Below are 288,358 nucleotides of genomic sequence, written 5' to 3' on the forward strand. Positions count from 1 at the left end.
GCCTGGGTGGCTCAGTGGACTTCAGCTCAGCTCATGATCCCCTGGTTTGTGAGTTTGAGCCCCGCATCAGGCTCTGTGCTGACAGCTCAGAGCCTGGAGCCTGCTTCAGATTCTGTCTCCCTTTCTCTCCCGGCCCCTCCCCTGCTTGTGCTCTGTCTCTCTGTCTCTCAAAAATAAATAAGCGTTAAAAAAAAAAAAAAAAAAGAAAAAGAAGTGACTAAAAAAGAACACTAATTGAAAAGGATTCCAAAGACTTTTGGGCCTTGCCAAGCAAACCTTAAAATTGGAGTAGAGTTAATTGTTTTCAAGATAGCAGTCAGTGCCTTTTCTCTGAAACTGATTTAACTTGGCTAGAGGATAAGCATCTCTTTTGGTGAGTTAAAGGGTCTCAAAATACAAGAGATGTTTTATCTTGGATAAGCTGATAATTTGTCCTACTTAAGCAAGTAAATGCAAATTTCCTTGTAAAATTCAGCGCTCATTAGCTCATAATTAGGGTAATAAATCTGGAATCACCAAACAGATCAGTGAAAACATCATAGTGTTAATGTGAGAGTGAGCTGATCCTGTAGGAACCAGTGGAGAGTCTGCAGAAATCTATTCAAATTCTGAATGCAACGCTACATATAATTATCATAAATTTAACCCCCAGGAAGAAGAGGAGGGAACAAAGGCTGGAAGAGGGGGGGCGGGCCCGGGCACGAAGACACTTTAAGTCCATGTGAAAACTGAAACCTCTAAATGCATTTCTTAACATAGAGAATTCTTACACTTTAGAACTATCTTTCAGTGGGTCTTTCACACAAATTTTCATACATGAACATTTTTGCAAGTAAGCTTTTATGATGCTGCTGGGGGAAACCAGTGGCCTGGAGGTACTAGCAATTAGTCAGAATTCACATAGTGAGTCAAAATATCATGTCAAGAAGAAAGCCCAGTACGGGACTCTGCAGAGCAGAAAGCCCACACTACACCCTTAGTATACAGAATTCTGGGGTGGATAGATAATTACTCTAGAGATGAGAGAGAACTGAAAAGTCGCAGGAAATCAAGCAATTCTGCTTTTTTTTTCTGTTAACACAAAAATGCTAATTCTGTGCAGCTTATTGTACGCTTATAACATACCTCTTGTTCCACTTGGTTCACAGATTGTCTGCAAGTATGTCCCCTCATCCCTTAAAGCTCATATTTATTAACTGATACCAGTCTAAAACATGCTTGTACATGCTTTGTATTTTCTGTTCATTTTCTGTTTGCGCTCCACCCAACTTGTTCATTTTCCTCATCATTCAAGATTTAGAAAAGGTTGATTCATGTCAGTCCCACATCATGTACATTGACTAAAACTAACTTCAAGATTAGGGTAGACCTATCTTCCCTGTAGAACAATCTGGAATTGCCCTTAGACTCCTTTGACATGTATTTGTCTGAATCCATGGGACGCTTAACTGAATTTCTTTGTGTTCCTACTGAGACAAGTGGTATGTTAGATTCTGACTCTTTCCAATCTTAGCTGAGGAAACATAATGGACTTTCCAGTGATTTATTTACTCCAAACAAGTTGCTACCACTGAACTGGAAATTCTTCTTCAATTATCCGTTTGGGTCTGATTTGGGATTAAAATGCAGAAATTTAGCCAAGATGAAACTATTAGCAATTTAGAAAACTAGAAATACATGTCATGTCTTTGAAAAGAGAACACGAAATGCCAAATAAGCAAATATGACATCTATTTATATTTATCCCTAGAAAGTAAGCTTCTGGAGAAAAGACCACAGTGGAATCGTAGTGTATGCTAATGCATGAACAGGAAGATAGTCATCATGTAACATTAGCTAAAAGACCAAATGTGCATGATGGGCACAGATATATTTTTATTTTGGATTTAACTCCTTAAAGGTCGCTGTTCTTCTGGCTGCAACTTAAAATACTTAGAACACAAATAAATGAGAACTAAATCCAGCCTCTTTAATGAATTGTTTTGGAACTTGAATTCTCTCCTCCAGTGCCTACATTTAATAAAATCAACTTAAGTGTTTCTTTGCTCCTTTCCCGTTTCTTTATTAAAGATGTGATTGGGGTGCCTGGGTGCAGTTAAGTGTCCGACTTCAGCTCAGGTCATGATCTTACAGTACGTGGGTTTGAACCCCGCATCAGGCTCTGTGCTGACAGTTCAGAGCCTGGAGACTGCTTCAGATCCTGTGTCTCCCTCTCTGCCCCTCCCCCCGCTCATGCTCACATGCTCCGTCTCTCTCTCAAAAAAAAAAGAAAAAAAAAATTTAAAAAAGTGACTACTATCCTTGTGTGAACATTTAGCACGAATTTACATTTCACCAATGTATTCGTACCTTGCTTCTTGGCCTTTTAGCAAAGTCAAAACTTGTTGCCAAATGCTCGTGCACCACCTAGAAGCCTCCCAGACAAACTATTGAATGACTCAGTTTTTCACACTGGCAGAAATACCCTGCCATTTTCCAAAATACAACTGCAAGCAGCATTTCTCCCTGCAGGACCACAGGCATCATCCGGTGTTAAAGAGTTTATGCCCAGACTGATATTTAACTAAACTGGAGGTGGGGGAGGAGGGCAAAAATATGTGTTTCAGAACTAATACAATGTAAAACTAATACAACTAATACAATGTAAAAGAACTGCCTTTAAATACTAAAGGCTAAGTCATACACATAGAAGTATAAAGGTGATGGGAATAGTTTAGAATTTTTGTAGGTTGCTTGCTTGTGTTGCCAGATTATGTTGTCAACATGGTTGCTAGGACGAAATGAGGGGCTGAATCCCGGAATCAGACCTCCTATCCCCCAAATACTCACCCCCATCTCAAGTTTTCTTTCCAATAAACTATTTTCCTATGATTTATTGTGTATCATAAGAGACAGCATATTGGGACCTTTTTCTAAATTTAGATGCTTCATATTTATTGTGGGGAACTTGGACAATGCAGTGAAGAATAATCCCTAGGCTTCTTGCAGATTTAATCAGTGGTTCCTTTTGTTATTTAAGACTGAAAATACTAAATGCATTGAATCTTTTTAGTTCAGTAAACAAAAACAACTAAGAACACAAAATTTGTCTTTAGATCTCATCCTCAATTCTATCCTCTTCTGGGATCTCAACTAAAAAACTTTCCGTCCCTCCCTCTCTCCTTTATACTTTTCTGTGAGCTGTGCTACTATCCCTGTGCTACTTTCTTCAGGGGGTTTGCAATTAAACACATCCTTCTGACCCGGGAATGTAAAGCTTTGTCCCTGTGACATTTCGGTTATTAATACTATGTTTTTCTTAAGAGACAGGCTCTGAAAGTAAACTTCATTAAATTTGTGATGGAGGAAGTGGTAGGAATTTTGTGCTCATCACCATGCTCTTTTTTTTTTGCACTGGGGATAGTCAAGAGGCTGCTCCAATGGCAGCTGCAGCACACTCTTTTCCAGGAGGTTGTAGATAATAATGGGACTTAGAGGTGGTTTGATATTCTTCTAGTCAAAATTGAGACCGAGAACTCCTGGTGAATAAGCAGGGTCTTCTGCTGCTAAATCATGGCTTCCCTCTCTTCTTGTCATGGTGCCCAGTGTCCTTCAGATACAAAAGCAGCTGGGAACATGTGGAATATGCATGTGTCCTACAAGCATAGGTCATGAGTTTCTCAAGGGAGAATGATTTTCTTTTTCATTTAGACCAATTCAGGAAAAATTTATAAGCCATTTAAAAAAATTCAACATTCAGTATAGCTTCATTTGGTCTTTTGTGAGAAGTATACTCACTCCACTTAGATTACCCATTTAATGTCAGTAGAAAAAACTGGAGCCACTTCTTAATTACTTAACATGTTGAGATTTTTCATAATACAGGACAATTTTCTAACTGCATCCTGAAAATAGGTCCTCTATTACATGGAAAAGTCAGGAAGATTATAAAACTGAGTTAGGAGTTGCTCATCATTGACGTGGAATCTGATCTTTAAGTCATTCAGAACAATTAATGTCACAATTTCTATGAAGGGAGAATTAATTCCTTTGGAAGTGAGGACAGAGAGTTTCAAACTTGAGTCATGTGAGAAGAGTAGGAATTGAGGATGTGAATCCAATACTTAATTTTTAACATGAAGGCAAATGTCAAGATTATCTAATTCAGCCTCTCAGATTTTATAGACAAAGAACCAGCTCAGTTACATAACTTTTCAAGGCATTTCGTGGCAAAAGCTGGGGAGTCAGATGACTTCAGTTTGATTACTAGCTCCAGCATTTTCCAGTTGTGGGGCATGAAGCACGTTACTTTAGCTCTCTTTGCCATAGTTGTCTGTCTACAGAATTGGGATGATTTTGTAGTACTACCTCATAAAGTTATCACAAGGAATAAATGAATCTACTCATATGTTTAAACCTTTCAAACCCATACTTGTAACTGATATGCACTCAATAAAGGATAACTTCTTCAACTCTCCTTCAGTGTGAGGCATTTTCATTTTTCCTCGTGACTTTTAGACTAATTTAAAGAATATTGAGATCTCTCCCATTTATACAACATTCCAGAAAGAAATAGCATCCCTATGAAGTTTAGAATTAAAATATGTTTTAGTTCTTGTTAGAAGTTTAAGTGGTCTCTAGCATGAACTTAGGCCAGACTTGAAAACCTGTAGTAACTCAACATGTTGAACAAGCATTTCAGGCCTGGCTAAGCCTTGAGGAATGGGAAAAAAGGAAGTGGAAAGCCTCCCCCATTCAGAGATAGTACTTCCCCATGCTACTCATAACTCAGACAGATCTGCACTTTGAAGAGGAGACGGATAAAAAGATAAGAAAAGTAAGACTTTTCTTGCAACTCTGCCTTTTTTTAGAATTTCTCTTTTTGTGAACATCTTCCTTTCTCTTTCTAGCTCTCTGCCTATCAGTCAAGGCCAAAATCTTCATGAAAATTTCCCAAGATACCCAGCCCACAGTCACCTCTTAGTTTCATGAAGTTCTGGCATTTGTTGTTGTTCCATTCATTTGGATATTAATTCCAAGCCACACTCTGAGAGCTCTTCTGCTGCTTTAATAATTGTATTCTTACTTTTCCTGGGCTAATGTTTTGTTTCCCAACTAGGTTGTAAGGAACTTGAAGTTTCTGGAAGGTAGCTTTGTCTTTTTCAATTGGTTGACCAAGGAAAGAAAAGGAAAGGTAATACAAAAAAAGAAAAGTAAACACTGTAACTCAGAGGAATTTGCCAGAACAACTCAAATACCAGCTTTGCTCCATAAGCCCCACCCCAAAACTAAGCAGGACTGAAATGGCCAAAGCAAAGCCATAACAAAGCTCAGTAAATATTTAGCTTGTCTTAGACTACCGCAATAGATTCCTAACTAATCTTCTTGCCTCCAATCTCCCCTGTCCAATCTGTTCTCCACACAACTCCTCAAATGATCTTATGCTGGGCACCCAATAATCAGTTGTTTAACAGAATTCACTAAGCATATGTTTTGTCCAAGGAAAAAGTTACCTCAGTGATCCAAACAATTATATCAATCTAAGGCTGTAAGGGAAAAGGGAAAACTTTGTCAATTTAAAAAGTATAAGAACCTCAACTTAGAAAACAAGGTTTTAGTACAATGTATGCATTGTTTCTAAATTCACAAAGATGACTGCTAACTAGAGCTTGTTGCTTGTTCTTTGCTCTTTCAGCAACCATGGCAAAATAATTTTTCATTACATGACTCTATACAGTATTCAGTTTGATCATTAATTGTCTTAATGGAATAATACTGAGGTTAGAAACTGTAATTTAGGAAATAGTCTACATTACATAGATTCATTTAATCCATCAACAAGTAGATATTCAGTACCTACTATATTCCACATGCCAAGACTGATAAAATACAACAGAAGTTAAGTCAAATACTGGGCTGTTATGAGAATCTTGTTTTGTGTTAGGCACGACAAAATTAATGCTTACAGGTAAAATCCTACCTTTTGAATCAGTCAGAGTCCAAACAGGAAACAGCACATTCAAATTAGGAAAGTTTGAGAACAGCATGTTGTCCCTTTTATGAACTGGGTGGAAGGAAACGATGGGCAGTGTGGTACACCAGTGTGAGAGCAGGGCCTGCACAAGCCTTAGGCTTGCAGAGGCAGTGGAGAACGAGGAGTTATCGGAATTTGGAGGCAGAAAAGTTGCTTGTGAAGAAGAAGCTGGACAGATCTGAAATCTTTGAAATCCATGGGACTGGGGCCTTGAGAGATCCAAAGCCCCCCACTCTCCAGCACTCCCTCTTATGCTTGAGCAAAAGTCAGAGTGAAGGGCCTAATTTATTGGCATACACACACTTCAGCCACCCAGGCCACAGAGCCGCAGAGGATGGAGCATAAATGCAGAGGCGATGCTATTCAGCACCTCTTTAAAATTTTATCATTGGCATCTATGCCACTCTGTGTATGTTGGTTGAGCAGTGCAAACTCTTGATGGATGATTGATTTACATTGCATTTTGAAAACGGCACTATTATATTCTAAGGTTCCTAAGGCAAGGTGTCAGAGAAGCTGTCAATCACGTTTATAGAAAATAGGAAATTAACAAAGAAGAAAAAAGATCGATTTGAACTTGGCTATGCAAAACGTCTAGTAATTTCAGCCATATATATTAATTGCGTACCATTTATGCCTAATTACCATGTAGCACAATAATGTGTATCATTAAACATGTGTCAAAGTCACTTTACTGACTTTGCAATGTTAACTTTAAACAATTAGCTCAGCTCAAGTTTGGACAGTTTTTGTAGGTTTTGACTCATGTAGATGTTCTTTCTTTTAACTCAAATAAAACATTTGCCTCAATGATATTCTGCCTGATCATGTGATTTCCAGAGACTGAGAAAAACTGAAAAAAAAAAAAATGCGGCATATCTTCTAGCAGTAATATGACTTAATTTAATAGTACTTAGAGCCAAACCAAAGCCCAGGATTGGGTTATCACCTAATTCCAGCCATGATATAAAGCAGGGAAAAGCTCCTGCCAGACCCTTTATAGCTCTTAAGTCATAGGACTCAGTATGCAGTGAACTGGCATCAGCAGGATCAGATGGGCAAGGGGTGTGCTAATTTTAGCAAATGTATCCTGATCACTAAGACCATATTCCATTTTTGTGCTTGAACTAATTTTTGATTGTACCTTAAAACTGGAGACAAGCTGACTTGCCCTCAAACACCAACGGTTAAGGTTACCAAGATGTGTTAGTACCACATATTTACATTTCCAGTAAAGACTGATTACTGAGTGTATGCATTCATTCTAAGCACTTATCAAACAAAAATTTCTTTTTTATTCTTTTATTTATTTTTGAGACAGAGCATGAGTTGGGGAGGGGCAGAGAGAGAAGGAGACACAGAATCTGAAGCAAGTTCCAGGCTCTGAGCAGTCAGCACGGAGCCCCACGCGGGGCTCGAACTCACGGACTGTGAGATCATGACCTGAGCTGAAGTCGGACGCCCAAATGACTGAGCCACCCAGGCGCCCCCCGCAAAAAAAAATTATTTTGCCTTGATAAACAGAGAATACGTATAGTCCACAAATTCTAGATATTTTACATTGCCAGACAGAGAATGCCTGAAATACATTACAAGTTGTTCTAAAAAGACACAGTTTAATTCTATCAAAAAGCCATATTCAGCAGTGAGACTGACCCTGTAATTAGAATAGGCTCAAGATACTATGTGTTACTCATTTAAAGAATTAATTTGCTTTAAAGAGATGTTCCTTTCATCGCAGTAAATGGTTACTTTGCTTCACTTTTGGATAAGGATCTATACTCAGAAATTCAACAGTTTGAGCATCTGCTGAAACATGGGCCATATTTCATGGACTCCCAAAATATCAAGATCTTCAGGGATTCTCTCCTCCATGGGGATTAATTTTCTAGGGTCTCATGAGACCTCTCAAAGTTACTATCTCCTCATTGCAGGCCTTCACTTGTGGTAAGAGGGAGAGAATGGTTGCATTAAGTCCCAGTATGTACCAAGAGAAGCAACATGGTGGATGTGGAGAAAGACCGGTTGTTTGCATTTCGACTTCATCCTTGCATGCTGTTGTGTTATTTGACCTTTAGACAGTCTGCCTGCTGTACAGTGAAGACTGCTAAATTAATCACTTAAATGCCAACAGGCATTAACTGACCATGGTAAACAAATGATGCAAATAAGACAGCTGAGGGTATTTTTTATGAGTTGAGAACACTTACTATATAATAATGTAGGGAACATAGCTGCCCTATATTGTTTGTCTATTTTCTACTATATGTTTAAATCCGTCAGGTTATTATTTGAACAAGCATGTGAACTAAACCATATACCCACTATATACATGAAGTAACAGACACTAAATGGAAGCAGAAACATTTATCCCACGTATCGTTGCATATATAGGAGGAAGAGCCTGGGATTGAGACCAAGTCTGTCTAGTTCTAAACCTCATATCCTTTCTACTTTTCTGTAAACCTTGGCAATGCGTTTCAGCATTCCAGTTACAGTTGGGTTTTTTTTCTCCATGGAGATTTCCCCATTATCTTGTACACACAAACCCACAGCTTACTCCTGACTCTTCTTCTGACCTTTGTTCCTTCTTAAACATCTGACTCAGAGTAATCTTTCTGAAGCAAGACACTGAGATGAATGAAGCAGAAGTACTATTATGTCATTTGGGACAATGACCTATGGGCTGTGGTCAGCAGATTACAGCCTGGAAAGGTCACAATTTGGGGGTCAGAGGTGATGATTAATATGATGTCTTCTTTTATCAAGAGTTTTAAGAAATGTCAGAATGTCTAGTCATCCAGGTTTTCTAAGAAATCTGACAAAATAATTCTTTTTCTCAGAGTTTGAAATAATCCACTTAGGTGCTCTGTAGCCCATGCTTTGGGGAGACTGTCAGGAATGAACAATTACAGATGTCTCCTTTTCCAAGGCTCATTCTGGCACCTGGGCCTTAGATCCCATCACTTCCAAATTCCTCAAGAAACTTGTTTCTACATGTTTTACCTTCATCTCTAGAGTCTTCAGTTTCTTCTTCATTTCTTTCTTTTTTTTTTTTTTTTGCCTTCAAACTTCACTAGAAAAACTTTTAGTTTGTTCTGCTGTCCCCTCTAGCTACCATCTTATTTTTCTCATTCTCATTGCCAAGCTTTTGAAACAAGTGGATTCTATGTGCTGCCTCACCTTTGTTTCACACAGTCTCCCTGTGGCTTCTGACATTCTGGCTGCCCCACTACCCTTTCACAGAGGCTCAGTGGTTTTCTGTTTGCCAGACACATTGGACAGGCTTCCTTCTGGCTATCTCAGTGCCATATTAACTGCTCCCTCCTTGAAACACTGGCTTCATGCTTAGTCTCTCCCTACAACTTTCAGTAGCTTCCTTTTCTTTTTTTTCTTTTGTATTTTTATTTTTTTTCTTCTGTTTTAAGGCTTCTATGTAATGATGACTTAATGAGCTTATTCATCTTCCTTAGCTTTATTGAGAGGTAATTGACATACAATAAACAGAACATATTTAAAGTGTACAGCTTGATGTTTTGATATTCTTATACACCCATGAAACAATCACTACAATCAAGATAGGAAACCATCAGCCCAACCACTTCTTCATGACCCTTTGGAATCACTCTCTCCTCCCTCTCTAACCGCCCCCATGCCCTGCCCAACTTCATCCCCAAGCAACCACTAATCTGGTTTCTGCCACAATAGATTAGTTTTCATTTTCTAGAATTTTTATAAAGAGAATGATACACCATTCTTTTTTGGGCTGGCTTTTTTCAGTCTTCATAATGACTTTGAATTGCTGTTGCGTGTATCAGTAGTTCATTCCTTATTGTCAAGTTTAAATTTGTTGTATAAATACACTAGAATTTATCTACTCATTTCAATTCTATCTAGTCTTTGGTAGACATTTGAATTATTTCTGATTTTTGGTTATTACACATAAAGCTTCTATGAACATTTATGTACAGCTTTTCTTCTCAATATATGCTTTCATTTCTATGGGATAAATCTCTTAGAGTGGGATGCAAAAATCACATGATAGTATATTTAGCCTTTTAAAAAACTGGTAAACTGATCTCCAGAGACCTGTACACCTTACATTCCCACCTGTAGTATATGAGAGTGTTAGCTCTTCCAAATCCTCCCTAACACTTGGTATGCTCTATATTTTAATTTTAGTTATTCTAATACATGTGTAATAGTATCTCATTGTGGCTTTAATTTGTATTTATCAAATACCTAATGATAGTGAACATTTTTGTCATGTGTTTGCAATCGGTATATTTTCTTTGGCGAAGTGTCTTTTCCATCCTTCTGCCATTTTTTTTTTAATTTTGATTTTTTTATGTTGCGTTTGAGATTCTTTACATATTCTGGATACAGATTCTTTAGTAGATATTTTCAGGTTTTCAAATATGTTTCACCCAGCCTGTGGCTTTCTTTTTAATAGTTTCAAATAGTTTTAAATTTTGACAAAATCCAATTGATCAATTTTTTTTAATATTTTTGTTGTCATATCTAAGAAATCTGCCTTGCCTAAGGTCACAAAAATTTTACATTTTATTTTAAAAGTTTTAGTTTTAAGTCTTACATTAAGGCTTGTGATCCATTTTTAAGTAATTATTATATATAATATGAAATATTAATCAATTTTCATTTTATGGCATTTGGGGGTCCAGTAGTTCTAGCACCATTTGTCAAAAAGACTATCCTTCCACCACTGAATTGCCCTCGAAGCTGTGTCAAAAGTCATTTGTCCGTATGTGTTTGGGTTTCTTTAATTCATTCCACTGGGTTATTTGTCTATTATTATACCAACATCTTTATGTCTTCATTACTGTAGCTTTCTAATAAGTCTTGAAATCAGGTAGTGTTAGCCCTCCAACTTTGTTGTTCTTCCCCTTCCTTTTTTTTTTTTTTAACATTTATTTATTTTTGAGACAGAGAGAGACAGAACATGAATGGGGGAGGGTCAGAGAGAGGGAGACACAGAATCCGAAACAGGCTCCAGGCTCTGAGCTTTCAGCACAGAGCCTGATGCGGGGCTCGAACCCACGGACCGTGAGACCATGACCTGAGCCGAAGTTGGCCGCTTAACCAACTGAGCCACCCAGGTGCCCCTTCCCCTTCCTTTTTAAATTCCCTACTGTGCCTATTCCTGTAGGTAATGCTATTGACATGAGCTTTTCTCTCCAAGCATGACCGGACTTAGTGAATTCTGGAAACATTCTCATGATTTTCATAGACCCTTTTTTGCTAAAGCCTCTTCATAAAAAAGCAGAACCACTAGCCCCAGCTTCTCCTTTGAGTTCCAGGCCTGCAGTTCTGCCAATAAATAGACAAGTATATTTGGAAATCCCATTCTTCAAGCTCTGAACTTTCTGCACTTCTCTGACATTCCCTACTTCCCTTCCCTTCCCTTCCCAGCTTCATTATGTCCCTCCCACCATTCTTCTCTCTGTTGCTCAGATCTTCATCTTTGACTTAGCTCTGTCTTACTTTCCCTTCTCCAATGAATCACTATACCCTAGCCATTTTTTTTTTTTCATTCAAAATGCCTCTTATGTATGTTTTCTCTTCTCTATTCTCATTGTTAGTTCATATGCTCATTTTCTCACGCCCACACTTGGCTGACTGAAAGCCCAACTGACTATCCCATTTCCAGACTCTTGCTGCCCAAACTATTTTCTCATATTTATGTTTCTCTTTCTTTCATATGTTTATTTATTTTGAGAGAGAGAGCAGGGGAGGACAGAGAAAGAGGGAGATAGAGGATCTGAAGTAGGCTCTGTGCTGACAGCACAGAGCCAGATGCAGGGCTTGAACTCATGAAGTGAACCACAAGATCATGACCTGAGCTGAAGTCAGATGCTTAACTGATTGAGCTATCCAGGTGCCCCATTGGATTTATATTTCTAAAGCAAATTTACTCCCAATCACACCCCGTCCAGAAGTTTTCCTTTCTAGCTTTGTTTCCCTCTAACTCTCTTCTAACTTGCTCCAGATAGCTACTTTTTGAACTCTTATTATACTCACGAAACTGATTGGTTTTCTCAGAAAGTATTTTCTCAGTAGTAGGGGATTTTAAGTAACATTTATTTAAAGACTTTGTAGAAAGGCTGTGATATCCAGGACTATCACAGGCTTTGTTTCCCAGCCCTACTACTCTATTTAAGCTGTACTTTTAGAGTTTTCAGTGAACTCAAAGACACCCAGTCATCTGACATGAATAATTTTATTTTATTTAAATTTGTCCCTTGTTAGAGCACCTGGGTGGCTCAGCTGGTTAAGTGTCTGACTCTTGATTTCAGCTCAGGTCATGATCTCACGGGTTCGTGGGTTTGAGCCCTGTGTCAAGATCTGTGCTGACAATGCAGAGCCTGCTTGGGATTCTGTCTCTCTCCATCTCTCTCTGCTCCTCCCCTTTCTGCTCGTTCTCTCTCTTTCTCTGAAACAGACAAACTTCAAATAAATAAACTTGAAACAAACAAACTTGTCCTTTGTCCTACAGCCATACAAGAATATACATCCTATAATAAAAAACACAATAAAAAATAAGATCTAATGAAAATTCTCTGAAGTCTCTAAGACAAGTAGACCAGTTGGACTAGTGTTCTGTAGTGAAGAGGACAAATTCCTGTGACTATAGGTAACTAAAGGAGAATTTGCAGAAATGACAGGTTAATAAAGTTCCCCTTTCCTCAATGAAGAGTTCAATAAATGTAGTTAAGTTCAACTTCAGTAAATGCCCATTACTCTTTAGATTTCCCAGCCCTAATTGAAAGTCATGGGAAAGTAACATTTATCATAACCAAAACAAACTTTAGAAGTTTCCTTCCTTATGATATTTTGTAGAAGAGATAACACATAGAACATTTTCTAATAAGTTTGATTCTCCTGTAAAGGAAAATAATATTTGAAGATCAATTATTTTGAAAATAAAAGAAATCTTAGAGCCTTGTTTGTGGATACAGAGAGACATGAACTAGGAAATGTATCTTCTGCTGGTTTTCAAGACTGTGGTATCTTGAATAGAATTATTAATATTATGAAAGTACCATAGTTCGGGAAAATATCAATGTTGATTATTCTGGCATAAAATTCTCTAGAGGCAGGTATTTATCTGTTTCCAATTAGCACCTAACAAAACACCTTATACATAGTAATAAGCATTACAATATGTATTTAAAAATTGAGTTCAGTGATACAATTTCCCCAATAGTAATAATACCAACATAGTTAAACAACCCACTTCAAAGGATAAAATAGATTCCTAATTGGCAGGAATAAAATGAAAAATGAAAAGACACAGTATAATTCAGATTTAATCTTATAAAAGCTAAGAAAATAAAATGGACAACCTGAATCAGAGCAGGGCACCTAATGATACAATTTTCTGATGGATTATGTAGGTTTATTTTTAAAGGCTAAAAAGTAAAACTTAGGGGAGCCTGGGTTGCTCAGTTGGTAGAGCATCCGACTTCAGCTCAGGTCATGATCTCACAGCTCATGAGTTCAAGCCCCGCACTGGGCTCTGTGCTGACAGCTCAGATCTGGCTTGGATCCTGCTTCAGATTCTGTGTCTCCTTGTCTCTCTGCCCCTCCCCTGCTCACACTCTTCCTCTCTCTGTCTCTCAAAAATAAATAAACATTAAAAAAAAAAATTTAAAGCCTAAAAAGTAAAAATTAAAAAAAAAAAAACAAAAAAAAAACCACAGCACACTGTGTTTGTAGAATGATTTTCTTCCAAAGAGTGCAAGTTCTTTTTGGAAAGCCTCCATATTTTCAAGGACGTGCAGGTTCAGGTACGTGACTGTGTGTGGGGTAAAGGTGTCATAACCAGAACATGGTGTTTACAACACTAGGGCCTGTAGAATCTCCTGCAGTGCAACTTCATAGTTGCTTCAAAGTATGAGAGAATATTAAGTTTCCTAGAACTCTCATGAACAGAAGGTGTCTAGCTTATGTTTCATCTTCTTCATGTATGAGGAATAAGGGTTCAAGAAGGGGTAGTGCCACAGTTAACATCACATACCGAGCTTGCTCAAACATTGGCTGACTACTCGAGGTCTATATTGCATTAACTTTTTACCTGTTCAGGAAAGAGCAGGAAAGTGCAATGCTTTGTTTGGATGAAAACTCAAGAATTCAGGTAAGCCAAATCAAACAGCTTAGCCAAGAAGATGATTCAGCTTATTAGGACTTCGGCAGGCAAATGGGGGAAAAAAGGAGAGGAAGGCAGGGAGGGAACTCTATTCTTCCTCAGAAAACCAAAACTCCTTCCCCCTAGAAATCAGCAGGAAAGTTTACTTTTGTAAAAAAAAAAAAAAAAAAAAAAAAAATATATATATATATATATATATATATATATGTCATTTAATAGAGTCAGCAGAGTAAAAGTTGAAAAAGAGAGACTTAGAAATAAATGTGCATGCAATGTGATTTCTGATGATTTTAAAAGACAATTTGAACATGAAGAGGTTTGAAGAGACTTGAAAAGGAAAAGGGGAGGGATGTAAGAGCGTGAACTTGTCCATTTAAGCATGTTTTTCCCCCCAGTCCTTACTGCTCATCTGAAAACAAGAAGTAGAGCAGGTCAGGAAAGGGGTTATGGTTAACACTGCAAGATGAAAGATAAGCAGCCAGGCAGTTAGAAGCCAAAGCATTTTATCTAGAAGAGCAGGTCTGGCCTTGTTTCCATCTTGATAAGAAGTAGATGGGAGAGCTTGTTTGTCCATAGACTAGGATGGGGCGGCAGGGCTGAAGGAGGGGGATAGGGAAGCCAGGGGCTTAGCTATGGAGTTGTGGCGAACCACTAATGTAGTGATAAGTGCCTCTTTTGTGTTACCCGTCTACCTGAACTTTGAAATTGTTAGACTTGTCTGTTTAGATAGCATGGCTGTGTTTCTTTCCAGTGTGAAGACTTAAAATATACAGAAGGTTTAGGTGACCCGAGCAGGTTTGTTATCGAAGTCTAAAATTTTAAGACAATGGCTGACCAGCTAGGCCACTGACTCAAAACTTGAAGAAAATGACATCTGAACTTAATTCCTCTTTAAATGGTATATTTATCTTTATTCTGAAGCATATGCACAGTATACTCTGAATTTCTTTTTAAAACTCTGTTTTCATTTCACTTCAATTCCTTTTTGTAAAACAGATTATAATTATAGGGGCTTCTCTTTTCATACTGTTCTAATCTGATGATCTAACTGGTTCAGAAGTGGTTTTTAAAATTATTAAAACTGACAAAGTTCTAAGATCACTTAGTTTTGTTCTTGGTGTTGTTGGATAAGAGCCAAGTGGTACGTTTCCTGGGATTTTATTTGCTATTACTTTTAGTATCTTGGTCCATCATAAAACTAAGAAACTAGAAATTCAAAATGAAATGAGTTGTTTCCATTTTTTTTAAATAGGCCTTTGCAATTACTTTAATGGCTAATTGAAATGATTTTAATTATGCTGGGCTTATGCTGCTCATGCATTAATGCCATTAATTGCTCATGTACAATTTATTGAATAAGATGATTAGCACAGGATAAAGCATTGCAGGATAGAAACAATCTATAAATGTGTTGGAGTTTTTATAATCTATACGACTCAAGAGAGAAAGCAGAACATCTGTAGTCCAAATGGTTAGATACTAAAACAAGTCTGTATAGATGACAGGTCAGAGGGAAGATCTTAAAACAATGTATTCTTAGTTATCTTGGCTACTTTACAGATTGTCTAGCACCTTGAGTCTTATCTTCTCTCATCCTAAGGCAATCCCTATAGATAATTAGCTGTGGACACTCCCTTCACCACTGGGAACAATGTCCAGAAGGCTCCACCAAGAGAGTTCTCTTTCTAAAATGCTCCCTACTTAAAATTTTTCTGCTATTATCTTTTGCCCTTGGCTACTCAGAGTTGTACTGGTACTGAAAGCTTGAGACCTGAAGAAATTTTAATGATGATGATGATAACAGCCTTTATTTATAGGAAACCTCCCAGGTGGCAGGACTCTATAAAGCAATTTACACATGCTGATTCTCCATTGGTTATAAATACGCTCTAGCTACTTGGCCCTAACTCAACTTCCTTTCACAGACAAGTTTTGCCAAAGAATAATTACTACTTGCTATTCTATCTCCTGACCTCCAGGATGCTTTTTTTTTTTTTTTTTTTTTTTTAATTTTATTTATTTAGTTTGAGGGGGACAGTCCAGGATGCTTTTGTTTTTTTTCTTATTAAAATAATGTTTATATACACAAATTTATAAGTGTGTAAAAATTAAAAAGTAAAATGTATTAATAATCTAACCACCCCACATAAACATTTTGATACATAATTTTCTAAAAATTGTCATTCATATCAATACATATGTACACATTATTTACAAATGAAATCATTTTAGTCATTTGGCTAGTAATTTTTTTCTAATAATCCATTGATATATTTCCATAATGTTAAATAGTTAACTTGTAACCATGAAAAATTATGTAGTTATCAGAAGGCATGGATATATAACTTTTTAAATACATCTTATTACCATTGAATATTTTGGTTACTTTTGTCTGTATTGATTTAGCAAACAATATAAATACTTTATAGCACTTACTTAATTCTTGTAAAATCCAATTCGGCTGCAAAAACCTTACTGATAATGGTAATCCTTTTACTATTTTATGGATAAAGAGACTGAGGCACAGAATGCTTAAGAAGCTTCCCCAGATCACAGAGCTAGTAAACAACTGTGATATGGCTGCTCTCATACACAATGCTGCATTGAATGTCCTCATTTCTTATTTTTCCATAGAAAAATCTCTAAAATGAGAATGCTGGTTTTTCAAATGCATTGGCAGCTGACCTTCATAAGATTGACACTTTTCTTTACCACAGCTGTATATCTGCAGAATATAGACCATGCTGGGTGTTATAATTTAAAGTTAAATCTCATGCTGTTTTAACTTGTATTTCTCATTCACAATCCTCTCAATCTAGTGGACTTTTTTCAGTCCTGTTCCTTGAGCATTCCATAGCATTTGATAATATTTGATCACTCCCTTCTCATGCAACTCTCTCCTGCTTCTGTGTGATATCACCTCTACTACTCCCTTCTAAGTTGTATTAACATTCCTTCTCTGTCCCTTCACTGATACTTCTCTCTGACCTCCTTTTTAATTTTAGTGTTTCTTAGCTCTCCACTTGATTCTCTTCTCATGTTGCAGTCTCCCTGGGAAATCTCATCCATTCCCATGACTTTAACAATTTAAATGCTAATGCCTCACAAATCTTTATCTCTTCTCAGACATCTCCCGTAAATTCTAGACTTATATAATGTAACTATCCATTAGACATCTTCACCAGGGATATTCTCCAGGCTTTTTAAAGCAGAGTATGCTTAAAATTAAACTTACCTTTTTGCCTCTAAACCTGCTTCTCATCTCATATTTACCACCATACAACCAAACACCTAATGTGAGACTCATTCTAGATTTTAGATGCTGTATTTACAGTAATGACAAATAGCAACAACTGTGAATTAGGTAAAGCTGGGTTTGAACCTCACCCATGCGACTTAAGATCTTGATGACCTTGGAAAAGTTGCCTAAACTCTCTAAACTTCAGTTTTATTATCTATAAAACAAGGATAAAAATACATACTTTACAAGGCTGTTGAGAAGACAAAATGGGATGATGTATGTTACATGTGTTCTTTTCAGAGTTGCTCCTATACTAAAAGCACTCACTAAAGAGTATTGCTTCTTTGGGGATAATGTCTCACTTCTCACATCCAATCAGTTTCTAAAGCATGTTGTTTCCAATTCTGTAACTTCACTCCAACAATCCTTTCTCTCTTTACCATCCCTGCTAATAATGTCTAATTAGGATCTAGTCATCTCTGCTCCCTGTTGAAGTTTTCTCTAACTTGGCGGTCCTCAACCTTTTTTCCTGTCATCAAAAAGCAGGATGGGTGATGTTCACATGTGGGATTCATTCCCTCAGGCAGTCAATGTTAAGTACAATTCTAGAAGTTGAGGCTGTAACTCCACCCTTTTCTTTCCCTCGCCAAGAGCGAGCACATTAAATTGAAAGAAAGAGTAACATCATTAAAGGGGTTTTTACTTGGATCAGTTCCAATTTATTTTTTAAGTCTGGTGCAAATCTGAGTACTAGATTTTTAGTAGCAAACTGCTCGTGGCACTTCTGTATGCTGCTACTTCATGGTCTAAAGCTTTGTGTTAACCAGCTGCCTTTACCAATTCTCTTGCACCACACTAATCCCATCCTCCACACTATTGCCAAAGTGTGCTAGTTTCTATTATGTAGACTTTACTATGCGCCCTGCATTTTCTATGGGATGAAATTCAACTCCCTTTAGTTCGGCATACAGAGGACTCCAAATGTGGCCCTTTTTAGCTTCTTCAGCCTTTTTAAATTTCTGTACTTCACCTTGCATGTGGACTCTTAAAACAACAAAATAATTGTCATCTCTTTCTTCACTCTATGCCCCCCACCCCCCGCCCCCTGCCTTACTCCTCATCCCACTGTAGTCTGCTTTAGGCTCCAGATGCTCCCTCAAATGTGCCTTTCATCCTGGCCACCCACAAACTATACTGCTAAATGTACTGGGTATTTTTCCATTCCGCAACAATGGGCACTTTGAACACTCCCCCTCCTCCTAATTCTTGGGCTATTCCCTTATTAAATCACATTTTTGGCTTTTTAAAAATTTTCCTGCCCATACTTTAATATTCTGCCTCCAGGACTCTTCCCTATGCAGTTTTCTCTTTGTCCTTCTGTTCTTTATATTCTATTAACCATCTTTGGGAGATTATCTCTGCTCTGGTTCCAAATACTATTTGTATACAGATGTATATAAGACCACCTGGTGGTCTTATAAGTGACATAATAAGCACAGTGTTTCTAGAAGGCTCTTCATCATCCCCCCCACCTCCCTCAACAAAACTTTTCTCATTAAAGCTGCATACTTCTGTAAATGGCACCACCCATTTACCCAATCTCTTAAGCCAGAAATCTATGATAATATATACTTAACCTCTCCCATTCTTTTTTGACCCCTCTATTTCAACCAGTTACATTTTTTATTGCTTATGCCTCACAAATGTCTCTAAAATCTGCCACATATCTCCAGATTCATAGCTACTACCTTAATGCAGGCTGCCATTGTCTCTTACTTAGATTAACTTATCTCCTTCATCCAACTTAGTTCCTCACCAACCCGTTCTCCACACTCAACTGGTTCTTTTACCTCAATGCAAATCTGATAATATATCCCCCTATTTAATTCTAGATACAAAGATTTAATAAGACTGATAAGGCTTTCCAAGACCTGGATCTGGTCCTGCCTACCAGCCCAGACTACTTTCCAACTCCACTCTCATGCTTATGGGGTCCATAAGCTACACTGCACTTTTTTTAGGTCCTCCTATTTGTTTTTGTCTCTGTTTTGCCTGCATGAGATGCTCTCCTCTCCCTACTCCCTTCCTTTGCCTGGTTTATTCCTACTTTAGAGTTCCTATCCTCTAGGATTGATAATGTCTGTCTCCCCACTGTAGATTTCTAAGTTCCCAGTACTTTCCATATCATGCATCACATTTCTTTACTGGAAGCTCTCATCCTGTATGACTGTCAATAATTAGATTCTAATTGGAGAGCTATAAAAATGTTATCTACATATATTAAACATTTATTTTAGCCTAATACATTTAAATGCACCATTGCTCACCAGTTTTGGGTTTTGTTTGTTTGTTTTTGGATTTTTTTTTTGATGTAGGGCTATGGCTTTTAATTTGGAGATGGGTCCATTGACTGGAAGTTCTTTGTCTTTCTTTACCATGTGTAAGTTCTAGTTTTATTTTATTAATTTTTTTTTACATTTATTTATTTTTGATAGCATAAGTGGGGAAGGGGCGGAGAGAGAAGGAGACACAGAATCCGAAGCAGGCTCCAGTCTCCGAGCTGTCAGCACAGAGCCTGACACAGAGCTCGAACTCACAAACCTCGAGATCATAACCTGAGCCGAAGTCGGATGCTTAACTGACTGAGCCACCCAGGAGCCCCAAGTTTTATTGTATTTAAAGTGGAGTTATAACTTCAGGTGAAATGAAAACTTAGATGTTTGCCAGCCAACCTGAATGTAGAATTCTCTGGATTATTAAGACTTTCTTCTGAGATTTTCGTGGTAGTCTATCCTATACCTAGTTGTGTGTGTTTGTTTGTTTTAAATGTTTATTTTTGAGAGAGAGAGATTGAGTGTGAGTGGGGGAGGGACAGACAGAGAGGGAGACACAGATTCGAAACAGGTTCTAGGTAGGCTCTGAGCTGTCAGCACAGCGGAGCTCGAACTTGGGAATGGTGAGATCATGACGTAAGCCAAAGTTGGATGCTAAACTGACTTGAGCTACTAAGGTGCCCCAATCCTATATCTACTTTTGATAGAAAAGTTTTTACTGATTCTTCTTTACTGAGTCTTTCCAAAATATTCAACTTAATTTTGAAAGGAACAACTCTTTCATTTTACACTCTATCTCACTGAATTATGTAAGCAGTGTTTAATTATATTATGTGGTTACAATAATAAGTTAACTGTCATAAATAGTTTGGGCACAAACACAACTAATTCTTGGCAAGGATGCAACTCAACCAATGAGAGAAGTGTGTAGGCTTACTGGAGCATAGCCAACTGCCTGTGAGCTTTCACTGAGTCCTGAATATTAATCGGTTTGCTTAGCAAAGGCAATTGAAAATATTAGTTAATTTGCCAAATCAGTTAAGTGAGGGTCTGTTAAGAGTGCTTTGTTATCATAGTTGTCTCTTTTCCACATTGACTTAGGCACTGTGAGGTCAGGAGAAGCATGCATGTCTTAGAAAGGGACCATCTCTCTTTTTATCTACCACTACACCTACCACCATGTGCTAGACACAAATATTTGCTGAAGAAATGAAGATATTAACAAACACGTGGAATACATACCTCTTCTAGCCTGTCCTTTCTCCACTATAGCTCAAGTGCCAATTTCTTAATTTATGCTGACTTTCCTGACCTTTCCATCCTCCAAAGTACAATGTGTAACTTTTTTTTCTGCCCTACTGTACTCTACACTTACTCCCAATATACCACTTAAATATACTCTTACTAACATTTGATTTTGTTTCTGTTTCTCTTTAATCTGTGACATATCTCCTGACAGCAGAAAAATGTTATTTTTATAACTTGTGTTTAATATATGAATGGTACATGCTATTTATTCAAGAGCATTAATTAAAAGAATAAATAGTTCTGCCATGTAGGTATTCTTGTCATCACTTTAGGTGAAGAAACTGAGGCCATAAAAATTGAACATTATAAGTCATAATACAAAACAAATGAATCTTGAGGTCTCCTTTACCTGTGGATCCCAAAGCTCATGTTCTTTTAACACTATTATATGTCCTTCAATCAGTACAATAAAACCTCTTCTAGGAATGGAAGTAAAGCATTTCCTGGCCCAAATCAATCCTTCTCACCTGCCAGCTATTTGTGAATATTAATATTCTCTCTGTTTTTTTTTTTTTATTAGACTCATAGGTAAACGTCAAGGAGGAAGGGCAGATGAAGAATGCTTAGGAAAAAGGGTACAAACCTGAGCAATAAGGAAAAGTATGTGGTTTGAATTAGAGGAATGTGGAGGTTGAGGTGGGAAAGAGATTGCATAAAGCAAGTCAGACTCAAGGATATAGATTTACCGTATGGCATTACTTAACCCATGGAATGAGACATTTGTATAAATTATCCATGCCATTGTTTCCCTCCATGGAGGATACTGTATTTCCCATGTGTGGTTTGGGAAGGCTTCCTGGAGTAGATTGATTTGAAGTAGTATCTTGAATGGTAGAGAAAAATAGAGCTTAGTGTTTGGAAAAAGGTATTTAATCTGCAGACTGCAAGGCCAGTGATATTGAAGGAATTGACAAAAACAAAAAACAGGCAAATCCCAATGGTGGGTAGTGTGAGAAGCTATTGCAATAGTGAGTGGTAGAGAATCTGTAGAATCTTTTTATTAATGATTTCTCCAGGACCTCCAACTCTGTAGCACTGACCTTTGAGTTCATCTTTGATTTTATCCAGATCAGACTTTCCTAGTACTCCTCTTAGTTCTTAAGACAACATACCTTGTGCCAAATCTCTTTGTTCTCAAACTAGTAACTTCATGTTTTAGAAAGTTCCGATCTAAAATCAATTCTCCAGTTTTTTTTTTAACATTTCTGTAACTTATTTTCTTTCAGCATACTTAATAAAGTAGAAGTTCAACTTTTTGTGTGTTATACCACAGATGAACTATCTTCCATATCATCTGTTTAAAACATGTCTAGGATATACTACTATCTTTCCTACCTCTCCTCATTTTTAGCTTTTTTGGCAAAGATGTACCTCCTTGTGGTCACCTTCTTCAATATCATTCTCTCTATATATAATCATCTCTTATTTTTCTTGGCTACTTATAAATTCTCTTCACCTACAGCAAGATGGGTCAGTGGTCTCTTACTTTTCCAACTACCAATTTACTTCAATCACTTTACCATGAATTTTCTTCCCCTAAAATTAAATTGGCTATCTTCACTAAAAATTAAAAATACAGAATGATCCAAAAACATAAAATATAAATATCATTTTGGTATACTTTGTTTATCTTCATGTTTAAGTCCCTGGCCCATCATTTGTTGACTACACAGATTTAGGTAAGCCATTAAGTCCTTTTAAGTCTGATGTTACTCTAACTACAAAATAGGGTTGACAATGGCATCTACATCATATGATTGTTCTGAAAATGAAATAAAAGCACCAAGATCAGCACAGCAACTGCTACATAAGAACTTACTAAAAGGTAGCTGTGGACATTATTATAACACAGGAATATGTATAGAGTTTAATTGTTAGGATAGATCATAGATTTGCTATTGAGACCTTGGATATGTGGCTAGTCCAAACTGAGATGCACTGTAAATGTAAAGTACGAACTGGATCTCTAAGACTTTATGAAAAACAAAGAAGGTAAGACATGTCATTAAGTTTTCATATGTTTACATGTTCAAATGATAATATTTTAAATGTACTAGATTAAATAAAATCTATTAAAATTCATTTCACTTTAATTTTTTAAATGTGGCTAAGAGAAAAACTTTAAATTACATACATAGCTTATATTTGTAGCACATATTACATATCTATTGCATAGCACTACTACAGATAATGATAATCACACTCAGGAGTGGGTTTAATTTTACTTAGAAGTCCTTTCATAATCTTTGTATCTCAGGTAAAATTGTTGTCATTTATAATAAATGTTTACTAATTCTTACAATATATACATATTTAAAATATTTTGACACCTTTTATTATAAGATATATAGAAGATGCTCTCTCTTAGGATTACAGATTTTAAATGATCAACTTATAATTTGAAATTCTTTCTGTGTCCTATATTTGTCAAATATTCTTATGTAGCCTGTGAAAATAATAAAGATTTACATGGGCATCATATATTTATGTACGCAGTTAATTTATATCTGTGTGGGCAACTGAAGATCCATGTGATAATAAATGGGAAAACTTAATTTTACTATAAACTATGCAGGTTACCTGATCTATGGTTAAAAAGTGGTCCTAGAGAAGCCTGTGTAAGGAAAAGAAATTGTCTAAAAGCTTTGTCTGGATATAGGGCTGCTCTACAACTGTATACCCTGCCTCTTAATTACGACCTTGAACATCATTTGACTGTGATGAAACCCTAGTCCCCAGTATGTGATTAAATAGTTGTCAAGAAAAGAGGCTTCTATAAGTATAGTCACCAAAGGCCTCAGGATGAGGGTCTCAGTTTCTGTCTCTCCAAACTGGGATGAGCTCCAATAACCTCTATGTCAAAATAAGATAATAATACATAGCACATTGAAATAAGTATAAACATATACCTACTTTTTAAAATATTTATATATGCCACAGATCTTAAAATAATAATCTTAGATATTAGTCCACCACATAGATAACAAAGAAAAACAAACTACTCAAATGTTCATGAGGGAAGACACATGACCAGACTTCCCCCATCTCCCTGTCCCGTTCCAGCCTCCACAGCTGAGGTGTATGGGGACTCCCACTCGGGCCAAGCAGTGCCCTACATTTGTGCAGGTTTAGGATCTCTGGTTCTGCTCTTTGTTTCTCTTTCTTAGACATGTTCAAATTCAGAGGAAGTGAAAATTGAGATACATTTCCCTTAAAAGTCCTCTGTAACGTAATTTCAACCTAACATTTTATCTTCCTGAAAACTTTTCAACAAAATTTTCCAAATATTTCTTAAATACCACTTTTTCTAGGAGTCTATTCTTGGCTTCTAAACCTTCCACTATGAGTCCCAGGCCATTTGTACCTCTGTCTTAACCCCTGGTGACATCTTTGCTTTATAGTCCTTTTTATATAAGTTTCATTCCTTCTACTGTTGTACACATTTACTGATAGAACTCTTTTATACTTTACATTTTAACCCCTTGAGTTTGACTTTAACGTTTGCTTTCTTACTGTTCTCTGTCCCTAGATGATCTCATCTACTCTGTGGCTTCAGTGACCATATGGTGTATAAATACACACTATATGAAATTCAAGTGGAGTTTATAAAACTTAGGCTCAGATCTCTTTCCTGGTATTAACCCAGTATCTTTAATTTCCTATCAGACTTCTCCATTCGGGTATCATACTAGCATTTCACACTTAACCTGTTTGATATGTTTCTCCTCTTTCTACCCCTCAAATCTGTTTCTCCCTCCATGATTTTGATGTCAGTAAATGGCACCACCAAGCACCTGCTTTGCCAACTCAGAAACTAGAGTATTAGCCTTAATTTGTCCCTCTTCCTCACTATGTGCATACAATCAATGACCAGTCTAACATATTCTACCTCTTATATATCTTTGGAATCTGACCACATCTCTTCATTTTCAGACCATTCCCATAGCATAAGCCACCATTATCTGTTTCCAGAATTTACTGCAGCAGCTTCTACTTCCAGTCTGGCATCCGTCCAATCTAATCTCCTATTGAAACCCAAGCAATTTTGTAGATCTAATTATGTCACACCCCAATAGAATCTTTATTGGTTCTTATTTCCCTTGGTATAAAAATAAAATTCCTTGAGTTAGAAAAACAAAGCCCTAATACCTGACTTTACTTATCTCCAGTTTTATCTCTTGCTATATTCCTCTTCTTATCCTATGCTCTAGCCATATCAAATATGCAATCCCCTAAAGGTAACCAGTCATATTTATTTTCTTTCTTTCATTGTCTCTGACTCTCTTTTCACTTTTCCCTCGTGTCTGTCTGCCTCTCTCTCTACTTTCCCTTCTAGGACTTGGTAGATGTCTCCCTTCTGCTTAGAACACATGTTCCATTTTCCCTTCTCACACTTCTGTCATCTTCAATTTTACTTCCATTTATCCTTTTGGACTCGGCTTAGATGTCACTTCTATCAGGATGCATTTTCTCACTCCAGGGATAAATTAGGTTCTTCTTCCATTTGTCCCCATAGAATTTTACTTTTAGATTTTTATTAATAACTATCATGTTTTACTCCTAATGTTTCCTTTCTCACTGTAATTTACTTGAATATAGGGACTGTGTTTTATTTAATAGTATGTCCTAAACACCCAGTCTGGCACATTAGAAATACTGAATAAATGAACTCCCTATAGCAACATGGCAGCATGCAGTAGGCATTCTAATCCCTTATCGATGATTTTACCAGTGAATACTGTAACAGGAAGCAGTCACACAGAAAGAAAGTGATAGCACAGAAAGGAAAGGGAGAGAGCTTATGGTCTCAAACTTTCCATAAAACTAAATCATCTGCATATTCTATCCTCTTAAAGTCTCATCCTATAGGCTAATTCTGTAGACATTTCCCTAAACTCTAAGGACACAAAATGACGTTGCCAAGAATCCCAGAATAAATAATGTTCACTGGGCCAGAATCCTAGAATAAAAATGTGACCATGTTGCTCCAAGCTTGTTCTTTTAGTACCAATTACTAAAATTAGTAATTTAGGAATTTCTTCAGGGTCCTCAAAAACAACTAAAAACTTTCCATCTTTAAATGATAACAATTTGTTTCTTTCACCTTGACAGAATCAGGTTTAAATATAAGTTTAAAAATGTGTACATTCTTTGTTTTCTAAATGCTCTTAATATTACTCAATAAAATAATCCAGAATATTTTTCACACTTAAATAAAAACATAAGCTTCCTTTACTTACAGTAAAATATCAAAAGGCCTTGTTGTATCATGAATTAAGTGTTACTCCATATAAGTCAGGCTTGCTTTTGTACATAGTGATAAATGGGGTGGGATAAGCCATTCACTCTTACTGTCATTCAGATGGTCAACACTGTAGCTGTCCTTGTTTCTCCAAATTGGTTTTATTATGGAGTTATGCCATAATAGCTGGACAAATGGGATAAATTCAGATCTCATAGACCAAAACAAATTAAGAAGCTAAAGCTCTTTTCTTTTCCTAGACGACTGCATTTGTAATTTACGCAGTCTCAAAAGAGTGAAAATAAGTCTTACTTAAAAATAAGAAAAGTGGGAAACAGTCTTTGCTTCTGAGAAATACAAGGATTATTTATAATTCAGCCTCCAGAGAACTAAAGAACAAATAGCAGAGAAACAGAAACCAGAGTATCTACACATTTGAAATGTAACAAGCGAATAAATTATACTGGTTGTATGTTCACGCTGTCCTGGTATATTATTAAAGGTGACAATTGTCCAATAGCAGGCTGATAGATTGCCATTACTGATACATGATGCTTGGATGGGCTGGGTTACCATGGGACACCAGCAATTGCCCAAAGCTACTTATAAACTTCTATGTGGTGACTAATAATCGTAGATGAGTTATACACACATTAGAAATGTAGTTGGCAGGGCCTACTGATATTAATATGAGCCACATGATCATAACAGAAAACACATATTCTTCATTATCTTGGTCATTTCTGGAGGCTTGTTTCTCTTTTCTTTTCTTTTCTTTTCTTTTCTTTTCTTTTCTTTCTTTCTATTGAGGATAATTTTGCCATGTTTTCTGAGTCAGATACAGGAGTATAACATAACTAGTAACTGTAGTAACTAATGTACTAGCTAACCAACTGTAGTAACTAACACAAACTCTTCACTGTTAAAGTGAAACTATGAACCAAGATAAATTACTCTAAGAATTCAAAATACAATAGCACAAATGAACATTTTATTAAAGCTTAGAGATACCATATTGAAAATGGTCTCTGAAGATAATTTTTTTAAAGGCCACTTTTTTATAATTAAGGCAGAGAATGTTTTTCAGCATATTATAAAGAGAGATGTGTCCACTTTAAAAGATTCTATTAAAAACAAAGGAGATATAACATCATAGCGCTCGCTCACCTTTATTTCATAAGAATTAGGCAACAACTCACGTCATATCTCAAAGACCCAACGAAGGTACTTGAGATCTTGCAAATAAAGTGCTATTCTCCCTTTACCCATGCTTGAGGCAGTTTTTCTCATGCTCATTATGTGATCAAGCGATCACATTCTTAGCTATAATCAGATTTGTCGAAACATTAAATAAGAAAGCAGAAGACTCTGGGCTTATACTTTTAGGTTTGACAATATATTAGTGTTATGGTTTAGCCGAAGTACCATTTGTTAGAATGACTACAAAGTAGTTTGGCTAAGAGTTTGGAAAATCATGAGTCATTTGCTGTCCCAGTTTTTATTTTTCCCTTGAGTGTTATCAAATGATACTAATATATATTCATGTTACAATCTGATGGAAATAAATAAATAAAACAGTGAAGAGAGGTGGGATGGGCTGGGGGGACAAGGGATAGACTGTTGGAAGGCCAAAATATCAGGTTACTTACTTACATTGTAGAAGTAAGAGAAGGAGAACATGATGGTACAGCAACCATCGCTGAAGACTGGAGAAACTTGTCAGGTCAAAGCCAAGAAATTCCAAATGGCTGTACATGTCTCATTCCTGAGGGCAGACAACATGAGGTAGGATTTTATTATAAATATATCACTCACTTTACAATAGATAGGGTTGAGACTGGGAGGGAATCTTGGAAATGCCCGTATGCTATAGAATTAACAGTAAAAAAGTAAGTTAGTAGATAGGTTTTAACACTACACAGAATAAGCGTAATATCCAGGCAGCTCACTGACTTTGGAGGATATAATAGAGTGATAGCATTGCAAACCCTTGGTATATCATGGCCAGAGCTTCTAGTATTGATAACTTCATATTACTCTTGATGAATTATTCAAGGTTTTTACATAGGAAGACATTAGAAAACAAAGTGTAAATATAGGAAATTACATTCTGCAATAAGGAAAGAAAATGAATATTTTGTATGAGGGTACAGATAGTTTTAGAAATGGGTAAAGAATTCCATCAGTTATGAAGGATACTTGGTAAATAACTAAAAGCCCACACTTAAGTAAAAGAGTCTTTAGGAAACCAATTTAGGATAATTTATGCATTAAAAAAATTTTTAACATTTATTTTTTGAGAGACAGAAACAAAGCATGAGCGGGGGAGGGTCAGAGAGAGAGGAGTCAAAGATTCCAGAGCAGGCTCTAGGCTCTGAGCTGTCAGCACAGAGCCCGATGTGGGGTTCAAACGCATGAACTGTGAGATCATGACCTGAGCCGAAGTTGGATGCTCAACCCACTGAGCCACCCAGGTGCTCCTAATTTATCCACTTTTAAACTTCCTGCAGAAAAATTTTTTTAAATTACTGCCACTATTTTTTAAAAATGTTTATTTATTTTTGAGACAGAGAAAGACAGAGCATGAGGAGGGGAGGGGCAGAGAGAGAGGGAGACATAGAATCTGAAGCAGGCTCCAGGCTCTGAGCTGTTAGCACAGAGCCTGACGCGGGGCTCGAACTCATCAACTGATGAGATCACGACCTGAGCCGAAGTCAGGTGCTCAACCGACTGAGCCACCCAGGCACCCCTGCAGAAAAATTTTAATTCCAGGTTATTGGTGCCCTTCTACTTAATGCTGTATTTCTCAGCCTTACTGATTCTTTGAATTCATTTGGGATCATTCTGTTTAAAAATTAGAATGAACAAAATGTTACTTATAAGGTATGTCTGCTAAAAGAATATTTTTGTTGTTCCCTACTTGGTAATATTTGCTGTCTTAGTCCCTTCAGGCTGCCGTAACAAAATGCCACAGACGTGGTAGCTTAAAGATAAGAGATTTATTTCTCACAGTTCTGGAGGCTGGAAGTCCAAGATCAAGGTGCCAGCAAGGACATATTCTGGTGAAGGCCCTCTTCCCAGGTCATAGCTGGTGGCTTCTTTCTGTGTCCCCACATGGTGGAAGGAACTAGGGAGCTCTGTGGGTCTCATTTAAAAGAACATTCATCTCATTAATGAGGGCTCCACCCTTATAACCTAGTCACCAGCTAAAGGCCTGACCTCCTAATATCAAATTGGCATTAAGATTTCAACATATAAATTTTGAGGGGGGCACAAACATTCCTACTATAGACTTGCTATTCTCCTTTGTTAATGGGGCTTACCAATCAAATGCTGACTAAACTTCTTTAGAAAATAAAATGCTAGGCTAAGTATATCTGGAATTAAAGTCTAGTTTTAGTTTTTTCACTTACTTGGGGTGTTTATGAACAAAATCACAACTGATCTGAACTTGTTTCCTATCAGTAACATGAAGTATCAAATACTCTACACTGCCATGAGAATATTGAGAGTGAATTAGATAAAGCCCGTAACAATTGTGCTAATTTGCAAAGTACTTGTGGAAAAGGTCATAATTTAAACTCCTATATATTCTGTTTGCATTAAATTACTTGTATTGAAAGAGACTATATTTCAGATTAATCAGAATTGTGACAGGATGAAGAACACATAGCAAATGGTGCAGCAGGTCATACAGAGAAGAGGGGAATGACAAAAAAGTTGATATAGACACAGATGAGGACAAGTGTGGGAAAGGAGCTAGAAAGAAATGTAGATGAATTACATGACATGGGGGAGGGGGATGTGTGGAAACACCAGGAAATTAAGGGAAAACAAATAGGTAAAAAAAAAAGGACACTCACTGCCTGGCCTGGGAGAATCCATTTCCGAGATGTACATCCATGTTTACTGCTCTAAAAGCCAAATGCCCTAGGTCCCCCATCTGTAATTTTGAATGGGAGATTTTAAGAGTTGGAAGCTCCGTCATTTATAAAAGCTGTGTTGGCCAGTCTTTTAAGCTTTTATATCCACCAAACCTGAAGCAGTACGTGGTGGGCCCAGGGCATGGATATAACAGGGACTGTATTCCCATGTCCTCTTAGTTATATTCTCCTGCTTCCTCATCAAGGGATTTCATGAAGCACTCCCAATGGAGACAGGGACTCTGAGTCCACTCTTCATCAACTGAGATAAAATGACAAGTGATTACTGCCTTGTCAGTAATAGGCTTACCTAAGGTCCAGTAGAGTCCAATCAACACCCTTACTGTACTTCCTTTACATCTTTGGTTCTTCCTGAAGCACTCAAAAATCTTGTTTCTTTGCATATGTTCCAGTCAGTCAGATGATCAGGTTCATACAGCTCTTTTAAGGGTTTCTAGAACAAACAACTCAACAGCAATATGGGCAGTATCTGCTTTTACTATTTTGAGGGACTTTGCCTGTGCTTGACAAAATTTCAGGTTAGAAGCAGTTGGTCTGATCTAAGACATTCTAGGATTATAGAACATCAGTAGGAGAAGAAAAAAGGTTAATCTTTCTTTTTCTCAGACTATTTTTATTTTCCAGGATCTCCCCCCACCCTGACATTTACCCATTTTTCTATGGGATTATATATACTTTATCTCCTTTGTCAATTTATCCCATCTGCCTGTTAGGCTACTTTAGGGAAGCAAGTTTTGTGCCAAATGGAAGAAAAGCAGCACAATTAAATTTCACCCAATATTATCCTCATTGGTACTTCTAGTGAAAAGTTAAAATCATAATGGGAACTTTTAGTGGGGCTATTAATAAAACATGTTACTGGAAGTTTAATGGGTGCATCTTAGACCTCCTAAGAGCAAAAGGTATAGTTGCTCACATCCTAAAGATGGTCCTTTGTCTTGAGCATATTGGTATATCTAAAAGTCATATCAAGATTTCAATTATTTATCATTTCTCAGACCCTACTGCAATAGAAAAATCAAAAACAAATGGCATCTTTTTAAAGTCTTTTTCATTTTGCTGTTGTCAGTATTATAAGCCAGGTGAATCTGATAAATATTTCTTGTTGATTTTCAAGGAATTCTTCATAAATGTAATAATAGTAATTATTTGTTAGGTGCATCTTTTTTTTTTTTTTTTGCCTTGCTATTTTGTTACCCTTTTCCCTATAAATTAGGTATTTTGAATGAAAAGACCATCAAGGAAGGAAAATTTCATTTCTACTTTTCATTCTATGTGAAATTATTGGGAAATGTGATCAATAGCCATGAAGATCTATAAACAGTTATTGGTGAAGAAAAGTTCTAACAACTATCTTACATGTTACAGTAGGCTTGAAATTGTCATAAGCATACAGTAGGCTTGAAATTGGGGGATAAGCAAACAGCTAAATGTAAATAAAATGTTTGCAGTCATATGTGCTCTTTTACATTTCTGGTCACTAAGACATCGGTAACAGAACAAACTTCTCATGGTAAAACATAAGCTGCGTTTGTAAAATCCGAGAAGTTTATGATTCATATAGTGATAGTGTAACATAAAGCAGAACAGACAACTAGCTACATTTTTGCCAATGTGATTGAACAATGTCTATGACCTAATTCTTATTTAATCTTGGTCTGACTCCTATGGAATGCTAGATTCCAATATGGTTGACCACTTGTTGGATCACTAACTGTGTACCTTAGAGCAAGTCACAACTTTCTGCCCTCAGGGTTCTTCTATAGAGGACAGGTTCTGACATACAAATCTCTTAGATTAAGGGTAAAATGAGATCTATATGAAAACTGTGGAGTAAAGAGATGCCATCATTAACAAGTCATGGAATACTTTGTTCCCTGCTCTGGTGGACAACGTAGTAAAGATGGAAATTTCTGATCTCAAATGTATCCCTCTCTGGGTCAGGAAGTGTGACACATAGACCCAACAGCAATAACTTAAATAAGCCTGATAGTATTCAACAGTTTAATCTTCTGTATTTGGAAGATATGTTTGTGTACAGAGTTTTCACCAGAAAGTTTTTATAGCAAACACTTTATGTCAGAAGTTTATTTTATTGGTAAAATATTAAATAATATACAGAATTAAAAACTGCACTTACACTTCTGAGAAGAAATAAATCTTGGACAAATTATATGCTTGTTCCTGAGATTCCCTAAATTTATTCCAGTAGCTGTGCACTCAGACAGTACAAACCTTTATAATATAATCCTTTTCACAAAGTATTACAAAGTTTCTGCAGCTTTAGTTGTACACACATACAGACACACACTCACACATGCATATACAACACTCATACACGTATACACAGTACCCACATACATGCACAGAACATGTATGTGTGTGCATTAAAAACAAAATACAAGTCCCACATTTTAGTCTGCAGTGATAAAACTGTTTAGCAGAGGTCTCCAAATTGGTATATAGCAAAGCTGACTTGTCACACAGCTGCAAAGACTGTTTCAGTATTTCCATAGTAAACCTCATTTTCTGAGGTATTGTATTTGAACTTTAAAAAAACTACATTACACTGAGCAAACCTGACATACAAGTCTGGAATTTTAATTTTACATATATATTTTTATATATTTCTTTTCAAAACAGTTTTTATTTTCCCAAATTATTAGTTTGAAAAAAAATGAGGTTTACTGGTTTGACCTATTTTTTTTTTCTTTTGCTTCTAAAACTCAAAATATCCTAGAAACTGTCAAGCAATTAGTTTTTAAAGTAGTCTAATTACCTTTGGTATTGTTAAAGAAAAAAAATCTAAAATGGCCAAGACACATACTGTACAAATGCAGTAACTGCCTTTAAAAGAAATGCCAAAGAAATGTTATCTTTTAACAAAACATGTATTTACATTACAGCAGTTTTACTACAGGGACACAGGTATAAAAAAAGAAAACCAGTATTCTACATATAAATATGTATGATACGAAAAATACTTCTTAATTAAATTTGTATGAAAACAGTGCTCCAAATATTTCTTAAAAATTGTCTTCAATAGGTGATAGGTGTTTAAAATTGAGCTAAGTGCTTTGCTTTTATTTTAAAGTTCATTTCCAAAAGAAGGAAAATGAAATAAAAAATATTAGGTTCTTAATTTAAAACATTGGACAAGGGCCTAAGAAGAAAATTCAGTCTTTAAGAATTGCAACTTTTTCAACTTGAGGACACATTTCTCAGGCAAAAGATTACTAATTTTAATGGAAATTTAGCCTAAATAAAGATACATGAGAATAAACCAGTGGCTTCCACATCCTCTAATCTTTTTATTATATGGTGTTTTTTTCTTTGCTTGTTGTGTCCTTTAAACTAACATGCCATGATCTTCAAGGATTTCTTTTTTGCCATTAACTAAAGAAAGAATAGATCAGTTAAAAAAAAATAACCATAGTTTTTAAGACTTCAAGGAAAGTATTGCACTTGTACAGAAAGAAAAGAAAAAATATCTTTTAAACTAAATAGCAGAAGCAATCATTCGGAGATTGCAATTATAACACATGGTCTAAAAGGTCCAAGTATTAAGAGCAAATATGAAGCCTGGAGAGCCCCCTCCAAACCTGGAATATTATTATAGTAATGTTAAAGCATCTTCTCCCGACTGGGAGATTTTTAAGACTTTTTGCTTTAGACTTTTAACATCTTTCTAAACTCTTGCAAAAAAAAATTATTTAATCTCTCATACATTTTAGGAGGAAAACCAAATCAGAACACAAAACCCAACAGAAAAGGAAGGCAAACATACCATATTATGATGACATGATCTCTGGCGTCCTATTTTAGGTACCCAATATTTGAAAGTGAAAGTAGCACAATGGTTATATACCTTACTATTTTTAATCCAACCACTTCTCTTTTTAATATAAAACTACACTTGAGTATAAAAATATGTCAGCAAATTATACAGCCAACAAAAAATCACACACAAAAAGTTAAGACTTAAGAGACCAATGAATCGGAAGTAAGAGTTGACCTAATCTTCAAACTAGTGGGGGAAAGAGAGGCAGAGATGTCCAAGAGGCAGTGATGGAAAGGATGTGGACGGGGAGAAAAGGGTGGTTGGGGGAGGAGAACAAAATTGAAGAGGTAACAAAGAACTTAGTTACACAGAAGGGGAAGTGATTTTATGTTCAAAATCTGAGAGTGCCTGACAGCCAAAATGTTTTATCACAGTTTCAGAAATTGAACTACTTAACAAAAAGACACAAAATAATACAACAAAAAACAAAACCCAGAGTCCTTCCCTTGTTACAGTGTATTCATTTTTCAAAAATCCACTTCCAGTAAATTAAGTAGAATCCTGATAAGTGCATAGTAGGGGATTCAGTGACCTCCACCCGTCTGAGAAGCTTTTCTTACTGTGTGTCACTTGAGGTAATTTGAAGGGCCCAATTAACTGCAAACTGGCTTATCTGTACCTTTATGAAGTTATATGTTGTGTTTTATGTGGCTTAGCAGAGGGCCTCTAAATTTTATATCTTATTCACAATAAAAAGGACATCTTAGAAAACTAGTCATTCACGTACCACTCTCTGTATGGGGTAAAGGTTAATTCACAACAAATTTATACAGAAAATATACAAATGCAATGTTATGGGAGAAAAATCCCATAAACAGAATTAGGAACTTATTTCTAAGAGTGCATGTGAAAAATATTCACAAACTTACAGTACAGCAAGAGAAAACTAAAAAGCTAGAAATATAATGTTACATAAAAACCTTATGGAAATCCCAAAACTTTAGGTTACTGCAATAAATGTAATAAAAATATTCAAGGTGTCATTATTTGGCCTAGCAATACACTATGATAAAAAGAAACACTAGCATATCACAGCTTCTTGGTCATATGACATTTGCTTTGTATAACAAGCAGCTCATTTTTATTTATTTATTTTTTAAAAGCTGTCATATCCTAACACATCCATTGCAAGTAATACACAATCATGGCAGGAAACCATTTGAGATTATGCTTTGGAGAATAGCAATGTGATATGACTATTCAGTTTTGTTTTGTTCAAGGAGAATTAATTACCTGCTTCTTTACATTATTCCATAAAACATTAATAGATTAGGAGACCGATTCTCAGACTAGGACAACACTAGTCTATAAATGAAATTTCAAAACAATACTGTATTTTATTGACCAAAATTCCACTAATAAAGCCTGTGTGATACTAGAACGGATTCTTCCTTAAAATCAAAACAAAACCACATACCATAATGCAGTTCACAGCTGAAATTTCCCTCTATGCCATATTTTACCTACATGATCTTGTAATGGTGTTCAGAAATACTATCAAACTAATAAGATTAAAATCTGGTTGCAAAGTTTCCTTTTACTTTAAACAGATGAGCTGAAATTCTCTGATTGGAACTTCCTCTAACAGTTTTGCCCTAAGAACATGAAGATGTATTATATAGTACTCAAATTTAAGTGGTTTTTAAAAATACATAATAAAAGTGTTGGTAGAGCTACAACAGCTAACCAACACTCTCTCAATGCATTTTAAAAAGGCACCAATATCAAGAAATTTTATAAGTATTTAATACATTAAACTCAGGATCTTAAGATACCAGTTACTGTATATTTTAATTATTTTGCAGAAACTGGAGGTTTAAAAACATTTCTGAGATAACTCTCATATATACAAATTTTAATTTCACCCCTACTCTTTTCTTTTGCATTTGGGGAATTTTTTTGGATAATCTTATACAGATAGTACTTACTAAAAATAATATATAAAATATAACTAAAGAGGACCACAAATGTAATGTATCTCTTCTTGTACAATGAACATTTCAAAGTAAAAAAAAAAAAAATGTAGTCAATACCTCTTATAATCTAAGTTCTCTCTTGAAACTAGGGGCATACAGGGTTTTTTTGTTTGTATTTTTGCAGCTTTTTCTGTTCTTTTTCTACTTTACAGAATCATTTTGGGGATAGGATGACATAACATTTGGAAAATCAGTTAAAATATATTTTCATCTAAATGCCTTCACTGATGTCAACATATCATAAAGACTTCATAGTTTTGTGAGGTGTAGAGTTGAGACATGGTAACTATATACCAAAACATCAAGCTCACTAAAATATTGTCTTTTTCCATTTGCCAACACGTAAACATTAATCATTTTTTTTGTATCTTCCTATTCAAAAGTTATTTTTGTTTCCTTCGTTTTGGAAGTTATACCAAATCAGCTTAAAAATCCTTTTCTTGTTTGTTTAGATTCATTCTGCAAGTAGATTGTAAAGGCCCAAGGTTTTAGTTTAATAGTTGAACTAGTCCTAAAGACATACTAATAACTTCTTTAATATTTCTTAATACAATCTGGTAAAGTAAGTTTACTAAATTTCTCAGGTATGAACTCTAATTTTAACTCTTTAAGTGCTCTTGCAAGACATGTGGTGACTCTAATTGCTTCTTTTCATGACTTTTCGTCAAAGGAGTGTGTATGTCCGTACGCACACATGCACGCACTGACACACACGTACAATTGCTTGTATGCATGGAGGAAAACCATTTTCTACTTTGTAGCCAAATCTAAATCCTGGTCTCTCGCGTTCTGTCCCTCCAGAAAATTCTCAACGGAATGTTTTAACGACTCGAAATCTCTTCCAATCTGCTTATTGGTCATCTTCGCCATTCTAAAAAGCCAGGCTAGAATTGCTTTTTAAAAGTGATTGACCACTATTAGAGAGAGGCAGCTAATTTACCTCCAACAGGAGCTGGAGGTAAATTTCTGGGCAAAATCAGGGCGAAGCAATGTGATGAATTTCTGAATTTTTGCCAAACCAGAAGAAAGAGGCTAACCCATTTTTATGCCCCTCCAGTACTCTAATGTGAAATCTCACCTAAATAAACTGGGCATATAACTGTTATGTAAAATTTGATTTATTTGGTGTCTGAGCCTCATATTTATTTTTAGGCCCTACCAACTTGCATATTTCCTTTTGTGAAGAAGGAAGCATGCAAATATAGCCATTTAGAGTCTCCCAGAAAGCACCATGCCCACAAAAATTCTAACCTGAACATTTGAATTGACCTCGTCCTCATTTGTCCCTGCCACACCCTGAGCCATCTTTATCTCTTTCTGTTCCTCATATCATGTAGCTAAGAAAGTACAAGTATACACTTGTAGCAAATACACTCTCACAAATATTGTCCCTTTGATAAAGTAGATTCTCAAATAGATGAAATCAGAAAAGGAGTACTGTCTTCATGGGGGTACTACACAACTCTTTAGGTCCACCTAAAATTCAGCTTCATCCCAGGGTAGGTAGACACATGATTGTTCATACACTGAAAAAAACAAATAGTGAACAGGAAGAAAATTCATAGATGATGCCAGCAGAAATCCATACACAGCCAAAGTTATGAACACACTGCCATCCACATTTCCTTAAATTGCAGTAAAACACAAAATCAGTAACCTTACATTATTTACCTTCCTCCAAAAGGGAAAAAAAATATGAAATTCCAATTTTTTGAGTGGTTAGTGTAGGGGGAGGTAAGGAAGTCTCAAAAGCATACTTTACCTTTGAATAAACTGTGTTCACAATGTACCAAAGCATGCAGGAGGGGAAAAAAAAAAAAAAACAGTATTCTATTTAAAACGTTTCATGTCTCTGTTTTGGTGCATTCTCTTAGATTTAAAGGACTAGTTTGGACATTTCTCCAAAAATAATTATAAGAGGAACGAGTAAAGGAGAGCTGAGTTAAAATCATCTTTGCCCAGCTCTAGCTGTGTTAGTGCTCAGAAGCTGTTTAAATAAGCAGATGATAAATGAGAAGATGAGTCAAGAGCAGTATTGGGGCCGGATGTGCTTCTCTGTCCTTAAGTCTCTAATTTTGCTAGTTCTCACATCATTCTGCATTAAAAACATAGTTTCAGCCTCCTATTTAATGATTTTTTTAAGAGCAGTTATCAGTTACTGCTTAACAGAATCAGTACTCATAAATGGCTATCAGATAATCCAGCCATGGTCAGGCCTGTCCTCCCTCAACACAAGCAGCAATTTCTGTATCCAGGTATGTCCCCCCAAAATGACTTGAATTGATCTCATTTTTCCCTTCCCTCTAATGCTGTTGGACTGCACATAAAAAAACAGAGCACCTTTTTATAAATGAAATAAAAAATTTGCACATGAAAAATGATAACATATGTATGGATTAAGAGTTTTTTTGTTTTGTTTTGTTTTGTTTTTTACTAAGGTACTGAGATTCATTTCTGACAAGGACTTATAAGTAGTTGAATGTTTTTGAGATGGAAAACTGTGCAGGACATGGTGACTTTTGCTTGGAGGTTAGGTTACATTCTAGACCCCAAAAAGTGTAAAAAATAAGCTGTTTTTTTTTATCTGTGGTCTAATGTGCAGGTTACAAAGAAGTTCCCTTTTCCTTGCACCAAAAGTGGTAAATGTTATTATTCAAGAAATACTAGAATAAATAGCCCTAGTTCCATAACCTTATGGGGTTCAAGTTACCATATTCAGGTCGAATTAGTAATTGCTCCGAGAGTTTGAGAGCAAAAACCTATAGCAAAGAGTTTCATGATCTTCTACTCAAGTAGTAAAGGATGATGGACTATGGATAGAACACTGGGTGGTCACAGCTTGAAAAAATCAGTGGGAAAAGAGAAATACCAGAAAAGGGATTTCTGAGTAGTTTTTTTACTCCTACGGTTAGCCTAATTATATGTTTCTGCTGACTGGTTAACACTGATTAAATGCTGATAAAGTGACAATCGTAAGCATACTTTTAGAAACAATTATGTACACTATGCCGCCATCACATTACAACTTTAAAAGAAGACTTCCAAAACAAATTTATGAAAAGCAGAGGTCCTTTCTGGAAACTACTGACTGCCTCTTAGCCACTCTTAGACCATATGTTATTCTTAAAACTAGATAAAAATACTACTCATTAAAGGTGTTAAAAGTAAGGCTGCCAGGGTGTCTATAAAATACCAGTCATCAAAACTATGGAAAACAGTGCTTAAGTTTAGAAAAATAAGATCACAGGACCTCAGATGTATTGTAGGTGTCCTCAACTACCTGTAGTTTACAAGTTTTGCTATATGGTACAGTGTATAACATACCGTATTATAAATTCCATTGGGGAAGTAAACATAGAACCCACAACAACTCATCCAAGGATTATCACTGAAATTAACACATGTGTTTGTGTTCCATGATCTCTAGAGGAAAAAAAAAGTTTACATTTTGAAACAGTTTCTTCTTTGAAGAGTAAAATTACTTATACCACTTTAAACTGTGGAAGTTCTACCCAGAAAACTCCAAACTTCCTTGCCTTCAATCATAATCCTGAACATCAGTGGCAAATTAGAATCTCTTAGGTGAACCTATATGAATCAAGTGATTTTTTTTCCAAAGCATGATATACCTTATATTTATGCATGGCAGAAATGAACCGCTCTTAAATTCCCACGTTACCAAGAACAATATCCCCTGTCCCTTCTCTCTTCTGTTTCTTCCTTATTGTAATTAGGCAGAGTAAATGACACTGCATCCACAAAATAAGAATTAATGACAGTAATAATATTAAACAAACAAAAATAAAAGGTATGTCGACATCTGAGGGAAGGTGGGATTGTAAGTGCAGTATTTCTTCATGTGCAGTTTGTTACTTCATAGGGGTCCCCTTTGGAATGAAAAGGCCTAGTGGAATGTGTGCTCCCCTCGAACAATGTGTGATGAAAACTCGTAACGGTCCTGGCTTCTGTAGCCACAGATGTTGCATTCCAGTGGGTCCCGGTAGCCATGGCAACCCATATGAATGGTGTACATGACATGGTCTAGGAAAAGGACTCGGCAGTGCTCACACTTGAAGGCCCTAATCTGTTCTCCTTCTCCATTGAAGACCTTGTAGATGTCCTTCAGAGAGCCCTTAGGAGCCTTGGTGGTATCCAAAGCCTTGACATCCTCCTTCATGTAAGCTGGGCTTTGTTTCCTCTTGGGATTTAAGGCAGGGTTTCCTTGGTAGGACTGGTGGTCATCATGGCTGCTTTCTGAGTCTGTAGAATCCAGGCAGCTATTGCTGGGAGAGGCCTCTCTTTCCTGGGGTCGACTCTTTGGTCTGATGAGAGAGAGAGGACCATCCATGTTGTTTTCATGACTATCGGAGGTTTCCCTGCTAATGGGTCTTTCTATCCTATTTGGATGATAGACCTGAGAATAAGCTGAACTTATAACCGGGGCCACCTCAGCGATTGTGCTTGGCGGGTGCTGCATCAGTGGGTGAAGGGCCTCAGCTCCAAGGTAGGTGATTGCATTGTTGATGGCTTGGTCCATCATATGAGACTGCATTAGCTCAGCCTCTTTCTCATATGTTAAGTTCATATCAAAGTGAATGTCTGGGTAGCTGAATCGCATGAGCTTTTCCCCTGAAAGGGGGAGGGCAAGAAAAGTAAAAAAACAAACAAACAAAATACAACAAAATTAGTGACTGGATTAAAATATAAATGTACAAAGTTAATTGTCTCCATTTTCTATAATATGATATTCTTTAGATCAAGCATTTGTGCTCTTTAATTCTGCTAAGACTCAAATACTCTCAGCCTGCAAAAAGGATTAGTAATAAGAATTTCACAAGCCATTTGCACTTGTTTTAATGCCATCGTGAAAATGCATCTAGCCAGAAAGGTATGATTGAGTGTGTTATCCTATTTTCATTCTCAATTAGAATTTCCACTTGTCTAGAGCTCAGCAACTGTAGGCAAAAGCAGAAATACCAGGTGAAAATAAGTCAGAGACTATGCTTGTTTTGCATATTTTAGACATCAGTGACCAAGCCACAAAGAGCATAAAAGCGAGAGTGATCTGATTATAACATCTGTCACTTCATTGTTATATACGGTTAATTTTGTTGATTTAACTGCTACATTAGAAAAAAAAAAAATTATAGAGTCGACATTTGTCACCCTAGAGAATTCAAAGATGACACCATTAAAACACTGTTAAAAGTTGTATTGTTTGATAAACTGAATGGAATTTAGGACTATTTAAAAACAGGAGTTATTTCCACAAGTAGTTTATTTACAAACTTGGAAAATAATATATTTGTTGTTTTGTTTCTTGAAATGGGGAATTCATCATTTTTACACCATCCCTTCCTTGTTTAGACATATGGGCAATGGTGCTGATATGTACACCCATTGTTAGTTTTCCATGCTTTATCTTGATTGAAGTATTTTTGTAGTTTTCCCTTTAATATCTACTTCAACAAATCAGTATTTTACTTCAACACAGTGTCTAAAGATTAACCGTAAAAGAGCCTTGTGCATAGAGCAGGAGAAGTCATTTTAATTTTTCTCCTTTAAATGTTTCCAGCTTTGGACGGTGTATTTTATCTTTTTAAAATTCTGCCACTAAAACAACGTGGTCTCCTACTAATTGCCTGGTTACTTTCATAGGTAAATCTTACAGATAAAGGCTTCTTAAAAATATATGTGGACTTCTTATAAATGTTTAGTATGTTGTTATAGATGGATGACTAATTTGTAATGTTGATAAAAAAATGTTTATCTACAGAACTGCATTCTGGAAAAGCACTTTTGGATCACTAGTATTATTTCAGGTTTGAAAAGAGGTCCCCAAAGTGAGATTAGGGTTATAATCGGAGTAATGAAAATGGAAGAAAAAAATGATGAGACCTGATCTCATGGCATCCAATTTAAGATACTGCAATGTTAAGACTTAAAAAGTTAAGCTAGACAAACCTAATCTATATTCTCAAAGAGCTTACAGTTTAGAGAGAGTGACAGTGATTTAGGAATCATTTATAATACAGTGTGATATGTGCTATGAGGTCAAATAAAAGGAATATATATTAAGGGAGTAAAAGAAGGCTTCTTGAAGAAAGTAGCATCAGAGATAAGAATGTGATGACAAATATTAGCCAAGTAAAGGAACGTGGGGGTGGAGCAGCTGGCAGGAAAGCTCAGAGGCAAGAGGGTATGACTTGTTCAAGGGATTACTTAAATTTCAGTATATAGCTGACAGTGGAAATAGATGAGAAAGAGAAGATAATAACAAGGCTCATTCAACAGCTAAGGAATTTGAATTTCATGCTGAGAGCAATACAGATTAATAGGGTTAAATGGGAAAGTGACTTGACTAGATACTTATTTATAAAGATGGTTTAGGAGGTTATTGCTGTAAAGATCATGGTGGCCTGAATTAGTATAGTGGTAGTGGAAATGGAGAAAACCCGATGAAATGGAGAGAAATTTAGAAAATATAGTTTCTAGGGCTTGGTGATTATCTAGACTTAGAGAATGAAAAAGAGAAAGAAGTTAAGCATGGAGCCCATTTCTTATCTGGGAAACTTAGTGGATAGCAGATAGAAAAGATGATGAATTCAATTTCGGAAAACTATGAGTAATAGTCGTGGTCCAGTAACTGCTGAGTAGAGTCTAAAATTTAGAAGAGAGATATGGGCTTGAGATGTAGACACATAAGTCATCAGTTGATAGAAAGTAACTTCTGAAGCCAAGAGAATAAAAGGTATAACCCAAGCATTGGTAAAGTATGAAGATGAGAAGGTCAAAAATAGAACCTGGGAGAACACCAAGATTTTTATGCCTGCCCACAGACCAAGGCAAGTTGGATTCCTGCACTGGGCCCCATGTTTACAGAGTCCCTTGCTCCTCATGGAATGAGGAATGTGTAGAGCCAAAGGAATATGCCTGTCTGGAGATTACTCCCTAGACCATACCCTGGATACCCAAGACTGAAGAATTCCTTTCCCAAATGGCACTGAGTTTGCACTAAGGGTTAGCATAGTCCTCTTCATATGGTCTATCTTCCTGGTATGCACACACTTAGGCCTGAGGAGACGCTAATACACTACTCTTTATGTGCTGTGTGTGGGGTGCAATGTGAAAAGAAACTGAATGTGCAGGCTGAGGTGTCCACATGCATATGCATGAGGCCCCTTTTGGTACTAGAAAGAAACAGAAGTGGGTCTAAGAGAGAGGGCTGGCTCCAGGTCAGGCAGTGGTTCTGCTCATGCTGTCAAGGTATGGTGTGGAACTCTAAAGGATCAAAGCATTCTATATTTATTTGAACTCAGTCTTCCAAGTTAGGAAGGTAGAACAATAGTTTTTCAGCTTAGGGGCATCTGGGTCTCTCAGGTGGTTAAACATCTGACTCTTGGTTTCAGCTCAGGTCATGATCTTGTGGTTTGTGATTTCAAGCCCTGCATCAGGCTCTGCGCTGTCAGCACGGAGCCTGCTTGGGATTCTCTCTCTCTTTCTCTCTGTCCCTTCTCCTCCCTCCCTCAAAATAAATAAACTTAAAAAAAATAATTTTTCAGCTTAATTTAAAATATTAAAACATTTAGGCATATGAATGGAGGCCTTCATTAGTACTTTTGCCCCATCTGCATGGCTGTTAAGGGTAGATTCATAATGAAGACTGAGAAGGAGCAGAGAAGCTAGAAGAAATGCAAGAGATCAATGTCATGGATACCAAGGAAAGAAGTGTTTCAAAAGCAATGAATTATTCAAGAGTGGCAAATGTTCTCTCTGACTGATATAAGATAGTCTAAAAAGGGTCCACTGCACTTGACACTATGGAAGCTGGTGACGTTGATAAGAATCATTTCATGGGGAAGAAAACCAGGTTGCATAGACTAGGGAATGAGTAGAAGGAAAGAAATTATGGAAAGCAAGCATAGAGAACTCTTTCAACCACTCCATTTTTTGAAGAGGAGAAAGTAGGTAGTAGCAGGAAGGAGATTTGGTTTTGAGGGAATTTTTTTTTTAAATGATGAGAGTTTATCATATTAAATACTAAAAGGAAAATGCCAATAGAGGGGGAAGACTGAAAATACAAGTGAGAAAAAGGAATAATAAAATGTAATGTATCGGGAGGGGCAGGGGGGAGGCTGTGACAGAAGAATTCCAGGGCACAAGAAGAGGAATTAACCTTAATTAAAAAGAGGGATACTTCTTTCATTGAAACAAGGAGGAAAAAAAGAAAATATTCCTATAAATGCACTTAATCCTTATAAAATTAGTAATATTATATTGAAATCATTGCAAATGACTTTATTCCCTGTAAATTGAGCTAGAATACCATCAAGAAGTGAGATACCATGTTTGTGGAGAATAAATGTTGAAATGGCTATTAGGGTTCAGCAGGAGAGAGGACTATGCAGGAATGGGATCAAAGTAGGACTGCTACAATGTGGATGGAACAACTGATATTTGAGATCACTTATTCACTGATTCATAGTGACCAATTTGTAAGGCTGTGGGATTTTCTCCAAAAGTACTAGCAGCCCTGTAGATATGGGACAGATGTTTCTCTGCTTTCAATAGAGTGGGGTTTCCTAGTGGGGTTTCACTAGGAGAAGGTGATAGAAAGACAACAAAGTAAGAGAGTCAAGAATATTGGCAACAGAGTAGTAAACATGATTAACCATGGAATCTAAGCTGATAATAAAAAGAGAGGAGAACACAAAAAGATAGAAAGTTCAGGGATCATTGGTCTGTAGGGCTTGAAAAGGTCAAAGAATAGTATTTAACTGAGGGGCATGGTAAAAAGGAATTTATAGTGAGTGTGGAGTGATGAAATTTTCATTTCAAAAACCATCACAGAGACAATGTGTGATTGCTTTTTATATACTACTCGAAAGGATAATCCAAATAAAAAAATACCATTAAATTCCTAATAAGAATCTAATGTTATTATTTTAAAATCAATATGTAATTAGGAAAAAATCTGTCCCCCTTTTCTAAGGACATAATCAAATCAAATTGAGAATAGCATCTCTAAGTCATAGTAAACATTGAAAATGTTACAAAGAACAAAACTAAATAGATTCAGAAGACATAAAAAAAAAAAAAAAACATTTATATAAAGGAAGAAAGACTGGAAGAAAAGTTACTTAGGGCCCAAGGCAAGCCTTTGAGTATTCTTGCAGGGGCTTTATCAGTATCAACTGTGATCCCTTAGGGCCATTCTCTAGTCTTTTTTTCAAAGAGCTCTGTCAATAAATCTCTCCAGCTTGTCTTAAAATGGTATTTTGGTGATTTGTTAGTTCTGCGATTTCAGATTGAAAGGATATCTTCTCTAAGTGATTGATTATTGGAGTAAAAGAATTTTATTAGCCTTCCCTCCCTGAAATAACCAAAGATTTTCTACCGGTCATCACTCAACCCATATCAGGATGTTCCACAATACTCTTTGACAATAGAATATGAGAATCTATTTGAATATTTTCTCTTCTAATTTTTACCCTTTATAGTAATAAAATCTATAAGAATAGATATATTACATATATAATTAATGGCAATTCTTTATATAGAATCACTATTTTTATATATTCTTTTTAAATTTTATTTATTTTGAGAGAGACAGAGAGAGAGGGAGAGAGAGAATGCGAGCAAGGGAGGGGCAGAAAGAGAGGGAGAGAATTGTAAGCAGGCTCCATACTGTCAGCACAGAGCCCTACACAGGGCTCAATCCCATGAACTCTGAGATACTGACCTGAGCTGAAAACAAGAGTCAGAGGATTAAAACCAATGGAGCTACCCAGGCACCCCACTATCTGTTATACATTCTTAAAAAACTTAGATGTTTTTTGCATCTAAGGGCTTGGAAATGAAAAAGAAAAGTCTAAGCACAGTATATTTAACTTTTTGTTTCAAAACCATAGGCCAGATGAAAACAAAGATCCAAATATGCAAGATCTTGAATGTAGGTCGCTGCATTATTTTTCTAATGCAGCATTTTGGGGGAAAATATTTCTCTTAATTCTAGATAAAATAGTAAAAGCGTTAATCTCATGTAAAGAAAACAGTTTAAAGACCTAGAACTAGTGCAAATTGGAAAACATCACAAAACTGGCTAACAGATGACACCATTCTCCTTAAGTATCTTTATTTTGTAAATAAATGGACATTTTTACATACTAGAGTACTTTATAATTTAGTTTTGAGGTAGCAACTTCTATCAGTCTTTCTTTAATTTCCTAGGCCCATATATCTAAAGGTGTGTGTGTGTGTGTATGTGTGTGTGAGAGAGAGAGAGAGAGAGAGAGAGAGAGAGAGAGAAAGAGACAGAGAGAGGGAGGGAGGTACACATGGGACAGCATAAAGCAGAAATGAATAATGGACAAAAGAGATGGGTATTTATCTCTTGAACTGAAATATACCATCTGTAGTTCTAATACATGGGAACATACTTCTCATTAAAACCACCTTTGAAGTAAAATCATTTGTAATGCTTACCCACAAACTTTTGTGGAGTGGAGCTTTTACGTTTTCCCATATTCCCTGTGAGCTTCTCTATGACAGCAGGTCTCTCAAAAGGCACCAGAGAAATATTGTTGTCCATAATAGGCTCTTGTTCCTTACAATCTTCCATAGGAGGTACTATGTAAAACCATACAAAAAATGCAATCTGATAATTTCTTCAACATTTTAAAAAGATACAAAGCTGGATTTGCCATCTCAATATGTGTTAGATAAACATAAGCTAGTATGCTTGGATAAAAGTAGAAAGAATAACCTTTAGTGTTAAAGTACACTCTTTAATTTTACACACACACATACACACACACACACAGAGGGGATTTGTTTTTATTCGAGTCGTTCTCAAATCAATGACAAACTGTTGGCCACTATTGGTGGCAAACATGTTCATCTTGTTTCTCATCTTACTCCTCTGAAAGTGTTTTTAACATTGATTAAAATCAATACCACTTTAAGACTGCACTATTCTCAAGGCTTTTGGAGTTTATTTTTCTAAAACAAATTAAGTAAGTCAACTTGTTTTGCAGGAAAGCTTAAACAGACACACAGAATAACAGCACGATATTTAACCAGGTTTTTTTTTTTTTTCACCCATGTATTTTCCTGTAGCAGATTTTCTATTGATGAGACAAGTGAGCTATTAGCCCTACTGGTAGTAGATAAATACCTGCACAAAGCAGCCTTCATGAAGGAGTTTCAATTCTGAACATGTCTATACACAGTAAACTGTGGCAGCTTTATGACTCCAATTTATTTTAAAAAGAGCTCTTCAGCAGGATAAAACATTCCATTTCCAAATTGGCATATTTGTTCACTAAACTGCTCTAACTCATTTGACATAAACTCTCCAAAGCTGCTTCCTCTGCATCACATTTGTCTAAGTTGCTAGGGGCTAATAGAGTAGTTCACAGATATTGACATTACATATTGACATTCATAGTATAGAAAGAGGATTTCACAAAAGTTTTTGCATAGAAATACTGTCAAAGGATGTTTAAGGATAGAGTAACATCTGAGACAGATGAGATCAATGATTGAAGCCAGAGTTCACAGGAAAGACCATAACTTATTCTTGATTATCGTTACTTTCTCTAATTGTACCTGTGCCAGGGCCGTTTGGGAGCCTACAGGATTCCTATTTTAGAATATGTTTACTTGTTCAGCATACACTGTAAAATGATTTATTCTGCTCCTTTCATTTGTAAAGGAGAGTTCTACTGTGTGAAACACAATACATTCTCATTTATAAGACCAGACACTAAAGTAAAATGAGAAAGCAAGAGATGAAAGTTAAGAAAATCTGGTGAACCATTCAGGTGACCTACTTAATAACCAATACAGGTTGCTGATTTTGAAGAAATGAAAAATGGCAACAGAAAAATCTTTTCCTAATTTGGACATGTTTAAAGAAATCTATATCCAATCTAAATTTTGGGTTAACCTAGTATATTCTAGTGGATAGATCAGAAGAATTTAATCTTCAACCTTATAAGATATGGCTACGATTGGCAAGAGATTCTGCAATTACTGGATGTTAATGTAAAAGGAGATTATGAGATTCAGAAAGAAGGAAATACTCGGGTCATTTTCTATACTGATATAATCCATGATGTTACCAAGTGGAAAAAAATTATATCCCAAGATGTTACACGAAACATTATGTTCTCTTTAGCCAATAACTAAAGTAAAAGCAAATACTTAAAAAGGAAAGCAAAGAAAGGCTGACCAAAAAATTCAAACAAGGGTGGCCAGGAGGATGGAATGGCAGTCGAGAATGGATGTGGTTGGAACCATTAGTTAGATACAGATTATTGTCAAAGTCTTAATTTTTGTTTTGGGTGGTGGATTCATAGGCAATTACTACATTATTTAACATAACTGTCAAGCTAAAAAACAGGCTATGTATGGACTGAAGATGAAAATATGTCACAAACTGGGATCCAAAATGAAAGAAGGAAAGAAAAAAAAAGTTTGTTGTTGTAAATTTTGTTAAAAAAACAGCAAAACTGGTTAACAGGGTTTGCCCCCAAATTGAATATAATAATTAGTTTTGAAATGAGTAATCTAAAACTTGGCAGTTTTGCTCTAAGTCTAACCTTGAATTTTCATATTTGCACACATTTAACACTCAAAACGAAACCTGGGTGTGCGAACTGTCCCACACCACATCCACCTCAATTCAGATGATTTGTCCCAAGTTCAATGAAGCTCATGTGAACTGAAAACAATGACTTTGTCAGAGCTCTGGTCTTGCTTCTATTTAACATCAGCCCTCCACATATCAAATATTGAACCTATTTCTACCATATCAGCAATAATAATAGTAACTGATATATACTATGTGCTAAGTACTGTTTTAAGACTGCATTAAATTATTTAATCTTTTCAATAACCCCCTTGAGATCAGTCCCATCTCCATTTTGTAGATGGGGAAACAAAAACCCAGAGACTCCTTGCTGTTTATGTCTAGTTCATATGGAATATGTTGAGTTGAACCTAGGTGGCCCGGCTCTAGAGCCTGGGCCCTTAGCCAGTACACTATACTATTTTTTTTGTTGAGATAATTAGACTGTTGACTTTTGATAAACAAGTTTGACATATTTTTAAGGTCTGCCATTGGGAAAAGATCTGATACATTTTCTCAATTACATAACTAATCTGAATTTTTTTTTTTTTTTTTTTCTTTCATGGGTCTGGGTGCAATGTTTGGGCTTGAAACAGAAAACAAGTTCTTAAGTTAACTCAATAATGCATCAATCACATAGTGAGAGATTTATCTAGGCTAAGAAAATACCAATAAGCTAATCTTACTTGTTAGAGCAAACTTCATAACCAGATATTTCCTTGACCTTATTTTTGAAGTTATAGCCAAGAGGAAAATATGTTTGTAATTGCATTATTTCATTATCTCATCGCATTTATAAATCTTAAAGACAGAAGCATCTAAGAGTGTTCCCAACATAGCCATGTTTACCAAACAATCCACTCAAATTCAAAATCCAAAAAGACAGTCTAGATTAGATCACATGTCCACCCCCTGGCCAGGAAAGGGCAGGGAAGCTACGCTTATAGTCTTTTCATATAATAGGAGGACAGTTCTCTAAAGGAAAATAGAAGTTTGGTTATCAAAAGAAGAAGGAAGTTTTGTAGGGCAGGGAAAAATAATGGATGTCATCTATATTGTCACAGACTTTCTCCATGTTGCCAAATAAAAAAAAAATCAGTTTATCTTATTTTCTTGATAACATCTGACAGTACTGGCTTGCTTTGAAATCACTCTTTCCATTTTCCATTCTCTGCTCCTACTTATCTTCATGGCTCTTCTTTTTTTTTTTTTTTCTTTTTTTCCTTCTGGTGTTTTCTTGGCTTTCTAGATGTCTCACTCTATAGTTACCCATATAACTTTAGAAAACATATTACTTCAGGTTACAACCTATATAATGATGACTCCCAAATCTTTATTTCCTACCCAGACTTCTCTTGAGAATTTGAGATCTATATATTCAACTTCCTCCTAGACAGTTTCACTTGGCAGTCTCTCACAAGTGCCTAAAAGGTAATGTGTTCAAAAGCCGAAATCTCCATTTCTCACCCCATACTTTCTCCTATTTTTCCAATTTCCATCTACTTAGACGGCACCATTATCTACCTGATCATCCATGCTAAATATCTATGACAAATACTAGATTTCTTCCTTTCACTCAGTCTCCTTTCCCTTCTCTCACCTCCTCCTAATACACATACATGAGTGTACTGTGTATTTTAGATTTTACATGTATAGTTGCTCTCAATTTCTAACTGTTTATGCCAGGCTACTAAGCCCTACTTGACCAATCAGGAGATTGTTGCACTGGTCTACTTGCTTCTCTCTTGATTCTTTTATCTCCTATATCTCTAGAAATAAAATGTGAATACAATAATATTTTTTAGGATAAAATACAAAATTCTTTGCTTAGCACAATAAGTCTTTGATATTCTGTTCACAGACTATTTCTCTGGCCTATCACCTTCCAATTTCTTTTGCCCATACAAACTGGGCTCTAATTATACAGTTACTTGTTGGTCCTTAACTCTCCATAATCTTTTAGGCTTCTATATCTTCACACATGTTGTTCTCTCTGCACAAAAGACTCCTTTCATGGATGGCTGTGTTGTCTTTCAAATCTTCACTCAAACAAAACTTGCCCCAGAAATTTCTCTTGGACACCTCGTCTGGTTTAGACATCTATCCTACATGCCCCTGTAAAGCTTATCAGACTATTGTGTTGGTTTACTGGTCTATTTCTAACAGTAGTTGGTAAGTAACCATAGGGTACAGATTGCATTTTATTTGTGTCTCTAGTACCTTTTATGATATAAGACAAATACAATATTCAAGGTTTTTTTTTACTGAATGACTTTATGGAGGAAATAATGTTACCGGATGGAAACAAGTTGAAGGAACTTACTAGAGTTTACAGGTTCTCAATTATGTTCCCAGACTTGTAATAAAGAACTTCCCTTTCTCAAATAATTCAAAGCATAAACTTAATAATATATGTCCTTGCTTTAAAGCTAGCTATCTTTTGGTTCATGCTTTCATTTTTGTCTCCTGGCAAGGGGGAAAAAGCTAATTACATACTTCACTTTTTAAAGCTTTTTCTTCAAGCTAAAGAGCCTTGAGAAATGAGCATAAAGATAATTTTCAAATAAGATAATCTGCCATAAAATTATTATTATCTTTATTTCCAAAACTACAAGTCATGAATTTTCTCCTTTTCCCTCAAAGTCAAAAACTTCTTATTCTATCTCCAAAACATGTCTCTAGTGTTTCATCCAGTTCTCTTCTCCTGCTCCTGTTTTCTCGTCTTTTCCTTGGCATTCTTAATTCTAGTCTCTCCTTGTCCCTCAGTCAGTCATCTCTCCTATATTCTACACTGGTGACATTTTTCTTTACAAGAGAAAAATCAGATTACTCCAGTGGAATTCAAACATTGTATTAGCATAAAAGGCTCCATTTTTGCATTACAACCAATTATGTTAGACTTATTTCCTATCACTTCTTTAAATGCAACTATGTTCAATGTCCGGGAACCTGCGAATGTTTTTTTATACTTCCAAGTGTTAGCCTATGGCAAGTGCTCTGCCTGGAACGTACATTCTCTGTGAATCTAATTTGTGTGATTTTTCTCAACCTGATGTACAAATCAAACACTGCACATAAGATTTCTTTGTTTTCTCTAGACAGAGTTAGGTCAGGTCTGCATTTGTGCTCCTACAGAAGTATGTATATGTCTTTATTACAGCATTTATTTCATTTTATTTATCTTTTTTTAAAAGTACATATTTCCTATCAGACTATAAATGTAAGAAAGAAATTGCATCCAGGTATCTTTATATTCCCAGAATGTTTCATAAAAATAGGCACATAGCAAGCCTTCAATAAATGTTTCCTGAATGAAGTGAAAGAGTGCCTCTTTGACTTCAGACATGTCCCTCCCTGGAAGAGCCAACATGGGGAAGAACATGTTTTAGGAATGAGTGGCTAGGAGACAAAACTATGTCAGATATGAACCAAAAAAAAGAATAATAATGAATTTCAAAGAGTTAATGGCAGCCACAATGATGGTAATGGCCACCCCTACCACTGAAGATAAGATAAAAAAAACAGACAAGATAAGCAGGATAGTAGGAGAGGGATGGGGATAAATACGAATTTCACCGTGGCCGTCTTTCAAAGGAGACACATGCCAAGCTATGTATATGAGACAAGGTTAATGATGAACTCTGAGAATATTCTGTCCATGTTTTTTTTTTTTCTCTTTTGGTCAGTTCCTACCCCATACACTCAATTCTGTATTAAGAATATTAACAAAAGGAAAAGGAGATTAAGGATAATCTCAAATTATTACTACAACATACCTAGAAGTACAGTATGAAATGGTATTAATATAACCTTAAATGTTTAAAACTATATCCAACATGGTGGAAAAACGAGTATTTTGGGCCTATAAATGGGCCTAAACCTATGTCGTTCTCCCACCCTCACCATACACTTTGCCCCCTGCTCTACCCAGTACCTGACTGTCTTTCCCACTTTCCCCATTCAGTTCCAGTTTTACAGCAACCTATAGAAGGCTTTTCACCGTCGAGGGCTAAGCAATCTGAGAAATGGAGGTTGAAGCTATAGCTGTTTAAATGTCTCCTCCCCTCCTCAAATACACCTGCTTAAATTTTTTTTGTCAGCGCTTATTCTATAACTGGTTAATTTGCCAACGCATAGTTAAATGTTGACTATTTATGTACACTTTACCTTCCCATAACAACATAATGTGTTTTAGAAGAGACTGTTTCTAATTCAGATGTGTGTGCAACAGAGTTTCATAAATAACTCAATGAAAAATAAATTAATATAATTAACCCAATCCAATGTCAAAATTGCAATGAGAGAACATTATATGGAAAAATTAGTACCACAAGGTATCTTAAGTTTCGGCATGCCCTCAAACCTCCATCAGTTACCCTGCCTCAAACCACCTCTAAAAACAATTTAAACAGAAACAGTGTGCTCAAGTAGGCAAACGAAACTTCAAATGCCTGTTAATGCTGATAAGTAACATAACTTTATAGGGTATGGAACATTTAATATTTCTTAATATTTAATGCCCTGAAATCTAATAGTGAAAAGAATGGTTTATTTCACATCCAGTCTCACTTAATTCTCATACCAAGCATGTGACGCACACAGATGCCACACAGCCAGGCCAGGCTTACTGGACTCTGAGATTTAGCATTTTAAGTTCCATGCTCTGGACCCCATGCTACACCTCAAGCCCAGGTGATGCAAGCTTGCACTATCAAATTTACTAAGACATAAAGCACAGACAGGTTTTTAAAACTGTTAATAATGATAATATAAAAATAAATGTACTCATTCTCAACAAATAGAATTATATAATTCTTTAGATTATATAAACTACCCTCAAGAAGAAATGCTTCAATTATTCAGGGTAGCAAAGTAAATATTTTAAATTTCCAATTCGACAACAAATAATCACTTGCTGTCCAATAAACACAGTTCCACAGTATGTACTACATAAAATAACACAAAAAAACCCCACAAATAATCCTTGAGCTGTATATAAGTTGCTAAATAGATATTTACATTTTAAAAATGACTATAGCATTCCCCAATTATACTATTTGATATTGACTAAATCTTTTAAAATAAAAGATAGAAGTGCAACAATAAGACTTCCGTATGTACTTATATGAAGGATAAAATTAATCAGCATAAAAATATAATTAGGACAAAACAGATGCCCCAAATCTAAAGAATTGAAATTCATAACTTTCCTTTGTAAGGCTGATATACAAACATTAATTTTTCAGTAACACAGAGTTATTAATTGATAAACCTTAGAAACTACCTTCCTACCTGCTATTGTATATTATGGAGATGAGGATGTTTTGCTTGGGTTCTGATTTTTGTGGAGGGAAGTGGGTGCCTAATTTTAATCTAGATCGCTCCCTATACTAGTAGGAAGCAAAATGAGTAATTCCCAAGATAAATCACAAAGCTGATTAGAGAAAGATCAATTATATCACTAATCAGTTACCAAGAGAAATGAAAATACACAACCAACCAACTCTTTTAGGAACCCTACAGACTTACATAGAACCATTTCTAACTACTTGGCACAGCCAATGAAAGAGAAAGAGTAAATGCTCTCTTCCTTTGGTGTACTCAAGGTCGGCTGCCATTATTATGTTAATTCAAACACATGTTATCAGAAATACTTTGGGAGTATCCTAAAAACTCACTATAGGTTGTTTGTCAAGGGTCCCAAAGCTCAACTCATTTCAAGTGCTTAAGAAGATAATCCCATGCAAAGTTAACGCGATCTAAAATTGTTTGAAAAAAAGAGTAAGATTTCATCTTCATGCTCAAGGGTAGAGGAACTGTTTAACCCATAAAGAACTACAGAAGTAGTGAGGGGGAATGAAAATGGTGAATGCCATTTCTACCCACCATGGTGACTCATGACCTGCCCAGCAGCCTCCATGCTGACATTCTGGAGATAGTTGTGGCAGCGTTCCTTGTGCTCCTCCAGTGAACTGCGCTGCTTGTAGCTTCGTCCACAGTAGTTGCACTTGTGAGGTTTACCCACTGCAAAGAGAACGCGAGGTTAGCGTGCCAGCAGTCTCATCCAAAGCAAAATTAATATCTGACTTTTGATAGTGTGGAGGAAGCATTTATATGCCTTTCAGACTCAAATCTCTTCCTCCTCCACACTCTGATTTAGGCGAGAAAAGCTAATAAATTTCTAACAAGACTAAAAGCGAGCAAGAAGATAAGGTAGATCGTACCTTTGGAGATAGGGGAAATACTGAATCAAATTCATGCTCTGACTGTATCCTAGATCATGAGGGGCTGATGATCAGTCTTCAAATTATCTGACTCGTAACACTAACATTTGCCCTTACACAATTCTCTCAGCTTTGACTCATTCAAAAGACAAATCACGAGTGTCCTAGATACATGGTAAGAATTTTTTTAAAACTTTTTTGCAGGGGGAGGATAAAGACAGAAAATTTTTACTGAAGAAAATAAAATGCAATAACTTGAATGTCATCGTTTAATGAAAAGATTATTCATGGGCACCAAGGAGACTAAAAAGAATTCAAGTGATGAGAAAAAGTAAAGATAAAAGCAGAGAGTTTCTCTTTTCTTTCCACCTTGGTAATAACTATTCATACATGCAAAACTTTGCAGAAGAGAAGTGTATTCTCCCACATCAGCCTGTTCTTAGGTTACCAAGAACTAACCTACTAGGTGCTTTGAGTCAGAATTATTAACAGTAACCACTGAAGCCCCAACATATTTAGTTATACAATGATAGCAGCATTTTCTAATGCATTTCACATTCAGGAAATGAATTTTCTTAGTAACCAGAGAGCCGTATGTCAATATACCTGGTAAAATACTTCAATGCTCACATTAAAAAAAAAAAAACAAAAAACTTTGATGAAGGAAAACACATTTATGGAAAGAGATATGTTTAATGTATGTTAAGTCACAAGGATATCAGAGAGCACATTAATTCTTGGTTTTGAACGAATACAGGAAAAAACATAAAACACCAGCTGGTCTGTGCCAAAGCCCTCATCAGTAAAGCACAGTGTGAATCAGGTCAGTGGCCCTCATCTGACATAGGAATCACTTTGTTTTGCCCAAAGGACAAACAGACCACTCTTTTTCATAGTCAAAGATAGTATCTCTAACTCCAGTCACCTTACAAACCCATGCTATGACGCTGGTCACAAGAGGAACTGAAATACTGTAACAAGGCAAGGTGTTCATAGCTGCATAGAAATTTCACTATACTGCTAAAAAAAACACACACACAATTTTTTAAATTGTATTTGAGGTACACATAAAGTCACTTATTTCATGGTCATAATTTTTCAAAATGGTGTTAAATAAAAGCTATCCAAGGCAGGATTAGTCATTTCTAAAAATATGAGGCAAACTAACTTCTATTTTTCAGAACCAAGAATTTCTATACATTGAACCAAGGTATCTCTATATTGTGAAAAATCTTTATCGCTGTGTGACAGCATTAAAAATTATAATACTTTTAGTCAAAAACATTCATGTAAATAATATATTTATACATAATTGCATTTTAAGATACAGGACTACATACTACAAAAAGCTTTTGTTTGCTATTACGGTTACTTAATTTGGCGGTTTCTTATTGCTGTTTCTCTAGAAACAGGTGAATTTGCACTGAACAAGTCTACCTGTAGCTCACTGTAAACTAGTTTCCTCATCTCTGTCTTACCCTTTGTCACTCCTATTGCATTGTGTCCTAGGATACTATGTTTTACTATGAACATATCAACCTACTATGCTTTCTTCCCCTTATTTATATAAGCAAACCTGAGACCTCTCAACTTAATTTAACCATAATTCCCTTACACTTCCCTTGGCTCACAATCCTTTAGGAACTTTTAACTCACCGGACAAGGAAGAAAAGACTGTATACTTTTTACTGTTTTTGAAACTCATTTTTTTTTACTAGCCTCATTTTTGAAGTCTATCCTATATTCTCCTTTACGTAAGCTTCTCCCATTTTGACATCTACTTTAAAACATCACTCTTGGGGCACCTGGGTGGCACAGTTGGCTAAGCATCCAACTTCAGCTCAAGTCATGATCTCATTGTTTGTGAGTTCAAGCCCCACGTCGGGCTCTGTGCTGACAGCTCAGAGCCTGGAGCCTGCTTCAGATTCTGTCTCCCTCTCTCTCTGCCCCTCCCCTGCTCATGCTCTGTCTCTCTCTCTCAAAAATAAATAAACATTAAAAAATTAAAAAAAAATTGCTCTTTCCTCTTCATCCCAAGTTGAGCAAACTCTTCTAGAAGTATAACCTCAATTTCCCCAAATCTTGATCCGTGCTCTACTATAGCAATCCACATACTGGGCAACATATGTTGGACTTTGATATCCTCTGTTTTATCTCTAAGACATGTACTCTGGGAATGCTCCACCTTATCCCTCTGTCTCTCATCTAATACGTATTGGAAAAAAGCCTATCATGTACAAACACTGTGATGAGGCTGGAATGTAAAGTGGAGAACACTCTCTTGGTGCCTATCATCCTCATGCAACTGGTAGTCTGGTGAGGAAGACAGACATTTAACAAATATATAAGCAATATCTTACAAATTGTGGTAGATTCTACGGAGCAGAATGGTGTGCTAGCATAATGTGGGGAGCCAAATTTAGTTGGATGAAGTTGGATAGGAAGGTCTGCCTGAGGTAGGAACACTTTGGCTGATAACTGAAGGAAAAGTAAAAGTGAATCAGATAATGGGGGTGGTGGAGCAGGGTTGAGGAGAGGCAGTGTTTGAGAATTTCCAGGAACTGCTGTCGTCCTCGTGTTTATTCTCATGTACTCAGCCCCTTCAAAGTCTAGATCATGTCCTTACTACTTTTTTGAAAATTATTTTCAAACATCATCAACAATCCTTGCCAGACCTAATGGCTCTACTAGCCCCTGAAGACCACTTCCCTCCTGTCACTCCTTTGGTATTTCTTAAAAATCAAGTTCACAGAAATACTGTTTACATTTACTCCCTCTATGATGAGTTAGTTCATCTGTATGCTTATAAACCATGAGTTAGTATGTAAAACATATACATTCATAGAAGAAGACCAGTATTTTGCATTTATTTTGATAAATATTAATACATTCTCACCATCTCAAACACTTCCATTCTGATATTACTAAAACATTTTTATAAAGTCATCAGTAGCCTCTGAATCACTAAAGCCAATGGACTTTGATTCTAAATCTTCCTAATTTCTTGGCCACTATCAAACTTTCATGTGTCTTGAATCTCCTATTTGAGCTTCTGGGATTATATTTTGTGTTTCCCCTCACTGGCTTCTCAATGACTCTTCCTACCTGGCAAATAGATATGTAACTTCAGATTTTATTCTCACTATAATTAACAGTCTCCCTCTGTTCCCTCTAGGTGAAGCCCTCATTTCAATGAAATGTCCAAACTGTGCTTGGAATAATTTCCCATGTTTGTAAGTAGCTACTGGTCATTTAAACCATTTTAGAATGATGTTGGTGAACCAAAAGATGGAGTTTTCTTTTCTGTGCAATCACAGCACTCTGTCCATACTCTGTTGATGCATTACATAAGATAATTGCATTCTAATTATCCATACGGTATCTATTCATCTCCCTAGTCCAAAAAATGAGCTTTGTCCTAAAGGCAGAGATGGTGTTTTACTCAGTGTTTGAACTGATAGTGCTTGTGGTGGTTATTAAACATAGAAGACACTCAATATGTATTTGCTGAGTAACTGCCCTTCAACCTCATACTATCAAATGCCTTTTGAGTATTGCCTCATGTATATTCCTCTGAAATCTAAAATTCAGCAAATCCAAAATTATCTTCCTCCACAAAATTGCTTTTTTTTAATGTTTATTTATTTTTTAAGAGAGAAACAGAGTGTGATCGCGGGGAGTGGCAGAGAGAGGGGGTGACACAGAATCCAAAGCAGGCTCCTAGATGTCAGCACACAGCCTGATGCCGGGCTCGAACTCGTGAACCGGGAGATCATGACCTCAGCTGAAGTCAGACACTTAAAAGACTGAGCCACCCAGGTGCCCCTGCACAAAATTACTTCTTTATTCTGACTGTTCTTTTGTGCCGCTGTTACCAATGTTTTAATAATCCAGACTCACAACAAGACAGCCCCTTTTGTTGCCTCCTACCTCTTTTCCCACATCCCAGTAATTGCTAAGTTCTATATACTCAACTCCTTTGATGTTTCTCAAGTTTATCCTTCTTTCTCATTCCCACAACCAATATGCAAGTTCCGTTCTTCATTATCACTAGCCTGGGCTGGCACAATAGACTTCAAACCAGCTGTTTTCTTGCATAATTATTTTAGTCCTCTCCTTAACAACATTTACTGACTCTTAACTTCTATTGAATAATTCCAAATATTCCAAATCCCTTTACCTGGCATTCAGTACCCTATACTAACTGGCCCTAAGTCATACATCCCATCTTCTACCCTAGGATCCAGCCAAAATCACCTGGAGCTTTTACACTTGAGTCTTAGTTCTTTCTGGAATGGCTTCATACAATTTGGCCCTCTTGAAATCCTATTCATCCTTCTATTCCCAACCTCCTTAAACCACATTCCATCTAAAAGTGATCTTTCCCACTAAAGAATCATAACTGTATTGGCCCTCATACCTAGGAAACATTTTATCATGTATTTGCGGTTATTTATATATACATTCATTTTGATCTCTCCCATGTTAGACTGTGACCTTCTTGAGAAACTGGAGCAGTGTCTTATATGTTTTTGTAACCTGCAACAAATTTAGTATGGTGATTTGTTCACAGCAAGAATACATGGGGTTTTCATTAGTAACATCATTTCTTAACACTTTAAATATTTTTTTCTCACCGGCTTTCCTTAAATTTTCCTAAATTTCCAACTTTCAAAGCAGTGCATCTGTATAGAAAATATGAAAATTCACCAAAAATATTTGTAATTATACAATTTGGAGATAGCTATCTTTAACATTTTTATCATTTTCTTGCATTTTTTCTTGTACATGCAAAGACACATTTTGTTAGGAAATCATGTCACTATACATTATACTCTGCTTATTTTAATGAATATGTTTTAAACATTTCTCTATGTTATGAAATAATAGTTGCTGAAGTGAGGTAACAGATTTTTCTTAGAGTATATAGAATTATGATAATGTTGAATTAGTTTGGTTAGCATTCTTAGTCCTTTTCTTATTTAATATTTCTCACTTTACTATCATTGTATATGCTCATACTTGAAGAAATCAAATAGTACTAAAGGGCATTTACTGAGATACACAGACTCCCCTACCCCTCATCTAATAAAAATCTACTTTATTGTGCTCTTTTTGGAGTTTATTAGTTTGATGTTAGAGCTTCTGGACTGATTCTTTAAATTTGTTCGCCTTTCCCCCCATGTCAAATATTTTGACTTTACCCTTTTGACAAAAAAAAAAAAAAATTTCTCATCTTTTTCTTTGATTCTTTCTGCTAAATGTTTTCTAGCTATCATGCATTTTAATTTCTAAGAGCTCTTTCCTGTTTTCTTACTCTTTTTTTAAAAACAATAGAATTCTTCTGTTTTTTCTTGGGCACAATAACTTCTCTCTCTGAGCATTTTCTCTCTTAAAGAAATTTTCTTCCCTCTTTATATTGTCTGTTTTCTCTGAGCTTTTTTCTTTTTATGTTGATCTCTGTATTGGAGGACTTTCTTACATTAATGGTGCCTGAATATATATTGTTCTTTCATATTAAATAGGGAGGCACTAAAAAGCTAACTGGAAGTTCAGGAACCGTAGGTGAGGTTTATGAACTATTACAGTGTAACCTCTTTATTGTTAGACTCCCATGTCTTCTCTTTCAATTTCGTTAGAGAAGATGCCTCCAATTTCTAATCCCAAGGGTGATAGAAGCTGGCTGTCCGCATTTGGAAAGGCAAGAAATGGGGCCACAAATCTAAATGTTCAACTGTGGTCTTTTGCATTAATCCTTTGTTTTTTCCCTTACCCTTTCCTTGTTCAGGAGCCCCTAACCCTCAACATTTCCAATTCAACTTCTCCAAGAAATAAACATTTATTTTTCTGTAAGGGGGAGGAAGAGGATTAGCTGGCTGGCTGTACTGGATGAGAGTAACTCTATGGTCTAACAATTTTGTACACAGATTTTTAAATTCCTTTCTATTTACTCCACAGCTCCATCCCTGACTTCAGTAGTCCTGTTTTCTTCCACTTTTCAGGATTCTATGGTGCCAGTTAGCTTGCTACTCATCCCTTAATCCCCTCTATAATCACTAAAGGTTTTAGTCTGGTCTTCCTCTTACCACCTCTTCCTCTATCTGCTTTCCATCTTCCTCTTGGCTGCTATTCTGTCCTTTCTCATTGTCTTTGATTTTATGAGTTTAAATTTCTATAAATGTCTACTGTGATTTTCGTGGAGTTTTAAGGAGTGAGACATGTTGCTTTTCATTTCATCATGTTTAAACAGCAATATACAATATCACTTTTATTGTTGGTATAGTATGGCTCCGTAAAGATGTATTGTAATTCTCTAACAACGACAACAAAAAAGGCATGATATATATTAGGAAAGCTTAGCCATCAAAAAAGTAATCACACATTAGTAAAACAGGGAATTTGTGGAAACGTAAAATTGCATATCTCCTCTTTTCTACTGTTACTTATTTAAGTATTCTAACACAAAATCCCCTATTTTCTTTAAAAAAGTTTTTTTTAATGTTTATTTTTGAGAGAGAGACAGAGACAGAGACACAGCATGAGTGGGGGAGGGGCAGAAAGCGAGGGACACAGAATACAAAGCAGACTCCAGGCTCCCAGCTGTCAGCACAGAGCCCGATGTGGGGCTCGAACCCGTGAACTGTGAGATCATGACCCGAGCCGAAGTCAGATGCCCAACCAACTGAGCCACCCAGGCGGCCCCTCCCCTACCTATTTTCAAAGATATTTTAGCTTAACCATCTGCAATGGATCTCAAAATGAACCACAGGCTACCCATGTTAGAATTCCCTGGTGTGTTTGTTAAAATGCAGATTCTTGGGCACCATGCTGGGTCTAGTATTTCTGGGGGTGCCACCTGAAGGTCTGCATGTTTAACAAACTACCTAAGTAATTGCTTTCATACTGAAGTTGGAAAACAGTGGTTTTATAGAAAATCATAAATCATCATGTTCTTTAAGTTTGGAGTTGAGTTAAAATTTCTTTTTAAGGTGAAGAATATTTTTTTTAACGTTACTATAACGATCTTAACTGTATTATCAAAGGAGTTGCAATTAACTTTGCTTTCTAAGAAATTTTGGGATTAAAATCTGAAAACCCTTGGATGAGGCATCATTTTGTTACTGGTATTAATACCAAAAAAGAAGTATTTTGGTATCAAAATTTACTCCTGAATGTTGATTCCATATTTTGAGGACAATGATGCAGTTTAAAGTAAACTTTACATCAATTCTCCTTCAAATAAACCTGTGTGTCTGAATTCTAGAATTCAAGAGGAAAAAGTTCCATTGATCCATTTCTCCTAAATTGCAAATTGTGCTGCTGTCTTTTAAGAGGACTACATGATGTTATTTCACATTAGAAAAAGCAACATAGAAATTAATCATCTCCACTAATAAAAGACAAATGGTTTGACAGGGTGTTGACTGTGGGAGTCTATCTTTCCCAATTTCCACAGCATGACATTAAGTGACAAAAGGAATATGTTGTCAGGACACAGCTAAAGCCATTAAGTCATCTTCTTTTTCCCCCAGCTATAACTTTGAAACAACTGGAGAAAAGACAAAGAGGCAGGTGGACAGAAAGCAGTTGTTTTAGAGTTCTCACTTTCCTGACTTGATGAAGCAGGGCTCAATCTCATGGTAACAGTTTTTCACTGGCTCTTCTAAGCAACCATCTTCTTCACAAATAAAGACATGTTACTCCTGAATTCTGAGTTATAATACATGTAGATTTTTATTCTTAAAAATCAGCTTTGCTGAGGTATAATTTACACAAAATAAAATCCACCCACTTTAAGTATACAATTCAAGGAGTTTGGAAGTATATATAGTTGTGTAACCAACACAATTAAACTAAAAAACATGTCTGTCACTCCAAAAATTTCATCTTCCTCCTTAGCACCAAATCCCTTGGCAACCATTGATCTGCTTCTGTCCCTACAGTTTTGCCTTTTTTCAGACTTCATATAAAACTGATTCATGCTGTATGTAGTCTTTTGTGTATGGTTTCTTCCAGTCAGCATAATGATTCTGAGATTCACCCATGCTACTGCATGTATCGGTAGTTTATTTCCTTGTGTGAATGTACCACAGTTTGTTTATCCATTCACTAGTTTGGGCTGTGTCTAGTTTATGGCTATTAGGAATAAAGCTTCTACAAACATTTGCAAGCAAGTCTTTGCGCAGATTAATGTTTTCATTTCTCCTGGTTAAATACCTACAAGAGGGATTGCTGGGTCATATGGTAGGTATCTGATTGGCTTTATAAGAAACCATTCATATGTTTTCCCAAAATGGCTGTATCACTGCATTTTCCACTACAAACATATTAGTTAATAACTGCTCTAACATCCATGCCTACACAGTATTGTTAGTTTTTCATTGTACCCATTCTAATAGGTAAGTAGTGATATTTTATGGTGCCTTTAATTTGTGTTGTTCTGTTGTCTCACAAGACTGATCTTTTCATGTGCCTATCTGACACTCATATATTTCCTTTGGTTTGCCACTGACACATTTTCTTTAAAGTATCTGTTCAAATCTTCTGCCACTTTTTTTTTTTATTGTGTTTTTATTATCGAGTGGTAAGAGTTGTTGACATATTCAGGGTACAAGTCTTTTATTAGATATTGTATATGCTTTGCAGATATTTTCTCTGAATTTGTGGCTTGCCTTTTATTGGAGTTTCTTATGAAAAGTTTTTTTGATTTTGATGAGTACAATTTATCAATATTTTATGCTTTATTTTTTAAATATTCTGAGAGAGAGAGAGAGAGAGAACGAACAAGCAGGGGAGGGGCAGAGTGAGAGGGAGAGAGAGAATCCTAGGTGGGCTCCATGCTCATCCAGAGCTCAATGCTGAGCTTGATCTTAAGACCATGAGATCATAACCTGAGCCGAAATTAAAATTCAGATGCTCAACTGACTGAACTACTCAGGAGCCCCTATTTTTTTTTTTTATCCAAAAGATCTTACACTAACCAAATATCACAATAATTTGCTCTTCTGTTTTCTTCTAGAAGTTGCATTTTAACTCTTACATTTAGGTCTGTGACTCATTTCAACTTAATTTGTGTATATATGCAAGGTAAAGCCTATGCCATTCTTTTTTTTTTTTCTTTCTTAGTATTTATTTATTTTGAGATAGACAAAGTACAGAGGAGGAGCAGAAAGAGAGGTGGGGAGAGAGCGAGAATCCCAAGCAGGCTCCATGCTGTCAGTCCTTAACCAACTGAGCCACCCAGGTGCCCCGCTATTCTTTTTAAAATACGGATATCCAAATGTTCTACCTCCATTTATAGAAAATATTATCTTTTCCTCCTTAAATTATCTTAATATCTTTGTTAAAAATCAATTGATCATATATTGGGAGTATATTTTTTGATTCTCTGTTCTATTTCATTCATCCCTATGTCTATCCATAAACCAAAAGAACAGATACTTTTAATATAGTATTCAAATCAGGTAGTGTAAGTCACACACCTTTGCTTTTTCAAAATTATTTTGGCTGTTTTAGATCTTCTGCATTTCCAAACAAATTTTGGAATCAGTTTGTCAAATTCTACAAAAAAGCCTGCTGGGATATTGATTGGGATTGTATTAAACTGTTAGTCTTAATTTCAGGAGAATTAATATTTTAACAGTATTGAATCATTTAAACCATGATCATACTACATCTTTCCATTTCTTTAGATCTTTTGTTTCCCTCAGCAATTTTTTTCTTTTTCTTGCATAAAATTACATAAATTTATCTCTAAATATTTCATAATTTATGAATTTTATTTATTTTGGCTGCTATAGTAAATAACATGGCTTTCTAAATTTCAGTTTCCAATTTTCCATTGCTAGCATATAGAAATAAATTTGATTACCTTATATTTATGTTGCTTCTTGCAATCTTAATGAAATCCCTCATTAGTTTTAATTTTGGGGGGGCATGAGTTCCTTGTTTTTCTTCTGTATAGGTGATTATATCATCTAAAACTAAACACAGGTTTACTTATTCCCATGCAATTTGTGTATCTTTACTTCTTTCTGTTGCCATACTACATTAACAAGATTCCCAGCACAACGCTGAATAGAAGTAGAGAGAACAGACATTCTTGCCTTGTTCCTAAAAGGTAAACTTTCATTCATTAGTAGTATGATGTTAGCTCAAAGTTTTTCAAAAGTAGCTTTTTACCATGTTGAGGAATTTCTTTGTGTTCTCTTGCTGAGAATTTTTTCTCATGAATAAATACTGAATTATGTCAAATGCTTTTTCTGCATCTGTGAAGATGATTATATGTTTTCTTGTCTTTTTTTGTTGTTGTTGTTAATATGGGGAATTACACTGATATTTTTCCACTGCTAAATCAACTTTGAATTCCTGGCATACAATCCAGTTGGTGGTGATAGGTTATCTTTTGTTCATGAGAGATATGACTATATAGTTTTCTTTTATTGCACTGTCTTTGGTTTTGGTGTCAGGGTAACGCTGAACTAATAATTTGTTTGGAAGCATTTTTTCCCCTTCTATTTTCTGGAAGAATTTGTTCCCTAATGTTTCCTTAAATTACTTCTTCCTTGAATGTTTGACAGAATTTCCAGGTGAAGTAATCTGGAGTTTTCTTTGTGGGAAGGTTTTTACCCATAGTTTCAATTCCTGGAATAAATATAAGGCTATTCATAAGTATTTCTTTTTGAGTGAGCATAGATAAATTTTATATTTCAAGGAATTTATTTCATCCACTTAAATTTACTGACATAACGTTTGCTCATAATATCCCTGTATTATACTTCCAATGGCTATAGGAGGTTTAGGGACATCCCAATTTCATATCTGATGCTGGTAAATTGAGTGTTGTGTTTTTGTACTGATTGATCTTGGCTAGAGGTTTATATATTTTATTGATCTTTTCACAGAATCAGACTTTGATTTCATTGATTTTTCTGTATCATTTCCTGTTTTTTTCTTTCATTGATCTCTGCCTTTATTACTATTATTTCCTTCTTTTACACTCTCTAGATTTAATTTGCTTGTCTTTTGTAATTTCTTAAGGAAGCTTAATTAATTGATTTGAGACCTTTTTTTCTTTTCTAATATAAACACATTTACCTTTAGAACCACTTCTATTCTCATCACATTCACATTTTCCTTTATATTCTGAACATATATTTATAATAGCTGTTTTATCAACCTTGTCTGCTAATTTCTCCATCTGGCATTTATGGGTCTGTTTCTATTAACTGGTTTTTCTACTGATTATTGGTAATATTTTCTGCTTTCAATGCATATCTGTTAATTTTTTAATGGCATTCTAGATGTTGTGAATTTTACCTTAATAGATTCTAGATTTTGTTGCATTTCTTTAAGCTGTGGTTCACGTGTACCAGTCTGCCGTTACATTACTTGGAATCGGTTCAGTCTTTTTGATGTTTGCTTTTATGCTTCAAGGCAGTTCTAGAGCATGGTGAGTTACAAAGGCGATAAGCTTTTTGAGGATTTTACTCAGTGACCTATTACAGTCCTTCCACATTGGCCGGACAGCAGGGACTATTCCTATTGCTGCATGAGCTCCAGGAATTGTTTGGCTTTCTGCTTTCTTCCATTCCTTTTCCCAGATGCAAGTAGTTTTTTCATACACATAGGTAGATCACTATTAAGCCAAAGAGTCAAGGAGGATTCTGCAAAACTCCAGAGTTTTTTTTCTGTGCAGTTTCCTCCTGATACACTGCCTGCTACTCCTGTATACTCTTAGACCATTGATCTTACTGGATTCTAATGTGTCTCCTCAATTCAGCAAGACTGGCTCTGTTTGGGTTTCCTGTTCCTAAGCATGGCCTGGAAACTGCTTCAAGGAAGGAGGCTCAGATAATTAGAGGACTCTCTACCTTTGTTTCTCTACTCTCTGGAATCCTAGTCCTGCAGTGCCCATTGTTCAATGTCTAAAAGTCATTTAATATATTTTTGCCTGGTATTCTAATTGTTCAGAGCAGGGGATAAATCTGGTTCCTAATATTTCATCATGTTTGAAACCAAAAGCTATATATGTAATTGTATTAAATACCAAGAAAGTCACACTAACCTTGTAAGTTTTGTTACCAATACAATTCAAGTAAGTGAAATGAAGTTTCTTATGTCTAAAATTCTATAATATGTGTTATAATAAATAATAGTATACAGTATAATAAAGATTCTAAGACAAAAGAGAGCAGGGTTACTGTTCCCAACTATCTCAAAAGTTAATATGTAGTCTTTGACACACTGTCCCTCAAAAAAATCCTACACTAACAAAAAGAGAACTATCAGTATAATTTGTCAGAGCTATAGATACAGATTACTGAACTAACCTGAGCAATAAATTATAAATTGAAGATGCAATAAAGAAAATTTGATAATCCTGACAACTTTTCAATTAGAAAAAATTTGCTAGTATTTTCTCCATCTGTCATTATAAGGAATTAGAACTAAATACCTGCCCCTGTACTAAAAACCCCATATACCTACCCAAAAGGAAGACCAAAGCAAACAGCCATAAATAATTTTGAAATAGGAATGTTTACCATAAATTCATAGGGTGTTATGAAGGTATATAGCACAATCAAGTCTTGTTCACTTATGTTTTCTTGAAATATGTCACTTCAAGAGTTATCCTAGTGAAACCTATAAAACAAATTACAATAGCACTAATACATGTGGTAAATGTTTTATTCTTTATATAGATGTATGTATGTTTACACATACAGAAACATGCAAAAAACCACATCTATATACAGAAAATATATTTACCATTTGTCATGATACATATAAAATCAGCAACAGCATTATGCATATATCACATTCATTTTCCTTCAATAAAATTAAAAGCACCCACTGTCCTATGAATATTTATAATGCAAAAAATGGGAACTTTTTAATGTGATTTTACCTGGCAATTGCTTACAGAATTATAAATTAATCTGAAGAAAGATGGGCACTGAAATATAATGCAACTGATCATTTTTTTGAGTATCCATAAGTTATACTTTGTCTGAAATTAGTTGTCTATTTTTATTGTATGAACCCTCTATATAAACAATTCTAATGTTCTTGATCCCTACTGCTCTATTGCTGCCTCAAAAAAGATTTTGCCAATTCATATTCATGCTACCAGTGTACGAGAGAGCCATTTCACCATACTCTCAACCGGTACTCTGGTTAAAACAGTAATTCTCTAATGTGCTAAGCCTGTGATCCTTAAATTATAATGGGACACTGAAGCAAACTCTTGGGAAGGATATTTTAAAGTAAGATAAACACAGGATATTTAAAATTTTTGAGGGACATAATAATATTCAAAATTCCTCAGACATGCAAACTACTTGCTCAGTTTCAACATATCACATTACATTCTTTTCAATGACGTCATATCTTTGTGAAGCTAGGTTTCAGGAGCTGCGGCAACACAAAGCAAGTACTGTGTGAAAATAAATGTGGAACAGCAAATGAGAGTGGAGGTATCCAATCTGATTCTAAGATGTGGGAAGTTGTTCAGTATCCAACAAGGAGCACAATCCCATCAGTAAAAAATTGTGGCTGTTCAAGAATGAAATAAAAATATTATCTTGTCTTTCAACTTATGTATATTATTTTTTCAATTAATTGACAAAACCTTTTTGTTATCTGTTATGTGCCAACCGCCATTCAAAGAGCTGGGGATACATTAATAAATAAGACAGAGGAGGTCCACGATCTCACAGACCTTACCTTCAGATGACAGTGGGGAGAGACGGGCAACATGTACTTGAACCAAAAAACCAAGATAAGTACAGAATCTGATTCAAGCTCTATAAGACTTTAAGATAGAGACAGCAAGATCAAGAGTAACTAGGGGGATGCTCTAGGTAGGGTGCTTATGGAAGGTCACTTCAAGGAGATGCCATTTAAGCAAGTATCTCAAGGATAATGAGGCATCCATACCAAGAACAGGGGAAAGAACCGAAGGGAGAGACTTCTAGGATCATCACTGCAAAATCCCAAGAGTATAAAGGAATAAAGGAACCTAGGGTGGTAAAAAAACAGAGTGAGGGATAGAGTGGTATACAACTAGACAGAAAAGGTGAGAACTTCCACTGGCCATGATAAGCAGTTTGATTTTATGAGAATGGAAACCCATTAAAAGATTTTAAACAGAGAAATTACATGATTTAAACTGAGTTACTAAAGAGAATTCTGGCTGCTATATAGAGAACAGATTGGAAAGCAGGAGTATGTATGGTAGCTGAGATCATAGGCTTTGGGGTCAAGTAAAACACAGCTTATATCCCAGCTCTTCCTGAGTAAAAGTTGCAAAAAATATGCGTATGTGGTTTTAATGGCAGGATTTTTACTAGATCAGAGCCCAAGTTTTTAAAAAGTACTCTCACAAATCTTTGAGATTTATAATTTATAATGCTATTAGATTTATTTTATTCTAAATTTCTGTATGTCCTCAAACATTATGGAAATATTTATTTCAGTATGATATCCTTTAGTTTTGTTATATTGAGCACTTTGGTGTGTGGATGTGTGTATATGTGTTGTATGGTTAAAATCTAATCCAAGGTATACACTGTTGGTAAAATATGAATAAAAAAATTAGGTAAAAGTATAATAATAAACTTTACATAAAGAACCATACATATAATACTTAAAACTACAAATTGTGGGGATGTTAGGTAGCATCTCTCCTATTTATTTATTTACTCAATTATAAAAAATCTTGTGTATAGCTAACACCCAATGTTATATTAGTTTTAGATGTACAACATACTGATTCAGTTTCTTTATACATTATGCTATGCTCACCCTCTGTAGATTTAATTTTCCTTATCTGTAAAATAAGGCCCTTAAAATAGTGCTTTTTACAAGATAACAGCCCATTAAATATTAGCCATTAACTTTTTATTTTTGTAATGGACTGACATTTATCATTTACTAGGAAATACATATAATCACCACTGACCTCTACAAATCTTTAACTTTGTAGTTAACGCAAGAAGGTTCAACTGAAAGCACCCACAGATTCATTCATTCATCTGATACAGTATAAGGGAGCCACAGGCAAAACAGAGTAAGATCTCTTCTTGGAGATGCTGAATTTAGGATCTTTCATTTTTTAAATTTTATTTTAAGAGAGAGAGAGAGAGCAAGCAGGGGAGGGGTAGAGAGTGAGACAGAGAGGGAGATAGAAAACCAAGCTGACAAATCAGAGCCCGATGCAGGGCTCAAACTCATGAACCGTGAGATCATGACCTGAGTGGAAATCAAGAGTCAGATGCTTAACTGACTGAGCCACACAGGGGGCCCCTAGTATTCTTATCTATATACTTATTATCATAACATTTCTGTACAAATTAAAGGGATTACTACTGTGATAGATTGATTTCTGATACTTTAAAAAAAAATTTGGGGCACCTGGGTGGCTCAGTCGGTTGAGCGTCTGACTTCAGCTCAGCTCATGATCACACAGTTTGTGAGTTCGAGTCCTGTGTTGGGCTCTGTGCTGACAACTCAGATCCTGGAGCCTGCTTCGGATTCTGTGTGTTTCTCTCTCTCTGCCCCTCTCCTGCTCGCACTCTATCTCTCTCAAAAATAAACATTAAAACAAATAAATAAAAATTTAATTATGTTCTAAATATATATGATTATAATGAATGATATTGGTTTTTATATGCCTCATTTGTAAGATTTTTTTTTTAACCATTTGGGAGTTTTCTTACAAGATTTGGCAAGACAGTACAGGCTGTGGATGAACAGGTTTCTTTGACTCACATACACGGATCAAGTAGGAAAATAAGAGAGGGTGGAGGTTAGCTTACCAAAAAAAAAAAAATCCTTAAAAAAAACAAAATAAAAAAAACAGTGTGATGTGCCCTTTTGGACACTGAGTAATAAAGTTGGCATGCTGCCCTTCCACTTCTGCCATGAGTTCCAAGAGTACTAGGCCCACAGACTCAGGCATGTGGAAGAGAAAGTGTGAAATGGCCACAAATTCAGACTGTCCACACCAACATCCATGCAGGGTACAAAACTGTGCTAGTCAACTTGGTAATGAGACCAATGTCTATAGAAGACTTAGAAGAATGAGAAATGCCTCCATGATTCTTGCCTATTTCTTTACAATTCCTGACAAGAGAAAAAGATAAGGAGGAAAGGTTCCAGCAGTAAACTGATCTAAAAACTCCCTCACACAACTTAAGTGCTATATCACATGAGTATGTGTTATAGAAGATTTCTCTTTAATAATTCCTTCTAGAAATAAGTGTTTGAAATTTAAAGAAGCATGACAACTGCTATTTGAAAAAAGATGAGATCATATATGCTATTAAAAAATTTAATCTCACATACACAAAAAATTTAATTTCTGGGGCACCTGGGTGGCTCAGTTGGTTAAGCATCTGACTTCAGCTCAGGTCATGCATGATCTCACAGTTTGTGGGTTCGAGCCCTGCGGTGGGCTCTGTGCTGACAGCTCAGAGCCTGGAGCCTGCTTCGGATTCTGTGTTTCCCTTGCTCTCTGCCCCTTCCCAGCTTGTGCTCTCTCTCTCAAAAATAAACATTTAAAAATATTTCAAGAAGTTTAATTTCTGAGGGATGTATAAGGTAGAGTATATAATGATTAGTGGTCTGGAAAAGAAAAGTGTTCTACTTACTGGATAGAAATCACATGGATTGTCTTACCAGCTAGCTTGACTGAAAGTGGCTTTTCTCTCCTGATCATATTTCAATGGGCAGTGCCTTAAGGGTGTGTTTCAGAGTCCAGAATGAAAATACTAATCCCATTCCCTCTCTCCCGTGTTTATTGCAAAGCATACAGAGAAGTACCATGGGCATCATTATCAGGACTTGGGTGAAATCAGCACAGCACAGTTATGCAAATCATGTGTGCAACTGACACTGCTTGTGTACTATCAGTGTAATCCACCTCTATCAAGCACCTCCAGGAAGGAAAGGGGGGTGGAGGGTGGGGAAAGTTCACACTTGGGAGATCACCCAGAAAGTGGGCCAGGTGCCAAGTTTACAATCAGGTGAAAACAGTTCCTTCTCACGGGAAGTCTGCAGGACAAATTATACTACGCTTAATGCACCATCACTATTATGAATGAGCCACACTGGATTCAATTTCTGAATAATTTAATCCAATATGTCTATCATTATACTAGGCCATGGATTAGTAATTTTTAAATGTGTCTCTTTGGCATATCTGGTAGAAAAGTCATGATAATCTAGTTTCAAAATAACGTCAATATGAAAATAACTGATAATGATACTCTTTTAGCCAAGTACCTAATTTTCAGACATTTTTTACTCTTCACTCATTTCACAAATAATCAAATTGTTAATATTCAAAGGTCTATACTTTAAAAGCTGAAGTAATACTGAAGCAAACGTTGAAGGAATGGGGGAAAAAGGTAGAAAACAAAAGGAGACACAAGAGGGAAAGATAATTTAATACAAGATGGATCGTGATTACAAAAAGCAATATGCACTTTAGAATCCCTTCTAGTTTATGGAGTTCCTGATCAGTCAGTAATTAAAGGAGATGATGTGCCTGTGATAGTGAATCCTGTGGCAAGAAATGACAATATGTTTGAAGGCATTTCATTCTTAGGATGGATTAATAGACTATCCCGTGTGAAAAGACTTAAAACTAGAGTATTTGACCTTAAGTTGTTTCTTTAATAATATGGACAAAAGTTAGTTCTATCTCTCCAAGTCAGATACTGCTTTTGAGCTTTACTTTAAACAAATTTGAAGATGAAGAGCTATCTCTTCTTATCAGTTTCTCTGAGAGCATGTCGTTTATACCTTAAAAATACCACTTGGTTGGTTGAACATTCTCCTAAAGGTAAATGTTCAAATATATTCAAAAGCAGGCTGAGTCATAATATTTTATAGGTATTTTCTCATAATAGTTAAAAGCACAGCTGAACAAAACAGAAATTAGAGTTAAAAATAATGGAAAACATGTAAATGAGTTTATAACAGTACAGTATATAACTGATAATGTTTAAAAAAATCAGTATTGGGAACTAATTACAACTATTCAATACTTATGAGCTGTTTTTATGGATAGAATATAGACCTTGGGATTCCAGGGTCTAAAAAAAATAAAAAGGCAGTCCTTATATAACAGAATTAGAAAAAAATGTACAGTGAGGGGAAGTTATTGTTTTAACAGATGGATATTTATATGGTACATCTGGTCCAGCTGCTTTTTATAGGACAAAATAGTTTTAAACTGACAATTCGACATAAAGCACAAAGTTCTTAGGTTAAAACTGTCAAACACTGAATAATAGGCTACAAAGTAATATTGTAAAAATCAGCCTTCCTAAGGTGTTTGGAAATAAACTAGATAACTGTTCAGAATGACCATAAGTAAAAAGATGCAGACTTCAAGGCTCTGGAGGTCTCTTCAAACAGTTAGAACTCCAGAGTTATGTTATATCACATAACCTAATTTTACAAAGTATTTATTCTTAGGTGATCTGAATAAAGAATTATACAATAACTATTGGCCTAATTGAAAGCTAAGGTTTTCCTTGAAATACTATAGCAAGTCTTATTGAAAACTCAAAGGACTTATTTTTGAAAAATAAAATGAACAAAAAAATCAAATAATTCCTACACTGATCTGCTTACTCAATTATATTTTATTAATAAATCTCTGAACAATACTTTAGTGTTATAACAAACAAGCATCTTCAAAATATGAATGGTAAGGAATATTTACTTGGCTTTTTTAGAGTACAATAGATTTCCTTGGGACACTAGGATTTTTAATTTTCATATGTTTTAAAAGATTTCATTTTTTAAGCAATAAATGATTTTTGTTACGAATCCTTTCCTACTTACTTTTTCCTCCTTACAATTTATAATGCATATATACTATACAAGTTTCCATATATTAAAAATACATAATCTTCTATTCTGTGTTAAATATTTAATTTGGACACAGCATTAGAGTATGGGAGACATGTACCTGAAATGGCAATTAGAAAAAAATATGCAATTCTAGTTCCTCCTAGAGTTAAAAAAAATAAGTATGCTAAGTATTACTTTGATTAATAGGGGTCCAAGACTTAATTGAAACACTATTTCCCCAGTGTATTGGGTATAATAAAGACAATTAAAAGGAGCAATATATAACGTAAGAAGCACACTAATCAAATTTCTAGGAATGAAAGGACTATAATTACTTGTTAAACTAAAAATCTAAAAGACAAAACTAATAAAAATCATTTTTGTAACAGGAGTACTGACTCACTGATTCCTCATGAAAAACTCCCATAAAAATGTAATAAATTTTTATAAGGCAAATTAGATAATTTGTGTGGTAAATCTTAAGATTAATGGATAGAGTTTTAAATATAAACGAGTATCTTTTATTTTCCTGTACTCTTATATAAAGAAGTGTAGATATTTTATCACTGGGCTAAAAATTTGGCTGTAATCTTCAGCTGGTATACTGTTAATGATATATTCCAATTCTTTACTTCTTCTTCTTCCCCTCTCTTCCTACTCCCTCTTAGAATATCATTTAAATTCCACATGTAAAAAGATGTGTTTTTTTTTTTCCTTTTTCAGCCAGTCATCTTGTTTTGAGTGTGACAAAAAGCAAAAGTAGAAGTAAGGGTGTAATTGCTAGATGTTTGAATTTAGCTAACATATTGCAATAAATAAAGCAATTCTAAAAAAATATCCAGCATCAAGACAAGTAGATAAGCTCTAAATAACTCATAAGTGAAGATACTTTTAAAAAAACAAAACCTCAAACACTGATGGTTATTGTACAAGCATTTTTTCTGAATGGAGAGTATTTCAGAAAAAGGATACAGCATTGTCATAACCAAAGTAAGAAAGTTTTGATTTCTTCTGTTATAATCTTAAGAAGTGGGGAATAAAATATGGGAGTTATTCACAGGAATTATATGCTACTGAAAAAATAATATCATGTTAATCTGATATATTTCCATAAATAATAAAATTATACTATTCAAAAATTATTGTTAGAAAACAAACTTTTCCATGTCAAACACTAGTAAACACTACCAAAGTATTATTGTTCTTTAGGGGGTTCTGATTTATTAATTATTTATAAAACTTGATATCCTTTCACTTTTAAAAAAATGTTATCAATGACTGTAATCAAAATTTAAGGCATGCAATTAAATCAAGTAACCAGGGTTTTGTAACCTTAAACCCATTTTCTATTACAGTGTAAAAAATATCTTTTAGGTACTAATTAGCAAAGGTGAGGGAGGAAAAATTCAATGTTGTGTTGTAATTTTACTGGTGTTCAGCAATACAGTAGAAAGAGTTTTATAAAAAATACTTTTTTTTTCTAAGTTTATTTACTGTGAGACAGAACAAGCGTCCACCAGTATAGGAGGGGCAGAGAAAGAAGGGGAGGGAGGGAGAGGGAGAGAGAGAGAAAGGAAGGAAGGAAGAAGGAAGGAAGGAAGGAAGGAAGGAAGGAAGGAAGGAAGAAAGAAAGAAAGAAAGAAAGAAAGAAAGAAAAGAAAGAAAGAAAGAAAGAAAAAGAATGAATCCCAAGCAGGCTCCACACTGTGCACAGCCAGATGCAGGGCTTGAACCTACAAACCATGAAATCATGACCTGAGCCAAAATCCAGAGTTGGACGCTTAACCCACTGAGCCACCCAAGCATCCCTAAAAAAATACTCTTAAGTGGGAATGTGTTTTAAGTAAACTTCTGCATATCTGGACCTAAGAGTACAAAATAAGAAAATGTCTTTATCAAGGCTCTTTTTTTTTAAATATTGTGTTTTATTTAAGTTTTTATTTATTTTGAGAGAGAGAGAGAGAGAGCATGTGTGTGAGCGGGGGAAGAGCAGAGAGTGCGGAGAGAGAGAAAATCCCAAGCAGGCTCCACAATGTCAGTGTGGAGCCCGATGTGGGGCTCAGACTCACACGAATGGTGAGATCATGACCTGAGCCAAAACCAAGAGTTGGACACTTAACCAACTAAGCCACCCAAAGCTACCTCTTAAATATAGGTTAGCATGGGGCGCCTGGGTGGCTCAGTTGGTTAAGCGACCGACTTCAGCCAGGTCACGATCTCACGATCTCGCGGTCTGTGAGTTCGAGCCCCGCGTCAGGCTCTGGGCTGATGGCTCGGAGCCTGGAGCCTGTTTCCGATTCAGTGTCTCCCTCTCTCTGACCCTCCCCCGTTCATGCTCTGTCGCTCTCTGTCTCAAAAATAAATAAACGTTAAAAAAAAAAAAAAAGGTTAGCAGATAGTTGCAGAGAAGTAATAGTGGTGCTATGAAGGTTTGTGAAAACAAATCCTACTCAATTTTATGCAAATCTATTTTAAAGTTAAACCACAGCAAACTGTAAGAAAAAAACAGTGGGGAGTAGGGACTAGTCTTTTACCCTTTAAGATTTGGCTGTAATGAATGATCAGCAGCCAACTTCTGGCAGAGAAGAAAACACACTGTATTTAGTTAGCATCATATAATATTGGGAGCACAGGGAGATTTAAAGATCAAATTAAGCGATTTGATGCAGTCATATGACTAATTTGCAATGAGCCATTCTAAACCCAGATATTTTGACCTCTAGATAGTTAGTATTTTTTTCTTTATCATTTGGAATTAATAAAGTTTTATAGGATAAATATATAGGGCTGTATCATTTATCCCAGAACATAAAGTATAGATTTTGGAGTTTGACTACCTTGGTATGAATCTAGGCTCTGTATGACCTCTCTGAGCATCAGTCCCTCATCTGTAAAATAAGAATAATAACAGCAAAAAGCTCTCTTGACCAACTGCCTCTCTCTAAAGCCCTGAATTCCTGGAGCTCGTAGGCCCCTCTTTGTATGCCCAAGTAAACACTCCAGTGGTTGAACTAGTCACTGAGTCCTTTGCCAGCTGAACCTGTTATTATGATTACATAAATTATTTAAATTTCCATATTTCAAGAAAATAAATACAAAACTAAAGTTGTTTCTGAAAACTAACTTTGCCACTCCGGAAAGATTCAATAAAGGTGAGTTGACTTAAAAAATACTAAAGAATTGTAGATGGGCAAGGATACTCCTAAAAAATAGTGAGAAATCTTAAAAATTTAGCTGTTGCATAACAAGGGTGTTTAAGTTCTTAAAGACACTGAAAAAAGGGTCGCCTGGGTGGCTCAGTCAGTTAAGCAGCCAACGTTCATGATCTCATGGTTTGTGGGTTCGAGCCTTCCATGAAGCTCTGTGCTGACAGCTCAGAGCCTGGAGCCTGTTTTGGATTCTGTGTGTGTCTCTGTCTGACTGCTACCCTGCCCCCACCCACCCCCCAACTTGTAGTCTGCCCCTCTCTCTCTCTCTATCCCAAAAATAAATAAACATTAAAAGAGTATTATTAAAAACAAAAGACACTGAAAATGGAATTAGAGATGATGCATTATGACTGTGGTTTAGGACAGAAAAATTATATGGAATTCCAAAACCAAATTCCTCACTGAAAGAAAAGGGACAGGCCTTATATCAAGAGGTAAATGATTACATAGATTATATATTTTTTAAATGTAAAGACTTTTATCAAAAGAATTTCTCATGTTACTAGACTTACTGCTGTTAATTGATAAAATGCCTGGCTTTGCTCATGTCAGATAAAGGGCTTTAATTAAAGGAATAATCCTTGGGAAGTGCTTCATACAGTGCCTAACATCTAGGAAGGTCTCAAGAAATTCCATATATTATCTGGTAAGTAATTACTGGGACTAAACAATCAAAACCAAGATACTACCCGGTGTCCTCTAAAGTATGCAAGTAGAGTTTCAAACAGGAAAGGGACAACAGAGAATGAATGTATACTGTATTCTCTCTATATTTTTCCTGAGTGTTTTTTTTTTTTTTTATTTAACATATAAGTGTACATCAATATCAGGCTCTTTGTTACCAAACTAGTAGATGTGAAAATTTTCAAATCTAAAATACAGGAACCAAAGATGCAATATTAATATTATAGAACACAGTAACTAAAACAATGGACAGTCATTACCCAAAGTGGGGGGGAGTAGGAGGAACCAAAATACTTTGTACTAATTATATTCATAAAAAACAGAAATTAATATTAAAATCATTATATTATGTTTAATACCCTATACTGATCATTTTAAGCACTGGTTCCTAAATTTTAGTCAATCTCTGGCCTATTCTGTTTCACCTTCATAGCCATTTTCACCCTTCTTTGCTCCTGCAGAAAGCTAATTCCTATTGGCTTCATCAGTAGGCTCCTTTGTTCTCTGGCTTCTGGATGGGTTCAGTTAATGTAAGGCATCAAGAGACTGGAGGGTAGAGAAAGTGAGGTCAAGGTGTTTATTTCTCAGTCACAGGTTAGTAGGGGGTACATTCCTCTACTGAAGGTCAGTGTTCAAGACCCATCTCCCACCTCTCTTAATTCTAGTGATCCCTTGATCCCAATGTCCCTCCAGACATAGGGCTGCTAATAGCTTCTTACTATTGCTAGCCTCAGAGTGCTTCAACAATCTTTTGTTGGTTTCCTTTATGACTCACTATTCTCTTGTTAATGTTATCATGAATGTCTCCAAATTTCCCCCCATTTGAGTGTCTCATTGCTCCTGTCATGGCCTTGATGGATCCTTACTAGTAGGAGTGGCCCAAGGCTTCAAAGAGTCAAAATGGCATTTTGGCATTAACTTGCTCATATTTGTTATTTTTTTTCTATATATATATATTTTTTAACGTTTATTTATTTTTGAGACAGAGAGAGACAGAGCATGAATGGGGGAGGGGCAAAGAGAGAGGGAGACACAGAATCGGAAGCAGGCTCCAGGCTCTGAGCTGTTAGCACAGAGCCCAATGTGGGGCTCGAACCCACAAACTGTGAGATCGTGACCTGAGCTGAAGTCAGACGCTTAACCGACTGAGCCACCCAGGCGCCCCTGACTTGCTCATATTTGAAGAGAACAGAAAGGCCTCCTTAATGGGAAGCTGATGGGATACTACTGTTTCTAGGCATTTGTTGGCAATGTGACTACTTAAATTATCACTGCTGGTAGCATGTAGCCTTTACTTGCTGAAGTGACAATGGTGGTGTTTAGAGTGAAGACTGGTGTGTGATATGGCTATTTCTGATGGCCCTAAGGATTATACAAAGAAGAAAGGACAGTTTGAAGGCCTTGAATGATCACTTCATGTTAGAGCACAAGTGGAATATCAAAGTCCTCTGTTGACTTTAAGAGTCCTTATTTACTTAAGCCTCAGGACAAATAAGGCTAAAAACCAACTCCAGAATCTGACTTGAATAGTTATGGAATTGCTGTAGTAAGTAAAATGGGCAATACCAATACAACTTGGTCTTGGTAATGGACTAGTGAAACATGGGATGGTACTATCTGATCAAATACTAAGGCTCAGAATGTTGAACCCCCAAACACTCCCAAACCATCCTTGCTGGAAGACACAATCCTCACTTCCCACACTGCCTTCTAAGGAAACCAATGTTCCTATAAATCAGCTATCCCATAGTAAGGGACTTTTAATTGCTTTAGCGGAGGCAAGGACCCAATCAGAGAATGGCAATTCTTTTAAGGACTCATTCCTATTACCTCTCATTGCCCCTCATCTCATAGTAAGTTAGATCCTAATATAACCAAAATCAAGGCTTGATCCAGGTGACAGCCTATATACTGAAAGAACTGTAAAACTACCAATTTGTATCAACAGGAGTCCAGTTAGCATGTAAGGGAATGAATTGATACTAAAGGTTTTATATCAGGAAGATGAACCAAAATGCTAGATTATCTAGGGCCAAATTTATCAAATATATGTATTCACCTGGGATTTGGGACTTAATACATTGCCTTGAGCAAGGAGGAGTGACTAGTTAATTGAATTCTTGATTCAATGATGGTTTGTTTGTAAAAAGTTGAAATGCCACAATTTTCTTGGCATAGCAAAGAGGAAGAAGAACAAAAGCTCAAATAAGTAAGAATAATGGAAAAGATCAATTATGAACCACCCTGTTCAGTGTGCTGCTAACATACTTCTGAAAGCACGTGTGGAGCATTCCCTTCACCAAAGAACTACTCTGGTAAGGAAAGAAGCCACATGCTTCAAAAGCTTATGGTAACCGGGGGAGCCTGGGTGGCTCAGTTGGTTGAGCATCCAACTTCAGCTCAGGTCACGATCTCATGGTTCATGAGTTCGAGCCCAGTGTTGGGCTCTGCGCTGACAGCTCAGACCCTAGAGCCTGCTTCAGATTCTGTGTCTCCCTCTCTCTCTGCCCCTTCCCTGCTCGTGCTCTGTCTCTATCTCTTTAAAACAAAAAAAGCTTATGTTAACTGTCTTCCCTTGTCTGGGGAGAACAATGATAGATATTGTAAATAGAACTGAGCTCCCTGATTTAAATGTATGTGTGACCTCAGAGTGGTCGAGGCTCTATGTTAGGAACAAATATCAGGAAGGTGCAATTACCTTAACAAACCATAGGGATGGGGTGATAATCATGATGTTTTGTGCCATAGGGTCCTAGGGCAATGGCTAATCAATTATGGAGTCCCCAAGAATGAAATAAATGGTTAGACTACCAAGCTGCTAACCAACTTATGCAGAAAATGTCTAGGTCTTATGGGCAAAAACTGAACTTGCATAGCCATGGTGGGATTCATGATCTCTTATCCAGTGCCTATATCTAAGCCTATTGTATTCATAGCCCAAAGTCACATAATTAGATGAAGACAGTCCCTTTTGGAAAAGATCCTGACACCCGGCCATGGATATATGCTATGAATCTTCTTCTAAGTCATTCCAGAATCACCATGGCCATTTATGATGGCGACTATGCACTAGGAAGAGGGAAATAACAAGTCTTACCACATATTATCAGTTAGTGCTATTAGAAATAGCTCTGAGCTGACATTAATCTCTAGAACTCCAAATGCCATTATGGTCCACCAGTTCAAAGCGGGGTGCATATGGAGGTCAAGATAAATATGTAGACTTTACCCAAGTCCATCTTACAGTATTGTGAGAACAAATAAATTAAGCAATAGGAAGAACTGTGGTTTTTTTTTTTAAGTTTATTTATTTATTTTGAGAGAGAAATCAGGGAGGGGGCAGAAAAAGAGGGGGAGAGAATAAGAATTGCAAGCAGGCTCCACACTGCCAGCACAGAGCCCAAGTGTAGGACTCAAATTCACGAACTGTGAGATCATGACCTGAGCCAAAATCCAGAGTCAGACACTTAACCAACTGAGCCACTCAGAAGCCCCATGCAATGGACAGGATTCTTATGTTGGTTCCCTGACCCAGGGCTATTACCAAAAGCTGAGAACAATGCTGTATGGTGCAAATATGAGTCACACGTGTAATTTCAAATTTTCTAGTGGCCACATTTTAAAAAGTTGGCATTAATTTTAAAAGACTTTATTTAATCAAAAAATCATTTCAACATTTCATCATCATTTGCCTGCAAGACCTAGACAACCATATTTAGGTGCTTAACAGCCACAAGTAGCTGGTGGATACCACATTGGAGATCATAGCCTTAGACTTATATCTCTCCCAAGACAGTAAACTAAAACTGAAAGATGTTGGGTAGGGATTCCTACACACACTCATTTATACTGTTTATTGGGCTAATGATGGTTTATACTGTAAGATGGTTCTGTGGATGAATGTAGACTTAATCACATCAAGAGCCAACTACAGATGCAGTTCTAGCTGTAATACCTTTATTGGCGCATATTAACATAGCCCCTGATACCAGGTATGGAGGTAGTGACTTAACAATTTCTTTGAAAAATAATTCCTTATCAACAAAGATAATCTGAAGCAATGTGCCTTCACATTGCAGGGACAGCATACTTTTATTATCTTAGCTTCAGGCTAGGTCAACTCTCCTCTTTGCTATAATACAGTGCAAAGAAATCTTGTTCATCTTGACATCCCACAGAACATCAAGTTGGAACATTACATTCATGGTACTGACTGGACATGGTGAGCAGGAAGTAGTAAATACCTGAGATGCCTCAGTAAGATATATGCTAGAGAATAGATAATTGCCATAGAAAGTTCAGAGACTAGCAGCATTAGTGAAATGTTATGGGTTTAGTGGTCTACACATATTGAATTTGATCTTCTGTAATAAATGCAAATGGCTGCACTTTGCACCTGTCATCATGAAGAAGGAGGCATGTTTGGGTATATTGTTCTGATGTATGTGCTAGGTACCCAAAGGAAGAATGTTTCCACCATGGATCAGAGCTCTGAGTCGGTCATCTTGGACTACTCCCTGGCTATTTGGGGGCATCTCAAGCTGCTAAAGTAACAGGGAGAGAAGTGGACTATTGGTTGGTAACTTTTCCAGATTACCAAGATGATTTGGGGTTGTTGCTATGTTTGGAACTCAAGAGATTCAATGGGGCACCTCTTTTTAAGAAATGTGCCCAATAATCCTGGTTACTGGAAAACTGCAGTAGTCCCAGGAAAACAGGACCATCAAATACTCAGTATTTGTAGAAATTAAGATTTGGGTCATTCATCAGATAAAGAATCCTGTCTAGCCCAGGTGCTACAAAACAGGGTAAGCTTAAGGGGAAGGTGGAATTGGTAGTAGAATAAGAAAGCTATAATGATCAATTTGAACTTTCTGAACAATTAGAGAAGCATGGACTTTAGCAGCTATGTTTTACACTGTATATAAAAAAACATTGGCAAATATTTTAGGTTACAGTTGGAAGTATAACTGAATTCATGTCACCCATTGATGAGGCAGTAGCTGGATGACACCCCCCTCATTACTCCATTAAGCTCTCCTTAATTAGCCACTTTGAGTCTGTTTATATATCTACAAAATCATGACTTTGTATACCAATTTGTAAAATCAGTATGATTGCCGCTATGGGTCCATGTCTTTATTTTTTTTGAACCTCAAAGAGGCAATATATTTATTTACAGAATATACGATTTCACAGAAACAGCTTCACTTTACACACACACAATTTATAATTACACAGAACCATGTAAGAAATGTCGTGTCTGGCCTGGTAAAAGCCAATTGGAATGGCCTACTTTTGGAGTGACACCTTTTTCATCCCTCACTTCATTAGGCACCAGTCAGGAACCCCTAGATGAGTCATGACTAATTTGCAAAAAGATGCTGATTGAAACTGCCCAGCTCAATAGAAACAAAAACCAAAGTGTCTTCTTAAACACCACCCACAGGGATGGATGTGTTAAAAGAACAAAAAGGATATCAAGGCAACACAAATTAAGGTGAGTATTGAAATCCTTCTTGAGTGCTGAAGGCATTAAACCTTCTAAGGATAATATAGCAATCCCAGGTAAAGTAACATGTGTACATTAAACCATGATTATTAAAAGCAACACAATTTTGTTAAGAATGAAATAGATGCTTAAAGTTGTATTTTTGCTTCAACTTCATGTAACAGCTAATGTTCATGCAAAGCTATGTTTTATATAATCTGTGGTCAGCTCAGTAATACTTTAATAAGCCAGAGTACATGGCTAGCTAAAGGAAGTTACTGTCACATCTTAACATTCTTTAATAAAGAATAATTTTTATAATAAAGATGTAATTTTCATAGCATAATTTAAAATATAAAATGTCATGGTTGGAAATAAGGGAATTGCTATGAGTCAGGGAGGCAAGTAACTATATATACTTAAAATATTTTGTTTTAATGCTTGAATTAATTTCATTTTTCTACAACTGCTCCACATTGACAAGTTAATATCTAAATTAGTTTTATACATTTCACATTCATGTTAAAAAATAAGGCCTTAAGGATTAATAGGAAAAAATGTAAAAACAGGTAATACAAGTATTACCTCACAATCCACAGCACTCTCTAATACAATTTGTCAATGTAGATGAAAATATCACTTCCATCATATCTTCATATTAAAATTAAATTTTAATATGTCATTATGGACAGAAGGATATAAAACTGGCTGGAGAGTACTCTATATTAATTTTCTGCCTTTAACTTCTTGGTTATGGCAATTCATGCTAAAAGTCAAATGAGATTCACTCAGATTTCTAATCATTCTTTCTCTTTTATGTACTATATTCTAGCATTTTAAAAATATCACACTTACTCTAGATTTTCTAATGATGATTTATGAAGCAGAGAAATGTTTCAGAGAAAATCCAATGACTGTATTTTGAGAGTTAAAGAAACAAGGAGCGTTTAAATGAAATATAAAATACTCCACAGCCAATTTGCTAATGAGCATAATATTTTCAAGTTTAAAAATAGTGATGTTTGATTTCCCACTCCCAGACTGGGCACTATATCAGTTGAAAAATATCACAGCTTTCATCTCCTCTATGGTGATATCAGTATGTAACTATGATATTTTACTAGATTTTCTATTATCCTGGATTAACCATAATTACAGAATAAATTATACATTAATTTATGTTATAAATTAAATTATTAATTATACTGACTTAATAATTATAAAATTAAAAATCACAGAAAATCCATAGAACACTTGTTTCCTTACTTCAATGGCTTAAAATAAGAGACTTTTCAGTTGACAGTGCTCCTTTTTGCCAAGTCTACGAGTCTAAAAAAGGAAGGGCCATATGCAACTTGCAAGATTTATCAGTTACTCAGTGTACACAAATAAAAATATTGTCTAGATAATTCCTAGCCATATACCAAAGCTATAAATTACTCTGCATCATTCTTTAACACTTTGCTGAATTCTCGTATTTTAGCTTTCTTCTCAAAGAGTCAGTGACACTTACCAGAGTGGGTCCTGAGGTGTCCTGTGAGGGCGTCCCTTCTTCTACAGGCATAGCTACAAAAAGGACATTTGAACGGCTTCTCTCCAGAGTGTAACTTTATGTGTCTCAAAAGGTTTCCCTTCTGAGTAAAAGAAGCTCCACACTGGTTACAGTGGAAGGGACGTTCACCTGCCAAAAGGAAAAGAGGTAGAAAAGATCAAGTAGGTTATACGCAAGTGACCAATTTGCTGTAGACTACTAATTGGTGCTAGGTTCTCTGTGCTGAGAATATTCTCCCCTGTAGGTCTTCTAAACCTTTATCTAACTAAAATTTGCTAATACCAAAGCCTTAAACTTCAGGCCAAGCACCGCTCTCTCTCTTTATATAAATTTTACAGGATTCCTGTCACTGACTCAAAAGAATCAGCAATAGCACTGACCACTGATTGAACAACTAAGTGCCATCACTTTACTGACTTTACTAGTTGCTTTACAGAGAATGTTTCAATCCTTATATTTCTAATTAGGTATCTATAATTTCAATTTACAAATGAAGAACCTGAAGTTCAAGTATCAAAGCATCTGATTATAGTCACAGAGCTAAAAAGTACTCAAACTGATAACTGAATCTTGCTTAGTTGGACAACAAAATCTTGCTCTGTTGTGCCACACTATCTCTTTTAAAGTTACAGAAATTTTAGTTTGGCCTGGAGGGGATCTTTAGTCTAACTCTTTCATTTAGCTGATGATTTATTACCAGGGGGCCAAAAAAGTTCAATGAATGAACCAGGTTAACAAAGCTCATTATCACAAAATCTCTAAAGCTTCACCCAGGCCCCGGGTCTCTCGATTCTCCTAGTCACTAACAGTGAAAGCTTTGGAAAAATTTCTGATATAAACAGTGAAAATCCAAAGAAAATTATTAATCCAGACATTTCCTGTATAATTTTGTTGTGAAAATAATTTTATAGAAATCTTTTCTCTCTTTTCTCCTATTACTGAATACCACTATAAAACTGTTCAAGCCAGAATTATCAGTTTAGTCTATTGGGTCAACTGGTTGTCACAAATGTCACTGAACATAAAAATGCAGTTGAGGAAGGAGTAAAATTGGCAAGTACGGTCAAACCATGAAGAAAATGCTATTTTAAGTTTGCCAGTCTCTAAAGATATTCATGAAATAAATTATAAAAATTAGTACATAAATAGTACAAAGTAGTAAAGCTCAAAGTTTAGAACAGAAAGTTAAAAAAAAAACAATTCACTTTTGGTTTAACTGTACTATTTCTGTATTTGAGGTTAGATGAAGATTATAATTTTAATACCTAAAAATTTATACTGAATTGTCATGTTTTATATCTTTAACTGAAACATTTGTAAATAGTGAATAAGGAAACCTCAATATTTGGGTGAGGCCTTTAATGCAAATTCAGTGATTCTTTTTATTAAAGAAAGGTAGGAGGCATAAAGAAGATAAATTTTGGCCATTTTCTTGCAGCTGCCACTGCATATTCTATCATATAGATTTGTTATAATACCTAAAGACATTGAGTGATACATCAGGTGTTATCTGAAATTCCTTACTACTTGCTCATCTTGGAACTTTTTATGATATATACCAAGGGAAAAAATATATATATATAATCTGTGTTTGTGTAGCAAGGGTTAAGGTTTTTCTTACAAAATCTGGAGATCTTCTGAGCTAATTTATGAAAAAGTCCTTGTGCTGGTGTGTTAAGTGAAAATAATTTATGTTATGGTTACCTTAAATTTTATCTTATTTCATTTTTTTGGTTCATTTGATAAAACTGACAATTAAATCAATGCTAAATACTGCTTAAAGGAGAAATACTTTACCAAGAAACCTCTTGTATGAAGTCTCACATCGCTAATAAAAGTTTTAAAATAAATCTAAAATTGGTACATCTTTACACACACGCGCACGCACACACACACACACACACACACACACAATTTAATTCATTGACATTTTTTTCAATGAAATAGCAGTCCATAGCTTTTTAAAATCAGGATTTTCTACTACCCACCCCTGCCACGGAATTACTAATAAAAAAGAAAGAGGCAATTTCTCTGTAAAAATTTTTATACCATAGGAAAATAGCAAATGGAAATTATACTTTTCACTCCAAATATTTGATTTTACTTTTGAAATCTCTCTATGTAGGGTCTTCCAGGCAAGTAACAAATTAGTATGCCATAACTTTAAAATGAATTAAATTAGTTTGGTAAACAAAAACATTTGAAATCATGTTTGCCTTTAGAATATACTCCTCAAACATGCTAACTTAGATTTTCATTAAGCCTCTTACAAGTGAAATATTTAAAAATTCCTAATTTAGACTACTGAATTTGTCATTCCAAGTAATACTAATCAAAAAAGAAAAATAAATAAAACAATAACTATCTTTAAAAAGAATTTTAAAATTCATCTAATTGAGTATATGAGACTAATGCATGACAGGATAATTTCATTTTTACATTTACAAAATATTCCAGATATCTTCAAATATTTTTAGTAAGAATTATTTCTGAATTTATATGATCATCCTTAAAGGGGTCAGAGAAATAAAAAGAGGTCTAGGTATATCAGGAAATATTGTCTGTTGCTGAGTATGTAAGTCTTACATGGGAGGCATTTGCTAACTATATTCTATGGCCATGGGAAATAAAGAAAGGCATGATGAAGGTAACAAGTCATGTTCCCATTTGTGATAAGAGGAAAAGGGCAATGATAATAATTCACTTTTATTTCAATTGGATGAAGCTTTTAGAAATAATCCGCTTTACATGAATTAAGTCTTGAATAGGGATTATGAGATATGTGGAAAATGATCTGATATTTAAGTAAAAGGTTCACTTAGCTACCCATATTGCGTATTACTTGAAACAACACATCTCAATTATTTTTTAAATAATTTGCTCTTTCTGTAATAATAGACTGAATCAACTAGTCCTTTTAGAATTAGTTTAGACTTTGTCTGAAAATATATTAATCATGTTCTTCAAATATAAATAAACGCAAACTTCAGGAAAACATCACAAATTTACTGAATTCACTATATAGTAATTCAATTGAAAAAATCAAGTAGGCTACTGTATCTGTGATAACTAATTCCCCCATGGGGTGGGCACAAAAGTCTGGATTAACAACTCTGAATCCAGGAGAACAATTAATATGTAGCCATGCTGTCATTCATTTCCATTCTCAATCTGCTTCTTGTTTTGTTTTTTTGTTTGTTTTTTTAATCTACTCAAGGACCTTTTTGTGGTTATTCCCAGAATGAAGTTATCTATTATCTATTGAAATTATATTTCAATATTTTATATACTTTCATAAACACATATTTCTAGATCTGTGTTTAAATATCCAATTGAAATACAAATATACATGCATCAATTTGCTTTCGTAAATCAAAGAAAGAGGGTGTTCCGTGTTGGATGGAACAACTACCTACAAATATGAAAAATCCCAAGCACCTGTTGAGAGGGCCTTGGAGCAAGAGAATGGTTCCACAAAGCTACAATGTACAAACTAGTGTGCTTAAAACTTAAGTTACAAAGTTGGGAATACTCTACCCCAAAGAAGGGCAAAGTTAAGGATAGACTGTATTTATAATGTCCGCATCAATTCATGTTTGTGCATGAATTGATTTACTACCCCTACTTCTTCTGCCTATATCCCAGTGAAGAGTGCCTGGAGTATCCGATGACAATATTACCTGATTACCTACTAAAGTAGCAATACCAATGAAATAACACAAAGCCATTTGTAAGACACTGGAATTGGTACTTTAGTAGAGTATGAAAGAGAAAGAAGAAGAAGTGAATTAGATATGATACTCCATGTCATTTTAGTAAACTGGGTGGTTGTGTAGCTTTTTTCACTATCAATTTTATATTAGATATTCTATGAGCTAAACACACAAACATGTTTCCTAAAGGCTTTCTAAAAATTTAAGACCATGCCTTTTATACTAGCTGTAAATAATTGGTAACAGGGGGAAGTTCTAGAATGAAGACAGTAGTTCATGGTATTAATGAGAAAACATTTGGTTAATGACTAGATCCTGACCACATTTTTTCAATCTAGTTTAAATTAAAATTCACAAATAGACTTTCTGTTCTTGAATAGTATTAAAATGGAGTTGAAAATGTCATGACCCATTCAGATGTATAAAGTGGGTCATCAGAAATACATATAAACATAGTAAATGTAAAGATACATCACAATTTTAAGGTCAACAATGTGTGGCAGGTATCCCAGGCTCCTCTAAGAATGGCTATTAACTTTAACAAAAACTTTCCAGATCTGAGGGAAGTATAATGTTTACAATACTCCAATAAACATTTATTAACAATAAAAGTTCACTGAGTTGCAAGAGGACTTTAAATAGCCATTTTGCCCATTCTCCTTGCCTTTGATAGTTGAGTGAATCCCATATTCATAGACCTTCCAGAAATCTGTATAACTAAAAACATTTTCCATGTCAATTTCAGGATTTTCAGAATGAAAATAATTCAATGCTGCTATAGTAGTAAATATCAAATGAACAGTAGAGTAGGTATGAAACTACTTTTGTGTTTACAAACCAACAATCCTCATGACAATCACTGCAGATACAGTGAAACATTGATTAACCCAAATACTCAATAGAGCATACTCAGGTTCTTCAAATTTCCTTGACTCAGACCATAAAAGGCTTATTAGAAATCTTATAAAAAAGTTGTTGTTAGTGTACTTTTCAGCCTTAAAATGCACACTATATGCAATTCAAATGAAAAGTCATTATACTAATTTTGTTTATATGTTGCTAGAAGGGGAAAGTTACACATTGGAATGGGTGTTATCTTCCTCAATATAATCACTGTGAGATAATGAATACATAATAACTATGTAGAACTCTTCTTTTAGAACTGCAATTAACATTACTTAATGAGCATAGAAGAAAAGAAGACTCATTATTTTATAGACTTTTCATATTTTTATTATCAAATATCAAACCTGATCTTTTAACTTTCCTAGGAGAATTTTTTTTTAATTGAATGTTTATTTATTTTTGAGAGAGAGACAGAGTGCAAGCAGGGCAGGGGCAGAGGGAAAGGGAGACACAGAATCTGAAGCAGGCTCCAGGCTCTGAGTCATCAGCACAGAGCCCAATGTGGGGCTTGAACTCATGAACCGCAAGATCATGACCTGAGCCAAAGTTGGATTAACTGACAGGGCCACACAGGCGCCCTGGGAAGAAATTTTTTTCAATTAAGGTAAAAAAACATTTGCACTAGTAATATAAATATTTTTAAAATATGCCATTTAAAAAGGAAATTAAAATCAAAACAAAAACTAAACATGTAACTGTATAGTTGGAATAAGGGTACAGGTTCCAAAGCTGATGATTCTGATTAAGATAACACTGATTTTAATGTGTAACTTCTTACTATAAATTTTAAGATATCAGCCTTAGGGTCATATCTCATCAGAAAATGTTGGTGCATTGAAGATACTGAGCTTGGTATATTTGAACAAAACCAGTCTGGGCATCAGGAAACCTTGGTTCTAGTGTCATAACCACATAAGAGATAATGGACAGATCATTTGACTATTTGGGGCTTCACTTTCTTCATGTGTAAATGAGAGATTTGGACTAGAAAGACTTCAGTGTATCTTGTATCTTTCATATTTTAAGCAACTACTAATTAAATTGATTACTTAGAAATAAATCTTTTAAACCAACTTCATTATGATTTATGTCTCTTCCAGAGAGTACCATATTTAAAAATTCTGAGTATTAGTGATTAATATTTTGCTATATAATACTACTTGGCATTATAGCTAAAGGTATCATTATCTTTATAACAATTTTCATATGAACTTAAAACTTTTTTTAAGAGTTAACTGTCTGATTTTCTTAACATAATCTCATTTTTTTAATTAACTTTTTTTTTTCATTTTGCCAAAGAATTTATAGAGAGATTTAAATAAAGCCTTCTCTTCATTTAGGTGTTTTTTACATTACCCAAATGTCAAAAAGTATATATTAAATTAATCCGAGGTCTCTTTCCTTACCCTATTCCATGATTGCACATTCCTGCCAGCATACTCACCACTCTAGCTATACTATACTACACCCTACATATCTCTTCGCAGGAGTTATAATAAAAGAAGTATCACAGGAAGATGGTAACACCTTGAACCAGGGAAAGTATCTCCCTAATACAGGGACCCATGGTAGGCAAAGATTGATTGGAAATTGTATTCCAAGAGGTTAACCAGATAAGGTGAAAATGATCCACCTCTATATAAATGCATGAGTACCATTTTATAGTATAAACTCTTAGCTAGCAAACTATATTACCTGCCCATGGGTATGGTAAAATATGTATAGAAATACAAAAAGATTAAGTTACACAATGAGATTCTCCTATACCTTTTGAACCCTTATCATATTATTGCTATATTAAGAACTGTGGAAACTGAATCCCAAACTTCTTTTCTGATATGCTATTCAGATTTGAAGGCTGGAAGTCAAGACCCAGGCTACTCTCTGCTTTTCAGCAATCCAATACTAGCAGAATTCTGAAAAGGTAGTTTCACCACTGCCACCCCTGAATAAAAAGGAAAGAGAATAGATGTCAGGTAATATCAACATCAGATGTCACAGGCAGTCATCAGGTTATTCTTTCAGCTGCTTACCAGTGTGACTCCTTTTATGTACCATAAGCACATTGGGCCCAATGCAAACCATGCCACAGACGTCACATTTCAGTTTACCATTCGGAAGCCGGATTCCTCCCTCGCCTTGAAGCTCCTGGACTTTCCTGTTGTCAGCCACCTCGCTGCTCTCAATTAGGGGTTCTTCTAGGCCGCTACCTTCATCATGGCCCCTGATCTCATCTTCACGGCTCAGGGGTTTCCTGTCACACTCTTCATCACTCTGCATTTCTAGTTTTACTGAATTTGCTGTAATGAGAGAGAGAGAGAGAAATGAAGACATTTAAAATGCAGGTTATGTGTTGTTATCTACACTGCTTCTCCACCCAGTACCATTATATTAACATGGATGGAGATGTTGCATGTGCCAACACCAATGCAATGTCCACACATACTGTGCTCTAAGATATTTTAGTGACTTTAGCATGAAAGTAAAGATGGTTCATAAAACAGAATGACACTTTATTTCTGCATATATTTCTTTCTTTAACTTATATATTTTTTAAGCAAGTCTTGAATTCTGGTATTGGCTTTTGAGTTTGTTACTTTTTGAGACTCAGGTAGGATTCTGCAAGAAACAAGATGAGATATTGCTTAACCCCCTGAGCCATGCAGTCAGCCTCTTCTTAATTTAACAATCATATGATTGTATGAATATACTTCACATTAGGTTTCACATCAGAGTACTTGTGTAAACCTGCTTCAGAACTGAGTAAGAGAAACTACTTGGGATCTTAAGCAAATGTCTTAGATGTATGAAGGCATACTGTCAAGGCAAGTATCTTAAAATGAGACTGAAAACATATTCAATGAGGAGCTATAGAAATGTAAGGCAGAGTGCACAGACCTCACATGCTTGTAAGCTACTTTTTTTTATGTAAAAAAAAGTTCTCCGTGGAACATATTAGTCTGCAAATCAAAGTATTCCAACTTTAATCTATGCACACTAAAAAGCAGTGAATGACAGGAATGGCATAGCGTGCATGCACACACTTGTGACTGTTAAGAAATTTAATGCCTTCTGTTTGCTGTTTTTGGATCATCCCACAGAAAAGTTGGAATTTTGTTAGCACAGCCCTCATTCTGGATTGCTGACAAAGTCTTTTCACAAAGCAGAAACAGGCTTTAAATGAATACCAGTTTTGTTTTGTTTTGTTTTGTTATCCAGTGATCTTGAAAATTTCTAAAGAAATCATATCAGCGTTCCTGAGCAAAACAAATTATTTGGTACTACTTGAATGGAGGAAATACATTCATAAAAAGGAAGTAAGTTCTTTTTACTGCAGCTTTCTTAGAGAAACCACATATTCTGTGATTTGTTATTAGTACTTTAAACAGGTAGTGCTACCAAAATGGCTCCTCCCCTGCTCCCCTCCTTGGAACTCCCTTAAGAACAGAGGCAGCATGGTGCAAAATGAGATCACTGCGTTGAGTCCAAAGACCATAGCTCTAGGACTGGCTTTGACACTTATTAGCAGTATAATCTTGAACTGAATATTTAACCTCTGAATCCGTTATCTTTTGTTTGCAAACTACAAATGAATTCAAACTTCAAAATGAAATTTAAGTAGAATAGTTTAGCTAGTAAGAGTATGGATCCTATAACCAGGCTGCCTGGATTTGAATACAAGCTCTGGCACTCACTATAAGCAGTGTCGCCTTCTGCATGATACTTGAATTCTCCATGTACTCTACAAAATGAGGATGGTGATGGTAGCCACTTTCTCAGGCTGATGTGAACATTAAGTGAACAAATGCAGAAAATGGGCTTAACTATTATTCTTCTGGTGAAAGATAATGCTCTGTTTATTCCATAAAGTTTGTGAAGATCAATTATAGTATGTAAACTACTCTGAGATCTACAAAAGATTTTATAGACTTCTTGGCCCCATCTCTAACAGAAAATCTACTACATTGAGTTTTACCCTATTTACAAATCAGTACTACTTTACTGGTTTTTGAGAAGGGTAGAGACATTATTTCATCCATCTTAATATCCCCAACATGCTCAAAAAACGTGTGGCATCTAGGAGGTTTTCAGGCAGTATCCACTGAGATGTTTTAGTAAATTAAGATTTTTTTTAGAATGTTTTATATGTTTAAAAAATACATGAATAAAGAAAAATTAAAGGATAAAAAATGAAAATTATATCCTTTTCTCTCCAAAATTCACCATCCCATTATATTCTCAAAAGCAACCATTATCCTTATTTTCTAATTCAGAAGTATAGGGGTGTGTGTGTGTGTGTGTTTATAGATGATAGTCTTTTTACACAAACTGGAGTGTACAATTTACCTAACCTTAACTGTGCTTTCTTCATTTAATAATATCTGTTTAATTTTTCCATATTAGTACACAGAAATGCACACTGTTCTTTTTAATGCCTGCATAGAATCTATTTTATCAATATAATTTATTCCTAGGCTCTACTGTTACAAGTTTAAGATGGTTTATTGCTAGTATAGACATTATTATATAATATCACATTGAGCTGTCAATCTGATAGATAAAAACTGGTATTTTATGATAGATTTTAATCTGTATTTTTTTAAAGGTGGAGTTGAGCATCTATAGACATACATGTTTAAATGTTTGGGGTTTTTTGGGGATTTGTCTATGAAAGTTCTTTGCCCATTTTTCTACTTGGTTGTTGGTCTATGCTCACTGAATTTAAATGCTTTATATATACAAAGGAACTCAGCCCCATGTGTTATATTTTTGCAAAAATACTGGTTAATCTTATTACTCAAGGGTATCTTGGGAGCATATACAATAATTTTACGTTTTGATTTTTTAAAGTTTTCAATTATGATTTCTAGATTCTGTATTTTGCTTCAATAAGTTTTTCCATATTCAAGAAATTTTTCCATGATTTTTCCCCCTAGGAACAAAGGTTATTCTAATCAAAGTAAAACACTAATTTTTGCCCTATGTAGTCCCATATAACTCCCACTTAAAGAAAAAGTTAAGAAAATAAATGAGGAGTATGACTTTATATAGCATGACTTCATATTCCAATCTGTGAGCAAATTGTCCCACATGTTTAAGTGATGTACTAAAGGTTATAAACTGCACAGCAATGCCATCATTCATATTCCTGAACTGGTCAACATCTGATCAGCTACATTTAATGAGTGTAAAGTCTACCAACATTCCATTTCAAGACTGAAGAAATGTACCTTAAAGTGTAGGTCTGAGGGGCGCCTGGGTGGCTCAGTTGGTTAAGCGGCCGACTTTGGCTCAGGTCATGATCTCACAGTCCGTGAGTTAGAGCCCCACTCAGACCCTGGAGCCTGCTTTGGATGCTCTGTCTCCCTCTCTCTCTGCCCCTCCCCGCTTGCACTCTGCCTGCCTCCCTCTCTCTCTCTCTCAAAAATAAATAAAACATTAAAAAAAAAATGAGAGATGGAAAAAATATTTCTATTTCTTTAAAAAAAAAAGTGTAGGTCTGAGTCTGAAAATATGGGCCTCTTAAATTTCAAAACAGCACAGAATTATGAAGAATATGACTTGATATTATATTATCTTTTCCCTTAATAATATTATAATACATACATCAAAACATAATACCAAACATGGATAAAATGTCATTAAAAATTATTGTATATTAAAGTTATAGTTAGAACTTTGTCTACAGAGGAATATACTTGAATATTCAAAAAAGCATACATTTGTTAGAACTAAAATACAGAAGAAATGGTAAACCCTAGCAATCTTTTCTCTAGCAGTCTTATACTCTAAGGGATTATATCATGTATGAATGTATACACTACTGCTATAGTAAATACAGTAATTTACATTCATTGATATAGTAAGTCAATAAATGCAGCACATTTTAATATATACATATCAGATTAAATTTTATATACCTATGTTGGCCTAAGTACAAACAAAATCCCATCCTAACTAATATTTAGTCTGCCCTACTAAAATTAGGTTGAAATTTAGGATAAAAAGCAATTAAAATAGGCTTTGAATTTTAATTGTTAAATAGAAAAATTTCCTTACTCAAAGAATATAAAATAAATTTCCCTACAATTTTTTTTCTATTTAAGATGTTTCCAATTAATGCAAGACACTATATTTTAAGTCATTAATGATTAAATTCATGTGTTCAGTAAACCTATATACACCCTAAATTACAATTTATGTATCAATGAAAGATATATGATTATTTATAGCTATAATATATAAAGCTATTATAACTATTAAGCATTGTATAATATTCATAGTACATTTGTTATCAAATCTTTGAAATTAAATTTTTATGCTTCATTATATGGTATTTCTTTTATAATTTGGTAACAGGAAGATAATTTCTATGAAGATGAGAATCTGTTACTGTGAGCAAAATGATATCTCATTACAAATCTCAACACCAAGAATTATTTTTCAAGCTCATTTCCTTGCTATACCTGAGTTTTACATTCTTAGTATCTATAGGAATTTATACACATTGTTCTATAATGACAAATAGTAACTGCTTAGTAAGAACAATATTTTGTCAGAACAAATTATTAGCAATGAAAGGGATGTGAAATAAGATTTTAATTATTTGATCAATTCATTCATTGTCATTCAATATTGTAGTCACAAATAACTATAATATATAGATACTTCAAAATATTCAATGAACAAAATAAAGATGCTTAATATATGCATCTTTTTTTCTTAAGTTAAAGGAGATGATTTACAGTTTAAAAAAGGAAATGTCAAATTTTACAGCATTAATGATCATGAAAACGTTAATCATGATTTTTTTTAGTAGACTCAGGTTTATGAACACAGGTCAAACAATAGTCAATAAAAATATTTTTATGTTCAATTTTATGTAGAAGAAGCTCTGAATGTATTTCAGGACTAAAAGTACCACATATATCTTTATGCAAAAAGTTGCTTCAAAATGCAAACTCCCTCCTCTTCTTTATGATTTTAAAGTACTACTGAACTTCAGAATGTAGCTTATAGATGCTACAAAAACACACAATTGCCTCCAATTACAGATGATCACAGCAATGCAGAGAATTAAAGAGACTTACACAGGGGCTTATAAGTGACTCCCAGGCTAAACAATTTTCAATTATAAAAGTTTCTTCAGTAACCATACTAGGCTCTCTACACTCAAAAGCTTCATAATTCTCTTTGTTTCAAGATACATAATAGTGAATGACAAAGTTACACTAAACTTGCCTTTAATTCACTAATATGGTATTAAATAAAGGGATAGAAGAATAAGAGTATTCAGAATAAGAGATAAGAGTAAACTCAGAGTAAGAATAAGAGTAAACAGATACAGATTACTACGGGAAAAAAGGCAGAAAATCAAATGGGGAAAATTATGTTATTTTGTGAAGCTGTTTTAAAAACTATTTTAATTCAGTATGTTTTATAACAAAAATTTCCTTACCACTATTATTTTACTATGAAAATTTAAAAAGAGAGTTCAAAACTTCATATATACCATTTAAAAATGAAATGGAAAATAAAATGTACAACATTGTTACACACACTCATAGATATCACACCTCTAGAACTCACCCACCTCAACCAATATGAAACAAAGACCAAAACTGAATTCTCTTTAAAAATAAATGAACTAGGGGGCCCGGGGGGCTCAGCTGGTTGAGTGTCTGACATCAGGTCAGGTCATGATCTTGTAGTTCACGAGTTCGAGTCCTGCATCAGGCTCTGTGCTGACAGCTCAGAGCTTAGAGCCTGCTTCAGATTCTCTTTCTCTCTATGCCCCTCCCCCACTTGTTCTCTTTCTCTCTCTCTCAACAAAAATAAATAAAACATTTAAAAAAATTTTAAATAAAATAAATGAACTAGCAAATATTAAGTATAGGCTGCTTGCCTAATAATTTGCTAAAATTATGAAAGTTTAAAATATGAAGAATATTAACTTAAATAAGAAATCCATATTAACAGGATAATACATACTCAGAAACACGTCACGAAAGAGTTCAGGACTAACATATATAATTTGGTTGCATAATAAATTTATTGACCTGAATAGTACATAAATGGAAAGAGTCTCTTCCTTAGAAATTGGACATTTACTATTTTTTACTCCATGCCTTCCTCAAGTCACCCACTTGTGTAAGATAGTATATGATTTCACCATGTCTGGCAACTGATGTCTTCAAATACTAAAGTTCTCAACTTTTACAATTTGGGGGGAAAAGATCATTTTTAATATGAATGGTGAAATATACTCAGTTAATTTTGTATTACCAAATTGAATAAATAAATTCTATCCTGATCCTTATTATGTGGTTGTAACAGATAATCCTATCATTTTAAAATGCCAGGTTTGGGAAATACCATAGTAATCAAAACCTAAAATATCATTATTAAAATATTTTTAATATCTCAAACTTTCTACAACTTAAAATATTATTATTAGTATGACTTGACTTTACTAATCCATGAACAGATTATTAAAATTCCTAGTTTGGAAAATAATGCAATGGGATTATGATTTATTTGCTGTATTTGAAAGGATATGATATTCATTAATCTAATGGAGTGTAAAATAGGCTTTCTAGATTAGTTAACGTCAAATCAGTGATTTATATCTGTTTAGTTTCCAATAATATTTTTTCAATTTTTAATTTTTAAAGGAAGTAAATACTCTAAGAGTTAAAAGAAATATTTGTTTCACAATGATGAACAAAAGGTAACTAAAGCCATTTTTTAATTACTAACTTGGAGGGGGGGGGGTATAGGTATGATATGTAAGTGGACTTTTTATATGCTTGGTTTCTGTTGTGTGAGAATTCAAAAGGACACTTAAGGGGTGTTATTACTTACAAGCATCAATTTCTCCCCATCTATGCCAGCTACTTGAAGTGGTGTTATACACACTAATTGAATCAATATGTCTATCTAATAGTCTATGGAAGTTGCTTCTGAGCTAACTCTCTCTCATTTAAACTATTGAAACACAAACACCAAACATGATTAAATCCATGTTAACAGCCCAGCAGCTCTTTAAATAATGTGTTAGAAAAACAAACTGCCTTCAAAACTCTGATGTAAAGCACAATTATTTACTAAGAATTCACCAACAGTCTAAACAACTAAAGTAAAATCACAAAAAAAAAAAATTATTTTAAGGTAGGTGCAGTCGTTTTGTAAAAATCTCAACAAAATTTCACACAGTATCCACTTTTTGTTTCTTTTAACTGTGAATAAATAAATGTGTAAGCCTCACAAAACAGCCCCCTCACAACATCCTTGAAGTATTTGTTTTATAAATGGTTGGACAAGTGCAGACACTGGTGTTGCTAAACTGCAGCTGAGCCATTTATGGGTAGCATTCTCAATATGTACATCACATCACCACATTTTCTCTTCCTCCCCACCCTCTCTTCTCTTTCTAATAAAGTAAGATTATGGTTTTTTTTTTTTTTTTTTAACCTACAAGAACTAAATCAAGACAGTGCTGATTTCTGAAATACTTTTATTCTAAGAACAGTGTCATAGAAAGTTTCCCTGTACCTGAAGTACCTGAAGGCAGGAAACCGGAGTCTTTACGTCCCCTTCTGTCACTTAACTAATTGTGGAACCTTGGGATATTTGTTTACTTTGATTTACCCATCTGCATCATCTGAACTATGGGAAAAATGACATTTGATGTTCGTGAAAACTGCAGACTAATCTCTTTACACTAAGGATACAGAATCCTTTTAATAGTAATAGCAACAGAAAAACAGCAACTTATTACAATTCTTTATTATTTACAAAATATATACTCTGTTTCAACTGATACTCAACAAGGAATGATAGGTAGGGCAGTTATAGAAAAACAAATGGAGGCATGGCTGTTAAGTGACTTTTCTAAGAACACAAAGTTAGTAAATGTTGCCTAGTATCAACTTCAGATCTTCTGCCTCTTAGCTAAGCCATCTTTCTATGACATGATAATGGCTCTACAATTAAACAAGTAACTAATATTAGTATTATAGTATTAGTATTATATTTAGGACAAATATCATTCATGGACAAATAGATCTTTTAGATGCTATTAAACCTATGTCCACTGGCTGAAAAATACTAGGGATTCAAGTCTACAATGGTGAGATGAAATAAAAATACATTAAGTTTCCATAAAAGAAACTACTGAATTAATATTTTCTATCAAGTTTGGAACGTATTTGTCCACTCAAAACAACTACCTCCTAGTTTTTACGTTTGCTTTGGTAATAAGGCAAGGGTAGATCCATGTTCCTGAAGAATTTGTCAATATGTAATCCTCTATCCACCTGACACCTTTTTTTCTATATTCCATGACATGCTATGACTTATCAATGGTAGGTAAAGACAGCCATTTGAGGAATAAGTCAATATTATCAGTTTTAATCTCTAAACCAACAGCTTATGGAGGATGGCATTTTAGGACTTCCTTTGTGGTCAAGTTTTGACAGTTTTGTGTCAATTGTTATAAAGATAAATCATACCTACGAGCAACTCATGTAATATTTCATTTACATTTAAAGAGGTCTTCACCACAAAATAAGTGCAAAATAAGTGCCCTCTCTATATGAAAAAAAGGAAAAGGAAGGCAAGACATCTGAGTCCTTGATGGTCTCCCACAATGCATGAAATCTTATAGAGTATGCCCATCATCAAACCACATACCTTCATAGCCCAGCACAGTGGTACCATTGTAGCCCAAGGATGAAGTTTCAATATTTTGGCAGACTACTTGTTCATGAGAAATGTACAATGTGGAGGAAATAAGCCTACTTTAAATAGAAATACCACAGGCAAACAACAGTCTGTCCCTTTATCCATCCTTTAAATGAATGACTTCATTAGCCAAGTTCTAAAGATTCAATATCTGCCACGTCTTGCCTATCCAACTCCTTTTTTGCATTTTCATGTAACCCAGAACAACTTAAGATCACCTATGCCATCTCACCCAGAACAGCTTTCTCACTGGTCTCTCTTCTGTCTCTTGCCACTTTCCATTCCCCCAACTCATCCCCCATTATATTCAGTTGTTCGATTAATCTTCTTAAAGCAGAACTCGTATTACTTTTCTAAATGTCTTCAATGAGTGTCCAGTGTCTACAAACTAAATACAAAGGTGTTGGTGTGGAATTTAAGGACACTCTCAAGACAGCTCCACTATAGCTCTCCACCATATGTTCTATTATTAGTCCTTTAGTTGTTCATACTTTTTCCAGTCATTTTCCAGCCATTTTTCCTGGAACTCATCCTGTACATCTCTCCTTACTCTTTGTTTCTTGCTGGCTCCTATTATTATTTTCTGGTATCCTTTCCCTATTTCTATCAATATTAGCATGCCATTCAAAGCTACTTATCTGCTACCTTTTTTCATGAAGTATTTCCTGAGCATAAAGGCACATTCTAGTGATTTCATTAGTTTATTTGTCTTCACTCTACATTCCCTGTAGAATAGGATCCTTGAAAAGAAGTGCTATCTTTATTCACAGTTGTAAAATCACTGTACCCTTACATACACCAGACACTCAGGAATTGTTGGACTGTTGCTAATTTACATATTACACCCCTCTTTTGAAGTTACACAGACCATGCATAAATTAACTACAGGGGACAAACAAATATATCAATACAGAGTTGGTTTTAAACATAAAACATTATCAACATAACCTTGATTAAAAGACCACTGTATTACAGGAAAGACTGTAGGTGCATAATATGTCTCCTGATTTCATCATGACAGCCACTCTGTGAAGTACCTAATACTATCCTCATTTTACACATGAGGATGCTCAGAATGGGTGAAGTATGTCCAAGTGACACAACTATTCAGAGCCAAATCTGACTGGAACCCAGAACTCACTGATGAACAAATTTTTGCTGTTTCCCTTGTGTTACCAAAAGCAAAGTGGTTACTAGTGACCAGTAAAGAAAAAAAAAGGGGGGGGGGATGTTAATGTTAACGAAAAATAACTCTGAATTAGTGTGTGCCATCTGACATGTGTGTGTGCCATTTTTTATGCATGTCTAATACAGGTGTAGTAGTGTGCCAGCTTTGAGTAAAGAGAAATTTGTCTGAGAGCCTGTGTTGGAAGAAGACCAGCTTATGGTGCCAGATTTTCTGAGCATGGATTTTATTTCATATAAGAGCAATCTACTTTGAACTGGTGTTTGGCAACCATCTGCTTAACATAACTGTGGGAGGTTTGTGAAGCAAATTATACTATGAAGTAATATCTTTAATAAGGGGAGTACAAATTTTCAACCAAACTTCTGTAAGAAGTAAAAGCATTATTGTAAAATCCAGCTGAGTGGGCATATTCCAGAAGGGACCCAACACATTGCATTGCCAGAGGTCACTAAGGACGCTTAAACCAGGTCAGAAGGCAGTGCTGCCGGCATGCTAAAGAGAAACAGATAAGAAATGGAGCAGGGTTTCTATTACAGGGCAACAGCAACAGAGCAAAGAACCAAAGTCATGCGACGTACTTCAGCAGCTTTACTTAGTCTCTGAACTGAAGTGACAGAGGAACTCAACAGCTATTCATGCTCTGGGTTCACATATCCTTGGTTTCTTAAATCTGGAACATACATACTCACATCAAGCTACAGAAACTCTTTCCCTGGTGTTCTTCCATAAATACTTCACAACTTGTGTGAAAGAAGCAGAGTTAACATTTCGCTTGAGATGCAGGACTGGTCAGTTAAAAATGTATACCCAATAAAATATATCAAATAGTAACAAAGAGGAGAAAACTCATAGTGGTGATTAAGGAAACTGAATCTGGACAACCACCCAGCAAATTTTAACAGATCAGTATCAGATACTTATTTTCCACAATGTAGCAGCAGCAATTTTTTTTGTTTTTGTTTTTTAAATAATACCCCTAACGAGTTGACATTTTAGATAGTCATATAAAGTACGTATGTTAACAGGTAAAAAAAATAATTGCAACATAGGAGGTACTAAGTGAATAATGGAAATGCTGGATTCAAATACCCATGTTTAAGTTCTATACACATGTGAACCTTAACTCACTTAATGTCTCTCTGTTTCCTACTGTGCAAACCGAGGATAATATCCTCTATGTAAAATTCCTAAGACTGGGAAAGCATGCAATCACTTAGAGTGGGCAGTATGGCCTGTGGACCTAGATTCAGTCCCCTTGGGTGTAAGGCCAGGTTCTTTCATTTACTAGCCACGGGACCTTAAGAAACCTGTCTCATTTTTCTCTTTTGTAAAATCAAAATAATGATAATACCTGCTTTGTAGGGCTGTATACAATTGTGTATAGATACCTTTAGAGCTATTTTACTTATTAATAGATAAAATATGAAAGTGCATCATAAAATGTAGGACATCAAATAAACATAAACATACAGGTATGTTTACTATTGGGAAGCACAGGATGATACAGAAGGCTCCATGAGGGAAGAGGCATTTAAGATAGGACTTACAGGCTGGATACACTTTCTTTTTCTTTTTTTTTTTTAATTTTTTTTTTTTAACGTTTATTTATTTTTGAGACAGAGAGAGACAGAGCATGAACGGGGGAGGGGCAGAGAGAGAGGGAGACACAGAATCGGAAGCAGGCTCCAGGCTCTGAGCCATCAGCCCAGAGCCCGACGCGAGGCTCGAACCCACGGACCATGAGATCGTGACCTGAGCTGAAGTTGGAGGCTTAACCAACTGAGCCACCCAGGCACCACCCCTGGATACATTTTCTACAATAAAGAGAAGAGAGATGGCACTCAACATTGGGGGCCATCATAAAGAAAAGAAAAGGCACTGATACATGTTTGAGTGACACCATTTTTTTTTTGAAATGCATACATGCAATGAGTAACAAAAATAGTCTAATATCTAAGAGAGTTTAAAAAGGAATAGGATATAAGAGAATTAACGCTTGTAAAGCAGTAATTTCAAAGACAGTTACTGTCAATTTATTAACAGACTGTGTTTCACAATATGAAGGAGGAAACTCCTTAGAATTCACTTATTCAGCTATTCAAAATTACTAGAGTATGCTCTCTACCAGGTCCTGCAATGCAGCAGTGAACAAGACAGATACAGTCCCTGCTTCCATGGCACTTGTGACATTTATGCACATATGGATATGTGTGTGTGTGTGTACCTTTTTTATATATATGAGCAACTACACACAGTAAAATACTGTGGTGAGAATAACTGGTAAGCCCTCTCCCAGAATATAATACTACTACAAAATCTCAGTGCAAAACGTAGAGCATAAATAATCAAACACTCTCATAAGATCACTATTTCAAAAAGAGCTTCTTCTGAATTGGAAGTGGTTACTTTAAGCATGTCCTCAATCTGTGAACCAAAGTTTTGATTATTCAATGAGTTGTCTGCTCCCATTTCCAGATCATCCTTTGGCCAGCTTTTTAAAGCTTGTAACTAAAGTACATGAAACATTCTTAAAGTGATGGCATAGTTCTATGTATCATAGAGACCAAGTGAGATATGCCAAATACAGGGCATACAAATAGTTTTAAAACTTGTAAAGGTAAGTTATTACATGCCTCAAATGTAAAAGAATTCCTAAGTCATTTAAATATACTTATTTAAAAACACTTGATATTTTCTGGTCAGGTCAAAAGTAGACTATACTAACTGGGTTTTATTCCTCCTTCTCTCAGCTTATGATTCAGTGCTGACACCATAACTCTGTCACCTCTAACTGGGCAGGTTACCTTCTAGAGACTTTGTTTCCTTAACTGTGAAATGGAGATAATGTGACTTATTTGTGCAGGTAAAGCCTATCTGCCTGAGGCCAAGGCTCTTGAGGTCCCTGGAGTCTGTAGTACCTGTGATTCTAGGATTCAACCAGATTATACTTGAAATTTTATGCAAAAACATAATTTGTGTAATTGGTAATAACTGTTAGCTATTTAGTATTCAATATAAATTTCTTTATACAAAAAAATCATTGCTAAGACTGATGTCAAGGAGCTTACCCCCTAAGTTTTCTTATAGGAGTTTTACAGTTTCAGGCCTTAAATTTAAATCTTTAACCCATTCTGAGTTGACTTTTGTGTATGGTATATGATATGAGTCCAGTTTCATTCTTCTGCATGTTGTTGTCCAATTTTCTCAGAATCATTTACTGAAGAGACTATACTTTCCCTATGTGTATTCTTAGCTCCTTTGATGTAAATTAATAGGCCATATACACATGGGGTGATTTCTCGGTTCTCTTGTTATATTTATCCATGTGTCTGTTTTTATGCCAACACCATACTGTTTTCATTACTACAGCTTTGTAACATGGCTTGAAATTAGGAAGTGTGATGCCTCTAGCTTTGTTCTTTTTCCCCAAAGACTCTTTTGGCTATTCAGGGTCTTTTGTGGTTCCATACAATTTTTTTTTTCCTATTTCTGTGAAAATGTCATTAGAATTTTGACAGAGACTGCATTGCATCTATATGGACTATTTTGGGTAGGATAACATTTTAACAATACTAATCATTCCAACCATCAGCATGGAATATATTTCCATTTATGTATGTCTTCTTCAATTTCTTTTCATCAATCTGTACAGTTTTCAGCTTACAGATCTTTTACCTCCTTGGTTTAGTTTATCTCTAGGTATATTATTCTTTTTGATGCAACTGCAAATGAGACTGTTTTCCCCCCACATGCTTTTTTTTTTTTTTTTTTTTTTTTTTTTTTTTTTACTGTTTTCTTAACATCTCTTCTGATAGTTTGTTGTTTGTATATAGCAACACAACTGATTTTTGTACAATGATTTTGTATCCTGCAACCTGAGTTGGTTAGTTCTACAGTTTTTCTGATGGGTGTCTTTAGGGTTTTCTGTATATAATATGTCATCTACAGGTAAATTCAGTTTTACTTCTTCCTTTATGAATTTGATGCCATTTATTTATTTATTTATGCACAACAGCCAAGATATGGAAACAACCTAAGGTGTCCAGCAATGAATGAATGGATAAAGATGTGTTACACACACACACACACACACACACACACTGGAATATTATTCAGCCATAAGAAAGAAGACAACCCTGCTGTTTATAACTACATGGATAAACACTGAAGGCATTATGCCAAATGACATAAGCTGGCAAGAGAAAGACAATACAACTGTATGTTACCACTTATATGGGAATCTAAAAACAAGTCAACCTCACAGAAACAGAGATCAGAGAAGTACATTGCCAGGGGCTAGAAGATGAGGGAAGGACGGAGAGATTAGTAAAAGGGTACAAACTTTCAGCTATGAGATTTTATAAGGTTTGAGGTTCTAATGTATAGCATGGTGACTATTGTTAACTCTGTATTATATAAATTTAATAAGAGTGTAGAACTTAAATGTTCTCTCACACACACAAAAGATAAACACGTGAGGTGATGCATGTGTTAATTAACTAGGTGGGAGGACTCCTTTCACAACGTATACATATATCAAATCATCACAATGTACACTTTAAATATCTTACAATCTCATTTGTCAGTTATACTTCAATGAAGCTGAAAAAATTTCAGGAAGCATTTAAAAATGAATACTCTTCTTTATACAAAATCTCTTCCTACTTTGAGGTTCATACAAGATCCATTTTAAATCATATAACTAAAAACTCTAGCTTAAAACAGCATTCCTAAATCTATGTCCTAATGTATTTCTGAAGGTCATAGGTAAGAGCATGTTTAAATGTTAATGTGCACTTACATATGTGTGTGTATCTATATACACACACATATATGTACATACACAACACACACACACATATACGCACACACACATATACACACACACAGTATATATATTGGAAACCTAGTTGGTATGTGTTGATGTTGGTCTTTATTAAGCAATAAATGTTAGCTATTTAAGCAAAAGCACAGTGTGATTAATGTGCCATCCCATATATTTCCTTCAGTTGAATACTGGCTGGCATCCAGGAGGAAAAAAAAGAGCAAAACAAACACAACATACTCAAAAAAAAAAAAAAAAAAAAAAAAAAAAAGTCCTACAACCTTCACAAAAAGCATAAAGTCCTTGAATCAAATAATGTTATAAAGACACTTTTGAATTTTCCCTTTTTTCTGCTTTGTCCCTGTAGGATGTAAACCCTGCCATTATGCATGGCTTGTGGCTGTTTGCAAGCTTCCTCCCCATCTGGGACTAAGAGGCAAATTGCAGGTTTCCAGGGAGGTGGAATGCAGTTCCTGCAGGGACTGCCTCAGCACTTCACATGGACTGTGCCAAGCCCAGTGATACCAGCTACCTTGCTCTCTGGGACAAGCAGCCACAAGGTTTTGTAATTTCAGTTACTGAAAACATACCAGTTGCTAGTTTCAGAAGCCTAGAGTCTTTCTCTGCTTGAAGACCGTAAGTACACAAACCATTACAAGTCATTTTACTTCTTTCTACCTTCAAAATGAATGAAATTATTTCAGGGACACAAGAATACCCAAATCTACATTTTTGTCACATCCATCTCAAAGCCCACTATCCTCTTCCACACTCCTAGTACGTTGCCTTTTTTCAAAGCAGCACATGCTTACTAAAAGCACTTCATTCTGTGGGAGCTGTCAGCAATTACTGCCATGAACTTTAAATCTTTTTCCTCTAACTACCATAGTATTCTAGAAATAATGACACAACTTCTCCCTGCTTTAAAATGTCAAGCTGACCACTCAGAAATTTAAACTGGGTTTCTCCAGGAAGGCCCAAATGAGAAGACATTTCACGAGCCTCCCATTTTATCTCCTTTTCCATTACTACAGTGCCTAACACCTTCACAGTGTAACAACACCTTCTGGGACAAGCTGAAACTAAAACAAACCACAAAAGCTGCCACCTTAACAAAGTTAACAATATGTGCCTGGCAAGAGTAAGGTGTGTATGTATGTATGTGTGTGTGTGTGTATATATATATATATATATATATATATATATATATATATATATATTTTACTTTACACTATCATTTGAATTAATTCTAGTTTCTTCCTCATAGTGCTATTTCTAAATAGTTTACAACTGTTGCGTAACTATTTTACCTAATGGCAAGATAGCTTTCCTTTAATTGTGCAATAATATGTTAGAAATATATAGCCAGTACACTGTAGTACTTTCATGCATTTTAGGATTAAATTTATTTTCAAATATCTGGTTTCACTTGTTATACTCAAAGAGAAAAAAAAGTCATCTCTCCAAATTTTGAACTAACTTCATTAAACTAATGAAGCTTTACACTCCCAGCTGACACCAGAATTACAGATTTACCAGGTTAATGGGAATATAATAAAATCTTGATATAGTTTTTCCAATAATATAGAAAGTATATGACATAGTTTTAACTATGCTCAATTTTGGCAAATAGAGTTACATTATTTAAGAAAGAGCCATGTAGGGGTGCCTTGGTAGATGAGTAGGTTGAGCTTCTGACTTCAGCTCAGGTCATGATACCACGTTTCGTGAGTTGGAGCCATGCATGGGGCTCCCTGCTATCAGTGCAGGGCCCACTTTGGATCCTGCCTCCTAACCCTCTCTGCCCCTCACCTAGTCACACACTCTATTTCAAAATAAATATTAAAAAAAATAAAAGAAGAAAGAGCCATGTGGAGATCAAGTAAGGCTTAAATGGCATATCTTCAACAATATAAAGGAAAACCAAATTAAGGCAAAGGATCCTGATAAATCACTTTTACCAACAGAAAATTTAGCTTCTCTCTTCGGATATTAACGTCGTGTTACCACTCCATCAAATATTTAGTGTGTGCTTGAGAAGGCACTCGGTTGTACCTCAAGACGAGAGAATTCACTGGGTTTCATGCTGCCATTTTTACATCATCACTTTCCCATTAAATTCAATTAATAAGCAAATACATTAATTGATTCAGTCCACATTCACAGAGTGCAATCTATATACTGGGCATGGCTAAGTCCTAGAGGTACAAAGGTGAACAAGACAAACATGGGTTAGAGTCTGGTTTGAGGTGAAGATGATCCCAACAATGCAGGTGGTTCTCTGATAGAGACTGCCAGGAGAACACATATCTCAGTGACACAATATATAGAATTTGAGAGGAGGAAGAAGGAAAAGACAGGAAAACCAATTATAGTATCCAAGTCTCTCGAAATAGTACCTCTAAGAAAAAAAGAGTCAAGGTTCTTAAAGGCTAAACTCAGTACCAGTGGGGCCACAGGAATATATTCATTACGTGGGCCAGTTTAAAATGGCTAGCTGGGGCGCCTGGGTGGCGCAGTCGGTTAAGCGTCCGACTTCAGCCAGGTCACGATCTCGCGGTCAGTGAGTTCGAGCCCCGCGTCAGGCTCTGGGCTGATGGCTCAGAGCCTGGAGCCTGTTTCTGATTCTGTGTCTCCCTCTCTCTCTGACCCTCCCCCGTTCATGCTCTGTCTCTCTCTGTCCCAAAAATAAATAAAAAAAAAAACGTTGAAAAAAAAAAATTAAAAAAAAAAAAAAATAAAATGGCTAGCAAATGAAAGAGTAGATGAAAAGATAGGGAGAAGTACTGACATTTAGCAAGGTTCCGTTTTGTTGGGTGTCCTTCAACATTAGCCATTTGATTCCCCAATTTTTCTGGTAGGTATTAGCTTTGTTTTACAGAAAAGAAAGGTGAGGATCTGGACCACATGATAATGCTAAATAATACCATGACTCTGAACCAGCCATAATGTATTGACTACAAAGGGAACCAAATGGGGAAAAAAATCCAACTTCTACAAATATGCGAATTCAAAGTTCATTTTCAACTGATGGCGTTCAATATTTTACTAGGTACTATACAGACGAATCTTATTGGTAACTGACCTCAGAATAGTATAGGATAAAGATTTACCATATAAAGCAAAATACAAACTCATTTAATAAGTAGCATGCAAATGAGTGAAAAGCAACATAATAAATACAAAACTGCAAAGAATTGGCAGAGAAAAGGAACTGAATGCAATGAATGTGTCTAAGCACTAGATTTTTATGCCTGATTTTAAGGTGGCAAAAGTATGAGTGTTCATTCATTCTACAAAAATGTCTGGGGTACAACTTTTATACCAGATACAGTGCTAAGCAATAAAGATATAGTGACAATCAAATCAGAGATAGTCTTTGCTTTCACATTCTGCTCATATCTGGTGGAGACAAAGGGAGATGACAGCCTTGCATGAGTCTTTATGTGAAGGGAGGAGGTAGTTAGTATAAAGGCAAAGAATGTGTAACAAGAAAGGCCCAGAGCAATTCATTAAAATTTCTACAATTAAGGACTTGTAGCCCTACTGTATAACCTTTTATCGGAAATAACTTCATTTCATTAATGTTTTACTTATCTGAATTTTTGTTCTTAGTATATAAACAACTAACAAAGCAAAATATTTACTGTTGAAAATATATATGTAAGTATCAGCTAGCAATTGTCACTAATAATTCCTAGATTGTCTCCATCACAAATATAAATAAAACTAGCTAATTGCCTGTTTTTACTACCATGAAGGTAGCTGCACAATGTGAATGAACCCTGGGGGAAAAAAACATACACACACACAAAATTTGAATGAAAATTTAAAATGAAACCTCTACAACCCATTATATTCACCATCATTAGCTACAAGATTGCTCTGACAAGTAATAGAACATTTGGTCAAAAAGTAATAGCTTGGTTAAAGTTTCTATGTGCTGATAATAGTTGCAAGCTTTCACTATGCTGCCATATTATCAGTCTTAATGAAATTCACTTGTCAGTTCCATTTTGCAACAGTGAAGGCTTGTACTGCATGACAAGGGTAAAATTAAAATCTCTTTTCTTTTCCTAATCAAATCAGCTAATGATGAAAAATAAGAAAAAAAGAAGTAACCCAGAAATTTCTGTCACTAATTGGTCAAAAAAGATTAGTTTTCAGATTCCTTTCCTTTCCTTTTTTTTTTTTTTTTTTTTTTTTTTTTTTGTTTGCACTGGTGAAGAACTCTTTAAATATTACCATTCAGCTGCTTCCTTTAAGTTCATTCTGTCTCCACCCAGTAAATTGAGTAAAACTAGCCAAAAATATGCAGGTAGGGTAAAATACAATGGTAAGGAATAACACAGTAGATAGTCAAGAATTTATTTCTAACCCAGCTGCAGGTTTTATTCACATTACCACTCACTGGGTATTGAACACATACTGTTGTGGAGTATTCCACTGGGCAGTTCATTCTAAAATAGAAGGCAAAGATACCTGTCTACATATCTGACTTTAATTATGAACCCCTGAGGTCTTACTGAATTTCAATACTCTTGAAAGTAAGTCTAATAAGAGAAGGCTTATCCTGGCTGCAAGAAGGCAGAAGTTTTAAAGGAATGGGTATAAATACTGTCCTTAAAAACCTTAAAGTGTACTTAAACAATACATCATAAGTGCATACACTTCATGATCTGGGGAGAAGAGGGAAATAAAAATTATTTTTCTATTCTTTGAGAAACATCACAAATAAAGATTAATAAAATTAATGTAATTAATGTGGTAGTAGGAAATGATACATAATAAACCAAGCATCTAACTAGAAGATGCCTACACAATACTGTTGGTTGATAATGAACTTCAGTGAGTAAAAATACGGGTCAACATGGTTCTCAGTTTCCCAATGAATAAATGGAGATAAACTAACTCCATATTTACCACAGAACAACTCTATAAAAGCCAAACAAAACATATCCAAGGAAGTATTATACAAATATTTTCTCAATCATAAAAAATGTTTACAGTTATGACAGAGAATTATTCAACACTTGATGAGCAACTGATAGACAGCATGTTATACCCTTGAAGGGTGTACCTCTTATATCAAAAGTAGCAGAAAATCAATGTACATATAAATATCTTTCCAAAATGCAAACTTCATACTAAATATACAAAGTTCAAGTCAGGAAAGTAAAAACCACATTAATTTCTGAGAAACCAAAGGTCCATACAAATTTATAAATAATGTAAATTAAAGAAATTCAAAATGATGTGAAGAACTGTCTCTAAAACAAACATAATCTGGAGGTTGAGGAAAAGTAAAATTCATTTTTTAATCCCTGGGGTTCAAAAACATGTACCTATTTGACCCAATGTCTATAATCTATTTTCCCAGTCCCTTGAATATATGTATTTTTCTATCCTCTCAAATTTAAAAAGGTAACAGCCTTTTTAATTATTTTGTTGCAAATGTCCAGAGCATTGATCTAAATATTAGACCAATTAATAGCATAGCAAAATACCAAAAAGTAAAAAAGACCTTTGATGAGACAGATCCATCTCAAAGTAAAAATATAAACACGATATTAGAATTTTCTTATTCTTTCCCTTCATTAGTAACCCAAAAAAAACTAAATCCAAAGGAATAATATTATTCTTATGTAAATATCATATACAAATATTTGTGTCAAAAATTAAAATCCAGACTTAACATTAGAATTCACAAAAGCAAAACTCTTAAATCCAATAGACCAATTACGTATTCATGTTTTTTTTGTGTGTGTGCATGTGTGTACTTAAGACTGGCACAACATTAATGAATGTATAGATGTTATGGTTTAAGTTTCACTTAGAATTTAGATTCTGTGCTGTACTTTATTATTTACCAAGTTTTGCTACAGTAACAGTATGCTAAATTTTCTGAAGTTGTTACAATTACCGAAAATACCCAAAATCTTCCCTTTATATAGTCTGTAAAAATTTTACCTTTAATACGGTAATGTAAAAAATTATGACAATTATTGATCACTATAAGCTTTAAAAATTATTATCACTAAATATAAACCTAATTTACTCAGCCTTTTTTTTTTAGCTCCAAGTACAAACTTTACTACAAAGATGTAATAAAACAGTTTTTTTCTTAAAATTAACTTTTAGTGATTTGAATTATAAGTGTAGATTTCTAGGTAACAATTAAAAAGTGGCGTACAAATTAATTGTTTCTCAGCCATCTACCATACTGATACCCTGTTATTAACATGATTTGGGCAGTTTCACCTAAAAAGAAACACTTAAGTCTATCCTGCCTTAATTTTGTTCTATTAAAGTCCTATTTTGTCTGTTCACTTAATATAGCCTTATCAGTATTTTTTTTAATTTTTAATTTTTTTTAACGTTTATTTATTTTTTTGAGAGAGAAAGACAGCATGAGTGGGGGAGGGGCAGAGAGGGAGAGAGAGAATCTGAAGCAGGCTCCAGGCTCTGTGCTGTCAGCACAGAGCCCAATGCAGGGCTCAAACCCATGAAATGCAAGATCATGACCTGAGCCGAAGTCAGAAGCTTAATCAACTGAGCCACCTAGGCGCCCCACCTTATCAGTGTTTTAACATATGTTTCATTCCCATTCATTAACATTAAATATAAAATAGTAAATCCCAGTGGGAAAAGTTTCCTAATAGTTTTTCCATATATTCACTACTGAAGCAACCTATTGGAACATGCTGTATTTATATTTATTAGCAAAAAGGTCACTTAAACACTTAGACATATCAACAGAAGTATTTAAGATTAACCAAGAAATATGTGAAAAGGCGAAGTATGTTTGTGTTGCACTCAGCAGAAAATACATATATCTTATGCCATATGTGAATTCAAATATAGATTTTATTATAGTATCATTAATTTAGTTGATTTTTTAAGTGACAGTTTGTTGTGGATGTTATCTAAATACATATTTATCAACACTCACTTGAGAATTCTAGCACAAATACTGTTTTTGTTAGGTAGTATAAAAATCTTCTTTAAAAATACAGCTAGTTATCCTCAAGGGAAACAGTTCATTAATTTTTCATTAACTGCTATTTTATGTTAACATCATAACCACTCACTAATTTATATTAAGCACAAGAAGTATATATTACTCATCCTCATTTGGGTGAAAAAAATACAGATAAAGTATTTCCATGTGACTTCTATCTTTGTATAATTTAAGTACTGATGATATGCAACCTAAAGTATGTGGAAAGAAGATTTGTGATCTTTCTTCACCTGGCATAAATATCATCAAAAGACTTTGGGCATAAAATAATCACAAGCAAGCACTGAGTGTACGCCACCATCCACACACTGGACTTGATCAAATTTAGGTTAATGGCACACAGCAAAGAGCAAAGTAGAAATGGCATCACAGCAATTCATATACAGATATTAAAGCACACAGACACACTAATACCTATGGTTTTTTAAAAAATAACTATTTGTAAAAAAAAAAAAAAAAGGTCCCCACCCCCCTTTTTCCACACACATGAAATCACTTAAACTAAAACTTGACTTTTGTGAACAGGCAGGAAAAAATGAATGAGGCTTAATAAAACCCCATTACAAAACTTCAATAGTGTCCAGGATGAAGTTGTCACAAGGATTACCACATAGTTTTTCACCTACACAGAAAAACCTACTTCTAGCTATTCCATTTATTCCAAAACACTAGGACAGGAAAGGGTTCCTTATATAAAATGCCATTTCTAAAAAATAAATTAACAACAATAAAATTCCTAAATACAAGATATAAACAAGGTATGAATAAGACAGACAAGTATTTGTGTAAGGACTGCACACCACACAACTGTACTACTGGAGCTGAGACAGAATTATTTGGAGGTAAATAATGTGTATCAGGCATATAATGCATACATGAAAATTCCATATGACGGCTTGCAATGTAGTTATGTTGACATAGCACTTGTATTTCGCCCTTATTTAAAGTAAACGAGATGATGTATGTGATCTGCTTTTTAACTTTAAAAGCCAAATGCATGTATTAACTATGGCTATTAGGATATATTGAAATTAAATATTTGATATATCAATTGTATACTGACTTCCTTGTATTCAACACTGAGGAACGGTTATTCATTTTCAATTGTTCAGGAACTTTCTATATTTTTAAAAAATTTTTTATAATGTTTATTTATTTTTGATAGAGAGACAGTGCGAGCAGGGGAGGGGCATAGAGAGAGGGAATCCAAATCAGGCTCCAGATTGAGCCTTCAGCACAGAACCGGAGGTGGGGCTCAAACCCATGACCCGTGAGATCACGAACAGAGCCAAAGTCAGATACTTAACCAACTGAGCCACCCAGATGCCCCAAGGAACATTTCTGTATGTTGTTTTACATTAGAAGAAGCTTGAGAGATATCCCACTTCTTTTTAACTGAATTCTACAATTCACTATAAAAAAAAAAAAAGGTATATGAACTTAGAACAAAGTATATGGAGGCACATAACTAATGAACAAATCACTTCGAGAAAAAATATGATCATTATAGAATATAAGATTGTTACACATTAGCACAATTTTACCAAAAGGACTGTAGAAAATCTTTATGCAGACTGCTTAAAAATGATAGAAATAGCCATCTTACATAGGTGAGATTAACCAAATCTGGTTTAAAGAAGGGTTATTTTAATGATTTGCCAGTGACCTAATTCTCCATTTCAAGAATTCTAGTATCAGGGCTGTGTGGGTGGCTCAGTTGGTTAAGCTTCTGACTTGATTTCAGCTCAGGTCATGATCTAATGGTTTGTGAATTCAAGCCCCACATCAGCCTCTGTGCTGACAGTGCAGACCATGCTTGGGATTCTCTCCCTCTCTCTCTGGCCCTTCCCCACTTGCATCATCTTTTTCTCTCTCTCTCAAAATAAATAAATTAAAAAAAAGAATTCTAACATCAAAGGAATATCAGAACGGAGGACAAATATGTATACTAATTGTCATCCGTTTATATTGTTGGTTCTTAAAATGTACTCCCCAAAATACAAATGTTCCGTTATATAAAGCTGAAGTATTCCACAGCTAAAAGCAAAATAATGCTGTTTTCTTCTCATCACAGAGAGTCAATTTCTAGAACTTTCCACAGTTAATTTTTTTATAAGAATTTATATTAAACTGCTATTAACTAAGTCTTACCTATAGTGAATGCTGGCAAACAACAAAATGAATGAAAATAACAAATGAACATGAATGACAAAAACGGTTTCTCAGTTTTTTAAATTTCCTTCTATGTATTTATTTTAAAAAATCATGTTCACACCTAATTTGACTGATAGAATTACATCTTTATTTCTGTCTGAAATCTAGTTTTTATTTTTGTTTTTAAACCTATTATATAAGTAAGCTGGATCTCCTTAATAAAGAGATCTTATATTCCTTTCCAGCTTTAAAGCTTTATGATCGAACTAGAAATCCCACTGATGAATCTACAGATTTTTGCATTCTCAAATCTCCAACTGTAAACAGATTAACCATGTAACCTTTAAAAAAATCACGAATACATGCATATATGTTCAGCTGTGTGAATTTTAGAAGTTTAGAAACAACTAAAACTTTTAAGGAAATTTGAATATATGGATAGCAATATTTTACCTTCTATTGAAATGTTAAAATAAAAATACACTTTTAAAAAAATGTAGGATTTTCCCTCTTCATGTTACATTAGTTCTTTGGTCCATCGCAACAATTATTACATTCTTTTCAGAAACAAAACCTGTTTTACAGAGATTATGAGACTACTTTGTCTGAGTTTATATTACAATGTAATTCATACTTATATAGTTCGACATAGTTCACAGAGTACTGTCAAATCTGCCATGTAATTAGATCTTTACAATATAATGTAAATGTATTCCAATACATACAAGGAAACTGAATCCCGGAAAACTCAACTGACTTGAGTAAAATCACATAACTAGTAAATTGAAGAGCCTGGGCTTAGATTATGTTGGCTTTTTGCTTTTGTTTTTGTTTTTATTCCATGTACTGTGTTTCCCTTTAAAAAGTGAGGCCAGAAAGGGAATTTTATGTTTTGATGAAATAAAGTGAATGACCACAGAATTTTGACCGTAAGTTCTTTATCTGCCCCGTAAGTATGGGCCAGACGGACAACCCACCAAACAGGATGGAACTCTGTTGTCATTTCTTGCCATACCAAGGTCGTTTTTCTCTGTGCCAATCTGACTGCCAAACTCTGTTCTCTAAGAGTTTTCTGTTTCCAAAAATAGCTTACATGGGGAATACCAACTTCTGAAATATCAGTTTGATATAAAAGAACAAGCCCATCATAGTTGAAATTAACTCTATTAAAAAAAACTGCAAATACTATATTTACTGTTTTTATTGTCTTTAATTTTCTTTTTTATTTTGAGGGGTGAGGTGAAGTAGTATCTATCAGCAACAGGCTCCACACATAAACCACCATCATTGACTCCTTGCATATTACCAAGAAGGGAAGTTCATAATGCCCCACCCACCACAATTGGGCAGACTGTTTGTCAGTCCACATAAAACTATAAATTTTGAATAAAATAGGCAAATTTGTCACTTTTTTTTACAGCTACTTCTATTTTTTCCAAAGTACTAACACCTAATTGTTGTCCTTTTAACATCCAATGGTGCTCCATTTTAACATCCAATTTGTTCTTTCCACAACATATCCTAAATGAACAATACCTGTATATGCTTTCCTATCACCTGCCCCAATCAAAATTCACCAATCATTTCACCCATTCACTGGAACTGTGGCAAAAGCTTTTAAGAAACCAATTACCTAATCTGATAAACTGATGAGCCATTTCTAGCAAAAATGTGATTAACATTTAAAAACCCATATGTACCCCAATTAGATTTCCTATAACTTACAACTAGAAAGTTCAAAGGAACAAAAGGAATAAAAATACTTTTTTTTTAAATTTTTTTAATTTATTTTTGAGACAGAGAGAGACAGAGCCTGAATGGGGGAGGGTCAGAGAGAGGGAGACACAGAATCCGAAACAGGCTACAGGCTCTGAGCTGTCAGCACAGAGCCCGACGCAGGGCTCGAACTCACAGACCGTGAGATCATGACCTGAGCCGAAGTCGGACGCTTAACCGACTGAGCCACCCAGTCGCCCCAGGAATAAAAATACTCTTAACAGGAAAAAATGGAGCTCCTGGGTGGCTCAGTCTGTTAAGTGCCCGACTCTTGATCTCAGCTCAGGTCATGATCTCATGGTTCCCATGTTTGAGCTCCGTGCTATCAGCCCAGAGCCTGCTTGGAATTCTCTCTGCCCCTCCCCCGATCACACTCCCCTCAAAATAAATAAATAAACCTAAAAAAAAAAAAAAAAAAAAAAGAGGAAAAGTAAAAAGCACCAAGCTTGAACTACTATATAGCCTGGAAAAAGTATACACATACTGTATGTTCAGTTCTGATGTGATAACATGAAAGAGTCTTTCGCTCACCCAGTAATCCATAAACATTAACTTTTAAAGAAGTTGGAGACTTGCTTTAAAATAATCTTTGAGGGGGGCGCCTGGGTGGCTCAGTCGGTTGGGCATCCGACTTCGGCTCAGGTCATGATCTCGCGGTCCGTGAGTTCGAGCCCCACGTCGGACTCTGTGCTGACAGCTCAGAGCCTGGAGCCTGTTTCAGATTCTGTGTCTCCCTCTCTCTCTGACCTTCCCCCATTCATGCTCTGTCTCTCTGTGTCTCAAAAATGAATAAATGTTAAAAAAAAATTTTTTTTTAAATAAAAAAAATAATCTTTGAGGGACAGTAGCTTTGGTATAGCTGAGGAAAAATACTATGAATTGATAACTAGTGAAGCTGCTTGATGGATACATGAAAGTTCATTAAAAATCTCCTTCTCTAGGGGTGCCTGGATGGCACAGTATGTGAAGGTCTGACTCTTGATTTTGGTTCAGGTGATGATCGCAGAGTCGTGGGATGGAGCTCTGTGTGGGGTTCTGTGTTGGGTGTGGAGCCTGCTTGAGATTTTCCTCTCACCTTCTGCCTCTCCACTCCCTCTCCCTCTCAAAAAAAATAATAATAAAAATCTATTTCTCTATTCACATTTTCCATACTAAAAGTAAACACAAAAAAGGGAGAGAAGAATTAGTCAATCAGTCAATTATTCAATCCAGGGGCAACAGTTATGAAAAGGAGCAATGTAATTGAGAACTTTGAAAATGGTTGAAATAGAGGCGCCTTGGGTGGCTCAGTGGGTTGAGCATTTGACTCCTGATTTGGGGCCAGGTCACGATCTCAGGATCAGTTCACATGGGCATCCGTGTTAAGGGTGGAGTCTGCTTAAGATTTAAAACTCTCAAGGGGTGCCTGGGTGGCTCAGTCAGCTAAATGTCTGACTTTGGCTCAGGTCATGAGTTCACAGTTCATGAGTTCGAGCCCTGCACCGGGCTCTGTGTTGACAGTTCAGAGCATGGAGCCTGCTACGGATTCTGTGTCTCTCTCTGTGCCCCTCCCCTGCTTGCACTCTGTCTCTGTCTCTCAAATAAGTGTTAAAAAACATAATAAGATTTTCTCTCTCTTTCTCTCTCTCTCCCTCTCTCCCTCTGCCCCTCTTCCCATCATGCTCTCTCTCTAAAATATGAACTAAATTAAATTTTTAAAAAATGGTTGGGGCGCCTGGGTGGCTCAGTCAGTCAAGCATCTGACTTTGGCTCAGGTCACAATCTTGTGGTGTGTGAGTTTAAGCCCCACACTGGGCTCTGTGATGAAAGCTCAGAGCCTGGAGCCTGCTTTGGATTCTGTGTCTCCCTCTCTCTCTCCGCCCTTCACCTGCTTGAGCTCTCTCTCTCAAAAATAAATAAACATTAAAAAAATCTTTTAAAGCGATCAAAAAGGAAAAAAAAAATATTTAACAATGTAGGACAATAAGAAATAAGGATAAAATGTAAATGATTAAGACTGTGTAAAATAAATGAGAACTAAATATTGGAAAAACACTTTAAAGAATTTCTTAAATCTAGTAAAATTTCATAGATCTGATTAATGATTTTGAAAGGAAGAGAATTAGTTTTCAAAAACAATGACAAATTTAAGAGGAAGTATATGAGTTAGGCACGGCAAGAAATGGTTTATAGTAATGAAACAAACTGTATGATACCAAGCACATCACTGACTCAAAATCCTAACTAACTCTAATAGGCTTGATAACTGCAACACACATGGTAGGTATGGGGGGAAGGCCACTTACTAAGTTATTTTTAGAATCCATTTAATAGGAAATGGAATGTTTGGCAAAGTCCTGATCTATTCTTAAATTAGTCCAAATTATTAAGAATTTTTATAAAGAAATTTGTAAGTGTTCGGCTAGGATTTTTTTATTATACATCTATTAAAACTGATAAAAAGCAATTCAAGTTTTATTCATTTGCCCAACATTTATTAAGTTAGGTGGAATCATAAACCTAGAGGCTATAAAGATGAATAAGGTAGAACCATTGTCCCTGAAACTCAAGGGGAGACATAACAGGCTGGGGAAGAGCACAAGAGGTGGTTCAGGAAAATTTATAGCCTACAGAGCTGGCCAGTGGTTATCCTAGCAATCCACCAACTGGAGCCTGGCCCAAAGGTACAATGGACTCAAGATATCAGCTGGAATAGAAGGAAAAAATAACAGATATATGAGTACGGCATTATTAGATTCAGTTTAATTCTAATATCCACAATATCCTCAGAGCAGATGAAAGGTGACTGGCAATGATCGTAAAGGAAGCAGCAGAAGCATCCATTCTTTTAAATATTTATTGAACTACAAAGAGCTCAGTCTAGTGGAGACAGAAAATCAACAAATAATGAGAATATGATGTGATAAGTATACTTTTAGATGTGTATACTTAAGATATAGGGGAAGATATCAAGGAGGGGATGACCAAAGGAGTGTGAGTAAGTTAAGGAAGGCTTCTCAAACCCTTGCTGACTAAACTGCATCTTGGAACATGAGAAGGGGTTTGCCGGTCAAACTGGGTGGAAGGACTTCCAGGCAGAGGGAATAACATGTACAAGTGCAGTAGAATATGAAAGAATGGAACGCACACCCTTGGTGGTCAGAAACTAGTCACAGGGAAAGTGGGATTTAAGGGCAAGAAATGCAAAATCCTGGGAGCAAACCACAAACTCAGGCTCTGAGGAACTGAGGTACCAAGGGTAAGCCAGGACTAACATCAAACATAACTGTATTCAACTGGTGAAGCCACCACACAGTTAATTTCCTCCCTCTTTAGGGCCTAGAATCTGAGTCCATTAAAGATATCCAGCTGTTCTGCAAAGTCAGGCAGATCATTAAATATATTTTAATAAGAACTAAACTAGCTCTAAACTATACACCTAATAAAAGTCTATAAGGAACTAGCGAAACACGTGACCAAGTGAAATGTGAGGCTGATTACAAGTTACCAATAACTGAAGAGAAATTTAAGATTTCTGGTAACATGTCAAGTGGGAATTCATTTTTCTAGTTTTGCTCTACTCAGTAGTGTTGTCTACTATATATTAAAACAATTTACCATGAACTCCAGCAGCAATGAATATATAATGAAGACTTGCTATTTAAAAATTATTGTGCTAACTTTAGGAAATAAAAAATAATAATGATCTTTACACTCAAGAATCTTACAACCAAATTAAGAAAATAAAACAGCTACCCAAATATATGAACAAATATACAAAGCAGGACAATGTCAGCTAAGTGCTTTCTTTTACTCACCAATGTACTTTTTCATTGGCTTATCCTCTGATGTTATATTCATGCCATAAATGATGAGATTTATAATACAAAATAGTGATAAAAGGAGAAAAAGCCATTATGGTATCAGTGCTAATGGTGGCAGTGAACAAATCTTCTGAACAAATTAATTCTAACACTCAAAGTTTATGGGTTTTGATCTTACATATATAGTCAGTATCCCACATCATGCAAATTACTCAGAGCCCTCAGTATATGAGATGTGAAAGAATATTTGGACCATCTGAATTGAACTATTATGAACTGAGAGTTAAAAGCATCCCCCTTCAAAGTTTGAGGAGTATGTGAATAAGAAACATCTGCTGTCAGGGGCACCTGGGGGGCTCAGTCAGTTAAGTGCACAACTCCTGGTTTCAGCTCAGGTCATGATCTCACGGTTAGTGTGTTCAAGCCCCACATCAGGCTCTGCGATGACATTGTGGAGCCTGCTTGGGATCCTCTCTCCCCATCTCGCTGCCCCTCCCTTACTCACTCACTCTTTCTCAAAGTAAAATAAATAAACTTAAAAAATATATATCTGCTGTCAACTCTACACAAATACTAAAAGGTTTGTAAATTTTACTGACAATTGTTTTGGATGGGATTTTCAGAAAATGAAGTTGTTACATCCATAGGGTCATTTTCACTACCTTTGACTGTTCAAGGTTTCCTTCTTCATGCTGAAATATGTTTGAAAAACAATGTCAAAGGAGAGATGTTGCTTTGCTTTACAGGGTTATTAGCAATTCATTTAAGTCCCCAACAAGCATTTTATATTTACTTTCCTTCATGTGTCTGCTTATATGATGGTAATTTTATACCTTTCATACAAAATAATAAATTTTAAACCTTCAGTTCATATATGTCATATAGGTGAAAAACTATTAAAAACTATAGCATAGAAAACATGAAATATCAAAATTAAATAATGACAATACTCTGCCTTTTACAATGTTTGAAGTTTAAGTAACCTACATAAGCTCTCACGGAAAGAACAGATTTTGAAGTAAGTCAGGCCTTGGTTCAAATACCCAAGACAACACTTACCATTTACCAATTATTCAAGTATCCCTGTCTAAACCGTCATAAAGTGAGCACACACTCATCTTAATTTCAAATTCCAAAGCTGTCATTTACCAGTTGTGTATCATAGGGCAAGTTAGTTGGCTTCAGTTTCCCTCTCCTAGAATGTTTCCCTGATTAAAACAAAAATAAGATGACAACAGTTACTTCCCAGAGATACTTTAAATATTAAATGGTATAAAGTACATGAAATCATCTCAAATAAGGCCTAGCACATAGCACATAGCAGCACTCAATAGTTTGATTCCTTGCTCCTTCTCTAAAGAATTCCCCTAAACTATAGTTTCCTCACACAGTATTAGTTTAGTTCCTACAGTCAGTGTTAGAAAAGTGCTCGGTAATTATTTTTACTATAGCTTGGGACACAGAAATGAATATCTGCAATCTTGTAGAATAACAAAGCATACAGAAAGTATTTTTTGCAAGTCATAAAATGAGAAAACATATGAATAAAAAATCATCTGTGTCCCTCTAAAACAGGAATATACTTGAAAAAAAATCATGACTTTCCCATAACCTTAATGTTCTGTGATGGCAGGTATCAGTCTATCTTAGTCATCTGATGTCTTCCCAACTACCAAAGACAGTACTAGATACGTAGTGGATAGTCCATTAATATTGTCCTACACATCAATGAATGAATGGATATGCAAAGGACATGATTCACTTTACCATCAAATATTAAGAGATTTCAATCGGGGGGGAAATTCTCTTCATCACTCATTTAAAAACCTCTGCAGCCTATATCATTTTTTTTTTTAATTTTTAAAATTTATTAATTTGAGTATAGTTGACACATAATGTGACGCTAATTTCAGGTGTTCAACTTAATGATTTGACAAGTTTATACATAATGCTATGTTCACCATTAAGTACAGCTACCATCTGTCCCATTACATCACTATTATAATATCACTGACTGTATTTCCTATGTTCTGCTTCTTATTCCAATGACTTACTCATTCCATGACTGCAGTCTAAAAAAAAAAAAAAAAAAAACAGCTTCCCTCAACTGTCTCTTCTTTAAGTATTTTCTAAGATGCTACACAATCCTATGCTTTTGCTGGGATATGTATTATTTGAAAGTCTTTCATACATGAGGGGCACCTGGTGGCTCAGTGAGTTAAGCATCTGACTTCTGCTCAGTCGTGGTCTTGCAGTTTGTGAGTTTGAGCCCCACATCAGACTCACTGCTGTCATCTTGTCAGCACAAAGCCTGCTTTGGATCCTTTGTCCCCATCTCTCTGCTCCTTCTCTGCTTGCACTCTCCCAAAATTAAATAGGTATTACTTAAAAAGTCTTTCATACATGAAAAATATTAGCATGACTTTCCTAATCTGAAAAACTGCAATAACAATGACCCTTGTTGAAGTCGTATTTTGCAAACTTTGCAGTGCTTTCCTGTTTCCCTACCACACTGACATACTGCTCTTTGCTCATGCAACATTCCTTTTCACTGGATGTCCTTGTTTGTCCTCATTCTCCTGCTTTCATCATTCCAGGTAAAACCCCAATGTTATTGCCTCAAAGCATATCCCTTTCTGACCAATTTTAGCAAAATTAATGTCTTCTATCAGAGCAGTGATCCCTGATTATAAGAGGAGTGATATGATTTAACTGTCTCTTCTATTAAGCTATGCACTGTGACCTGAGAACAATCTTATTCTTCTCTGCATTCCAAGTACTTAACACAGTACACACACATAGTAATATTCAGAAAATCTTTACTGAAACAAATTGAATCCTTTCTCAAGTTACCCTTCTAATTTGTTATAAAAACACTTAGAAACAGGTGTTATATGCAATTTTTAGTAAACATTTTTTTAAAGAAGAAGATGGGATCTCTCTTTTATCAAAAGGTGCTAAAAGCAACTAAATATTTTCCAGATTATGTATGCTATCAAATAGAAAAGCTTTTGGACACATGCTCATGTTACCAGCCAAATTCGCCAATAAAGTAAGTGATACATCATGGATATCTTACAGATTGAATGGCATGTATAATAACATATTAATATCAAATATTAACATATTTAAATGTGATTTCACTTAAATGAGGTTTTTGTTTGTTTGTTTGTTTGTTTTTAAATCTGGTTTAGGTCTGTCTTTGTTCACTGTATTCTGATTCCAGAAACTATTTTTAAAGCTTACTTACAAAAGCCAGTTTTTTTGTAAACTGGAGTTGACTCGGTTTAGTCAGTGTGCTGGTTTCACTGTGGTGTAATAAAAGAATGAGAGAGTAGCTATCTGTTCAGCAAAGGTGTTGCAGCATTAATGATAGGGAAACTGACCTGAGAAAAACATCTGAAACCCACAACATAATCTGTAGAATGAAGGAGGAGACACTGCCAGTCAATACAATGTACTCCATTTAAGAATTACCTTATCCTGATGTATAACCTCATTATGTTCTGCTATGTGTATGGAAGAGCAGGTCTTTATTCTCCATTATCCTTAAGGAGGTTGCACCCTTGTTAATGATAGGTGTCAAGATCTCCCAAAGAGATGGACTTTACTCACTGGAAAATGTTGAGACTTTCCGGGATCACTCTGGCCAAGTTCTTAAACTTGAGAAGGTGGTGATTAAAAGTTAGCAAGTGTCTCTGTTGTGGTGAGATGTGGGGTAAAGAATGATCACTAACCCAAACTGCAGGCAACATCAAATACTAACTTCACCGAATTACAGAACTCAAGACTGCTTAGAATAAGAATCACCACTCCACTTGGACTTAGGAAAACATTTGAATTTTCACCTCAACATTATACTAATGAGCCGTATGTTCTTCACTATTCAGCAATACTTCTTACTATTTAAATATAACTTAGCATGTAGACATGTAGAATCCAGGGAAAGAATCTCTGGAATGTTGTAACTGTTTGAATAGTTCCTATCCTGCAAATACCTGCATCTAAAAAGAAGAAAGAAAAGAAGAGAAAGAAGGAAGGAAGGAAAGAAAGAAAAAAGGAAAGAAAGAAAGAAAGAGAGAAAGAAAGAAAGAAAGAAAGAAAAGAGAGAAAAGGAAAAGGAGAAAGAGAAGAAAGAAAGAAAGAAAGAAAGAAAGAAAGAAAGAAAAAAGAAAAAGAAAGAAAAGAGGGAGAGGGCTAGGGCGGGAGGGAGGGAAGAAGGAAGGAAGGAAGGAAGGAAGGAAGGAAGGAAGGAAGGAAGGAAGGGGTGGGCAGGCTGGAAGAGAATAAAGTTGCAAGTGTTACTAATTTTTTAGTGCTAAACTCCCTGAAAATATAATTTTAACAGTGCAAAATAGTATATGACATAAGGTATGATTCACAAAAATCAGACTAAAATAGCACTAAATTTCCACGGACAAGAATGTCACCTGTGGCTGTGGGGAAGCAGAAGTGATCTTGATGAGGTATGAAGTTAGTATAGGTGATTAACAGGAGGCCACTTATTTTTCACACATAAACACTAGCCAAAGTGGGGACAGCTCACCTTTTTTTTCCATATCCCTACAAGATGTTTGGAGATTTCTAGATTCCCTCAGCAGGAACCACAGGGACTAACAACTCTTTCAAAGAGACACCCCACCCCTTATACAATCAGACACCAGTCCAGCAGCCCCTGGCTATGCTCAAGCAAGGAATTTTAGGAATGGGGAAAGGAATGGCGTATTCCCTAGAGAGGCTAGTCTGGAACAGGGGTAGAAGGGGGAGGGAAAAAGGGCACCCTTCACATCCCTGTCAGTCAACTATTATTAACTATTATGCTGATGGAATGGAATCTAACCTTATACTGGTCATGTCTGGCTTTCCTCCAGGTTCAACACGATTGCCAAGGAAGAGACTGTGGTTTTATTAAGTGATCTACCCTTTGCTCTTTAAAGATCTCCATGTTAATGCAATAGGGAGTGTCTCCACATTATATTCTCTAGTATACATTTACTCTGTTCTAAAAAAAAAAAAAAAAAAAAAAAAAAAAAAAACATGTCTCATAATACCAGGACACTTAAATTAGTAATCTTAGGTTTTAAAGCAGAGTAGGGTAAGTCAAATCAACAGAAAACCTGAGCAAATCAAAAGTCTTGACATACAATGTATGGTGAGATTAATCCTGGTAGAGCAGAGAAATAAATGTGTTTTAAACACTGCCTGTTGCTTCATTTTGACTCACTATTTCTGTGGGAATTTTGATTTGCATAAAGGTATTGCAAACCTTAAGAAGCACCATAGATTAACTATCAGTCACTAATCATACTTACAATTCAAAATAACCCCACGTCTTATAAAATTCAAAATACTGATTTTAATATTTTGTAATTCTAAAATGTATAGTAAGCAACCTCATTTAAATAAGAAAAAATCACTTTATAGATGTATATGGAAAATGACAATCCATTATTATTTGCTCATTTATAGCCTATTTCATTCCAACATATTTAAAATCAGCTTTAAAAATAATATTCCTGGCATGCCTGAGTGGCTCAGTCAGTTAAGTAGCCAACTTCAACTCAGGTCATGATCTCATGATTTGTGGGTTCAAGCCCCAGTTGGGCTCTGTGCCAACAGCTCAAAGCCTGGAGCCTGCTTCAGATTCTGTGTCTCCCTCTGTCTTTCTTTGCCTCTCCACTCACACTCTGTCTCTCTCTCTCTCTCTCTCTCTCTCTCTCTCTTAAAAACAAACATTAAAAAAATAAAAAATAAAAATAATTATTCCTTTTCCAAAAATAATACTCAAAACTGAAGATATTTAATAGGTACTAACTTTATGGTAGGCACTATACCATGAGTTTCACAAGTATTATCTAATGTAATCATCAAAACAATAATGAAATAAGTGATATTACTCCCATTTATATTGAGAACACCAATTCTTAAAAAATAAGTAGCTTAGCCAAATCTTATAATCAGTAAGCAGCAAAATCTTAGAGAATAAAGATCTGTGAAAAACAAAAAGATATAAAGACAGGAAAAAAAAAAAGAGTGTATCACACATAAAAGATCTGCTATACATATCAGGAGTAAAGTCATGCATGATATTCACATATCTGGCAGCTTTGAACCTCGATTACACTGTAAAAGTAGTTTCAAAACTGCACTGTGCTATAAGAGCATTCTGGCTCTCCCATCCTTTGGCTAAGACCTTTTGGTTAAGAGTCAAGATCTCTATCTGCATGTCTTATAGAAATGCATCTCAAATTCACCTGTTCAAAACAGAATTTTTCACTCCAATCGCTAAATTCACTCTTCTTCCCAGACCACTTCCCCCGTATCTGTGAATGACATCACTATTCACAGGGTTGCTTGGGCCCAAAACTAGCAGTCATTCCTAAGATCGCTTTTCCCCCACATGCCATTTCTAACCTACAGGCAAGTCCAATAGGTTCTGCTTACACAATACATCTGACCTTTTCTCATCACCTCATCATTCTCACTCTCGTTCGTGGGAGCTCCGGTTGGTGAGTCCACCATCATCCTTCATGTAGTTCACTTTCACATGGGCCCCCTTAACATCCCCTGGCTTGCACCACTGCTCCCTGTGTCTACATGCCACTGAGTATCCAAAGTGGTGTTACTGTTTTGCTTATTCACACCATTATGACCACACTGGTCTTTCCGTTCCTCATATACACCAAATAAGCAATGCTTTACAATTCCCCAGAATGATCCTGATACATCTTCCTTTAGTAAATCTAATGCTTTCATGTAACAAAACATTTTGGCTTTCAGATCTGCCCAAAAAGTAGCCTCTAGTCTCTAGCCCCAATTCTGTTTGTAATCAGTCATGTGCATGACAACCTTCATTCTGCAAAGGGGAGAAAAGGTAAAAGTACAGCCTAGTATCTGTTCCCTGTGGAACTCCTTCCTGAGATTAAATTTTTACAGAGAGAAATGAAGGCCAAAAAAAATGATGGAACTGTTTCATAGGAAATGAAAATCTGGAAAAGTGATTATGGCTAGAGACTGACCAAGAGGCACTTACTGATATTCTGGGCACTTAGAAGAGTTTGCTTAAAGCCGAGATGATACAGTATGGCAGAATTGGGGAAAGGGTTCCCCACACACACAAAAAATCTCAGAAGCCACAGATGGCATCCTTGATATGAGCCCTGGTTTCCTCCTTACAGGTAGTGACAAGAAAGGATCTTTGCCAAGAACTTGTTGAGCTACAGATGTGGACATCTGGAAGCCAGAGGAGGAATGGCAAGGCAGTGTGTGGTAGTCACAACTAAGTGAATGGTTTTCAGACATCTATGAAGTGACAGTGGGTCCCCAGGTAACTTGGAACACTGTGAAGGGGCTAATTTCCATGAGTCAGGCCAGTGGGGTTGCTACTGCAGAACCTCAACTCCCTTAATCTGTTCACTAAAGTATATGTGTCTTTTTATGAAAGTCACAGGCTGGTGAGGTCTGTAACATCTAGGTTCACCTATAGGTGAAGCCCAGTTCTTGTTGTTGTTGTTTTCTTTTACTCTATTTCTTGTATTTTTTTAAAAAATTTCTAATGGAGAGTAAACAAACATCATCTTTTTGTGTCATCAGCTCTAGACTCATTTATTTTGACACTTACACTTTTATTTGATGCTCTGGCCATATACAGAGGGAATTATATAGTCAAATGAAATTATTTTATGTCAAACTTTATTTTCACCAAGAAATAAACCAATTTAAAAATTAAAGCTTTCTAAAAATTGCATATGCAATCAGTTAAGATAAGGTATGACTGGTCACCTTATAAAGGAAGGAAATCTGGGCATAGACATGCATTCAGAAAAAAAGCCATGTGAACATGAAGGTAAAGATCAGGGTGATGCATCAAGAGGTCAAGGAATGCCAAACCACCAACATCTAGGAGGGAGGCCCGGAACAGATTCTCCTTTATATGTCCCAGAAGCAACCAGCACTGATGACACCTGGATCTCAGATAGCTAGCCTCCAGAACTTTGAAACAATAAATCTATATGGTTTAAGCCACCCAGTCTGTGGTACTTTGATATGGCAGTCCCATAAAATTAATACAAGCTCAGATGAGATACATTCCATGGACCTCAAAGGAAATGCACAAGTGATCAAGAAACTACTGTAAGAACCTTTTGAAAGGCAAAGGAGGCGAATTCTGCAAATCTCAGATAAATAAACTTGCAATGAACCCACTAAAATCAGTAGGCAAATGTTTATGTAACCACTTTAAAAAGAGTTCCACTATGGGTTCACTAAAAATAACATTTTTATTATTGATTCAATTTATTATACCAGTAGATAAAGAAAACGTGAACTTTGTCTATCCTGAACTTAACTGCACATCAAAGAAACCTCTCAGGATATTCTTGAGGTCAAAATAGAGAAATATGCAGGAAATAACATGAGTTAGGTACATTCATAACAGGTTGAACAACCACACCCAAAAAGAATTGATTAAGGAAAGATGTTAACTTGATGAGAAGTCTCAAGTCCTATGCCACAGGGCTACTATAACCGGAATGAAAAAAAGCATGCAAGGCATATTTAGCAAACCTGTGGATGACACAAGCTGATAAGGATACCTGATCCCTGAATGGCTATGTCTGGATTCCAGAAATTATCTAACTGAGGAAACATTGAAGGAATTAGAGATGTTTAAGTAGGAGACAAAGAGCAGAAAGGTAGATATGAAAGCTCAAGGCTAGATATATAGAAGATACAGGATCAACAAAGTTCTTGCAGGAAAGATCTTGCAGGAGATCTTAATAAAAAAATACTTCACTTCTCTCTGCCACTATCACTCTAGTTCTAATTAATACATTTTACATCACTATTACTGGTTTTCTTATGTTCACTAGTTTCCCCATTTTTCTTTTGCAATTTTCTAATCCATGTTCTAAAACACAATTATAACCCATCTTTTATAACCTGTAACCATAATAGCGTGCTCTATCATCTCAAGGTACAATTATGGTCATATTAAATGTTTACTTTAAATATAACTGATGAGAGCTCTCACTTGCCCTAGAAGTACAGTCTACCTACCATACTTCAAAGAAGAGTAGAAAGTACTGATTACTTTGCTACCTCTGAGGCTACTGGTCTTTTATCACTCATGAACGCTGGTCTAATACTGGCTCCCTATTCAAGCCACAGTGGTTTACACTTACCATTATCAACTGCTCTTCCTCAGTGTACAATTACCCTCAGGACATCTATACTACTTTCCAGCATTAGCCTCAGAAGCTAAGAAGCTCTTCTGAGTTTGGTCCCCAACCTAGGTTCCCCTTTACTGTCCTCAAATAATGTTTTCCTTAAGGTATTTTTATTTCAGGACTCTTATTGCCCTTTCTTGAGATATTTTTTTAATTAATTTTTTTTGAAATATTCATTTATTTTTAAGAAACAGAGAGGGAGAGCACAAGCAGAGTTGTAGCAGAGAGAGGGGGAGACATAGACTCTGAAGTGGGCTCTAGGTTCCGAGCTGTCAGCACAGAGCCCAACACGGAGCTTGAACTCATGAACTATGAGGCCACCCAGGGGTCCCTGTTTTTTTGTTTTTGTTTGTTTGTTTGTTTGTTTTTTGTGGGGGAGATAGGGCCACATAGCTCCATCCCAACAGAGACCAGGTATTAGTTTTTTCTCTCCCAGAAAACCCTGAGCAGTGCTCACTTCGGCAGCACATATACTAAAATTGGAATGATACAGAGAAGATTAGCATGGCCCCTGCGCAAGGATGACACGCAAATTCGTGAAGCGTTCCATAAAAAAAAAAAAACAAACAAACCAAAACCCTGAGCATCTTATGTAAATTGATCTCCTCCTCCCTAGAAACCAGCTTTACAGAGCAGAACATACCTGCATTCCCTGGAGGCAGAAGTCTTATATTAATGAAATCAGAAAACTTTCTACTCTACAACAATGACTGTGTACTTGCTCTACATTTCCAGAACTAAGGAAGCCATTTAAGTAATACAGAAAATCAGCCTTTCTAAGTTTAAAAATCTGCCCCTCATCCCCAAAAAACATAAATCGAATCCTGTCAAGGCAGTATTCAAAATCTTTCAGTAGCTGCTCATTTGAATTAGGATAAAAATACAAACGTCTTCCTATGATCTACAAGAAAGTATAATGTCATAGGGCTCCTTCCCACCTTTCCAGCCACCGGGCCCATCCTTCATCTTGCTCAAAAATACTAGGGCTGCTTGGGGCGCCTGGGTGGCTCAGTCGGTTGGGCGGCCAACTTCAGCTCAGGTCATGATCTCGCGGTCCGTGAGTTCGAGCCCCGCGTCGGGCTCTGTGCTGACAGCTCAGAGCCTGGAGCCTGTTTCAGATTCTGTGTCTCCCTCTCTCTGACCCTCCCCTGTTCATGCTCTGTCTCTCTCTGTCTCAAAAATAAATTAAAAAAAAAAATGTTAAAAAAAAAATACTAGGGCTGCTTGTCTTCTTTCACTTCTTTGATGAACAAAAACACTTGCCTACTTTAGGGTTGTTGCACACAATGTGTACACTAATCTCTCACACACTACAGCTCTGTGTGTACCCCCTCCTTACCAACTCTTCACCTTAAATTTCACCTGTTCTAAATATTCAATGTAAACTAAGGCCCTAATGCTCTTTTTCATTATCTCCCTGTTCTTTGACTTCGCAGTACCTATCATAAATCAGTATTATACATTTCTGTGTATGCTTAATTTTTAATGTCTTCTCATATATTGGACTGTAAGCTGTATAAGGCCAGAGCCACGTCTGTTTTGTTCATTACTGCAGGGCAAATTCAGTGCTTGGCACATAAAACATCAGGAAATATTTCAAAACTGAATAATAACTAGGAGTGCCCAACAGCACCACCAGCTTTACAGGCTTGGAAAAAATCTTCAGTGTACATCAAAGGTTTTGCAGAAAGGACTCCTGAGATAGAAAGCAACATCAACTACACAAACTCTAACTTTCTAGTTCTGAAACTAATACTTTATAAGATATAGTCTGCTGTATGGATTCTAAGAAGAGGAGGTCATTATAACCTGGGACGTCAGTACAAGTTTCAAGGAAGAATTACCTAAGATAAAACTGAAATAGAACTTAACAGAAATCTTTCACGTGGAATCGCACAAGAGAGAGAATTTCAGAGGTGTGAAAATGAACAAAGGCAAACATAAGAAGGGAAAGAACATCTTATGTTAGAAGATCAATCTGACTCATTGGGAGAGGTATGGAGCAACAGGTTAGGCAGAAATGGTAAGGTCAGTTGATAAAGAGTCTGAACTGAGTTCCATCTCTTGATCAGAAGAGTAAAGAAATTAGGAAGAGCCACCTGGATATGATGACTCCGTGAGAGGGAAAAGTAGGCAGAGGTCAAGGGCCAGTAAGAAGCTACTAATCTACCATAATAATTATGAAACTCAAAGTAAAGACAGGGGTGATATTTTCCATATCAATTGCATAAACTGGTGCATGAGGAACAGGCAACAGTTCCCATAAAAGATAGCTGCAGGTGCCCGGGGGGGGGGGGGGGGTACTCAGCACTTGCAGAGGCCAGGGTAGGGGATGACTCAAGGGAACTGGGGAAAAGGCTATTTCTCAAACCTGTAGAGAAGCATTTTAATATTTTAGCAATCAGTATAACTGTACCTGTGAGTACTGGGTGAATATCATCCCCAAGTAAATAAAGCCTAGATGGGACAAGGGACAGTAGGATAAGAGAGGACAGGATCAAATCAAAAGAAATCTCAAGGGAAACAAAATAAGAAACTAGAAGACTAAGTATGAGAAACAAAAAACATTAAGTAACCAATGAGTTCAAGATTTCAAGCCTGAAGAACCCTATAGAGTACAGGGTTATACTAATGACAGAGATAAGATATTTTACAAAGAATAAATTTGAATGCAGTGGCAGGGAAAAAATCTGAATTTTTAATGTGTTGAACTTGAGATGTTATAGTTACTTGTAAACATCATAAAGGCAGCTAGAAACATAAATCTTAAATTCAGAACTCAAAGTTGAAGACTTTGAGAAAAACTAAGGAAAAAACAGTTTAAATGTGATAACTGTAGATAAGCTCTTTAAGTAAACACTATAATGAATGATAGATTTTAGAATAAAACAAATTAAAATTGACCAAAATATACCATTAAATTAAAAATTAGGATGTTATATAATATTGCAAGCTGAACAAATCATTCAATAAACCCAAAATCCATTTAAAACAGTGATCCTCGGGGCGCCTGGGTGGCGCAGTCGGTTAAGCGTCCGACTTCAGCCAGGTCGCGATCTCGCAGTCTATGAGTTCGAGCCCCGCGTCAGGCTCTGGGCTGATGGCTCGGAGCCTGGAGCCTGTTTCCGATTCTGTGTCTCCCTCTCTCTCTGCCCCTCCCCCGTTCATGCTCTGTCTCTCTCTGTCCCAAAAATAAATAAAAAAAAAACAAACAAACAAAAAAAAAAACAAAATAAAACAGTGATCCTCAATCCAGGATGCATTCTAGAATCATTTGGGTAATTTTTTTAAATCTACTGATTGCTATGGACTGAACTGTGTCTTTCCAAAATTCTTATGTTGAAGATGGGGCTTTTTGGAGAGATCATTAGGTTTAGATGAGGTCGTGAGGATAGGACCCTCATAATGAGGTTAGTCACCTTTTAGGAAGAGATACCAGAGAGCTTCCCTCTCCCTCTCTCTCTCTCACCCATATCCCTACCCTTTCTGTGCCTTGTGAGAAAGCACTGAGAAGGTGTGTATAAGCTGGGAATAGTCCTCACCAGATCAAACTATGTCAACATACTGACGGTTGAACAATTAAATGAGAATCACTGAATTAAAAAATATTCTAAGACTGGGGGCACCTGGGTGGCTGTCGGTTAAGTGGCCGACTTCCGTTCAGGTCATGATCTTGCGGTCCATGAGTTCGAGCCCCAAGTCGGGCTCTGTGCTGATAGCTCGGAGCCTGGAGCCTGCTTCTGTTTCTGTGTCTCCCTCTCTCTCTCTGCCTTCACACCACCATTCGTGCTCTGTCTCTCTCTGCCTTTCAAAAATGAATAAATGTTAAAAAAATTTTTTTAATAAAAAAAATATTCTAAGACTGCAAAAATAATTAGATCCAAATTAGCCACCCAACTAATTTAATTGAAATATTCTGATAAGAAGATCTATGACCTAGGAAAAAAAGTGTTCCACACATAGTAAGCCCTCTATAAATGGTTGTTACATGAACAAAATGGATAAATGAGAACTGCATGAATGACTAACAATAAAATGATCTTATGAGGGAAAAGTCAAACATCACAAGCTGAAAAAATATAAAAATTTAGTCTTCAATGGAGAGGAACACAACAATAAAGGCTTACCTAGATAATGAAAATAGTTTAAACACTGAAGAGTCAAAAATTTAAAACCATGCATGTATTACTTATTTTAATATTACATGCACCTTTAATTGTTGAATGGTACACAATAAACATTTCAACAATCAATTCTAAAACTACTTTTATGAAAACTAATACAACTTTGAGATTGCTTTTTTAAAAATTTTTTTTAATGTTTTTATTTATTTTTGAGACAGAGAGAGACCGAGCATGAGCATGGGATGGGCAAGAGAGGGGGAGACACAGAATCTGAAGCGGGCTCCAGGCTCTGAGCTGTCAGCACAGAGCCTGACGTGGGGCTCGAACTCATGGAGTGTGAGATCATGACCTGAGCTGAAGTCGGATGCTCAACCGACTGAGCCACCCAGGAGCCCTGAGATTGCTTTTTGAGCTAGTTTTACTTAAGTCCTACTTAAGTTTCTTACCATAGATGTCTATTAATGAAAGGCTGAAGAACAAGTGGACATTTCAATTTATGCTAAGTTGTGTATTTTGCTATTCCACTAAATCTAAAGAAAAATAAGTTATTGCATGTATTTCAGCAAAAGCAAACTCAGGAAAAAAATTCGAATCTAGTATTTCTAGCTCATCTAAGGAAATTGTTTCCATTTGCTAAAGAGAGAATTACAGGTATTGAAAATATAAATATTATGACGTGGAGTAAAAGAATACCATTTGCAGTTTCCTTAGTATCAGTTGATACTTGTAAGGAACCTATGTCTGGGTTACAGTGACTACTTAACATCATGCCTTTGGGAAGATAACCTGGAAAACATGCTCAGAAAAGCATAAAAGAGGAACTGGAGAAGAATGGATAGCTGAAATCTCTAAAAACAGCACCCATTCTCTGAGCATAAGTTGTTTGATCAAGAGAACATCATACTCTAAACTTGATACAAATTTAATAAACTTACTGGCTAAAAGACTGACTCTAAAAATGTCTAAGAATATGTAAAAATATCTAAGAACAGCAACTCTAGCGTGGCCCCCAAAATAAAGCTGTGGATAATTATAGGTAAAATTAGTTTGATATTTTTCTTTCTTAATTTTTTTAAATTTTTTAAATGTTTTATTTATTTTTGAGAGGGAGACACAGCATGAGCAGGGGAGGAGCAGAGACAGAGGGAGACACAGAATCCAAAGCAGGCTCCAAGCTCTGAGCTGTCAGGCTCCAGGCTTGAACTCACAAATCATGAGATCATGACCTGAGCTGAAGTCAGACGCTTAACCGACTGAACCACCCAGGTGCCCCAGATATTCTTCTTTCTAATTATCAAAGCAACAAGCCCTCATTATATAAGATCGGTGAACACAGAGATACAGAAACATCCACGAACCTACCCCTACTTTTAACATTCATTTTAGCACATCTCTCCATCATATCTTTTCAAGGAGAGTTGAAAATAAATAAATAAATAAATAAATAAATAAATAAATAAATAAATATAAATAAACAAGTTGTAGACATATATAATATACGCTATATACTGTTTTACTCCTCTAAATTGGTATAAACCTTTCCCACTGTTACATAATATTTCATAAACAGAATAATAACTTAAGCATTATTTCCAAAAATAATTTCCAATTATAATGTTCAGTGACCATAATCTTCTGTCCGTATTTCTGCCTAGTTTCTTAAGATCAGCGTGTTTAAAAGAGGCACTAGCATTAGTAGGTTAAAAAACCAGCATGGACATTGGGGGTCCTGTATATATACCATAAAATTTCTTTTGAAAATAGGGCATGAATTTATACTACTATGAGTAATATTCAAAAACATCAATATTACCAATAATGTTATCAAATCAAACCAGTGCAACATTAGCAATGTAAAATAATCTCACTGGTTTTCATCTTTCTAATATCATGAGTGAAACATGATATTTCTTGTTATAAGGTGTATTTCATGATGCAACATGAACTTGGAGAAGGATGAACGTTTCCTTCTTTTTTCTTATTTTTAAAACATTTTAAGATGAGTTTGTTGTGCAAGCTATTAACTCATGTGATAAAAATGTTGAAATGTGCCAATATCAGTCACTGAAAGACTAAGCTATTGTCTTTATATTTTAAGAGATAATACATTGAACAGGTAGTAAAATCAAGGCTAATGGTATACTTTATGTAATAACATGGCTTACTGTGCTAATTAATACAACTGTGGAATCATTTTAGATATTCAAGTTAACTATTGTGTTTCTGGCGTGCTTGGGTGGCTCAGTCAGTTAAGCCACCGACTCTTGGTTTCAGCTCAGGTCAGGATCTCACAGTCCTTGAATTTGAACCCCATACCAGGCTTCACACTGGCAGGGTAGAGCCTGCTTGGGATTCTCTGTCTCTGTCTCTCTCTCTCTGCCTCCCCCCAGCTTGTTCTCTTTCTTTCATTCTCTCAAAATAAATAAATTTTTAAAAATTATTTTAGAAACATTATTGTTTGTAAAAATATGCAATAATTGGAAATAATCAGACTCATAATGTAAAATGATAAATATTTTAAAACATTTTATTACTAAAAAATCATATCTAAATAATCAAAATAAAATTTCATCTCTGCTAAATTACCAAATAAAGTAAAAATAAAATTCTGTACAGTTAAGCAAATAGTTACACTATATAATCTGTAATGTAAAATGTAATACAATTCTATTTCTCTGGGCTTATTTTTTCTACTATATTTACTTTTGCTGATAGTAACTTAAATCCCAAGGTTCATTCCTGATTTAGTATTTTTTAAATATCCAGAAACCTCCACATTTAGCTTTCATGTCCAGTAGACAAGTTAGTTAGATAACTTTTAAGATCAATCATATACATGAGATTATATGTCTTAATAAAATATAATAATTTTAATTAAAAAACTAGTCCCAGTTTCTTCATGTATAGGGGCAATAGTGATTCCTTCATTAGAGGTTGTTGTATTACAGAACCTGGCACATAGCCCACAGAGGTGCTCAATAAATATCATTCCCTTATGTTTCACTCCTCCCTCTCCCACCTTTCTGTCAGTATATACTTGTTGACAAATAAGTTATTTACTTGTAATTAGACGTGGGATTAAAATAGGATATAATTACATATTTACAATATCCATCGCCAAACATTTTTATATTCTATTAACAGTTGAATATAATCCACTAAAGTATAGGATCATATGAAAGGATCAAATGAACCCTTTTCCAACTCAATATTAAAAAACAAAAGATACTTTGCAAAAGATTACTTTCTGCAAGAGTGATTAAAATAGTTAATATGTATTAATTAACTTCAGAAAATCCCACAAGTTAGGTCAGGTACATGAGTCTATACCAATGGTTCTAGACCTTCACTGTGGATCAATTTATTTAGGGAAATTAACAAATCATTATTGACGCCTGAGCCCCACCCCTAAAGATTTTGATTAAATTGGTCTGGAATGGGCCAAAACATTAGGATTTTTTAAACATCCCCAGATGATTCTAATGTGTAGCCAGAGTTAAGAACCACTGAACTATATATTACTTAAGAGGAAATAAGTTATAGAGGAATAAAGTGACTTGCAAAAATGTATAATGGAAGTCAGTAAAAAATCTGAGACTAAAATCCAAGTCTCCATTTACAGTAATTATAAGGAAATCTCATTCTACAGTCAAAAGAGGTTTGTGCATCTGATACTGCATAACCTGGAAATATTTAAACACTTCATTAAGTACATTTAATCTACATTTAACTTTATGCAAAATACTTAACAAAAGATCAGCCTTACTATTTCCATGAATTTTTTTCATTATGCTACATTAATTACAGAACTAATATTTCCTCTGCTTTTACTCTGAAAAATTAAAAAGAAAAACACTCAAAGTCTAACATAAAAATCAGCAATTACTTTTTGCTATATAAAGAGAAGTTAAGTCGTCATAACGTATGTATTCTATACAAAAATGAACAGACAGAAGGAAAAGATGTGAATAGAATCACTGCCTTAGGTGATGGGCAAAGAGTCCCCAAAGCAAAGCACTCTCTTACTCTGTCCTGGTTAAAACCTGTTTGTCTAGGGATTGGCTCAGCTGCTCCAGTTCCAGCTTCCCAGCCTTCCAGGGTGCTGACGTGACCTCAATCTTCTCTTTGCTGGAGCTGTATCCAACTAACAAAATCCAACACATGCAGGCACTTGTTTCTCCATTATCCAGTGCCTTCAAGGGCAGCAGAGAATCAGGAGTCAGTCACCTCTTCTAGTTCTGCCCTTGATAGTTTTTATCCTCAATCTTTAAGCACTGTCCAAAGGCTATCAGGCAGATGGACACATCAATGATCAGTGGTAGAATTAACCAAATGAAGACAAAATATAAATCCAACTAAGTATTAACTAGTTGAATTATAGATTTTTAGAGAAGTGAAAACATCTAGTAAACCAACTGACTTTACCCATCTACTGATTAAGATCCAAAGGCTTATTTCACTGAGGACTCTACATGAGGAAAGTTAACTTTCGTCCTTCTCTTCCTGCCTGTCTTCCTTCCTTCCTGTTTTTCATTTGCAAAGATAAAGAGAATATAGGTTATTGAAGAGGCTGGGGAAGGGGAAAAATATCTGAAGCATTACTTTATTACATGCAAATATTATATACATGCTTCTTAAGAGCTGAGTATCTACGTCCACATCAAGAGTAGGGATGTTGGGGCGCCTGGGTGGCTTGGTCGGTTAAGCGTCCGACTTCAGCTCAGGTCATGATCTCACGGTCCGTGAGTTCGAGCCCCGCGTCGGGCTCTGTGCTGACAGCTCGGAGCCTGGAGCCTGCTTCCGATTCTGTGTCTCCCTCTCTCTCTGACCCTCCCCCATTCATGCTCTGTCTCTCTCTGTCTCAAAAATAAATAAACGTTAAAAAAAAAAAAATTAAAAAAAAAAAGAGTAGGGATGTCATTTTGATAAATCACTTCTCATCTCCTTTTTGGGAAGAAGGATTCTACTTGACAAACAGTATCAACTATAACTTGAAAACATTATCCCTAAAATTCTACGTTATTAGTAATTTACACTAATAGACTTTGAGGTCAAAATCGACCTGTGTGGTGAAGCCTCATCTTAATCTCCTCGGCCAATTTACCACTGAAGATCTCCAAATACTTGAGCTTTCTTCTACCTCCAACCAGCTCCTGATTTTAAAGCATGATACAAGTAAAAACATTAAAATCTACTGAAACATAAAAAACTCTCTTTTTTGCTTCTAGGACTAAAAAAGAAAGTCCTAAAATTCTGGAATATAAATTAGAAAACACCATCTCCTAGCCCAACATACAAAATTTACCATGTTTAACAACCCTCCCCCTCATCCTCATCTTTAGAATGAGGATAATATGGAACCCACTCCAATGTGCTTTTTTCACATTGAGATAAAATAAGCTCATACCTGGAACATTATAAGCACTTAATAAATGATACTTAGGCATAAGAATAAAAGTTCTGCTGGTTTAGATGCAATAAAAATATTAGCTTTCATTTTTCACTTTAGTTTCCTTTATAAAAATTATATGGTTATTTACACAAGTAGGTTATATAAGTTGGTTTGGGATATGTTTACATTTTAATGTATGGCATTTTTAGGTAATTGACACTGGGTACATAGATGACCCTCCTCATGTCATCTAAAGCAGTGCTTGTCAAACACTCTGTGAAGGACATTTTTGTTTTAACTTCCAATTTGTCTCAAATACCTTCACATAATGCAAAGAAGTGAAATTTGAAAAACACAAAATACAATCTCCCAATTTTGTTACTGTGTCAAGTTTTTACAAAAGTTTTAAACAACTTATTTAATTTCTGTATTTATTTCAAGACAGACAGGTAACAAACACTTCCCAGTCCACAAACCACATATCAAGTAGGCCCTATATCTTTGTTACAGAGAATGCATACTTGAATTTAGAAATGATGGCTAGTGACGGTTTTGTAATAAACTAAAATTAGAATTTAAGAATCCTTCTCATGAATGATATTTCACTCACATGGATCTCAATTTAACTCAGGTACCAATTTTTAAAAAGTATAATAGTCAGTATACTATATTCATCCCTTCATAAAAAACACATATTTATGGGCGCCTGGGTAGCTCAGTTGGTGAGGCATCCAACTCTTGATTTTGGCTTGGGTCAAGATCGAACAGTTTGTGAGATCGAGCCTCATGTTGGTCTCTGCACTGTCAGCACAGAGCCTGCTTGAGATCCTCTCTCTCCCTCTCTCTCTGCCCCTTTCCCTTCTCAAAATAAGTAAAAATAAACATTAAAAAACTCCACATATTTAATTTTTGATCTTAAAACATCATTGAAGAAACGGCACTTTAACTTAATACTGATTTAGAACAGAGAAGTACACAATAACTTCTATCCCGTAGAACAGTCACTAAATAAACTATGAGAAACAAACAATATAACCTCACATGTAAATAATTAAAAGAAGTTCCTCATACTAATCTAATTACAATATGTTTTGGACGTTTGGCAACTTTAACAAAACCTGTTGCTACTGTACCTGTATAGAGTTAAAGAAAAGTCCCAATAATATAAGGCCAACAAAATCAATAATACATTAAATTGTTTATTTTTCCTAATTGAATATATAATACCTATTTCTCTTCTTTTATGGTTTCAACACAACTTCTTATCAGTTTTGACATTAATGCCAATAACTTAACAATATAGACCCTACCTACACAGAACTTCACTAGGGTTAACCTTTTATATACTTATATCCCTTTATTGATGAAAGAAAATCTCCTATATGCCTAACAAGTTAATAATACATTCAAACCAAAATGAGATGGACAGAAAACATTCTTGTGTCTATAATGACAAAGTTTGGTTTATCAATAAATCACTTCATACCTTTCAAAACTGCCTTTAAAAAAAACTCAGAAACCATGAAATGTTTTCACTAGTTATTTAAAACACTACATAGTATTGAGGATTGGAGATGAAAGTGAGAGGCAGTCTCTAAAGCAACATTACTTGTTATTTCTCTAATCTGTCGTACGGCAAACTAGAAGTTTCCTTACATAAGGCAGTCCAGGAAAGGTATCAGAGATGGAGTGGGTAGGCACCTTCACTCCAGACGGCTTTAAGAATGCACTAGGAAAAGGACTTGTGATCTACAAGCTTCCTCCACAGTGAGGTTTTTCTAGTGACTGACACAACCTACTATGAAGATGATTCTGAGATTACAAAAGCAAATTAGTTTCAACAAGAGAAAACCATTTCCCAGGCCCAAATTAAATTCATATTTCATTTCAAAAAGCAATGTTTAAAAACGCTTAACGTCCAAAAAATGAAAATAACTTCAGGACTCAAACACATGAGGCCACAAATAGCTATCAGATGAATAATCCAGGACCTTTCAGAGTACTTTTAATCAGTCTCTGTACTCCATCACACATGAAATACAGTACAGCTTGTTCCACATTTGGTCCAAGATGCTAATGATAGTAGCTGTGGCAATCAAATCAGTAGCACAAATGATAGTACATTCACACCTAAAGTGCAAAGGAACATTCTTACCGCTTTATTCTCACCTTAGCTCTGTCTAAAGGACAGAAAATAATGTCATTCCTCCCTTAACAAATAAACCCGCCATTTCAGACAACTGATCCATGACGGGTTACTAGTATTCAAAACGGACAGTTAGAACAGTGTCACCATGCAAGCCAATAGGAAGTGATTTCCAGGCTGAGACTTGAATCTGATACACAGAATTTTCACTCTGTTGGTTAGAACCAGGGAAGAAGCACATATGATACATATTTTTAAAGTTAAGCAATTTTCAGTTTTTCGGTTATAATATATTTTAACTGGAATTTGTGAGTGGCATCTTTCAGGTGGGACACACGTATACTCCCAGAAATAATTGACTGCTTTCTGTACCCAGGAAAGCCAAGGTGTGGTACTGGTAGGAGTTGCCAAGGTATCTGTTTGCCCAACTTTTACCCAGCGGGAACAAAAGTAATGATAAGCTCTTGAAGCATAAAGTGAAAGCGGAAAAAGATAAAATTGCAGATTGGATTTCCAATATTGAATTAAAATGCTCAGTGCTGTATAGTGCTTGATGGTACAAACAAAAATACACCAAAGCAGTCCACAGTTCACCAAGGCAAGTCTGGAGGTTATTTCTGCACCTCTTCTTTGTTTCTGACATAGAAGCAATATGAAATTTTAAGAAGAAATAAGATGTCAATCTCTTAAGTTTTCAATAACTCATTATCAGAAACTAACAAAAAGAATACATAAGAACCAACAGTATACAGTAAAATGAGTCTTAATAAGACTGTACAATATTTAAGAGAAAAGGTCTCAATTATATTGAATCTATAGAAAAATATACTCTTTATTTAACTAATAATGAAATATTTTACCCCTTTTGTCACATTCACACTATACCAGAGGAAGGGGGAGGTGGCACAGAGGAAAGTAGTGCTTCCTCAGTAATACTCTGCTACCGTGCAATAGCATGTGTGAAGGCACCAAGACAGAAGCAAGTATGACAAATGAGGTAGATGAAAAGAGTACCTTTTTACTCTAGAATACTGTGGGATAGGTAGTACTGGAAAAATAAAAGTAGTAACATGGCATGGAGGCAAGGAAATAACCTGAGGCTTAAATCCATAAAGTGATCACAGTAATGGTAATATAAACATAAGAATTAAAAGCTACTGAGAGCCCATCATGTTCCAAATACTATACAGGAGGTTTAAATATACATTTAATCTAATTCTAACAATCTTAACAAATAAGCATAATCCACTTTTCTTTATATAGGTATGTCAAGTGAGGCTCAGAAGTATTAATTTATTCATACAAGGTCACTCAGTAGTTAACTATTTTTTGGGGTAAATAATGATAGATTGTGATAAGTGATGACAGAGAGACAGACAGACATGTATACATGTTTATCACAGCTAATGGAAACCCTGTGACTGTCTCCAAAGCCTGGACTGACAACTTAATAAAAAAATCATAAAAGGCTAATCAAAAAATATTTTATTAATGCTTACAGAAAATAATCCTCTGATTTATCAAATCAGCAACTAAAAATGAAAGGCTTAATATAAGCTCAGTGGGCACTTAATAAAATGTAGACAGAATGAAAAAATGAATGAATGAATATAAAATGACAAAGGATGAATGGGCTTTTTTTTTTTTTCCCAAGGAAAAGAATAGGAAATCTCTAACCTTTCCTATTGCTACTTCCATTCCCTGAAAGGAAAGGTCTTCTTAAAATAAAACTACATCTCAATCTTTAGTAAGTGTTTGTTTTACAAATTTTGGACAATTAGGGAAAATAAGAGAAGAAAATATAATATTTGAAGGGAGCTTAACAATGAGCTATTTTAAAGGTATATAGATTTGCTAAACATGTTAATTTTTATCACATAGAACTATTACAGAAATACACATTGTAGAATTCTTTATTAATCACAAAGTGATCAGATTTATTAAAAAAAGTTAAAATTACTTTGAATTCTCTAAAAAAAGAATATTATATTTTGAAATGTACGGAATAAAAGGAATGCTAATTATGTCATATAAATGATGTATATAGTTTCTGCATAAAAATTGAGTTGTTCCTTTTATTTTAATGCTCACACACTTCAGATTCTATTTGTAATAGAGATAAAAAGCAAGGAGAAAAAAAGAGTTAACTGTTCCATACCCATAAGTACTGCAACTCTCAGAAAAGCATTACTAGTAACAGTTAAAACAGAACCTGTTAGTCTCTTGAGCTACCACACAAGTGTTTTAAAAGTTTTGCTTTGCTGTGGTTTTAAATCTTAGTGTAATCTCCCTACCACTGCTTCCAACGGGCAAAAAACAGAGTGAAAACTCAAATACGACAGTAAGCCAGAGGACAGAGACAAGGCTCTCTCAGACCATTCCTTAACAAACTTGTTGATGGTCCTGTCTACACCATCCTAACGCCTGTTTCTCTGGCCTTGAGCCAAGTGTATCATTTTACTCTGAGTGAAGAAAAAGAGTTTCATTCTTCTAATCTTGTACTACTTTCACCCTGACCTTGTAATCTTGTTTTTCCACATTTTCTAACTACTCAAACAAAAGCCTTACCCCTAAAATATTCATACAGGATAAAAAAAGAAAAGAATGCAAAGGAGACGTTCTCTTTATAGATAGTACTCATAGTACTGGGCACTATTTTAAATACTGATAAGGGCAAGCATGGAAGCAGGGACTCCGTTTGCACCCAGTGAATTCAGGTAATGTAGCCATTGTTCCACATTGCTATGGTCTGGTGACAGGAACCCCAACTAGAACAAGCTTGTCCTGCATTTTCCTTTGCATTTAGATGCCAACTTTGATAAGGTCACACCTTAAAAGATCCACATAGCATGCAACACACAGATAGCAATAAAGCCTTCAGCCATTCCCATAGTCAGATAGTCAGTAAAAAGAAGAGGAAATCAGAACAACATTCACATGCACAAACAGATTTACACTGCCAACCCATTTGTAACTACAGCTATCTAGATCCCTCCTCACACCAGGGACTAAGTGGGGCCAACAAGAGTAATGGAGAGACTCCACCCCTCCTCCCCACCCTGTTCCTAATCCCAGAACTTTCTCAAAAGAGCTCAATGCTTTCCCTCATTGGTCTCCTTTCATGAGTATCCCCCCACAAAAAAAAAAAAAAATTCCTTCATTACTCTGTTTCTTTCGATTCTAATGATTTCCTGAAATGTCCAATTCCTGACCCTTTATTCCCCTGAACCTCCTCAAAGATTTGACTCCTCTACTGCAGAGCTCTCTCCCATGAGCTACCCATAGAAACCAATTCCCTTGACTGCCTTCCCTCCCAATCATTCCCCGAAGATCCAATCCACTTCACCCCTACTGTTTTCCTTTCCAACTGCTCCCAAAAGAACCTGACATCACTATTAGTGAAAATACACAAGAGGTTTGGGAAGAAGGGGAGAGCATACCACTGTAGCAAAGAAACCACACACACACACACACACACAAATGAAGGAATGACATTCTAATTCCTAAACTGGTTTTTCTCTTACCTGAAAGTTTTGCTTATACGTAATACATCATACCATCTCTGATACAGTCATACCTTCCCAAATTGCTTGATGAAATGATTTTATCTAAAACATCTAAAGAAGTGCAATATATGTGCGTGTATGTGTGTCTTCTAATAAAAACAACACAACTTACAGAAAGCTTACTAACTTACAAAACTGTGACAAAAATCAAAAGACTTAGGTACAAAGGTCCTTTTTTTACCTCCTGTCAAACACTGGAAATCAGAATTCTGAAAAGAAACAAAACTTCTTCACCCAAAACTACTGATAGTTGGCATCATGCTCAAAACTCCTGTTGAGAATGCCATGCTCCAGCTAACAGTTAAACCAAACTATCAGAAACTCTATTTCATTGTAATGTTTGCAATAAGATTTAAGCGTTTTGAAACAACTGCTTTTACAGTATTTAATTTTTGCCTACTTCAGATAATAAAACATCCCTGGACAAAAGATAAATGCATAATTTGTTTGAGAACTTTTTTCAATCTCTATATATATTGTTATAACCAGAAACAGAGATAAAAATTGAATGATTCCATGATTCCATTTTTTTCCTTTTTTTTTTTTTTTTTTTGAAAGAGAGAGAGAGAGAGAGAGAGAGAGAGAAAGTGCAATTGGGGGAGGAGGCAGAGGGAGACAGAGATCGAAAGTCTTAAGCAGTCTCCATGCACAGCACAGAGCCTGGCATGGGGCTCAATCCTATGACCGTAGGATCTTGACCTGAACTGGTATCAAGAGTTGGACCCTCAACCGACTGAGTCACCCAAGCACACCAATTTTTTCTTTTAAGATATAAATTTACCTAAACATTCTTTATTTAAATTGTTAAACTTCATAATTGGCTACTTTAAAAATAAAACATAAAAAGCATTACTATAATGACTGAAAATAATGAATCAAATAATAAGTATTCAAATATTTTTAACACAGATCCTATAATTTTTTTTTCCTGTGGTTTCTAAAACAATGATTTATGGACAGAGGAGAGCAAAAGCTTCCTGATTAATTTAGGACATCTTTGTTTTCTCCAAGTGAAAAGATGGTCTAACTACTTTTAAGAAACAACATTTGTTTTTAGTCAGTTTTCCATTCTGATACCTAATATTGAAAAGCCCTTTGCCACGTGGAAAATATAAAAGTAAAGGGTCCCCAAATCTCACTCTCCTATATCTAGTTCATAGCACTATGATGAACACACTAAATAATGCATGTATTTAAGATACAATAATATGTAATACTTGGATAAATGTGTTAAAAAGCATCTAATTTTTAGATATTCTAGCCTAAAAGATTTTTAAAAATTTAATGTAATTTTCACTCAAAATTCTCTATCATTTCATCAATCAAGTCATTATATGGTAAAGAACAGATATATCATGCTATTAATGAAAAAAATCATATATATAGAAATTAATTATGTCACATGGAAGGGGAGCAAATTAGCCTGTCCACATCCAGAAACAACACTTAATGCTCCCTTAGATACATAATAAAAGAGGGCTATCACAAAGGGCTTGGACTGTTCATAAAGGACAATCAAAATAATGGACCTCTGAAGATACTTTGTAATCCCTTGCCCTTGAGAACTTTAAGGCTTAACAGGGCAGAAAAACAAAAAAAAATATTTTTTATGTGAATGAGATTTATTACATTTATTTCAAGAAAGAGATGATAATTATAAGGTCTCATGGCTTCAAGGTTGTAACTTTTTAGGGAGGGGAATCTTTGAACTCCAAACTGTATACCTCATTTTATTTTCTTTTAATTTTTTTAACATTTATTTATTTTTGTGAGCAAGAGAGAGAGAGAGAGAGAGCACGAGTGGAGGAGGGTCAGAAAGAGAGAGGGAGACACAGAATCTGAAGCAGGCTCCAGTCTCTGAGCTGTCAGCACAGAGCCCAATGCGGGCTCAAACTCATGAACCACGAGATCATGACCTGGGCCAAAGTAGGATGTTTAACCAACTAAGCTGCCCAGGCACCCCCACATACCTCATTTTAAGTATGTGTGCAGACATGCATTTTTCCAGTTTTCATTAAAATTCTAGAACTGTAGAACTGTCTCTAAATGTTTCTCTCCCTAAAGAGAAGATTCGGTCAACTGTAGTGAAAACTTAAACTTAATAGGTAAAGTATGTGAACTGTGGTTCAAGTTCAGTTAATGCCAGAGCTTTCATGTGTCAGAGTTTTCTGTGATAATTTGGATAATTTACCCTGATATAAATACATGTATCTTTCTTATGAATACTCAGCGGAGGAGAAAAGAATTAAACATACATTACACATCTATATTTCTAAATTCCTTGGAGAGATACCACAAAAATCCTAGATCTTGACAATATTTTAGAGAATTTTAAATAATAACTGGAACATGGAATAATACCTTCTGAATTGGAAGTTAAAAGACTTGACGTTTGTCTATTTACTAACTGTGTAGCCTTGAGCAATTCACTAACTTTTCTGTGTCTCAGTTTTCACATCTCTATGTGAAATGAAGGGTATTGGAATATCTCTGAAAAGCTATGATTAAATGAAATGAAAAGAATCAGGGACATGAGATCCTAAATTAGGCAAAAGGTAACATAAAGACAACAGGGACACCAAATTGAATTGTCAGGAGCATGAAGTGAATATAAATTGAGGAAAAATGATTGAAATGACTCGATGGAAACCCACCAGACATCCTTTTCAGTATTTAGCTCACTAAATATTCTTCACAGTAGTCACAATGGGTGTTATATATGATGTCAACTAGATCAACACCAGCTGCTAAGAAATGAAATAACAAAAACTATATAAGACATAAATTATTTCACTGGAAAGTAAGGGATTTTTTTTTCAAATTAAGCAGAAGTATGACAGAACTTTATACTTTCTTTTCAATTTCTCCTACATTTACATAGCATAAAATACCCTTGCTTAAATTAGCTTAATATGCTACTTTTACCTCCCCAATATCCTGTGATCTGTATTTGATCTCAATAAGCAGATTTACTTGAAAGAAAAGGCATAGGGATCATATTTTAAAAAACCCTGAGTTGTGGCCCACAATTTCAGAGAGCTGAGCTACATGCTGAGCTACTGAACTGATGTGACCTGAGATCTGATCCCCCTGTGGTAGCCACCGGGCTACAGTGGTAGTGTTACTTTACCAAAATAAACCCCTCCCCAATACAAAAACGTGCCAACAGTGCTTCCAGGTGCCAACTACCACTCTTCTGGAACAAGATTCTAGTAACAAAGTTAGTACAGTTTGAACTACTTTTTCTTTAGAAGGAGGTACATATATTTAGATTCTACCCATCCTTAATCTATTCTCAAAGTATCTGTAAAAGTACACTGCATGTATATGCAACACCTTCATTGTAGAAAATTTGAAAATCTAGAATGAATAAATATCACAATTCCAACACTCAAAGACCACTACTAACATTTGATATATATTCTTACCACCTTTTCTCTATAAAATAAATATATATATACATGTTTATACATAGTGGGCTTTTGTTTAAAAATTTAAGGTCCTACTATTAAACTTGGGCAGTCTTTTAAATTTCTGTATTTTGCAAAGTTTCTATGCCATAATTATCTTTGTAGCACATGATTTTTGATAGTTGAATCTTATTCTATCCAGTGAATATGCCATTTTAAAACAATCTACCATTATTTAAAATATTTCAAAGAATTGAAATCTAATAGTTAATTCTCCATGTTAAATATTCAATTTGAGATTATTTTAACAGTTGATCCTCTCAAACTCTGAGTAAAGGAAAAATGCATGTACCCACAAACTTATAGTAGTGAAAATATTGTAATCAATCTCTCCATTTTATTCAAATAAATGAAATATTATAGCGAGTGGCAAACTGGAAATATTGTCTTAACATTCATCTTGGAATTTTAGGGCTGCATATCATAATTAATATAACCACAGGAATAATAAGTGCTTGTGTGCAGTATCTTTTATGCTGAGTGTTTCTTAAAGACATTCACTCTAATCCTGACTACAACCTTCTGAGTTAAGTACTGGTATCTTTTCTACAAAGTGAGAAACCAACTTTCTGAAAGGTTAAATCATGCATACAGCTAACAAATGAATTCTACCAAAAAGTAGGATGTAGCTCTTGAATCCCATATTGAACACATGTCCAAAGATCTCATTTATGTTTATGTCCTATATATTTATATTTGTTAACTGTATTTTAATGATAATGAAAATAGGGCCCTAAGACTCCACTCTTACTATGATGTTACAGCATGGCAATTTGACAATGTTATACTTCAGAGAGATAAGTATAAGCAAGGTAAAATATATGCAAGGATTTTTAATGATATTATAACTTTCAGTGTTGCATGTTAAACATAATAATGTCTGGTAACTTTAAGAAATATTCCAGTCCCTGACTTTTGTTCAATATTATTTTTTTTCACTGCCACTTACACACATTTTTGAATAATAATTGTTTGATGGTATTAAAGTATAAGAAACAAGACATAAAATGCAATTAAAATTATTAAATAAACATAAAAATACTACCAACAAATGATAAGAGTGTGAGGAATCTGTATTTAAATTGTATCTTGGGAAAGCAAATCAAGGGATTATGCTAGTCTTTCACAGTTCCACTTGCAAGGAACTGTGGGGCTGACATTTGGTTCCATTCCACAGAAAAATTATGTTCTCAATGAACTCACATGAGTTTGTTATTTTTTGTGTCTGTCTTTTCTCTTTTTTTTTTTCTTTTGGTTGAAGAGATCTATATTTTCATAGCTCAAAATTTAAAACCATATAAATAGAGAAATGTCTTGGTTTAAAAAAAAGGTTATAGTGAAGAATCTCGTTTCCCAGTTCCCTATCTACTGAGCTCCCATCGCTCAACCTACAAACCACCCCCCCCCAAACAATTAACCAACTTACTGTTTTCTTACATTTATTTTCAGTTCTTAGCAATATTATTTTGGAAAGCTTTCAATATTCATAATATTCCTCATTTTCTGTACTCCTGCATGGTATTCCATTATGGATGTACCTAATTTACTTAACTATTCCTCTACTGATCAAGACACTGTCTGCAAAATGATTCCCACCTTTTGCTATTGAAGACAAAGCTTCAATGAATAAATTTGTACATTTAACATTTTACAAATATATCATAATATAAATTTGTAGAAATAAAAATATTAAATCAAAGCTTATATGCATTTGTTCCATTTACATTTGAAACAACTTACATTTGCATCAACAGTGGAAAGCCCTCATTTCCTTGGAGCCTTGCCAATAGAGCAGGCTAATATACATTTGGAATTTTGCTAATGTACTAGATTAAAAAGGTTGTCAGTGTAGTTTAAGATTTCTCCTATTTTGAATGAAGTTGGAAAAATTCTTTAAAAGTGTAAAAGTCCATGTTTTGTTTTTTTTTCTGTGAACTATGGGTAAGGACACTTTGACCAGATTTCCATTAGGTCTTTGTCAATTATTATGAGATGTTACATATCAGGGAGATTGGATCTTTATTCATGAGTTGAAATTTTTACCTTCAGTTTGTCATTTATCTTTTTGCTTTGTTTATGATATCTTGTTGCTGTAAAGTTTTAAACTTGTAAAATTTTGAATATTTTCATCTTTAACTGACTTTTGAATTTTGAGTTTTATTAAAAAGGCGTTCCTTATACTAAAGCCATAAGAAATCCATATTTTCTTCCACTACTTTTATGTTTTCACCTTTTACATTTAAATATCTGTTCTAATTCAGTGCTTATCCTGATGTTCAGTATAAGACAGGAATAATATTGAGTCTACTTGTCAGAGAAAATCACATTTCTTCCCATTTTAAAATATTCTTTTGTATATTATTTAATATAAATAATATTCAATTCAATGAAAGTTGTATATTAATTTTGAACTTCCCTATTACTCAATTATTTTGTTGTTTGTCATCATTTTTCAACTGATTCTCTGAAACTTGTGGGTATAAAATCTTATCATCTATAAATAGCAATTACTTTGTCTCTTTCTAATTTTTATAACCTATTTTCTTTTATCTAACTACACTGGCAATCTCCTCTAGCATGATATTAAATAATAGTGAAGAAAGTAAACCAATTTTTTTCTTGTTTTTCTGATGCTAGTGAATATGCCACATGTGTTTTCTCACCAATCATAATAGCTTTGGTGAGTATATTTTATTACATTGAAGAAGTTTCCTTTTAATCCTATTGTATTGAATTCAGAGAATGGTTTTTAACTTTTTATCATAGGTCTTTTCAGTGTCTATAAAGTCAATATGATTTTTCTCCTAATATGATAAATACTAGCAACTGTCCTACTATTAAACCATCAGTATATTGCTGAAATAAACTCCACTTGTTGATAATGTGTTTCTATTTTAATGGAATCTAGACTGTTAAATTATTTTTTAGAAATTACCACTTATTTTGGGCTACGATTATTATTTGACCATATTAAACTACTAGAGGCCAAGTCTTAAAGTAATAAAAAATAACCAACCAAAAAGATCTGGGAAGGTGAACTTAAGTTTAAGCTGGAGATCAGATACACACTGATTGATTATATTATACTGTTATAGTTCCACTGGTTAGAAACTATGGGGCTAACATATTCAGTCCTACTCCACAGGAAATTTTATGTTCAGCAGAAGGCTTTTATTCCAATGCTGTGTGGGTTTTAATTTAATATAATACATTAATTCAACTAATAAAGAATTACCGAATACCTATTATTTTCAAAGCATTGAGTGGCCCTATAGTATAGTTCAATGGCTTGCAAATGTTTTTTGACCTAGATACATGATAAGAAATACATTTTTATTACAACCCAATATACATGTGTATCTATGTGTGCCTGAATATATATTTGTGTATATGAAAAATGGTTTAATAAAACAATACACTTATATATAATATACACTTAACATATAAAATGTTACTTTATATTCTATTTTTTTATTCCTTATCATTTTTATTAAAGGGCTAGTTGCAACACACTATATTGATTTTCTAACCCATAATAAGTTGCAATCTGTAGTTTGGGAAATAGTGTCACACTAGTTACTAGAACTAGCTACTTGGCTACTAGAACAAGGATTCTAGAGCCAGACAACCTAGGCTTGAATCAGTTTTACATCTTAATGGCTTTTAACTATAATTCTATCTCATCTATAAGATAAAGGCAACTAAGTATAATTCTATGTCTCATGTATAAGACAAGGGCAAAGTATATACCTCATAGAGTTCTATGAAAATTTAATTAGTTAATACTTGTAAATACATATTTCAATAATAAAGTTGACTGGTTCGATAAATTACTTCCTTGAGCTTTCAGCTGCCAAAAGAAAAGCAGCATCTGAGGAAAATAACCTCCTAAAATATAGAAACTGAGGAAAAAAATCATTAAAAACATAGACTTCCTATCATCTACTAGAAATAATTATGAGCATTCCAGTATGAGCTCAGTGTCTGATCTGGGCCATGTCTTCTTTTCCAAGGCCTTGGAAATAATCAACAAATATTTGCTGAATTAAATAAGCATTATGGTTTCCATTTTATTCTCCCTTTATATACAAATGCACATAAGTCCTTTTAGGGGCTATATGAAACCAATATGCACACTAAAAAATTATATTTTTCCAGTACATTATAAAGAAGTCACCAGGCATTATGAGTCTTAATTATATACATTTTGACTATTCCACAGAAATGTATAACTATCTCTTACAGATATTTATAAGACGTAATCTTAGGCTCCAGATTTTCCAATCTGTAAACTAGATAAAGAAATCACTTTTATGCTATGTTTCTTACGATACTTATGAAAACCTTCTGGCTTATTGCCTGTCCCCTATTCCTTACTGCTTCTGATTGAGTAGTGAAAGAGATAATGGTACCTTCAACGTAACTACAAGTAGGTCAAAAGGAATTTAGTGACTAAGTTTCTGGAATACATGGGTTCAGTGTCTCTTACCGATAACTTCTACAGAAGTTGGTGGCTTTAAGAGAGGTGGTGTGAATAAATATCCTCCTAGGGAGTAGAGAGAGCTTGCCCTCTCCAGATTTATATGCTAATTCTTAGGGGATTTAAAATGAAATGGAGACAGACACAGGGAAAATTCTATATAAAAGGGTACAGATATCCAGCTATCATTCCTACAATAACAAAATTGAGCCTATTTTATCCACCAAGCCTAATGCATACCCATGCTGGCTCCTGGCACAGCTTTAGCAAGAGACAATCCAGGTGATAGATAAATCATGGTACAATTCTAACACAGTTTGAAATGGTAGGCAGAGTAATCTTCACAGTACTTAGGTGTAGAAACATCCTAAATCCAACCTGCAGGAAAGAGTCCCTTTATTCTCTCCTTAATTCAGGGTATTCTAGGCCATCTCCAAAATGAACTTTGGAACCGATGTTGAAGAGGTATTTATTAGACCTAATTTCACTGTTCTGTCATCTTGCTAGAATCCATCCTCTATACATATCAAATGATATTAATATTTAGGCTACCTCTGGTAAATATGCTACATTAATTTCAAGTATAATCTCAAGAAATCCCCTAATTATGCAAGTGTCTGTTTCTCCAAAAACCAAAGACAGTCATGTTTGAAAGTTAATTTACTTTTGAAGTTAAGAAAATTTTTCTCTATACCCTCCTTCCCTTCTCCTTCCCTCTCCTCTCCCTGTCCCTCTCTTTTTTCAATTGTACACATTGACATTTCACACATTTTTTCCTAATTGTGTTGGAGGGATAGAGAGGTATTTGTTTAGTTTTAACATGTTCCTAAATCTGAGTAGGACTGTATTCTTACATGTGGCACCTATTCATCAAGGAGGGGCAACGTACATGAGTTTGACAGAAATAAAGAAAGGTAAATGGATATTTTTATACTTATCACAGGGATAGCAAGTGCTAGCAGGCTGGCAGGACACCCATCTCCCATTGAAACTGCGACACCACCCTCCTCCTAAGAGACACATAGCAACCAGCCCTACCTAATACACCTGCTTGAGCCTTGATCTTTGCCCTCAGATGGCTTCCTGAATTCCTTCAATAGTGACATCCACTCCAAAGTTTAAGTTCAAATAACAGCTGGCTGAAAATTTTCAGTGTTCACATTTGTGAACCTGTGTGTATTATAAAGACAAAGGTGTTTTTATTTTTTTTTTTTTATAAAAAGCTCCAACAGTTTTATTTTGATAGATCCTAAATGTAAATCACTACAGAAAAACCTAAACGAGTACTTTGGTTAAGTAAAATGTTAAGAAAGACTAGCTTTTGTTATTTTTTGTTTGTTATTATTGGGGTTTTTGTTTTTTGTTTTTTGTTTTGTTTTGTTTTTGTTGTTTTTGTTTTTTGCCTTTCATGTTTCACCCACTGATTACTATTGGATTGACTGGAGAAACAGATTAGTGATCTTATTAAGTCAATGTGTGATGTACAACACTGTATGAACTACACACATTCACAAAATAAAGTATATGAATAAGAATGTGAAAATCAGGTAAGAGATTCCTTAAAAAGAGACTCCCTCCAAATGCATGAAGATCTGATTCTCCAGAGCATCGAATTTAATACGACTTTGATTACAGCATAAACTTCTTAAACAAAAATATAAGCCTATGCAGGAAAAGCCTTCTAGAATTAAACCAAATGCACATTAACTCTCTTTTTTAAGTTTATTTATTTATTTTGAAAGACACAGAGAGCGAGGGGCAGAAAAAGGGGGAGACAGAATGCCAGCCAAGCAGGCCTCACAGAGCCTGAGCAGGGCTTGATCTCAGGAACTGTGAGATCATGACCTGAGCTGAAATCCAGAGTTAGACATTTAATCGAGTGAGCTACCCAGGTGTCCCTACATATTAACTCTTAAAAGCTGCAAAAGAGAAGTTTCAACCACGCTCTAAGAAGACAAAATCACAACTAAATTAGGTAATGCCAGGGCAGGGTAGCTGTGGAAAAGCTGGTAATAAATGTGTATGATCAAATATATTATATCATATTTCATGTTGTTATATAGGTCTTAATCTAATTTCATTCACTCAATATTCAATAAATGTATTGAACTTTTAGTGTATGCAAGGCACAGGCCAACAAAAATAGAATTACACATTTTTATGCCTTAGATATGAACTGGTCCTAATTTGAGGGAGGAGCGAAGGGAATAATAGTGACTAGAAAGAAAATAAGACTTCTAGTCCCCTCCTGAATAAACATGCTATCTTATTAGTTAGATGAAATCCTATAGGCTTGAAACAATGGAAGAATTCAATCACAGATGGAATATTTCCTTTTATTTCTCTGCCACCCAGGAAAAATGTCTGTTTTCATAGTGAGGTCTCTCAAAATGATAGCAGACTAATCAGTACAGGTTCTTGAGATAATGGAAGCTCTCCTGGCTAAGCAGGCAGCCTGCCCATCAACTTCAGATCCACATATCTCCCGAATTACAATCAGAGACTGGGGTTCACACCCTGAAACCAATCCATCACTTTCATCTCCTGCCTTAAAAATATATTAAAGAGATAGGTGAAGGCACTGCATGACTCAAACCATGTGGGTCTCAACAAACATGTCCCATTTACTCTCATGGAATAGTCATACTTGGCGTTAGACCAAGTTTCTCCCATCAATACCAGAAAATAATAGAAATGCTGTATGCCAAATGTCGGTAAACCAAGAAAGTCTAAATATTTACACAAAATAATTAATACACAGAATTATTAATAATTAATAATTAATATAATAGATCTTATTTTAAGACATTTTAGAAAAGAAGTAGCTCTCTCAGAATCATCATTTGGGTGTCTGATAGGAAAAAATGGCTGTGTAACATCAACTATTTTGTAGTTCAGGAAACAGATGAACATAAGGGAAGGGAAGCAAAAATAATATAAAAACAGGGAGGGGGACAAAAACATAAGAGATTCTTAAATATGGAGAACAGACAGAGGGTTGGTGGAGGGGTTGTGGAAAGGGGGGTGGACCAAATGGGGAAGGGGCATTAAGGAATCTACTCCTCAAATCATTGTTGCACTACATGCTAACTAACTTGGATGTAAATTAGAAAAATAAATTAAATTACAAAATATATTTTGTAGAGAAGGTACACAAAAGCAGGGTAAAATTCTTAGACATACGGAAGCGCTGCTCTTTGCATATGAATGAATGATAAATGATACTTTGTTAACTTTCTGGTTAATAACACTATTTGCAGGAAAAACAAAGTCATGTTATTAACATCTTAAATGGTAAACTCTCCCTTAGTTACAGGAGCACAAAGAGATGAATGAGTAGGTTCATTATCACTGAATGAAATATTCTGTGGGTGTTAAAACTCATAATGAATATATGTGCTCAGTAACATGAGACAGTGTTTAGAATGCATACTGTTGAGGGAAAAATAATCGTATCATAAGTTATTTTTATTATATGATCCCAGCCATTCCTATAGCAAATGACCTGGATAGATATACTATGAGTTGTTAAATAAATAAGATGCAAAGCACCTAGAACAATGCCGGATATACAGTAAATGCTATATAAGTATTTCTACTACTATTGTTTTGCATAGTAATTGGTTCTGATTATGAGATTGAGTGTTTTTCCCTGTTTTCACTTATGCATATTTCTTTTCCCCTTAATTAACCTGCATTCATTCTATTAAAAAAAATTTACAGTTAAGTATGTATGTATCATGAAAATATACGTTATTAAACTCATCATTTTCACATCCAATAATCACAATGCAGGAAGATTAACCCATATTATAAATCTGTCACATAACTGCAGTACCCAATAATTTTTATTCAATGGCATTTACAGTAGAATTTGGTAGGAAATAAGCTCAGAACTAAAGGTATATAGAAAGGGAAAGAAACAAACATTAGAAGTTTGGACATCTGAGTGTTCAGTGCTGTACTGGTAAAGAAATTAATTTCACAAAAGCTCCTGACCCCAATAAACAAACCAACATGCAAATGAGCCATCATTACTCAACACTGCCTCCCTAACACAGAAAGTGACAGGAGCTACTGCCATTCATCCAACAGTTATTTAATAATAGCATTTCACATTTATGGGATCACTTACTAGATGCCCCCAAACTCTGCTAATAGCTTCATGCTTCATCTCATTTAATCCTTTCAATAGCCCTACAAGAGAGGCGTGCTTCACAATCTTTAGATCAAAGGGAGATGAAGCACAGAGGTTAAGTAACTTATCCAAGGTCATACAGCTGGTAAGTGGAGCCAGGATTGGATGTAGGCAGAACCGAGGCCCCAGCTGCTAGTCACAGTTAGTTATTGAGCATCTACTATGTGCAAAATGTTAGGGACATCAAGTAACTGATGAGTGCCCCAGCAACTTGCCAAGTTGCTTGCCCTAATAAGACCAGGGTCTCTAACAACTCTCAATCTGAGCCCCCGCCTTTAGCACCACAGTCACGATAACTGCATTTATCACCACTACCACCAGAACTGCCATAATTCTGTTAGCCATTCCTGACCATATAGGAAAAACGTATTCCTCAAGTTCTGATTTGTGACTTGAAATGCATTTCCTCATAAGTGATTAGTTTGCATAATACTATTAAAACTACTGAAGGGCACCTGGGAGGCTCAGTTGGTTGAACGTCTGACTTCAGCTCAGGTCATGATCTCATGGTTGGTGAGTTGGAGTTCTGCATCTGGCTCTCCGTAGTCAGCGTGGAGCCTGCTTTGAATTCTCTGTCCCCCTCTCTTTCTGCCCCCCCCCCCCCATGTGCACTCTCTCTCTCTCTCAAAAAAAAAAAAAAAAAAAAAAAAAGAAACTATTGCTTAGATAAATGTCACATTAACCAAGCTTTCATGGACTATTCTGGAAATTTAACCATGATTTTACCATGGTTTCATATGAAAAAAATGCATTCTTTTATTCCATAATTTTATTTTTAAAATTATATTTAAAAACAACTGAGTTTTTTTTTTTCCTTTTAGTATCCAGTTCTACAACGTGCAGAGATTCACATAACCACCACCATATTCAGGACACAGAACAAAACTACATTCTTAATAAAAAAGAAAAGTGGCTTATAAATGGACTTAAAGGTAATCCCTGTTATATTAAAGATCTCCTGTTTCTTTCCCTCCCGTTCTGTGTCTTCCAGCTGATCAGGTATTCCTTCCTTCCTAGGAAAAATGCCCTGGATACCAAAATAAAAAGGTTTCGTGTATTTTTGCAAAATATATTTTTATACCTTTTGTCTTTACAGATACTTAAAGCTGTGGTTTTATGGGGGCTCTATCAAAATGGCTGCAATGCTTTTCCATTGCGGAGTTTGCACAACTGTGGAAAGTATTAAATGAGCACAACTTTTCCACACTACACATGACTGAGCAGTGTTTGTCCAAAGACAAGGGCTGGGTGGAGGTCTCTGGTCTGAGATTATCAAGCGCATATTTATGTAATATTCAAAAACATTTGTAAATGTGTTCTGTATTTATAAAACTATAGCCATAAGTTTCTTATACTGAAACAACAGTAAACAATAGCAACTCAACAACCTGAAAAAGGTAGTTTCAAATCTTATTAGCTCAAGCTCTAGTATAGCTTTATAGATACATTCACCTAAGACTCCCCCATACCTCCAAAATTAATTGACACAGGGTCAAAGAATGGCCAAGGAGTCATTTCCAGATTCGAATATTGTCTAACACTTTTTAACCACAAATTAATCTTTAGTGCTGATGTTTAGGACTCATGGGGAAAAAAAAGTCTAAATTCAGGTCTGACACTGTCTTCAAGCTGGGAAAACAGTTACATTGATGACATCGATTTGGCAGAAAACAAAATAATTTTCACGGCCCCGAACTTCTCAATACACTCCAGTGTGATCTGGTGCCTGAAATTCCCCTTACTAGAAATTTATCACAACTTGAGACCAAGTTTCTAAAAAAACCTCTATTAAAGAAGCATATGTCCTACAATAAAACAATGATAATCCATTAAACAAAGTCACTTCCTAAAATCTCAGATTGAATGAGTTTACTTGAATTGTTCTAGGACAGGACAGAAAGCTCAGAAAAAGGTTCCCTTTTCCATAGATGAGTTTCCAAAACCATAGATAGGTCTTGATTTGGATGAAAAGGAGTTGTGAAGACACTTATCAGAATCATGCACCCTGAGAGGAAGGCAGGACCCAGTGGGACAGTGAAGCGGCAAGAAAGTACCACAAGGGAAGTGGGTTTTTAAAGAGGAGTGCTAAAGAAGAAGAAAGGAGAGCAAAAGGGGCCCAAAGACAATTCAGGTACTTCACTACAGCTAGCCTTATCTACATAACCTTTGCTGGGGCACCAGTGGCATGCCCCTTCCTGCCTTCTCAGTATTCATCCCACCACAACCTCATTTTTTTTTTTTTTTAATGAAATAGGTCAGCTTAACAAAGGGCAAATAAGCGAGCTGAAACAAATTTCCTTAGGTTTAGCCAGGGGAAGTTTCAACAGAAGTCTAAAACCATGAGCCAGCACAAACAGGAGAGATGCAAGTGTGGGAGAGAAGAAATATGAGAAGGACAAAGAAGAAAGGGTGTACATGTTACAGATGACACATACAAGGAAGTCCATTCGAATTTTGCTTATTAATACTGCAGCCTACCATGTAGCCCAGTTACAGATGGACCCATCTCAGCCACCTCCAAATGACAAGAATAAGCATGCAGCAAGACGCGAATAGCCTTGAGTGCTGAGTATAAGACGATCTCTAGAGCTCTGGGTTCAGAGGTGACCATCCCCTATGGATCCTTACTGCATCCTGTTAACGTATGGGCAGGTGAAAATTCGCCCCTACTGTTTGATCTTTCTTCCCCTCAGCTAAAGAAGCCTTTCCACCTCTTGCCTTTCCTCAAAGGCAGCCCCCACTCCCATCCACTTCATGAAAGCCCATTCAGTCTCCCTTAGTCACTTGTTCACAAAACACTGGGGAGGTGTGTACCCATTCTGTACTATGTAGAGTGGCAATATTATAGGTACAAAGATAATAAGACACAGCCTCTGCCCTGCAGGAGCTTAGTCTGAAACAGGAGAGATATAAAACAGCAACAATAGAATGTGGTAAACAGTATAATGGAGAAATACACACACTCAGTGCTACAGGAATATGGGGAAGTAGCTAAAGTTTTAAAGAAGCAGTAATATTTGCTCTTTAAGGATTGCCTGGTGGAGAAAAAGAGACAAATTCAAGGAAAAGGGAAGGGTTTATGCAAAGAAAAGACAATATGAAAGAACTTGTTATGTTTAAGACATGGAAATGCCTATGCCTGAAGAATGGTGTATGTGCAAGGGAATTTCAGGAGATGAAGATAAAAAGATTGTGTTGTTTAATAAAGGAAGTACTATAAACTACTAAATAGAGCTTATAAGCTCTATTGTAGCTCATAAGGTATGAGGTACAGTCATGGGTATGGACAGCCATGAGGTTTTCAGGAAGAATAATGATAAACAGATTTGCAGTATACAAATCTGTGACAAGATTACAGAAAGGTGATTAATTCTATGAATACAACTAGAAAACAGATGACCTCCATTTTTTTCTGAAAAATCAGTGTATCCTCTGCCTTAATTATATGGATATAGTTGGGAAACTCTGTTATGTTTGCCTGAATATCTCAAACTCATGTCTAAAATATTCAGTTGGTAATTAACTTTTTACTTATTTATGATTTCTCTGTTTCATTCTCCTTAAATTTTTCTTTTTTTTTTTTTAATGTTTATTTTTGACAGAGAAAGAGACAGAGCATGAGCGGGGGAGGGGGAGGGGCAGAGAGAGAGGGAGACACAGAATCCGAAGCAGGCTCCAGGCTCTGAGCTGTCAGCACAGAGCCTGACGCGGAGCTCGAACTCACAGACCACGAGATCATGACCTGAGCCAAAGTCGGACACTCAACTGACTGAGCCACCCAGGCGCCCCAAAGTTTCATTCTCCTTAAAGGAAGAATGGGTTTTTCTTCTCTGTCCCACACACAATACACAGTATTTTCATAAATTATTTACTTAATTCAATAAACAATAATTGATTAATATGCATAATAATTACCCTATAGGATCTATTTATAAATCAGTTTTATACTTTCTGATTTTATTTCTACCCATTTTTTTTAATTTTTATCAATTCTATTTTGTCCTGTGATTCTGTTTCTCATCTATTCCTACAGACTACTGAAGAAATATAAGGTCACCCAGGTAAGTCTTTGCACAAGTGCATTTAAAACATGCATCTCTTCTTTCCTTTTGGCTCTAGCTCATGGGGATATGGCTTGCTATCTTAGGCAAATCAGTACTTGGGTGCCACACTGATACCATTAGCTATATTTCTTACATTCAGTAGTAATTCAACGTGGAAGCTGGAATCCCCGTGAAACTGTTAAGCAGCTCAAATAGGATATTTCTGGTTGTTCACCAGTATTTTTTCTAACAACCAGAGTCGATAAGTAAAAGGACACTCATGAAAATTTTGTTATTACTTTTTTAATAACTGCTCTTGGCAGACTGGTCACTAAATGTTTTGACAGCTTCATCGAGGTGCAATAAAGAAAAACATAACTACAGTACAGGCCTTTTATAAACACAGCATTGCTTTAAAATGATCATTAATGTGCAGACAACTAAGAATAATATTTGTTACCATTCTTAAGAGTTCCTTCTCAGTTTGGTTAGAACTGAGCGCTAATCAGCTGTTGAAATCTAAACTGATTATTTCTGAAGTGTCAACAGATGTACAAGCTCCCTGGCTGAAACAGGAACATGTATCTATTTTTCGTAAACAGGCTGAAGGAATACAACTGAGAAAGAAGTGGAGAGAGAAAATATTCAGTCTCATCAAATGTGGCGTGAAAACGTTGCATATAGTTTTACAAAATGCCCCCAAAACAAAATTCACTGAAAGGACAAGAAAAAAGAAAATGACCAAAGGCAGGCAGAGAAAAAGAATAAAGACTTTTTGTGCCTATTACAATAAAACGACATAACATATCTTTACATTTTTAGTTTTTTCTTGAAAAGAGCAACCACTATTACCTTTCTCCCACCTCCTGCAAACCCTAAAGATACAGTTCAGTCAAATTCCTGCACCATCATCGAAAAGTAAGAAATATTTTAGTGTCTGATAGTGACAAGCTACAATCCCCTTGCTCCTTGGAGCAACCACTATCTTCTTTCCAAGTACAGTCCTTTCCAATTCCCTGCATGTATACTACTGGGCAGTGTTTCCTAAACTTGCCAGATCAGGGTCACAGGTTCCTTCCTTGAAGATTTTGACTCAGTACACCTGACATGAGGTATGGGACTCTCTATTTTTACAGGCAACCCAGATGATTCTTATGATCAAGCAAGCTTGAGAAACAGGGCTCTATGACAAACTATTTTTAAAATAACTTGGTTATAAGGACTATTCTTTCCCAGAATTTCATAATGTCCCTTGCCATGACAGGAGACCCACTGTAATAGTGAACTTGGGAAGCACCCCTATCAAACCAGCAATGGCAGGATTAAATGGGGCAGCACATTTCCTAAAGGTTTATCCAATCATTTCTCTGCCAGTAAATGCCCTATTTAGGTAATTCTCCAAAATAAAGCAAAGACAGGTCTGACAAAACCTAGCTGTCTAATCAAGAGAAATCCCCACCCTCCACAAGGCTAAGTTTTACCACAAGTGATCTGGAACACTTTACATCTCTGTAGCTAGGGTCAACTCCTCCCCAAATGTTCACACAAAGACAAAGCCATCTAATTTCCCTATTAAATGTGAGTGAGTCACCATCCTAACAATTTAGATTGTTAAGGTGCACATATTGAAATATATGCTTCCCGGCACAATTCCATATCCAATTACAATAGTAAATCCAATAAAGGCACGGTAAAATTGTCACTTAGGCAAGGGAGAAATAGGAAGTCATGAGCCAGTTCAAATATTGCTAATGTTCTTGGAGGAACAAACGTGGATGCCTAAAACTCCTGTCAGGAGACTCCAAATTATCTTTTCACCTAGGAATCTTTCCTAAGAAATTTCAGTTGGAAAATTTTGAGAAGTTTCCACATCCTGAGCTAAATGAATCCCTGAAAGATGATCCTATTTCTTTTATATGAATTTTGCAACATTTCCCTATATGCCTTTTTACTTTTAAGTCCCACTTTTAAATCTCAAAGCATTAAAATTTAGAGTAACATAGTAACTACTAAAACATCTATGCATAAAACTAAAATTTTTCATTCCATTTGAAATGGAAACATAATCAGCGGATTTCTGCCTTGAAAACACAGATAGTAGTTTTATGGCAAAATATCATCTTAACTATACTTTAATCGGAACTGTCAAATAAAAGACTTAAAAGTCATTTAAGGATAAAATAACTAAAAGTAGCATTAAGATGTAAGCTACTGAAAATAAATCCAGGGATTTTTGTTTTGTTTGTTTTGTTTTGTTTTGTTTGCTACTTAACCATACTTAGATGGTTTACTTGTAGCTGTTTGGGTGAAGATGGAAAGACAGGGCATATATGTTACCCCTGTGGCATTATCCCTCAGAAGAAATTAAGATGGTCTTTTAAAGACAAGGGTCAGTGCAAAATTCTAAAAACCTACATGAAAACCTAGTCTACAAGCACTAATACAGAACAAAGCATTTAAAATTCCCCTTAGATTTTTAGTTTGTGTCTTAGCAAAAAGCAGTGACATTCTAGAGAGGCAGATGAGAGCTCAATGTAAGGAAGAAGTTTCTGCAAATCAGAGCCGACCAACAATGCAATAGTGAGCTCCCTTCCTCTAGCTCTGGAAGCAAACAAAATCCCAGAGACCACCTGTCGTGCATGCTGTCAAGGATATTCTTGCTTTGTTTAGGAAGTTGTTCTAAATGACCTCTAGGGCACTTCCAAGTAAGTGTTTGATTCATCCGGGTTATTTTCAGTGGTCAGATGAATGACATGGGTACACACACACACACAGAGCCCCAGAAGAAAACTTGGAAGCCCGCTATTTTTAAATGTGACTTTTGTAGGCAAAAAAGCAGAGGTTGAATCAGCTATATCCTCAAACCACAATTCTAGGGAAGGGAAAAGGGGAAAGAAGTCCAAGTTTGTTCTACCTTAATATTCTCTTTGAGTTAAAAGAACAAGCCCAGGTCCAGGTGACTTCTAGCATATTCCTTAGCAGGCCACCACACTTTAGTTCTTACGACAGACTAGGAGCTACAAAACTAGAAAACACAGTTGGATGCTCATGAAAAAACATATTTGTCATACAATAAACTTTCTCTGCTCTCATGTATATTTCAGTTTCCCATGTGAGTAAAACACAGGGCAAGTCTAAACCTAGTAGTTCCCGGAAAAGTGTACAAGAAACAAAAAGAATACTAAACTCAAGAATAGACTTAGCCTGTGAGTTTCCAGGCAACTCAACTTATCTACGGAAGGCTCAGGGATGTCCATCAGTCTTGAAATAGGAAAGAAGGTGAACTTGGGTTCTACACAGGTAGCTCTTTACACCCTTATACCTTACCTAATACCTTAAATTAATACTAATTAAATTTAATTAATAAAACAATTTTTAAGTAAAACTTTAATTCTGTATTCTTTGCTTGCTACTTTTTATTTTTTCCTCCAAGTTTAACATACAGTGCAATATTAGTCTCACATGTACAATTTCGTGATTCATTACTTATATATAACACCCAGTGCTCATCATTACAAGTGCCCTCCTTAATCCCCATCACCTATCTAACCCATGCCTTCCAGTAACCATCAGTTTCTTTATAGTTAAGAATCTGTTTCTTGGTTTGCCTCTCTTTCCACCTCCCTCCATGCTCATTTGTTTTGTTCACATATGAGTGAAATCGTATGGTATTATTTGTCTTTCTCTGACTGGCTTATTTTGCTTAGTGTAATACTCTCTAGCTCCATCCACATTGTTGCAAATGGCAAGACATCATTCTTTTTTTATAGCTGAGTAATATCCCATTGTGTATATATAAAACATCTTCTTTGTCCATTCGTCAGCCGATGGACATGTGAGCTCTTTCCATAATTTGCCTATTGTTGATAATGCCACTATAAATATCGGGGTGCATGTATCCCTGTGAATTAGTATTTTTGTATTCTTTGGGTAAATACTGAGTAGTACAATTGCTGGATCATAGGGTAATTCTAACTTTTTTTTTTTTTAAGTTTTTATTTATTTATTTTGAGAGAGAGAGAGAGAGAGAGAGAGTGCGAGCAGGGGAGGAACAAAGAGAGAGAATCCCAAGCAGGCTCCACACTCAGCATGGAGCACTATGTGGGGTTTGATCTCATGAACTGTGAGATCATGGCCTGAGCTGAAATCAAGAGTCAGATCCTTAACCAATTAAACCACCCAGATGCCCCTATTTCTAACTTTTTGAGGAACCTCCATACTGTTCCAGAGTGGCTGCATCAGTTTGCATTCCCACCAACAATGTAAGAGGGTTCCCAATTGTCCACATCTTCACCAACACTTGTTATTTCCTGTGTTGTTAATTTTAGCCATTTTGACTGGTGTTAGGTGATATCTCATTGTAGTTTTGATTTGTATTTCCCTGATGATGAGTGATGGTGAGCATCTTTTCATGTGTCTATTAGCCATCTGTGTGTCTTCTTTGGAAAAATGTCTACTTATGTCTTCTGCCTATTTCTTAACTGGATTATTTATTTCTTGGGTATTGGGTTTTATAAGTTCTTCATATATTTTGGATACTAACCCTTTATCAGATATGTCATTTACTAGTATCTTCTCCCATTCCATAGATTTTTAGTTTTGTTGAATGTTTCCCACTTCTACTTTTTAGATACACACTCTTTCCTCCTAAAGTAATTGCTGCTTCATGGACAGCCAGGTTTCATGATATAACAATATTTCGTTCGCTTCTGAACTTTATCGAAGTACTATGCTAAATACCTTGGATGGACTTCTTATGTGATTTGCCAAGATGAACCGACCAGTAAAACAAAAGCTACTTATGCTATACAGTATTTAACATTCTAAAGTTTTTACTTATCATCAAATGATTGGCATCCTTCCATTAAATCTGCCTCAAAACATGGACACCAAATAAAATCTTTTTTCTTCCTTTCTCAAAGCTCTTAATAAAGATTTTAATTATAATTTCTCCTGGAAGCTAAAACAGAATTGAGCCTCAGGGACAGAAATTAAACACAGATATCCCTACCAAAAAACATTTGAAATAATGTTTGAGTAATCACAAATTAAAAATGTCAAATATCCCTACATACTATTTTCTCCCCTTCAAATTAATCAAGATCAAAAAAATTCAATGTTGTCAAAGATAACAAAACAGACTCACAAGCTACTTGTGCTGTGAACTGGTAATTTTTTCAAAAGGCAATCTGACCATACTTTATCCACCAAAATGGTTATTGCAAAGATTTCCTGACACAGCAAATCTACAGCCAAATTATCCTAAGAATGTATGTAAAGGTAAATGGATGGACAATGACATTCGCAGTAACACTATGTATTTAAGAGCAAAAACCTAAAAACAAATAAAATATTCATCAGTGAGGACTAGCTAAGTAAATCATAGTGTATCCTCAGTGTAGAACAGAATTACCTGCACCCAAGAACTAAGTGCTGATATGAAAAAAGAAGTCTCTAAATGAAAAATCAAGTCATAAGTCAGTAGGCACAGTGTAATCCTACTTGTATTAAAAGAAAAAATATATATAGATGTGGTAATCTGTATTTCAGCTGAACTAGCACTATACTGAACATGCTAGAATATATGATAAAACTATGGAAAGACAATTCGTAAATCAGTAACATGAGAAAGTGAGGTTGGGGATTACATACATAGGCTGTGGGACTTTTACTTTTCATTTTATATCTTTTTCCACTTTTTAAATTTTATACTCCATTCCCATATCACTTTTCTTTAGAATCTTTGTAGGCTACTCTTCAGCCCCAGAGCATGGCAGAATTTTGTAACACTGGCCACATCCCCTGCGGGATGAACCTCACTACCCACACCCTATCATCCCCAGCACTATCATGCCCTAACACCAAAGTTCCAGTTCGGAACTTACGTAATGGATGGTTTCAGAGCTGACATTTCCCCCACCACACTTTTCTTCTTTCTTCACATCCTTATGTTTTTTTGTGCTGATTTGAACCTCTATTTCTCTAAAATATAAGCTCTTTTGAGAACAGGGTCAATGCTGTCCTAATCCTCACTTCCCCCAATAGTATCTAGCACAGTGTTTAGCAGGTGCCAGTAATAAATAAATGTTAAATTTGGTTTTTATGAGAATATTATAGCTCTAAGGTTAAAATGTATTTTAAAAGGAAGAACCTGTCACTTCCCTGATCATGTAGATCTAGTAATAAATCACCTTCATATTACAGAAAGAAACACTAAGGTACTTCAAACTTACAAATAATTTGCCATTAAACAACTAAGTAAAAGATGAAGACAGAAACAGTAAATAGGTCTAAATAATTTTTTAAATGTTTAGATAATATATAGCCCTTCATTAGGAGGCTGTATGGAGCAAGATAACTCAGGCAAAGAAAAAGAAATCTGGTTGAAGAAAAAAATGTTATAATATCCTCATTTCCAACAGTGTCAACTACAATTTCAAAAAAAAAAAAAAAAAAAAGGATTGGTTTCAGCTCTGGGTACACATTTATAACAGTAAGTAGGAACTACACATCAGAATGGAATGATTATTGATTTCTTAATGGATTACGGCTGCACAAATTTACACTCACCAAAAAACCATCAATCTTTGGGTAATAATTATAAACCTATCACAGTACATACAGCATTCTGACTGAACTGAAACTTACTGCTATCTGCCGGGAAATGACCAATTTTCTACTTCTCCAGCTTCAACCACAATACAGAATGGTGAGCAGCTACTTACATCAAATGCTATTATAGGACATGGTTTGTAACAGCCACAGTATGTACCATCTGTGAATTGCTATTAGAGAGGTAAACAATCAGGTCCTAGTGGACTTTTTTCTTATTATTCATTAGCTATGAAAACTGTAAATAAAATGAGCATCAGGCAGCTACACTTGTCAAAGACCTATCATTACCAGTGAGTTGTGGAGAAGGGGTCAAGGGCAAGCACACATTAACTAAAGTCATGTTGTTTTGATTTTATATCCCAATTTTAAACCTCTCCCCAACTCTGCATCAGAAGCACTAAACCACTAAGCTATAGAGGTTAGGTCTCTTTCTAAACTTTAAATGTGTTCTCAGTGAATCACATTTTTACTAAATGCCAAGTGGAACACCATTACAATTAAGATATTATTTTCCTAAAAGAAAACCCCACATGTCAGTTCCACCTAGCAGTCTTTAATCATTGGAGAATGATGTGATCCATTATTAATCAATTAAGTTTCTAATTCTCGTATTTTCCAGCTGTAGGGTTTACATAACACCACTTGCTTCCAGATAGTTAATCCCATTCTGAACACCTAACTGATCTATATTATACATATACAGTCATAGAATGAAGACAATTAATCGAACTCAAATAAAGGTAATTTGGACTCAATAGTACACTTGTTTCCATTTTCTCTTTAAATATTTTTTTTAATGTTTATTTATTTTTGAGAAAGAGATATAGTGTGAACAGGGGAAGGGCAAAGAGAGAGAGAGAGAGACAGAGAGACAGAGAGAGAGAGAGAGAATGAATCTAAAACAGGCTCCAGGCGGGGCGCCTGGGTTGCTCAGTCGGTTAAGTGTCCGACTTCAGCTCAGGTCACCATCTCGCGGTCTGTGAGTTCGGCCCCGCGTTGGGCTCTGGGCTGATGGCTCAGAGTCTGGAGCCTGCTTCCGATTCTGTGCCTCCCTCTCTCTCTGCCCCTCCCCCGTTCATGCTCTGTCTCTCTCTGTCTCAAAAATAAATAAACATTAAAAAAAAAAATTAAAAAAAATTAAAATAAAAAAAATAAAATAAAACAGGCTCCAGGCTCTCAGCGGTCAGCACAGAGCCCAACACAGGGCTTGAACTCAGGAATGTTGAGATCGTGACCTAGGCTGAAGTCAGACACTTAACTGAATGAGCCACCCAGGCGCCCCATTTCCATTTTCTCTTTAGATTCTAATCTACCATCAGAATTTTTTGGTTAGATATATTAATTTTATTTTCTGAAAAATTATAACATAACTTTTCACTAAATTAACTAACAAAACAATATGTATTTCCAAAGCATCTTAGGAACTAAAGAAATTAGATTTGATTGTTTTTATAAAGCATTCCTTTTCCTAAGTACTCAGAGACTATTAAATCACCATGATAATCAACCATAATAATTAAAATGCCACTAAGTATAATATAAAATCAAACAGAAAAGCTAAATAAAGTTACCATTAAAAATATATTTATGAAACAACAATGGATTTGTGAAACAATGAAATTTACAGATGTCAAAATTTTTATTTAATAGAAAATATTCTAAATGTTGTAACAATCAAGTCAGAAAAATAAATGTATTCTCTAGAAGGCAAGAAATAACTTAAGACTAAGATAACATTACTTGTATCTCAAGTAATATCTTAGGAACCATGTCTAATAAGTATAAAAACCACAAACAAATATTTACAATCTACAAACAATAACAGCTAATTGTGCCAGAAAATGAGCTAAATGCTTTATGTAAGTTACTGCATTTATTTCTTAAACCTTATGAAAGGTTTAACCTCTTAAGGTAAAACCTTAGAACCTATTATTTGTAGCTGAGGGAAGTGAATGTAGAAAATCCAAGGAATATTCCCAAGGTCACATAGTTGAAAAACAATCAAATATCAGTAATTCCTAAGGCTTAACTTTAAAGTAAGGAGCAGAGCTAGGAATCAACTCCATGTCTATGTAACTTGAAGGTCAGTACTCAACCACTTCCACTAGATCTCACCTCAAAATACAAGAACAGCTGCACCCACAGAGACTGCTGTCTTTTAGTGCAGACAGGTACCCAGTATTTGTGCTAAGTGGAGTAAATAAATTAATAAAAAGGAATGAAAATTTTATGTAAGGGCAGGCACACCAAGCCAAAGCCAGAAGACAAGGCTTTAAATCACTGTTCTACTACTCTAACCCCAGGTGACCATGGGCCTAATATATAGATTTCTAAAATGTAGGCTACAGAATGGATATTACAATATAAAATACTGTGTTTATGATAAAGGTGCATGTGTGCACACACACACATACACACACACACACACACACACACACACACACACACACACACAGAAATCTATTTATGGAAGGCAAAGGATAGGAATTCAGTTAGCTGCTGAGCCCACCTCAAATCACCTACTATGTTCCTGGTTCTACTCTGGGCACTAGGGCTATGTGAGTAACCGATACAAATGTTCCTCAAGTTATGTGTTGGGAGAAGTGACAAATAAATAAATTAAATAATTTCAGATACTACCAAATATGACCAAGAAAATAGAGTAATGTCATAGAATGCCTGAGGGAGCTTATTTACCCGGGGTGCTCAGGAAGTGCCTTTCCAAGGAGGCAACAATTAAGTTGAGAGAAGAAAAGAAGGAGGCTTTCATGCAAAGCTATGAAGCAACAGTGTTCCAAACAGAAGGAACAGTAAGAAAAAGACCCTCAAGGGAATAAATCTGCCGTGTCCAAGGAGAAAAAAGATAGAAGGTATTTTGAAAGTTTAGAGAACAAGAAGAATGAAGGAAGAGGAGTTCAGAGATGGAGGCAAAGGCCACAACCTTTAGGATCTTGTAGACTTCAGAAAGAAATTTTAATTTTATTCTACTTTCAACGACAACAAAAAAAAATTGTGTTTGAAGCGATGGATTGTTGTGATGTGATTTAGGTTTCAGAAAGTCCACTTCTCGCCTACTGGGTGCATGATGGGGAACAGAGGAGCAGGAATGGTAACAGGAAGACCCGGTATAAGATTCTACAATATTTTAGGCTGAGGGGATTGGGAAATGATGGTAGCTCAGCCCAAAGTTGTCGAAGTGAACATGGTAAGAATCATGCAAATTCAGGATGTATTATTTATTTATTTATCAAGAGAGAGAGACAGACAGACAGACAGATGCCAAGAGCCCACACAGGCGCTGGGAAGGGACAGAGGGAGAGAGAATCTTAAGCAGGCTCCTCGCTGGGTGGGGAGCTTGACGTGGGGCTTGATCTCAAGAAACCATGAGATCATGACAGGAGCTCAAATGAAGAGTCAGACACTTAACCAACTGAGTCCCCCAGGCACCCCAAGATATATTTTAGATGTGAAGCCAAAGTTTCCTGAGGGACTGGACTTGGAGCTTGAGGAAAAGGAACAATACCAAACGTAGATTTGAAAGAGCACCATCAGTACCTAAAAAATAAATAGAGAAGAGGACCTGCAGATGGAGGCAGAAGTGCTGCTAATGGATGAAGGTGAGCACCAGATGTTTCCTGTTCACTGAGTCACTGGCACCCACTGATAATGACACTTCTAATGAAGCCAGTCCTTCTCTATATTGTTCTCTTAGAGGCAGTAGACACTTCTCACATTTCTACCAAAAGCTTCTAGCTTTCTGATTTCAACTAACTGGATTATTTCCTTTATCTCAATAGCCACTAACCTAGAAAATCAAAACACATGATAAAAATAGAAACATGGAAATATATAATATATAATTTCCCAGCCTAGGGTCTCATAGGCAGAAAAGTAAAAACTCAAAATTCAAAGTATAAGAGCATTCGAAAGCAACAAAATGCTTTATTATAAAGTGATAAATACAATTAATAGGAATCAATCACCAGCTTTGTGCCCATCTAGATACATGATCCTGAAAATATATTAATATCCCAAATATCCATGAACTCCACACTTGAAAAGGATGCATCTGGAGGAGTGAAGGTTGTCACTGTCCTGAAGAGCCACCCAAGAAAGTAACAATGCTCATTAACTGATTAAAAACAAACTAGCTAGCAGCTAAAAATGTTTTGCAGCAATTCAAATTCAACCACTCACACAAGAAAAAAAAAACAAATAGAAAAATCACAGATTGATTACCACAAAGGGTTCTTTTTCAGTATAAAAATGCAGATAACCTGTTACCATTAAATTGCTCCTAGATGAATACACACACTTTCATTTTAGGTAGGATTAAGTACACTGCTTTCCTATATATGCCAGTTAAGTATAATGGGCTTATTAATTTATAGAAACTTATGTTAAGAGAACTACATTTCATGAGCTTCCAAATGACATACAATTTTGTTGTAATTTTTTTTAAAAGGGAAATCACAAGTAGAGAAGCAATAAAAAGAAGATGATCTTTTACAATTAAAAAATGAGAAGACTTGGTATTCTCCAAGCTATTAGATATTACTGCCTTAATTCTTGTGGCTAGAGGAATAATTACAAACAATGTTTGCAAAACTAGATAACCATTGCTCATCTAAAATTGCTTGGACACATTTAAACAGTATTTCATAAAAGGATTCAGATGAAAACTGCAAAAGAAAAACTTTTATAAGGGTTGTATAACTGATCCTAGGTACTGTTATGATAACTATATCATGGACAAATGTGACAATTAACACAGTTGGTCTAAGAGAATTGAAGTCTGACCTCACAATCTAGCATAAGCAGAACTGTACAGTTTTAAATAAGAGCCATTTGATTCACAAGTTTTTAAACGATCTTTGGGATTGAGCTACTGGATGAGAGTTCACTGAAACAGCAGCAATATGATATCCCTTTTCATATGTGTCTGGTAAACAGGAAGGTAATGATTTGGGAGAGTTTAGATCATGAAGATTGAAAATCTTGAAAATAATAATAATTATTATCTAAAGTTATTGTTATTATTTAAAGTTATTACAAGTAACTTTAAAAGTATAGACTTTCTAAATAATACCAACAAATAATCAAAATGTCTCCAGGTGAATTTCATTTCTTTTTATATATATATATATATATATATATATATACACACACACACACACATATACATATGTATGAATATATATATAACTACACAGATATACATACACTCATATATACACATATATTTACATATATACACATACACATAAATTAGACATACATATAATGCTTATTTATATGAATATAAATATATGTATATGCAATATATACTTTCACATATATGTAAATAAAGTCAAGATTCTCTACAGGTCTTTTAAAGTCTTTTATAAAACCTATTTCTAGGGACACCTGGATGGTTCAGTCAGGTAAGTGTCTGACTCTTGATTTTGACTCAGGTCATGCTCTTATGGTTCATTAGTTCGAGCCCTGCATCGGGTTCTATGCAAGCAAGCGTGGAGTCATTTGGGATTCTCTCTCCCTCTCTCTCTTGTGTGTGTGCACGCATACACATACACACACACTCTCTCTCTCTCTCTCTCTCTCTCTCTCTCTCAAATTAAATAAATAAACGTCAAACAAAAAACAAAAACAAAAAAAAAACACCTATCTCTAGCCTGGCCTGAAAACATGTAATTTTATGAAGCCATGTGAAACTTTTAAGTAAGTACTTGAAACTTTTACTCCAATGTAGTATTCTGCAGTATTCTGCTTGAATGTGTGTTGAGAAGAGAGTAAGCTAGTGCTAACTTTAGACCATTTATTTTAAAACTGCTCCGTGGGTAAAAAGACTAGCTGGGTGATTTAGTCACTGATATCCTCATCACTGATAGTGCTTAAGTGTCCAAACCTGTGGTGATAACTTACAAGAATAATTGAGATCTGTCTCTAATGTATCCAGTCAGATAAGCAACACATATTAACTCATAATATATTTAAATTAACAGGCAACTTTCTTAATTGAGAGACTTCTATGTATAAGGCACTGTGCTAGCTAGCTTCTATAGAAAACAGTAACTAATATTTCTTGAATTATTTCTTGAAATCTGTTAGGCAGTGTGACAGATAGAAGCTTTAACTAAAGTTATTTTATTAATCCTCACAATAACCCCAAGAGACAAGCATTAACTTTCCCTCATTTATAAATGAGGAAGTGAAGACTAACACACAGCACAGCCAATAATATAAATTCAAGCCTGTTCATCTCTGTCTGCTATCCTTTGGCAAGAGATTACAGTCATTTCCCCTACCCTCAAGGAGATTCCAGTTACACAGGGGAGATAAGATGAACACAAATAAGGGAGTAAAGGTAAAACAAGATAGGAAGTGATAAAGGCTCCCTACTTTTTTTTTAAATTTTTTTTAATGTTTGCTTGAGAGAGACGAGAGAGACAGAGCAGGAGCCAGAAAGGGGCAGAGAGCAGGGGAAACACAGAATGCGAAGCAGGCTCCAGGCTGGCAGCACAGATCCTGCCCCAAGGTTCGAATGCACGAACCTTGAGATCATGACCTGAGCCGAAGCTGGACACTTAACCTACTGAGCCACCAGAATGCCCTGAGGCTTCCTAGTTTTTAAAGAAGAAATTACTCCTGAATAAAAAGGATCATTTAGCTTGAGGCGCACCTGGGTAGCTCAGTTCTTGATTTCGGCTCTGGTCACGATCTCATCATTTGTGAGTTCAAGCCCCACTTCTGGCTCTGCGCTGACAGCATGGACCCTGCTTGGGATTCTCTCTCTTCCTCTCTCTCTGCCCCTCCCACTCTTGCACACAGGCTATGCTCACTCTCTTTCTCTCAAAATAAATAAACTTAAAAAAAAAAAAAAAAGATCATTTGGTTTGAAAGACTGATTACACTGTCACTATGCTAACAGTAACCCTGACCCAAGAAAAGCTAAACTTGGACATGAAAAACAAAATATGTATCTTTAAATGATCTCATTGGGATTTATAAAGATTTCTGCACCTTTTAACCAAATGACCTATGAGTAGTCTGTTTATATGTACTCTGCTATAAAATCTTTTGTTTTTATTTTTTTTAAGTTTATTTATTTTTGAGACAGAGAGAGACAAAGCATGAACGGGGGAGGGTCAGGGAGAGAGGGAGAAACAGAATCAGAAGCAGGCTCCAGGCTCTGAGCCATCAGCCCAGAGCCCGACGCGGGGCTTGAACTCACAGACCGTGAGATCGTGACCTGAACTGCAGTCGGACGCTTAACCGACTGAGCCACCCAGGCGCCCTATAAAATCTTTTTAAAAGAATATCCACTTTTCTCCCTGATTGCTCACAAGATAAAAGGGGGAAAATGGCCATTAGAAGGGTCTGATACACAGCTGAGAATCCCAGATACACAACAGGGTGATGTGTTATGATATAGGACACAGAGCACCATGAGTATGGAATTTATGAAATTTCAGAACCATACTGGGAATTCACTCACCAATACATCCAGTAAATAAGTAAACAAGTCCCTGCTAACAGATCACTCTGGGCCAGGTCAAGAGGAGGGCACACCGGACAGTCAAGTCCTGCCTCAAATGCATCTTCTGAACTGCCGTCCTCAAATGAAATGCATTACCACTACTGCGCAATTACCATTTCAATTATATCCCTCACAAACAGAGCAGGTTTATTTGTGATTCGCTTTAATTAGGTAATTTTAGTTTCATTTCTTTAGTAATTGATTTGAATACAACAGAATTAATAATTGCCTCATATCTGCACAGACGTTTCTTTTCAAACAAGGACTGACAGCACTCAGATGAGGAATGAAAATATCTAGTCATTGATGCAGATATCTTGTGTTTTATTGGCAATGCTTTTCACTCTTTTTTTTTTTTTACTATTATTACAGTTGTTGGTGTAAAAGCATATCCTTCGTAGAAGACTATTTAATATAACATGTTTGTGGAGTCTATTTCTTAGCTATTTGATTCAAGTTTTTTCTTATATTCTTTGTATCTAACAAAATAATACCTACCATTCTGGTTTACTTACCATGTGACAGTCACCATTCTGGAGACTTTATGTATATTATTCCTAATGCTCGCCACTCCTCTGACAAGGCAGATATTAATGTCCCTGTTTTACAAACTGAGATGCCAAGACATGAAATATCTGCCTAGGGGTCACAGATCTGACATACAATACCAGGACTCAGTTTTTTACACTATGGAGGAAGGGGAAGGGAAAATTCATTTAATCCTGTAATTTAAAAAATATATATGCTTATTATTTTCTAGTAATAAAATGCTTAAGTACTGCCAGGAAGAGTAAATTCCTCAGGGACTGCTTAAATAAATATTTAAGTTCAAGTTTTAATGAGCACATTGTACGTTAGATGTGAAAGCATTTCAAATAGTGTAAAGTATCTTAAAAATAAAATGTTACTTTTAATAGGCTTAAAAACAGTTTTCTTAAGCGAGTTAAACATATACCCTGATCTTGTTTTTATTATTTATGAGCTTAGCAAACTTTTCATTCAACAATAATACATGTGTAAAGTTCGTCTCATGTCTGATAAATTTTTACTGCAGTATTATCACCAGGTTAATTTTAGAAGAGTATTCCAGTGGGTAAAAGCCAACCTGGGAATTCTAAGTCTCTGACAGAGTATGGTCTCAGGAAAGTCTTTTAAAACACTCAGTGCTTGTGTCTTAGATACTTCAGGAGGAAAATGGAAAAACAACAGATCAGAGAACAAAAACTGGATGCAAAACCCCATCTCATCTGCTCAATATCAAGTTCCTTCCTCATTGCCACCTCCCAAGAGGGAAAAAAAAAAAAAAAAAAGCAGAGAAAGTTCTTACTGTTTCTGTCAGGACTATGGCTTTCTCTAACTCCCTAACCCCTTTCCCACTGAAGTGAAATAAAAAGGCAGCTGAGGGACAAGACCAAAGTTTACTGTATTGGTGATAATTCAGAAATACAACCAATTAGGGTACCTCTCACACACAGTATATTTATTACACAGTCACTTTTGCAAAAGATAAAAGAAACAGACTAGTCCTAAGTGACCATAAGTAATACCACTGTTTATGATAGCAAGCAACCTACTATAGGTGCTAACAACTTCACTGCTTCCATCTACCCATCTTTCTAGAATGATACCCAGAGTACTCCAGTTATTCTAACCACCCCATCTCCTACTGCCTGGCTTTCAGATATCTGAAGAAGTAAACGTCTTTCTATTGAATCTCAATATTTATCATTCATCTTCTACTAGAAACCATTCCAACCTTATTGCCCATTCTTCATCATTCAAACAGGTAATTTCTTTAATTAGTTCATAAATAAATTCTTTATACTTTCTGAAAGAAGAAAAAAAGGAAGGAAAGATACTATTTTTCTTTTGTCCTATTCCTCTCTCTGGTAGATCCAGGAACTCTAGTGGATTCTGTGGCTTACCCCTCACTGCTGCACTCACCACATTTATTCTTTCTTTCTTCTTGAGCTAGCTGGTTTTTTAGTTCCCTTATACTTCACACCTCTGCTCTTCCCGTTCATATAATTGAAGTTATTTTCACAGGTCCTACTCCCATTAGTAACATACCACAGCTGTCTTGCCAAAAACAGTGTATCCTTAAAAGATTTAATATAAAAGTTAGCAATACTCAATGGAGTTTTAAATTGATGAACATGAGGGGCGCCTGGGCGGCTCAGTCTGTTGAACGTCAGATTTCGGCTCAGGTCATGATCTCGTGGTTCATGAGTTCGAGCCCCACATCAGGCTCTCTGCTGTCAGTGCAGAGCCCACTTGGGATCCTCTGACCCCCCTCTCTCTCTGCCCCTCCCCCACTCATTCTTTTTTTTTTTCTCTCTGTCTCAAAAATCAATGAACATTTAAAAATATTTTAAAACTTTAAAAAATAAACTGATGAACATGAAAAAGAGACTAAGGCACTTTTTAAAAAGTAAACATGATTGTCATATACAGGTTACAGCCTTTTTTTTTTTTTTTTTTTTTTTTTTTAGAGGGAAAGAGTGTCAATAGAGGACCAGGGCAGAGAAGAGGGAGAGGGAGAGGGAGAGGGAGAAGGAGAGGGAGAAGGAGAGGGAGAAGGAGAGGGAGAAGGAGAGGGAGAAGGAGAGGGAGAAGGAGAGGGAGAAGGAGAGGGAGAGGGAGAGAGGGAGAGAGGGAGAAAGGGAGAGAGGGAGAGAGGGAGAGAGGGAGAGAGGGAGAGAGGGAGAGACAGAGAGAGAGAGAGAGAGAGAGAGAGAATCTTAAGCAAGCTCCTCGCTCAGCGCAGCTCCCTACACAGGGTTCGGTCTCATCTCATGACCGTGAGATCATGAATTGAGCTATAAAAGCAAGAGTCCGACACTTAACCCACTGAGCCACCCAGGTGCCTTTACAGGAGGGAGGGGATAACTTACTCCACTCAGATTTATTTTGGTATCATAATGCTATGTCTCCTTACCATTTCTGGAAGTACACTGATATGTATATTACTTCAGTATCTCATGGTATGAATGAATATCACTCATAAAAAAAATGCAGCATATATTACTTTATTTGGAAATTCCACTGTATTATAGCAATTAAGAAAATACCTTATACTAAGACTAAATCTAAAATGGTATTGAAGGAGTCTGAAGACACCATTTGTATATGAGAATACCCCTGACTTCAGTATTTATCATTAATGGCAATAGTCTATTTTCATTACTGTATAACATCATTGAAATTTCAAAGTTAAATCCATGTGATCAGAGCTATCATTGGTTCTTACAGAAAAGTTTCAGACTTTTTGTTTGAGAAGATGTCTGACTGAATTAGGGTGTTTTTTAATTACACAAGTAAAAGATCTTTTGTGAAAAATCCAAATAATGCAGAACTATTTGGAATAAATGATAAAATGCCCCATTTACTCTCCCAGACTCCAAAATGAATTCTATCAATAGTGTGATAGTTCTTTCTTGTCCTTATTCTTTGCATTCACATGTATGCACATATACAAATGCGCACATAAACACACATATGCTTTTAAAACATATATGGCACATTCTTGTACATACAGTTGTATGGCAGCAATTGTTTAGTTAATGAAAGCTTCTCTGATTTGCTGAAAAAATATTATCTCTTCAAATTCATTACCAGCTATTGTACTCAAAACTTTGGGGCCAACTAAAACTACTCAAAGTCATAAAAATGTTTTTTTTATGCAAAGAGCCTTACTGTAATAACAATTTATGTAAAAATAATTTATTTTAAATTGTGTTTTTTTTGGGGGGGGGGCACAGAAAGAGGTTTCTTTTTTGTCTGTTTTTGTTTCCAAAAAACTGAATCCAAAAACTGTCGTTAGGTCATTAATGTGTCATAGTTCAGACAGATCGTGGTGTGTAATTCATATTTTGAGAGTTTAAAAACAGCAGACTCCCAGAAAATACATTCCTTTTTCTAGTTTGCAGTTATGTCCACACAATATCTATTACTGCTTTCAAATATTTTGCAAACATTCAGCATTAGAATAGAATTCATTTCATATTTCAAAATACTATATTAGAATCAGTTTTTAAAGTGTTTGGATTTTAAAGCAATACCTAAAAATGACCAGGTATGATTGGTTATAATGTTTATTTTTTAAACAAGGATCTTTATGAAAATCACCACAAGAAAAAATTCATATTGTTGTAGAAGAAATGAATGGCACCTCTTTAGAACTCAACCAGAAATTCTTAAAGCTAATTCAACAGAAACAGAGCAATGCAGCATCCTAGCACTTCAAAAGATGACCAAGTCCTGCATGCTGTATCTTAGTAAGAAGGTAGGGTTGATACAGTGAGGTGTAATAAGAACTATAACTTCCATGATAATAAGAGAGCAATGACAAAAATGTCAAAGGTGTAGACACCCAGAATGTTAATTTATTAGAACGTGACTTTACACTGATTAATTATATGCTCCACAAAATATCTGGAGTGCATAAGAAAAGTTAATTGAAGCATTTCATTTTGTACATGCCACTAAAATTAGTTTTAAATAAGTGGTAGAGAACTGATTTCAAAATTATAAGTATGTGGAATTCAATCTGTAAACTCTAAATGTGCTATATAAAGATAATAGTAATGAAGATGATTATGGTGACCAGAGAATATTCATGGAAACATTTACATTCACTTGATTCCACTGAACATGATTGTATAGAATTAGAAAACTTAAAAGCTGTTTAGAATCTCAAAAACCATCTTTTAGGGGCTGATCTGAAGATTACAAAATTTTGGGGGTGGGGGGGCCTGGGTGGCTCAGTTGGTTGAGCATCTCAGCTCAGGTCATGATCTCAAGGTTCATGGGTTTGAGCCCCACATAGGGGTTCTCACTGACACAGTGTGGAGCCTGCTTAGGATTTTCTGTCTCCCTCTGTCTCTACCCTTCTCCCGCTTATATGTGTTCTTTCTCTCTCCCTCTCTCTCTCAAAAATGAACATTAAACAAAAACATTAAGATTACAAAGTCTTTTTTTAGAGTGAGACACGGTTAAAAACAACACATTCCCAAACAGACAAAATCACAAGTTAGGATTTCAGAATTATTTCAATACCTAAAAATTTAACTTTTCAAACTTCCTCAAATAGGTCAGAAACACATTACTTAAATATATATATTGAATATAATCATAAGTATTTCCTTAATTCAACAAATAACTACTAGAGAATGAAGAGATAGGGCATGGTCATTTTCCTCGAAGATTCACATCTGGAAAATCTATGAGTAGCATTTCTGTAATCAATGTCTGGCCCCCAAATAAAGCTGTATGCTTTGACAAATATTCTCAAATTCACATCCAGTAATTAAGATAGCCTTCCTTATTAGCTAAACTAAAATACCGTACTTTTGTATAAAATCTCATTTGCTATCATCAGACTACTACAATGATTTCATGAAACTGGTGTATTTGTTCCTCTTGACCTATAAACTAAGAGAACTTCTAGATCCCCAACTAACTTAAGGTGTCCTTCTCAGGTGGCAGTGCTATCTCCCATCTTCGTTTAAAACTTTAAGGGGCACCTAGGTGGTTCAGTCAGTTAAGGGCCCTCCTCTTGATTTCAGTCATGAGTTGGAGCCATATACAGCCTCATGTTGAGCCCTGTGTTGAGTCCCCTGTTGGGCTCCTCACAAGGCATGGAGCCTGCCTAAGATTCTCTTCTCTTTCCCTCTCCCACTGTCCCTCCCCAGCTCGTGCTCTCTGCTCTCACTCTCTCTCTCAAAAACAAACAAACAAACAAACAAACAAACAAAAAAACTGATTTTAAGACGTCTTAAATTGCTGACCATATCACCTATCAACGTTTCTGTGAAGAGAAAATAGAAGTTTGAATTTAAGGTAATAGTAGTTGGAGTATCCTTGTATACATTGTAAGATTATTTTTAGAGTTAAGCTATGAAATCAACAATCAACAAATCTAAATCAGGAATGTAAAATTACACTGAAGAAAATGAATCCAACCTAGGCTAGCAAAATTGGTTGTAACCTGATTACACGTAATAACATGAGTTAAAGACTGAATCCGGAGGATTTAGCCAAGGAAGCTGAGAAAAAAAATAACTCCTACAAGTATTTTGGCTGAACCTATATCTATGCAATCTAAATCCATGTCCATCCAGAGAAGAAGAAATTAGACAATGGACTTAACCATAATGACCCAAATGGCAATGCTATCTCTATCGTGATGCTGAACATATTAGACTCTCTTAGTCTGAAGCCATTAAACATTTGAATTATATAACTAACTCCTTTTCTTCAGATTCTTTGCTTACCAAGTGACCTTTGCTGATCACCCCTATAGGTCAGTTCACAAGAACAAAATGTTCTGGTCAAGCCAAATGGAGTCATCCAGATCCTCTATTATTTGGTTGGGGTTTTTTGTTTGTTTTATTTTTAATCAATGTACAGACATAAATTGGCCTTCTGATTTTAAATATCAATTTTATAAACTTGTTTATATAAGTCAATCCGGAGATCTGAATCCACTCTAAGTGTGCTGCCAATCAAGTTTCAGAACTTGTAAGGCTTATGGCCAAATCTTGCATCATAAAAAATTTCTTGGGGAAATGTTAACCTTTGGGAACCTACTTGAAAGCTTGTTGCATTTTCATCGCTGTTTCACTGTGCATCTTCAAATTTATATACTTTTGAACAACTCTTGGTGGTAAAAGGTGAGAAGCAATTCATTCATTTATAATGGATATAACTCACAGTAAGTATACCACACTTATTTGCTTCTAAATGCAATAGGATTATTAATGTCTCAAATAAAATACGGATTCATTTGGAACCTGAAAGACAATATCCCTCTCTACAAAAGTCTTAACATATTTTTTGTGCCCCAGCATCAGCAGTGCATCACACAAAGTAACTCCTTAATAAATGTTTACTGGATCAATGATTGAAAGATGAAAAATATCTCTCTAGAGAGTTCTGAATCTCCATATACAGGAAATCTCAGATGAAGTATTTCCATCATTAACATTCATTTGGAATTCTATGGTGTCTCAGGTAATCAAAGCTTACATTTAGTTCTATTATGGATATTTTGAGATAATAAATAAATTAATTAAGATGTTTTCCATATCACATCCTAGGTAATTTTACCCCAACAGGCACAGTATTATAAACTTAAAAACAAGTTAAATAGGTACTAAACCATTTTCAAATAATATGTATCATGTATGTATATTTATCTTAAAGTTTAAAAAAAAAAAGCCCTGGACAAAAATACTAAATATCCATCTATCAATGTGGCAGAACTGGCCAGGAGCTAACAAATCATTCCTCATCTCTTTTAATTATATATATTATTATATAATTATATAAATTATATTTATAAATATTATATATTTATAAAGAAACAGGTTACAGAGTAAAGACAAATCATTACAGTAGAAGCACTGGAGTATATGGTATACATTAAATTTATGATTTTTAAATATAAATAACCCTAATAGATATGATACTAAATATACCACAAAAACTTAAAGAGAAGGGCCAGCATATTTTGTTTAAAAATCGGTGAGTCAATCGCTTCAACTAATCCAAATTCTGAGACTAGCATAAGAAGACTCCATTAAGCAGAGAGAGTTCATTAAAACCTGTATTCATACATTTCAATATAGAATTTTGACTTAACAGGGCAAGTAGGAAAATAAAATTACTGATCAAATGCTGGGACTGACTCGTGGAATAATTTTTTCAAAATACTAAACTACTGTTCAAGTAATACAGTAGCAAATAACAAAATCACAAGCTACCTATGAGATTTCCAGTATAATCTGTCCATATGCCTGATTGCTATCTTCTTCCAAATCCTACATGTGCTTCAAACTCTCTGGATCCAGAATTAAACTAAACTAAATCTTTTCCTGGAAACCTCTCCAGTATTTCCTATCCTCCCTAATGGAACCTACTACCATTTATCCAATAATCTAGGAGTCACCATCATGAACTTCCTTCTCTCCTTAATCCTACTATCCAAGTCCAATCCACTTTGAGCTATGAAATATTTCCCAAATCCTTTTCTTCCTTTTTGTCCCCACTATCACCAGCTCTCACAACTTCTCACTCAACCATTGCAATAGCTGTTAAAAATACCCCTGCATCTAGACAGGTCCTCATCCACAATCTTTTTTTCCCCACAATACAGCCAGTGTGATCCATGTTAAAAGACAGAAGTCATCTGCTTTGTTAAAAGCCTTGGCTCCCTTGAAAATGAAATCCAAAATTTCTCTTATACAAGATATTCCTTCATCTTGCCTGATTAATTGTGCAGAGTCATCTGTGGCCTCAAATCCTGGGCACCAACCTCACACTCTAGAAATACTAACCTGCTTTTATTTTCCAGAACATGCCATGCTATTTCTCAGCTCTCACGGTGGATACTTCATTTACTGAAAAAGCCTTCCACTTCTCTCCTAAATCCTCTTCCTTTGATAAGTCTCAGCTCAAGCGGCCTTCTAGGAAGACTTTCTGAACTAGTACCACCTTTCATTCCACGTAACAATCAGAACACTGAGCATACCACAGTATAATGCTCTGCTTAAACGTCTTTCAAACTAGAATGTGAGCTCCTGGAGAACAGTGTACTATTCACCTCCGGATTTGCCTTGCAGTGCCTGATGCATATAAGGTAGCTTATAAACTTGCTGAATTAATCAATTAGAATAATACAGCAACATAGCAAATGCCTAGAACTGATAATCATACGTTTCAAGCTTACTTCAAAAGTGAAACAAGTAACTATTATCCCCAAACGCACAATTAGCAACAATCAGGCCTACAATGTGATTAGGTACCACCAAATAAGAATTTATGGTACCACCAGAAGCATCAAAGGAGGTGAAATTTTAGATGCAGATCTTCTTTTTAATTTTTTTAAATATTTATTTATTTTTTGAGAGAAAGAGAAACAGAGCATGAGCAGGGGAGGGGCAGAGAGAGAGAGACAGGGAGACACAGAACCCAAAACAGGCTCTAGGCTCTGCAGTCTCAGCACAGAGTCCAATGCAGGGCTCGAATTCATGAACTGTGAGATGATGACCCAATCCAAAGTTGCATGTTCAAATGAATGAGCCACCCAGGTACCCCTAGATGCAGACCTTCTAAGAAAGAATTGATTATATATATAGATAGGTTTCTCTATCAAAGGAACTTTTTCTTTTTCCATTCTTAATGACTGGTATCCTTGAAGCACCAAAGGTAAGCAATGATTTTCGTTACATATAACCAAAAACATAAAGCTGTAGCCAGGAACACTGAAACCCAATAAAAAGAATTTCCAACACACAAATTCTACTTCTTTGTTAACCAAAATCTTCACACATGCTTTAAATAATAGAAATTCTTTTCTTCAGTTTTTACCCTGAATTCTTAGAAACCTCTGTCTCTGTTCCATGGATGTACATAATAAAAAGGAAAGAGCAAATGATCTGAATTTCAAACAGAAATGGATTTGAAAACAAACTCTTTTTATTATGAGTCACTGATCGATGATAAAGCAAAGACTCTTCTGAGTGATAGCAGCAGTGATTATTTATTGCATCTAAGCATACACCAGCAACTGTGCAAGTATTTTGTACGTATTACTTCATTTAAACCTCACAGCGGTCCACTGAAGTAGGTATGGCTTATCCCTGTTCTACAGATAAGGAAACTGAAGCTCAGAGACATGAAGTAACACATCTAAGGTCACACAGCAAGTGGGAATTCTAACACAGGCATGTATAACTCCAAAGCCTGTATTTTTAAACACTTACAATCTATTGCTTCTGTGTCTCAGTTTTCTGTAATTATAAAGTGGAAGAATTACTTCCCTCACAGAGCTGTTATGGAGACTAAGTGAAATAATATGGACGTATCTAGCATAGTGTTGGGCATCCTATATATATTCAATAAATTATGCTCTCCGTCCTTTCCTCACTCCAGTGTAAACATTTATCATAAGGGATATATAGTTCCCAAATACTTCTTACCTATTTCAAAGCATAGACATTCTGAATCTTGATTAATTCCAAAAGGAAAATACTACCAGGTCCATAAATATATTTGATCCAAACAGATATAAAGGGAAAAAAATCAAAGAAAAAACCCAACACATTCCACCTAAGTTGATGACTGTCGCCCTGCTATTGATTGTTCAGAACATCATAAGATCAAAATATATCAATATTTAAAGTTAGGAGAAAAGAGCATGGGACCCAGAAATCTCAATTCATTACAGCTTGAAGGAAGACTCCCAAAAGAACCTAATAAATCATGTTACATTAAAAAAAACCAAAACGTACTTCCAGTAGGGAAGACAGATTTGGAAAAAGACAGAGGCAATAAGGATAATACTTGTATAATAAGTTGATTTGTTTGTTGAAGACAGACTTTTATGCTTATATTGAAGCAGTCTAAAACTGCCAGGAGGGGGAAATGAGGGGCAAATAAAAATATACAGCATTTTTACTGTTAATTCCCTACACATACATACTTCCTATAGTTTCTTTTTTTCCTTTTGGTTTAGTTCATAACCATGATACTTACCTCTGATAGGTGTAAAGAAATAAAATCAAACTTGGGGCGCCTGGGTAGCTCGGTCGGTTAAGAGTCCTACTCTTGATTTCAGTTCAGCTCATGATCTCAGGGTTCATAAGATGCAGCCCCTCACTGGGCTCTGTGCTGACAGTGAGGAGCCTCCTTGAGATTCTTTCCTCTCTTTCTGCCCCTCCCTGCTCTCTCTCTCAAAATAAACTTTTTTAAAAAATTTTTTTAATGTATATATGTTTTTTAATGTTTATTCACTTCTTTTTTTTTTTTTTCAACGTTTTTTATTTTTGGGACAGAGAGAGACAGAGCATGAACGGGGGAGGGGCAGAGAGAGAGGGAGACACAGAATCGGAAACAGGCTCCAGGCTCGAGCCATCAGCCCAGAGCCGACGCGGGGCTCGAACTCACGGACCCCGAGATCGTGACCTGGCTGAAGTCGGACGCTCAACCGACTGCGCCACCCAGGCGCCCCATAATGTTTATTCACTTCTTAAGAGACAGAGACAGAGTGTGAGCAGGACAGGGGCAGCGAGAGAGGGAGACACAGAATCTGAAGCAGGCTCCAGGCTCTGAGCTGTCAGCACAGAGCCTGATGCGGGGCTTGAATTCACGAACCATGAGATCATGACCTGAGCTGAAGTCAGATGCTCAACCAACTGAGCCACCCAGGTGCCCTTAAACTTTTTTTAAAAAAGGAAATAAAATCACACTTTTCTCTTCATTTCCAGACTAGTAAAAAACTAAATGTATGCTGGATGGATATATATATATATATATATATGTATATACACACATACGCATCTAAGTACAATAATTCAGCACAGAGTGAGTTCTTACATCAAGCCCATCTGGTGTTATATTAGGGTGTATATCCCATGGAAATCCAACCAAGAGTGACTGCCAAACGAAGCCACAGAAGACAATTCAGAAAGCTGGTCAGTCCCATAATATAAACAATATATATATATTTTATGTGGGCTTTGGAGAATGGGGGGAAGGTTTTAAATTTTTTTTTTTTTTAACGTTTATTTATTTTTGAGACAGAGAGAGACAGAGCATGAACGGGGGAGGGTCAGAGAGAGGGAGACACAGAATCCGAAACAGGCTCCAGGCTCCGAGCCGTCAGCACAGAGCCCGACGCAGGGCTTGAACTCACGGACCGTGAGATCATGACCTGAGCCGAAGTCGGCCGCTCAACCGACTGAGCCACCCAGGCGCCCCTAAACAATATTTTTAAAAGTGCATGAGAGCATCTGATATCACTCTACCTTCATAATAACCTTCCTCTACTTCTATAATACAGTTTTGTCACCAAAACATGAATCAGTATTGGACATGGCAGGCACCCTGAGATAATAACATTATAAAGAGATATCAGTTAAGTGATGTAACTAACCCACAAGGTAAAATCACAGTTTTATGTCCCAATCCTGACAACTCCATCCTTCTGTTAAGGGACCTAAAAGGCCAACTGATTTCTTCAGACCTCCATTTCTACATAAGAAAAATGGAAATCATAATACACTTCTGCTTCACTAGGCTCTAAAAATGGAAACTAGCTAAGAAAAAAAAAAATGAATGTGAAGCACTCTGAAAAGAATAAACTAGATTCCCTGACCTGATTATTGGTCAGAGTCTTGTAAAACTAGAATTACTACTTCTTCCAATTCCACACATGCCACCTGGCCATCAAACTGACTGGTAAATAGTATTGACGGCAAAGGTGATCCACGTAAAAAGTTTTAAAGCAATAGAAACAAAATCTGTGTCACAATGTATTTTCATACCATTAACTACCTCCAAGGGAAATCTACTTATTGGCATTATAAAAGTAGAAGATAAAACGTGTAAGGTTACAAATTTTTGAACCTTAAATTTTGTTTTAAATAGTCGGCAGCACGTATACATAGAGCAGTTTGAAACCGATATGGAAGCAACTATGCAAGAACTGGAGAGGAGCTAACCCAGAAACAGAAGGAATCACAAAGGCCAAAATACAATATGGATTATTTTTATATTGTTCTGTCTGAGTTGTCTGTTGCACATTCTTAACTTTCAGATTCTATTTTTAAAATCACTTAACACTGTGTATTTCCAGTAGCCATCAAGGCATATACTGTCATCCCTGACACTGAAGATTGTCAGCAGACTCAATATGCACACTAATGATCTCAGGCAACAATGCCCATCTTCTTTATCAAAGAGATCTTATTCCAGAAGAAAAAGTCTAAAATTCTCTAAGAAAATTCATTCTAAAACATAGGAAGTAGCTACTGTAAAATGGTAAGATCCATATCGCCCCTCAATTTTTAAGATTATCTTACGTGCTAAATTTTAAAACCCCAAACTGTCAGACATCATAACATTTTTAGTTTTCCCCCAAGTTGCCGATGCTCGTTTCTAGCACTGTCAAATAATGATAGCTGCTGTCATTATTTTTTATACAATAACTGGCAGCAAGTTGTACAGACACCCTTCATCTTAGAACGGTCATCAAATAACCTAAATTAAGGACTAGTACTTTGTGCTAAAACTGATCACTTTCCTAATACCAAAGTAAATGGGCTATCACTGGTTATTGATACTTTATTGCCAGAATGTTATTTTATTTTTTAAAAAAATCAAAGGTTTTAATTCTTTTAATTTTTTTTTCTAAGCTGCTTTAAAATAACTTTCTTCCTCTTACACATATAGTCCTGTCCTCTCCTTGCTGCTACTGAAGGTTATCTTATTCTGTCACAAAGGTAGTCCCATTACTTTGGGCTTGAACACTTTCAATCAAAATCGCAATTGTTTTTGGATGCAACAGCCCTTCAGTAAGTATATTCGAAGACATAAAAAAAAATTACAGAAAATAAATAAGCTATTCTTATTTGATAAAGTTCAACAATTGCATTTAAAAGGATTCAGGAAAACTGGTCATCTCAGACACAAGTGATCTGACAGGCCCCACACACACAAAAACTATTCCAAATCACAGAAAAACATCTGAGTGACCGATTTTAGGTCTCTTGTTCTAAGTAAGAGACAAGAGTCCCTCTTCACCACTATTTGCCTTGGCAATCTAAAATGCTGATATTCTCCTAGATCTAACAGAAAGGAAAAATGGGTATCTTCTCCATCTAACACCTAAGTGGGTAACCTAGATACTGTAAATAGAGGCTACATAAAGGATGCAACACACAGCTCTGAAGTGAGAGCCAAATATTTAACCTGCAACTCTTTGGAAAACAACACGAAAACATGTGCAGCTTAGCCAAAGATTGTATTAACATGGGATTGCCACGGGCTAGTAAGTTTGGGTGGGTGGGGGGGGGAACTCTTTACCACATAATTTTACTGTTGTTGGGTGAGAAAAGCTCAAATGTTAAAAGCATAGTTCTTATTTGTTCAAACTGATCATACCCACACTCTGCGATGTTTACTTAAAATAAACGGATGAACTGCTTTTTTGAAGAGTACTTGTAAAACCAGAATCAAATTCACAAATAAAGCAGCCAATTAACAAGTATTTTCCTGCTGATATCCTAGTGGTGGCCAGGGGATGACAGCTAAGAGTCTATGATTATTCAAAGTTTCTAAAGTTTCTAAAGCTGACAGCTAAATATTAAGCTAACAGAAATTTTCGTATCAATCTATCTTTACTCTTTAGGAAATGAAACAAAAATTATCAGAGAAATAAAAATCTATTCTACCAAGGAACTAATAACATTAAATGTTAAAATATAAAAATTGTATTACCTACACTGTAATAGTAGTACAACTTTTGTTAGATTATAGCCAACTAGCCAAAAAATAAATAAATGCTACAAGATGCATTACAAAAGATTAACACTATAATTTAACATACATTCACTCACTCACTATTAGTTTTTCTTTCTACATGATAAACGAATTTCAAAGACTGCTTCCAGAACGAAATATTCTGGGAAATGCTTCCCAGTAATAAAAAGATAACTTTTATGTAAGTAAATTCACATAGTTCAATCAAAATTTCAAGCCAATAACTAATATCACTTCAAGTTAATGAACTGCAAAATGTATTCAACAGTACTGTATATCCTTTTGCTTATAATTCAGAAGTCTTTACTATTTACAAAACCAGTAGTTTTATAATAACCTCAAGTTTTGAGAACTATAAGAGGAAACTGGAAAGGAAAATTCGTTCTCTCTGGATAATCAGAATTAACTTGAAAATATATTCATAATTTAGTAGCTGATTCAGTTTCCTTCAGTTATTAAATCTTTGTTTAAAAAAAAAAAGGGAAAAAATTTCCTTTCCTTCACACATCACCCAAATAGAAAACTTTCAAATTAAGTTATATTTACATATAAGCCAGATGTCCTTTCTACACAAGAATATAACACATACAAAAGTACAAGGGAAACATAAGATGTCAAATTACGTTTAAGGCGTAATAGAGCATTTGCACCTAATAACTAAACTGATAAAACATTATAATTAAGAGAAAACAAGCCATATTCTTAATGAAGTATTTTGTCTTCTGTCACGGACAGCATACAAGTTGCTCTTTTATTACACAAAAACAATGTTTACTACATCAATGAATGACTCTATCAAAAATAGTGGCCCAAACGGTCTATTCCTGCAAGTTCAAAACATCCTTCCTAACGTTCACAGTTCTTCCCTGGATAGTCTAAAACAAAACGCTTTCATTTTGTTGGAGAAATGGATTTAAATCAGATCCATAAATTTTCCATTACACTTCACTTCCAATGCTTTAGAGGAGAAACTTTCACATATTAAAAAAAAAAAAAGTAACATTGCGATTCTACCACTGATGGATTAGCTTTACACCAAGGCAATGGTAAAATCATTTCATTTTTCTACTGTGAAGAGTCCTTTGGAAGTGACTTGTTTCCATATTCTTTTATCCAACAACAACAACAAATCTAGTCACAAACCTGGCAAGTCAAAACAATAACCAGCAAAGTCTAACATTTCTTACCTGATACAGGTAAGCACCAGCTCCCAAATGCCACCTTGGGATAGGTCAGACTAGTAAGCAGGCTCATGTTTTATGATACTAGAATGGACAGGAATAAATCTGTGTTGTTCTTTCTTTAGCAAAATCTATAGCAGCAGCTACACCACAATGTGAGAGGACCCCAAAGACCTAACAAATTCAAGTGTGTCGCTAGAGAAATAGGAAAAAAAAAATCATAAAATGAAGACTTACTGCTTGTCATGTGACTTGGTGAGGCGTGCTGTCCATTGGGTGTGCTTGAGGTGAGGTCAATTGCCATAGTGGAGTGCTCCCTTTCAGGTGAAAGCTCATTGTCACCTGCTTTCACAAAATAAAATCTTTTGGTCTCTGTTCATTGTCACATAAAATCTAATCACCAACTTTGCTTCATACATGCAGAGGCATGCACAGCTTTGAAATTTTAATGTAATCCATTTCTGCCTTAAAAGAAACTATAAGGAAATATAATTTAGAAATATATAGCAAATGAATGAAATGAGGAAAAGCCATGACCAGCCCACAATAAAAAAACTACAAAATCTGATTATCACAGTATTCTTAACTGTAAAACACGAGCAAGTGGAATAGTCAATTTCTAAAGTATTTTTCAGTTGAAAAACTAAATTTTCTTTGAACACCTAATTTAACCATTAAGCATAGAGCATTTATAATGAGCATTTTTCCAAAATACTATCGGAGAGTTTGATGTTTAAAAGGAAAGTTTCCTAAAAAAAGGTCAACTTAAGGAGCTTTCACATTATGTGTGTGAAAAATTAGGTTACAAAGTAGTAAATATTTAGCACATGCCATATTAGTAGACATATATGTAACCTGACATTCTAAACTTAAAGTAAATGAAAAACCCCAGTAGAAAAGTGTTGATCTGCTAAGCTACTTACTACTGATTAAAATGTTATCATGAATAAAGTGTATTTCTATATTTCCTTCGTTTTGCTTCTGTGCTGTTATTTTCTCCAACTCATTTAAAGGTGAAATTGTGAACAGATAGAAAATAAGAGTATAGAATTCTTGACAAACAATAGTTCAGAAAATAAAATACTAGAAACACAAATGTAACTTTATTACCAATAACAAATTAATGAAAATGAATACTTACACGTTATATAGCCATCAATAGCCTCTGTTTCCATAGTCAAAGTGCAGTGCTGCAATACAAAAGATTATACCCTTTACACAATGATCCCTTTCAGTATCTGCCATTAAATGCTTAACTTATTTGAAGCTCCAAGCAATTAGCCCATGTTGGTGCTGCTGCAACCTGTGCCCAAGAAACATACTACAGTGAACTGTATGTGCTCATTTGCAAGTCAGTGAACTCTTTCTGCAAATGATCTGATTCCTGCTGGAGATAGGATAGGAAAGACAAGTGTGCTGTGAGATGGGCTGTAGCAAGAAAGGAATGACTCTCTTAATCAGAATTTACTTAAAGAAAGAAAACAAGAGGGTACACCTCAAATGTGCCAGCTTTAACTGGGATAGAAGTATTTTACCAGTCACTACTTCCCATAATCACACTGCAGTTTGAGGACTTCCCTGGTATACAGATAGCTCTATTCACAATTGTTGCAAGTTGGTTCATCATGTTCTAAGAGGGAGGAGGGAGGACAAACAAACATAACAAAACAAAACAAAACAAAAATTTAGTGCCCAAGTGTGTCTGGAAGGTTTCTGCAGCAGTTACCTTACTCCCAGACTTGTATTGACATTTTAGCCTACACTAAGTTCTGTGGAAGCACCTGTTCAATGTAACCTTAATTTCCTGCCAGACCATGGTTGGATACAAATGCCAAGCCAACTTAATAGATTCTGATTTTGAAAATTTCATAAACTTTTTGCTCTCAGGAAGGGAATCACTTTTTTAAAGTTTGGGGAATTATTTCCATGCACCAATGACACAAAACAAGAAGTTAATTCTCAGAAACAAAAGTAAATTGTATGAGATGACACCCCCTAGCTTTGATTTCACATAATGAGAAGATCGATAAGCTAACTGTATTCTTTGAAGGAAAAAGTTTAAAGAATTGACATGTCCTGAGGAGATTTTTACTTATTTTTTTTTCCTTTGGCCCTGGTCCTTTTTGCCTTTAGTTTCAAAACTCTCTCTGCACCAGCAGCTAAATTATTCACAATGAGCCATTTCTGTATTGATCGCCAAGTATATTTAGCCCTGGCTCCTGGAATTTCTCCATTACTTACTGGAAAACAGGCAGCTTCACTTCTTGTCTCCAAAACCACTTCCCTTCTCCCTCCCCTCCCCTTCTTCACCACCACCCTCCCCACTCCCCCCCCCCAAAAAAAAACTTTTCTTTCTTTCTTTATGGAATAGTCAGATCAAATTCCCAACTCAGTCACTACATAGCACTTAAATTTCAACCTGCTGTACTGTTATCAAATTCTTTCAAATTATGATTACATAAGGTTTTCAAGAAAGGCATCCGTAAAGTTTAAAAGGGGAGCAGTTTCTTCGGATATTTTACAAATGAGTTTATCTCTTTAAAAATGTACACATTTAACACACACATATTAAAAAGAAAGAAACGTCAGAGAGAAGCGAAAGAAGTCTGCCCCATCAATGAAATGGTTATTAACCCTCAGAGGAGAGAAAGAAAAAGAAAAGGAGAAAGAGAAACGAAATGTACATACAAAAGAAATTGTCCTTTGATTAAAAAAGATTCATCACCATTTCCAGCTCTGTCGGGAGATCTCAGCTTCTTCTAACCCCTCAAAGAGGAGGTGACAATGTCGGGCTGAAGATAAACGGAGAAAGAAAGAAAGAAGTTTTTGTGTTTCCCCCTCTCTCTTTCCCTCCCTGGCCCCCTCCAAGCCAAGCCCCCTGCAGAGTTCAAGGCGAGGAGGAAGGAAAAGCACTTTACAGGTGGGTCATTCCGAGCCCAAATCCTGCAAACAGATCGGCTGATAAACAAAACCAAGAAATGAGAGAGAAGGAACACCCCCCTCTCCTCCTCCTCCTCCTCCTCCTCGTCCTCGTCCTCCTCCTCCTCCTCCTTCTACCCCTCCCCCTCGTCCCTTTGGGATGGTCTAGTAGGAAAAGTCACTCAGGAATGGCACCACGTACTTTCAGGAAAGAGGAGAAAAAAAAGAGGGAGAGAGAGAGAGAAAGAGAGAGAGAGGTCAGTCAGTGCTCCAGCAATGCGATTAACAAGAAGAGAAAAAACTTGATCCACCGGTTCCTTAAGAATCGACCAAAAGCTAAGACAAGAAAACTGAAAGAAAAGGTGGGGTGGGGGGGGGGGGGGAGTAAGAGGGGAGGGACAGTCAGGCCGAACCCAGCAAGGAACCTAGGCCAACTTCACAGGACTGTTTTTCGCCCTTGGCAAAAAGAAAAAAAAAAAAAAAAAAGAAAGAAAGAAAAAGAAAAAAAAATTAAATCTTAATTCCATCTCTTTCGCCCATACTAGAACCTGTCAAAGTGATTTAACTGCTGCCTTTTCACATGTGTCATACCAGGTTTTTTGCTTTTTAAAAAATTCCAACAGGATCTGGATATTACCTTCTATCAGGACAGCTGCAATTTATTCCAGGCTACTCAATCTTTCTTGGAATTCAAGTTAAAACAAAGCAAAACAAGTCAAAATCCATGACAGCTACAGAGATGAAAACTGATTAATCGATTAACATCCCCGAAACAGATTACAAGAAGGGGACGATAAATTAAGGCAGAAGACATCATCTTCAACCCGATTCCCTGAGCGTCCCTTTACAGAAATCATTATCCTAATCATAACCACAATCCATCCCGCCCAGAGAAAAATATCTATATTATCATTATTACTGGTTAACAGCAACAAGTCATTTGATCACATCACAGTGCAAAACGAGACGCTATATAATTACACTTAACTTTGAAAACACTCCCCCCCCTGCAAATCAGATACACATATTTATATATAATCTATGAATCAGAAGACAAATAAAACAAGAGCTGTTCTTCACCACGCAAAAGCCAAGCGGAGATTTACCTCAGCAGTGCATGCAGTAAAATAATCCCATCACCCTTTTGTTTGTGTTTACTGTTAGTGTATCCTCTCTCTTTCTTTCTTTCCTGTGCCTAACGTGTGTTTGTGCACTGCAGTTGGTGGTGGAAACTAAGGCAGTGGATCTGTAGCTAAGGGTAATCCTGTTTTTACTTCCTCCATCTTCAGCGAGGAGCAGGGTTAGCCCGGGACAGCTGGTCAAACCCCGAGAAACCGATCCGCCGGAGCCCGAGCACATCTCCCCCGCCGGCCGGGCTCGCGCAGACGCCCGCGGGCGGAGGGCGGGCTGGCGGCGGCTGGCGGCGGGGCCCGGGGCGCGGGCAGGCGGACGTGCGTGCGCGCGCGTGTGTATGCGTGTGTGCGGGGCCTGGGCGCCAGTGCGGGTGCGTCTGTGTGTGTATGTGTGTGTGTGTTTGTGTGTATGTATGTGTGTGTGTGCGTGTGCGCGCGGGCTGGCGAGGGCGCGTGTGCGCGTGTCTGCGCTCTGGGCCGCTCGGCGCGCTCGGCAATCGATTACAGGACAAGTGCTGCCCGGCGGCTCCGCGACGCGCGCACTCCCTCGCGCCCACCCGCGCGCCCGGCCGCGTCGCCCCCGGCCCTGCGGCCCCCAGATGGCGAACCCCGCCCCCAAAGCGGGACCAGGTAACCCGCTTCCGAGAGTGCCACGGCGACCCCAGGTCGCTCCCTCCACCCCAGGCCATAATAAATCTCACGTTTTCAGCCGGCTGGGAAGGAAGAATTGGAGCGGTGAGGGGAGGTTCATTTCGGCCGCTTGAAGTTTTCTTTCAAACTGGGATTTGTGACGAGGCCGGGCCGAGGGAGCGGAACGAAGATCCGGGCGCCCGACGCGGAGCTCAGGCATCGGCGTCCTGGCCGGAGTCGGGTGTGCGCGTGGACCCACCCACTCAGGCTTCGCAATAAACTATGCGGTACAATTTCAGAAAACGGCTCCGGGTAGACCAGGACACGAATCAGGATAGAGGGGTCCTCGAGAACGGATTTGAGAAGTAAATTCAGGTCTGAGATGAAGCTCAACTATTTTGAAAGTGCTTTACAGTGCAATTTTAAAATTAGAGTGTTTACTTGCTTTTTACTGCCCAGGGCTTGTGCCGCATTCACCAAAGTCAAAGGAACGGGTGAGGGTCCAAAAAGTTGGTCCCAGTGACGTGTTGGCCGTCAATATCATCAGGTACAGCACAGCTTTTTTATTTGGGAAGAATGTCTGGACCGTCATGGAAAAAGCAAATGCATATTTCTTCTACAAATAGTAGCATTTAGCATCTTACTTGACCACATTTGCAAAAAAGAGGGAATAGAGACTTCTATAATTAAAGGGAAAAGGAAAATGAAAGGAGCTGAAAATACTGAACTGTGTAGTCTGGGTGGCTTAAGTTTGAAAACACATGAAATTATCAGGACTGCCAAACAGCATTTCTGAGAAACCGTATCACAGATTGTGAAGAAAATCAATGCTGAAACAGTTAGGAGGAGGCATCATACTCCTACTCCTTTCAAGAATCCCAAAAATAGTTGCTGAGTTGTTGGGTTGTTTTTTTTTTTTTTTCTTCTTCTTCTTCTTTCCTGCTGAGGAAAGCGAAATGCTACATTGAAAATAAAATCATCAACTATATCTTAAGCACTAGTCTGTATGTCTATAAAATTTTGAATCGTGTCTTTTCTTTAGATTTCAGGGAAGGAATTCATTCACATTAATAAACACCAAGTAACAGATACCATAGGACTTGGGTAATAGCTGTATTTAAGTTGCATTGTTAATTACTTAAGAGTTTATGGATTGTATTTTTTAAAAACAATTGTACCAACAGGCTCGTTTTTAATTATGGAAATTGGCAGTTGCTGCCATAGTGCAACAAAGATTAACCGATTTTTCATTGGAGAACAAATTATTTGGGCTCAGGTCAGCAACAACTTGCAGTTCCTGTGATTTCTATATTGGTAAGTCAGGTGTTTTTGTTTTTTTTTAAACCTGTTATCTAAATAAAAGTAATTTTCCTGAAGTCATATTTGGGACAGCTGTGAACATAGAACCCCACAAATCATTCTAATCATCCCAGTAGAGAGCAAAGATTTTAATCCTAAATTATCTTAGAAAATTGGCATGTTGTTCATAATATATAAATTCCCAATATATAAAGGGTAATATAACTTCCCTGAATTGCCACAAGTCCTTCCTAAAAATTAAGACTGTATTTATCTGCAAAGTTATGGAGGTCCTTGGAAAAGCTGAACCAAAACATATTCAAAATTAAGATGAACTATCTGGATAGCTTAACCAATTTAATTACTAGTAGAAGAGGATCCATTGTGAAGTTTTAAGAAAGTATCCTCAAATTTCCCAAAGCTACCACAGTGGAAATAGTCCTTACCCCTGGCTGATAAGAGCTTAATTTAGCTCCCTTGAAAGCCTATCCTTTTCATGAGTTGCTTTCATTGGCTCCAGAATCACCAGAGGCACACTCTCTCCCTCTAGTGGCTAAGCATTCAGGCTCTTTACATTTGGTGGCCCTGTCTCCCCAAGAATGGGGGATTTGGGGCAGGGAGCAATAGCTCCCAAATTTTAGAATGGCAAAGATCTTATAGCCACTTAGACCATTTGGGGGAAATTTTTACCTGTTTTTAACATGTTTCTTTCTTGTTTGCAGATTATGGTATGTCCAACTCACCCCCAAAAAAGTGAGTTATGTTTACATACTAAGACTAAGGGTTCTATTTCACCTTCTGCAGTTGAACAGTCCTGGCTCTGAGACACAAATGTACTTATAGAAAGGAGCCTTTGTAAAAACTGTAGTAATTCACTTTGCTCACTGTTTTTCTCTGCAGTATTTATGTGGTGGTTAGAGGATGTATTTATTTCCATCCTTTGCTGTAACTACACTGCACACATTTTTAAAGTACATATAGGGTTATACTATGCATAAAAATATACCACTAGGGAAATGCAGTACTGTATGTATATAAATTTTCACTTTGGGGAGGTAGTGAGGAGGTGGGGAGAAAACATAACCCACACCCACCATTTTTCAAATAGATGCTTCTTTCTCATCCTTTGTGTCCCATCCTACCAGAAACTGTTCCTTCCCAGCACTAACCCTTATCCTAGCTCCTTGCACATTTCTTTCATTGTACAGTCTGTAAATATTTTTAATTTGCTGGGTTTAAAAAAAAAAAAGTATCCCCCCCCCCCCACTAGAATGTCTTCTTTTTAAGAGCAGAGATTGTGTCTGTTCTGCTAACAGTTGTTTTCTCAGAAATAGCACAGTGTTTGGCATAGAGTTGGTACTCAATAAACCTTTACTGAATGGATAACTATGGAGCTAATCACATATTCACTTAGCTTCATGTGTTAAACTGTTGTAAGGGCCAAAAAGGATATGATAACAAAGATACATTCTAATTCCATAAAGATTTTGGTCAAGTCTTGGTTCATAAGTCATGTTACAAATATTAACAAGTCAGCTCTGGGTTCTGTCCACATGAAGAATGTGAACACCTGAGTAGACGATATAACTTTTACAAATATAAATAGGAAGAATGGTTAAAATTGTACATAAATATAATTTTGAGTAAAATACACTTATGTGACCCCTGTTTCAAAAACAAATTATTTCATGTTATTGCCTAATAATTCATGAACCTAGTTGACTATCAAAGAATGCAACATTTAATTCTATAATCACTGAATGCAAGTAGCAAAAGAAATTTTTAATTTTTGTTAATGTTTATTCATTTTTGAAAATGAAAAAACACAAGTGGGGGAGGGGCAGAGATAGAGGGAGACGCGAAATTCGAAGCAGGCCCCAGGCTCTGAGCTGTCAGCACAGAGTCTGATGCAGGACTTGAACCCACTAATCCGTGAGATCATGCCCTGAGCTAAAGTTGGATGCTTAACCAACTGAGCCACCTAGGTGCCCCAGCAAGAGAAATTTTTAAAAGGTAGTGTAGCTAAAAGGTGCATTATGAAGTATTTTGTTTTCTTTGGATGGTTTATTTCATCTGTGTTTGATTTAAAAACCCTAGTACCCTTTAAAGGAATTTTAACAAAAATGAATTTTTTCATTTTTCAAGGAATTTACTCCATGTTTTTAAGAGGGTAAGAGGGGACAAGTCTACACATTGCAATACTTTCCTAATAATAAAGGAGAAATTTTTGGAAAATAATTATATATTAATTATTTTTACTTAGATGGCTTCATTGTGCTAGACACAGAACATAATCACCCAAAGTAGGTTCCTTAAAGTAACTTAAATCCCTGAAAAAAGTTAAGATTAAGAAGCACACAGGCAAAATGTTTTAAAACTGATTGCTTGTTTTATTTTTGTCAGTTGTTGTTCTCTTTGAAGTGGTGTTCTCTTTTAAGCGGGATATGGAACAATGGTCTCATATTCTCCTGTCGACCTAGATTGGCACTATGAAGAAGCAAGCAAGCCAGAAATAGAACCATAATTTCAAATAAAACATTCTAAGATACCAAATCCAGTTCATAAGTAAGATATATTAATACCTCCTGACCACATTGATAATCTGGGGTCTGCTGGGTGGCATGTGAGTCCTATATGGTAAGGGTCTTCTCATTCCATCCGCCTTGAACAATAGTTTCTTTTAACAATTCTTAAGAGTGTCACTTTGCAATTAGAGATAAGGTTCTTGTGCAAATACCCATGTCCCTAGAAAAGGTAACAGGGTGACTTAAATTCACACTTTGATAGAATAATATCAGATTGCTTCTAAAGAACACATTTTGATGTAGAGCAGAAGATAAGCTGTCTCTATCCCAAATGGGAATTATAAATTGTGGGAGTTAAACTTAAGGCCAGGGGGGTGAGGACTGGAGAAGTTTCTGAATAAAAATGAAAGTGTACATTTTTAAAGATGTCATCAGAATATACCATAGTTGCTTTAAAATGCAGATGTGTTCAGTATTTGAGGAAATGAATTCTATTAATGCAAAAATGAAAGAACTTTGAGCTGGGTCAAGTGTAGATAGTTGATGCTTAAAAAAAAAAACTGTAAAAGGCATGGAGGAAAAAAATTCTTCTAAAACAACCTTAAAATTTATGAACATAAAAAGTATAATGAGGTTATTGAACTCTCCAAAAAAGTGTTAGCACAAGAGAAGAAAGAAATGATTCAACTTTCCGAAGACACAACTCACATATAGAAAGGATAACAATAAGGAGAATGCATTGTCTAGTGAGTATTAATTATTTATTTTTAAAGTATATTCATTTATTTTGAGAGAGGGAGAGAGAGCACCTGAGTGAGGGAAGAACAGAGAGAGAGAATCCCAAGCAGGCTCCACACTCCCTGCACAGTGCACAGAGCCAGACACAGGGCTTGAACCAATTAATTGAACCAGGAGATAATGACCTGAGCCAAAACCAAGAGTCAGATGCTCAGCCAACTGAGCCACCCAGATGCCCCTAATTTAAATATAATATAATAAACACTCTCTGGGGATAAGAAGGAAAACCAAAAATGATCATCTGACTTTGGAATTGGGAAGTGAAAATAGGGCAGATTAGCCTAGAGACCTTTCATACCAAGAGTTGGATTCTGCTAGAGATACCCATAGTCAAAGAAAGCAGAGTGATGACAGGTTACATCTCAAGGAAATACTTCATAGTTAAACCAGTGCCAATAGGAATATGATCCAGTTTTGTTTGGTTTCATTTTGTTTTGTTTTGTTTTAATCCCGTGAAAAGCTTTGGAATTACATGTCCAGTTTTTGTGAGAAGCCTCAGCTCCTTGTGAACCAAAATTCTTTCACAGTACAGCCGAGTCTAATCATATGTTTAAACAACCCCATATAGACTGAAGAAAATAGAAGACCACATTACCAACAAATAGTGAAGAAAAGAATCCAGGGATTCAACCTTCCCCCTCTTTTATAGCCAGATGGTGACAACTTAGGGAATTAAAAGCCACACAGGGATAGAAATGGGGAGCCGTTTCCTGCTTGATAACTCTGAAAGACAGTGTGTGGTTTCGAAGAGGGAAATTAATCAAAGAAAGGTCATTTACAGGTAGTAAAGTCAAATGTCACCTCCCCCAATTCTCATGACTTGTGGTTTAGAGAAAGGTTAGCTTAATATAGAGGTTAGTGTGGCATTCTGAACTGTCTCAAGACATGATATATGCAGATGAGAATAACACCATCAGTATCCCTCCCCTTAACAGCTATGTTTAGGCTTCAAAAAGGTATTTAAAACTTGACATCATGGTGAGGTACTAGGCACCTGGGAAAGTCCCACTTAGTAGACTATATCATCAAAAGTCCTATAAACTATATTGCAGATATAGTTTTTAGCAGAGAGTAAGAACATTGCAATACTTCATTGGAAGATTATGTTTTTGAAATATATCATTTTTGAGAAATAAATCTTTATGCAGAATCTACAACACTTTAGATTGATGATATAACTGATCTCAAAGTTGGAGTATCAGGGCACCTGGGTGGCTCAGTCGGTTGAGCATCCAACTTCAGCTCAGGTCATGGTCTCATGGTTTCCCTCTTTGGATTCTGTGTCTCCCTTTCTCTCTGCTCCTCCCCTGCTCGCGCTCTGTCTCTCTCTCTCTGTCTCCTTCAAAAATAAACATTAACAAAATATTTTGAAGTTGGAGTATCAGTGGAACTAGCTATATACCATCATTACCATTATTATAGGCATTTACTTTATGCCAAACATCATGATAAGCATGTTACGTGCATTATCTCATTTAACCCCATAGCCATTTTTAACAGAGATAATGTTAGCCCCATTCTTCACATGCAGAAATTGAAGCATGAATACATTACTATCTTTTTCAGGATACCACAATGTTAGAGCTGGACTCAAAGACATGTTTTAAGTTTTAAAAAGCCAATAGTAATAACCACCATGATATACTGTCACCTAAATAGCCAAATATACTTATCAATCATACAGAACTGTTGATCCAGTTAACCCCAGCCCTTTAGGTAACTACTATCTAATATTGAACCACTTGGAAGAAAACCCAAATGTCTACGATATTCTTAGAAGTTTATTTGAATGTTTTATCAATATAGAACTCTACCAAATCCAGTGCCTATCTATGTGAAACATAACCTATTTGACATCTAATACTTTAACATCAGGTATTCATCTGTACCTTCCTTGAGTTCTTCTGAACCAATGAATGACATGAGAGAACCACTGAGAGTGAATTAAAAGATAATCACCCCATAAAGAACTGAGTATCAGTTAATGGCAACAAAGAGATAGAGACAAGATCTTAACTTTAAATTCTGGATCACCAAGCACATTTGCACTTTTGTTTCAAAAGTGATCACTTCTGATTCATTGCTTCCCCAAACATAAGCATCAAACTCCTTCCTTTTGTAGACTTAACTCACCTATGTGTGCAAAGAATGAGTGACTGACTTTGTGTAGTGAATATTGTGATTTAAAATGGTTTTGGTATTCTTAAATGACATTTTGAATTCAAGAAACAGATTTTTTTTTTTTTTCTAGTGGAGAGCAGCTCTCAGTTTATAGTAAAGGTCAATTTGAGCATTTTGCTAGGATCCATTAAATGAAGCCTGTGAGATTAGGATTTTTTTTCTGTTTTAATTTACAAATTGAATACTGGAGTAGAGACATGAAACTATGCTATTTTAATTAGGTTCTTCTGTCCCCCTTTGCATAGGTATAGAAGTTATGTATTTGTTCTCTCACAGCAGGGTTTTTTACTAAAAACAAAAAGAAATAATACTTTGATAGCAGAGATTCTATTTATGAAGGAAGCTGATTGATGGCTTTGGGGGAAGTTTGTTTTAGCACATTTTGAATAACATGTCTTAAGGCAGAAGAGCTTCCCAAAACATCTTGAAATAGCCCCAAAATAAAATGAATGAGGGGTCTGGTATGTTCATAATATATTCTTAAAAATAATTGAACATCTCCTGATACTTATGTTCAAGAATAAATGCTTAACAGAAGACTAGTTAAATACTCAGATAGGAATCCTCTTTCTTCAAAGCTTAATATATCTGAGAGAGGGGTACCCTTCTCCCAAGTCTTTGAGAATATTCTTGATGTGAAGATGGACACTGTAGGGTACAGACCTGGTACCATTAGACTGTCTTTCATATGCAGAACCCTTTGATCAATTCCAAACCCAACATTGTCAACTTAGTAATGTTTGCACTTTCCTTGTGATTTTCCTATGTGGAGATAGTATGCTTGAAAATTATTTTCCTTTATGTATAAATGTTTCTGGGTTTATATAGTCATGTCTTAGGAGTTTAAATGTTTTTAGTTGTCCTAAGTGCATCTATAAACTTGTGTTTCTATAACCGCACAAGGCTAAAGGCAAGACCCTAGATAGTAAAGCTCAGTAAGCTACTCCATTCCTCACATGCACATGACCATCGTCATCTGCCCAGACCTCTCTCCTGACCCTCAAGAATATCATGGTCTCATCCTTTTTCCTGTTTTAGAACTTCTGTGAATTATTCAGCCTCAATCAAGCCAGGCTACTTAAGGAGATTCATGAGGGACAAACAGCATTTTTGAGATAAGCTGTCTAAATGGGATCATTCAGAGATCTGACAGGAAAACCAGGAGATCTAAGAAGATGGAAGGAAGAGAAAAACAGCAACAAATTCTGCCTATAGTGATGACAGCAGAAAACAGATCAGAGTCATTGGGAAGACCATAAAGTGAGGAAATACAGGCTGTGAGTATAGAGCAATAATTTCAATGAGTTTGGCTTTAAAAAGAAAGACAGAGGCTAGTAGCTGGAGGAGGATATGGGGTTCAGGGAAGTTTTTTGTTTTTTGTTTGTTTGTTTTAAGACTTCAGCGTGCTGATCAGAAGATGCCAATAGCAATTTAGGGATTGGAGATAGAAAAAAAAATTGGTAAAGTGAGGTCCCTTCAGGGACAGGAAAAAAAAAATATCTAGAGCACAAGTGAAATAATTAGCTTCAGATAGGGGAAGAGATACCCCTTATACTTAAGAGAAGTAAGAAAAGATGAATATTTGCAAATAAGTCTGTTAGTTGATGATAGGAAGTTGGGGAGGGTTAGAAGAAGGTGTTATTAACTGAGAAGGAAGGGAATAGTGGCTGGATTGAAAGTTTAACAAAAGTGAATAAGCTTGAGATGGTTGCTATGAAGAATGTGAGAGATGGTAACTAAAAAGTATGTGGAAAATAGATGGGCAGAATAGAGGAAACAGTTGAGTCTGGTGACCACAAATAAACCATCCGTATACTTGATGCTATAACTTATAGGTGAGCTCATAGACCAGGTATAATGATTTTGACAATATGAACCACAGGATTGACCCAGTAGAGAAATTTAGACAAGTAGGGAGCTGTAAGACCCTGAACTAAAGTTGACTTTAATTAAAAGAAAGAAAATAATGGACTGTTGAGTCAGCCACATAGAGAAGGATGCCAACAGAAAGGGTGCCAACCAATACAAAAGGTAGAGGGATATAGAGACCTTGAGTCCCATTGGGGTTGAAGAGCTTGTCTAAAAGGGAATACTGAGTGAGAGATATAAAAGTATACAGGACTGTGAACGGAAGTTTGATATTTCTGTTGAATGACAAGATACTAGGATCCAGAATGGAGGCTGAGAAGTCACGACTTCTGGGGGCTGGATTATTAGAAAAGGGATAGGATAATCAGGAAGTTATCTTGGGTCTTGGAAGCAGAGGAAGATATTGAACTAGGTGCTTAAGTCTTTGGAGAGCTAGTCCCTGTAAGGCTAATAAATAAGAACAAGGAGGAAGAATAGTGAGGAGGTAGAAGTGAAGAAGGACACCAGAGGAAATGGAGTTTTACACAAAAGTATAAATATTCTAATATATATACGTATGTATATATACACATGTATATATATATATATATATATATATATACATACGTGTATATATATATATATATATATACATACGTGTATATATATATTCTGAAAAAATATATATATTTCAGAATACATATATTCTGAAAAAAAATGGTTCGGGTTGTATAGGAGATGCTGATCCTATTTTCTAACCCTAAGCTAAGTGAATTATAGGAAAATCAGTGGCCTTGACTTGAGAGGACTATAGGTGGAGTGACCTTGACATCTGCTTTGTCAATAATACTCCCAATTTGCACCTGTGGTAATGACATAACTATTAATAGTGCTTTCTTTTAGTTCTGATTTCTATGTTAAACTACATGTTCACCCCAGCTTAAAAGGGAGTAGTGGCCTCAATGGAGAGTTCTTTCATTTAGGAAACAAATATTTTTTAAATTAGTGAGAGGATGTAGTATGGAATTTCTTGCTTGTTTTGCTTAAGAGAGGAGTTTCAGGGACCATGGTAAGAAAGGTTTGGGAGGGGAAGGAGCAGAGTTATATTGAATCAGAGGAGACAGCAAATAGTGTGGTTGAACTGAGAGTGTGGCATGATGAGTTGGCCTACTTGGAGCTCCCATATTCCATTTCAATTGCCTTATCAACTTTTTGACTCCTGTGATCTCGAATCAGATTGACAGCCATGCCTTCAGAAGTTAAATATGCCTATTATTATTTATATCTTTACTTTGTGGCCAGAAATTGTAGCACTGTAACACAAGGTGAAACATTCAAGAGGCCTAAATTGCTGCAGATCATGGCTATACAATGGCTCCTAATTGGAATGATAGCCTCCTAACACTTGCTTCCCCTGCACTTACATTTTGAGTTTTCTTTCTTCAAGGTTTTGGCATATTTGGTTTTCTCTGCCAACTCAACACCATTACTTCCTTAAAAATCAGGGTAAAGAAACAAGGCAACTTCTGACCTCTGGATCTTCTGAAGACTGGTTTATTCATCAAAGTCATTAGATCTTACCAAACATTGTATACTGAGAACTGATGACAAAAGGAATAGAGTACTTAAGTCAGATGATAATGCCAAAAACCAAACAGTAATGGCCAATCTTGCTGAAACCAAAATATTCTTATGTCTCTAGTTACAGCCATAGGCTAAAATGCACCTTCAAAGACCAATATAACAAGTAACCATATTAGAATTAAATATTTTTCTTTTGTAAAAGAAATGGTCCCACTTTGGTTCAACATAGAAATCCCTATTACAACATCTTCATGGGAGATCTTTAAGTCAATGAAGTCATTTGTATTTAAGTCTGCAAATAATACACTGTAATGCAACTGAGGCATAAAGCTTATTGATGTAGCTTATGGAAACATAAATAAAGCCATTTCCCTGAGTTATGGACATTCTTCATACACCATGACAAATAAATATATAAGTTAAAAGGAGTGGCTTTTATTCACTTTCTAAAAATATTCATTCCAATTTACAAATAGACTGTTCTTAGGAATCCTTAAAGCAGTAAGCTTGCAACATCAATTTAAAATATGAGTCATTTATTTAAAAATCTATACAGTTTTTCAGAATTACCTCATGATAAGAAATCAGCTTCACTGCCTAAAACCATGGTTCACAAACTTGTTTTCTGTACCTAAACCATCCAAAGGTTTAACATATTTCTATTTAGTCACATCCTTCCTTGCTTGAAAAAATTCTAATCAGCGCTTACTCTCCTACCCGTAGCTTCCCACCCCATCCTAGAGGAGTATCAGAGTATTGGAAGTATTGTAGCAGTTTGAAAATAATTCTCCTAGAACAGTGTTTTTCAAATGTCAGGTTGAAACCCAATAGAGGGCTATATATTTAGTGTGTCATAACCAGCATTAAAAAAAAATGAAATAGAATGGAATAGAGTACATCACATACAACAGGGATAAATAAAAAGGTAAAGTTTGATTTCACAGATACACATATCTATCTACTGGGTCACCACATAAAATGTATTTTTACTCTCTATGGATTTCATGACCAAAAAAAGGTTGAAAGCCACTGTTCAAGAAAATAGATGAACAAGTTGAGGTCTATCACTTGATTGAAATACTATATAGCAGTTATATACTACCACATATGTCAACATGGATAAAATAACATTATGTTGAGTGAAATAAGCCAATAGTAAGAGAATTCTTACATTCAACACTTAAAACAGTATTATGTATTATTTATTTACATATATATGTAGCAAAAGTACAATAAAATGGAAAAGAAAGATACCACTCCCAGAATAGCAGTAACCTCTGGGTTGAGATGGGATGTACCTACAATGTTTGATTTCTTAATAAAATTCCAGAAGTCAGGAGACCTTTGTACTGTTTTCCTCTGATTGGTTCACTTCATTTCCCTGATAATTATTTCTTTGTATGTGAAATGAAAGAATAGTACAAAAGAGGGGCGCCTGGGTGGCTCGGTCGGTTAAGTGTCTGACTTTGTCTCAGGTCATGATCTCACAGTTCGGCAGTTCTAGCCCCATGGCAGCCTCTGTGCTGACAGCTCAGAGCCTGGAGCCTGCTTCGGATTCTGTGTCTCCCTCTCTCTGCCCCTCCCCCGCTCATACTCTGTCTCTGTCTCAAAAATAAACACTAAAAAATTTTTAAAAAAGAAGAATACAAAAGAGTGATCAAAATGTCCAGCTGGAAAGAGAGGTGGATTGAGTTATGAAGATTTGTTTTAATCATATAATATTTAACCCGTAGAATTTAAATGATTTCTCAATGTTACCAGCTAGTTAGTGGCAGAACTCAAGCTAAATAGAAACAAGTCGTCTAAAATCATACTCTTTCATTTTCTACCATTTAACTGCCTTTGATGAAAGGCAAAAGGACATGGCATCATTTTATCCAGGATGATAAAGTCAAAAGATCACCGTCATCCTCACCTTCACCACATAAAATGGGCTTGCTGACCCAAAGGTTCTTCTGGTGCTACCAAAGGAAAGATTGAATTCTTTGAAAAGGTCAAATTTAATTAGTGTGTGTGTATTTATTGTTACATATTGAAAAAGTTATGATCACTGGTTTCAGGTGATCATTCAGTTTAGTTTAGCTACACCTTATCTTAAATAACTGATGGTGGCCAATGACTGGTCCCCTGTAGTTCTTTGATTTATAAATTAGATAATATGAAGGAGTTCTGTTCAAGACTGATTTGTAGTTATTGTTAGAAGTTGATTAGTGATTGATGCCCCAATACTTCCAAAAAGAATTTGAACTCATTGTAAATTCAGAGAACAGTAGCATAAAAAAACTACGTATAACATGAAAGAAACTAAGAAGCAAAGGGGAAAGAAAAATAATCAAGAAATTCTGTTTATAAAAAAACCACAATTGAATACAAAGCTTGCTTCTGAACTCATAGCAACCAAGCAAAAGAGGAAATACACTAATTGCTCTAATTACCTAGGAAGCCTGTGAAGTCATTAGCCCAAACACACACACAAAATTTCCCAGCTCAGTGCTCCAAGAGAAATTGACCCAGCTGATAATGACAAAAGTGTCATTGATGGCATGGTAATCAAAAATCTTGAATCAGAAAGCCTAGGGTCAAACCTCAGCTCTACCATTTACTGTGTTACTTAATTAGACAAATGTCTTAATCTCTGTCTCCTCATCTATTGAAACTGGATGGTAATAATAGAATTTACCTCATAAGGTTTTTTGTTTTTAAATAGGATTAAGTGAGTTGATGTTTGTAACTGATCAAATCAAGGCGGAGAACAGCCCTACACCCTGGTAAGAGTTATATTGTGTTTCTTCAATAAATTAAGCAAGCAAATCATCTGAATAGAAGTTTTTAAAGGACATTCTTAAATTACTGTGATTGCAGTTAGAAGTTGATTATAGTGACATACAAGCTGACCGTTGTTCTGTCCCGTATGTTTCTATTTATTTCCTTCCCAATTTTTAAAAATCTTGTTTCCATTTTTAAAAGAAAAATTAGAAAAATAAACATAGTCTCTGCTACATGGATCAGAATACATATTTCTCATGCTTGCTCTTCAGAATGTAATTCTGATAAAATATGTCAGATTCAGGTTTTTTTTTTTTAATACAGATTTCAGCCAACTATAAATTAGAGCATATGTGTCATTGCCTAGAAAAACCTCACATAGCAACAAACAGCTAAATTAACCCACGCTCATGTAGGGGGTGCAAGGTTTTTGACAATTTGCAAACTAAGATATCTCCCCCAGAGCGCAGACACTATCCAATTTTTGTTTGTTCACCCTCATTGGAAGTCTTTAAAATGGAAAATTTGACATAAGCATTGTTTAATGAAATCAAAGATAAAAAAAAAAAAACTATAGACAAAAACTTTTGTATATGAAAAGACAGCATATTCTAACATATCATATTTATAAGCATCTTTAGTTCTGTTTAATTATTAAACCACATTTTGTATTGTACCCCTGAACTATTTTGCTACTATATGTTATAAATACATGCTTTATAATTCCATTTAGGCTAACTTAACATCTACTATCTACATTAATAATGTTTGTATTTAGCTCACAATAAAATATATGTTTTTCAGGTATGTGTATCTTATCTCCCTTACTATAGTGGAGCAATGGTAGAGAAAGACTGGGTCAACATTTTTTATAATGGTCTTATGTCTTAATACAATGATCTACACAGATTTGGTACAATCTTTGTTAAAATTATCATTGAGATTGAATCCTTCATCAGTAAAGTAGTATAAAATATTCCAAAGCTGTCTAGTCATTCATTCATTAAAAAGCACCTTTAATGCAATTTCCTTTCTCTTTTGCTATTTTCAAGTATCTATGCTATTTTATTTTTGATTTAGGTCTTTGCACATTGGCTAAATCAAACCAAACTATTATTGCCTTTTGCAGTTATTAAAAGTCACTTTGTTTTCTTCTCTTTGCAGTGTTTATAAAAAGCCTGTCTCTGGAGTGTTTTTACTCCTCTTCTTTAGAAGTTATATTATCATAATATTTCAGTTCTCACTATATACCTCAAACATTGGTGTCTATTTAGAGTACTGTATTCATATTATGTACTTTAAAAAAGTGAGCTTATGTCTTAAAATAATATATGACTTCGGTATGATCACAGAACTAAAACTAGTTTTAAACACCTGTTACTTATTCTCAATTTTTTTTAACCCAGGCTAGAGAACATAGTGAACTTTTAATTTTTACTCTTTTATTTGTATGTTTTCTTTTATGTAATTCTGGTATTTTTGCATTTCACGATTAAGTTAACAAATTCAGTTTTCATTTGAATGAAATGAAAAATTAATATGGACATTAAATTGAAAGTAAAGCAAATAGTATATGCTATTACTTAATAGTAATGCAGAATTCTGGACTAACGTATCTCATTCTTATCTTTTATGTTTTTATTTGAAAGACTGTTCTATAGTAGATTTCTTTAGGAGTAATATATTTTAGGAATGGTCAGAATTGTTAGCTTATCTCCTTTCCACTCAATTCTTATTTCTCATTTAGCTATAGAAGAATTTAAACTTCTTTTGGCAAGGGGCACCTAGGTGGCCCAGTTGGTTAAGCATCTAACTTCGGCTCAGGTCATGATCTCATGGTTCATGGGTTCAAGCCCCATGTCTGGCTGTGACCGCTCAGAACCTGGAGCCTGCTTCAGATTCTCTGTCTTCCTCTTTCTTTCCCTCCTCGACTCATTCCCTATCTCTCTCTCAAAATAATAAACGTCAAAAAAATTTTTAATAAAAAAATCAACTTTTTGGCAAATTCATATTGTAAATTGGATAGAGAGATTTTTTTTTTTAAATTGCAGGGACTGATACCTTTATCATAATTAATTCATTTTATTATTTAAATTTTGATTAATTCCAAGAAATATTTGAAGTTACTGTGGGAGATATTTGAGAATCTGAAGAATTAATTTAGGATGTTATCAATGACCGTCAAGGAAGAGAATTAAATTCAAAGTGACATAGTGAAAGCATTGTAATATATTTTGACACAACCCATTCATTTGATATATTGTTTATCCTATCTATATATTTCAGGGGGTCATAATCATAAACTTTGAATATCCTTTTTTAAAATCTCTAATTATTGAAGTGAAATTAATTGTGATATGAAATAATAAAATTGTAAAGAATTACTGTAGCTTGCAGATTATTAATTGTTACTGAGCTCTGATTTTTTAGTAAAAGTTGATTCTGTTGCTACCTATCTCCATGGACAGAATAATGTGTGTTTTAGAAAAATTATCCAATGTACCTTATAATAAAAGGCGAAAACTCTTTTCAATAGAATTAATAAATTATTGCTTAGATTTATTCTTAACAAAGCAATTTTTATCAAGCCTTATCTAGCTAAGTACAATAGCAACAATAGGGGGAAAGTCAGAATCTCTCTCATTACCTGCTTCCATAATTGTGCATGCATAAAGTATGCTTGAAGCCTTTGTAAGGAGAGATCATACAACCTGAATACTAATTTTGTGAGTACTGTAATTTCACGTCTGTTATCCATGTTCAAGCTGGTTGTGCTTTGAGGAGCAGCTGAGGCTTTATGGAAAACTTTGTAAAACATTCTATTTAGAACCAATGCTTTTTCTTTGCATTATGTGCTCTGCGTATTTTTCTTCCTTTGTGTTTTATTTTGAGAACATTTGTATGAAAACAAGATCTTTGTTTCTTACAAGCACATCTGCTCTTGCTGCTTCTAGATTACAAGAAGTCATCATCCTCTGTGACATCATAATCATTTCCAAGGCAACCAGTTTGGCTCACTTTTTTAAAAAAAAAATATGATGAAAAGTTAACAAAATGTCAGCAGCAGCGAAGTGTTTATCTCAAAACATATACATAATAACTTCCCAGTTTTCTGCACCTACTGCATGTGGCCTGTTTATTTCAAAACCCGGAAGCTGTAGCCTATTGAATTTAATTACCTCGGAGTCCAGGAGACTGTCAATTCCATTACTCACAATTTAGAGGAAAAACAGAATGCTCAAGAAAACAAATTCTGAGGTGACCAACTGTATTGTACCTCAATGACCTGTCACATGGCGTGGCTGGTGCTAGTTCAATGAGGGAGGAAATATATGAGACCTTGGTGTTTTATGTTCTACAGTAAATAATGATATAGATTTGAATAACAGCTGGAAGGATCTTGAAGCCTTTTACTTGGAATGATTTTATGAACAGGCACTACATTCACTCAGCCACTTCAATGCTGTCACGACTGTGATAAAATGTGGCTTTGAGAGGCCTCAGAACATAATCATTTGGATAGCAAGCCAAGGCTGCTAAAGAGGACTGGAACCAGGATCAGATTTTGTGGCATGTTCTACTACATCAATATTTTTCAAAACTATGAAGTTTTAGTTCACAATAACCAAGCAATCCATAAAGAAATATTTATTGAATATTTGCTGTGTGCATAGCACTGTATGGGTGATTGTGTGTGATATAAGGCAGTACACATGCAATCCCTGACTCTTCTTTGAGATGGATATCTCCCAAGCCCTTCTTTGAGATGAATATCTACTTATTAGTATCATCTTATTTTTTGTTGGCACTACTAAAATACTTTTAAATTAAATCCTTTCCCCTTCTATTTAAACCGTCCCATTTTATGTTTAGAGGTATCTATGTCATATAGACCACATTAGCTGAGGATACCCAGTGGTCTGTGCCCAAATCAGCTGTTCTATGTTGAATGCTAAGGAAATCTGGAGAGAGAGGGCTCAGAGGCAGTTGTGGTCTGAGTGCACTTGGACTCAGAATGGCAGGAATAGGATTCATGATCCTAGACCTTAGTATGAAGCAAGTGTCAGCTAAACTGGTAGCAAATACACAAAATTGTAAATCTGAAGATAGATCAGAAATGGGAAAATGGGCCAAAGTCATAAGGGCAAAGCATCCAAATCAAGGGAAGAAAGGCTAGGGGATGTATCTAAACAGAAGCCGGGCAGGTGTTGTGCAAGAGTCAAAATGGCAGGCAAATGCAATAGGTCTGAGTAGGGCAGAAGGGTAGTCAATATTGTAGAGGTCCAACTGCATGAATCAGGGACTCAGTCAAGCAAGACTGAGCTCAAAACTGGCATAGCCACTCATGTAGGACCAGCGACCAAGGCAGGAACCAATTAAAGATGGTCTAAAATATTAAATGCCCCATGATTGGGCATAATTTATGTATATATTTATATATGTATTTGTGTATTCTCTTGTTCAGTGCTAAGACTGAGCTATTAGACACAAGGGTTAATAAAACTGATAAAGTTGATCTTATGAAACATTATACTGGGTAAAACAATAAATAATTAATTTAGCAAATAAATATATTACTTAAATGTGTATTATATGTCAAAGTGTTGCAATAAGGAATAAAGGAGTCAGGCTAGAGGGTTGTTACTTAGATATCACTGAATATAACATTGAGTTTTAGAACAGTTTCTTGACCCCAGTTCTTACCCCCAGCCTTTATGGCCTACCAACTTTACAACTATTTAATATACACCCTTATTCACAGCTTTTTTTTTTTACCAATCACTGGCCTCCCCACACCCAATGATTTCCACCACCAATACCTCCTTTGCATCCTTGATTTATCCCATATGTCTGTCCAGTCTCCAAGATCAACTGACATCCTTAGCCTGATTTGTCTTGTTGCCACTTAAGCCCTCATGATGATATGTCCTTAAGTTAAAACTAGCTTATTGTGAGGGTGGAAGCTGGTTCTGTTCAGAAGAGCCTAACACTTGTAATAAATAAGCCCAAATAGCACCTGGGTGGCTCAGTTGGTTGAGCGTCCAACTTCAGCTCAGGTCATGATCTCACAGTCCGTGAATTCAAGCCCCGCGTCCGGCTCTGTGCTGACAGCTCAGAGCCTGGAGCCTGCTTCCGGTTCTGTGTCTCCCTCTCTCTCTGCCCCTCCCCTGCTCATGCTCTGTTTCTCTCTGTCTCAAAAATAAACAAAAACATTAAAAAAAATCCCAAATATCTCTGTGACTTAACACATTAGAAGTTTATCTGTTGTTCAAATGTTTGATGAGATTCAGTACCTTTCCAACCTTGCTCAATCATCCCTTCAGGGGATCAGAGTCCTCTTCTGACTCTTCTGTGTCTGCCTGGCAGACAAGGAAAGGGAAAGAACAGAAGATCATGAGGGAAATTTCTGTCAGTCAGTCACAGAACATTGTGCATCCTTTCTGACACATTTCATTGGACAGAACTCAGTCATATGGTATACCTAACAACAAAGGAGGCTAGGAAATATAGCTTAACTGTGTTCCCTGAAGGAAAAAGGAAGTACATTTGATGAGTCAATAGTGTATCTTTTTATTCACCAAATATAGAGAGGAAGGAAGGAAGGAAGGAGAAGGAAGGAAGGAAAAGAAAGAGAACCATTCTACTCTTTATCCCACACAAAGAATTTATTCCCCATCTCCCCAGGTGAGATCATTCAAAGTGCCATCCAGTCACTGAATCTGCTTAAAGTCCAGAATTTTCAGGCCTGTGTCTCTCTGTCAAGTTGTGGCTCTGTCAAGCCCACTAAGGACTTGGTCTCATGAGTATGTGACCTGTGCAGTCACGTAGGTCCCCACCCTCAACTGGGCCCCTGCAATTGGTTTAACGCTCTGCTCTCACCTCATGAAATTACTAATATTTTTACCATTGAACTTGTGTTTTGTAAGTGAAGTCCAATGGGCTAATGGAGCACGCACATGAACAGAGCAGGTGTGTGCAATATGTACGTCCTTTGTCCCTTGCTACCCCATTCATGCGCAGTTTGTGTTGCTCATGAGTGCAGAATTCTGGTGGACCTATGATGCTTGGGAATTTAGCAAGACTCAATGTGAGTACAAGTTAAGCATGCTGTTTCTGTGGTTGAGTAAGCAGGGGATTGACCATGCTTCCCATTTGAACTGGAAACTTGCTTTGAACACAGAAAGAAGGCAACGGCATTCTAAGAAACCCAGAAGATCCAAAAACTCTATCATATCCTTTTTTCCTTATGCTATCTTTCCCTGTATTAGCTAACCACCTACACTAACATCATGTTGTAGAAGGAGAGGGGAAGATTGGGAAACCATAGCTTCCTCTTGCATTCTTTTCTTACCCATCAGTAAGCCAAAGGCACATAGTACTGAAAGAATGAGCACACAAGGAAAAGCAAAATAAAAATAGTTGCGTTATTGTGTGCTACATTTCCACTGCTCTGGTAAGAACAAAATGGATATGTGTGTTTGAGCCACAAAGTAAGAATTGTATAATTTCATTAATTCCACACTTGAGTTAAATGCTCTTGTATTTGCATTTAAAACTGGTATTGCACAATAAAAACATGAATAGTAAAATTAAACATTTTTTTATTTAGAATGACATTAAGTAGCAAATATAAAATACTATGATAAGTCAAAACATAGTGTAAAAGAAAGGATGAGGCTTTATATTTTAGTACTTTCAATAGCAATATTTCCCTGCTTATTGAATAAGGAGTTCAAATTTTCATTTTGCACTAAAACATGCAAATCATGTAGCCTTCCCTGGGCCTGGTGCTCTATGTCCTCTCTCCAGTACAACTGCAATAAAAGCTTTCAGACAAAAAAAAGGGGGGGGGGGAGAATAGGATAAACGTATCAGTCAATGACCCACAAAAATTATTAAATCCTTCTGGAAAGGCCCCGTGAAGGGTGACTAACCAAGACAGGAATAGTTTCTTGTTCTGTCCCTGATTCTTCTTTCTCCAGCCCTTTTCTCCTCTCTCTGAGAGTTTCTTCCTTAACCATTATCTTCCACAGAAATATCTGAAATGGTTGTTGAAGAATTCCTCTCCTGTGGACTGTGCAGCTTTCATATCTCTCTTCCTCTCTAAGGGTGGTTTTAAGGCCTTTTTTTAGCCCTGGCTCATGGTTTCATTGCCACTACAATTTCTTCAAAAATTTTTTTGGTAAGTTTCTGATCTATTTGCTTTCAATTAAGTCCATGTGCCAAGGTTTTTTAACAGTTATTAAATTTGGTTTATTCCTTGTTTCCTGGTCCCCATGTTTTTTTCTTTAACTTAATGACAGGTACCTTAAGGCAATCCAAAACAATATGCTATGAAACAATATGCTAACTTTTCTTTCTTTCTTTTTTTTTTTAACTTTATTTATTTATTTTGAGAGAGACAGAGAGAGTGTGAGCAGGGGAAGGGCAGAGAGAGAGGGAGACAGAGAATCCTAAGCAGGCTCCATACTGTCAGCACAGAGCTTGACCTGGGGCTCAAACTCATGAAACTGTGAGATCATGACCTGAGCCAAAATCAAGAGTCAGACGCTTAACTGACTGAGCCATCCAGGCACCCCTATGCTAACTTTTCTGATGGTTACTGAAGGGCTGAGTTGTTTCAGAAATCTCACTGGCCCTTTGTCATTTGGGGCCACTTGTATTCCAGGTCCCAAAGGTATCAATTTTTCAACCAAAGAAGGCTCTAGATCCCTGAACTCTCTACTCCTGCCATTTTCGGCTTGAAAACTGGCCCAAACTCACCTGAGTACATGCCTTTCTTGCTTAAGCGGTGGCCAACACACCATCATGCTGACAGTTCTAACTACTTCCTTTGAACTATAGGCTCAGGAAGCTTGTGACCTGTCTTCCATGTTGTCCCATGACAGCTTAACTGAAAATCTTTTGAAGCATAGCAGAACTCTCCAGATATCTAACCTACTGTATTGTATCCTTATTAATGTGGCAAACAAAAGCAGAAGTGAATGGCAGATAGAATTAAATTTCCTTATAACCTGCAACCCATTGACAACTACTTAAGGCAGGGAAAGTAAAACTTTCTCCAGGAACTCCCTAGGGTTTTAATGTTAATGATTTGCTAGAGAAAGAAACAACCTTAGCTTGAGGATAGCTAGGCCTCCAGTAATCTGTGAGTCTTTAGCATATGAAACTCTCTTTGGAAACTTCCCCTTGACTTTACCTCCCCCAATTCCCAAGTATATAACCAGTCTCTCCACTGGGTCTGGGGAAGCTCTTCCTGCCCACTGGTCCTGTCCCCATGCTTTAATAAAATCACCTTTCCACCAAAGATATCTTCAAGAACTCTTCTAGGCCTTCAGTTCTGAACCACCGCCACTCCAAAAAACCTGATCACTCACCTTCTGCTGGTTGGTCTCTAAACCAATAGCACTTATCTTGGGGTTTTGTTAGAACAGCAACACGTGTCAAAGTATTAATTTCTGTACTTACCAAGGGAAGATAGCTGCTGTAACTAGACACTAAAATTTCAGTGCCTTAACATATTAAAGCTTATTTTTGTCACACTACACATTACTGTGGGTTCAGGATCAGTGACATGCCACTAAGTGATTAAAAGAACTAGGCTCTTGGGGCGCCTGGGTGGCTCAGTCGGTTGAGCGTCTGATTTCCACTCAGGTCATAATCTCATGGTTTGTCAGTTCGAGCCCTGCATCAGGCTCTGTGCTGACAACCCAGAGCCTGGAGTCTGCTTCGGATACTGTGTTTCCCATTCTCTCTGCCCATCCCCCACTCATGCTCTGTCTCTCTCTTCTCAAAAATAAATATAAACATTTAAAAAAATTTAAAAGAGAACTAGGCTCCTTCCATCTTAACTTATTTTATTTTGTATGATCAAAACTTATATTTATTGAAGTCTTGGTTTAAAACTCTTTGCTTGAAACAATCAAAAGATCTGTTTAGAAGTTCAATTTATATTCATGCTTTCATTTAACAACTGAAAAAGACCACTCACAATTAGAGGTAGAACCAAAGGAAAGAAATATTTGTCTACACTAAAATATATACATATACATATATAGTTTTCAATCACATTCAAAAGTTTACACAAAGATTTTGTTGAAATTTAAGTTTCCACCTTCTCTGATGTCAATTAGTAATTCTTACAAAGCAATCAAAAGATTGACTATTTTGCTTTTTTTAAATTATTTTTAGTGTTTATTTATTTTTGAGAGAGAGAGAGAGAATGAGCAGGGAAAGAGGGAGACACAGAATGTGAAACAGGCTCCAGGTTCTGAGGTGTCAGTACAGGGCTCCAACCATGAGATCATGACCTGAGCCGAAGTTGGACACTTAACCGACTGAGCCACCCAGGTGCCCTGACTGTTTGCTTTTGACAAATGGACTTCACAGTCACTGAAATATTTTTAAGCAAGTCAGAAAATTGTGTTTTTTAAATTTTCTAGGTATCAGGACATGGGAGAGATTTTTAAACATGGCAGATTTACTTATACTGTTTCAGCTACAAAAAGAAAGGAAGAAAGAAAGAAAGAAAGAAAGAAAGAAAGAAAGGAAGAAAGAAAGAAGAAAGAAAAAAAAAAACTATAGTAGAAATCATTTCAAAGTTCCTTTTCAAAATATGCCCTCCACAGCATGAGATTTTTTAAAGTAATTACTATTTCAGTCTTTGTTAAAACATTACCTCTACCATGAAAAGACTGATTATTTACATTTTTGCAAGTGTCTGTTAGGCAGTATCCCCACTGGTTATCATGGAAAATGTCACCAACCAGAAGCTGACAGTGTAGCCCACTGAGGTCAGTCTTTCAGGGCACAGAAGAGAGTGAAAGAGGGTGAAGAGTAGAGCAGGAGGAGCCAATGAAAGACATCTAGCATACCCGTAAAATCATACTCATACACATGTGAACTGCAAGATACTGAAAGTGAATGAATGAAAAAGAGTACCATGGTCAAGAACTCTAGTCGTGGAACCCCTACACCTCACTCAGAAAAACTTGATATTATCGTGTGATAAGAGACTGATCGGAGTCTCTAATAGGGCCTCTTCTTTAAACAAATTGAGAAATAAAATGGCATGGGCATATGAAGACAAATTATCATTTTATTATTAAAAGTCTAGATTAGGGGGGCGCCCAGGTGGCTCAGTCAGTTAAGTGTCAGACTTCCTCAGGTGGTGATCTCGTGGTTCAGGAGTTTGAGCCCCACATCGGGCTCCGTGCTGACAGCTCAGAACCTGGAGCCTGCTTCAGATTCTGTGTCTCCCTCTCTCTCTGCCCCTTCCTTGCTCATACTCTGTCTCTCTCTCTCTCTCAAAAGTAAATAAAACATTAAAAAAAAATTTTTAAACCTAGATTAGAGAAGGTAGCTTAATGTGAGAGCCTAGTGGGCCTGCCAACAGGGCCCCAGAATGAAGAAGCATACCCATTCAGTCTAGGCATTGCTAGACCAGGGCAGGCCTCCCTAAGAAAGAAGACTGCTCAGGTAAGACTGACAGCATTAAGTCAGAGGAGTGAAGAGACTAAAGTTTGCCTAGGAAATTCCCTTCTAATAGAAGCAAGGTGTGAGAAAACAATGTTCTCCTCTACCAAATTTCACTTGAACAGATCTAGTGAAGGTGTCAGGGTCAACCCATATATTCAATATCAGTATAATTCAGTGTACTTCTTTTTATTTTTTTTTAATTTTTTTTTAACGTTTATTTATGTTTGAGACAGAGAGAGACAGAGCATGAATGGGGGAGAAGCAGAGAGAGAGGGAGACACAGAATCGGAAGCAGGCCCCAGGCTCTGGGCCATCAGCCCAGAGCCCGACGCGGGGCTCGAACTCACGGACCGTGAGATTGTGACCTGCGCTGAAGTCGGACGCTTAACCGACTGAGCCACCCAGGCGCCCCAGTGTACTTCTTTTTAGATAAAAATACATATAACTACAAGTTCTAATGTTTTCTTCCTCTAATCCCTAGAGACTTTTCTGCAGACCCCTTAGGGTTCACATGCACCACTTCGAAACCATTTGGCCAAAGAATATGCTAGTAGACGAGTGTTGGCAACCACCGTCGTAGCTCAGTTTCTGTTAAGCATCCTGGCCAAAAGCAGGAAGAATTTCATACCTTGTGCTTCGTTTGCCTTTCACACTATGTTGACTGTCATCCAGGTGTGCCAGAATCAGGTTTAGCCCCAGTCCCATTCCCAACCACGTGTCATGCCCATCTTCCAGGGAGTGTGTTCTCTGGTCCTTTGCGGATAGCCCAGAATCCACCTGTCACTACTGCTCAGTTCTAAGCTGAGTGCTATTGACAGCATGTCAGCCTTATGATTATATATGAGGGACAACACATTATGTCAATGCACTTAAGTATTTTCTTTATCGGGTATGAAGGTTAGAATGACTTATTTTTTATCTGCTTGACTCAAAGCAAATCAATTAAGAAGTTCTAAAAAGAAAAAGAAAAAACATCTTATAAGGCAGTTTACACAGTGAATAGGATTTTAGGTTCCTAACCAATGGCTTCACAGTAAGAAGGGGGTCTGAAATGACAGAAAGACTAAAATGAGAGATAAATGACACTTATACTCTCTTTTATAATTTTGGGCCACAAACCTATTTTTTTTAAATGGTTTCTTTTAGAATATATTTAAATTTACGGAAAAATAGTTGCAAAGACAGTATAAAAAGTGGGCTGTTTAATTCTCAATAGTTCTCAAATCCATTTAAAATTTGTTTACTTGTTTGGATTTGGTTTGCTTTTTATTTTTTGAAGTCATGTGCATTTAATGTCACTTCAACATTTCAGGACAATAATTCCAAGAACTGTGTAAGAAGACACCACTGCCATTTTCCAAGGATTTAATTAGAATGAGAATTCAGAGCTATGACCTCTGGCCTCCTTAAGTAGATTTAGGAGAGTTGAAATTTGCTCCTCTGGGCAAATATTTTAGGAGGCGATGAGCATTCAGCTTTGTTTAAAATACCACTTGTCATCAATATACCCAAGAGACTGACATTTTTAAATTTTTTTAATGTTTATTTATTTTTGAGAGAGAGAAAGACACAGCGTGAGTGGGAGAGGGGCAGAGAGAGAGGGAGACACAGAATCTAAGTAGTCTCCAGCCTCTAAGCTGTCAGCACAGAGCCCAGCATGGAGCTTGAACCCACGAACTGTGAGATCATGATCTGAGCCAAAGTTGGATGCTTAACCGACTGAGCCACTCAGGCACCCCTTTTTAATTTTTATTAACATTTGTTCATTTTTGAGAGACAGAACATGAGTGGGGGAGGGGCAGACACACACACACACACACACACACACACACACACACACAGAATCCAAAGCAGGCTCCAGGCTCTTAGCTGTCAGCACAGAGCCCAATGTGGGACTCAAACCCACAAACCTTGAGATCATGACCTGAGCCAAAGTTGGAAGTTTAACCAACTGAGCTACTCAGGTGCGCCTGAGACAATTTCTATTTATTGCTTAATGAGAGAGAAGGTCGAGTCTACTGGAGTGTCTTTCAGCACCAGGAAAAGAAAGAAAACACACTGTGAGGAGTAGACCACTCTTTGAAAGGCTAGAAAGGTCACCAGTCTTTGGATTAATTTGTAGTATTTTAGAAGCTCGCTGTCCAATCATCCAAAGAGAAGTATGAACTCAAAATAAGGGAGTGTGGTTGCCCCTTTGCCACGCAAACCTCATGCCTTTAGAAAATATGCTCTTTGGGGGCAGAGGTCGTAATTCTCCAAGTAGAAATTGTACCTGCCACATAGTGGGCACTCAGAAAAATTTGGCAATTCCTACTCTGTGTAAAAGAGTAAGAAGAGACCACTGAATTCTCAGCAGAAGAGAGAAGCTTTAGGAAGAGGAAATTCATGATTTAGCTTCCTATTTTTAAACCTGTGGACTCTGTAGGGAAAATACACACATGGTCCAAAAACTGAACAGAAGTCATTAGCTCCTGCATAGATCATGGAAAACTGTTTCTTACTGAAATCTAGAGCATCCAAATGATGGGGTTTACTGTGTAGCTGAGAATGGCCACTGGCTAAGGAAGATGCAACATAGAAAGTCTTGTCAATAGAGACCAGTGGTTCTCACCACACGTGGGGGAAAACAGTGAGCAGTCACCTCCACAGAAGTTTCTCCTTACCTAGGATGGCTCTGGCAACTACTTAATGTGGTGGCGGAACTTGATGTAAAAAAATGCTTCTCAAAAAATGCTGGACAATTCTCACTGCTTTATATCATGAGACTTCAGGTCTTTGCAAACTAACTGTTGGAAAATATACCTGTTAATATTTCATGTAATAATAATTGGCAAGCTTCAGGGTCAGTGTGTACCTCTAGAGAGTATTTTTCAGCTTTCAAGCAGCCAAATAATCATATAGTAATTCCTTAGAGTAAAAGGTCCTCTTTATATTATGGATATCTGATAATGAGAATATTTAATATTTCTTGAGCACTTACTAAGTGCTCAGCAGAGTACTTAATACTTTGCTCTAGTCTTTAAAACAACCACATATGGTTGTATTACAATCCCATTTTAAAGATGAGGAACTGAGTCCTAGAGAAATGTTAAGAAATTTGCCCATCCTCACACATTTAAAAAAAATTTTTTTTAAGCGTATTCATTTTTTAGAGAGAGAGACAGAGCACGAGCAGGGGAAGGACAGAGAGAGAGAGAGGGAGACACAGGCTCCAAAGCAGGCTCCAGTCTCTGAGCTGTCAGCACAGAGCCTGATGGAGGGCTCAAACCCACAAACCGTGAGATCATGGCATGAGCCAAAGTTGGACGCTTAACTGACTGAGCCCCCCAGGTGCCCCTGCCCACCCTCACACATTTAATAGGCTTGGATTCAAACCCAGATTTTGTAAGTTCTAGAGCCTGTAAGCTTGATTACTACATCACATTCATAGAAAGCCTAATATAATAATTTGTGTGCTTTCTTCTTACATTGTTCTATTATTTGTTTACTAACCCATATAGTTTAAACAAATGTAGCATAGTCATATGATAGGAAACTTGAATTAGGGTTTGTTGGCTTAGAACCAAGGTTTTCTTCATTTACTTCATTCAATGGAACTGTGGTATGCCCTTCTTTTGCACTTAGCACTCGGTAGAGGATACAAACATGACATAAACCCTACCCTCAGGGATCTTATATTGTTGAGAATAAGAGCCCATATATACATACGACAAATTGAATAATCATAAAATCTGTATGATAAAGTTCTAAGTGAGTTGTACAGACAAGTGCCATAGGAGTTCAGAAGACAGAGGGCTGGGAAGTCTTGTGGAAGGGGATGCTGAATGATTCCTTAGAGTGAGTAAATTTGCATAAGTAAACAAGTGACAATAACCTACTTCTATACCTACTTCTTCCTACAGGACAGAGGGTGCACAAAGATTGCAAGGTATAAATAATCATTGATATGTCTGTGGGGTAGTAATTAACCAGTTTAGATAGAATGTATAATTTGTGCTGGGGAAAAGGGAGAAAGTAAGTGAAAATTAGAAACATGTAAAGAAAGCCTTGAAGGGCCATCCAAAGCTTCACCCTTGTGGGGCAGACGGAGGGAACTGGCACTAAGAAGGTTGTAGCAGGAAGGGTAACTGGACCCAGAGAAGTGGAAGGGATCAAATGACGAAGCTCTGGATGGAGGGGAAGAGTAGGTATTTGGGAGAAGGACAGATGGCAGGTAAATTTATAGGTCAATGAGGGAAAGGATCTAGACTGAAATCCTGATGAGTCTGAACCTTTGAGAATGCCACCTATAGAAAGCTGGTCATGGTGGAAAGCCATTATGTAGAAGACACATAGCTTAGTAGATTTGAAGAAAGCAAAGAATTTGAAATTAATTATATAAAATGAGCTTTCAAGAAAGTGTTGGAATTGTTGAGGATGGCACCCAGTTTTAAATACCAGAAGGAAAATATGAGCCCAATTCTATAATTCTGAAAATAACAAGGAAGGGTCAGGGTCTTTTGAGAGTGTGGAGGCAGAGAAAGAAAAAGAAATGCAAAAAAGTTAAAAAGTGGTTTACTTGGATATTTTAAACCTCAAAGGAAGGAAAATGGAATAATAATGGTGTGTTAAGTATCTGGAGACTCAAAAATCAATCAATTTCTCTTTTCCCCATTGAGTGATATGAGAAGGGAAAACAAAGGTGTAGTCACTAGAGGTTAAAAGTTGTGGTATTTTCTGAAGAAATTCTGTCTTGCTTAAGGAGAGTGGGAAATGAAGTAAGATAGGAAAATGATGACTCCACTTTTAAGATGCTTTGGTGACAACTGTAAATAAGGAACTGCAAAGAAGAGTTTAAATAAGTGAAATAGAAATTGATAAGACATAATAGAAAGAATGGACTCTGTGGGAAATGGAGACTTAATCAAATTTGAAAGTTGGGAAGTTGTGGCGGGGTGGGGGGTTTGGACCTCAGACAGCTCATGTAAAGGATAGGAATTATGGGGAAGAAGTTGGTTAAGAGCAACAGAGACATTGCAGTCACATGTCAGACGAGGCAAGCATGTCCATGAACACAGTCACACAAGGGCCAGTTTTAATATCTTGAATAGAATGTTTCATAGTTCATTAAGCACCCACCCTCACCCACTGATCAGGTTTCAGGTTTGGAAACCTTGACTTTGAGTGGTTACTTGGAGAAGTGGAGAGAGGAAAGGGAAATTTTTGGTAAGATAGAAGCCAAAACAAATCTACCTTTCTCTCTCTGAAATGGAATGATTGCTTGGGGGACTGGAATAGCTGGCATTTCATCATTTCTTCAGTCCAGCAAATTGAATATAATGATGTCCTTAACTTATAAAGGATTTTGAAGTGCCTCCTGAAATCATCAAGAAAAGAATGCTGTGTATTTATGTTTCTGTTCTTCAATGGTTCACCTCAAATGCCACTACTTCTAAGAAGGCTTTTGTATGGGAAGGAGGGTGTGTATGGATGCATGGAACAGACTGTGGTGAAAATAGTTGCTTGCCCCCTAGTATTCTACCCTCATTGTCTAGAAGCCACATGTTCTGAGTGAAATTAAGCCAGTTCAGCTTCTCTAAGATTGGACCCTGGTTAGCTGATGCCAATTTGAGTGATACAGCCATGGGACCCCACATCGTAGAGATTGGCTCATGGATGATGGGTCATGTCAATCAAGGCTTTAGGCTGCTTCATATATGGGATTCCCCTGTCAGAAAGATTGGCCGAGGGTGGTTGGCCGAGGACTTCAGTGGTTCAGTTAGAAGGAAGTTCAAGACTTTAGTTGGTATTTGAGGCAAGAATATTAGCCAATAATTTTCTCACTTTATTTTTTGCTTACTCCCACCCACTTATTGTCATTGTTGGTAACCATTTTGTAACAAGGTTAACTAGACTTGGAATAAATTTGCTGCACTAGAAAAAAAAACCTGGAGAAATAAAATAGCTCCTTGGTGAATACCATAGAGCTGCTGGATCAAACCTTACCTGCAACTTTCACTACTAGTGATATTTTCAGTTTGTAAGTCAATAAATTACCTTTATTGTCAAGACTAGTTAAGTATCATAACTGAGACACCTTTTTGAATTACATTTATACTCATCTACTAAAATATTTTATTGTCCCCATTTATTTGAATCTTAGCACATACAGACTTGCCCTGAATTTATTTGCCTATGTTTCTTATCTTTTCACACAGATTTTTAGCACTTTGAGGGCAAGGACTGAAAATTACATATTTCCATGTTTTCCCTAGCTTTCAGAATACTACTTTGCATATCATAATTCTTAATAATTACTTGTAAAATGAATAAGTCAAATTTATGAACTTGTGCATTTAATTTCATTATCACAAAGCTGTAATAAACACATATTAATAATTCTCAAACTGTTGACTAAACCAAGTATGAAACCATCATTGTTTTGTCATTTGATTTTTTTTTTGTTTGTTTGTTTGCATGTTTCTCTTCCTTGCTATTGGAAATGCTGTAACGGTAATTTCTGTTTTTCATTTTCTTTCCCATAGACCACAAAATTTTTTTAAATGTCAGGATAGTTCATATAAAGTTCTAAAGATTAGCAAAAAATAATCAGTGTTATCAGTTCCGTTGATGTAATTCTACCCAAAAGCTGAGTATCTTGAAATTTTAGTTAGCTAATGCAGCCTTATCTTGGGTAAAGAAGAGATTTCCATGAGGATTTGGATACATTGAGGATAGCTAAAGCCCAAAAGAATTCTACCTTGCTTTTAATTTAAACCTTGACTCTTACCAGATATTTTGCCTTGGCAGACTTAATTTCTATTGGTCACTTTTCTCATCTATATAAAATGGAGATAATTATATTATCAATCTTACGAGATTGTTATAAGAATCAAATAAATTAGTAAAGCAAAGCACTTAGATTAATGTCAGATGTAATAAGTACTTTATAGGTGATAACTGTTTTTCATCTTCTTCCTCTTTGGCTCCTCCTCCTCCTTCTTATTTTTCTGCAATATTGTTCTAAAATTATGGTTACTACCATCTATGTTGGGAAGCAATTGCAGGATTTTTCCATGTAAAAACAATTTATTCTACTTTCAGGTGTAAGAAAACATTTTATTTGCTATTTCATGATAAAAAATAATTTTCCCATGTACCCAGCTATAGATAAAACCTGGTTGGACTCTTTTTCAGTCATGTGTCCATGCAACAAATAAGTCTACCTATGAGAATATTAACAAATAGATGTACCCTGGAAGAGAGTAACAAACTTATAAAAAATATGATAATCATATAAATAGAAGTTACTTTTTCCATAAAGTAAACACAGTGATCTTAAAAAGGAATTTAACGTATGAAATTTTTTTTTAATTCATAAAAAGTAGGTTGTAAAAGTTCATCTGATTTTTATTTTACTTTATTGCTTAATGAAGCTAATTTAAAATTAATTATCTTTTATTGAAATGTTCATTGAGATAATTATATACCAATGTGCATTTGTGTGATACAACACAGAGAGATCCCTATACATTTTGTTCATTTTCTCCCTATGGTAACATTTTGCAAAACTGTAATCTGATATCACAAGCAGAATATTGACAATTATACAATCCAGAAATCTCATTCAGATTCCCAGTTATTTGTACTCATGTGTGAGTTTGTGGACGTGCAGATGCACATGTAAATTTTCTCATCTCTCTTCGTTCCTGTATCCACCACGGTCAAGACACTGAACAGTTGCAACACCACACCCATCTTTCTCCATTCCTTTCTGTACTTATTTTTGGAACTAAGAATGAGTTAATAGGGAAAAAAAGAACAAAGCAATCCTATGAATCAAACACCCAACACATGATAGTTAAACTACTATATTATAAATTCATTCACAGATAGTCATGCATTTCTGATGTAAATTTCCCTGAGAAACATTCATTAACAGGCATCTCTATGTATTTCTGTGAATACACATGCATTTCTCTAACATCTCTACACATCTTTATTTCTCTCTCTACAATAGAATTGAGAATATAAGGACTCATTCATTTATTTACTCCATACTCAGTTGTCATTATTTGACTTGTAGGGATCTATTCAATATTATTAAAATCAAACCAGTGACTTTGCTATCTGATTTAAATGCTCCAAGCTCTTATTTCACCTTTTATATACAGGATTTTACCCATGTTTATTAGATGTACATGACATCAAGACCCATTTATGGAAAATATTAAAATATAAATGCATACTGTATTTTATTTTATTTTGAATAGATAAGATATTACATGTGTTTTAAATACAAAATGTCGAAATATAAATTATACCTAGATTATCAATATCCTCTAAAAGTAAAATCGTAGTCCAAAAACTGATTAGTTAGTAAATGAATTTATCAAGGTGTGAGAAATTATAGAAAACTTGAGATTTATGGCAGCAAAATGGAAATACAGGAAGATGAAACCAAAAGGTGTGCTGTGTACCCTTTAAATAATTTCAATGAAAAGAAACCAGTCATTCAGGAACTACTTTGGAGAGTTTGCCTAGCTGTGTTCCTTTCCCAGGCATGAGTTCTGTCAGCTGAGATCTCTGGAGGTTTTCTCACCAGGAAATGGAAATAAGCCCATTTGGAAGGAGATAGAATTCCATTTACAAATGGAAATATTTGTAAGAGATTAAATATTGATCAAATTTTGCTATATTTATTTCATATTAAAATCTATATGTATAAGTGCTTCATCATTGAGTTCAGTTTCTGTAGGATTGTTCAGTTCAAAAAGCAACACAGTAGAATTTGTTTCTACTGCTATACAAAATTAATGCTTCTCATATAAAATGATGGAGATAATGTGTTTTTGTCATTTTCTGGTGTGGCCAACGTGATGAAATATGGTAGGCAAAATAACTGAAAAGAACAAGCAAAACTTTTACTCCAACCCTCAAACACCCTGTGTCTCAGCTTCTTCTTTTGTAAAATGGCAACATAAAAAAATCTACTCTACAGAGTTGTGCGAGCTAAATTAGTTGACATGTGTATAATCAGGAACATAATAATCACGCAATGAATGTGAGCTGTTGCTAAAGCGTCATATTTAAAAAATGTAATCTCAACTTGCATTCTGATATCTTCATTATGTGCAATTATACTGAAAAAAAATTGTATTAATAATTGTTAAAAAAGTAACGTCAGAGATATTGCAATAATACTCTGAAACAATCATTGAAAATTAGCTGAGAGGCACCTGGATGGCTCAGTGGGTTAAGCATCCGACTTTAGCTCAGGCCATGCATGAGTATTAACCCTGCATCAGGCTCTGTGCTGACAGCTCAGAGCCTGGAGTCTGCTTCAGATTCTGTGTCTCCCTCTCTCTCTGCTCCTCCCCCATTCATGCTCTGTCTCTTTGTCTCTCAAAAGTAGATAAACATTAGAAAATTAAAAAGAAAAAGAAAATTAGCTGATTTTGCTATTAGAATTATTATGTCTTCATCATAAAATTTAACAATAAATGACAAAATTCACTATATAGAATAGAATTACAGTGAGACACATATATAAGTTTGCTAAACAGCCCTCCCCCCCCCCCATATGTGCTGATAAGGAGCAATTATCAGATATTTCAAAGTGTTGCAAAATCTTACAAATAAACGGTGAGTGCAGTGGAAAGATTGAGGTAGAATGGTTATACGGGCTGTTAGCCTTGGTATGATATTTCATTTCCCTTTCTTTTATTTCCTCTGTCATCATTTCTCTACTCGACATTTCCCAGCACCTTGCTATCCGTTATTGCTTATTTATCATATACCATATTTAATACCAAGCATGACATTGTATTGATCAACCCATTATGTCTTTCCAGCTTGTCCATCTACTCTGTTCTGATGGTTTTACACATTAGCTTTTTTGAATGATGGTGTAATTTGATTCACAGTCTCTGGTACATACGGCTTCTTGAGAATATATTAGGCACCTCTGTCAACTGCTGTAGTTCTTTCTGGGCAAACAACAGGAGGCTTCGCTTTTACCTGCTGACCACTTCTTATTCTCCTTTGCAGGCTTTTCTTCCTCTGCCTGTTTCGTACGTGTTTTTCCTCGTGTTTTTATCCTAGATTCTCTTTAACTCTTAATCTTCATGATTTGCTTAGATGATCTCTTTTTCAATAGCTCCAATTACAATCTGCATAGTAAATGGCTTCAAAATCTAAACCCCTAGGCTAGACCTCTGTATTACTGCCTTATGAAAACTCCTTGTGATGTCCTACAGACATACACTCAGCAGGACCACACTGAACTAATTATCTCCCAAGCCAATCTATTACAGAGAATGACACCCATAACCACATATGTTAACTCCTCACTCTGCTTACCTCCCACAGCCAATTGGTGATCAATCCCTGAAGAATCCACCTCAAAACAACTTTTTCATTTGTTGTTTCACCGTTTTACTCCCTTTATATTGCCACAACTCTATTCCAGGCCACTGGCCTCTCTTGCTTAGATTATTGCAAATCTTTCTAATCAGTTTCCCTCCATCTGAAATATTCTCAAGGATGCTGTCAAAGTAATCTTTCTTCTTTTTGTTTTCAAAGTAATCTTTCTTCAGTGTGAATCTAATCATGTCACTCTTCCATTTAAAAACCTTCAATAGGGGCGCCTGGGTGGCTCAGTTGGCTAAGCGGCTGACTTCGGCTCAGGTCATGATCTTGTGGTCCGTGAGTTCGAGCCCCGCGTCGGGCTCTGTGCTGACAGCTCAGAGCCTGGAGCCTGTTTCAGATTCTGTGTCTCCCTCTCTCTGACCCTCTCCCGTTCATGCTCTGTCTCTCTCTGTCTCAAAAATAAATAAACGTTAAAAAAAATTAAAAAAAATAAAAATAAAAACCTTCAATAACTTCTTGCTCTCAGAATAGAATTGAAGTTCTTTGTTTTAACTCCTAAGGCCATTCACAACCTGACACTATCTATGAGTGAGGATGTTTAATGGCAAAAGCATAAACTTTGAGATTAGATCCTGGATTTAGATTTTAACTGTTCATTCATCCTTCCTTCCTTGCATCTGGCCATTGATTCATCAATCAATGGATTGATCCATCCATCCATTCACCCATTATTGAGCAATCACTGTGTGCCTGGCACAGTTCTTGCCTCTTTGAAGAACACCGACAAAGCCTACCCTCCTGGAGCTTTTATGTTAAAAGTACAAGATGAACAATTAACAAGAGAGCAAATGTAACATATCAGATCATGATAGACTGCTCCAGAGTGGTGGCTGTGATGAGACTGATGTGCATATTTAGTGGCATTGAGAGAGATGGAAAAAAAAGGGCAAAACTCTCAGGTAGAAGAGTACTGAATAGCTCTTTTTTCCCCAGCTAAGATCATCCTGAGGTTAGGTGTCTGGGGGCACTTTACATTTTATTTATTCTAGTGTCTAGAAGAATTTCTAGTTGCTGTGTAGAGAAGAGAGAAGAAACAAGAATGGAAGCAGGGAGAGACTTAAGAGGTTGTTTGTAATTGTTCAGAATACAGATAAAATAGTAATGATAGAGTAATGATAGAGTAATGATAAAGTAGTTAATGATAGAGTACAGATAGAATAGTAATGATGGACGTAGGGAGAAGTGGTTTGACTCCAAGCATATTTCAAAAGTTAAGCCCATAGGACTTGCTCATGGATTAGATTTAAGGATAGGAAATAAAAGAACTCTCAAAGATGGCTTGAAGGTTTTGACTTGACAAACTATGCATGCTGGAGCCATTCACTGAGATGGAAAAGAATGAGGGGAGATCGTATTTGGATTTCAGAAGGGAGAATCAAAGATCAGCAATTAGCTATGTTGAGATGCCTTGTGCACGCCCAAGTGCAGATGTCAAATAGGCAGCTGGATAGGACACTATGGAGTTCAGATGAGTAGTTTGGATTGGGATGTAACGTTGGCTGTTGTTTGAGATAATGGTTCTAAAGCCACAGGACTGAATGAGGATATTGGGCAATGAGTGTTGATCAGAAGGAATGTGCTAATAAAAGTTTAATGAATGGCTCTGCATCAAAAATGTGTGTGTGTGTGTGTGTGTGTGTGTGTGTGTGTGTGTCTGCACCAGAACATTAGTCTACTCCTTTAGACAGAGCTTGTTCCATTTAATTTGCCATAGTCCCCACTATGCACTTGACTATGCATATATTATTACACAGGCCTTCTTCATTCATCTGTATTATCTGTCTGGCTATTTAGACATTGGAGTTTGTTAAACAGCAGTAGTCCTTCTTTCTGGGTCCTTTTCATTTTTTTTTTTTTTTTTAAATATACTCTATCCAGACCAGTGTCAGCTGTAAAAAGACAAGCTAGAAATATTCCACTCTCTAAATATGTTTTCCAATACGTGTAAAGATTATTTTTATTACCTTGAAATTCTTTAATTTCTTCTTGTTGAACTGAGAAGATGGCACGCTGTATATAGCTGCTGGGGTGTGGGTGGCTCAGGAGTTGTGTTTCCAAGAGAAATTACCAGGTTGCATTGAATAATTATATATAAGCTTTGGGTACCTTCTTGGGGAGGACAATATTGGTATATAGGAAATATCAATAGGTTAGTTTTGATCAGTCCTTAAAGTTGAGACTGACAGGTTAAAGGAGATTTTTAAAAGGCCTTTTCAAAATATGGTAAGGAAGACCCATTTTACCTTAATTTTTTAAACTAAAGCAATAATTTTAGATGTAATAAAAGAACCACAAAAGTAATTTATTATGGAAATGATTCAGTGTGGAAAAATTATATTCTGAATAGTCATGAACTGGATTTGTCAGCAGGTGGATGTAAGGACCACAGGGTTACAAGTAGATGCTAAACACTGTCTGAATTAATTACCCTTTCACTGAGGGCATAAGGTTATCTTACAATCATATGCCATAATTTTTAAGGGATCCCCCGCCCCCGGAAGATGTATGAGGTAAAACTAAATAGCAGTGAAAAATATTTCACATTAAAACCAGAACCATTAATTTATAGTGAAATAGAAGTCATGATTTTCTCTCTTTTTAAATTTTTATTCCTCTTTCTGTTCTTTTTGTTCTCTTTTTCTGCTTCACCTGTGTTTCCTTTCATGGATCTACTTGTGATATTTTTCTTTGCCCTGCAGAGCTTAGATATAATTTCCTGTGTGGTACTCAATACCTCCAAGACCTAGGACGCACCTGGAGAGCTATGGTACTATTTTGAGGTAAGTTATAGCATAAAACTGCATTAGCTACCTCATTTGTGAAAATTATACCAAATTCCCAGATATGTGGTAAGCAGTTGCTGGTAAAAACACAATCCTAATGGTTTTCGTAATTGATGTTTTCAAAACCAGAAATAATTCTGACCATGTTGCATCCTCCTTTTAGGACTTTAGTGGTGAGAAAGGATTCTGTGTTTTTGAGGTTTAGTAGTATTATATTTAGACTTTTTTTGCTGCTTTATTTCTGTAGCAAAAAGACTTAAGTTTTTTCTTATACTAGTTTGTGAAACACTAATGGAATATAGATGCATATATAGGTATAATATATGTATATACACGTTAGTGGTAGTAGAACTCCAAGAATGAATTTTTGTAGCAGACAATTCCACATGCTCTGGAGGATGAGCATTTTTCAGCTAGTATGATACTTTTAAGAGAGGAGGGGCCTAGGTGGCTCGGTTGGTTGGGCATCCGGTTTCGGCTGAGGTCATGATCTCACGGTGAGTGAGTTCCAAGTCTCGCATCGGGCTCTGTGCTTACATCTCAGAGTCTAGAGCCTGCTTTGGATTCTGTGTCTCCCTCTCTCTCTGCCCCTCCCCCGCTCATGCTCTGTCTCTCTCTGTCTCTCAAAAATAAATAGATACTAGAAAAAATTTAAAAAAAAGAAGACATCATTACATCATGCTGTTTGCCTTTTTTCAATAAAATGCACAATTCAATGAAGGCTCTTCCAGTTAACTTTTAAATTATTTTGTCCTACTTTAGAATAGCTTTTGGAATTCAACTTTCTGCAGTGCTTATTGGTCTACACATTAATTATAAACTGCTTGACCTTAATCAATTTCTCTTCTATCTATTAGTCCAAATTCATACTTAGTGTTTAAATAACTTAAGGGACATGATATGACTCATGCAAAACTTCCATTGACTTTTACTGGAGTCGGTGAAATTTTGTCAGACATCCAGAGTCTAAGTCGTTACTACATCCCAGAATACAAACTGCAAACGAGAAACTGGTGAACTTTGTGCCATATAGCAGGTTAATGCTCTTTTAATGTTTTTCCTGGTCTCAAAGGGATTTTTTGATAAATATGTAGCATTTATAATGACATTTAGATTCCTGGTAGATAAGTATTAATTTATAATATATACATATACTTAATGGTTTTATTATATAAAATATTAACATTACCATTTATTATTATCATTATTGTTATTTTTCTTTAACATTAGTTTCTAGGCACTGAGATGGAGTCTGTGTACAGAAACAATAAATTTTTGCTGATGGTTCATTTCTAAAATATTTAGGCATATTTTAATGGTATTATGCAGCTGAAAAATGCTCCTCATATAGTTATCACTGAATAAAGATTACCTAGAATAGGATGAAACAAAAGGAAACTAGCAATTCCAGAATGATGGTGGCATAAGGGCACGGATTCTATCTCCAACCAGAAAAAGTAACTTTTGTACAAAATAAAGGAAACATAGGGGTAAGGTGGCGTGGAATGAGCGGGAGGACACTTGCTCTGGAAATAATATCAAACACAGACCGCCAATGTCAAAGATTTTCTCCCAAATAGTGTAGAATGTAGAAGTAAGTTAAAAGAAGATGCCCGGGCACCTGGGTGGCACAGTCAGTTAAGCACTGACTTTAGCTCAGGTCATGACCTCGAGGTTCACGAGTTGGAGCCCCACATCAGGCCTGCTGCTATCAGCGCAGAGCCAGCTTTGGATCCTCTGTCCCCCTCTCTCTAACTCCTCCCCCACCTGTGCCTTCTCTCTTTCTCAAAAATAGACATTTAAAAAACAAAAGTCAAGGGTGCCTGGGTGGCTCAGTTGGTTGGGCATCCGACTTTGGTTCAGGTTCATGGGTTTGAGCCCCGCGTCGGGCTTTGTGCTGACAGCTCAGAGCCTGGTGCCTGCTTCAGATTCTGTGTCTCCCTCTCTCTCTCCCCCTCCCCTGCTCATGCTCTGTCTCTCTTTCTCTCAAAAAGGAAATAAACAATAAAAAAAATTAAGAAAAAAAAGATGCCATTTCTTCCCAACCTTATGGGAAGTAGAGGAAATTCCGGCAAAGCCTTGCTAATATCAAAGATCCCTCTGGCTGCAGGCCAACTCTGAGGATGAGGCCTTGGAGCTGCTTTCCTACCATAGTTCAACAACATTCCAAGGCCCTGCTGGCATCCCTGGAATGTAAAGTGAGCACCCAGGCCCTCCTCACTGCTTCTCTGATCTGGCCTTTTGAGAATTGCCTGAGTTCCTTCCGAGGAAGGAGGGCATCCCTCTCATATAAAAGGATAAGTTTGAAATAGCGACAGGAGGTGGACAAGAAAATAAAGCAAAACATTAAAAATAAAGGAAACAGACAAAGTATGGAAAACAAACTAAGGTGACAGAAGAAGTTCGCTTTGCATCAGTTACTGTGGGTTGCAATCCTAGTTCACTGACTACTAGATGTGTCCTATTAGGTTTCTTAACCTGTTTGTGCTGCAGTGTTCCTGTCTATGATGAACACCGACATGTGAGGAATGAATGGTAATATATCACTTATATAAAAGGAGATTGTGATAGCACCTACCACATACTAAGTATCCCATAAATGCCAAATGCTTTTATTAAATTAAATAATTTATTGCATTTTGTTTAAATTATTAAATTAAGTATTGCTATTATTAAATTTTATTTATTAAATATTATTAAGTCTAAATGAAAATGGGGTTAAACAACTCATTTAGTGAAAAGATGCACCCTCAAATTAGGTTGAAAACTGTCTCTATGGTGTATAAAAGAGAGGAAACTGAAACAAAGAAAACAACAGAAAAGTTAACTGCTATTACCCAGTCACATCCACTCTGTGCAGGGCTATCCCAAACATGGGATAAAGGCCATACTCTTCATCCTTTGGCTTGTCCCTGGCTACAGCAGGTTGGATCAGAGGTGGACACCTAAGCAAGGACAACAAGGCCACGGTCTGGCTGGTGGCTAATGGCCTGCACTGTGTCTTGACTGAAAAAGGTTTGGGAGAGGAGTAGATTCATTTCTTAAATTGGGGGGATTTCACGAGCTGAGTCGAAGAGTGTTGGAGTGACTGGTAACTCCTTATAGCCTTAAATGAAGTACAGCAAAAGAAGAGGTACATAGAAAGAAGCTTGCCCTGGGTTTGGGTTTCTCTGTGGCTAACAGACAGGAAAATGTATGGATATGGTACATCTCTGTTGCAGGAAGTGGTTGCCACCCTTGCTTCCTGCTCTGAGACCACTATGTGACAACATCAGAGTCCTCTGTTAAGCTGTTTTGTTTTGTTTTGTTTTGTTTTGTTTGTTTTGTTTTGTTTGTTTTGTTTTGTTGTTAAAATTGGGATCCTGACAGGGAATAATGTTATCCTGGATAGAGAATGAGGAGAGCTGGGAATTCTTGGCACCCTAGCCTCTATGAGCTACTTTCCAGTGCAGATCCTCTCCCACTTGTGATGAGACTTCCCTTTATAAATCCATCCTGTGACCAAAGCTTGGAATGCAGCAAGGGCTTTTGGAAGTAAGCAAAGGCAGATTAAGGAAGAAAGGCCCTTTACTACTGATGTTTCCCTTCAGGGCCCTGAGGCTTAAGCCTTTATTTCTAGAAGAATGGGGAAAGGAGGAGCTAGTCCCATTTGTTGCTAAGCAACCAAAGCTTTGCAGGCCTGTTCTCAGGTCACGTTTGCAGCTACTGAGAATCAGTGACAAGGTGGCTGTAGCAATGCAGGGAGAAGTCGCTCATTTCAAAATTTCTGGTTCTGTATTTTAAACAATGGAGCTTTCAAGAACACAATTGACCAGAAGCCTACCAAAGTTCTTCAAGAATGATGTTTTTTAGAAATAAGCTAGACTTAAGAAGGAAGGGTAAATTTCAGACTCACACCAACCCAGCAGGGCATCTCATCTCCCCATGCAAAGTCCAGGTCTAGTACCCAAAGGATGTCAAGAAATATATACAACCTGTAAGAAAGAAAAACAGAAACTGACCAACTAAATAAAGGACTTCAAAGGGTATTAGAATGAATGGAAAGACATTGCATATCATTTTTGGGAGGATAGATATTGTAAAGGTATGAATTTTCTGTGAATTTATTTGTAAATAGGGACCTTCTCTGTTTTGTTTGTTTGTTTTTGCTTTCCTTACATGAGAATATAATCCTCATTTGTTTGGAAAACTAAATATGTAGGATTATGCAGAAGCATTCTGAGAAGGAAGAGTGATGATTAGGAATTTACCAGACATATTAAACCCTATTGCTAAGATGTGACAATTGAAACAGTGTGATAACAGGATGATAATTGATACTGTGTGATAATAGCATAAGAAACAGGCATATCAATGGAAGAGATTAAAGAGTCCAGAAGCAGACACAAGTAGGAATTTAGCAAGTACTATAGGTGACATTTCAAATCAGTGCATTGAATGACATCTCCAAAAAAATATTTTGGAACAAATGGCTTACATTTGTAAAAGTATAAAGTTGAAGCCCTACTCCCATTTACACCAAAATGTATCCTAATCTTATTTCACATTTAAAATCAGATTTTAATTGAAAAAATGAGATCATAAAGCATGAGAAGAAAATTTAGGTCAATAATGTTATAATCTTGAGGTGGGGAGATATGTTAGTCAGCTCAGACGGCTCAGACTGCCGTAACAAAATACCACAAACTGGCTTAAGTCACAGAAATTTGTTCCTCCCAGTTCTGGAGGGGAAATACAAGATCCAGGTGCAGGAAGGTTTGGTTTCTATTGAGGCTTCTCTCCTTGGCTTGCAGATGGCTGCCTTTTCACTGTGTCCTCAAAATTCATGTGTTGAAGCCTAACCCCCAATGTGGCTATATTTGGAAACAGTGCTTTTAAAGATGTAGTTAAGATAAGAAAGTCATAATGGTGGGGCTCTGATCCAATATGATTAGTGTCCTTATGAGAAGAATAAGAGACACCAGGGATGTATGTGCACAGAGAAAACGCTTTGTGAGAAAATAACAGGAAGTATTTTCTAAGTACTATCTGAAAGGCAGAAAACAGTCATGGATTTCACAAGAAATAAAATGAATTCAAAGAAAATAATAAAAGTCTAATTTTTCATTAATTTGATTAAAAATAATTGCTAAGACCGGGCATTGGCAAGAACAAGGAGATACAAATATATAACAGTATGTCACAGTGTTGGTGGGAAAGTAGGCTGATATAAATCCTGTGTAGGGTACTTTGGCAATTTGCAACATATTAAAAGAATGTGTATGCCTTCTCCCTTCTTAGACTTCATCCTGAAGAAATAGTTTTATTGGGGGGGGGCATAAATGAATTTACAAGAAGGTAAGTTGTTACAGGGAATGAAAATAGAAAACAAATTTGATGTTAAGAAATAGGGGACTGGATGGACCAATTAAGACACCAGTTACACAATGGAATACTCTTCACTCATTAAGAAATAATCAGTTCCCTGGATTATGGACAAGAATCTCTAAGACATAATGTTAAGTGAAAAAAAAAGCAGGTTAGACTATGTTCCCATTTTTGTAAAACATATAAATAGAAGTATGTATGTTGAAAAATTATTATATGTAGCTTGAACTGTTTACATTGAACATATAATATTTTGCTAATCAGAAAAGAAAGCTCTTTTTATTTTTAATCGAATATTGTAGAAATTAAAAGTATATTGAAATATATTTTTAAAAGTATCTAGAAAACATATTTTTTAACTGACAAAAAATAAAAGTAGATAAAAGACCCTTGCTTAAGGAGGCACAGACAATAGGAAAAAGGCCTTTTAAAGACTGTACAGGTTTAAACATTTGGGGAAAACAGGCTCAAAGCTTTCCTGTGAAACCTTTCTCTGTCTGTAGATGAAATGTGATAACAGAGAAGGGCCCCTTGACACTGATGAGAAAGATTTTGAGAAATACAGTTGGATGGTGGAGGTGAAGAGTTTGCCCCACAATGTTTCTCTTTACGTTGATGTCTATCCCTAATGTGCAGAAATGTGCATCAGATTTTCAAAAGTGATAACACCAGCTATTAAGATTAAGGGAAGTTTTGAGTGATTTCTCTCTTTCCTAATACATGAAGTATCGCCTATTCAACAAGCTTTTGAGTTCCTTTTTTTAAGGGGAATATTTCATTTTAAAAGATCAAACATGTCCATATTATATATGATATTAGAAATTCTTTGTTGGAAATCTTTATTATACTCTGTATTATGTGACTTTGTCAAAATTTTTTAAATCTTTTTTTTTTTTTTGCTTCCTAACAAGTATATTTAAAAATATGCAAAGTTCACTTTTTACGGACTTAATACTCAGTCTGTTGTGTTGATCCCACACATACCCATGATGCTAAAAATTCCATGCTGGCATTTCAAATGGGAGTGAAACAGCATACTGAACTACTTTCAGCAAGCCTTGTGCCAAATAATGAAAAAAAAAATTTTTTTTTATTTATCATGAGTCCATTTAAGTACCAATGTGTATGACTTTTGTATTTAGTAGTGAAGAAGAAATTGACAAGAATAAGATGGTTATTAGGTTTTGATTACACATCATACTCCCAACTATAACACTTTTTTGTTTTCCTGCAAAAGCGATATGTGCAGATGTGCAGCCCCATCGTCACGTTTTGCTTTCATACCTATTGGATGAAGTTTTTTGGCGGTAAGGATTCAGCAGGAAAGGACAGGGAAATTTACAAGATAGGGAATGAAGTGTATAAGGGCTAGAGACCCTGTGGAAGGTGAAATACACATCCTGGAAGTGAGAAAGAAAAATAAAAACAAGCAAAAAGGGTGGGCATGAGAATTGATAAGAGCAAGGGAAGTTTAATATTTGAAAGCTTCCTGACTACAACTACTGCGTATTCTTTCCCCTAACACATATTCAACAGAAGTGCTTTGCTTTTTCCTGAGGAACATATCATTTTAATTCATGACATTTTGAGTCAAGTAGTGTACTGAAAAGTTCCATTATATATGTCTTACTTTTTAGAAAGACAAAAATTGTTCCTTCAAATATATGATACATAGCTCTAACATTAGCAAAGAGAGTCAAAAGAGAGATCAAAGAAATGTCAGTTGCTTAAGATATTAAGACATTTAAAAAGAAGCAAAACTATAAGAGTAATTTAAGCAATCCAAAAGTTAAGACTCACTATGGGAATAAGTATACATTTTTGGAAGATCATAATAGAAGGAAATCAGAAGCGAAGTCTCATGAAAATTTTCTGAATATTTTAGGTAGATACTTATTCAATAAATATGCATTAAGTGGTCACAGGATTCATATCACTGTCTGGTTTCTTAAATTATATATTAGTTCTTAAATCTTGCCCCCAATAAACTTATCATAACCATGTTGCATTAAATAACTGTTAAGGAATTACAAAATAAAATTTATATTAAGGCAAGAATGTGTACATGTATTACCAGAGAAAAATATTTGAAACCTTCAGTAAAATGGAATAGCTTCTATAAATCAGCTTGGTACATTTGCTACTGTAAAAACTTATCTCTAATTTTTAAAAGGTTTAAGGAGATCACAGTTTCTCAATCCGTGTATATGCTTCTTTTTAACAGGTAGCTTAAAAAACTTTCCACACCATACTCCTTTTTTCATGTGGTAAGAATGTCAGCAATGTAGACATTTATGATCAGGAGTTCCAACTTTTGCTATACTCATTTACTATCTAACTTGTTATTCAGAATGTGTACTTGCCCTTTGAAAGCATTCCCAAACGAATATAAATATCTGCAGTTTCCAGATTGTAAAATATATATATATTTATATGATTTATTCTTTTGAAGTAATTGATAAAAATGATTTGTAAAAAAAAAAAAAAAGGCAAAATATAACCTTTTAACAAAGGAAAGTTTCTAAACTTGAGAATGTCAGAAAATATAAAGGTTGGGTGGAAATAATGATGATTTTGTATCTTAAGCACATTTTTAAGTAGTAATGGAAAAAATCCAAAATGAAATATTTATAAACTCAAAATTATTCCTGTGAATCAATGGATTTTAATTTTTTTAAACATTCATTTATTTTTGAAAGACAGAGAGAGACAGAGCACAAGTGTGTCGGTGGGGGGGGAGGGGGGCAGAGAGAGGGAGACAGAGAATTGGAAGCAGGCTCCAGGCTCTGAGCTGTCAGCACAGGGCCCAATGTGGGGCTTGAACCCACAAACCCTGGGATCATGACCTGAGCTGAAGTCTGACACTCAACTGACTCAGCTATCCAGGCACCCTGAGTATCAATGGATTTTAAACAAAATATGTAAATGATTACGTTATCTTTTTTTTTTAAATTTTTTTTTTAACGTTTATTTTTGAGACAGAGAGAGACAAAGCATGAACAGGGGAGGGTCAGGGAGAGGGAGACACAGAATCTGAAACAGGCTCCAGGCTTTGAGCTATCAGCACAGAGCCTGACGCGGGGCTCGAGCTCACGGACCGTGAGATCATGACCTGAGCCAAAGTCGGCCGCTTAACCGACTGAGCCACCCAGACGCCCCTACGTTATCTTTTTTATCCTAGGAAGTAACAACTCTCTCACACTGATCATTTAGGTGTATAACTTTATGTCTTTGATTCTCATCTTGTGTTTCTATACCAATTAACAGTGTTCAAACTCCTCTCATATGTTTATTTAATTTTACTATTGTATCATATTGTTGGTTGAAATAGCATTCTCATCTTTAAGATATGAAAACTGAGAGTTATTCATTCTATCAACCATCATATGTTAACTGAGTTTTATTTGTCAGACGCTGTGCTGGACTCTAAGCATCATCCTTGACTCCAAAGATTTAACAGCAATGACTATGCAATATAAACATTGTAAAGCTAAAAACATTGTAAAGCTAGCAGTATCTGGGGTGCTTGGGTGGCTCAGTCAGTTAAGTCTCTGACTTTGGCTCAGGTCATGATCTCACAGCTCATGAGTTTGAGCCCCACATCAGGCTCTGTGCTGACAGCTCAGATCCTGGAGCCTGCTTTAGATTCTGTGTCTCCCTCTCTCTCTGCCCTTCCCCTGCTCATGCTCTAACTCTTTCTCTCAAAAATAAATAAACATTAGAAAAAAAAAAAAACAGCTAGCAGCATGTATGACATGTGGTGGAAATACATAGGAAAGAAAACAAATTCAAAATTGGATCAGGAAAGGCATCTTAGAGAGGATGAAAGCTGAGCCAAGTATCATGAATAGACATTAGATAGGCAGATAACCAGTAGAAGGATGAGATACTTTTGTGGACTGCAACCTGGGCAGCGGCACCAAGGGCAGAGTGTATTGGCCATTCTGGGAACAACTAAAGAACTATAGAGGCCCACTTTAGGTTGGGATGGGAGAAGGGAAAGAAAATGGTGAGGGATGGGGTAGGAGACAAATCCAAAGTCTAGCTTATGAAGAGTCTTATACATTATGTCTAATGGGGTTCATACTGAAGGGTGTGGAGAACCAAGAAACTCATCAGATTTGATCCTTTGAAGAAAACCCTATGGCTTTGGAGAGGAGACAAGATTGTAAGGTATTGAGTCTTTTGGGGAGGCCATTGTAATAAAAGAGATACAAAAATGATAAGGGTCCAAACTAATGTAGCAGTAGTGGGAATAGAAAGAAACCATATAGGGGTGCCTGGGTGGCTCAGTTGGTTAAGCATCTGACTCTTGATTTTGGCTCAGGTAATGATCCCAGGATCATGGGATTGAGCCCTGAATCAAACCCCATGTTGAGCTCCGTGCTGAGTGTGGAGCCTGCTGAAGATTCTCTGTCTCTCTCTGCCCCCTTCCCCCACTCATACTCTCTTTCTGTCAAGTAAAAGAAAAAAAAGAAAAGAAAAAGACCATGTAGAGTTTATTCAAGACATTAAATACTTTTTCAATTTGTAAATATAATTCACAGTGGAAATAAGGCAAAATGAAAGTTATGTGAAAACCTAATTCAGATATCCGGAATCGTTTGCTCAATTTAACATTATAAGTGGGATTTTAGAAAGAATTACTGTATAAGAATAGCCAAGAAAGTTTTTAAAAATGAATAAAGAAAATAGGAAGTTGACATTATAAGATATTAAAACACTAAAAACTATCATAATAAAACAAAATAATTTTGATACAATAGGAACCAGAGCAATGGAACCAACCTCCAAACAAACAACAATAAGTGTGGATCCAAAAGCATCATAAGGAAAACCAAAGACAAACAATAAACTGGAAAAAACACATTCACCAAATAAGAAAGATAACGGATTTATTCATAACTTTAGTGAATAAAGATCTCTTGAAATTGCATTAAAAAATGATAAAACACTCTCAAAGCATATAAACTTTTCTAAATATAAACAAGTGGACAATAATCATATGCTTATTGAATAAAGTAGAAATTTATTCTTATATAGAAAAATAAAAATTAAAACAAATATATATCATTTTTACATATTGAATTACAGAATAATAAAAAACAATGCCAATTATTAATGAGTACATGGGGAAATGGCCACTTTCATATATACCTCATGGCAATAAGAATGCATGAGAATGAATTGTAAAATCTTTCTGAAGAGCAATTTTGGCAATATGCATTTAAGTCTTAAAAATGTGCTTTGACTCAGCAATTCCAGATATAGGAATTTATCTTAAGGAAACATAAATATATGAAGAAATTTAGTGTCTTTGCCTGTGTCCTCCAAACACAGACCCTGAAACAAAGTTGTATGGATGAGTCCTTTATTTCAGTGTTATCCCAAGGAGCAGGAATGAAGGCAGGGGAGCAAGAGAAGGAAGGAAGGAAAGCGGGCTTAAGGATGCAATACTGATTCTCACCATTATGGGCAAGAGGTTGCTTGATATTGCAAGGGTATCTGGGAAGCCATATAAAATGTATCTCAGGCTTTCTATCTGAGAGGAAAAGGGGCAGCATTTATATACTTGCTCCTGTCTCTCACTGGGTTAAAGTTCACCTCACAGGGAGTTAGCGCTACCACATTTCCAGGTTGTACACAAACAGCTAATGTTTATCCATCCCCATCCTAGTGTCTCAAGTCCAGCTTGAGGATCACTCCCCCTGTGCCTGAGGTGAGGTGCTGTCAGGTTGCACTTAGCTGAAGCTTATCAATGCCCTTGAATTGCCTGGAGAATGAGGGTGAGAGGATATGTTGTGGTGCATAGGATATATTCAACAAAATCCATCCCTTGCAACATAGATCTGTTCGTGTCCTCCATTACTATGTCCTTCATCTCCCCTACTATGACATTGGTCTTCTTTTTTTGTGAGAATAAGTTGTCTTCACTTCTTCTCTGAAAGACAAAATGTACAAGTCAAATTTGCCACAACCTTTTTCAAGGCGATGACAGTCACAGTTTGTAGACAGACTTAATATGAGTGAAGAACAAGCAAGCAAAGTAAATAAAACCAAAACAAAACACTTCACAACTTCCACTAACACTGCTAGTCCACAGATGTAATTGCTATGTATCACTTCCATTCTTCATCACCAGTTCAAGATTTCCCTCTCCCACAGCCAGCTCTTGGCCCTCAGAGTGGAAATGGATCCAATGTAATCAACCCGCCATAAGCTGGCTGGCTTATCTCCTCAAGGAATGATGCTAGATCATGTGTTGATCTCTTCTGCCCACAGGTTAGTTATTCAGCAGCACAGTATTGACAGAGAGGCCTAGTCTCTAACCCTGCCATGATAGCCACTGCTCTCCTAGAGCTAGTACAGTGAAGGAGAGAAGGAAGTTGACATCCACAGAGTATTCTTTGTGGTGGATGTGCTCTAGCGGGCACTGATATTGAATACAAATCTTCATTCTTTGTGTCCACTGCATATACCTTTTTAACAGATTTACTTCTTATTAACTTTCTTTTTTTTAATGTTTATTTATTTTTGAAAGTGAGAGAGAAAGAGCACAAGCAGGGGAAGGGCAGAGAAAGAGGGAGACCCAGAATCTGAAGCAGGTTCCAGGCTCTGAGCTGTCAGCACAGAGTCCAGCGTGGGACCCAAACTCATGAACTGTGAGATCATGACTGAAGCCAAAGTTGGAAGCTTAACCAACTGAGTCACCCAGCTGCCCCACTTCTCATTAATTTTCTGAACTTGTTTTTAGATCACTAAAAAACCAACCTAGCCATTGCCACTGCCTAAGGCTTTCTATATATCTTTTTTTTTTTTTTTTCTATTTGAATTGAAGTAAATGCACTGCTCACCACCTTCCCTTTGGGAGAATTTCCCTTCACTAGTGTCACTTAAGTCATCCTGAGTGATGGTACAATGCAGTGTCAGCGCATTTTAAAAAATTATTTTAGAGACAGAGAGAATGAGAACGTGTGCCAGGGAAGAGAGAGTCCCAAGCAAGATGTGGGGCTTGACCCTGTGACCCTGGGATCATGACCTGAGCCAAAATGAAGAGTCAACGCTTAACTGGCTGAGCCACCCAGGTACCCACAGTGTCAGTCCATCACAATACTGTGCTGACCCATCTGTGAAGCAGTCCAATTACTTTCATTTTTGCAACTGTTTGTGTTTAGAGAAGACCCTCTACCCCCTTGAAGTCACAGGTTTGAAATGATATAGAGGTATTGGTGAAACAGAGTGGTTCACATAGGGTGTCTGGTTCACATGCTTATGTCTTTACTTAAAGAGGATACTGTAACATGCTCTCAAATCAGTGGGCCCCTACAAACTTTATAGATGTGACAGACTCCTGAAGTTTTGTGGATTGTATTGTTCAACCTTTGACAACCATGGGTCTTTCTGGGGAACCAGCTCCTCACCAGATCCAATTAGTGATGTTATTTATAGTATAACAACTAGGAACATAATCTCAGAAATCTTGTAATGTCATTTTACTGCATTCTATTCACTGAAATGGTCACAAAGCTGCCTAGATCCAAACTACCACCTCTTGATGGAAGAGTGGCAGGTTCCTAGAATAATATGTGGGGTGGGACATAATGATGTGGCCATTTGGGGGAAATGTAATCTACCACATGCGTTCTCTGGATTCACATAATAAATCCATTTTCCTTGCCATCTCCATGAAATTTTTAGCCACTTTCTTAATAGCCTTGCAAGCAAGTTCTCACATCTACCATCATCTTGTTTGCTTTAGTGCAAGTTGCAAGAAACCATCCCATGAGAGTATTAGCACCAGTTCCAGACATTCCTGACAAGACATTGAATCCTGAATTATGGATATGAATTATGGTTATGGATACTACTCCTATGTCAAAAAATGTTCTGCAATCTATATTTTTATTCTAAAACCTTCATTATTCATGCTGAAGAGCCATTCCTACGTGTTCTCCTGAATCCTGCTAATACATATTATCCAGGTCCTACAATTTCTCCTAAGAGCAGGAAGTATACATGGTAGTCACTCCGTGATTTGACCCTGGTTACTGACTTGGAGACAGTAAAACATTTCAGTGGCAGGTCTTGCATCATCTTGCAAGGCACGAGACTCAGATGAGGTCATTGCAGGTTCTCCACACAATGGAAGAATCCTCTCTTCTGACAAAGGTGCTGCCTCTGCAAAATATCAGGTTGAGAATGTGAGACCATCCAAATGTTCTCATTTCAGTTCTCAACTCCAACACTTTCCCTATCAGGGCCCCAATTCTGATATAGAAGTTCTGTCCAGATGCTGCCTCATAATTTCATTTAAACTTTGCCACTCTTAAACTTGTATCCTAAGCCTGATTTTCAGCTAAGTGGGCACAGTAGCTGGAGGAGATGAGATTCTCCTTCAGAGCTTCCGTAGTGAATCTCTGACTTTCAGTTTGTTAGAGTTGACAATTGGCTATTATGAGACTTCATTTTCTTTTATTTTTTAAGATTTCTAATACATTGAACAAAAGATGACTTATACCACAATCCTTATAACTGTAGCTATAATTGCCTCCATACCATTGAGATGTCTCACCTTCTACCTACACCTCATCTCAATCTACAAAAGGAGAAAGCCTTAGTAATTGTGATGTCATCTGTGACTGTGTGTGGCGGGGAAGAGGGGAGTCCTCATTAGTATCTGACTATTGAAGAATCCAGCTCCAAAATCTTACTGTGATGATATGATTCTAAGTTCATTTCTAATATCATCTTTCTTGATTTGTTTTCCCCAGAGAGCATAACCTAAAACAAACGCTTAGTATACATGCTTTATTTGGCGAAGTTTGCACAAGGGAAGCAAAGAAGATAAAGAGGAAAATCGCTATGGACAGTTGGTAGCTAACTCCTGTAGGACTGAGAAACCTTATAAAATTGTTATCAGGTCTTCCTATCCTGGGATAGAAAGGCGATGAGCATACATCCACCAGGTTCACTCCTATTGATCAGAATTTCATCCCATGAGGTATGGGCACCAGGAGGTTTCTTGGAATCCCATGCCTTGGACTCAATGGAAAATTGAGAGATGAGAGGCTGATCACAGGTACCTGAGAAATGATGTTCTCTGTTTGCATCCATGTGAAACCAGTCAGATATTTTACTGTATAGTTGTCACCTGATAAAACCAGGTAAGAATTAAAGAATCTGAAGAAGTGCTTAAGAGGTGTCCAATACTAGAGTCATAAGAATGTTTATCATATCATTAAACAAAGGAAAGCAATTGATAAATTCCTATCTATTCAGGATTTATTCAATAAACTGTGTTAGGTCCATTCAGTGAAACACTATGGATCCCTAACAAAAATCACAATAATAGAAAGATATATGGAGATATAAAAATATTCACAATAAATATGAAGTTGAAAAATCTGGTTATATCAGCAATGTATGACCTGGTTTTATAAAATCAATTCTGTTTTGTCTAAATCAATAATTTTCTCATTCTTGGGAATGACTAATGTACTTCTTTATCATTTATTTTTTCCTATTTATCTTGCTATATCCTTTTGGCCTTCTACACAGGCTACAGGAGACCTCACTTTCTCTTCAGAAATTATTTCCAACTTCCTACTAATGGAGAATTCCCACAACAACAATAATTCTCCTCCTTCTCTATCTTCTGCTCCTTTTCATTCTTGTTCTTATTCTCCTTCATAGCATCTTCTTCTGCATCAGCAAGATAAAGAATGATGAATTAATGTTTCTTCTGGACAAAAGCCTCCTTTTCTGACATTTCTTACCAGTTACCTTATCAGTTGTATCAGTCTCCTTAAACAGTAGGAATTTATTTCTCACAGAGGTCCAAGACCAAGGTGCCATTCAATTAGTCCCTTAGCAAGGACTCTCTTCCTGGCTTGCAGGTGGCTTCCTTCTCATTGTGTCCTCAAATGGTGAAGAGACAGAGAAAGCAAGCTCTCTGGTGTCTTCTATAACAGCACTAATTTCCTTATGAGGGCCCCATCCTCATGACCTCATCTAAACCTAATTGCCTCTCAAAGGCCTCATCTCCAAATACTATCACACTGGGGGTTATAGCTTCAATATACATTTCGGTGGGGCACAGTTCAGTCCATAGCACTTGTTGTAATTGGTATTACAGAATCATAGATTTTTAGGCCAGGATGAAATTGAGAAAATCTAGTTCAACCTTTTACTCAAAAGCAAGGATCCTGGCTATCGGATTCCTGAGAAGTGATGGTGCTACTTTATGTTTAACTTATAACTTTTTACACATGGGAAGTTTACTAGCTAGAAGAATCTTTCAAATGGTGTATTTGTGTCTTAGGATGAGAACAATCCTGAGGACAAAGTAATTTTAAAATCTTAATAATAACAATAACAGCAAGCACTTATGTTGCTCTTACAACACAACAGGAATAATTCCAAGCACGTTTCAAACATTATTACATTTCGTCCTTACTCTAACCCTATAATGTAAGTGTTATTTACTATCCTCATTTTACAGACTAATAACCTGAGGCACAAAAGAGTTCAAATACCTTGCCCAAGGTCACATGCTTAGTAGTAAGTGGTGGGACTGGAGTTTGAAATCTAGCCATCTGGCTCCAGAGTCTGTACTTTTAAACATGACATAAAGAAAATAATTTCCAGAGTTTCCACTTTTATTTCCTTCATTCTCGTTTGCCATTGCTCCCTTATTTTTCATAAGGTTTCTATGATCTCTAGGCCAAATGAGATTCTAAAAATAACAATTTTAATCTTCAAATCGAGGGCATGATTTCTAAATGGACCAAGTTATTTTTGTGAACCCTACATAAAATTCAGGAACAGAACTTTGGAAGGAACTTCCAGATGGCAGTAAATCTTCACAGTTCAGTAATTAAGCCTTTTGAGAATGTTACTCTGTTATGGAGCCACTGCCTGATTAACTGTACAATATCAATTATATCAAACGGCACTACTTTAATTCTGTCAAAATTTAGAGAAATCTGACATGCTGACACGAGACTCTGTGAAGTGTGATAATGAGCTGCCAAGTGTCATAAAGTGCCACGGGGGGAAAACACCCTTGCTTTCAGAATAGAAGTTTTCTTTTTCTTTATTCATATTAGGGTATGCTTTATTAAACACCATGAACATCCAGATTCACACATCTCTCCTGTTTCAAACAAACAGTCTAATTGTTTAGTTTTTATGAATGAAGCTCAAGTGATAATAGACAAATTAATAGAAAAAATAAATAAAGCATATATTTTTGGTTGAGAAAGATTATATATCTAGGAAATTAGGCCCTGATCCTTTTGCTCCCTCATTCCTGTGAAGAATGGTTCTCAGAAAGTTAACTGTAACTTTGCAAAAGTTAAAAGTTTGACTTGCCTCATTTTACAGTGACAGACACTTGTCTGGTCATTAAGGACAAATCCAGGCTGTTTAAATAGCAAAGCTGGAGTTATTAAGTGACAGGATCTTTCAACAAAGTTTGGCTTTCTTGAAAAAAAAAATGTCCTTTTCATAAAAAAAATAGAAGGGATTTTATTATAAATATAACAGCTATCATCAAATATGAGAGCTTAGGGTTTCATCAATGAAGTAATAAGAATAGTTAAAAGGTGCAGTCCACTCTGTGTTTTGATTTTTCCATCATTACATTATGCAATATTGAAATATTTAAATTTTCTGTTTGTGACCTGTAGTAGACAAAAGGAACCCTGCATTATGATTTAGAGAGATGTATGTATGCCCTTAATAAACACCTACTATGGAAAATGTATTCCTTTTCATATATTTGGTGATCATCCCTTTCCGAATCACTGCCATGTCTGTACTCCTTGACCTCCTTTTTACCTTCCTTCACGCACTTCCAGTTACCTCCTGGATATTTCCATTTGGAATTCCCAGCACTCTGTGGAACTCAAATGTCCAACCCACCAGTTATTCCAGCATCCTCCAACTTATCCTCTTTTTCCCTTTCCTTGCTCAGGAAAATCATCATTTTCCAAGTCACCCAAAGTTGAAACCTCGGACTCTTTGTTATTTCTTCTTTGGATCATCCTTTTTCAGGCTCATCCTTTTCCTTTATAAATCTATGGATCTGTAAACTATTTGTTGAATCTTTTGAACTCCATAGCACCCAAACACAAAAAAAGGTTTTATTGTATATTTTTAAATTACTGCTTTCTATGAGTTGTCAAAACTCTACTATTCTTAATGACATTTGGAGAAGATTCCATTTCCTGGAGCTCCCTGTACCAATATTGGTCAGATTTTCCTTTTCCAGAACGTTTAAGCCCCTGTGATTATTCTCCATGGCTACTCTATGCTGATCTTCCCCTTTCTCAGTAAGCTTTCTCGTCTTACATATTAGCAAGATGGAGCAAACCCTACATCTGTGTTTCTTGGACCCTAGGAAATTTAGGCAGCCCTGCAATGATAAATGGTAGAATTGCTGGCTGCCACATTACCTTCCTGTCTTTGTCTGGTGGTCATTTTCCAATTATATTTTTCTTGGCTCTGATAGTTTCAACAAAACAACAAATGCATCAGCTGAACTGGATGGGATACCACTCTCCAAATCTGGCAGGTACTTTCAATTGTTTATGAGTGATTTTCTTGGAGTTCTTCTCTTATTGGTCTTTGGGAAGGGAAGCACCCCTCCCTCCCATCACATTGTCTTCTTCTGCCTATGGGGTGGAGGTGGGGGTGGGAAGGTAAATAAAAGCCACAGCACTCTCTCTTCCTGTATTTTCTCTTTATATGGACAATAGGACAGATTGCAGCTGAGATTATAGTAGGAGAGGGGTGAAGTTACTTGAGGCTTCTTTTTCTGAACTGTGGATCTTAGTAACCAGTTCTGGGGCAACATAAAGGGATTCTACTTAAGATCCTATTACAAGTCACTAAATTGTCCTGATATTTCACTCAAAGTGTTTTTCACATTCATAATAGTGGCAAGAATGTCATCTTAAGAACTAGAGTCAGATTTTTTTGTGCACATCTATGTGTGTGTATGAATGTGTATGGGGGGGGTCATGGAGAACACTGTCTTCTTTAAGAAAACTCTCCGAATAGAATACATATTGCAAATAAGAGATATAGCTAATCTGTATCTCTGCTGTCTACCAGGTAATCTTACCTACTTAGCTCTGGCACTTCAAGATCCCATCATACCCTTTGAAATCAGAAAGTGCGTTTCTCACTATCTTCCCTGGCCTACATAGGTCAGATTTTACAGTTCATGAGAGTGCTGCTATTCAAAGATGTTAGTGGCCTCTTCTCATGCATTGCTCAATGTCTTAAAGAAGAAAGTGCACTCTGGGTCCTTCTGATGGACCTGATAGCAAGGTGGATGTGCCAGATACATAAGATGTATACATGCTGACATTCCCATGTTTCTGGATTGTTTTCTCTACATTATGCAAGGGAAATTTTGGCATCTTACCCTCTGCCATAATCCATCACTGAGTCCAGGTTTCATTTAAGCAAACAAGCTAACTTTTAGATTCAGCTATCAGAGCTTATACATCACTCGGAGTTTCTGACAAGTACATCATGTTGATAACTTTGGTCTGAGCCAATGTTAATCCATCCCACTTGACTAAACATTGTTAGAATTCATATTCCTCAGAAATTTGTCAACACAAATTAGCAAGATCTCACAGTTCACTAGGTGTGGTCAGATTTTGTACTTTTTCCCAAAGCATGCTTGGATTTGACTGTGGTTATAGGTCTGGAGGCAATGAAGACTATTGGAGGTGTTGAGAATAGACTGCTAATGAGGTTATGACAGGATCCTCAAGCAAAGAAATGGTTGTCTTCACAGACAATAGAGACTGCTTCTGCTGCCGAGGGAGGTTCAGGGATATTTGACAGCTCTAAGTCCTCTTATTTGCCTAAGCACACCTAGATGTGCTCATTCCATGTTTTAAGGTCCATTCATTTCCAATCACATTTTAAGTTTCATACAAAATATTTGGCATGGCTGTTGAATCCAAGTTATATTTTAATGCTGTAAAATACTCAATACTTAATTGTTGAACCCAAGTTCCAGGAATTCTGCTCAACAGTTAGCTAAATTATCATTCAAAACACATCTCTAAACAAAGACAATGAAAGTTTACTACTCAAGAACATTTGCTGAAAGAACTATGGAATAAGAGAGAAGTTGAACTGAGTAAAAAGGAAAAAAAATTCAAGTAGTCATTTGGAGCCAAGAAATAGGGGAAGATATAGGCAAATCAAATTATACTAAATGTTATGAAAATACTGATTTGGGGGACATCTCAATGCAAAGAAGAACTAAAATAATTTGATGTGTTAGATGGGATTATTGTTCAGCAAATACTCCCTCACTCTACATTTCACCTGCCTGGGAGGAATATATTTCTGCACCTCATTGATGTTGGGCTTCAACCTGTAACTTGCCTTGGTCAATGGAACGCTAACATATGTAATACAAGAAAAGTCTTGAAATGTGCATCTTTGTTGTTCTTGCTCTTGCTTTCCTGCTTTTTGCAACGTGAAGACTGTGTTACAGAGCATACCTCCATGTTTGAGGAAGATGAGAGACATCTGAGGAAGATCTGGCTAATGCATAGCTTGGACCCAAAGTTTAGTCTAGCCAAGCCCAGCCCAGCTCAGTCATACCCACCTGATCCAGACATTTGAGTGAAAATGATTTTTTACTGTTGAAAACAATAAATAATTGTGGTTATTGGTTAAGTAGCCAATACGTACCTAACTGATACATAAGCTACTAATAAGGATGTAAAAGCAAGGAAGATTGGATTTAAAATGTTCCATGTTTTGGGGCACCTGGGTGGCTCAGTCTGTTGATCATCCAGCTTCAGCTCAGGTCATATCTCAAGGCTTGTGAGTTCGAGCCCCGCATCAGACTCTGTGCTGACAGCTCAGAGCCTGGAGCCTGCTTCAGATTCTGTGTCTCCCTCTATCTCTGCCCCTCCTCTACTCACACACACTCTCTCTCTTTCTCAAAAATAAATAAACCTTATTTTTTTTAATATATGAAATATATTGTCAAATTGGTTTCCATACAACACCAAAAGATGCCTTCTTCAATGCCCATCACCTACCCTTGCCTCCGTCCCCGCCCCCCCCCCCCCCCCCATCAACCCTCAGTTTGTGCTCAGTTTTTAAGAGTCTCTTATGCTTTGGCTCTCTCCCACTCTAACCTCTTTTTTTTTTTCCTTCCCCTCCCCCATGGGTTTCTGTTAAGTTTCTCAGGATCCACATAAGAGTGAAAACATATGGTATCTGTCTTTCTCTGTATGGCTTATTTCACTTAGCATCACACTCTCCAGTTCCATCCACATTCCTACAAAGGGCCATATTTCATTCTTTCTCATTGCCACATAGTACTCCATTGTGTATATAAACCACAATTTCTTTATCCATTCATCAGTTGATGGACATTTAGGCTTTTTCCACAATTTGGCTATTATTGAGAGTGCTGCTATAAACATTGGGGTACAAGTGCCCCTATGCATCAGTACTCCTGTATCCCTTGGATAAATTCCTAGCAGTGCTACTGCTGGGTCATAGGGTAGGTCTATTTTTAATTTTTTGAGGAACCTCCACACTGTTTTCCAGAGTGGCTGCACCAGTTTGCATTCTCACCAACAGTGCAAGAGGGTTCCCGTTTCTCCACATCCTCACCAGCATCTATAGTCTCCTGATTTGTTCATTTTGGCCACTCTGACTGGCGTCAGGTGATATCTGAGTGTGGTTTTGATTTGTATTTCCCTGATGAGGAGCGACGTTGAGCATCTTTTCATGAGCCTGTTGGCCATCTGGATGCCTTCTTTAGAAAGGGTCTATTCATGTTTTCTGCCCATTTCTTTACTGGATTATTTGTTTTTTGGGTGTGGAGTTTGGTGAGCTCTTTATAGATTGTGGATACTAGCCCTTTGTCTGATACGTCATTTGCAAATATCTTTTCCCATTCCGTTGGTTGCCTTTTAGTTTTGTTGATTGTTTCCTTTGCTGTGCAGAAGCTTCTTTTTTTTTTTTTTTTTTTTAATATATGAAATTTACTGTCAAATTGGTTTCCATACAACACCCAGTGCTCATCCCAAAAGGTGCCCTCCTCAATACCCATCACCCACCCTGCCCTCCCTCCCACCCCCCATCAACCCTCAGTTTGTTCTCAGTTTTTAACAGTCTCTAATGCTTTGGCTCTCTCCCACTCTAACCTCTTTTTTTTTTTTTTTTTTTTTTCCTTCCCCTCCCCCATGGGTTTCTGTTATGTTTCTCTTCTCAGGATCCACATAAGAGTGAAACCATATGGTATCTGTCTTTCTCTGTATGGCTTATTTCACTTAGCATCACACTCTCCAGTTCCATCCATGTTGCTACAAAAGGCCATATTTCATTTTTTCTCATTGCCACGTAGTATTCCATTGTGTATATAAACCACAATTTCTTTATCCATTCATCAGTTGATGGACATTTAGGCTCTTTCCATAATTTGGCTATTGTTGAGAGTGCCGCTATAAACATTGGGGTACAGGTGCCCCTATGCATCAGTACTCCTGTATCCCTTGGATAAATTCCTAGCAGTGCTATTGCTGGGTCATAGGGTAGGTCTATTTTTAATTTTCTGAGGAACCTCCACACTGCTTTCCAGAGCGGCTGCACCAATTTGCATTCCCACCAACAGTGCAAGAGGGTTCCTGTTTCTCCACATCCTCTCCAGCATCTATAGTCTCCTGATTTCTTCATTTTGGCCACTCTGACTGGCGTGAGGTGGTATCTGAGTGTGGTTTTGATTTGTATTTCCCTGATAAGGAGCGACGTTGAACATCTTTTCATGTGCCTGTTGGCCATCCGGATGTCTTCTTTAGAGAAGTGTCTATTCATGTTTTCTGCCCATTTCTTCACTGGGTTATTTGTTTTTCGGGTGTGGAGTTTGATGAGCTCTTTATAGATTTTGGATACTAGCCCTTTGTCCGATGTGTCATTTGCAAATATCTTTTCCCATTCCGTTGGTTGCCTTTTAGTTTTGTTGGTTGTTTCCTTTGCTGTGCAGAAGCTTTTTATCTTCATAAGGTCCCAGTAATTCACTTTTGCTTTTAATTCCCTTGCCTTTGGGGATGTGCCGAGTAAGAGATTGCTACAGCTGAGGTCAGAGAGGTCCTTTCCTGCTTTCTCCTCTAAGGTTTTGATGGTTTCCTGTCTCACATTCAGGTCCTTTATCCATTTTGAGTTTATTTTTGTGAATGGTGTGAGAAAGTGGTCTAGTTTCAATCTTCTGCATGTTGCTGTCCAGTTCTCCCAGCACCATTTGTTAAAGAGACTGTCTTTTTTCCATTGGATGTTCTTTCCTGCTTTGTCAAAGATGAGTTGGCCATACGTTTGTGGGTCTAGTTCTGGGGTTTCTATTCTATTCCATTGGTCTATGTGTCTGTTTTTATGCCAATACCATGCTGTCTTGATGATGACAGCTTTGTAGTAGAGGCTAAAGTCTGGGATTATGATGCCTCCTGCTTTGGTCTTCTTCTTCAAAATTACTTTGGCTATTCGGGGCCTTTTGTGGTTCCATATGAATTTTAGGATTGCTTGTTCTAGTTTCGAGAAGAATGCTGGTGCAATTTTGATTGGGATTGCATTGAATGTGTAGATAGCTTTGGGTAGTGTTGACATTTTGACAATATTTATTCTTCCAATCCATGAGCAGGGAATGTCTTTCCATTTCTTTATATCTTCTTCAATTACCTGCATAAGCTTTCTATAGTTTTCAGCATACAGATCTTTTACATCTTTGGTTAGATTTATTCCTAGGTATTTTATGCTTCTTGGTGCAATTGTGAATGGGATCAGTTTCTTCATTTGTCTTTCTGTTGCTTCATTGTTAGTGTATAAGAATGCAACTGATTTCTGCACATTGATTTTGTATCCTGCAACTTTGCTGAATTCATGTATCAGTTCTAGTAGACTTTTGGTGGAGTCTATCGGATTTTCCATGTATAATATCATGTCATCTGCAAAAAGCGAAAGCTTGACTTCATCTTTGCCAATTTTGATGCCTTTGATTTCCTTTTGTTGTCTGATTGCTGATGCTAGAACTTCCAGCACTATATTAAACAGCAGCGGTGACAGTGGGCATCCCTGTCGTGTTCCTGATCTCAGGGAAAAAGCTCTCAGTTTTTCCCCGTTGAGGATGATGTTAGCTGTGGGCTTTTCATAAATGGCCTTTATGATCTTTAAGTATGTTCCTTCTATCCCGACTTTCTCAAGGGTTTTTATTAAGAAAGGGTGCTGGATTTTGTCAAAGGCCTTTTCTGCATCGATTGACAGGATCATATGGTTCTTCTCTTTTTTTTTGTTAATGTGATGTATCACGTTGATCGATTTGCGAATGTTGAACCAGCCCTGCATCCCAGGAATGAATCCCACTTGATCATGGTGAATAATTCTTTTTATATGCTGTTGAATTCGATTTGCTAGTATCTTATTAAGAATTTTTGCATCCATATTCATCAGGGATATTGGCCTGTAGTTCTCTTTTTTTACTGGGTCTCTGTCTGGTTTAGGAATCAAAGTAATACTGGCTTCATAGAATGAATCTGGAAGTTTTCCTTCCCTTTCTATTTCTTGGAATAGCTTGAGAAGGATAGGTATTATCTCTGCTTTAAACGTCTGGTAGAACTCCCCTGGGAAGCCATCTGGTCCTGGACTCTTATTTGTTGGGAGATTTTTGATAACCGATTCAATTTCTTCGCTGGTTATGGGTCTGTTCAAGCTTTCTATTTCCTCCTGATTGAGTTTTGGAAGAGTGTGGGTGTTTAGAAATTTGTCCATTTCTTCCAGGTTGTCCAATTTGCTGGCATATAATTTTTCATAGTATTCCCTGATAATTGTTTGTATCTCTGAGGGATTGGTTGTAATCATTCCATTTTCATTCATGATTTTATCTATTTGGGTCATCTCCCTTTTCTTTTTGAGAAGCCTGGCTAGAGGTTTGTCAATTTTGTTTATTTTTTCAAAAAACCAACTCTTGGTTTCGTTGATCTGCTCTACAGTTTTTTTAGATTCTATATTGTTTATTTCTGCTCTGATCTTTATTATTTCTCTTCTTCTGCTGGGTTTAGGCTGCCTTTGCTGTTCTGCTTCTATTTCCTTTAGGTGTGCTGTTAGGTTTTGTATTTGGGATTTTTCTTGTTTGTTGAGATAGGCCTGGATTGCTATGTATTTTCCTCTCAGGACTGCCTTCGCTGCATCCCAAAGCGTTTGGATTGTTGTGTTTTCATTTTCGTTTGTTTCCATATATGTTTTAATTTCTTCTCTAATTGCCTGGTTGACCCACTCATTCGTTAGTAGGGTGTTCTTTAACCTCCATGCTTTTGGAGGTTTTCCAGACTTTTTCCTGTGGTTGATTTCAAGCTTCATAGTATTGTGGTCTGAAAGTATGCATGGTATAATTTCAATTCTTGTAAACTTATGAAGGGCTGTTTTGTGACCCAGTATATGATCTATCTTGGAGAATGTTCCATGTGCACTCGAGAAGAAAGTATATTCTGTTGCTTTGGGATGCAGAGTTCTAAATATATCTGTCAAGTCCATCTAATCCAATGTATCATTCAGGGCCCTTGTTTCTTTATTGACTGCGTGTCTAGATGATCTATCCATTTCTGTAAGTGGGGTGTTAAAGTCCCCTGCAATGACCACATTCTTATCAATAAGGTTGCTTATGTTTATGAGTAATTGTTTTATATATCTGGGGGCTCGGGTATTTGGCGCATAGACATTTATAATCGTTAGCTCTTCCTGGTGGATAGACCCTGTGATTATTATATAATGCCCTTCTTCATCTCTTGTTACAGCCTTTAATTTAAAGTCTAGTTTGTCTGATATAAGTATGGCTACTCCAGCTTTCTTTTGGCTTCCAGGAGCATGATAAATAGTTCTCCATCCCCTCACTCTCAATCTAAAGGTGTCCTCAGATCTAAAATGAGTCTCTTGTAGACAGCAAATAGATGGGTCTTGTTTTTTTATCCATTCTGATACCCTATGTCTTTTAGTTGGCGCATTTAATCCATTTACATTCAGTGTTATTATAGAAAGATATGGGTTTAGAGTCATTGTGATGTCTGTATGTTTTATGCTTGTAGTGATGTCTCTGGTACTTTGTCTCACAGGATCCCCCTTAGGATCTCTTGTAGGGCTGGTTTCGTGGTGACAAATTCCTTCAGTTTTTGTTTGTTTGGGAAGACCTTTATCTCTCCTTCTATTCTAAATGACAGACTTGCTGGATAAAGGATTCTCGGCTGCATATTTTTTCTGTTTAGCACACTGTAGATATCGTGCCAAGCCTTTCTGGCCTGCCAAGTTTCAAAGGAGAGATCAGTCACGAGTCTTATAGGTCTCCCTTTATATGTGAGGGCACGTTTATCCCTTGCTGCTTTCAGAATTTTCTCTTTATCCTTGTATTTTGCCAGTTTCACTATGATATGTTGTGCAGAAGATCGATTCAAGTTACGTCTGAAGGGAGTTCTCTGTGCCTCTTGGATTTCAATGCCTTTTTCCTTCCCCAGTTCAGGGAAGTTCTCAGCTATAATTTGTTCAAGTACCCCTTCAGCACCCTTCCCTCTCTCTTCCTCCTCTGGGATACCAATTATGCGTATATTATTTTTTTTTAGTGTATCACTTAGTTCTCTAATTTTCCCCTCATACTCCTGGATTTTTTTATCTCTCTTTCTTTCAGCTTCCTCTTTCTCCATAACTTTATCTTCTAGTTCACCTATTCTCTCCTCTGCCTCTTCAAGCCGAGCCATCGTGGATTCCATTTTGTTTTGCAATTCGTTTAAAGCGTTTTTCAACTCCTCGTGACTGTTCCTTAGTCCCTCGATCTTTGTGGCAAGAGATTCTCTGCTGTCCTGTATACTGTTTTCAAGTCCAGCGATTAATTTTATGACTATTATTCTAAATTCACTTTCTGTTATATTATTTAAGTCCTTTTTGATCAGTTCATTAGCTGTTGTTATTTCCTGGAGATTCTTCTGAGGGGAATTCTTCCGTTTGGTCATTTTGGAGAGTCCCTTGCGTGGTGAGGACCTGCAGTGCACTTCCCCTGTGCTGTGGTGTATAACTGGAGTTAGTGGGCGGGGCCGCAGTCCGACCCGATGTCTGCCCCCAGCCCACTGCTGGGGCCACAGTCAGACTGGTGTGTGCCTTCTTTTCCCCTCTCCTAGGGGCGGGATTCACTGTGGGGTGGCGTGTCCCGTCTGGGCTACTTGCACACTGCCAGGCTTGTGTTGCTGGGGATCTGGCGTATTAGCTGGGGTGGGTAGGCAAGGTGCACGGGGGGTGGAGGGGCAGGCTTAGCTCGCTTCTCCTTAGGTGATCCACTTCAGGAGGAGCCCTGTGGCAGCGGGAGGGAGTCAGATCCGCTGCCGGAGGTTTGGCTCCGCAGAAGCTGTGCAGAAGCTTCTAATCTTCATGAGGTCCCAATGGTTCATTTTTGCTTTTAATTCCCTTGCCTTTGGGGATGTGTCAAGTAAGAAATTGCTATGGCTGAGGTCAGAGAGGTCTTTTCCTGCTTTCTCCTCTAGGGTTTTGATGGTTTCCTGTCTCACATTCAGGTCCTTTATCCATTTTGAGTTTATTTTTGTGAATGGTGTAAGAAAGTAGTCTAGTTTCATTCTTCTGCATGTTGCTGTCCAGTTCTCCCAGCACCATTTGTTAAAGAGACTGTCTTTTTTCCATTGGATATTCTTTCCTGCTTTGTCAAAGATGAGTTGGCCATACTTTTGTGGGTCTAGTTCTGGGGTTTCTATTCTGTTCCATTGGTCTATGTGTCTGTTTTTGTGCCAATACCATGCTGTCTTGATGATTACAGCTTTGTAGTAGATGCTAAAGTCTGGGATTGTGATTCTTCAAAATTACTTTCACTATTTGGGGCCTTTTGTGGTTCCATATGAATTTTAGGATTGCTTGTTCTGGTTTCGAGAAGAATGCTGGTGCAATTTTGATTGGGATTGCATTGAATGTGTAGATAGCTTTGGGTAGTATTGACGTTTTGACAATATTTACTCTTCCAACACATGAGCACAGAATGTTTTTCCATTTTTTTATATCTTCTTCAATTTCCTTCATAAGCTTTCTATAGTTTTTAGCATACAGATCTTGTACATTTTTGGTTAGATTTATTCCTAGGTATTTTATGCTTCTTGGTGCAATTGTGAATGGGATCAGTTTCTTTATTTGTCTTTCTGTTGCTTCATTGTTAGTGTATAAGAATGCAACTGATTGCTGTACATTGATTTTGTATCCTGTGACTTTGCTGAATTCATGTATCAGTTCTAGCAGACTGTTGGTGGAGTCTATCAGATTTTCCATGTATAATATCATGTCATCTGCAAAAAGCGAAAGCTTGACTTCATCTTTGCCAATTTTGATGCCTTTGATTTCCTTTTGTTGTCTGATTGCTGATGCTAGAACTTCCAACACTATGTTAAACAACAGCAGTGAGAGTGGACATCCCTGTCGTGTTCCTGATCTCAGGGAAAAATCTCTCAGTTTTTCCCCATTGAGGATGATATTAGCTATGGGCTTTTCATAAATGGCTTTTATGATCTTTAAGTATGTTCCTTGTATCCTGACTTTCTCGAGGTTTTTTATTAAGAAAGGATGCTGAATTTTGTTAAATGCTTTTTCTGCATCGATTGACAGGATCATATGGTTCTTATCTTTTCTTTTATTAATGTGATGTATCACATTGATTGGTTTGTGAATGTTGAAACAGCCCTGCATCCCAGGAATGAATCCCACTTGATCATGGTGAATAATTCTTTTTATATGCTGTTGAATTCGATTTGCTAGTATCTTATTGAGAAGTTTTGCATCCATATTCATCAGGGATATTGGCCTGTAGTTCTCTTTTTTTACTGGGTCTCTGTCTGGTTTAGGAATCAAAGGAATGCTGGCTTCATAGAATGAATCTGGAAGTTTTCCTTCCCCTTCTATTTTTTGGAATAGCTTGAGAAGGATAGGTATTATCTCTGCTTTAAATGTCCAGTAGAATTCCCCAGGGAAGCCATCTGGTCCTGGACTCTTATTTGTTGGGAGATTTTTGAGAACTGATTCAATTTCGTCGCTGGTTATGCATCTGTTCAAGCTTTCTATTTCCTCCTGTTTGAGTTTTGGAAGCGTTTGGGTGTTTAGGAATTTGTCCATTTCTTCCAGGTTGTCCAGTTTGTTGGCATATAGTTTTTCATAGTATTACCTGATAATTGCTTGTATCTCTGAGTGATTGCTTGTAATAATTCCATTTTCATTCATGATTTTATCTATTTGGGTCATCTCCCTTTTCTTTTTGAGAAGCCTGGCTAGAGGTTTGTCAATTTTGTTTATTTTTTCAAAAAACCAACTCTTGGTTTTGTTGATCTGCTCTACAGTTTTTTTAGATTCTATATTGTTTATTTCTGCTCTGATCTTTACTATTTCTCTTCTTCTGCTGGGTTTAGGGTGTCTTTGCTGTTCTGGTTCTATTTCCTTTAGGTGTGCTGCTAGATTTTGTATTTGGGATTTTTCTTGTTTCTGGAGATAGGCCTGGATTGCAATGTATTTTCCTCTCAGGACTGTCTTTGCTGCATCCCAAAGCGTTTGGATTGTTGTATTTTAATTTTTGTCTGTTTCCATATATTTTTAAATTTCTCCTCTAATTGCCTGGTTGGCTCATTCATTCTTTAGTAGGGTGTTCTTTAACCTCCATCCTTTTGGAGGTTTTCCAGCCTTTCTCCTGTGGTTGATTTCAAGCTTCATAGAATTGTGGTCCGAAAGTATGCATGGTATGATCTCAATTCTTGTATAGTTATGAAGGGCTGTTTTGTGACCCAGTATGTGATCTATCTTGGAGAAGGTTCCATGTGCACTCGAGAAGAAAGTATATTCTATTGCTTTGGGATGCAAAGTTCTAACTATATCTGTCAAGTCCATCTGATCCAATGTATCATTCAGGGCCCTTGTTTCTTTACTGACCGTGTGTCTAGATGATCTATCCATTTCTGTAAGTGGAGTGTTAAAGTCCCCTGCAATTACCACATTCTTATCAATAAGGTTGCTTGTGTTTGCGAGTAATTGTTTTATATATTTGGAGGCTCCCATATTCGGCGTATAGACACTTATAATTGTTAGTTCTTTTTGGTGGATAGACCCTGTAATTATTATATAATGCCCTTCTTTATCTCTTGTTACAGCCTTTAATTTAAAGTCTAGTTTGTCTGATATAAGTATGGCTATTCCAGCTCTCTTTTGACTTCCAGTAGCATGATAAATAGTTCTCCATCCCCTCACTTTCAATCTGAAAGTGTCCTCAGGTCTAAAATGAGTCTCTTGTAGACAGCAAATAGATGGGTCTTGTTTTTTTTATCCATTCTGATACCCTGTGTCTTTTGGTTGGCTCATTTAGTCCATTTACATTCAGTGTTATTATAGAAAGATATGGGTTTAGAGTCACTGTGATGTCCGTAGGTTTCATGCTTGTAGCGATGTGTTTGGCACTTTGTCTCACAGGATTCCCCTTAGGATCTCTTGTAGGGCTGGTTTAGTGGTGACGAATTCCTTCAGTTTTTGTTTGTTTGGGAAGACCTTTATCTCTCCTTCTATTCTAATGACAGATTTGCTGGATAGAGGATTTTGGCTGCATATTTTTTTCTGTTCATCACATTGAAGATTTCCTGCCATTCCTTTCTGGCCTGCCAAGTTTTAGTAGAGAGATCCATCACGAGTCTTATCGTTCTCCCTTTATATGTTAGAGCATGTTTGTCCCTAGCTGCTTTCAGAATTTTCTCTTTATCCTTGTATTTTCCCAGTTTCACTATATGTCATGTGGAAGATTGATTCAAGTTACATCTGAAGGGAGTTCTCTGTGCCTCTTGGATTTCAATGCCTTTTTCCTTCCCCAGATCCAGGAAGTTCTCAGCTATTATATCTTCAAGTATACCTTCAGCACCTTTCCCTCTCTCTTCCTCCTCTGGAATACCAATTATGCATAGATTATTTCTCTTTAGTGCATCACTTAGCTCTCTAATTTTCCCCTCATACTGCTGGATTTTTTTATCTCTCTTTTTCTCAGCTTCTTTTTTTTCCATAATTTTATCATCTAGTTCACCTATTCTCTCCTATGCCTCTTCAGTCCGAGCCGTAGTCATCTCCATTTTATTTTGCAGCTTATTAATAGCATTTTTTAGCACCTCCTGGCTGTTCCTTAGTCCCTTGATCTCTGTAGCAATAGATTCTCTGCTGTCCTTTATACTGTTTTCAAGCCCAGGGATTAATTTTATGACTATTATTCTAAATTCATTTTCTGTTATATTGTTTAAATCGTTTTTGATCAGTTCGTTAGCTGTCATTATTTCCTGGACGTTTTTTTGAGGGGACTTCTTCCATTTGGTCATTTTGGATAGTCCCTGGAGTGGTGTGGAACTGCAGGGTACTTCCCCTGTGCTGTCTTGAATAACTTGTGTTGGTGGGCGGGGCCGCAGTCAGACCTGATGTCTGCTCCCAGCCCACTGCTGGGTCCACAGTCAGACTGGTGTGTGCCTTCTCTTTCCCTCTCCTAGGGGCGGGATTCACTGTGGGGTGGCGTGGCCCGTCTGGGCTACTTGTACACTGCCAGGCTTGTGGTGCTGGGGATCTGGCGTATTAGCTGGGGTGGATCGGCAAGGTGCACAGGGGCAGGAGGGGCAGATTCAGCTCACTTTTCCTTTGGAGATCCGCTTCAGGAGGGGCCCTGTGGCACCAGGAGGGAGTCAGAACTGCCGTAGCGATGGATCCGCGGAAGCACAGCTTTGGGTGTTTGCACGGTACAAGCAAGTTCCCTGACAGGAACTGGTTCCCTTTCGGATTTTGGCTGTGGGATGGGTGAGGGAGATGGCGCTGGCGAGCGCCTTTGTTCCCTGCCAAGCTGAGCTCTGTTGTCCGGGGCTCAACAACTCTCCCTCCCGTTGTCCTCCAGCCCTCTGGTTCTCAGAGCAGAGCTGTTAAGTTATAAACTTCCAGATGTTACGTCCCACTTGCTGTCAGAACACACCCCTTCCGGCCCCTCCGCTTTTGCAAGACAGACTTGGGGGCTCTGCTTTGCCGGTGGGCTGCCCCTCCGCCCCGGCTCCCTCCCGCCAGTCCATGTAGCCCGCACCGCTGCCCTTCCTACCCTCTTCCGTGGGCCTCTCGTCTATGCTTGGCTCTGGAGAATCCATTATGCTAGTCTTCTGGTGATTTTCTGGGTTATTTAGGCAGGTGTGGGTGGAATCTAAGTGATCAGCAGGACCTGGTGAGCCCAGCGTCCTCCTACATTGCCGTCTTCCCAAAAAATAAATAAACCTTAAAACAGTTAAAAAAAATTCTGAGATTCTTGAATTGTTTGGGAGAAGAGGTACTGGTTAACATATTTTAAATCATTGTTGCTTTTTTGAAAATAATATATATTATTATATTTCATATAATGTGTATAAAATATATAAAAATAATATATATTATATAATATAGAGAGACTTCTCTCTCTATATATGTATATATATATATATACACACACAAAATTTGTATATTTGTACAAAATTCTGTGTACAAAGGTATTTGGTGAAAATCATTTTCTTTCCCTATTTACTCCACAAGTGCCTATTTCCTACCCTCACTCACCCTGAGGCAACCACTGTTACCTGTCTCTTAGGTGTATTCTCAGAGATACTTTGTACATTCATTCAATTGTATATTTGTCTGTGTATGCAAAAATAGTAATACATTACTACATAACAGTTCCTTTCATTCTGTTACTAAACTGCATAATTGGAGTTTGTTCTGTTATCAGTACATATTGGAATGAATTTTTTTTTCAAAAAATTATTATAACCTATTGTTAGAAGTAAAACAAGTTATTCATTTGGGTCCCCTCTGTATGATTGCCTTTACGTTTTGTTACTCAAGTAAATGTATTATATAATAAGGATAATCATTAAACATTTAGAAATAGAATAAATAAACTTCCAAACCAGTTAAGGAAAAGAAGGGAGAAAGAAAACTCATTTGCTTATTAGAAGGCATGAAAAACGGAAAAAGGAAGAAAGTAAATGGATGGTAAATGGAAACATGGTACATTCAGTAATATAATGTAGTATAATAATACAGTAGAAACAAATAGAAATACACTGGATACAGTCATCATAATGTATACTAGTAAAATAAGCAAGTTAAAAAATGAAGCTCCTAAAACTAGACTTTTTGGAAAGCTCAACTAAATGCTTTTTATAAGAGATTTGCTTAAAATGTGATTGCACAAAACATTCACAACTAATGTATAGAGATAGAAAAAGAAATACGACAAGATAACTACCAAAATAAATCTGACAGGGGCATATTAATACCAGAGAAAATATACCTTAAGAAAAAAATTAATCAGATAGGTATTTAATTCTAAAGTTTCAATTCACCAGAAAGACAACATTTTTGAGTCTTTAGGCATAGGCATATAGTAGAACAAAGTTACTCCAAATATATAAAGTAAAAATGGATAGAATTATAGGAAGAAATTGGCAGATCTACCAGATAATTGGATAATTTTAACACCTTGATTGAAAGTTAATAAATTCAAGCTAAGCAAAAAGTGGTAATGATAAAGAAAATTTGAATAACAAATTAAAAAACTTGAGCTATTGGCCAATTGTAGACTCACAAAACAAATAGAGAATACACATTCTTTTCAGTCACATATTGATTATAAAAATAATTCACAATTAGGTTCAGAGAAAAATCCCTATAAATAACAAGAAATTCATATCATGTAGATTGAATTTTCAGATCAAAATGCGATTAGTTTATAAAATAAATAAGGAAAGAAAGCTCATAGTTCTATCTTGGCAAACTAAAAAACTAAAATTCTAAGTAATTGTGGGTCCAAAAGTAAATAATATAAATTATGACATTTAGAATTAAATTTCGGTGAATGTATGATTAGAAATTTGTCGGACCCAGTTATCGAAGTTCTTAGAAGACCCTTTTAGCTCTTTATAGATACATACCTAAGGGAAAACATGATAGAAAAAAATGAGGTAATCATTGAACTTAGGAAGTTACAGTAAGAACAACAGAATAAAAGCAAGACAGTATTGAATAATAAGCAGCTATATAGATTAATGAAATAAAATATAAACACTAAAGAATATCAATAACATAAAAACTAATTGAGAGTGGAAAAATTTACTACCTAAAAGAGAACAGATAACCAGTATTTGGAATGAAAATGAGGGTGTGACTAGAATAAATTAATGATGTATACTTGTTATCTATATATGAAGGCACAGTTGAAAAATAATCCCATGTCTTATACTGGATTCTTTTATACTGTTCATTTGATTTATGCTTGTTTTGAAGCTCTGAAGAACTGTCAGATTCTCTTCATATGGCACTGCATTAGTGCCCCTGACAACATATCAGAGAGGCTTTTTGGACACACACATTAGTTCTGTCTTTTGGTATATCCTCAAATATGACTTTAACGTAGTGTAGTTGGGATTCTCTATTGGCCTAGGAACAACTGTGAAGTGATTGAATTTGTGTGTGTGCAGGAGTTTCTATTTTTCCTTTTGGGGTCTGTATAGTATTTCATGATGCCATATTTCTAGGGTTGAAAGACTAGTCTATTGACAGCCATTCTCAGATAATCTATTTTGCTTTCAATCTCTTCTTCCATTTACCAAAGACTTATCTCAAAGAATCGCACAGTTGAAAATAAAACGATAAAGTGGTTCATAACTCATCATAGGTTAATATAATAACTCCTCTAAGATTATTTGTGTGTAAGTAATAGCTAATGGTTTAAAATCAGATAAGTGTTGTTTTAATGGAATTACAGGCATTAAACACAATAAAATGGGCATAGTATTTTTCAATGCAAGGAAGGTTTAAGTGCTTAGAAACAATATGAAAGTTGTTCTAATTTGAGATTGGCCTTGCAAAACTGACGTAATGAAGTTCTACTGCAATGTTTTAACTTACTGCACTCCAGGTTTTATGACTTACAAACACATAGAATTTATTATTGAAAAAAAACCCAATGTATTCTTGGAAGAAATTGTAGATGAATGAGTACAAATCCATCCACCCAACTAAAAAAGTAGCAGGATTAGTTCATATTAGAAATCAAGACCAGCTTACTTTAGGTAATCTCCCGGCTGGCTAATGCAGAAAAAGGAACAGCCAGAACCAGTTTGGGCAAGTCCAAGTGCTAAGTGAGTCACCAGAAGCTACAATGCTAATCTTTTTTTGAAATAACTGATTGTTTTCCATTCAGGTTTGTTCCAGGGTCAAGTAGAGTTTCAGCATTCCAAGAAGAGAGATGGAACTACCTCCTTGTTGTAGAACATTTTGTTCATGTCACAAATGTTCATGCATATATTCAACCAACTGCTATTTCCTTACAAGACTGTGTTTCAGGACTAACTTTTCTATTTACATTTCCCATAAAGAAAAGAGTACTGTTCCTTGAGAAAGCTATTGCTTCATTAGGGCAGGTTCCATATTCAATCATTTTGTAAATTCTGAAAATAAAGAACAAGACTAAATAATGAAGCAATATTGTGTAGTAGAATAGACTGTCAAAAATTTCATTAGGGTCCATAAAAGAACTGAAATTAAAACTTGAGTATCCACATATATGGAATATTCCATAGCTTGAGGAGATCATATCCCCTATTTTTTTTTCTGCTCTATAATGCATTGCTGCTGCTACTTTTGTATTAACTAAGGAAACTTATTAATATCTAATTGTTTAAAATGGAAGAATATAACTATATTTTTCTATTTATAGGTAATACTAATTTTAGTATGTAGTATCTCACACTACTGAAAACACATCAACATATAATCTGATACAACCATTATCATCATCTCCATGTTACAGATGGGGAGCATGAGGCTTAGAGAAGTTAGGGAGCAGGACTTCCAGAATACAAACAAACAAAACAAACAAACAAACAAAAAAACCTGGTGAACGTTATAAAAAACATTTATTTAAACCTCTGTAAATTGTCCTGAGAGCAAGGGGTAAGGCAGACCATAAAAAGGAAGAGATCTGCAGTTTTACCTGAGGAGACAGTTCTTATTTGGAACAGAAAGAAGAGAACTTCATATCCAAGGGTGTTGTCATGCAGAATGGAGATCCTGGTGGAGAGCAATTACCAATACAAACAAAACTGCAGAGTAGTCAGGAGCTCACTAGACAGAACCAGTGAAAGAGATAGTCAAAAAGAGCCTTCCTGGGATCATACTCAATTCTGGGAGTCAGAAAAGTTTTGCAGATAATGTAGACTGCACATCATCAAAAAAACTCAGTCTCAATTTCTTGGGACTGGTGACTCCTTTCTTTTGTCCACTGGATTTCTCCTTTCTTTCTTCAATTTTTGCCTTTTTTGAATGGAAATGACAAGAACTATTATCCTATGCCTGCCCCATCGTTGTATTTTGAAAGCAGGTAACTTATTTTCTAGATTCATAGGTCCAGACATAGAAAGGAATTTTGCCCCAGAATGGCTCATACCGAACATCTTAATCATACCTGATTTAGATGATTAGATTTGGGACTTTTGAGCTAGTAATGCTTAGACGACATTTTGGACTTTGAGTTCATGCTGTAATGGGTTGAGACTTTGAGAAATTTGGGAGTGGGGTGAATGTATTTTGCATATGAGATATACTTGAATCTTTGGCGGCCAAATGGCAGATCGTGGTAAGCTGAATAATGGTTGGCACAAAGATGTCCACATCCTAATCCCTGGGACCTATTAATGTTACCTTATATGGCAAAAGGGCTTTGCAGGTGTGATTGAATTAAAGATCTTATGATGGTGAGATTATCCTGGATTGTCCAGATGGAACCAAATACAAACACATGGGTCTTCATAAGAAGGATGTAAGAATATCAGACAGGGTGATAGGCAATGGGATGAATGATAGAAGTAGAGACTGGAGTGATGGAGCCCGGCTCAAGGATCATGAGCAGCCTCTAAAAGCTGAAAGAAACAAGGAACTAATTTTTTCCTGGAGCCCAGAAGTGACCAGCCCTGCTCTCATTTTGACTTTATCACATTAAAACTGATTATGGACCTCTGGCCTCCAGAACGGTTAGAGAATAAATTCCCATTGCTTTTAGCCATGAAGTTTGTGGTAATTTGTTACAGCAGCCATAGGAATCTAATACAGTAAGTATGTAGGTAATTATGAAAGAGAATATGATTGCATATTTCTTCTCCTTTTACCTCTCGTATGCTTTTAAAAGGAATTGCATAATACAATACAAACATATAATTTTGGGTCTATAATGTAGAAATGTATTTGATGATAATGGCATAAAGGAGAAGGGTGTGAACAAAACTGTATTGGAGTTAGGAAATGACAATAGATGATAATGTACACCTGGTAGAAAAAAATGAAGAGAACCCCAAAAGATAGATAGGAAAGTTAAAATTACAAACTCTGTAATTATATATTGGGTTTATTTCTTCTCTTTACTTAAAATATGTAAGGTTATATAATATAATAATTACAGCAACATATTGTTGGATTTATAACATGTATAGACTTAATATGCATAACAGTAACAGCACCAAAAAAAAGTTGAGAGAGAACTAAGCTACATAGAAATAGAATTTTTAGATTTCATTGAAGTTAAGTGAGTATAAATCTGAAGTGGGTTCTCATAAAATACACTTTGTAGGTCCTGAAGCAATTGCTAAGAAAATAACATACAACTATAATTAAACAAATCATTAAAGGAATTAAAATGTTACAATGGAAAATATCTACTCACTATAAAATATAAATATAAAATAAAGTAATATATAAATATAAAATAAGGTAATAAAGGAGGAATATAGGCACAAAAAGGAAATGAAACATATAGAAAATAAAAAGCAAAATGACAGATGTAAATCCAACCATATCAATAGTAACATTAAATGTGAATGTATTAAACAATTCAATAAAAAAAAGAAATAGCAAAATTATATTGAACAAAAAACTCCAACAAACTCAAACTATATGCTGTTTACAGGAAATACTATTTAAAGTTTTTTTAATGTTTCTATTCATTTTTGGGGCAGAGAGAGAGAGAGAGAAAGAGAGAGACACAGACAGATCATGAGTGGGGAAGGGGCAAAGAGAGAGGGAGACAGAATCTGAAGCAGGCTGCAGGCTCTGCGTTGTCATCACAGAGCCCAACATGGGGCTTGAACCCATGAACCGTGACATCATGACCCAAGCCAAAGTTGGACGTTTAACCTACTGAGCCACCCAGGTGCCCCAGAATATACTATTTAGATTAAAAAAAAATTGGTTGAAGGTAAAAGAATGGGAAGATCTATGCCATGCAAACAGCAACCATATAAAAGATCTGGAATGGCTACAGTAATGTCAGACAAAATAGACTTAAAAATATATTGCTAGACATAAACATAGGTCATTTAATAATGACAAAAGAATCAATCTCCTAAGAAGATGTAACAATTGTAAACATATATGTACTCAACAGCAGAGCTCCCAAATACATGCAGCAAACGCTGACAGAATTAAATGAGGAAATGGAAAATTCAACAACAATAGTTAAAACCTGTAATATTCTTCTTTCAATAATAGATAAAACAAATAGAAAATCAACAAGATAGAGAATTTTTCAGTGGTGAAAATAAATGAATTACTGATCATGTTACTACTTGGATGAAAGATGAAAATGTTACATAAGGAAGTCTGGCACAAAAGGTTGCGTGTTTATATGAATTCAGGAATATAAAAGAATAGGCAAACTTACTGAGACAGAAAGTAGATTAGTCGTTGCTTAGGGCTACGAAGCTTGGGAGGGTTCAATGGAGCAAGGGAAGTGACTGCTACGGGATTTCTTTTGAGAGTGATGAAGATATCCTAAAATTATGAGCCCTGCATGACTCTGTGAATATATTTAAAAACCTTGAGTTATACACTTTACATGGGTGAATTTTATAGTAGGTGATTTATATATCAATAATATATCAATAATGGGTAGTTTTAAAGAGAATACAATTGCAGTGGGGGTTGGCAAACTTCAGCCCACAGGACCATTCTGTCCTTTTGTCTTTTTTTTCTTTTTTCTTTCTTTTTTTTTTTGTGTGTGAAGAATGTCAAGTGAAGAACATTTTAATTATTTTTAATAGTTTAAAAAATGTCAAAAGAAGAATGGTATTTTATAACATATGTGCAAATCATGTGAAACTGAAATTTCTATGTCTATTACTAAAGTTTTATTGGAATACACACGCAAAGATAAAGATCTGTATTTAAAGGCAGAGTTGAGTTCAAACTCAGTTGGACTGAATTGAGAGCCTTATAGCATAACCACAACAAAAGTCTGTTAGGCACAGAATAGAAATGAGATTCGATTCAGATGTATTCTGAGATTCAGAACCATCATCAGCCACCATCACCGTGATGTGTGTTGGGCAAAGGGACAACAAAATATACCAAGTGTTGACTAGCAGAAATTTTGTGTGAAAGAGGAGGCAGGATAGTTTTAATGGCTTTATTTCATACAAGGAAATTCTTGAACTAAAGAGTGAGCTAGCAAGACTTTTTAACATACCGACCCCATGAGTACATAGAACAGGAATACCCTCTACTATAGAAGGTTGCTATGCAACTGTATCTAGCATTCCTTTTTAAGGTTGCTCCTTCATGTAAGGGATTTTTGCATATACATGAACAATTATGCACCAAATATCATGTTCTTTGTTTTACTTAATTGTGCATGTCTCTCCTCATTTCTGTTCAGTGATATCAAGTCGGTACCTTGAAATCCGCTGTGGCAGGAGTATTTACACAATAAAAATTGGAGGGCTGTTGATTAAATGTTTACTAGCACAATACCGGTTCAGGACGATTACCTATAAGATGCATTACTTGCCTTTAAAAACACCTTGCCTAAGCTCCTCACATCTTTTATGCATTTTCCTCCATCTTGGAATGAGGATGTGGTGGTGCTACTAAAGCAGCCTCTTTTTGTTTTTTCTTTTCTTTTTTTTAAATCCCATGAAAGTAGGAGGAGATTGGGTTCTTGATGACTTCATGGAACCATATTATTTGTTGGCTTTCAGGTGATGCTGTTGCAGCTGGTCTGGAAACCATACTTTGAGAACCGTTATTACTTTGGATTTTTTGTTATGTGCAACTCAATCAAATTGTAATTGATACTGTTAGGAAATTCTGGTGAATTAGAGAAAACATGCCTCATCTAAAGGCATTCCTATTCAGTGTTTTAAAACACTGAGCTGACCAATAATACACATCAACTGGCCTCATTAAGCTGTGGAACAGAGTCGAAGAACCTTCAGCTTTGGCCTCTCTGTAGCACTCTACTGCCAACAATTGATATTCCCTCACTCCAGGATGCACAGAGAAGACCATGTATTGTAAATAACATTTTAAAAAAGCATAAATATAGGTATTAGGAAAATAAGTTTAAACAGTAACCAATATGGAGATTGGAACAGACCCAGTCAGTGCACCACCATAGCTGACTTGAATCTTTTTTCATTCCAGTGCCTACTGGCTCCAGGTGTGTTTTCACTCTGAAATTGCTAGCACTGTGTGTCTTTGTTGGAAGGTTGGCCTCAGGCTGCTAGGACTCATTTTGCTTCACTTTGTTAGAAGTACCTGGGAGTTTATATCTCCCCAGGGGCAATTCTTAACCAATGATTGACAGGTGCAGGAGAATATGTATTTCAACTACTTTGCTTTGGTCAAGATAAATGTGAGGTGTGGCCTACACTGCCTTCAGACATCTTTTGTGGGAAAAACTTACTTTTTGTGAGATTTTGCTTGATAATTCACCCCTCCTTAGTCACCTTGCTAGTCTCATTTCCCTACAACCCTAACGGTTTTTCCTGGGAAAGTTTCATATGTATCCTCATTTCAGAGTCTGTTTCTGGGGAACCCAACGTAAAACAGAGATAAGAATTTCAATCTTCTCAGAAAGCAGTAGAAGAATAAAAGGAAGATCAGTCATCCTGTTCTATCTTCTCGAACTTGAACTTTCTCCACTGACATGTCTCAAATATCCAGATGTGCTTGGGAAGAAAATCAACTCATTTTGGACATCCAGTCATTTAGGAAGTTGGCAATATACGTCTGGTTTTTAGAACAGAGGTCAGATGCAGAGATATATTAAATTAAAACAAGTTGGGTTGTCAAATCATAATGTATGAGTTATGCTGATTTAGTTTTCTATGAACTACTTTGTTCATCCTCACCTAATTTTAAAATTCAGTACAGCTGTGAGTTTCATTAAATGTTTATGATCCTATTATAGGATATATTTTTAGCCTTAATAAAAGGAAGTTGATAAAGCTTCATTATCTGTCGTTTCAGAGGAAGAGTAAAAAATCTAACATCTACCAAGTGAGTCTATAATATGTCATAGTAAATCTTCTATTTCCCAAGCCTTTGTCTCTCTTTGACATCAAAGATAAATGACTATTACTAGAATTAATATCTCTTAAATATATCATGATTCTTCAACATTATTAGCCAAAAGGCTGTTATGAAAACTTCACTAAAATAGAATTTGATTTTCTTTGTATGAACTGTAAGGGTTACTGTGAATTTTTAGTACCCGTACTGGAAATGTCTTCCATATTAACTCAGCAGGTTTTCTTAGATGAGTAAAATTATTTTATACATGAGAAAGGAAATTACAAAATGTCGTGGCAAAATTCTTCTTCTTCTTTTTTATCTTTTGAAAACCGTGATCATTTAAATCACTTAGCTAGAAGAGGATAGTATTACTTCCAGGCTCTGAATCTTGCTTTAAAGTGGCATAAGCTTGGTAGCAAAATAATATAACTTAATTGACCTAGGGAGAGCTCTTAAGAAACATCCCCGAGATGTTTGAACTACTCCTATTTCTCCTACCAAATGCAAAAGAGAATTTTAGAGTAAGTTTCTTTGTACTATTGTGAGTTCCAAACGTAATTTCTCTAGAAATGTGTGTCCATGTAAAAGCTCCTTTAACAGTTGCTATGGAACTAGTTTCTGACACTTACATTATTAAGGCTCATTTTGGACTGGAAGGGAATGCATCTGTAAGACATTGAAAACTGCTTTCGTAATTTGAGGCTGAGGAAGAAAATAATTGGAAAGTGGAAAAAAATGAAAGAATGCATTTATAAGTATTGGTTACATGAAGATTCCGTTTTAATGGCAGTAGTGTTAATAATAAAAGATTATTTCCTACATCATCATCAATGAAAAGATATTTTAAGTTCTGGAATTGAGACGTTTTTGTTTTTAAAATTATGTGATGATTTGGATACCTAGTCAGAGCCTAACAATACTGGCCTACATTAAGTTTTAGAAATCTGCTCCTGTTTTTAAAGGTATATACCAGTGGAAGCAAAACTGGAAAATAATTAAAGAATGTTTACCTACCCTACATCCCTTAGTTATTTAGGCATTTTTATGTTTTCTCTACTCTTTCCTGCTATGAAAAGTTTTTCTCTGACAGAAAAAATGAATACATCAATTCACACTAAGATGAGAGTTATTGACTGCAGAATAGTTTACACCCAAATATAACACCATGCACACTGTCCACCAACCCTTCTCCTGACTTCATTTTATTTTTACTGTCCATATTTTCTCTTTTCTTCTGACTTTACTACTCATTTTTTCTATTTACTTTGGAAGCTGCCTCAAACTTATTTTGACATGAAATTGAGTTATGAATACATAACTAAACCTAAGATGAATGGTAAGTAGACTATTTAAGAGTTAGCATCGTCTTATTTTTATAGATGAGAAAATTATTAGAACAGAGGGGTAAGTGACTTGCCTCAACTTATTAGCAGTTTTTATAGATGTAAATTAGGGCCTAGAACTAAGCACTTCTTATTCTGGACCCAATATTCCCTTCACTGGAAACCCTGACTTTTCTGAGGACATCTGTGAAACCAGTTTGGTTGTAATCACCATAATATTAAGTGTCTTCATTTCTTATTTAAAAAAAATAAACTATTCACTTTCTGAAACATCCTTTTCCACATTTGAAATTATAGGCCTTACAAGTAGGTACTTTTAGTCTGCTTTGGTAAGTACTAAACTCCTCGTGGAATGGGAGAATACAGGTGAATTCCACCACATTAAGTGGCTGACAAGGAGAAGACACTTGTTAGAATGGTTGAGCACCTTTAAAAAACCAAGGGGAGAGATGCTGAAAAGAAATGGTTTTCTTTATGTTTCGATCATTTGTTTTCTATTATATCATTGTCAAGCCATCTCACAAGTCCCTGTTTGAAAATTTTTATTCTCATAAATGATGTATGTAACAGGCAATGAAATTTAGTTTCCTTTGAGTTAATTTTTAACCTTTGAGGTTTTTATTTATTTATTTTAATGTTTATTTATTTATTTTGAGAGAGAGAGAGAGAGAGAGAGAGAGAGAGAGAGAGCATGGGAGGGGAAGAGAGTGAGACAGAGAATCCCAAGCAAGCTCTGCGTGCTGTCAGCACAGAGCTGATGCAGGGCTCGAATCCACGAAGTCAGACAACCAACAGAGCCAATCAGGCGCCCTGAGTTTTATTTTTCATATGAACACCAGATGCATGAAAGGATATGAGTTGGGTTACAATTAAAACGGTATCATATGTAAACTTTAGTTTTCCATAATTTTCAATTTTCTCAGACTTCCTGGATATCCAGCTTGACCTACTTATGCAGATTTTTATCATTAAATTATAGACTTTGAAAATGTTTCTTCATAATGTTCTGTCTTTTTAAAAAGTCAATGCTTCCATTTAAAACCAAAATAGTTTTCATGAAGTATATCAGTAAATTACACTTATAGCAAAATACAGGCATATCTTGGAGATATTGTGGGTTCATTTCCAGACCCCTGCAGTAAAGTGAATATTGCAATAAAATGAGTCAAATGAATTTTTTGTTTCCCAGTGCATTTAAAGTTTTGTTTATACTATATTATAGTTTTTTAAGTATACAATAGCATTATGTCTAAGAAAACAATGTACATATCTTAATTAAAAATGTTGCTGGGGTGCCTGGATGGCTTAGTTGATAAGTGCCCAACTCTTTTTTTTTTTTTTAACTTTTATTCATTTTTGAGAGACAGAGAGAGACAGAGTGTGAGTGGGGAAGGGGCAGAGAGAGGGGGAGACACAGAATCTGAAGCAGGGTCCAGACTCTGAGCTGTCTGCATAGAGCCCAGCGCGGGGCTCAAACTCACAAACTGCGAGATCATGACCTGAGCCAAAATTGGAACTCAACTGACTGAGCCACCCAGGCGCCCCGGTAAGTGCCTGACTCTTGATGTTAGCCCAGGTCATGATCCCAGGGTAGGTCATGGGATCAAGCCCGAGTCAGGCTTCACATTAAGCGTGGAGACTGCTTAAGAATCTCTCCCTCTCTTCCCCCCTGCCCTCTCTCTCCCTCTACCCCTTTCTCCTGCTGTGCTCTTGCTCTCTCTCTCTCAAAAAAAAAAAAAATTGCTAAAAAAAAATAACCATCATCTGAGCTTTCAGCAAGTCGTGATCACGGATCACAGATCACTAGAACAAATGTAATAATAATGAGGAAGTTTGAAATATTGCAAGAATTACTAAAATTTGACACAGAGACACAAAGTGAGCAAATGTTGTTAGAGAAATGGCACCAATAGACTTGCTTGACACAGGGTTGCCACCAGCCTCCAATTTTGTTTTGTTGTTGTTGTTATTGTTTGTTTTTACTTAAAGTTAATTTATTTATTTTGAGAGAGACACAGAGAGAGAGAGCACAAGTCAGGGAGAGGCAGACAGGGAGACAGAGGATCCAAAGTGGGCTCTGTGCTGAGAGTAGAGAGAGCCTGATGTGGGGCTCGACCTCATGAACCATGAGATCATGACCTGAGCAGAGTTTAGATGCTTAATAGACTGAGCCACCCAGGTGCCCCACCAAATTTGTCAACAAACAAAACAAACACCAAAAAAACCCATCTGTGAAGCTTAATAAAATGAGGTATGCCTGTAATGAATTAAAAAAAAGGTAACTGTGTTACCTTATCAAATACAGTTTTACTAGAATGAGAGAAGCAATCTGTTGTATTTCCAATTCAGGAGAGAAAAACTAATAGAGAAAAAGGGCTGTATACTTTCCAGTCCATACATATTTTCCTATTGTTGAGATTGATTTGAGAACCCGTATTCTATTTTTATTATTCTCCTTTTGCCTATATTTGAAATTTTTAGGAAGTTTTCTTCATCGGAAATGCCATAGAATTTTTATGTATACTTTTATCACATGAATTATCCAGAATATGTGCTGCCTAATTAAAGTAGAGGTTTTTATGTTACAATATCTAGTCCTTCACCCATTCTGAATCTATCACTTCGGATATAAGCGAAACACAGCCTTAGAAACTCAAAATGCAGGATGTTAAAAGGATATTGTTTACATTTACTACCTATTAAATTGGGGGAAAGGATGTGGGAGAATGACAGTTAATATAATTAAGTTTAAAACTAAGTATCATTTTAACTATTGATCAGTTGCTGAAAGCATTACTTTGGGAAAAAAAACAATATGAGGAACTGTCTGTTTAACGATAGAAAGATCATTTCACATTGCAAGTGTCACCTCTTTAAAGGTAAGAAAAGGTGTTAAATTAGATGAAGTCCAAAAGTTTTTCCAACTTTAACCTTCAACTCTTCTTTCAGTTTTTTCACTTTAAAAATATCCAAGTAGTAAGAATATAAGGGTACACTCCTCCCTATATTTATCAAAACCTACTATACTTTTGAGGGAGGTACATTAGATTAGCTTGGTCAGGCCAACTTTTTTTTTTTAATCTGTGCCTTATCTGGGGGACAGAATAGTTGAAAACATGATTAATACAATGAAACTGAGATCATGACATGAAAGTACATATGATCTGATAGGTGAGAAAGGAAGGAATTCACTACTGGAATAACCATGAAAGTATATGATCATTCTTGGTGCAAAAGAAACGAGACTATTATTAAAGAACAGAGGGGCACCTGGGTGGCTCAGGCGGTTAAGCGTCCAACTCTTGATTTCAGCTCAGGTTGTGATCTCAAAGTTTGTGGGTTTGAGCCTCACATCAGGCTCTGTGCTGACAGTGTGGAGCCTGCTTGGGGTTCTCTCCTTCCCTCTCTCTCTGCCCCTCCCCCACTCATGCTCTGTCTTTCTCCCTCCCTCTCTCTCTCTCTCTCTCTCCCCCACTGCCCTCTCTCTCTTTCTCTCAAAATAAATAAATAAACTTAAAAAAGAAGAATAGAGTATAGCTATGTGCCACAAAGATATATTCCTTCATGAGTATCTAGAGAACTGAGCGGAATATTTCTGTACAGATAAAAGAAGATTAGAAACAAAATGGGGCCGTGTCATGTCATAGTGGTTACAAGGCTGAAATGGGGGTTGGATTGCTTGAGATCCTACCCTGAATATAGCACTTATAGTTGGGGACCCCAGACAATTTATTTAATCTCTCCGTGCTTCAAATTCCTTACCTATACAATGTGGATTATGGTAATGCCCACCTCATAGGGTTGCTGTGAGAATTACATAAGATTAAACATAAATGTCTTGGCATAAAGGAGGTGCCAATAAATATCAACTATTATTATCACCATAGGAGGGTACTACAGAGGACCTGACTAAAGCATGTGAATAAATTAAATTCACCTGGCGTGAATGACAAAGCTAGACTTCAAGTACACATTCAATTGAAAATCTCATTTCTCAAAAGCAGAACATTCGATAAATTCTTGTCTTATCTCACTGATAGTTTCATCCAGTAAAAGGTAAAGAAAGTTATTAGGGAAATTGGTGCTAGGGAACTATGCATTTGCATACTGGCTGCATGGGGAAAAAAAAGAACAAAGTGTTGAAAGGAACCAGTGTAACTTCCCAGGAAATTACTGACAGGATCAAATTTTAAATTGGTGAAACACAAGAAGAAAGGCCACATACTTAAATATTACGATGATACTGCCTGTCAGGATAATGTCAGGGGTGCTAAAATCTAAAATGAACTGTGATGTATGAAAAATGTTAAGGTTAACAAAAATTTTAAATTATGTAACGGGATTTCCAGGGAAGAAGAATGAATACATGTGATGAACATCCTTTGGCAAAGACTACTAATGAGCCAAATTTGAAGCCTGCTGGTAAAGAAGGTGATTAAGCCAAATTGTTATTTGGTGAAAAAAGGATGGAGACCCAAACCCCTTCCTGTTGAAATTCAAAGTTATTGAAATTTGTTAGGATGAGTTGAGGTAGCCTTGGCCTAGGGCTTAAAGCATATAAGGACAATTGTTCCCTTAAATTAAGGCAGCATAAGGGTAGGAAGAAATGGGGCCTCTAGGCTGACCCCTACACCAGGTCAGATGAGTGAATTTGAATGAGGATTCTGAATCCACAAGGCAACAGAATCCATGAGGAATGGTGAACACATGCTGTCCCTATTAATCTGGGAGCAAGCTATGTATGGCAATCTAATGAGCTTGAACACTGATAATCCAGGCTCAGGGTAACTGTGGGAGAAGGGTGTTGTGAGTCGAGGTTTCAGAAAGCTATAATGGGCAGAATAGCACTTCTATTGGCAGCCCTGGTGAGGTTTCAGCAGGCAGGAAGAAGATGCTTTACTATTAGCCATAGGAAAACAAATGGAAGTATGACTTTTGCTAACCAGATTTCATGTACAACACTAGGGCTTTGTGTATGGTGACCCGGCCAGTATCATAGCTTCGTGTTCTAGTGTAGTTGCCCATCAAGAAGTGGCCATGATTCCTCCAACCTCAAGGGGAAAGGTATGAGCAGGTATACTTGAGTGCTAAGAGAATATAATCATGTCTGACCCTTTAAATATGAATAAACAAAGGGGCGCTTGGGTGGCTCAGTCAGTTAAGCATCCGACTCCTGGTTTCATCTCAGGTCATGATCTCATGGTTTCGTGAGTTTGAGCCCCACAATGGGCTGTGCACTAAAAGTGCAGAGCCTGCTTGGGATTCTCTCTCCCCCTATCTCTCTGCCCCTCCCCCACTTGCTCTGTCTCTGTCTCTCTGAAAATAAATAAATAAACTTAAAAAATTTAAATATAAAAAAATACTAAAAAAAATTTAAATATGAGTAAGCATGGGGAGGTACCATCAGGGGAAGAAGAGGCTCAACTTCCTGCTCATCAAGGCGTATGTAACCTGGAGCAGGACTTCTTAAACTTCTCAAACAGAAACCTTTGTAAAATAATGAGTGAATTACTTGAAAAATGAAATTTAAAAAAGATATATACTATAAAGCCCTATTTTTTTGAATCAGAACTCAATACATAGAATCAGAACAAATGGAACATAGGGAAAAATAGTTACAAATCATATAGGTTGCTCATTGGAACTGTGTGTTCATGGGTGGAGGAGATTAATACACTTACTGGAGCTTGTTTAGTAAACATCTTAGTGCCTCTTCCTCGGGACATGTGGGGTGTGTTGAAATGAGTAAACAGATGAGACAACTTAGGCCACCATAGGCTCCTCCTGGCCACCCTGGGACTGAGAAACACCTCTAAGCCTGGTGGGAAAAATGAGACTAAGCTCACACGGTCACATAAAAAATATACTGAAAGAAAGCTTCTATCGCTCTTTCTGTATACGTTCATGAACATTATCAGAAAGAGCACTTAATTACAATCCTCATTCACAGTCTCCCTCTCTGTGATCAACTAATTGCAGATGACATTGGAAGCCTTGAACAAATCTTGTTTTACATAATATAAGTGGCTAGAAACGGATTAATTTGCAGATATGGAAAACTGTCTTATGAAGAATGTGTACTACAGTAAGAGTAGGACTCTGCCATTATCGCACAACCAGGAACCTGATTTTTAATGTTGAAATTCTTTCATTGTATAAAATACACTATTCTTAATATATTACCCTTCGTGTTAAAAAAAAAGTTAACACTAAATTTTATTTATGCAAGATTTTTATTTTACATTTAGTTTAATGAGCAGTATCAAATTTTACAGTCACTATTTTTCAATTTTTAAGACTCAAAGGACATTGGTAATGTGCTGACTTGACATAAGGCGCTCATAGCAGCAAATGGTGTGATCAGGTGTGGAACTCTGGAATGCTATAATCCCAAAGCAAAGGTCTTGTCAGGTAATAAGAAATCAAGATCGTCCTTTATCCTCTTCATGACTCAGTCTAGATGATGCCTATCCATATGACAAAAGAAGTCAAGGCTTTAAAATTCTGGGAATGGGGAGTAATAAAGCAAGTTTATAGATGCCGTCTGTGAAACAGAGGGGAGGGAATGAAATCATCAAATGCACTGCCGAGTGAGAAGCCGTGGGGTAAGTCTTCAGGGTGGGTGCTCTATGGCCAGAATATCTGGATTTGAGTCCTGGCTTCTCTCTGATTACCTGTTATTTATTAAATGGTGAAATTATTCATAATGACAGCAATTTTCCTTATAGCCTCATTCTGAGATTTAAATTAATACACTTAGATCCTGGATAACAGTAAGGTCCAAGAAGTGTTTGGTATTTTAACATCTCCAAACCAACGCAGGCCTAAGTAAAACGTGCAGAATATGTTTCTTATATCACGTTAAGTACTAATATGCTATCTGAGGAAAGATGATCAACCAGAGGCTGTTCTGTGATCGGATGCCTTCCCTTACTGATAAGAGAGAAAATAAGCAGCCCCCATAGTGCGAGGTCTTCACCAAGATCTCAAACAATGTTAGCCTTTCCGAAATCAGATATTTTTTGAGCACTGGCTATGTGCCATGCAAAGAACGAAACATTAACCTGCATTGTTGTCTCTTTTAATCCTGACAACAACCCTGTGAGATAGGAATGCTTTCTATTTAAAAGGAGAAAATGATAACTGAGATTTGAGTAAATTGCCTAAGATCAAAAAGGTAATAAATTGCAGAGCTGGTATTTAAACCTGGCTAATTCTGGACTTCCTACTTTTATACTACACGGTACTGCTTCGATGACTCCCTTAACGTTTTCTTCTCTAAGATATATATTAATAGTGAAACAATGAGCTACCGCTGGTGTCCATTGAGCTATCTTTCCCCTCTTAATCTGATGGATCACCTGAAAGAATTCGAAGTCAATCCGTATTTAAACAGAAAAGGCTGTACTATTAACTTTTCATTACCTTCAGAAATGTGTCCAAAAAACTCAAGTTTTCATTTGGTGAGTCATGGAGCCTTGGGGTTTTGTTTTCATTTGTTTTTTGACCTATAAACTGAGAATAACACCTATCTTGAGGGGTCATGGTGACTGTTTAATAAAATAATTCCTGTTAAGTGCCTAATAGCATACTTGGAATATAATAAGTAACTGTGATTATTGTTGTCCTTGAGAGTTACGTGTTTTCTTAGAGCAAAGGCAGCCTGGGGAGGGATAAAGATGATGTGAGGGAATGCACAGTGGTTTAAAGAGAATATTTAGAAGATACACATGTCTATGCCATGAAGATTTCTACTCAGTTCTAGGGTTACACAAAGTCTCTCTTTTCTGCTACTCTCCTTGCTGAAAGCTGTGTCCTTTTAAAGCATATGGGTAAGTATCATATTGTGTGTGAAAATCAAAGAGGCACTAGTCTAAAAATATGTAACCTGGATTCTATTCCTGGCCTAGCTGCAGACTCCAGTTAACTTATTAATATGTGTATGCCTCAATTTCTTAAACATATATATAGAATTAACTCTTTCTGTCCCACTTAACAGGAGTTCTGGAGTGATGATTGAGCATCCTTAAACTCCTGAGTTCTCTTAAAAGAAGCGGTATGCACATATAAGGCTTATACTATTAGGTCACATATGCTTCAGTTTAAAAGTGCTTTGGTGACAGAAAAGGGATTCTATCTATATGTTTACAAATAGGAAACTGTGTTCATTTAATAGGAATTTACTTTTTTGATGAATTTTTAAATTCTCATATGAAAAACTTCTTATATCTAACTTTACAAAGTTAAAAATGGGTGCACACTGACAAAAGAAACTTAGCAAATACCCACTTTAGCATGGTGACCTTATGCTAACTACAAGAAAATTTGGATTAACACTATCTAGGGGCACAATTCAGCATATCATTGCCTTCAGTTTATTAATTTCAGGTAAATAATCTTAATAATCAATTTTGGAGTTGGGAAAAATGGAGTTTATACTTTTAAATTTATTTTTCTATCAGATCCTTTGCTTCCTTTTTATTATCCTAGATTTCTCTACAAATAGTTTATAATCAGGCCATGGTAATCCCCTGTGGAGATTTACGTATGAACATATATTTAATATGTCTAGGACTTCACCCCCAGAAATTGTGATTCAGTTTGGCCTGCCTTGGGATCTATAAGGTCAAAAGGATCCACAAGTGATTCTAAAGCGTGTCCTTAATTAAGCTGTATGGTGGCATTCACAGACCCTTTTAATATGAGAGTGAGGTTAGCTTTTCCCTAGCATTGGCAGCCACGTCTATAGAGAGAACATACTGATGATTTCCCAGAAATTTTGTTTTCCAATCTTACATGTGTTTGGATAGAGTAGAAAATAAGGATGTATGAAAGAAAGAAAGGGACATCTTGATTTATGTGGGTCCGGCACCAAGTTCACTTGTGTGTAACTAGAGCTTCTTTTGTGTTCTTGTGTCTTAATGTTTATTCCTCATGTTTTTGTTCTTCCTTCCTCTCTCTCTCTCTCTCTCTCTCTCTTTCTGGAAAGGAAAAGTAAGAAGGGAAATAATGCAAGGAAAAGAGAAGGAGAAGCTGAGAAAACATACATTAAAACTTCAATTTCCTTCTTAAAATAGTGTTTCCATTCAAATGCAAACGTAGTCATAAAGGAATGTGTTAAATCTCCTGTGTCAGACCTAAATAAATTTCCTAGTCATTAGGAATTTGACCAGAGCTCTTATTATTTTTTTTAATTCAAGTTAGTTAACATACAAGTGCAGTCTTGGCTTCAGGAGTAGAACCCAGTGACTCATCTCTTATGTATGACATCCAGTACTCATCCCAAAAAGTGCCCTTCTTAATGCCCCAAGTTTCCAAACGGAGTGAATCATTGGTACCCTTGAGTCACTAGCATTTAGGAATCTCTGTTAGAGTCTGACAGCATTCAGTGGTAGTTCAGTGTAATGTAGCAGAAGTATTTTTATTGTATGTAGCGTTTTCTTGGACTTTGACATTTTCCAATTTTCTTTGATTATACTACTCCTTAAAATTAGTTGAACATCCAATTCAGAGGGCTGTTGTATAAAATGTGGTCATGAATGAGCAAAGGATTTTGTAATCTGGAAAGTGACATAGAAAATTTGAATCTAATTAAAAATCACCATCATGAATTTAATGGTCCATAGGATGCTTATCCTGGAAGCACATTTTATTATGTATACATACTTAAACCCAACCTTTTGTAGGAAGTTAAGGCACTATTTTTTTAGAACTTACAAATATTTTTATTCATAGATCGAGATATCACAGGAACCTTTGCTTTTGTTTCTGGCAACGATGAATTGTATTGAAGAAAATTAATTGAACTTTGAAATTTTCAAAATGCTTTTATAGCAAATGTAAATAAAATTGTTTCCAACTGCAAATTGTTTTACATAAAATCTAGGACAGTTTTCTTAGAGAACATAGTTTACCTTTATTAGAGGAAATTGTTCAAAGTAACTGTGAAAAAAGGCTTTAAAAATAATTACCATGCTATCGTATGGTGATGGTAACAAATGCAAGTAATGCAGAAGTTGAAAAAGTAAAAGGAATGGTTCCTGCTCTACCCTGCACGCCTGCACGCAGTGTTCCAGAAACAGTAACTGTTAATCTATTGGTGTGTATTATTACCGTATTTTATTTACACATATAGATACTATAGATGCACGTGCATGTACACACACACACAGTCTCTATCTCTACCAGGAGTTTATTTTTCTTTTAACAAAGATTATCCCTTTTTACATATTAAAGATGTTCTCAACAAATGTTTTAAGGCACTTCTAAGTTAGATGCCTATGGCTCAGGTAATGCTGTGCTTGTGCTAATTTTTTGACTCAGAGGATATCAAGAGTGAAAAGCTGTTCATACCCAATTTTTCTAAGTGTCAGGGAAATGTACACCTGTTTTTATGTCTTTGCCTCTCTGTGTCTCCCCAGGGGATAAAGCTTTTACTCAGGGGATTTCTGGTTGGGGGAAAAGGGTCTGCACCACAGTCTCACTCTAAGTGATTATTATCACACCGGTAAGTTTCCACTGTGGCTGCTGGGTGCAGGCTGTGAACACATTTGAAGTCAGCAGGGGACCGTTAGAAACCTCCCCTTTGCTGAGAGGAGCTGTAGAAACCTCGGCTTCACTGAAGCATACTTGCAACCTGCGGTCAGTTGCTTCTTTTTTCATGCAGCGCTGTTTTAAACTGTCTTCTATCCCACAGAGCAAAAACACACTCGACAAAAAAAAAAAAAGTACAAACAATCCCCATGAGTGTTTTTGAATTTTCCTCTGCTAATCTTATTGTTAATGGTATGAGGTCTTGCCAGGAGTCATTTGTGGTTTAGGCACACTAAATAACATAACATTCACACACTGAAAAACAATTAGTATCAGGCATCAAATCAAATGCCATTTGATACAAAACCTAGACTAATTGGCTTTTCTACCTGTCTTATGAAAAAATCTTTACAGATTGCTGACTTCTCTGTGAGGAGGCATATTTAGTAACCTGTGGAAGATACAGGACACTCTACTTAATAATGACATAATTGCATAAATTGCATACTGTGAAGTTTGCATGTTAGATTATCAGCAAACGATTATCCCGTTTAAAATAAAAATGCTCTCCAGTAGTTAGTGGAAAGTGATTCTAATCTGCATTCCCTTATCTATGCCTGTCCTTAGCTGGGAGTGAATTTAGCAGCACTTAAATTCCTATTCACTGTGAATTGAAATGATGTTGCCCTTGGTTGAGAGCATTGATTTTTCTGCCAAATGGAGTTTAGGCAGAATTACCATTTACAGTAGGAATTTCATGAGGAATTCAAAAGTCATATAAATTTAAAAGGAGCCCACAACTATTACCCTTACACCACCTAGAACTAATTAATCTATTAAAAATATTTTAAAGTTTGAATTATATGCAAAAACATGTGTAGTTACAGATATCATTCCCATCCTCAAGTCGTCCAAAAACTAATGATAGAGACAAATTAAATTCCACCAGCAAGTGACCTCAAAACAATGGTAGGTCATGGTGAGGAGCTACTTCTGGTAGGCTATTGGCTTTATTTATTTGTTTATATAGTTCTTGTCCTATTATTAAATCATAATAATATGTCATAAGCCTTAAAAAAACTATTGAGATTAGAAAAAAAAGTTATAGTGTGATAATTTTATCACTATCACTGGCTCAAGGGAACCACTAGTTAAATAACCATTAGTTTGAAAACAAAACTATAGAAAACATATTTTTTCAGTGTATTGGTTATTGATACTGACATGTGATTAATTTTATCTTTGGCATTTGTACTTAAAAGCACTAATTTCATCATTTGCAGCACTAATGTTGACTATGAGCATTTAGAATTTCATTATCATTTTATGTGATTTTAGGCCAAGCATTTATCTTTCTGAGCTTTCATTGTCTTCCCTGAAACAGATACGATTATTTCTATCTCATGGCTAGCTATAAAAATAAGGATGGCTTCTGAGCATGAGAGGAAACCTCTGAGCTCCCTCCCCTTTCCTTCCCTTCAAGACAGCCTCTGTCTCCCATTTTGCCTCTATTCCCAAGGAGGGGGACAGTGCTCTGATTGTCTGGATTTCTTTCAATAATTCTTTTTTTTTAAATGTTTATTTATTTTTGAAAGACAAAGAATGCAAATAGGGGAGGGGCAGAGAGAGGGAGACAGAGGATCCAATGTGGGCTCTGTGCTACACCAGACAGCCCCATGAGGGGCTTTAACTCACAAACCATGAGATCATGACCTGAGCTGAAGTTAGACACTTAACTGACTGAGCCATCCAGGTGCCCCTCTTTCAATAATTCTTGACGTTCCTGCTTCTTAGGCTCCGAGTACTCTTCCTGTTTCTTCCCCTTTTACCACTGCCATTCCTTCTGTGTCTCTGGCCCTGTGGGATTCCTGGAAGTTCGGCCTTCCAAAGAACTGTAAAAAGATCTAAGATCTGATGTAAGAGTGTAGGACAACTTTGATGATCTTAGCAGGCAGTTTTTGAATATAGTATTTAGGCTTTTCTGGCCTGAGACCCTGCATCTCTGTTGTAGGGGGTCCTTGGAGGCAGGGAGTATTGTGTGGGGAGAAAGGTCTCAGAATGAGCTGGCTGTTCCTCATCATTTCTGTTTATTTAATTGACCCTATATTAGGAGGAATTCCTTCAAGAGACGTTCAGTTAGCTGATAGACCTTCTTAATATTCTGTGCTGTTGAGAAATTATATTGTTTGTTGTGTTTCCATGGATATTCCATTGGGAAATATTTCATTGGAAAGGCGGGGGAGACTGAATCACATATGGTTAACTGACTGCCAGAATGAACACGAAGTATTTTGAATTGAATTAAAAATATTTTTTAAAAGATTTCCTTTATTTGGAAGTAATTTCTACACCCAATGTGGGGTCCAAATTTACAATCTCGAGATCGAGAGTCACATCCTCTACCAACTGAGCCAGCAAGGTGCCCTGGATTAAAAGTATTTTTTGACACAGGTAATACATATTTATTGTGAAAAAATTAAAGGACAGTGAGAGAAAATTAAAAATCAAATTTCCATCATTTTAAACTACTATTGTTAAAAATTTTACACTTCCAGAATATGTGGATTATAGGCCAATAGACCAATAGATAATTTATTTATATTATCAATTACTATTACATATAATATTACTTATTCCATGTTATATGACATAATGTAAAATAAGAAACTTTTATAACTTTTAAAAAATTTAGCATAATACATAGCTCTTTTTGTAAATAAATGCATTTTATAGCAATATTTTTGTTAATTGCTGTTTCCCATTGTATTTCATTTGTTTGTTTCTTGCTTTGTTTTTCACAAACTTAACATGTACTTTTCAATTTATTGTTGATGTCACGATTTGATTTGGTAATTATGATTAAAGTTTTATTTTTATTTTTTTATTATAAATTAAAAATTTTTAAATGTATTTAAAAAAATTTTTTGAAAGACAGAGAGAGAGAGACCATGATCTGGGGAGAGGGTCAGAGGGAGCGAGAGAATCTTAAGCAGGCCCTATGCTCAGCATGGAGCCTAATGTGGGGCTGAATCCCACAACCCTGGTATCATGACCTGAGCTGAAATCAAGAGTCAGATGGTCAATCAACTGAGCCACCCAGGCCCCTCCATAAAGTTTTAAAGCATAGAGCTTCTTTTTAATATTTGGATTCTTTG

At 36.1% G+C, this 288,358-nt stretch overlaps 1 protein-coding gene and 1 non-coding gene across 14 annotated transcripts; one reads left to right on the top strand and one right to left on the bottom strand.

The window, feature by feature from the left end:
- Nucleotides 1-36,201: 36,201 nt before the first annotated feature.
- On the bottom strand, nt 36,202-196,059 carry IKZF2 (IKAROS family zinc finger 2). Of its 13 annotated transcripts, none has more exons than XM_042950030.1 (9): nt 195,920-196,059; nt 193,892-193,958; nt 192,308-192,356; nt 191,404-191,511; nt 91,382-91,648; nt 84,691-84,858; nt 54,586-54,723; nt 46,551-46,694; nt 36,202-40,694 (listed from the first exon to the last, which is right to left on the bottom strand). In XM_042950030.1, exons 2-9 carry the CDS (start codon nt 193,892-193,894, stop codon nt 39,970-39,972), a joined length of 1,602 nt encoding a protein of 533 aa, XP_042805964.1. In that variant the 5' UTR covers nt 193,895-193,958; nt 195,920-196,059; the 3' UTR covers nt 36,202-39,969. The 13 variants fall into 13 exon arrangements, with proteins under 13 accessions (XP_042805964.1, XP_042805967.1, XP_042805965.1 ...); XM_042950033.1 differs by having other exon boundaries at nt 193,855-193,958; XM_042950031.1 differs by lacking the exon at nt 195,920-196,059 and adding an exon at nt 195,192-195,474.
- LOC122228920 lies at nt 130,539-130,645 on the top strand. Its single transcript, XR_006206807.1, has one exon. It is a non-coding gene; the product is annotated as a U6 spliceosomal RNA (small nuclear RNA).
- Nucleotides 196,060-288,358: the final 92,299 nt, after the last annotated feature.

This window comes from Panthera leo, chromosome C1 (assembly GCF_018350215.1).
Source record: "Panthera leo isolate Ple1 chromosome C1, P.leo_Ple1_pat1.1, whole genome shotgun sequence".
In the NCBI taxonomy this organism is placed as follows: domain Eukaryota; kingdom Metazoa; phylum Chordata; class Mammalia; order Carnivora; family Felidae; genus Panthera; species Panthera leo.

Coding starts and splice junctions, on each gene's coding strand:
- IKZF2 (XM_042950030.1), bottom strand. Junction 91,649..191,403: donor ACCAAGTCACATGACAAGCA/GTAAGTCTTCAT, acceptor CTCTCATTACAG/CAAATTCAGTAAAACTAGAA. Junction 54,724..84,690: donor ACACCTCAGGACCCACTCTG/GTAAGTGTCACT, acceptor TTCTCTTTGCAG/TGGGTAAACCTCACAAGTGC.